The sequence below is a fragment of the Leptodactylus fuscus genome, chromosome 6 (genome assembly GCF_031893055.1).
Source record: "Leptodactylus fuscus isolate aLepFus1 chromosome 6, aLepFus1.hap2, whole genome shotgun sequence".
Classification (NCBI taxonomy): domain Eukaryota; kingdom Metazoa; phylum Chordata; class Amphibia; order Anura; family Leptodactylidae; genus Leptodactylus; species Leptodactylus fuscus.
Genome location: NC_134270.1, coordinates 25,527,360 through 25,815,717, shown reverse-complemented (window position 1 = coordinate 25,815,717; position 288,358 = coordinate 25,527,360). Strand labels below are relative to the sequence as shown.

At 43.5% G+C, this 288,358-nt stretch overlaps 4 protein-coding genes across 4 annotated transcripts; 1 reads left to right on the top strand and 3 right to left on the bottom strand.

Annotated features, from left to right (window-relative positions):
• Nucleotides 1-52,945: 52,945 nt before the first annotated feature.
• On the bottom strand, nucleotides 52,946-56,467 carry LOC142210476 (transmembrane protein 26-like). Its single transcript, XM_075279641.1, has 3 exons — nucleotides 56,274-56,467; nucleotides 54,628-54,757; nucleotides 52,946-53,557 (listed from the first exon to the last, which is right to left on the bottom strand). The coding sequence occupies exons 1-3, from the start codon at nucleotides 56,465-56,467 to the stop codon at nucleotides 52,970-52,972; spliced, it is 912 nt and encodes a 303-aa protein (XP_075135742.1). The 3' UTR covers nucleotides 52,946-52,969.
• A 10,861-nt stretch (nucleotides 56,468-67,328) lies between these two features.
• Nucleotides 67,329-74,995, bottom strand: LOC142210479 (transmembrane protein 26-like). The gene is made up of 3 exons (XM_075279648.1): nucleotides 74,772-74,995; nucleotides 69,549-69,678; nucleotides 67,329-67,913 (listed from the first exon to the last, which is right to left on the bottom strand). Exons 1-3 carry the CDS (start codon nucleotides 74,966-74,968, stop codon nucleotides 67,329-67,331), a joined length of 912 nt encoding a protein of 303 aa, XP_075135749.1. The 5' UTR covers nucleotides 74,969-74,995.
• Nucleotides 74,996-116,394: 41,399 nt separating this feature from the next.
• On the bottom strand, nucleotides 116,395-138,227 carry GABRD (gamma-aminobutyric acid type A receptor subunit delta). Its single transcript, XM_075278448.1, has 9 exons — nucleotides 138,120-138,227; nucleotides 134,149-134,261; nucleotides 133,791-133,858; nucleotides 133,232-133,452; nucleotides 127,917-127,999; nucleotides 125,214-125,351; nucleotides 119,340-119,492; nucleotides 117,658-117,866; nucleotides 116,395-116,727 (listed from the first exon to the last, which is right to left on the bottom strand). The coding sequence occupies exons 1-9, from the start codon at nucleotides 138,182-138,184 to the stop codon at nucleotides 116,434-116,436; spliced, it is 1,344 nt and encodes a 447-aa protein (XP_075134549.1). The 5' UTR covers nucleotides 138,185-138,227; the 3' UTR covers nucleotides 116,395-116,433.
• Nucleotides 138,228-151,810: 13,583 nt separating this feature from the next.
• Nucleotides 151,811-273,790, top strand: CFAP74 (cilia and flagella associated protein 74). The gene is made up of 38 exons (XM_075279619.1): nucleotides 151,811-151,934; nucleotides 152,771-152,864; nucleotides 157,923-158,066; nucleotides 160,689-160,787; nucleotides 165,092-165,196; nucleotides 167,087-167,260; nucleotides 169,189-169,299; nucleotides 172,774-172,876; nucleotides 175,709-175,866; nucleotides 179,017-179,218; nucleotides 184,509-184,679; nucleotides 188,067-188,240; nucleotides 189,371-189,489; nucleotides 191,428-191,494; nucleotides 194,453-194,542; nucleotides 195,908-196,081; nucleotides 197,721-197,898; nucleotides 198,577-198,647; nucleotides 200,719-200,841; nucleotides 204,512-204,633; nucleotides 208,727-208,855; nucleotides 218,058-218,145; nucleotides 223,623-223,796; nucleotides 225,771-225,904; nucleotides 226,575-226,851; nucleotides 228,057-228,200; nucleotides 231,587-231,732; nucleotides 234,010-234,144; nucleotides 248,784-248,893; nucleotides 250,520-250,575; nucleotides 251,755-251,874; nucleotides 252,826-252,981; nucleotides 253,980-254,109; nucleotides 260,833-260,987; nucleotides 264,155-264,275; nucleotides 265,069-265,196; nucleotides 268,754-268,888; nucleotides 273,631-273,790. The coding sequence occupies exons 1-38, from the start codon at nucleotides 151,811-151,813 to the stop codon at nucleotides 273,727-273,729; spliced, it is 5,040 nt and encodes a 1,679-aa protein (XP_075135720.1). The 3' UTR covers nucleotides 273,730-273,790.
• The last annotated feature ends 14,568 nt before the right edge of the window (nucleotides 273,791-288,358 follow it).

Genomic DNA, 288,358 nt, shown 5'->3' with positions numbered 1-288,358 from the left:
AAGCCAGAATCAGTATGAGAGGTCAGAGCCAAAATCAGTATGTTAGGTCTGAGCCAAAATCAGTATGAGAGGTCAGAGCCAGAATCAGTATGAGAGGTTAGAGCCAGAATCAGTATGAGAGGTCAGAGCCAAAATCAGTATTAGAGGTCAGAGCCAAAATCAGTATGAGAGGTCAGAGCCAAAATCAGTATGAGAGGTCAGAGCCAGAATCAGTATGAGAGGTCAGAGCCAAAATCAGTATGAGAGGTCAGAGCCAGAATCAGTATGAGAGGTCAGAGCCAAAATCAGTATTAGAGGTCAGAGCCAAAATCAGTATGAGAGGTCAGAGCAAAAATCAGTATGAGAGGTCAGAGCCAGAATCAGTATGAGACGTCAGAGCCAGAATCACTAAGAGAGGTCAGAGCCAAAATCGGTATGTTAGTTCAGAGCCAAAATCAGTATGAGAGGTCAGAGCCACAATCAATATGAGAGGTCAGAGCCAGAATCAGTATGAGAGGTCAGAGCCAGAATCAGTATGAGGGCAGAGCCAGAATCAGTATGAAAGGTCAGAGCCAAAATCAGAATGAGAGGTCAGATCCAGAATCAGTATGAGAGGTCAGAGCTAGAATTAGTATGAGACGTCCGAGCCAAAATCAGTATGAAAGGTCGGAGCCAAAATCAGAATGAGAGGTCAGAGCCAGAATCAGTATGAGAGGTCAGAGCCAGAATCAGTATTAGAGGTCAGAGCCAAATTCAGTATGTTAAGTCAGAGCCAAAATCAGTATGAGAGGTCAGAGCCGGAATCAATATGAGAGGTCAGAGCCAGAATCAGTATGAGAGGTCAGAGCCAGACTCAGTCTGAGAGGTCAGAGCAAGAATCAGTATGAAAGGTCAGAGCCAAAATCAGAATGAGAGGTCAGAGCCAGAATCAGTATGAGAGGTCAGAGCCAAAATCAGTATGAGAGGTCAGCCTCAGAATCAGTATGAGAGTTCAGAGCCAGAATCAGTAAGAAAGGTAAGAGCCAGAATTAGTATGAAAAGTCAGAGCCAAAATCAGTATGAGAAGTCCGAGCCAAAATCAGTATAAAAGGTCAGAGCCAAAATCAGAATGAGAGGTCAGAGCCAGAATCAGTATGAGAGGTCAGAGCCAAAATGAGTATGAGAAGTCCGAGCCAAAATCAATATGAAAGGTCAGAGCCAAAATCAGAATGAGAGGTCAGAGCCATAATCAGTATGAGAGGTCTGAGCCAGAATCAGTCAGAGAGGTCAGAGCCAGAATCAGTATGAGTGGTCAGAGCCAAAATCAGTATTAGAGGTCAGAGCCAAAATCAGTATGAGAGGTCAGAGCCAGAATCAGTATGAGAGGTCAGAGCCAGAATCAGTATGAGAGGTCAGAGCCAAAATCAGTATTAGAGGTCAGCGCCAAAATCAGTATGACAGGTCAGAGCCAGAATCAGTATGAGAGGTCAGAGCCAAAATCAGTATGAGAGGTCAGAGCCAGAATCAGTATGAGAGGTCAGAGCAAGAATCAGTATGTGAGGTCAGAGCCAGAATCATTATGAAAGGTCAGAGCCAAAATCAGAATGAGAGGTCAGAGCCAGATTCAGTATGAGAGGTCAGAGCCAGAATCAGTATGAGAAGTCAGAGCTAGAATTAGTATGAGAAGTCCGAGCCAAAATCAGTATGAAAGGTCGGAGCCAAAATCAGAATGAGAGGTCAGAGCCAGAATCAGTATGAGAGGTCAGAGCCAAAATTAGATTGAGAGGTCAGAGCCAAAATCAGTATGTTAGGTCAGAGCCAAAATCAGTATGAGAGGTCAGAGCCGGAATCAATATGAGAGGTCAGAGCCAGAATCAGTATGAGAGGTCAGAGCCAGAATCAGTCTGAGAGGTCAGAGCCAGAATCAGTATGAGAGGTCAGAGCCAAAATCAGAATGAGAGGTCAGAGCCAGAATCAGTATGAGAGGTTAGAGCCAAAATCAGTATGAGAGGTCAGAGCCAGAATCAATATGAGAGGTCAGAGCCAGAATCAGTATGAGAGGTCAGAGCCAGAATCAGTATGAGGGCAGAGCCAGAGTCAGTATGAAAGGTCAGAGCCAAAATCAGAATGAGAGGTCAGAGCCAGAATCAGTATGAGAGGTCAGAGCTAGAATTAGTATGAGATGTCCGAGCCAAAATCAGTATGAAAGGTCGGAGCCAAAATCAGAATGAGAGGTCAGAGCCAGAATCAGTATGAGAGGTCAGAGCCAGAATCAGTATGAGAGGTCAGAGCCAAAATCAGTATGAGAGGTCAGAGCCGGAATCAATATGAGAGGTCAGAGCCAGAATCAGTATGAGAGGTCAGAGCCAGACTCAGTCTGAGAGGTCAGAGCAAGAATCAGTATGAAAGGTCAGAGCCAAAATCAGAATGAGAGGTCAGAGCCAGAATCAGTATGAGAGGTCAGAGCCAAAATCAGTATGAGAGGTCAGCCTCAGAATCAGTATGAGAGTTCAGAGCCAGAATCAGTAAGAGAGGTAAGAGCCAGAATTAGTATGAGAAGTCAGAGCCAAAATCAGTATGAGAAGTCCGAGCCAAAATCAGTATGAAAGGTCAGAGCCAAAATCAGAATGAGAGGTCAGAGCCAGAATCAGTATGAGAGGTCAGAGCCAAAATGAGTATGAGAAGTCCGAGCCAAAATCAGTATGAAATTTCAGAGCCAAAATCAGAATGAGAGGTCAGAGCCATAATCAGTATGAGAGGTCTGAGCCAGAATCAGTCAGAGAGGTCAGAGCCGGAATCAATATGAGAGGTCAGAGCCAGAATCAGTATGAGAGGTCAGAGCCAGACTCAGTCTGAGAGGTCAGAGCAAGAATCAGTATGAAAGGTCAGAGCCAAAATCAGAATGAGAGGTCAGAGCCAGAATCAGTATGAGAGGTCAGAGCCAAAATCAGTATGAGAGGTCAGCCTCAGAATCAGTATGAGAGTTCAGAGCCAGAATCAGTAAGAGAGGTAAGAGCCAGAATTAGTATGAGAAGTCAGAGCCAAAATCAGTATGAGAAGTCCGAGCCAAAATCAGTATGAAAGGTCAGAGCCAAAATCAGAATGAGAGGTCAGAGCCAGAATCAGTATGAGAGGTCAGAGCCAAAATGAGTATGAGAAGTCCGAGCCAAAATCAGTATGAAAGGTCAGAGCCAAAATCAGAATGAGAGGTCAGAGCCATAATCAGTATGAGAGGTCTGAGCCAGAATCAGTCAGAGAGGTCAGAGCCAGAATCAGTATGAGAGGTCAGAGCCAAAATCAGTATTAGAGGTCAGAGCCAGAATCAGTATGACAGGTCAGAGCCAGAATCAGTATGAGAGGTCAGAGCCAAAATCAGTATTAGAGGTCAGAGCCAAAATCAGTATGAGAGGTCAGAGCCAAAATCAGTATGAGAGGTCAGAGCCAGAATCAGTATGAGAGGTCAGAGCTAGAATCAGTATGTGAGGTCAGAGCCAGAATCAGTATGAAAGGTCAGAGCCAAAATCAGAATGAAAGGTCAGAGCCAGAATCAGTATGAGAGGTCAGAGCCAGAATCAGTATGAGAAGTCAGAGCTAGAATTAGTATGAGAAATCCGAGCCAAAATCAGTATGAAAGGTCGGAACCAAAATCAGAATGAGAGGTCAGAGCCAGAATCAGTATGAGAGGTCAGAGCCAAAATTAGATTGAGAGGTCAGAGCCAAAATCAGTATGTTAGGTCAGAGCCAAAATCAGTATGAGAGGTCAGAGCCGGAATCAATATGAGAGGTCAGAGCCAGAATCAGTATGAGAGGTCAGAGCCAGAATCAGTCTGAGAGGTCAGAGCCAGAATCAGTATGAGAGGTCAGAGCCAAAATCAGAATGAGAGGTCAGAGCCAGAATCAGTATGAGAGGTTAGAGCCAAAATCAGTATGAGAGGTCAGCGTCAGAATCAGTATGAGAGTTCAGAGCCAGAATCAGTATGAGAGGTTAGAGCCAGAATTAGTATGAGAAGTTCGAGCCAAAATCAGTATGAAAGGTCAGAGCCAAAATCAGTATGAAAGGTCAGAGCCAGAATCAGTATGAGAGGTCAGAGCCAGAATCAGTATGAGAGGTCAGAGCTAAAATCAGTATTAGAGGTCAGAGCCAAAATCAGTATGAAAGTTCAGAGCCAGAATCAGTATGAGAGGTCAGAGCCAGAATCAGTATGAGGGGTCAGAGCCAGAATTAGTATGAAAAGTCAGAGCCAAAATCAGTATGAAAGGTCGGAGCCACAATCAGTATGTTAGGTCTGAGCCAAAATCAGTATGAGAGGTCAGAGCCAGAATCAGTATGAAACGTCAGAGCCAAAATCAGAATGAGAGGTAAGAGCCAGAATCAGTATGAGAGGTCAGAGTCAGAATCAGTATGAGAGTTCAGAGCCAGAATCAGTATGAGAGGTCAGAGTCAGAATCAGTATGAGAGTTCAGAGCCAGAATCAGTATGAGAGGTCAGAGTCAGAACCAAAATTAGTATGAGAAGTCCGAGACAAAATCAGTATGAAAGGTCAGAGCCAAAATCAGAATGAGAGGTCAGAGCCAGAATCAGTATGAGAGGTCAAAGCCAGAATCAGTATGAGAGGTCAGAGCCAAAATCAGTATGTTAGGTCTGAGCCAAAATCAGTATGAGAGGTCAGAGCCAGAATCAGTATGAAACGTCAGAGCCAAAATCAGAATGAGAGGTAAGAGCCAGAATCAGTATGAGAGGTCAGAGCCAAAATCAGTATGAAAGGTCAGATCCAAAATCAGAATGAGAGGTCAGAGCCAGAATCAGTATGAGAGGTCAGCGCCAAAATCAGTATGAGAGGTCAGAGCCAAAATCAGTATTAGAGGTCAGAGCCAAAATCAGTATGAGAGGTCAGAGCCAGAATCAGTATGAGAGGTCAGAGCCAAAATCAGTATTAGAGGTCAGAGCCAAAATCAGTATGAGAGGTCAGAGCCAAAATCAGTATGAGAGGTCAGAGCCAAAATCAGTATGAGAGGTCAGAGCCAAAATCATTATGAGAGGTCAGAGCCAGAATCAGTATGAGAGGTCAGAGCCAAAATCAGTAATAGAGGTCAGAGCCAAAATCAGTATGAGAGGTCAGAGCCAGAATCAGTATGAGAGGTCAGAGCCAAAATCAGTATTAGAGGTCAGAGCCAAAATCAGTATGAGAGTTTAGAGTCAGAATCAGTATGAGGGCAGAGCCAGAATCAGTATGAAAGGTCAGAGCCAAAATCAGAATGAGAGGTCAGAGCCAGAATCAGTATGAGAGGTCAGAGCCAGAATCAGTCTGAGAGGTCAGAGCAAGAATCAGTATGAAAGGTCAGAGCCAAAATCAGAATGAGAGGTCAGAGCCAGAATCAGTATGAGAGGTCAGAGCCAAAATCAGTATGAGAGGTCAGCCTCAGAATCAGTATGAGAGTTCAGAGCCAGAATCAGTAAGAGAGGTCAGAGCCAGAATTAGTATGAGAAGTCAGAGCCAAAATCAGTATGAGAAGTCCGAGCCAAAATCAATATGAAAGGTCAGAGCCAAAATCAGAATGAGAGGTCAGAGCCATAATCAGTATGAGAGGTCAGAGCCAGAATCATTTAGAGAGGTCAGAGCCAGAATCAGTATGAGAGGTCAGAGCCAAAATCAGTATTAGAGGTCAGAGCCAAAATCAGTATGAAAGGTCAGAGCCAGAATCAGTATGAGAGGTCAGAGCCAGAATCAGTATGAGAAGTCCGAGACAAAATCAGTATGAAAGGTCAGAGCCAAAATCAGAATGAGAGATCAGAGCTAGAATCAGTATGAGAGGTCAGAGCCAAAATCAGTATGAGAAGTCAGAGCCAAAATCAGTATGAAAGGTCAGAGCCAAAATCAGAATGAGAGGTCAGAGCCATAATCAGTATGAGAGGTCTGAGCCAGAATCAGTCAGAGAGGTCAGAGCCAGAATCAGTATGAGAGGTCAGAGCCAAAATCAGTATTAGAGGTCAGAGCCAAAATCAGTATGTGAGGTCAGAGCCAAAATCAGTATGAGAGGTCAGAGCCAGAATCAGTATGAGAGGTCAGATCCAAAATCAGTATTAGAGGTCAGAGCCAAAATCCGTATGAGAGGTCAGAGCAAAAATCAGTATGAGAGGTCAGAGCCAGAATCAGTATGAGAGGTCAGAGCCAGAATCAGTATGAGAGGTCAGAGCAAGAATCAGTATGTGAGGTCAGAGCCAGAATCAGTATGAAAGGTCAGAGCCAAAATCAGAATGACAGGTCAGAGCCAGAATCAGTATGAGAGGTCACAGCCAAAATCAGTATAAGAAGTCCGAGCCAAAATCAATATGAAAGGTCAGAGCCAAAATCAGAATGAGAGGTCAGAGCTATAATCAGTATGAGAGGTCAGAGCCAGAATCAGTATGAGAGGTCAGAGCCAGAATCAGTATGAGAGGTCAGAGCCAAAATCAGTATTAGAGGTCAGAGCCAAAATCAGTATGAAAGGTCAGAGCCAGAATCAGTATGAGAGGTCAGAGCTAGAATCAGTATGAGGGGTCAGAGCCAGAATTAGTATGAGAAGTCAGAGCCAAAATCAGTATGAAAGGTCGGAGCCAAAATCAGAAAGAGAGGTAAGAGCCAGAATCAGTATGAGAGGTCAGAGTCAGAATCAGTATAAGAGTTCAGAGCCAGAATCAGTATGAGAGGTCAGAGTCAGAATCAGTATGAGAGTTCAGAGCCAGAATCAGTATGAGAGGTCAGAGTCAGAACCAAAATTAGTATGAGAAGTCCGAGACAAAATCAGTATGAAAGGTCAGAGCCAAAATCAGAATGAGAGGTCAGAGCCAGAATCAGTATGAGAGGTCAGAGCCAGAATCAGTATGAGAGGTCAGAGCCAAAATCAGTATGTTAGGTCTGAGCCAAAATCAGTATGAGAGGTCAGAGCCAGAATCAGTATGAAACGTCAGAGCCAAAATCAGAATGAGAGGTAAGAGCCAGAATCAGTATGAGAGGTCAGAGCCAAAATCAGTATGAAAGGTCAGATCCAAAATCAGAATGAGAGGTCAGAGCCAGAATCAGTATGAGAGGTCAGAGCCAAAATCAGTATGAGAGGTCAGAGCCAAAATCAGTATTAGAGGTCAGAGCCAAAATCAGTATGAGAGGTCAGAGCCAAAATCAGTATGAGAGGTCAGAGCCAGAATCAGTATGAGAGGTCAGAGCCAGAATCAGTAAGAGAGGTCAGAGCCAAAATCAGTATGAGAGATCAGAGTCAGAATCAATATGAGGGCAGAGCCAGAATCAGTATGAAAGGTCAGAGCCAAAATCAGAATGAGAGGTCAGAGCCAGAATCAGTATGAGAGGTCAGTGCTAGAATTAGTATGAGACGTCCGAGCCAAAATCAGTATGAAAGGTCGGAGCCAAAATCAGAATGAGAGGTCAGAGCCAGAATCAGTATGAGAGGTCAGAGCCAGAATCAGTATGAGAGGTCAGAGCCAGAATCAGTCTGAGAGGTCAGAGCAAGAATCAGTATGAAAGGTCAGAGCCAAAATCAGAATAAGAGGTCAGAGCCAGAATCAGTATGAGAGGTCAGAGCCAAAATCAGTATGAGAGGTCAGCCTCAGAATCAGTATGAGAGTTCAGAGCCAGAATCAGTAAGAGAGGTCAGAGCCAGATTTAGTATGAGAAGTCAGAGCCAAAATCAGTACGAGAAGTCCGAGCCAAAATCAATATGAAAGGTCAGAGCCAAAATCAGAATGAGAGGTCAGAGCCATAATCAGTATGAGAGGTCAGGGCCAGAATCAGTCAGAGAGGTCAGAGCCAGAATTAGTATGAGAGGTCAGAGCCAAAATCAGTATTAGAGGTCAGCGCCAAAATCAGTATGAGAGGTCAGAGCCAGAATCAGTATGAGAGGTCAGAGCCAGAATTAGTATGAGAAGTCCGAGACAAAATCAGTATGAAAGGTCAGAGCCAAAATCAGAATGAGAGGTCAGAGCCAGAATCAGTATGAGAGGTCAGAGTCAGAATCAGTATGAGAGGTCAGAGCCAGAATTAGTATGAGAAATTCGAGCAAAAATCAGTATGAAAGGTCAGAGCCAAAATCAGAATGAGAGGTCAGAGCCAGAATCAGTATGAGAGGTCAGAGCTAAAATCAGTATGAGAAGTACGAGCCAAAATCAATATGAAAGGTCAGAGCCAAAATCAGAATGAGAGGTCAGAGCTATAATCAGTATGAGAGGTCAGAGCCAGAATCAGTATGAGAGGTCAGAGCCAGAATCAGTCTGAGAGGTCAGAGCTATAATCAGTATGAGAGGTCAGAGCCAGAATCAGTATGAGAGGTCAGAGCCAGAATCAGTCTGAGAGGTCAGAGCCAAAATCAGTATTAGAGGTCAGAGCCAAAATCAGTATGAAAGGTCAGAGCCAGAATCAGTATGAGAGGTCAGAGCCAGAATCAGTATGAGAGGTCAGAGCCAGAATTAGTATGAGAAGTCAGAGCCAAAATCAGTATGAAAGGTCGGAGCCAAAATCAGAATGAGAGGTAAGAGCCAGAATAAGTATGAGAGGTCAGAGCCAGAATCAGTATGAGAGTTTAGAGCCAAAATCAGTATGTTAGGTCTGAGCCAAAATCAGTATGAGAGGTCAGAGCCAGAATCAGTATGAAACGTCAGAGCCAAAATCAGAATGAGAGGTAAGAACCAGAATCAGTATGAGAGGTCAGAGTCAGAATAAGTATGAGAGTTCAGAGCCAGAATCAGTATGAGAGGTCAGAATCAGAATCAGTATGAGAGTTCAGAGCCAGAATCAGTATGAGAGGTCAGAGTAAGAACCAAAATTAGTATGAGAAGTCCGAGACAAAATCAGTATGAAAGGTCAGAGCCAAAATCAGAATGAGAGGTCAGAGCCAGAATCAGTATGAGAGGTCAGAGCCAAAATCAGTATGAAAGGTCAGATCCAAAATCAGAATGAGAGGTCAGAGCCAGAATCAGTATGAGAGGTCAGAGCCAAAATCAGTATGAGAGGTCAGAGCCAAAATCAGTATTAGAGGTCAGAGCCAAAATCAGTATGAGAGGTCAGAGCCAGAATCAGTATGAGAGGTCAGAGCCAAAATCAGTATTAGAGGTCAGAGCCAAAATCAGTATGAGAGGTCAGAGCCAAAATCAGTATGAGAGGTCAGAGCCAGAATCAGTATGAGAAGTCAGAGCCAGAATCAGTTAGAGAGGTCAGAGCCAAAATCAGTATGAGAGGTCAGAGTCAGAATCAGTATGAGGACAGATTCAGAATCAGTATGAAAGGTCAGAGCCAAAATCAGAATGAGAGGTCAGAGCCAGAATCAGTATGAGAGGTCAGAGCCAGAATCAGTATGAGAGGTCAGAGCCAGAATCAGTATGAGAGGTCAGAGCCAAAATCAGTATTAGAGGTCAGAGCCAAAATCAGTATGAAAGGTCAGAGCCAGAATCAGTATGAGAGGTCAGAGCTAGAATCAGTATGAGGGGTCAGAGCCAGAATTAGTATGAGAAGTCAGAGCCAAAATCAGTATGAAAGGTCGGAGCCAAAATCAGAAAGAGAGGTAAGAGCCAGAATCAGTATGAGAGGTCAGAGTCAGAATCAGTATAAGAGTTCAGAGCCAGAATCAGTATGAGAGGTCAGAGTCAGAATCAGTATGAGAGTTCAGAGCCAGAATCAGTATGAGAGGTCAGAGTCAGAACCAAAATTAGTATGAGAAGTCCGAGACAAAATCAGTATGAAAGGTCAGAGCCAAAATCAGAATGAGAGGTCAGAGCCAGAATCAGTATGAGAGGTCAGAGCCAGAATCAGTATGAGAGGTCAGAGCCAAAATCAGTATGTTAGGTCTGAGCCAAAATCAGTATGAGAGGTCAGAGCCAGAATCAGTATGAAACGTCAGAGCCAAAATCAGAATGAGAGGTAAGAGCCAGAATCAGTATGAGAGGTCAGAGCCAAAATCAGTATGAAAGGTCAGATCCAAAATCAGAATGAGAGGTCAGAGCCAGAATCAGTATGAGAGGTCAGAGCCAAAATCAGTATGAGAGGTCAGAGCCAAAATCAGTATTAGAGGTCAGAGCCAAAATCAGTATGAGAGGTCAGAGCCAAAATCAGTATGAGAGGTCAGAGCCAGAATCAGTATGAGAGGTCAGAGCCAGAATCAGTAAGAGAGGTCAGAGCCAAAATCAGTATGAGAGATCAGAGTCAGAATCAATATGAGGGCAGAGCCAGAATCAGTATGAAAGGTCAGAGCCAAAATCAGAATGAGAGGTCAGAGCCAGAATCAGTATGAGAGGTCAGTGCTAGAATTAGTATGAGACGTCCGAGCCAAAATCAGTATGAAAGGTCGGAGCCAAAATCAGAATGAGAGGTCAGAGCCAGAATCAGTATGAGAGGTCAGAGCCAGAATCAGTATGAGAGGTCAGAGCCAGAATCAGTCTGAGAGGTCAGAGCAAGAATCAGTATGAAAGGTCAGAGCCAAAATCAGAATAAGAGGTCAGAGCCAGAATCAGTATGAGAGGTCAGAGCCAAAATCAGTATGAGAGGTCAGCCTCAGAATCAGTATGAGAGTTCAGAGCCAGAATCAGTAAGAGAGGTCAGAGCCAGATTTAGTATGAGAAGTCAGAGCCAAAATCAGTACGAGAAGTCCGAGCCAAAATCAATATGAAAGGTCAGAGCCAAAATCAGAATGAGAGGTCAGAGCCATAATCAGTATGAGAGGTCAGGGCCAGAATTAGTATGAGAGGTCAGAGCCAAAATCAGTATTAGAGGTCAGCGCCAAAATCAGTATGAGAGGTCAGAGCCAGAATCAGTATGAGAGGTCAGAGCCAGAATTAGTATGAGAAGTCCGAGACAAAATCAGTATGAAAGGTCAGAGCCAAAATCAGAATGAGAGGTCAGAGCCAGAATCAGTATGAGAGGTCAGAGTCAGAATCAGTATGAGAGGTCAGAGCCAGAATTAGTATGAGAAATTCGAGCAAAAATCAGTATGAAAGGTCAGAGCCAAAATCAGAATGAGAGGTCAGAGCCAGAATCAGTATGAGAGGTCAGAGCTAAAATCAGTATGAGAAGTCCGAGCCAAAATCAATATGAAAGGTCAGAGCCAAAATCAGAATGAGAGGTCAGAGCTATAATCAGTATGAGAGGTCAGAGCCAGAATCAGTATGAGAGGTCAGAGCCAGAATCAGTCTGAGAGGTCAGAGCTATAATCAGTATGAGAGGTCAGAGCCAGAATCAGTATGAGAGGTCAGAGCCAGAATCAGTCTGAGAGGTCAGAGCCAAAATCATTATTAGAGGTCAGAGCCAAAATCAGTATGAAAGGTCAGAGCCAGAATCAGTATGAGAGGTCAGAGCCAGAATCAGTATGAGAGGTCAGAGCCAGAATTAGTATGAGAAGTCAGAGCCAAAATCAGTATGAAAGGTCGGAGCCAAAATCAGAATGAGAGGTAAGAGCCAGAATAAGTATGAGAGGTCAGAGCCAGAATCAGTATGAGAGTTTAGAGCCAAAATCAGTATGTTAGGTCTGAGCCAAAATCAGTATGAGAGGTCAGAGCCAGAATCAGTATGAAACGTCAGAGCCAAAATCAGAATGAGAGGTAAGAACCAGAATCAGTATGAGAGGTCAGAGTCAGAATAAGTATGAGAGTTCAGAGCCAGAATCAGTATGAGAGGTCAGAATCAGAATCAGTATGAGAGTTCAGAGCCAGAATCAGTATGAGAGGTCAGAGTAAGAACCAAAATTAGTATGAGAAGTCCGAGACAAAATCAGTATGAAAGGTCAGAGCCAAAATCAGAATGAGAGGTCAGAGCCAGAATCAGTATGAGAGGTCAGAGCCAAAATCAGTATGAAAGGTCAGATCCAAAATCAGAATGAGAGGTCAGAGCCAGAATCAGTATGAGAGGTCAGAGCCAAAATCAGTATGAGAGGTCAGAGCCAAAATCAGTATTAGAGGTCAGAGCCAAAATCAGTATGAGAGGTCAGAGCCAGAATCAGTATGAGAGGTCAGAGCCAAAATCAGTATTAGAGGTCAGAGCCAAAATCAGTATGAGAGGTCAGAGCCAAAATCAGTATGAGAGGTCAGAGCCAGAATCAGTATGAGAAGTCAGAGCCAGAATCAGTTAGAGAGGTCAGAGCCAAAATCAGTATGAGAGGTCAGAGTCAGAATCAGTATGAGGACAGATTCAGAATCAGTATGAAAGGTCAGAGCCAAAATCAGAATGAGAGGTCAGAGCCAGAATCAGTATGAGAGGTCAGTGCTAGAATTAGTATGAGACGTCCGAGCCAAAATCAGTATGAAACGTCGGAGCCAAAATCAGAATGAGAGGTCAGAGCCAGAATCAGTCTGAGAGGTCAGAGCAAGAATCAGTATGAAAGGTCAGAGCCAAAATCAGAATGAGAGGTCAGAGTCAGAATCAGTATGAGAGGTCAGAGCCAAAATCAGTATGAGTGGTCAGCCTCAGAATCAGTATGAGAGTTCAGAGCCAGAATCAGTAAGAGAGGTCAGAGCCAGAATTAGTATGAGAAGTCAGAGCCAAAATCAGTATGAGAAGTCCGAGCCAAAATCAATATGAAAGGTCAGAGCCAAAATCAGAATGAGAGGTCAGAGCCATAATCAGTATGAGAGGTCAGAGCCAGAATCAGTCAGAGAGGTCAGAGCCAGAATCAGTCTGTCACGGAGCAAAGGTATACGTCTTCCTCCGGATGGTCTTTTGAATCAACACGGACGCAAGAGGTCGGGAGACAACAGCAATTTATTGTAATCCACAAAGTTAGTAGCCGGTGGCGGTCACATCAACCGTAATAACAATAAGTCCACAGAAGTCACAATCCAATGATAACTTTGGTTCCTTGGTCCTGTAACTAAGTCCTGGCTCTCTGCAGAGCTGTGCACAGGCCGGCTAACACATACTAACTGCTAGCTACATCTATATACTAAACTGTTACACCTATACCTGGGGGTGGGAAGGGCTGAGTCACAGATCCTTCCCCCCTCACCTATACCAAGGAGAGCAGACTCCCTGTCTACTATGGACAATGCACCATCCAACATCTTCTTGGAGACACTGATCAGATTATCTCCACCCATTGTCCTCACTAGTTAGAGGGATTTGCATACAATGTGCTAACACACTAGACCCGAATCAGCCAACTACACACTGATGTTTACAACAGGTTAGAGAATACATTCCACATGAAATATATATTACACATTGCCTATAGTATAGACTCTAACCATCCCGTGACAATCCCTCCCCCTCTCAAAACATGTGCATGACACAATTGGCCTACACAGGTAAATTGGGGAATGCACATCAGTCTCTATAGCTCATATGTCCTCCTGCCGGGATAACCCATCCGCGTTCTGGTGTTGGTTCCCTCGGCGGTACTGAATGGTAAAGTTGTAGGGTTGAAGGGCTGGCATCTGTCAGAAAATCCGGTGGATCCATGTTGGCTTCTCCCTGAGCTTGGCTTCGGGTCACTGCTCCCACAAAGTGGCACTGTAGATTTCCAACATCGTTGCCTAACAGAACATCGGCCGGCAGCCCGCTCATCACACCAATTGTGCATCGTTTTGGTCCATAACCATAGTCGAGTTCCACGGTAGCTTTAGGAATACGTCTTTGAGTACCCCCTGCCAACTTGATAGAAATGCCAGGACCCTCCTCTAGGGCCTTGGGTCGCACAACTCGGGGGTCCGCTACCGTTAGGAAAGCTCCCGAGTCCCGGAATCCAACAACTGTTCGGCCATCCAGGAGGACCTCCTGCAAGTGCTTCCGCTGAAGGTTTGCGGGATGTGTGGCGGAAGGCTGAATCCCATAGACCCCTGGAGGTGGAACAGATGGGTCATTCATGGAGTCATCTGGACATGGGGCCAAACTTTCTGTCCTAGGGGTGGTTCCCAGGTAGTGAATAGGCCGAGATGCCACGGTGGCCCGTGCCCCCATGTTAACAGGGCAACTAGCTTGCAAATGTCCAGGCCGCCCGCAACCAAAACATCTGCGCTCTAGCATTCTTCCAGTAGGTCGTTGTCTAGGGACAGGGTTGTTCATAGCTGGAGGCCGATGGGCTGGGGCAAGGGTAGAGGGGAAATTGTAATCCTGAGGCCGGGCACAAAAGGTGGGTGGCTGGCTGAAGGGTGTCTGGCGGACTGTGGTAGTTTTCCGCTCCTCTGCAAACAACCTCTTCCACTGCGGCTTGATGGTCAGGCCCTCATCTGCAAGAGAAGCAGCTTGCTCAACTGTGGCTGGGTTCCGTTCCAGCACCCACTCACGGATCTCAGCGGGGCACTGGGAAAAGAACTGTTCCTTAAGTATGACTTGGAGGATCTTATCGACTGTGACAGCCTCCTCTCCTTCTAGCCAGCGCTTGCATGCTTGCTTCAACTTGTGGGCGAACATGTGGAAGGAGCTTCCCCCATTGTAAGACAAAGAGCGGAACTGAACTCGGTAGGACTCTGGAGTGACTGCATAATACTTCTGCACCGCTCTTTTAATGGCCTCATAGTCCCGCTGATCACTAGGGTCCATGGCTCTGAGAGCTTCCGCAGCCCCATCTCGTAGGTGCCCCACCAGATACCGGACCCAATCCTTCTCTGGGACTTCCATCAGGTGGCACTGGTGTTCGAAGTCCTGAAAATATCCATCAACATCCCCAGCCGCTTCATCAAAGGTCTTGAAGTGTTTATGGGAGACATATGGTGGTTCTCTCACTGTTGGGCTGGGGGTCGACGTTTGATTATAATTCCGCGCAGTTATCTCAGCCATTCGCATTTCATGCGCCATTCTTTCCTTTTCATGCGCCATTCTCTGTTCCTCCTTCTCCGTTTCCTGAGCCCTCTGTAACGCTCTACTCCTTTGCTCTGCAGTTGCTCCTAGCCCCAGCACTGCCAATTCCTCCTCATACAAAACAACCCATCTGCTCTTTTGGGTCTGTACCTGCCACTCCCGTATCTCTACTGTCTCCTGGGGGCAGCCCTCCTCATGGTCGCTTTGCAGGGTCATCTCCTCCAGTGCCTCGATCAGTTGCTCTTTCGTTCTTCCCTGGTAACTCAGGTTTAGTTCCCGGGCCCTTACTTGTAGACTTGCCATAGTCCAGTTCCTGTATTCTGAGGTTGTGGCTCCATTAATCGCTGAGCTGCTGTAGTCCATCTCGCTGTCCGCTGTTGATCCCACCGCTGCCAACCAGTTGTCACGGAGCAAAGGTATACGTCTTCCTCCGGATGGTCTTTTGAATCAACACGGACGCAAGAGGTCGGGAGACAACAGCAATTTATTGTAATCCACAAAGTTAGTAGCCGGTGGCGGTCACATCAACCGTAATAACAATAAGTCCACAGAAGTCACAATCCAATGATAACTTTGGTTCCTTGGTCCTGTAACTAAGTCCTGGCTCTCTGCAGAGCTGTGCACAGGCCGGCTAACACATACTAACTGCTAGCTACATCTATATACTAAACTGTTACACCTATACCTGGGGGTGGGAAGGGCTGAGTCACAGATCCTTCCCCCCTCACCTATACCAAGGAGAGCAGACTCCCTGTCTACTATGGACAATGCACCATCCAACATCTTCTTGGAGACACTGATCAGATTATCTCCACCCATTGTCCTCACTAGTTAGAGGGATTTGCATACAATGTGCTAACACACTAGACCCGAATCAGCCAACTACACACTGATGTTTACAACAGGTTAGAGAATACATTCCACATGAAATATATATTACACATTGCCTATAGTATAGACTCTAACCATCCCGTGACACAGTCAGAGAGGTCAGAGCCAAAATCAGTATTAGAGGTCAGAGCCAAAATCAGTATGAGAGGTCAGAGCCAGAATCAGTATGAGAGGTCAGAGCCAAAATCAGTATTAGAGGTCAGAGCCAAAATCTTTATTAGAGGTCGGAGCCAGAATCAGTATGAGAGGTCAGATCCAAAATCAGTATTAGAGGTCAGAGCCAAAATCAGTATGAGAGGTCAGAGCCAAAATCAGTATGAGAGGTCAGAGCCAGAATCAGTATGAGAGGACAGAGCCAGAATCAGTATGAGAGGTCAGAGCAAGAATCAGTATGTGAGGTCAGAGCCAGAATCAGTATGAAAGGTCAGAGCCAAAATCAGAATGAGAGGTCAGAGCCAGAATCAGTATGAGAGGTCAGAGCCAGAATCAGTATGAGAGGTCAGAGCTAGAATTAGTATGAGAAGACCGAGCCAAAATCAGAATGAAAGATCGGAGCCAAAATCAGAATGAGAGGTCAGAGCCAGAATCAGTATGAGAGGTCAGAGCCAAAATCAGTTTGATAGGTCAGAGCCAAAATCAGTATGTTAGGTCAGAGCCAAAATCAGTATGAGAGGTCAGAGCCGGAATCAATATGAGAGGTCAGAGCCAGAATCAGTATGAAAGGTCAGAGCTAAAATCAGAATGAGAGGTCAGAGCCAGAATCAGTATGAGAGGACAGAGCCAAAATCAGTATGAGAGGTCAGCGTCAGAATCAGTATGAGAGTTCAGAGCCAGAATCAGTATGAGAGGTCAGAGCCAGAATTAGTATGAGAAGTTCGAGCCAAAATCAGTATGAAAGGTCAGAGCCAAAATCAGAATGAGAGGTCAGAGCCAGAATCAGTATGAGAGGACAGAGCCAAAATCAGTATGAGAAGTCCGAGCCAAAATCAATATGAAAGGTCAGAGTCAAAATCATAATGAGAGGTCAGAGCTATAATCAGTATGAGAGGTCAGAGCCAGAATCAGTCAGAGAGGTCAGAGCCAGAATCAGTATGAGAGGTCAGAGCCAAAATCAGTATTAAAGGTCAGAGCCAAAATCAGTATGAGAGGTCAGAGCCAGAATCAGTATGAGAGGTCAGAGCCAGAATTAGTATGAGACGTCCGAGCCAAAATCAGTATGAAAGGTCGGAGCCAAAATCAGAATGAGAGGTCAGAGCCAGAATTAGTATGAGACGTCAGAGCCAGAATCAGTATGAGAGGTCAGAGCCAAAATCAGTATGTTTGGTCTGAGCCAAAATCAGTATGAGAGGTCAGAGCCAGAATCAGTATGAGAGGTCAGAGCCAGAATCAGTATGAGAGGTCAGAGCCAAAATCAGTATTAGAGGTCAGAGCCAGAATCAGTATGAGAGGTCAGAGCCAAAATCAGTATGAGAAGTCAGAGTCAAAATTTTTATGAGAGGTCAGAGCCAAAATCACTATGAGTGGTCAGAGCCAGAATCAGTCTAAGGCTGCATTCACACAGAGTAACGCTAGGCGTCATTTGTGTGTAATTTGTTTGTCTTTTACGGCCGTCATAAAACGTTTACATAGAGTTCTATAGGAAAAGACGGCCGTCATTTACGGCTGTCATTTACGGCCGTCATTGTAATGACGGCCGTAAATGACGGCAGTAAATTACGGACGTCTTTTCCTATAGAACTCTATGTAAACGTTTTATGACAGCCGTAAAAGACACACAAATTACACACAAATGACGCCTGGCGTTACTCTGTGTGAATGCAGCCTTAGAGGTCAGAGCCAAAATCAGTCTGAGAGGTCAGAGCTAAAATCAGTATATGAGGTCAGAGCCAGAAGCAGTATGAGAGGACAGAGCCAGAATCATTATGAGAGTTCAGAGCCAGAATCAGTTTAACAGGTCAGAGCCAGAAGCAGTATGAGAGGTCAGAGCCAGAAGTAGTATGAGAGTTCAGAGACAGAATCAGTCTGAGAGATGAAAGCCAGAATCAGTATGAGAGGTTAGAGCCAGAATCAGTCTGAGAGATGAAAGCCAGAATCAGTATGAGAGGTCAGAGCCAGAATAAGAATGAGAGGTCAGAGCCAGAATTACTATGAGAAGCCGAGTCAAAACCAGTATGAAAGGTCAGAGCCAAAAACAGAGTGAGAGGTCAGAGCCAGAATCAGTATGAGAGGTCAGAGCTAGAATCATTATGAGAGAACAGAGCCAGAATCAGTATGAGAGGTCAGAGCCAGAATCAGTATAAGGGAACAGAGCCAGAATCAGTATGAGAGGTCAGAGCCAAAATTAGTAGAAGAGGTCAGAGCCGAAATCATTATGAGAGGTCAGAGCCAGAATCAGTATGTGAGGTTAGAGCCAGAATCAGTATGAGAGGTCAGAGCCAGAAGCAGTCTGATAGGTCAGAGCCAGAATCAGTCTGAGACGTCAGAGCCAAAATCAGTATGAGAGGTCAGAGCCAGAATCAATCTGAGAGGTCAGAGTCAGAAGCAGTCTGAGAGATCAGAATCGGAATCAGTATGAGAGTTCAGAACCAGAATCAGTATGAGAGGTCAGAGCCAGAATCAGTCTGAGAGGTCAGAGCCAGAATCAGTCTGAGAGGTCAGAGCCAGAATCAGTATGAGAGGTTAGAGCCAGAATCAGTATGAGAGGACAGAGTCAAAATCAGTATTAGAGGTCAGAGCCAAAATCAGTATGAGAGGTCAGAGCCAAAATCAGTATGAGAGGTCAGAGCCAGAATCAGTATGAGAGGTCAGAGCCAAAATCAGTATGGGAGGTCAGAGCCAGAATCAGTATGAGAGGTCAGAGCCAAAATCAGTATTAGAGGTCAGAGCCAAAATCAGTATGAGAGGTCAGAGCAAAAATCAGTATGAGAGGTCAGAGCCAGAATCAGTATGAAACGTCAGAGCCAAAATCAGAATGAGAGGTAAGAGCCAGAATCAGTATGAGAGGTCAGAGTCAGAATCAGTATGAGAGTTCAGAGCCAGAATCAGTATGAGAGGTCAGAATCAGAATCAGTATGAGAGTTCAGAGCCAGAATCAGTATGAGAGGTCAGAGTAAGAACCAAAATTAGTATGAGAAGTCCGAGACAAAATCAGTATGAAAGGTCAGTGCCAAAATCAGAATGAGAGGTCAGAGCCAGAATCAGTATGAGAGGTCAGAGCCAAAATCAGTATGAAAGGTCAGATCCAAAATCAGAATGAGAGGTCAGAGCCAGAATCAGTATGAGAGGTCAGAGCCAAAATCAGTATGAGAGGTCAGAGCCAAAATCAGTATTAGAGGTCAGAGCCAAAATCAGTATGAGAGGTCAGAGCCAGAATCAGTATGAGAGGTCAGAGCCAAAATCAGTATTAGAGGTCAGAGCCAAAATCAGTATGAGAGGTCAGAGCCAAAATCAGTATGAGAGGTCAGAGCCAGAATCAGTAAGATAAGTCAGAGCCAGAATCAGAAAGAGGAGTCAGAGCCAAAATCAGTATGAGAGGTCAGAGTCAGAATCAGTATGAGGGCAGAGTCAGAATCAGTATGAAAGGTCAGAGCCAAAATCAGAATGAGAGGTCAGAGCCAGAATCAGTATGAGAGGTCAGTGCTAGAATTAGTATGAGACGTCCGAGCCAAAATCAGTATGAAACGTCGCAGCCAAAATCAGAATGAGAGGTCAGAGCCAGAATCAGTATGAGAGGTCAGAGCCAGAATCAGTATGAGAGATCAGAGCCAGAATCAGTCTGAGAGGTCAGAGCAAGAATCAGTATGAAAGGTCAGAGCCAAAATCAGAATGAGAGGTCAGAGCCAGAATCAGTATGAGAGGTCAGAGCCAAAATCAGTATGAGAGTTCAGCCTCAGAATCAGTATGAGAGTTCAGAGCCAGAATCAGTAAGAGAGGTCAGAGCCAGAATTAGTATGAGAAGTCAGAGCCAAAATCAGTATGAGAAGTCCGAGCCAAAATCAATATGAAAGGTCAGAGCCAAAATCAGAATGAGAGGTCAGAGCCATAATCAGTATGAGAGGTCAGAGCCAGAATCAGTCAGAGAGGTCAGAGCTAGAATCAGTATGAGAGGTCAGAGCCAAAATCAGTATTAGAGGTCAGAGCCAAAATCAGTATGAGAGGTCAGAGCCAGAATCAGTATGAGAGGTCAGAGCCAGAATTAGTATGAGAAGTCCGAGACAAAATCAGTATGAAAGGTCAGATCCAAAATCAGAATGAGAGGTCAGAGCCAGAATCAGTATGAGAGGTCAGAGCCAAAATCAGTATGAGAAGTCCGAGCCAAAATCAGTATGAAAGGTCAGAGCCAAATCAGAATGAGAGGTCAGAGCCATAATCAGTATGAGAGGTCTGAGCCAGAATCAGTCAGAGAGGTCAGAGCCAAAATCAGTATGAGAGGTCAGAGCCAAAATCAGTATGTTAGTTCAGAGCCAGAATCAGTATGAGAGGTCAGAGCCAGAATCAGTATGAGAGGTCAGGGCCAGAATTAGTATGAGAAGTCCGAGAAAAAAATTAGTATGAAAGGTCAGAGCCAAAATCAGAATGAGAGGTCAGAGCCAGAATCAGTATAAAAGGTCAGAGCCAAAATCACTATGAGAAGTCCGAGCCAAAATCAGTATGAAAGGTCAGAGCCAAAATCAGAATGAGAGGTCAGAGCCATAATCAGTATGAGAGGTCAGAGACAGAATCAGTCAGAGAGGTCAGAGCCAGAATCAGTATGAGAGGTCAGAGCCAAAATCAGTATTAGAGGTCAGAGCCAAAATCAGTATGAGAGGTCAGATCCAGAATCAGTATGAGAGGTCAGAGACAAAATCAGTATTAGAGGTCTGAGCCAAAATCAGTATGAGAGGTCAGAGCCAAAATCAGTATTAGAGGTCAGAGCCAAAATCAGTATGAGAGGTCAGAGCCAAAATCAGTATGAGAGGTCAGAGCCAGAATCAGTATGAGAGGTCAGAGCCAGAATCAGTATGAGAGGTCAAAGCAAGAATCAGTATGTGAGGTCAGAGCCAGAATCAGTATGAAAGGTCAGAGCCAAAATCAGAATGAGAGGTCAGAGCCAGAATCAGTATGAGAGGTCATAGCCAGAATCAGTATGAGAGATCCGAGCTAGAATAAGTATGAGAAGTCCAAGCCAAAATCAGTATGAAAGGTCGGAGCCAAAATCAGAATGAGAGGTCAGAGCCAGAATCAGTATGAGAGGTCAGAGCCAAAATTAGTTTGAGAGGTCAGAGCCAGAATCACTAAGAGAGGTCAGAGCCGGAATCAATATGAGAGGTCAGAGCCAGAATCAGTATGAGAGGTCAGAGCCAGAATCAGTCTGAGAGGTCAGAGCCAGAATCAGTATGAAAGGTCAGAGCCAAAATCAAAATGATAGGTCAGAGCCAGAATCAGTATGAGAGGTCAGAGCCAAAATCAGTATGAGAAGTCCGAGCCAAAATCAATATGAAAGGTCAGAGCCAAAATCAGAATGAGAGGTCAGAGCCATAATCAGTATGAGAGGTCAGAGCCAGAATCAGTCAGAGAGGTCAGAGCCAGAATCAGTATGAGAGGTCAGGGCCAGAATTAGTATGAGAAGTCCGAGAAAAAATCAGTATGAAAGGTCAGAGCCAAAATCAGAATAAGAGGTCAGAGCCAGAATCAGTATAAGAGGTCAGAGCCAAAATCAGTATGAGAAGTCCGAGCCAAAATCAGTATGAAAGGTCAGAGCCAAAATCAGAATGAGAGGTCAGAGCCATAATCAGTATGAGAGGTCAGAGACAGAATCAGTCAGAGAGGTCAGAGCCAGAATCAGTATGAGAGGTCAGAGCCAAAATCAGTATTAGAGGTCAGAGCCAAAATCAGTATGAGAGGTCAGAGCCAGAATCAGTATGAGAGGTCAGAGCCAGAATCAGTATGAGAGGTCAGAGACAAAATCAGTATTAGAGGTCAGAGCCAAAATCAGTATGAGAGGTCAGAGCCAAAATCAGTATGAGAAGTCCGAGCCAAAATCAGTATGAAAGGTCGGAGCCAAAATCAGAATGAGAGGTCAGAGCCAGAATCAGTATGAGAGGTCAGAGCCAAAATCAGTTTGAGAGGTCAGAGCCGGAATCAATATGAGAGGTCAGAGCCAGAATCAGTATGAGAGGTCAGAGCCAGAATCAGTCTGAGAGGTCAGAGCCAGAATCAGTATGAAAGGTCAGAGCCAAAATCAGAATGATAGGTCAGAGCCAGAATCAGTATGAGAGGTCAGAGCCAAAATCAGAATGAGAGGTCAGCGTCAGAATCAGTATGAGAGTTCAGAGCCAGAATCAGTATGAGAGGTCACAGCCAGAATTAGTATGAGAAGTCCGAGCCAAAATCAGTATGAAAGGTCGGAGCCGAAATCAGAATGAGAGGTCAGAGCCAAAATCAGTATGAGAGGTCAGCCTCAGAATCAGTATGAGAGTTCAGAGCCAGAATCAGTAAGAGAGGTCAGAGCCAGAATTAGTATGAGAAGTCAGAGCCAAAATCAGTATGAGAAGTCCGAGCCAAAATCAATATGAATGGTCAGAGCCAAAATCAGAATGAGAGGTCAGAGCCATAATCAGTATGAGAGGTCAGAGCCAGAATCAGTCAGAGAGGTCAGAGCCAGAATCAGTATGAGAGGTCAGAGCCAAAATCAGTATTAGAGGTCAGAGCCAAAATCAGTATGAGAGGTCAGAGCCAGAATCAGTATGAGAGGTCAGAGCCAAAATCAGTATTAGAGGTCAGAGCCAAAATCTTTATTAGAGGTCAGAGCCAGAATCAGTATGAGAGGTCAGATCCAAAATCAGTATTAGAGGTCAGAGCCAAAATCAGTATGAGAGGTCAGAGCCAAAATCAGTATGAGAGGTCAGAGCCAGAATCAGTATGAGAGGACAGAGCCAGAATCAGTATGAGAGGTCAGAGCAAGAATCAGTATGTGAGGTCAGAGCCAGAATCAGTATGAAAGGTCAGAGCCAAAATCAGAATGAGAGGTCAGAGCCAGAATCAGTATGAGAGGTCAGAGCCAGAATCAGTATGAGAGGTCAGAGCTAGAATTAGTATGTGAAGACCGAGCCAAAATCAGAATGAAAGATCGGAGCCAAAATCAGAATGAGAGGTCAGAGCCAGAATCAGTATGAGAGGTCAGAGCCAAAATCAGTTTGATAGGTCAGAGCCAAAATCAGTATGTTAGGTCAGAGCCAAAATCAGTATGAGAGGTCAGAGCCGGAATCAATATGAGAGGTCAGAGCCAGAATCAGTATGAAAGGTCAGAGCCAAAATCAGAATGAGAGGTCAGAGCCAGAATCAGTATGAGAGGTCAGATCCAAAATCAGTATTAGAGGTCAGAGCCAAAATCAGTATGAGAGGTCAGCGTCAGAATCAGTATGAGAGTTGAGAGCCAGAATCAGTATGAGAGGTCAGAGCCAGAATTAGTATGAGAAGTTCGAGCCAAAATCAGTATGAAAGGTCAGAGCCAAAATCAGAATGAGAGGTCAGAGCCAGAATCAGTATGAGAGGACAGAGCCAAAATCAGTATGAGAAGTCCGAGCCAAAATCAATATGAAAGGTCAGAGTCAAAATCATAATGAGAGGTCAGAGCTATAATCAGTATGAGAGGTCAGAGCCAGAATCAGTCAGAGAGGTCAGAGCCAGAATCAGTATGAGAGGTCAGAGCCAAAATCAGTATTAAAGGTCAGAGCCAAAATCAGTATGAGAGGTCAGAGCCAGAATCAGTATGAGAGGTCAGAGCCAGAATCAGTATGAGAGGTCAGAGCCAGAATTAGTATGAGACGTCCGAGCCAAAATCAGTATGAAAGGTCGGAGCCAAAATCAGAATGAGAGGTCAGAGCCAGAATTAGTATGAGACGTCAGAGCCAGAATCAGTATGAGAGGTCAGAGCCAAAATCAGTATGTTAGGTCTGAGCCAAAATCAGTATGAGAGGTCAGAGCCAGAATCAGTATGAGAGGTCAGAGCCAGAATCAGTATGAGAGGTCAGAGCCAAAATCAGTATTAGAGGTCAGAGCCAGAATCAGTATGAGAGGTCAGAGCCAAAATCAGTATGAGAGGTCAGAGTCAAAATTTTTATGAGAGGTCAGAGCCAAAATCACTATGAGTGGTCAGAGCCAGAATCAGTCTTAGAGGTCAGAGCCAAAATCAGTCTGAGAGGTCAGAGCCAAAATCAGTATATGAGGTCAGAGCCAGAAGCAGTATAAGAGGACAGAGCCAGAATCATTATGAGAGTTCAGAGCCAGAATCAGTTTAACAGGTCAGAGCCAGAAGTAGTATGAGAGTTCAGAGACAGAATCAGTCTGAGATGAAAGCCAGAATCAGTATGAGAGGTCAGAGCCAGAATCAGTCTGAGAGATGAAAGCCAGAATCAGTATGAGAGGTCAGAGCCAGAATAAGAATGAGAGGTCAAAGCCAGAATTACTATGAGAAGTCCGAGTCAAAACCAGTATGAAAGGTCAGAGCCAAAAACAGAGTGAGAGGTCAGAGCCAGAATCAGTATGAGAGGTCAGAGCTAGAATCATTATGAGAGAACAGAGCCAGAATCAGTATGAGAGGTCAGAGCCAAAATTAGTAGAAGAGGTCAGAGCCGAAATCATTATGAGAGGTCAGAGCCAGAATCAGTATGTGAGGTTAGAGCCAGAATCAGTATGAGAGGTCAGAGCCAGAAGCAGTCTGAGAGGTCAGAGCCAGAATCAGTCTGAGACGTCAGAGCCAAAATCAGTATGAGAGGTCAGAGCCAGAATCAATCTGAGAGGTCAGAGTCAGAAGCAGTCTGAGAGATCAGAATCGGAATCAGTATGAGAGTTCAGAACCAGAATCAGTATGAGAGGTCAGAGCCAGAATCAGTCTGAGAGGTCAGAGCCAGAATCAGTCTGAGAGGTCAGAGCCAGAATCAGTATAAGAGGTTAGAGCCAGAATCAGTATGAGAGGTCAGAGTCAAAATCAGTATTAGAGGTCAGAGCCAAAATCAGTATGAGAGGTCAGAGCCAAAATCAGTATGAGAGGTCAGAGCCAGAATCAGTATGAGAGGTCAGAGCCAAAATCAGTATGGGAGGTCAGAGCCAGAATCAGTATGAGAGGTCAGAGCCAAAATCAGTATTAGAGGTCAGAGCCAAAATCAGTATGAGAGGTCAGAGCAAAAATCAGTATGAGAGGTCAGAGCCAGTATCAGTATGAAACGTCAGAGCCAAAATCAGAATGAGAGGTAAGAGCCAGAATCAGTATGAGAGGTCAGAGTCAGAATCAGTATGAGAGTTCAGAGCCAGAATCAGTATGAGAGGTCAGAATCAGAATCAGTATGAGAGTTCAGAGCCAGAATCAGTATGAGAGGTCAGAGTAAGAACCAAAATTAGTATGAGAAGTCCGAGACAAAATCAGTATGAAAGGTCAGAGCCAAAATCAGAATGAGAGGTCAGAGCCAGATTCAGTATGAGAGGTCAGAGCCAAAATCAGTATGAAAGGTCAGATCCAAAATCAGAATGAGAGGTCAGAGCCAGAATCAGTATGAGAGGTCAGAGCCAAAATCAGTATGAGAGGTCAGAGCCAAAATCAGTATTAGAGGTCAGAGCCAAAATCAGTATGAGAGGTCTGAGCCAGAATCAGTATGAGAGGTCAGAGCCAAAATCAGTATGAGAGGTCAGAGCCAAAATCAGTATGAGAGGTCAGAGCCAAAATCAGTATGAGAGGTCAGAGCCAGAATCAGTATGAGAAGTCAGAGCCAGAATCAGTAAGAGAGGTCAGAGCCAAAATCAGTATGAGAGGTCAGAGTCAGAATCAGTATGAGGGCAGAGTCAGAATCAGTATGAAAGGTCAGAGCCAAAATCAGAATGAGAGGTCAGAGCCAGAATCAGTATGAGAGGTCAGTGCTAGAATTAGTATGAGACGTCCGAGCCAAAATCAGTATGAAACGTCGCAGCCAAAATCAGAATGAGAGGTCAGAGCCAGAATCAGTATGAGAGGTCAGAGCCAAAATCAGTATGAGAGGTCAGCCTCAGAATCAGTATGAGAGTTCAGAGCCAGAATCAGTAAGAGAGGTCAGAGCCAGAATTAGTATGAGAAGTCAGAGCCAAAATCAGTATGAGAAGTCCGAGCCAAAATCAATATGAAAGGTCAGAGCCAAAATCAGAATGAGAGGTCAGAGCCATAATCAGTATGAGAGGTCAGAGCCAGAATCAGTCAGAGAGGTCAGAGCCAGAATCAGTATGAGAGGTCAGAGCCAAAATCAGTATTAGAGGTCAGAGCCAAAATCAGTATGAGAGGTCAGAGCCAGAATCAGTATGAGAGGTCAGAGCCAGAAATAGTATGAGAAGTCCGAGACAAAATCAGTATGAAAGGTCAGATCCAAAATCAGAAAGAGAGGTCAGAGCCAGAATCAGTATGAGAGGTCAGAGCCAAAATCAGTATGAGAAGTCCGAGCCAAAATCAGTATGAAAGGTCAGAGCCAAATCAGAATGAGAGGTCAGAGCCATAATCAGTATGAGAGGTCTGAGCCAGAATCAGTCAGAGAGGTCAGAGCCAGAATCAGTATGAGAGGTCAGAGCCAAAATCAGTATGTTAGTTCAGAGCCAGAATCAGTATGAGAGGTCAGAGCCAGAATCAGTATGAGAGGTCAGGGCCAGAATTAGTATGAGAAGTCCGAGAAAAAATCAGTATGAAAGGTCAGAGCCAAAATCAGAATGAGAGGTCAGAGCCAGAATCAGTATAAGAGGTCAGAGCCAAAATCAGTATGAGAAGTCCGAGCCAAAATCAGTATGAAAGGTCAGAGCCAAAATCAGAATGAGAGGTCAGAGCCATAATCAGTATGAGAGGTCAGAGACAGAATCAGTCAGAGAGGTCAGAGCCAGAATCAGTATGAGAGGTCAGAGCCAAAATCAGTATTAGAGGTCAGAGCCAAAATCAGTATGAGAGGTCAGAGCCAGAATCAGTATGAGAGGTCAGATCCAGAATCAGTATGAGAGGTCAGAGACAAAATCAGTATTAGAGGTCAGAGCCAAAATCAGTATGAGAGGTCAGAGCCAAAATCAGTATTAGAGGTCAGAGCCAAAATCAGTATGAGAGGTCAGAGCCAAAATCAGTATGAGAGGTCAGAGCCAGAATCAGTATGAGAGGTTAGAGCCAGAATCAGTATGAGAGGTCAGAGCCAAAATCAGTATTAGAGGTCAGAGCCAAAATCAGTATGAGAGGTCAGAGCCAGAATCAGTATGAGAGGTCAGATCCAGAATCAGTATGAGAGGTCAGAGACAAAATCAGTATTAGAGGTCAGAGCCAAAATCAGTATGAGAGGTTAGAGCCAAAATCAGTATTAGAGGTCAGAGCCAAAATCAGTATGAGAGGTCAGAGCCAAAATCAGTATGAGAGGTCAGAGCCAGAATCAGTATGAGAGGTCAGAGCCAGAATCAGTATGAGAGGTCAGAGCAAGAATCAGTATGTGAGGTCAGAGCCAGAATCAGTATGAAAGGTCAGAGCCAAAATCAGAATGAGAGGTCAGAGCCAGAATCAGTATGAGAGGTCATAGCCAGAATCAGTATGAGAGATCCGAGCTAGAATTAGTATGAGAAGTCCGAGCCAAAATCAGTATGAAAGGTCGGAGCCAAAATCAGAATGAGAGGTCAGAGCCAGAATCAGTATGAGAGATCAGAGCCAAAATCAGTTTGAGAGGTCAAAGCCAGAATCACTAAGAGAGGTCAGAGCCGGAATCAATATGAGAGGTCAGAGCCAGAATCAGTATGAGAGGTCAGAGCCAGAATCAGACTGAGAGGTCAGAGCCAGAATCAGTATGAAAGGTCAGAGCCAAAATCAAAATGATAGGTCAGAGCCAGAATCAGTATGAGAGGTCAGAAACAAAATCAGTATGAGAAGTCCGAGCCAAAATCAATATGAAAGGTCAGAGCCAAAATCAGAATGAGAGGTCAGAGCCATAATCAGTATGAGAGGTCAGAGCCAGAATCAGTCAGAGAGGTCAGAGCCAGAATCAGTATGAGAGGTCAGGGCCAGAATTAGTATGAGAAGTCCGAGAAAAAATCAGTATGAAAGGTCAGAGCCAAAATCAGAATGAGAGGTCAGAGCCAGAATCAGTATAAGAGGTCAGAGCCAAAATCAGTATGAGAAGTCCGAGCCAAAATCAGTATGAAAGGTCAGAGCCAAAATCAGAATGAGAGGTCAGAGCCATAATCAGTATGAGAGGTCAGAGACAGAATCAGTCAGAGAGGTCAGAGCCAGAATCAGTATGAGAGGTCAGAGCCAAAATCAGTATTAGAGGTCAGAGCCAAAATCAGTATGAGAGGTCAGAGCCAGAATCAGTATGAGAGGTCAGAGCCAGAATCAGTATGAGAGGTCAGAGACAAAATCAGTATTAGAGGTCAGAGCCAAAATCAGTATGAGAGGTCAGAGCCAAAATCAGTATTAGAGGTCAGAGCCAAAAACAGAATGAGAGGTCAGAGCCAGAATCAGAATGAGAGGTCAGAGCTAGAATCAGTATGAGAGAACAGAGCCAGAATCAGTATGAGAGGTCAGAGCCAGAATCAGTATAAGGGAATAGAGCCAGAATCAGTATAAGGGAACAGAGCCAAAATCATTATGAGAGGTCAGAGCCAGAATCAGTATGTGAGGTTAGAGCCAGAATCAGTATGAGAGGTCAGAGCCAGAAGCAGTATGAGAGGTCACAGCCAAAATCAGTATAAGAGGTCAGAGCCAAAATCATTACGAGAGGTCAGAGCCAGAATCAGTATGTGAGGTTAGAGCCAGAATCAGTATGAGAGGTCAGAGCCAGAAGCAGTCTGAGAGGTCAGAGCCAGAATCAGTCTGACAGGTCAGAGCCAGAATCAATCTGAGAGGTCAGAGTCAGAAGCAGTCTGAGAGATCAGAACCGGAATCAGTATGAGAGTTCAGAGCCAGAATCAGTCTGAGAGGTCAGAGCCAGAAACAGTATGAGAGGTCAGAGCCAGAATCAGTATGAGAGGTTAGAGCCAAAATCAGTCTGAGAGGTCAGAGCCAGAAGCAGTCTGAGAGGGCAGAGCCAGAATCAGTCTGAGAGGTCAGAGCCAAAATCAGAATGAGAGGTCAGAGCCAAAATCAGAATGAGAGGTCAGATCCAAAATCAGAATGAGAGGTCAGAGCCAGAATCAGTATGAGAGGTCAGAGCCAGAATCAGTATGAGAGGTCAGAGCCAGAATCAGTATGAGGGCAGAGCCAGAATCAGTATGAAAGGTCAGAGCCAAAATCAGAATGAGAGGTCAGATCCAGAATCAGTATGAGAGGTCAGAGCTAGAATTAGTATGAGACGTCCGAGCCAAAATCAGTATGAAAGGTCGGAGCCAAAATCAGAATGAGAGGTCAGAGCCAGAATCAGTATGAGAGGTCAGAGCCAGAATCAGTATTAGAGGTCAGAGCCAAATTCAGTATGTTAAGTCAGAGCCAAAATCAGTATGAGAGGTCAGAGCCGGAATCAATATGAGAGGTCAGAGCCAGAATCAGTATGAGAGGTCAGAGCCAGACTCAGTCTGAGAGGTCAGAGCAAGAATCAGTATGAAAGGTCAGAGCCAAAATCAGAATGAGAGGTCAGAGCCAGAATCAGTATGAGAGGTCAGAGCCAAAATCAGTATGAGAGGTCAGCCTCAGAATCAGTATGAGAGTTCAGAGCCAGAATCAGTAAGAGAGGTAAGAGCCAGAATTAGTATGAAAAGTCAGAGCCAAAATCAGTATGAGAAGTCCGAGCCAAAATCAGTATAAAAGGTCAGAGCCAAAATCAGAATGAGAGGTCAGAGCCAGAATCAGTATGAGAGGTCAGAGCCAAAATGAGTATGAGAAGTCCGAGCCAAAATCAATATGAAAGGTCAGAGCCAAAATCAGAATGAGAGGTCAGAGCCATAATCAGTATGAGAGGTCTGAGCCAGAATCAGTCAGAGAGGTCAGAGCCAGAATCAGTATGAGTGGTCAGAGCCAAAATCAGTATTAGAGGTCAGAGCCAAAATCAGTATGAGAGGTCAGAGCCAGAATCAGTATGAGAGGTCAGAGCCAGAATCAGTATGAGAGGTCAGAGCCAAAATCAGTATTAGAGGTCAGCGCCAAAATCAGTATGACAGGTCAGAGCCAGAATCAGTATGAGAGGTCAGAGCCAAAATCAGTATTAGAGGTCAGAGCCAAAATCAGTATGAGAGGTCAGAGCCAAAATCAGTATGAGAGGTCAGAGCCAGAATCAGTATGAGAGGTCAGAGCAAGAATCAGTATGTGAGGTCAGAGCCAGAATCAGTATGAAAGGTCAGAGCCAAAATCAGAATGAGAGGTCAGAGCCAGATTCAGTATGAGAGGTCAGAGCCAGAATCAGTATGAGAAGTCAGAGCTAGAATTAGTATGAGAAGTCCGAGCCAAAATCAGTATGAAAGGTCGGAGCCAAAATCAGAATGAGAGGTCAGAGCCAGAATCAGTATGAGAGGTCAGAGCCAAAATTAGATTGAGAGGTCAGAGCCAAAATCAGTATGTTAGGTCAGAGCCAAAATCAGTATGAGAGGTCAGAGCCGGAATCAATATGAGAGGTCAGAGCCAGAATCAGTATGAGAGGTCAGAGCCAGAATCAGTCTGAGAGGTTAGAGCCAGAATCAGTATGAGAGGTCAGAGCCAAAATCAGAATGAGAGGTCAGAGCCAGAATCAGTATGAGAGGTTAGAGCCAAAATCAGTATGAGAGGTCAGAGCCAGAATCAATATGAGAGGTCAGAGCCAGAATCAGTATGAGAGGTCAGAGCCAGAATCAGTATGAGGGCACAGCCAGAGTCAGTATGAAAGGTCAGAGCCAAAATCAGAATGAGAGGTCAGAGCCAGAATCAGTATGAGAGGTCAGAGCTAGAATTAGTATGAGATGTCCGAGCCAAAATCAGTATGAAAGGTCGGAGCCAAAATCAGAATGAGAGGTCAGAGCCAGAATCAGTATGAGAGGTCAGAGCCAGAATCAGTATGAGAGGTCAGAGCCAAAATCAGTATGAGAGGTCAGAGCCGGAATCAATATGAGAGGTCAGAGCCAGAATCAGTATGAGAGGTCAGAGCCAGACTCAGTCTGAGAGGTCAGAGCAAGAATAAGTATGAAAGGTCAGAGCCAAAATCAGAATGAGAGGTCAGAGCCAGAATCAGTATGAGAGGTCAGAGCCAAAATCAGTATGAGAGGTCAGCCTCAGAATCAGTATGAGAGTTCAGAGCCAGAATCAGTAAGAGAGGTAAGAGCCAGAATTAGTATGAGAAGTCAGAGCCAAAATCAGTATGAGAAGTCCGAGCCAAAATCAGTATGAAAGGTCAGAGCCAAAATCAGAATGAGAGGTCAGAGCCAGAATCAGTATGAGAGGTCAGAGCCAAAATGAGTATGAGAAGTCCGAGCCAAAATCAGTATGAAATTTCAGAGCCAAAATCAGAATGAGAGGTCAGAGCCATAATCAGTATGAGAGGTCTGAGCCAGAATCAGTCAGAGAGGTCAGAGCCGGAATCAATATGAGAGGTCAGAGCCAGAATCAGTATGAGAGGTCAGAGCCAGACTCAGTCTGAGAGGTCAGAGCAAGAATCAGTATGAAAGGTCAGAGCCAAAATCAGAATGAGAGGTCAGAGCCAGAATCAGTATGAGAGGTCAGAGCCAAAATCAGTATGAGAGGTCAGCCTCAGAATCAGTATGAGAGTTCAGAGCCAGAATCAGTAAGAGAGGTAAGAGCCAGAATTAGTATGAGAAGTCAGAGCCAAAATCAGTATGAGAAGTCCGAGCCAAAATCAGTATGAAAGGTCAGAGCCAAAATCAGAATGAGAGGTCAGAGCCAGAATCAGTATGAGAGGTCAGAGCCAAAATGAGTATGAGAAGTCCGAGCCAAAATCAGTATGAAAGGTCAGAGCCAAAATCAGAATGAGAGGTCAGAGCCATAATCAGTATGAGAGGTCTGAGCCAGAATCAGTCAGAGAGGTCAGAGCCAGAATCAGTATGAGAGGTCAGAGCCAAAATCAGTATTAGAGGTCAGAGCCAGAATCAGTATGACAGGTCAGAGCCAGAATCAGTATGAGAGGTCAGAGCCAAAATCAGTATTAGAGGTCAGAGCCAAAATCAGTATGAGAGGTCAGAGCCAAAATCAGTATGAGAGGTCAGAGCCAGAATCAGTATGAGAGGTCAGAGCTAGAATCAGTATGTGAGGTCAGAGCCAGAATCAGTATGAAAGGTCAGAGCCAAAATCAGAATGAAAGGTCAGAGCCAGAATCAGTATGAGAGGTCAGAGCCAGAATCAGTATGAGAAGTCAGAGCTAGAATTAGTATGAGAAATCCGAGCCAAAATCAGTATGAAAGGTCGGAACCAAAATCAGAATGAGAGGTCAGAGCCAGAATCAGTATGAGAGGTCAGAGCCAAAATTAGATTGAGAGGTCAGAGCCAAAATCAGTATGTTAGGTCAGAGCCAAAATCAGTATGAGAGGTCAGAGCCGGAATCAATATGAGAGGTCAGAGCCAGAATCAGTATGAGAGGTCAGAGCCAGAATCAGTCTGAGAGGTCAGAGCCAGAATCAGTATGAGAGGTCAGAGCCAAAATCAGAATGAGAGGTCAGAGCCAGAATCAGTATGAGAGGTTAGAGCCAAAATCAGTATGAGAGGTCAGCGTCAGAATCAGTATGAGAGTTCAGAGCCAGAATCAGTATGAGAGGTTAGAGCCAGAATTAGTATGAGAAGTTCGAGCCAAAATCAGTATGAAAGGTCAGAGCCAAAATCAGTATGAAAGGTCAGAGCCAGAATCAGTATGAGAGGTCAGAGCCAGAATCAGTATGAGAGGTCAGAGCTAAAATCAGTATTAGAGGTCAGAGCCAAAATCAGTATGAAAGTTCAGAGCCAGAATCAGTATGAGAGGTCAGAGCCAGAATCAGTATGAGGGGTCAGAGCCAGAATTAGTATGAAAAGTCAGAGCCAAAATCAGTATGAAAGGTCGGAGCCACAATCAGTATGTTAGGTCTGAGCCAAAATCAGTATGAGAGGTCAGAGCCAGAATCAGTATGAAACGTCAGAGCCAAAATCAGAATGAGAGGTAAGAGCCAGAATCAGTATGAGAGGTCAGAGTCAGAATCAGTATGAGAGTTCAGAGCCAGAATCAGTATGAGAGGTCAGAGTCAGAATCAGTATGAGAGTTCAGAGCCAGAATCAGTATGAGAGGTCAGAGTCAGAACCAAAATTAGTATGAGAAGTCCGAGACAAAATCAGTATGAAAGGTCAGAGCCAAAATCAGAATGAGAGGTCAGAGCCAGAATCAGTATGAGAGGTCAAAGCCAGAATCAGTATGAGAGGTCAGAGCCAAAATCAGTATGTTAGGTCTGAGCCAAAATCAGTATGAGAGGTCAGAGCCAGAATCAGTATGAAACGTCAGAGCCAAAATCAGAATGAGAGGTAAGAGCCAGAATCAGTATGAGAGGTCAGAGCCAAAATCAGTATGAAAGGTCAGATCCAAAATCAGAATGAGAGGTCAGAGCCAGAATCAGTATGAGAGGTCAGCGCCAAAATCAGTATGAGAGGTCAGAGCCAAAATCAGTATTAGAGGTCAGAGCCAAAATCAGTATGAGAGGTCAGAGCCAGAATCAGTATGAGAGGTCAGAGCCAAAATCAGTATTAGAGGTCAGAGCCAAAATCAGTATGAGAGGTCAGAGCCAAAATCAGTATGAGAGGTCAGAGCCAAAATCAGTATGAGAGGTCAGAGCCAAAATCATTATGAGAGGTCAGAGCCAGAATCAGTATGAGAGGTCAGAGCCAAAATCAGTAATAGAGGTCAGAGCCAAAATCAGTATGAGAGGTCAGAGCCAGAATCAGTATGAGAGGTCAGAGCCAAAATCAGTATTAGAGGTCAGAGCCAAAATCAGTATGAGAGGTCAGAGCCAGAATCAGTATGAGAGGTCAGAGCCAAAATCAGTATTAGAGGTCAGAGCCAAAATCTTTATTAGAGGTCAGAGCCAGAATCAGTATGAGAGGTCAGATCCAAAATCAGTATTAGAGGTCAGAGCCAAAATCAGTATGAGAGGTCAGAGCCAAAATCAGTATGAGAGGTCAGAGCCAGAATCAGTATGAGAGGACAGAGCCAGAATCAGTATGAGAGGTCAGAGCAAGAATCAGTATGTGAGGTCAGAGCCAGAATCAGTATGAAAGGTCAGAGCCAGAATCAGTATGAGAGGTCAGAGCTAGAATTAGTATGAGAAGACCGAGCCAAAATCAGAATGAAAGATCGGAGACAAAATCAGAATGAGAGGTCAGAGCCAGAATCAGTATGAGAGGTCAGAGCCAAAATCAGTTTGATAGGTCAGAGCCAAAATCAGTATGTTAGGTCAGAGCCAAAATCAGTATGAGAGGTCAGAGCCGGAATCAATATGAGAGGTCAGAGCCAGAATCAGTATGAAAGGTCAGAGCCAAAATCAGAATGAGAGGTCAGAGCCAGAATCAGTATGAGAGGTCAGATCCAAAATCAGTATTAGAGGTCAGAGCCAAAATCAGTATGAGAGGTCAGCGTCAGAATCAGTATGAGAGTTGAGAGCCAGAATCAGTATGAGAGGTCAGAGCCAGAATTAGTATGAGAAGTTCGAGCCAAAATCAGTATGAAAGGTCAGAGCCAAAATCAGAATGAGAGGTCAGAGCCAGAATCAGTATGAGAGGACAGAGCCAAAATCAGTATGAGAAGTCCGAGCCAAAATCAATATGAAAGGTCAGAGTCAAAATCATAATGAGAGGTCAGAGCTATAATCAGTATGAGAGGTCAGAGCCAGAATCAGTCAGAGAGGTCAGAGCCAGAATCAGTATGAGAGGTCAGAGCCAAAATCAATATTAAAGGTCAGAGCCAAAATCAGTATGAGAGGTCAGAGCCAGAATCAGTATGAGAGGTCAGAGCCAGAATCAGTATGAGAGGTCAGAGCCAGAATTAGTATGAGACGTCCGAGCCAAAATCAGTATGAAAGGTCGGAGCCAAAATCAGAATGAGAGGTCAGAGCCAGAATTAGTATGAGACGTCAGAGCCAGAATCAGTATGAGAGGTCAGAGCCAAAATCAGTATGTTAGGTCTGAGCCAAAATCAGTATGAGAGGTCAGAGCCAGAATCAGTATGAGAGGTCAGAGCCAGAATCAGTATGAGAGGTCAGAGCCAAAATCAGTATTAGAGGTCAGAGCCAGAATCAGTATGAGAGGTCAGAGCCAAAATCAGTATGAGAGGTCAGAGTCAAAATTTTTATGAGAGGTCAGAGCCAAAATCACTATGAGTGGTCAGAGCCAGAATCAGTCTTAGAGGTCAGAGCCAAAATCAGTCTGAGAGGTCAGAGCCAAAATCAGTATATGAGGTCAGAGCCAGAAGCAGTATAAGAGGACAGAGCCAGAATCATTATGAGAGTTCAGAGCCAGAATCAGTTTAACAGGTCAGAGCCAGAAGTAGTATGAGAGTTCAGAGACAGAATCAGTCTGAGATGAAAGCCAGAATCAGTATGAGAGGTCAGAGCCAGAATCAGTCTGAGAGATGAAAGCCAGAATCAGTATGAGAGGTCAGAGCCAGAATAAGAATGAGAGGTCAAAGCCAGAATTACTATGAGAAGTCCGAGTCAAAACCAGTATGAAAGGTCAGAGCCAAAAACAGAGTGAGAGGTCAGAGCCAGAATCAGTATGAGAGGTCAGAGCTAGAATCATTATGAGAGAACAGAGCCAGAATCAGTATGAGAGGTCAGAGCCAAAATTAGTAGAAGAGGTCAGAGCCGAAATCATTATGAGAGGTCAGAGCCAGAATCAGTATGTGAGGTTAGAGCCAGAATCAGTATGAGAGGTCAGAGCCAGAAGCAGTCTGAGAGGTCAGAGCCAGAATCAGTCTGAGACGTCAGAGCCAAAATCAGTATGAGAGGTCAGAGCCAGAATCAATCTGAGAGGTCAGAGTCAGAAGCAGTCTGAGAGATCAGAATCGGAATCAGTATGAGAGTTCAGAACCAGAATCAGTATGAGAGGTCAGAGCCAGAATCAGTCTGAGAGGTCAGAGCCAGAATCAGTCTGAGAGGTCAGAGCCAGAATCAGTATAAGAGGTTAGAGCCAGAATCAGTATGAGAGGTCAGAGTCAAAATCAGTATTAGAGGTCAGAGCCAAAATCAGTATGAGAGGTCAGAGCCAAAATCAGTATGAGAGGTCAGAGCCAGAATCAGTATGAGAGGTCAGAGCCAAAATCAGTATGGGAGGTCAGAGCCAGAATCAGTATGAGAGGTCAGAGCCAAAATCAGTATTAGAGGTCAGAGCCAAAATCAGTATGAGAGGTCAGAGCAAAAATCAGTATGAGAGGTCAGAGCCAGTATCAGTATGAAACGTCAGAGCCAAAATCAGAATGAGAGGTAAGAGCCAGAATCAGTATGAGAGGTCAGAGTCAGAATCAGTATGAGAGTTCAGAGCCAGAATCAGTATGAGAGGTCAGAATCAGAATCAGTATGAGAGTTCAGAGCCAGAATCAGTATGAGAGGTCAGAGTAAGAACCAAAATTAGTATGAGAAGTCCGAGACAAAATCAGTATGAAAGGTCAGAGCCAAAATCAGAATGAGAGGTCAGAGCCAGATTCAGTATGAGAGGTCAGAGCCAAAATCAGTATGAAAGGTCAGATCCAAAATCAGAATGAGAGGTCAGAGCCAGAATCAGTATGAGAGGTCAGAGCCAAAATCAGTATGAGAGGTCAGAGCCAAAATCAGTATTAGAGGTCAGAGCCAAAATCAGTATGAGAGGTCTGAGCCAGAATCAGTATGAGAGGTCAGAGCCAAAATCAGTATGAGAGGTCAGAGCCAAAATCAGTATGAGAGGTCAGAGCCAAAATCAGTATGAGAGGTCAGAGCCAGAATCAGTATGAGAAGTCAGAGCCAGAATCAGTAAGAGAGGTCAGAGCCAAAATCAGTATGAGAGGTCAGAGTCAGAATCAGTATGAGGGCAGAGTCAGAATCAGTATGAAAGGTCAGAGCCAAAATCAGAATGAGAGGTCAGAGCCAGAATCAGTATGAGAGGTCAGTGCTAGAATTAGTATGAGACGTCCGAGCCAAAATCAGTATGAAACGTCGCAGCCAAAATCAGAATGAGAGGTCAGAGCCAGAATCAGTATGAGAGGTCAGAGCCAAAATCAGTATGAGAGGTCAGCCTCAGAATCAGTATGAGAGTTCAGAGCCAGAATCAGTAAGAGAGGTCAGAGCCAGAATTAGTATGAGAAGTCAGAGCCAAAATCAGTATGAGAAGTCCGAGCCAAAATCAATATGAAAGGTCAGAGCCAAAATCAGAATGAGAGGTCAGAGCCATAATCAGTATGAGAGGTCAGAGCCAGAATCAGTCAGAGAGGTCAGAGCCAGAATCAGTATGAGAGGTCAGAGCCAAAATCAGTATTAGAGGTCAGAGCCAAAATCAGTATGAGAGGTCAGAGCCAGAATCAGTATGAGAGGTCAGAGCCAGAAATAGTATGAGAAGTCCGAGACAAAATCAGTATGAAAGGTCAGATCCAAAATCAGAAAGAGAGGTCAGAGCCAGAATCAGTATGAGAGGTCAGAGCCAAAATCAGTATGAGAAGTCCGAGCCAAAATCAGTATGAAAGGTCAGAGCCAAATCAGAATGAGAGGTCAGAGCCATAATCAGTATGAGAGGTCTGAGCCAGAATCAGTCAGAGAGGTCAGAGCCAGAATCAGTATGAGAGGTCAGAGCCAAAATCAGTATGTTAGTTCAGAGCCAGAATCAGTATGAGAGGTCAGAGCCAGAATCAGTATGAGAGGTCAGGGCCAGAATTAGTATGAGAAGTCCGAGAAAAAATCAGTATGAAAGGTCAGAGCCAAAATCAGAATGAGAGGTCAGAGCCAGAATCAGTATAAGAGGTCAGAGCCAAAATCAGTATGAGAGGTCAGAGACAGAATCAGTCAGAGAGGTCAGAGCCAGAATCAGTATGAGAGGTCAGAGCCAAAATCAGTATTAGAGGTCAGAGCCAAAATCAGTATGAGAGGTCAGAGCCAGAATCAGTATGAGAGGTCAGATCCAGAATCAGTATGAGAGGTCAGAGACAAAATCAGTATTAGAGGTCAGAGCCAAAATCAGTATGAGAGGTCAGAGCCAAAATCAGTATTAGAGGTCAGAGCCAAAATCAGTATGAGAGGTCAGAGCCAAAATCAGTATGAGAGGTCAGAGCCAGAATCAGTATGAGAGGTCAGAGCCAGAATCAGTATGAGAGGTCAGAGCCAAAATCAGTATTAGAGGTCAGAGCCAAAATCAGTATGAGAGGTCAGAGCCAGAATCAGTATGAGAGGTCAGATCCAGAATCAGTATGAGAGGTCAGAGACAAAATCAGTATTAGAGGTCAGAGCCAAAATCAGTATGAGAGGTCAGAGCCAAAATCAGTATTAGAGGTCAGAGCCAAAATCAGTATGAGAGGTCAGAGCCAAAATCAGTATGAGAGGTCAGAGCCAGAATCAGTATGAGAGGTCAGAGCCAGAATCAGTATGAGAGGTCAGAGCAAGAATCAGTATGTGAGGTCAGAGCCAGAATCAGTATGAAAGGTCAGAGCCAAAATCAGAATGAGAGGTCAGAGCCAGAATCAGTATGAGAGGTCATAGCCAGAATCAGTATGAGAGATCCGAGCTAGAATTAGTATGAGAAGTCCGAGCCAAAATCAGTATGAAAGGTCGGAGCCAAAATCAGAATGAGAGGTCAGAGCCAGAATCAGTATGAGAGATCAGAGCCAAAATCAGTTTGAGAGGTCAGAGCCAGAATCACTAAGAGAGGTCAGAGCCGGAATCAATATGAGAGGTCAGAGCCAGAATCAGTATGAGAGGTCAGAGCCAGAATCAGACTGAGAGGTCAGAGCCAGAATCAGTATGAAAGGTCAGAGCCAAAATCAAAATGATAGGTCAGAGCCAGAATCAGTATGAGAGGTCAGAGCCAGAATCAGTATGAGAGGTCAGATCCAGAATCAGTATGAGAGGTCAGAGACAAAATCAGTATTAGAGGTCAGAGCCAAAATCAGTATGAGAGGTCAGAGCCAAAATCAGTATTAGAGGTCAGAGCCAAAATCAGTATGAGAGGTCAGAGCCAAAATCAGTATGAGAGGTCAGAGCCAGAATCAGTATGAGAGGTCAGAGCCAGAATCAGTATGAGAGGTCAGAGCAAGAATCAGTATGTGAGGTCAGAGCCAGAATCAGTATGAAAGGTCAGAGCCAAAATCAGAATGAGAGGTCAGAGCCAGAATCAGTATGAGAGGTCATAGCCAGAATCAGTATGAGAGATCCGAGCTAGAATTAGTATGAGAAGTCCGAGCCAAAATCAGTATGAAAGGTCGGAGCCAAAATCAGAATGAGAGGTCAGAGCCAGAATCAGTATGAGAGATCAGAGCCAAAATCAGTTTGAGAGGTCAGAGCCAGAATCACTAAGAGAGGTCAGAGCCGGAATCAATATGAGAGGTCAGAGCCAGAATCAGTATGAGAGGTCAGAGCCAGAATCAGACTGAGAGGTCAGAGCCAGAATCAGTATGAAAGGTCAGAGCCAAAATCAAAATGATAGGTCAGAGCCAGAATCAGTATGAGAGGTCAGAAACAAAATCAGTATGAGAAGTCCGAGCCAAAATCAATATGAAAGGTCAGAGCCAAAATCAGAATGAAAGGTCAGAGCCATAATCAGTATGAGAGGTCAGAGCCAGAATCAGTCAGAGAGGTCAGAGCCAGAATCAGTATGAGAGGTCAGGGCCAGAATTAGTATGAGAAGTCCGAGAAAAAATCAGTATGAAAGGTCAGAGCCAAAATCAGAATGAGAGGTCAGAGCCAGAATCAGTATAAGAGGTCAGAGCCAAAATCAGTATGAGAAGTCCGAGCCAAAATCAGTATGAAAGGTCAGAGCCAAAATCAGAATGAGAGGTCAGAGCCATAATCAGTATGAGAGGTCAGAGACAGAATCAGTCAGAGAGGTCAGAGCCAGAATCAGTATGAGAGGTCAGAGCCAAAATCAGTATTAGAGGTCAGAGCCAAAATCAGTATGAGAGGTCAGAGCCAGAATCAGTATGAGAGGTCAGAGCCAGAATCAGTATGAGAGGTCAGAGACAAAATCAGTATTAGAGGTCAGAGCCAAAATCAGTATGAGAGGTCAGAGCCAAAATCAGTATTAGAGGTCAGAGCCAAAAACAGAATGAGAGGTCAGAGCCAGAATCAGAATGAGAGGTCAGAGCTAGAATCAGTATGAGAGAACAGAGCCAGAATCAGTATGAGAGGTCAGAGCCAGAATCAGTATAAGGGAATAGAGCCAGAATCAGTATAAGGGAACAGAGCCAAAATCATTATGAGAGGTCAGAGCCAGAATCAGTATGTGAGGTTAGAGCCAGAATCAGTATAAGGGAACAGAGCCAAAATCATTATGAGAGGTCAGAGCCAGAATCAGTATGTGAGGTTAGAGCCAGAATCAGTATGAGAGGTCAGAGCCAGAAGCAGTATGAGAGGTCAGAGCCAAAATCAGTATAAGAGGTCAGAGCCAAAATCATTACGAGAGGTCAGAGCCAGAATCAGTATGTGAGGTTAGAGCCAGAATCAGTATGAGAGGTCAGAGCCAGAAGCAGTCTGAGAGGTCAGAGCCAGAATCAGTCTGACAGGTCAGAGCCAGAATCAATCTGAGAGGTCAGAGTCAGAAGCAGTCTGAGAGATCAGAACCGGAATCAGTATGAGAGTTCAGAGCCAGAATCAGTCTGAGAGGTCAGAGCCAGAAACAGTATGAGAGGTCAGAGCCAGAATCAGTATGAGAGGTTAGAGCCAAAATCAGTCTGAGAGGTCAGAGCCAGAAGCAGTCTGAGAGGGCAGAGCCAGAATCAGTCTGAGAGGTCAGAGCCAAAATCAGAATGAGAGGTCAGAGCCAAAATCAGAATGAGAGGTCAGATCCAAAATCAGAATGAGAGGTCAGAGCCAGAATCAGTATGAGAGGTCAGAGCCAGAATTTGTATGGGTGGTCAGTGCCAGAATCAATCTGAGAGGTCAGATCCAGAAGCAGTCTCAGAGGGCAGAACCAGAATCATTATGAGAGGACAGAGCCAGAATCAGTATGAGAGGTCAGAATCAGTATGAGAGGTCAGAGCCAAAATCGGTATGAGAGGTCAGAGCTAGAAGCAGTCTGAGAGATCAGAGCCAAAATCAGTATGAGAGGTCAGATCCAAAATCTTTATGAGAGGTTAGAGCCAAAATCAGAATGAGAGGTCAGAGCTAGAATCAGTCTGAGAGGTCAGAGCCAGAATCAATCTGAGAGGTCAGAGCTAGAAGCAGTCTCAGAGGGCAGAACCAGAATCATTATTAGAGGTCAGAGCCAGAATCAGTATGAGAGGTCAGAGCCAGAATCAGTATGAGAGGTTAGAGCCAGAATCAGTCTGAGAGGTCAGAGCCAGAAGCAGTCTGAGAGGGCAGAGCCAGAATCAGTATGAGAGGTCAGAATCAGTATGAGAGGTCAGAGCCAAAATCGGTATGAGAGGTCAGAGCCAGAAGCAGTCTGAGAGGTCAGAGCCAAAATCAGTATGAGAGGTCAGATCCAAAATCTTTATGAGAGGTTAGAGCCAAAATCACTATGAGAGGTCAGAGCCAGAATCAGTCTGAGAGGTCAGAGCCAAAATCAGTCCGAGAGGTCAGAGGCAGAAGCAGCCAGATAGGTCAGAGCCAGAATCAGTATGAGAGGTCGGAGCCAGAAGCAGTATGAGAGGTCAGAGCCAGAATCAGTATGAAAGGTCAGAGCCAAAATCAGTATGAGAGGTCAGAGCCAGAATGAGTATGAGTGGTAAGAGCCAGAATCAATCTGAAAGGTCAGAGCCAGTAGCAGTCTGAGAGGTCAGAGCCAGAATCAGTCTGAAAGATGAAAGCCAGAATCAGTATGAGAGGTCAGAGCCAGAATAAGTATGAGAGGTCAGAGCCAGAATTACTATGAGAAGTCCGAGTCAAAACCAGTATGAAAGGTCAGAGCCAAAAACAGAATGAGAGGTCAGAGCCAGAATCAGAATGAGAGGTCAGAGCTAGAATCAGTATGAGAGAACAGAGCCAGAATCAGTATGAGAGGTCAGAGCCAGAATCAGTATAAGGGAATAGAGCCAGAATCAGTATAAGGGAACAGAGCCAAAATCATTATGAGAGGTCAGAGCCAGAATCAGTATGTGAGGTTAGAGCCAGAATCAGTATGAGAGGTCAGAGCCAGAAGCAGTATGAGAGGTCAGAGCCAAAATCAGTATAAGAGGTCAGAGCCAAAATCATTACGAGAGGTCAGAGCCAGAATCAGTATGTGAGGTTAGAGCCAGAATCAGTATGAGAGGTCAGAGCCAGAAGCAGTCTGAGAGGTCAGAGCCAGAATCAGTCTGAGAGGTCAGAGCCAGAATCAATCTGAGAGGTCAGAGTCAGAAGCAGTCTGAGAGATCAGAACCGGAATCAGTATGAGAGTTCAGAGCCAGAATCAGTCTGAGAGGTCAGAGCCAGAAACAGTATGAGAGGTCAGAGCCAGAATCAGTATGAGAGGTTAGAGCCAAAATCAGTCTGAGAGGTCAGAGCCAGAAGCAGTCTGAGAGGGCAGAGCCAGAATCAGTCTGAGAGGTCAGAGCCAAAATCAGAATGAGAGGTCAGAGCCAAAATCAGAATGAGAGGTCAGAGCCAAAATCAGAATGAGAGGTCAGAGCCAGAATCAGTATGAGAGGTCAGAGCCAGAATTAGTATGAGAAGTCTGAGCCAAAATCAGTATGAAAGGTCAGAGCCAAAATCAGAATGAAAGGTCAGAGCCAGAATCAGTATGAGAGGTCAGAGCCAAAATCAGTATGAGAGGTCAGAGCCAAAATCAGTATGTTAGGTCAGAGCCAAAATCAGTATCAGAGGTCAGAGCCAGAATCAATATGAGAGTTCAGAGCCAGAATCAGTATGAGAGGTCAGAGCCAGAATCAGTTTAAGAGGTCAGAGCCAGAAGTAGTATGAGAGGTCAGAGCCAGAATCAGTCTGAGAGGTCAGAGCCAAAATCAGTATGAAAGGTTAGAGCAAAAATCAGAATGAGAGGTCAGAGCCAGAATCAATATGAGAAGTCGGAGCCAAAATCTTTATGAGAGGTCAGAGCCAGAATCAGTCTTAGAGGGCAGAGCCAAAATCAGTCTGAGAGGTCAGAGCCAGAAGCAGTCTGAGAGGTCAGAGCCAGAATCAGTATGAGAGGTCAGAGCCAAAATCAGTATGAGAGGTCAGAGCCAAAATCAGTATGAGAGGTTAGAGCCAGAAGCAGTATGAGAGGACAGAGTCAGAATCATTATGAGAGTTCAGAGCCAGAATCAGTTTAAGAGGTCAGAGCCAGAATCAGTATGAGAGGTCAGAGTCAGAAGTAGTATGAGAGGTCAGAGCCAGAATCAGTCTGAGAGATGAAAGCCAGAATCAGTATGAGAGGTCAGAGCCAGAATAAGTATGAGAGGTCAGAGCCAGAATCACTATGAGAAGTCCGAGTCAAAGCCAGTATGAAAGGTCAGAGCCAAAAACAGAATGAGAGGTCAGAGCCAGAATCAGTATGAGAGGTCAGAGCCAGAATCAGTATGAGAGAACAGAGCCAGAATCAGTATGAGAGGTCAGAGCCAGAATCAGTATGAGGGAACAGAGCCAGAAGCAGTCTGAGAGGTCAGAGTCAGAATCAGTCTGAGAGGTCAGAGCCAAAATCAGTATGAGAGGTCAGAGCCAGAATCAATCTGAGAGGTCAGAGCCAGAAGCAGTCTGAGAGATCATAACCGGAATCAGTATGAGAGTTCAGAACCAGAATCAGTATGAGAGGTCAGAGCCAGAATCAGTCTGAGAGGTCAGAGCCAGAAGTAGTCTGAGAGTTCAGAGCCAGAATCAGTCTGAGAGGTTAGAGCCAAAATCAGTATGAGAGGTAGGAGCCAGAATCAGTATGAGAGGTCAGAGCCAGAATCAATCTGAGAGGTCAGAGCCAGAAGCAGTCTGAGAGGGCAGAACCAGAATCATTATGAGAGGTCAGAGCCAGAATCAGTATGAGAGAACAGAGCCAGAATCAGTATGAGAGGTCAGAGCCAGAATCAGTATGAGGGAACAGAGCCAGAATCAGTATGAGAGGTCAGAGCCAAAATCAGTATGAGAGGTCAGAGCCAAAATCATTATGAGAGGTCAGAGCCAGAATCAGTATGAGAGGTTAGAGCCAGAATCAGTATGAGAGGTCAGAGCCAGAAACAGTAAGAGAGGTCAGAGCCAGAAGCAGTCTGAGAGGTCAGAGCCAGAATCAGTCTGAGAGGTCAGAGCCAAAATCAGCATGAGAGGTCAGACCCAGAATCAATCTGAGAGGTCAGAGCCAGAAGCAGTCTGAAAGATCAGAACCGGAATCAGTATGAGAGTTCAGAACCAGAATCAGTATGAGAGGTCAGAGCCAGAATCAGTCTGAGAGGTCAGAGCCAGAAGCAGTCTGAGAGTTCAGAGCCAGAATCAGTCTGAGAGGTCAGAGCCAAAATCAGTATGAGAGATCAGAGCCAGAATCAGTTTGAGAGGTCAGAGCCAGAATCAATCTGAGAGGTCAGAGCCAGAAGCAGTCTGAGAGGGCAGAACCAGAATCATTATGAGAGGTCAGAGCCAGAATCAGTATGAGAGGTCAGAGCCAGAATCAGTATGAAAGGTTAGAGCCAGAATCAGTCTGAGAGGTCAGAGCCAGAAGCAATCTGAGAGGGCAGAGCCAGAATCAGTATGAGAGGTCAGAGCCAAAATCAGTATGAGAGGTCAGAGCCAGAATCAGTATGAGAGGTCAGAGCCAGAATTAGTATGAAAGGTCAGAGCCAGAATTAGTATGGGTGGTCAGAGCCAGAATCAATCTGAGAGGTCAGAGCCAGAAGCAGTCTCAGAGGGCAGAACCAGAATCATTATGAGAGGATAGAGCCAGAATCAGTATGTGAGGTCAGAATCAGTATGAGAGGTCAGAGCCAGAATCAGTCTGAGAGGTCAGAGCCAGAAGCAGTCTGAGAGTTCAGAGCCAGAATCAGTCTGAGAGGTCAGAGCCAAAATCAGTATGAGAGGTCAGAGCCAGAATCAGTTTGAGAGGTCAGAGCCAGAATCAATCTGAGAGGTCAGAGCCAGAAGCAGTCTGAGAGGGCAGAACCAGAATCATTATGAGAGGTCAGAGCCAGAATCAGTATGAGAGGTCAGAGCCAGAATCAGTATGAAAGGTTAGAGCCAGAATCAGTCTGAGAGGTCAGAGCCAGAAGCAATCTGAGAGGGCAGAGCCAGAATCAGTATGAGAGGTCAGAGCCAAAATCAGTATGAGAGGTCAGAGCCAGAATCAGTATGAGAGGTCAGAGCCAGAATTAGTATGAAAGGTCAGAGCCAGAATTAGTATGGGTGGTCAGAGCCAGAATCAATCTGAGAGGTCAGAGCCAGAAGCAGTCTCAGAGGGCAGAACCAGAATCATTATGAGAGGATAGAGCCAGAATCAGTATGTGAGGTCAGAATCAGTATGAGAGGTCAGAGCCAGAATCAGTCTGAGAGGTCAGAGCCAGAAGCAGTCTGAGAGTTCAGAGCCAGAATCAGTCTGAGAGGTCAGAGCCAAAATCAGTATGAGAGGTCAGAGCCAGAATCAGTTTGAGAGGTCAGAGCCAGAATCAATCTGAGAGGTCAGAGCCAGAAGCAGTCTGAGAGGGCAGAACCAGAATCATTATGAGAGGTCAGAGCCAGAATCAGTATGAGAGGTCAGAGCCAGAATCAGTATGAGAGGTTAGAGCCAGAATCAGTCTGAGAGGTCAGAGCCAAAATCAGTATGAGAGGTCAGAGCCAGAATCAGTATGAGAGGTCAGAGCCAGAATTAGTATGGGTGGTCAGAGCCAGAATCAATCTGAGAGGTCAGAGCCAGAAGCAGTCTCAGAGGGCAGAACCAGAATCATTATGAGAGGATAGAGCCAGAATCAGTATGTGAGGTCAGAATCAGTATGAGAGGTCAGAGCCAAAATCGGTATGAGAGGTCAGAGCCAGAAGCAGTCTGAGAGGTCAGAGCCAAAATCAGTCTGAGAGGTCAGAGGCAGAAGCAGCCTGATAGGTCAGAGCCAGAATCAGTAGAGAGGTCAGAGCCAGAAGCAGTATGAGAGTTCAGAGCCAGAATCAGTCTGAGAGGTCAGAGCCAGAATCAGTCTGAGAGGTCAGAGCCAGAATCAGTATGAGAGATCAGAGCCAGAAGCAGTCTGAGAGGTCAGAGCCAAAATTAGTATGAGAGGTCAGAGCCAGAATCAGTCTGAGAGGTCAGAACCAGAATCAGTCTGAGAGGTCAGAGCCAGAATCAGTATGAGAGGTCAGAGCCGGAATCAGACTGAGAGGTCAGAGCCAGAATCAGTATGAGAGCCAGAATTAGTCCCTATTAACATGTGCAAAACATAATAAATATTGGGCTCTTCAGGACCTGAGATTACGCTGCACCTTTATCTCCTATTACCTATTATCTCCTGCCCAGGCTTGGTGTAGCTGCATGCCACGTACAACTACCCACCAGTCCACCACGCCACGGGCTACTAGACACATAAGAAACATGGGACACGGCATGTATATAACATACATTATATGGCACCAGTGGTATACTAACTATATACAGTTCTTACATTGGTATGTGCACAGTTTCTATGTAAGGGGGTATATTAGGTTTATAGTTTCTACAGGCTGTCAGATATACAATGATGCTGCTTTCCCCATCAGTTGCATTACAGGAAACGGATGAGTACGAAGATGTAGATCACATAACACTTGCACAGAAGACAATGTGTCTGAGTCATTAAGATATGTGTTATCTGCTTTATGTTTTAGCAATAGAGATCAAATGAATTAATATTATATTAGTATTATAAAAAGCAGATGACTAATGTGGAGCCTTACATTTGTATTACAGAAGTGATGGAGTTCTGAGCCGCTGATGTCTGCAGTTATAGGGAACATCATGCTATAACTCACTGACTGGGGGCAATGACAATACTCTACAATGTAGGTTCTGGGGGCGACAATGGCCAAAAGGAACGTGAAAATGGAGGAGAGCTCAGAGAACAGACTAACGCTAGGTTCACACTAGCGTTCGATCTCTGTTCTTAGCTTTCCATCTTCTGCATGCAGAAGACGGACAGCTGTCAGACCGGGTCCGGCCGTGAGCGGCATTGAGCGTTATATGCTCTCTGCCGCGAAACCGGTTTTCTAAAATCGGACACAGAGTACTGCATGTCCAACTCTGTGTCTGATTTTAAAAAAAACGGTTTCACGGCGGAGAGCATAAAATGCTCACCGCCGCTCACGGCCGGACATCTTTCAAACCCATTCAAATGAATGGGTATGAAAGTCCTGCAGGTTTCCGTTTCCTGCTCTGTTTTGTGCAGGAAACGGAAACCTGCAGAACGGAAACCCGGGCGCAGATACAGTCCTATGAAAAAGTTTGGGCACCCCTATTAATCTTAATCATTTTTAGTTCTAAATATTTTGGTGTTTGCAACAGCCATTTCAGTTTGATATATCTAATAACTGATGGACACAGTAATATTTCAGGATTGAAATGAGGTTTATTGTACTAACAGAAAATGTGCAATATGCATTAAACCGAAATTTGACTGGTGCAAAAGTATGGGCACCTCAACAGAAAAGTGACATTAATATTTAGTAGATCCTCCTTTTGCAAAGATAACAGCCTCTAGTCGCTTCCTGTAGCTTTTAATCAGTTCCTGGATCCTGGATGAAGGTATTTTGGACCATTCCTCTTTACAAAACAATTCAAGTTCAGTTAAGTTTGATGGTCGCCGAGCATGGACAGCCCGCTCTCAAATGATCTGAAAACAAAGATTGTTCAACATAGTTGTTCAGGGGAAGGATACAAAAAGTTGTCTCAGAGATTTAACCTGTCAGTTTCCACTGTGAGGAACATAGTAAGGAAATGGAAGACCACAGGGACAGTTCTTGTTAAGCCCAGAAGTGGCAGGCCAAGAAAAATATCAGAAAGGCAGAGAAGAAGAATGGTGAGAAGAGTCAAGGACAATCCACAGACCACCTCCAAAGAGCTGCAGCATCATCTTGCTGCAGATGGTGTCACTGTGCATCAGTCAACAATACAGTGCACTTTGCACAAGGAGAAGCTGTATGGGAGAGTGATGAGAAAGAAGCCGTTTCTGCAAGCACACCACAAACAGAGTCTCCTGAGGTATGCAAAAGCACATTTGGACAAGCCAGCTTCATTTTGGAAGAAGGTCCTGTGGACTGATGAAACAAAGATTGAGTTGTTTGGTCATACAAAAAGGCGTTATGCATGGCGTCCACAAAAACAGCATTCCAAGAAAAACACTTGCTACCCACTGTAAAATTTGGTGGAGGTTCCATCATGCTTTGGAGCTCTGTGTCCAATGCCGGCATCGGGAATCTTGTTAAAGTTGAGTGTCGCATGGATTCCACTCAGTATCAGCAGATTCTTGAGAATAATGTTCAAGAATCAGTGACAAAGTTGAAGTTACGCCAGGGATGGATATTTCAGCAAGACAATGATCCAAAACACCGCTCCAAATCGACTCAGGCATTCATGCAGAGGAACAATTACAATGTTCTGGAATGGTCATCCCAGTCCCCAGACCTGGATATCATTGAACATCTGTGGGATGATTTGAAGCGGGCTATCCATGCTCGGTGACCATCAAACTTAACGGAACTTGAATTGTTTTGTAAAGAGGAATGGTCCAAAATACTTTCATCCAGGATCCAGGAACTGATTAAAAGCTACAGGAAGCGACTAGAGGCTGTTATCTTTGCAAAAGGAGGATCTACTAAATATTAATGTCACTTTTCTGTTGAGGTGCCCATACTTTTGCACTGGTCAAATTTCGGTTTAATGCATATTGCACATTTTCTGTTAGTACAATAAACCTCATTTCAATCCTGAAATATTACTGTGTCCATCAGTTATTAGATATATCAAACTGAAATGGCTGCTGCAAACACCAAAATATTTAGAACTAAAAATGATAAAGATTAATAGGGGTGCCCAAACTTTTTCATAGGACTGTATGAATGAGCCATAAGGTGTAGACTGGTTTCTGCCAATTTTATACTGAAATCGGCAGAGAGAAAAGTCCTCTGTGCAGATTACTGACTACGGCCTTATTACTGACCGATGTAGAAGTTATGATGATGGGCAATTAATCTAATTAGTTTGATTACATTAATTTGTAACATCTAGTAACTCTTGCAGTAGTAGAGCAGAGACATTGTAGTCAGCCCATACATGGTTGGAACTTTGTGTTACACTAGTAGTGTTTCCAATTCCTCTCTGGGGGGTCGGATAGAGGAGACTTTGCCACTTGGCCATTACATTACTGGCCAGACTGATATTTTTACAGATTGGTGCCAGTTCTTTTTTCTAAGGTGTTAGTAAATTGCTAGGTGTTATGGTCAGCAGGATTTATTAAAAAAAAACTAAACAACTGAAAAACCTTGCGGAGCCCTCTGGGCTACTGACTGCTAAAAACCTGGTGTGAACAGTGTCTAACAGTTGATGTCACTGCCAGCTAAATTAAACAACCAGGTTTGCTCTGTTACCAATCACAGAGTCCTGTGCAGTCAGAGCAGCCGCACAAATAAACAAACTGGCTAGCCTGAACTACAGGACAAGCCAGAGACCAAGTAAACCCTGTGTGTAGTTGTTCCAGCCACCCTACCCCCAATGCAACTTACTGCCAAGCAAACTCCCAGTGTGAACACTGACTGAGGGGAGAAGCTAGCAAAGGCCAACTGAGATTCTACCACACACCATACAAGACAGCATGCTGCCCAACTACAAATGGCATTGCTGTCTCTGGGGATATTTTACTACCTAGGGCCAACTAATAATACTCTGGCTGGAACCCAAGCACACACCCACACGCACACACCCACACGCACACACCCACACGCCCACACGCACACACGCACACACGCACACACGCACACACGCACACACCCTTTCAGGTATCAGATTTGGATTTGATCTTAGAGCGCCGGGCGTCCAGACCAGCCCCCTTATATAGGCAAGGGGCGGTCACCAGCAAATAGCTCAGCTGCCCAGTCCGAGCGTCCATTGGTCGACACACATGTCAATCAACCAGTCGACCACGCCTGGCTGTTGCAAGGCAGATTAACCCTTGCAACCCTGGACTGTGCAGAGGAACAGACAGCGACGCCCAGATCATGGCCGCAGTTACTTCACAATCCTAACACTAGGACAGCAATTTCCCAGTAGCTGCTGGAAACCCTAGAGGAAGGGGCACAAGAGACAGTGAGCCCTCGTCTGAATCCCACCACACACACACACTGTCCCTTCCTGATTGCCGGTGCTATCCTAGGTAATAGGTGACAACTGGGCGACAAAACCCTACCTAAACATGTGACTAATGAAATGCAGACAAGACAAACAACAACAAGGGAGGTCAGCTAGCCAGGGGTCAGTAACATTCGAGCAATGCAGTGTCAAAATCGATATCCAAAAGAGTAGTCAATAGGGAAAGCCAGAGGTCAAGAATCAGAATACAAGAAACAGCAAGAGAAAAGCCAGGACACACAAGGCAATAGCAAGCACCAATGTGAATGAGAGCCAAGAATAAATGGGGAGGAAGATCCCGCCATAGAGTTGATAGGCGGATAGGCTGTAGGGCAAGGCATGAACAGAGGCAAACAAGGGCAGAAGATGGGTGTGGTGGAAATTCAATTACAGAACAAGAGCCGTGTTCACACAGTGCAACCAAAAACTCTAAGCAAGGAATTAAACTGCTCACGCCTCCTGCACCGTAGCATGCGAACAGAGGGTGATGCAATGACCCGAACAGGCAGAGACATTACATAAGGCCTTTGTCATTTGTGGTAGTTGGTTACATCACCACTGAAGACTCAGAGCCAGATACTGATGGAGAGGACCACAGTCCCACCACTGCAACAGCAGAGGAAAGAAGAAATAACAATACCATTTTACTTTACACAATTCCCTCTGGTCTTAAATTTTTTCCCCCAGGAAAAACTCTATGTTAAACTCTAGCCCAAACCGCTGTCCTTTTTTTTACCCTGGCCAGTATTTTTTTGGTGAAAAGGTGCAACCTTAGTTGAGATGGGGGGTTAGTTATTGGATAGTCAATGTTGTGTAATAAATCCTAAATGAGCATTGCTAAGGAAAGTCTGTATTCAGTATGTACAGTATAGTATGTATTATATATAGTTATATGCAGGGCTAGGCTCTTAGGCCTTCCTCTCATCTACCTCCCTGTGCACAACTTTGTCAAAAGATGTTTACATGTAATATACAGTGGCATAACTACCATAGAGGCAGCGGAGGCGGCTGCCACAGGGCCCGGGCCATTAGGGGGCCCGGTGACAGCCGCTACCGCTGCGTTTTTTTATTATTTTTTTTTCAATAGGCCGTTACGGGCCCTATTCACTTGCCGATCCTGGCTGGGCCGGGATCGGTAAGTGACACCGCGGGCCCCACAAATACTATCATTATACTCGGGGGTCTTTGCAGACCCCGAGTATAATGATCGGCGGACCGGGAGAGGTAAGGGAACATAACAAACAGTGTTACTTACCTCTCCACGATCCTGCCAGGCCTCCGTCATTCGTGTCTGACGCCACATGACCCAGGCCTGCTTCCCGGGTCATGTGACGTCCGACGTCATTAAAGCAGGACAATAGTGGCGGCCGACAGCCTAGGAGCCGGGGGACAGGTAAGCAACTGTTTCTGTTATTTTAATGTTTTTATTCCCCCGGATGTCCGATTATTATACTCTGGGGTCTGAAAAGACCTCAGAGTATAATAATTGTTTATGGGTGTCCACAGTGGGACATAATACTGTGTGCAGGGGCCACTATGGGGGATAATACTGTGTGCAGGGGCCACTATGGGACATAATACTGTGTGCAGGGGACACTATTGGGGTTAATACTGTGTGTGCAGGGGACACTATTGGGGATAATACTGTGTGTGCAGGGGACCCTATGGGGGATAATACTGTGTGCAGTGGCCGCTAAGGGACATAATACTGTGTGCAGGGGCCACTAATAGACATAATACTGTGTGCAGAGCTTACTAAGGGACATAATAGAGTGCGGAGGAGGGGGTCGGTTGAGGTCTTCGGCGTCAGTTTGGGGGGGGGCCCTATGTCAAAAGTTCGCCACGGGGCCCCACCATTCCTAGTTACACCACTGGTAATATAAGTACAGTCCTATGAAAAAGTTTGGGCACCCCTATTAATCTTAATCATTTTTAGTTCTAAATATTTTGGTGTTTGCAACAGCCATTTCAGTTTGATATATCTATTAACTGATGGACACAGTAATATTTCAGGATTGAAATGAGGTTTATTGTACTAACAGAAAATGCGCAATATGCATTAAACCAAAATTTGACCGGTGCAAAAGTATGGGCACCCTTATCATTTTATTGATTTGAATTCCCCTAACTACTTTTTACTGACTTACTGAAGCACAAAATTGGTTTGGTAACCTCAGTGAGCTTTGAACTTCATAGCCAGATGTATCCAATCATAAGAAAAGGTATTTAAGGTGGCCAATTGCAAGTTGATCTCCTATTTGAATCTCCTCTGAAGAGTGGCATCATGGGCTACTCAAAACAACTCTCAAATGATCTGAAAACAAAGATTGTTCAACATAGTTGTTCAGGGGAAGGATACAAAAAGTTGTCTCAGAGATTTAACCTGTCAGTTTCCACTGTGAGGAACATAGTAAGGAAATGGAAGAGCACAGGGACAGTTCTTGTTAAGCCCAGAAGTGGCAGGCCAAGAAAAATATCAGAAACAGCGGGCCAACAGCGGGCCCGATCAATTATATGGAGCTGCTACCAGAACCAATCCTATACATGGAGAATGCTCCAGCTCATCTCTCAGCCAAAAGCAGCTCCATACATGGGGCAACACGGTGGCTCAGTGGTTAGCCTTGCAGTTTTGGAGTCCTGGGTTCGAATCCCACCAGGAGCAATATCTACAAGGCGTTTGTATGTTCTCCCTGTGTTTGCGTGAATTTCCTCCCATTCTACAAAGACATGCTGATAGGAAAATAAATGTACATTGTGATCCCTATATGGCACTACAATCTACGTTAAAAAAAAAAAAAAAAAAAAAAAAAGCTCATTACAGCAGATTGGTTTGAGGGCTGGCTGTCGACCCCCTTGATCAGTTATATATGGGAGTCTGTCACCAGAACCCAGCCCCACAGATAGGTTCATTTTTATTTCTAATTGATAGACTATAACAGCATATTATTCCTATCACAAAGCATCGGACAGCTGACATATGGCTTACTATAACACTTTTACACTTTTCTCAGCCTTTGATATCATTTTAATGAATACATATTTAGCCTTGTTACACATTTTACAGATTTATATGCAATTGTTTAAATTTCTTTCTTTTGCGATTTTCATTGCACACGAACACAACCACCCTGTATAATTGTATGATAACAGACAGAATGTTTTTGCATATAAAAAAGACCATGGATTCATTGAACACTCCCTCTCTAGTTACCAAGTACAGGCGGTACACCAGAAAGGGCCCATCCTGCATCAACACTGTGATAAGCACACTCCAGACCTCACTGGTACAACATAAAGTCATGACGCAGTTCTTTACTCCAGAGGATGAATGACCCCGCTCACCGACCTCGGGATCTTCAGATGAGGACGACAAAGTTTGGGTGAGAATTAATGTAAATTGCATTATGGCCCAGCTGAATAGACACAGGCCCACCACAGTTATAGTCTGGTTGGTTTTGACTGAAGGCTCCTTCATCAGTTCTAAAATATCCAACATATCTGCACCTAAAGCAAGGTAGAGCAGAAGTAGCTGAGCGAGCTGGTCACGGCTCATTTTCCCTCTTGGCATCATCCAACGTCCTAAAATCAGGACCAGGACAGTTAACTCTTCTGCACTTTGCGCCTCAGATGAGAGTTCTTTGATGACCTGTGAAAGAATTATAACATGCATTACATTTAGGAAAACATAACACATATACTGTATAATACAAATTAATGTAATGGTCAACAATGTCATATTATGAAGCTCTCTTGACATACAGGGTGGCCATAATATAACCTCAGGTGTTTGCAGGCTGACCCAATGGACGGAATTGCCTGAAAATTTGTACGTGTGCTAATCAAGGCATGGGGAAACGGACGGCATGAAAAAAAACTCAAAACCTAAAAATCATCTCCAACTGCTTCCTCGTGACAATGACACCCGCATGACATTTGTATTAATGTTTCTGGCCAGAGTGGAAGTAGATACCAATTGACCATGGAATATCCTGTGGAGCGACGAAGCGCATTGTTACCTGAATGGAACGGTCAACACACAGAACTGTCGCATATGGGCCACCAAAAACCCGCGTGCGCTCGAGGGGGTTCCACTGCATTCACCCAAGGTGACCGTTTGGTGTGGGTTCACCTCATCGTTCATGATCGGACCGTTCTTTTACGAAGATTTGGGCCCAACTGGGGTTGCCACCTGTTCCGTCACAGCAGCGAGGTACCGGACAATGCTGGAAACAGTGGTCGTTCCCCAACTCCAACAGCGGCAGTGTCTGCAGACGATCACCTTCATGCAGGATGGAGCCCCTCCTCACATCGCAAATCCTGTGAAGAACGCTCTTCGTGCACATTTTCCCGACGACAGGATTTTGAGCCGCTCATTCCCTACAGCGTGGCCACCATGCTCTCCGGATCTCACTCCTTGTGATTTCTGGTTGTAGGGACACTTGAAGAAGCGTGTTTATTGGGGGAATGTCGAAACCCTGCCTGACCTCAAAGACCGCATCACGTTGGAAGTGTGCAGCATCTCACCAGAGATGTTACACGCAAGCGTCGAGCACGTTCTGCATAGGATGACCATGCTCACCATGCATGATGGCGGCCACATTGAACAGTCATGCTAGTCCGTAGTCCAAATGGGACATCCCCAACGACACATTATCCCCTGGTGGAGAGTTTTTATATTAAATTTGAAGAATGGCATGTAATAAATGAGATACCTACATCTTTGGTGCATTCAGAATCTGTCGAGTTTGTATCATTAATGATCATTCTAATTTCTAGATAATCAAATTCCACCACAAATATAGAGGGGATAACAGTACATAAATACAGGAACACCATCGGAGAGAACCTACAATAACACAAAGGAGAGTTTAGTACAGGAATAGAAATTCACCTTCAAAAACATCAGTGCTTTTTGAAATATACCAATTTACAGTCCAATATGTTGAATTAATAGTAATAATAAATTAAATTGTGAATACTAATAATACTATAAGTGTGTAACGTCTCTGCCTGTTCGAGTCACTGCGCCACCGTCTGCTCGCATGCTGCAGTGCAGGAGGTGTGTGCAGTTTCATTCCTTGCTTAGAGTTTTTAGTTGCACTGTGTGAACATGGCTATATTTCTGTAACTGATTTTCCACCACACCCATCTCCTTCACATTCATTTCCCTCTGTTCCGCTAATAGTTAAGTTTAGCCTTGCCCTGTGATTGACAGCCTTTCCGCCTATCAACTCCAGGGCGGGTTCTTCCTCTCTATTTATTCTTGGCTGTCATTCACATAGGTGTTTGCTATTGCCTTGTGCGTGCTGGCTTTTCTCTTGCTGTTTATTCTTGTATTCTGATTGTTGACCTCTGGCTTTCCCTATTGACTACTCTTTTGGATTTTGATTTTGTCTCCGTATTGCTAAACTGTTACTGGACCCTTGGCTTGCTGACCTCCCTTTGTTGTTGTTTGTCTTGTCTGCGTTTTGTGTTTCACGTATATAGAAAGGGCCCATCACCAAGTTGCTGCTTATTACATAGGATAGGACCAGGCAAGCAGTAAGGGACAGTGGGGGGTTTCAGACCAGGGCTCACTGTCTCTTGTGCTCCTTCCTCCAGGGTTCATCTACAGTCCTGGGGAACTGCTCCTATTGCAATTCCCTTACAAACTGACTATACAATATATTGACTGGCCGAATAGTTTTTCTTACAGGGTGTTGTAACCCATAGGAAATACAAGTAACAGCCGAGAAAGTAGAAAAACAGACAATGCGGAGCGCTAATAGTATTATACAGTAAGGCTAAGAATAAATATGACGGATATCTAGCAATTAGCTGCTCACCTTTTATGGTTCTGGCAAGTCCACAACCAGTCTTTAGACATGTAAGTTGGGATAGGTTTCCCAATGGACCTCTCAAAGTGGCTGGCGACCTCAGGAACGTAGTTCTAGGTAGACGTCAGGTTAATCAAAAAATGAAGCAATGGAGCGCTGTTCCAACTTGAATAAATCTTTATTCCAAATAGCAAATAGGTGTAACACGTAACGCGTTTCCAGTAAAACCCTTTCTCAAATGTGCATCTTGATGAAGACTAGAGAAAGGATTTTACGCGAAATACGTTCTTTGTTACACCTATTTGAAATAAAGATTTATTCAAGTTGGACCAGCGCTCCATCGCCTAATTTTTTTTTCAAACTTCTGGATACAAGAAACAGCGTCTGTGTGGCAGGTGTATTTCCTAGACTGACCTCACATTGTCTGCAATAGCCAGCTAAAGCCCATTCCTAATAACCAGCCACAGTCCCACCTTAGAAAACTCAGACACAGTCCCTTAGAATAGCGAATCACAGTCCCCTCCCCATATTAGTGATCCTTATTACCATTTCCATTCTCCATGTTTTGTCATCTTCAGTGTCACGATCATCTCGATAAATAAGAGAACAATTCCAGTGAGAAAGCTCCAGTAGAAATCATCTTTCTTGATATCTACCATAACATACACCATAAGTAAGCCATGAAGAGCAAATAATGTCCGGCTGCAGATGGCCGCCAGTATCTTCAGGCAGTTACACATTGTATCAGCTGTATCTGTGGAGAGACAGAAAGAAACCAGTAAATATACCGTATATCTATATTACTCTATATACAGTATATATATCTGCCTCCAATTTTTTTCATTTCTTGAGAAACAAGTAGAACTTTTTCACAAATTTGCCACAGGACACAATCTTTGACCTTTTTGTTGCCGTTCAGGACAAACGTTGTTGTAGACTGCTTAGAAAATGTGACTTAATGTGTATAGCTTTGGTACCATTAGAAACTATACCTCGCCATGCAAAAAAAGAGCCCTTACACATCTCTGTAGATGGAAAGTGTCTATATCGGCACAACCCATTTAAGACAAAGAATGTGCTAGGTCCATTAGTATATTGTTTGCCTTGGACCACTTCACTTTCTCGTTCCAGTTTATTAATGATGTTGTATCAATTACATACAAGGTGCGAGCGTGCAAAAAAAAAAAAAACAACATCAACACAACACTGTTACAAACACTCCCAATCCTGACCTGGGCACTCACTTTTATCCTGCAGAGTATAATCTGCGCCATGTTCTATACATACCACTAAATACTTGGCAAACCAGAGTGAACCCAAGCTCCTTTCCTTTGTAAGCCTGTGATCCTTGCTACAATCTTCTCTGAAATACTTAAATTGGGCCCAGGGGAACAGATTCGCTCTTCAGCCTCATTGCAGTCTGCCTCTTACTGTAGATGAACACCGGCTAAAACTAAGACAAAAGCCATTTGTAAAAGTTGCACCACATAAATATTAGCACCTTACACTGCACATATAAATGATACCATAACGTGCCCATGTAATGTGTACGCAGGGTGTTTAATATGTTATCTACCTCAGTATGTTCTGTCAAGCTTGTCTGTACAGTTTGAAACATGTCTACAGGAGTGCACTGCTAATGAGGCGAGGCAAGGCGAGGTGAGGCGGCTGCTTCAGGCGTCACCTTCGAGAGGTGGCAATTTTACCATTATTTTTTTCTAAACTAGCCCAAGACAGGCCACTCTGAAAACAAAACTGAGCGGACATGTCCTGGGCTGGCTTATACCTCTGCGTCTCAGCACAGACAGTGATGATAAAACATTATCATGCCTCCTGTGCTGATACAGTCATCTTATGCGCGGAAGAAGAGGAGGCGGTATTGACGACAGCTCCATCTCCATCTCAGGATTGTAGGTAGGTGAGAATAACATTTATTTATTTTTTAAATAGGTCACTACCTGCTTGAGTATCCCCAGCAGGTAACGGCCTATTTCCCTACCTCCCCGGTCCTGTTCATGGCTGCCCCCCACTTCCCCTTCTGCTATAGGATGCGGATGGGTCGTGAGCTGAAGAGGGATCGGTAAGTGTGACCAAGGGCCCCACAAACACTGCTATCATCATATTCAGACCCCCAAGTATAATTTCAAGCCCCCCCCCCCCCCCCCATATATCAGGGTCACCCTCCGATAGTGCAGTTTTTGCAGATGCATTTAAATAACCATTGGGTTTTTTTGGATTTTTTTCTTCATATTTTTTTTCTTCAATTATAAGCAACATCCATTTGTACTTCCTGGAAAGGCCAGAGAAAGTAAGTACACGGTAAACACATTACACACATTTTATACAGTAACAACAAGGGCTGTGGTTAGAGGTCCTCAAACAGTGTAGGAAAGGATTTCCACTAGTATCAGAATATATCTAAGCAAAAAAGCACTGATGAAAAATTCTAAAATTTAGCATTTAATATAATACCCCTAAAACACACAAAATGCAACACATAACATAGTGAAATACAAATATTGCCAGGAAAATGGAGGCAAGGGGTTAATCAGTAAAAATTCAGTTACCTCAATACAGCGCCGCACCTCTCATGAGGCGCTATGCCAGGGCCCGGGGGGGGGGCAGCATTTCTGCTGACCTAAGCCAGTCCAGGACAAGCTGTCCTGCACTGGCTTAGCGTCACCGTCTCGGCAGCCCAGCACGGGAAGCGAGCGGTGGATTGGGGAGGCCCTGTGGACGAAGCGCTGCTCCAGCAGCCTCCCCTTGCGCTTAGCAGAGAGCAGGTCCTCTCCCTGCCTGCTAACGCCGCCCCGTCCGCCCCGCCCCCTCCACTCCGCCCCGCCCCCTCCTCCGGGATGTCTGTTCTCCCCGTGTTTGCGTGTATTTCCTCCCATTCTATAAAAGACATACTGATAGGAAAATAAATATACATTGTGAGTCCTATATGGAGCTCACAATCTACGTTAAAAAAAAATAAAAAAAAATAAAATAAAAAAACACTCCCAGTGCAACCCAGACACAGGAGTACAGAGATCAAAGGGGATCCATCAAGGGATGAATAGATTCAAAAGATTTACAAAAAAAAAAAAAAAAACTTTGAAGAAAAAGCATCCTTTCAGCTAGGCTGACTACCGGTTAATGGCAATGGTATTTTATACAGCACCGAATATAATATCTGTGTAAGCGGCTAATATAATGTACGACTCTATATTCAGGAATTTTGTAAAAACATAATACTAACTCCGCAGTCATACAGAATAACAATTCCATTCTTCCAGCAAAAAATGATTGTTAAACTGCCCTGGGTTATTAAGGGTTAAGTAGAAGGGAATGTTTGTAGGACACGAATAGTAAAAAACAGAAGAAGATGACACATCACACTTACAACCCCAGCACTGACTGATACATTTTTATTAAACTTTTTTCTCTTATATATGTCTGTGTATTTTGGCTGCTAACACTAAGGCATATCTCATACAATCTGCAAAACCAGGATCTAAGGGGGAACCAGCAGCAGCACTTTACCTCGTCTAGACTTACACAACACACAGGGAGTGCTTTGCCCATAGATGCTGCCATAAATGTGATCTATGAATGGGAACACAAGTCATCTAAACATCAGCTATGGGGAAAATTGATGCATCCTATTGTAGATAGATATACAGCTTCAGGTACAGTTAACTACAAGTTCTCTTTGCAGAGTATATTATTCAAGTTGTGGGGACGCTATGGGAGTTATCTCTCTATACAACGAGTTGTATCAGGATAGAAAGGGTTACTACTCCCATTATACACTCTGCTTTATATACTAGAGACATGCACCTGTATACACTTGTATCACACAAAGGAAGTCATGTAAATCTTACCTTCTGCTGGTCTCCCTTAATCTCTTACCCAAGGAACCTGCAGGGTTTGATTCTAGGATCTGAGTTTTCCCCAGTGCTTTGCAATTGTTTACTTGCTCAGCCCACTGGGTCAATGGAGCCAACAAATAAAGAGACATCTCCATCAGGAAACACACCCTGCACTGTGATAATAAACCAAAGTGATCACATGTTGTGAAGCCACCGCGCGACCATTCAGTAAAAGGTTCTTGTATTATTTGTATCTCAAAGTGGACAAGATGTAAAGCTGATATTCAGAAGAGGCGAGTTGTTACATTGTATCCACAGGGCTTTCTAGCAACGTCTTCCCAATCAGACATTACTAAAGCCGGTGTTATATTATAAGATCCCAAAAGTAAGTTTCGAGTCTTCTATGTATAATCTTCTCCAGTTGTCCTCTCTTCTCTTTAGGTCTTCAGGCTTCTTAATATCATGTCTATGATGTATGCATACACAAAGGAGTCTTTCATCCGACACCATAAACTCTGAGATTGCGACTCACTTTCCAAATGATGGTAACCCTTTATATTCTTCCCAATAAGGTTTACCAAGCTAGCAGGGTTTAGGTGTCAGCTGTTCTAGTCTTTATTTCTTATGAAATATCTGTATAAAATATCACTTTGGTAACTTTCTCTCACTTTTCCACTCACCTTCACAGGTGTATGGAGATTTACAAAGCCGTTTTTGCTCCAATGAGGGATTATGGGAAAATATGATCACTCATTAAGGAGTGATAGTATCCCCAGATACTTGGTCTATAGTCTCTCACTCTGCCAAACCAGTATCCCTACGCTGTGCTGAAGAGATCCAACAGATCGAAACAGCGCTGTCCACAGCTGGGATTTGGTTCCTTTTCGAATAGATTTACTAGTTTGGCCAAACCTCACATCTTAGCATTAAGGCTTGTTGAAAAAGTCTTGCACAATGTTTAAGAGGGCTGCCCCTAGAGGGCAGAAAACAGAGGCACTGTTTTCCTATTTACATCTTGGGAAACAGATTTGTATATTTTTCCCATAATCCCTCAGTGGAGCGAAAACGGCTTTGTAAGTCTCCATACGACTGTAAAGGTGCTCACTCCTTAAGGAGTAATATTATCCCCAGATCCATAGTATTATGCCCATAGTGACCCCTGTGCGTAGTGTTATACCCATACTGGTCCCTGCACACACAGTATTATGCCCCATAAGTGGCCCCTGCTCACACAGTATTAGGCCCCATAGTGGCCCTTGCACACAGTATTATGCCCCATAGTGACCCCTGCACACAGTATTGTGGCCCTTGCACACAGTATTATACCCCATTGTGGACTACCCATGAACAATTAGTATAATGATCGGAGACTCAGAGGAAAATACAAACATAAAAAAACACTGTTACTTACCTCTCCCTGGCTCCGGCACACTCCCTGCAGATTTCTTCAACGTTGGAACAAATGTTACCTGTCCCAGGCCGGCGTCGCAAAACATTATTATTAAAATGCATGAGTAAATTATAAAAATTGAAAGTAATTAGCAAATAGAGATAAAACCAAATCAGCAAGGGATAGACCCGTGTACACGCTAGCATCAGAAGACTGACGTCTGAAAATTTTAAAAGTCATTTGAGCTATAGATGAAAAGCAAGAAAGATCCAAGAAGATTCTCTTTGGTGTTGTCTCCTTTACAGGTTGGGAACCAACTTTGGAATTTGTTCAATCGGTTAATGAGATTATTTGCATTAAGGAGGACCTTTCGCCACCTCCACCTCACATATATGCACCAATAGGGGCTGTTCTACTGATTCTGGCACAGTTGGAATTTATTCTCTAAATCCCACCATTCCTGAGCAATGCTTGTTGTTAGTTTCAGCACAATTATACTCTTTGCTGGCAGGTGGGTCTCAGGACCACCCACTTGACACTAGAGAGAATAATTGTAGTGAAAATAACATTAATGGTTTATTTGACATGGCATATTACAGTGCAGGGCATGTACCTAGCATACATTATATGGCACCAGTGGTATACTAACAATATACAGTTCTTAAAGTGGTATGCACGCAGTCTTTATGTAAGGGTTATATTAGGTTTATAGTCCCTACAGGCTGTCAGATATACAATGATGCTGCTTTCCCCATCAGTTGCATTACAGGAAACAGATGAGTACGAAGATGTAGATCAGATAACATTTGCACAGAAGACAATGTGTCTGAGTCATTAAGATATGTGTTATCTGCTTTATGTTTTAACAATAGAGATCAATTGAATTAATATTATATTAGTATTATAAAAAGCAGATGACTAATGTGGAGCCTTACATTTGTATTACGGAAGTGATGGAGTTCTGAGCCGCTGATGTCTGCAGTTATTGTTATAGGGAACATCAGACTATAACTCACTGACTGGGGGCAATGACAATACTCTACAGTGTAGGTTCTGGGGGTGACAATGGCCAAAAGGAACGAGAGCTCAGAAAACAGACTGGCAGAATCAAGAAGGCTTGTAATCTTGGTAAAGAGACCCAACAGCACTCATATTAAAGGGATCCTATCATTAAAACTCAATTTTTTCTGCCTACCATGTAGGAATAGCCTTAAGAAAGGCTATTTTTCTCCTACCTTTAAATGTCTTCTCCGCGTCACCGTTAGACATATAATCCAGTTTTCGTTGGTATGCAAATGAGTTTCTCTTCTCCACCGCCATCTTCTTTAGGAACGGGTCTTCTTCGCGTCTTCTTCCAGCGGTGGCTTCAAACTTCTAGGCCTCGGGCAGCCAACTGCGCATGCCTGCCGGCCACAAGAAAATGGCCGCTTACAATACTGTGTAAGCGGCCATTTTCTTGTGGCCAGGGGGCATGTGCAGTCGGCTTTGCCGTAGGCCCAAGTCCTAGAAGTTTGAAGCCACCACCAGCAGAAGATGCAAAGAAGACCCGTTCCTGAAGAAGATAGAGGCGGCACTGGAGAGTTCTCTCGCAGCATTGGGGTGCCCCCAGTGCTGTTTGCATACTGAAGAAAACCAGATTATATAACAAACGGCGGCGCGCAGAAGACATCTAAAGGTAGGAGAAGAATAGCCTTTCTTAACCACTTCCGGACCGCCCATAGACTATAAACGTCCGGGAAGTGGTTGCCTAGTTCTGACAGGACGTACCAGAACGTCCAATCAGAACACAGCAGCTGCACGGAGATCGTGCAGCTGCTGAAGCTGGGAGCCGGCTGTAACTTCAGCCGGAGCTCCCAGAGAGATGGCAGAGATGGTTTATTCCCTTCCCTGCCTTCTTGATCGCCGTGTATACAGCACTCAATGATAGCTGTACACACGGCTATGGGTGCCTCCATGATGCGGCCGCCCTCTGACCCAGTGGTCACGTGATCCGCCGGGCTCAGTGTCTTACATTAGCTGCTGGGTCCTACAAGACCCAGATCAGCTCTGTAAGTGTAAAAAACAGTGTGCAGGAGGCTGGATTCCTCCTGTAACTGAGGCTAAATGTACCAGCCTCAGTTATAGGGGAAATCAGCCTCCTTAACAAAAAAAAAAAGTGATCAGATGTCTCCAAAAGTCTCTTATGACCTTATGGGGACACCATCTGAGAAAAAAAAATAAAATATAATAAAAAAAGTTTAAAAAAATGAAAATAAAATAATTTAAAAAAATAAATAAAATAATACGCTAATAAAACGCCGTTATTAAAGGCATAGCCCCACCCCCGACAACACCATACAAAATAAAAATTACTGTAATGGAGAGGAAAAACTATTTTATAAAGTTTTTCAGTAGCACTTTGTGTTATTAAATAAAAAATAATAATAATAAAGTGAAAAACCAGACACAATTTCCCTCCTATTTGTTTATATTTTGCCGGATATAAAAAAAAATAAAACATATTTGAAAATAAAAACAGATAAAAAAAAAGCCCTATGTGTTTCCCTGAAAAAAGACGCAAAAATTAGTTGAACGAGAAAAACGTTACAGCCCTCTAAACCGCACATACAAAAATCCCCGAAAATGTGTCTGGTCCTGGACCACAAATTGGCCCGGTACTGAAGTGGTTAAGGCTATTCCTATGTGGTAGGTAGAAAAAATTGAGTTTTAATGATAGGATCCTTTAACGTGGAAATACACCCTGACATTACCTCAATGTAGTGTCCATAATGGAAATTAAACTGGGTGGAGGCCACTAAAAGGACATTATAGTGCATGGGAACCACTGTGGTGGGATTAAACTGTGTGTAATACACTAAGGGGGCAATATATTGTGTAGGGGCCACTAAAGGGCATTTTTTTCTGTTTATGGGCCACTAAGGGAGCATTATACTGTCTGGGGGACACGAAGGGAGCAAAATAGTGTGTGTTTATGATGCACTTAGGGGCATCATGAAACTTTTAAAAAGTTGGAACACTTTGTTAAATATAAATAAATAATGCAATGATTTGGATATTTAATATCACCATATTGTATTCACAATAGAACACAGAAGACATATCAGAAGCTGAAAGTTATACACTAGAACATAGGCAGAACAAATACAGAAGCTGAAAGACAGACATTTCTCCATGTCATTGCAAAAAAATTTCAACCCTTCAATGTATTTTACCAATGGTTTAAGTAAAATGATGGCTAGTAAAGGTTAGCGGGTGACCATGCCTAGTATTCCTGGTCAGAGAGAAGGCTTCCAATACGTTTTCATGTATTTGTTTCTGCAGTACAGGAGCTTTTTTTTTTTTCTTTTAACACTAAATCCATTTTAAATGTCTCTCTCTAAAACCAATTTCTCTTATCTCTGTCTATAGAAACTCAATTTATTTCTATTAACAGCTTTTATGGCACTTGAACCAAAGAAATATTCCTTTCCCAGTTGTGTTTCCCCTCCAAAAGTTTAACACCTTAAAGAGGACCTTTCACCACTTTTGGGCACAGGCAGTGTTATATACTGCTGGAAAGCTGACAGTGCGCTGAATTCAGCGCACTGTCGGCTTTCCCGATCCGTGCCCAGTGTAAAGAGCTTACGGTGCCGGTACCGTAGTGCTCTATGGTCAGAAGGGCGTTTCTGACCATTAGCCAGGAACGTCCTTCTGCCTCGCGGCGCTTATCGCGCTGTGCTGTGGAGCAGGGAGGAACGCCCCCTCCCTCTGCTCACACAGCTCGTCCATAGACGAGTATTATCAGGAGGGGAGGGGGCGTTCCTCCCTGCTCCACAGAACAGCGCGATAGGCACCGCAAGGCAGAAGGACGTTCCTGGCTAATGGTCAGAAACTCCCTTCTGACCATAGAGCACTACGGTACCGGCACCGTAAGCTCTTTACACCGGGCACGGATCGGGAAAGCCGACAGTGCGCTGAATTCAGCGCACTGTCAGCTTTCCAGCAGTGTATAACACTGCCTATGCCCAAAAGTGGTGAAAGGTCCTCTTTAAAGCTGAGGCTAAACATTGCGAGAACGCAGCTTTTTTTTTTTTGCAGATATTTTTGCGCTTTTTTGAGCCAAAGTCAGGAGTGGATTGAGCGGAAGGGAGAAGTATAAGAACTTCTTATATATTTCCCATTCCTTTTGTAACCATTTTTGGCTTTGGCTAAAAAAAAACGCAACAAAATCTGCAACAAAAAAAGCTGCGTTTTCGCAATGTTTCGCCTCAGCCTTAGGCTGAGGCCCCATGTTGTGGAAATGCACCTTATTTTGTTGCAGATTTTGCTGAAGTTTTTTGAGTCAAAGCCAGGAGTTTATTGAGTAGAAGGAAGAAGTGTAAGAACTTCTTATATATTTCACATTCCTCTTGTAGCCATTCTTGGCTTTGGCTCAAAAAAACGCAGCAAAATCTGCAACAAAAAAAAGCTGCATTTTGGCAACGTGGGGCCTCAGCTTAAAGACAAATTCCAAGTCATATTTTTTGGTAGTTTTTAAGCCAACTTTGGAGTTGATATTTATTAGTGTACAGCTTAGTTTATTCTTTCGGTTTTACATTGTTCCCCTTCTCCATGTTGCTGTTTATACTGAGCTGATGACGTTCCGTTAGTTGGGTCACTTGGAGAAGCCAATTGGGGCGTCATTGGTGCGGATTCATCAGGGCAGGGCTGTTTAATGCTTCAGTTGAGAGGTGTTGCTGCTGTGGAGTAGAGTTCATGGGGTAGGCCCCATTCGGCGTATCATCACTGGTGGGCAGGATCTATAGGTAGTATGAAGGAGTTAGGGTTGTGGTTTATCCTCAGCTGGACAGAACGCATACAAGCAGTGGCGTAACTAGGAATGGCGGGGCCCCTTGGCGAACCTTTGACATGGGGCTCCCCCCCTGACCAACACTGACGCCGAAGACCTCGACTGAACCCCTCCTACGCATTCCTGAGTGTTCCATTATCCCCCATGTTGGCCCCTTCACACAGTATTATCCCCCATAGTGGCCCCTGCAAACAGTATTATCCCCAATAGTGGCCCCTGCACACAGTATTATCCCCCATAGTGGCCCCTGCACACAGTATTATCCCCCAGAGTGGCCCCTGCACACAGTATTATCCCCAATAGTGGCCCCTGCACACAGTATTATCCCCCATAGTGGCCCCTGCACACAGTATTATCCCCCATAGTGGCCCCTGCACACAGTATTATCCCCCATAGTGGGCCCTGCACACAGTATTATCCCCCATAGTGGCACCTGCACACAGTATTATCCCCCATAGTGGCCCCTGTACACAGTATTATCCCCCATAGTGGCCCCTGCACACAGTATTATCCCCCATAGTGTCCCCTGCAAACAGTATTATCCCCAATAGTGGCCCCTGCAAACAGTATTATCCCCAATAGTGGCCCCTGCACACAGTATTATGTCCCATTGTGGACACCCATAAACAATCATTATACTCTGGGGTCTTTTCAGACCCCAGAGTATAATAGTTGGAGACCCAGGGGAATAAGAACATAAAAAACTACTGTTGCTTACCTGTCCCCCGGCTCCTACACTGTCGGCCTCCGCTGCCGTCCTTCTGCAATGACGTCGGACGTCACATGACCTGGGACATCAGACATCAGACAACAAGGAAGGAGGCCTGGCAGGATCGTGGAGAGGTAAGTAACAGTGTTTTTTAAGTTTCTTACCTCTCCCAGTCCGCCAATCATTATACTCAGGGGTCCGAAAAGACCCCCGAGTATAATAATAGCAGCGGTCGTGGCTCTCACCGGGCCCCTAATGTCCCAGGCCCTGTGGCAGCTGCCTCTGCTGCTATGCCGGTAGTTACGCCACTGCATACAAGGCACCTGCATAGGATGCTGTGTAAATGAGATGTCACAATATCCTACCAATGTACCTGTAATGCCAATAACATAGGCTGGTGTTGAGCAGAGCCCGCGCCACAGCACCAGTCAATGAACCCAACATGTGACCCTGAGTTAGATATTCATCAGATATCAGATCCTATGCAGATGTCTTTCATGTACCCTGTCAAACTGAAGATAGCCCACACCCTTCACACTTTTTTATATTTTGAGCATACTAGTCGCAGCATACTAGTCTGCCCAAAGATCATTGAAATGTTCCTGTATTATGCAATGGAAACCTGACACCTAAAGTAAGTGCGAACGGAGCCTTGAGAAACACTTCAAAAATAGAATACCTTCTCGGATAGATTATTACTGCCATTGTCACCAGGAACCTTTATTTTTTTCTGCTTTGTTGCAAGTAGACTTTTTTTTTTAACATTTTTAATCCAATATTAAATACATTTTTATTAGCATTCCACATTTTACAATATTTCTCATTCTAAATTGACATGCAGCTGGTTCACTTTCTTTCTTTTGCAACTTTCTTTGCACAGAAACACAACCAAACTGTATATTTGTATTGCAACGGACAGAATGTTTTTGGATATAAAAAAGGTCATGGACTCATTGAACACTCCCTCTCTGGTTACCAAGTAGAGACGGTAAACCAGAAAGGGTCCGTCCTGCATCCCCACTGCAATGATCACATTCCAGACCTCATCGGTGCAAAACAAAGACCGTCGGCACGACTGGACTTCAGATGACGACCGGTACTGCTCATCGAGCTCGGCTTTCATAGAAGACATAGTTTGGGTGAGCACTAATGTGAATTGCATCATGGCCCAGCTGAATAGACACAGGCCCACCACAGTTATAGACTTGTTGGTTTTTACTGAAGGCTCCTTTATCAGTTCTAAAATATCCATCATATCTGCACCCAAAGCGAGGTACATCAGAAGTAGCTGAGCGAGCTGCTCACGGGTCATTTTACCCCTTGGCATCATCCAACGTCCTAAAATCACAACCAAGACTATTAACTCTTCTAAACCTTGTATCTGCTTGGAGAACTTTTGGGAGACCTGTTAAGAGATCATAACATGAATTTTTTATTTAGAAAATATACTAATTTACTCATGCAAGAGCCGTCGATTTCATTCTCTGAAGTACTTAAAGGGGTTGTATTAACTATATAAATTCATCCCTATTTATACCGTAGTGGATAACTTCATGATCAGTGCCCCAGCCGATCATGGGAATGGAGGTCTGTAGGCTAACATGCTCCCTGCCTCTTCATTCATTCTCTATGAGAGTGCCCAATATACTTGGCCATCTCTGCTTACGCTGTTATAGAGAATGAATGGAGGGGCAGGCACCTGCTCATCCTACTGATCCATCAGGATGGGGGACCCAGACCCCTGTTCTTGATTAGATCCTTCCAATCATGAAGGTATCCTAACAATACCAATATCCCCTAACAATTGGGGATATCTTCTATAGTTGGTAGAACCCCATTATTCTTCCATTAGAAGACACCTGCTTGGAGTAGGGGGTGTGGAGGCTGTTTGTGGCTGCTGTCTGCTCTGGTTTATTGGTGAAGATCCCTTACAGTCCCTCAGAGAGGCTATCTGACAGCTCGTTCTCTAGCCCTTATCTCTGGTGATTAGTAAATGCCGGCCCCATTCAGATGTAACTGATTTTCAATCACAAGAAATACTGTAACAAAATCTGCCGTGTGCAGATAAGTGCTAGAGAACAAGCTGTCAGACAGCTTCTCTGACAGGTCCCACTGAGAAGGGGTAAGACTAGTGCACTTGGCATGAGAAAAAGTATTGCGGCAGGGGAAACATTTTTAAAAAGGACCTTTCACCATTTGGGGCACATGCGGTTTAATACACTGCTAGAAAGCTGACAGTGCACTGAATTCAGCGCACTATCGGCTTTCCCATTGTGTGCCCCCAGTGAAGAACTATCGGTGCGGGTACCATAGCTCTTCACCGTCAGAAGGGCATTTCTGACAGTCACATTACAGTCACCTTCTTCACATTAGTGTCTATAGAGCTGTACTGTGAGAGCGGTGAGGAACACCCCCTCCCCTCCTGATAGTACTGGTCCATAGATGAGTACTGGGGAGGGGGGTGCTCCCAGGGGTGAACCTGCCTTTTTTGCCGCCCGAGGCGGACGACAGAAAGCCGCCCCCTCCCGGGAGGAGGGGTGGAGTGAAGGGGGCGGGGTGGAGCGAAGGGGGCGTGGCGGAGCGGCGTTAGCAGGCAGAAAGCATGCACCGAGAGGACCTGCTCTCTGCCTGAGCGTGAGGGGAGGCCGCTGTTGCAGCGCTTCTCCAGCAGCCTCCCCAATCCATTGCTCGGTGACGCTAAGCCAGTCCAGGACAGCTTGTCCTGGACTGGCTTAGGTAAGCAAAAATGCCGCCCTCCCCGGGGCCCTGGCATAGCGCCGCCTGAAGCGGTCGCTTCAGGTCGCCTCATGGGAGGTGCGGCGCTGGGCATTCCTCACTGCTCAGTGTCATCGCTGGCCGGTAAGCAACGCCCCCTCTTACAGTACAGCGCTATAGGCGCTGCTGCGAAGACAGAATGTCAGAAACGCCCTTCTGACGGTGAAGAGCTACGGTAGCGGCACCGTTAGCTCTTCACCGGGGGCACAGAAAAGGAAAGGCGATAATATCATCTTTGCATGCATGTATTATATGAGGTACATACATCTTCGGTGCATTCAGCATTTGTCTGGTTGGTAATGGTAGCATTCCTTCTAATTTCTAGGTATGCAAGTTCCATCACAAATACAGAAGGAATGATAGTACATAAATACAGAAACACCATCGGAGAGAACCTACAATAACACAGAGAAGAGATTAGTTTAGGAATAGAACTTGTAATTACAAAATGCAATACTTCTGGGTAATAACACGGCTAGATATGGAGATATGAATCACTAGTAATGGCATATTGATCTGTGAACTGCAAATTGTAAAATCTGCAAATCAATGTACTCATTTCTAGTCTCCGTAAGGGAATAAGTGATTATATGGTTGACTGGTGGAATGTAGCTATAGACACCATCCCCAACTCAGGCTGTGCTTTCAATGTGAAAATCCCCAAAATGACACGTACCAAAGTACTTTGTATGCAGGCTTTCCACTCATTCACTGTAGGCCTCAAGAACACCAACTTAGAAGCTCCCCAGATTTTTTATTTTCCATTTATAACGCTACCTCACCAGCAATATTCTACTTGTGTAATTTATTTTGTTATACATTCTGAATTCTTTCATCATGGGCAAATGTGCAGCGCTGGAGTCCTGGGTTCAAATCCTGCCACGGACAACATCTGTAAGGAGTTTGTATGTTCTCCCCGTGTTTCTGCGGGCTCCTTCTGGGTACTCCAGTTTCCTCCCATATTCCAAAGACATACTGATTGATTGACAGATTGTGAGCCCTATATTGGACAGTGACTGACAATATATATAAAGGGTGGCAGAATATGATGGCGCTATATAAGTAAGCAAAATAATGAGATAAGGAAAATACATCAATAGACAAGTGGCCAATCTCTTCTGTTTGGCTAGCTACCTATGTCCTGGCCTATAAAGATATATACTACATCTCTAGACCAGACATTACCTCCCTGCTGGCCAGAATTCCAGATTGTTTAGCGGCCGTAGCCTCCTTCCTCTCCTCCTGCTTTCTCAAACTGAACATGGAGAAAACAGAGTTTATCATCTTCAGCCCATCCTGTATGACCCCTCCACCTGACCCATCTATCAAAGTTAATGGAACCACAATTACCCCTGTCCCACAGGCCCGATGCCTTGGGGTAACTCTGGACTCTGACATATCCTTCAAGCCACATATTCAAGCCCTCAACACCTCCTGTCGCCTCCAGCTCAAGAACATCGCCCCTTCCTCACTCAGGAAACTACCAAGATGCTCGTCCAGGCCCTGATAATCTCCCGCCTAGACTACTGCAACACCCATCTCCATGGACTCCCAGCTAACACCCTCGCCCCCCTCCAGTCTACCTTAAACTGCACTGCCCGCTTAATTCACCTCACCCCCCGATCTTCATCAGCTGCTCCCCTCTGCCAGTCCCTCCACTGGCTACCTATAGCCCAGCGAATTTAATTCAAGTTACTAACGCTAACATACAAAGCCATTCACAACCTGTCCCCTCCATATAGCTCCAAACTAATCCTCCTACTCCACTCTACTCTCATCCGCTCCTCACACAACCACCTCCAAGACTTCTCCTGTGCATCCCCCATACTCTGGAACTCCTTACCACGACACATAAGACTGACCCCCACAATCACAGGCTTCAAGAAGGCCCTGAAGACTCACCTATTCAGGAAGGCCTACAACCCCCAATAACACTATCACCTCACTGCCATCTGTACAGTCTCCCCCCTCTCCTTCTGTCTCTACCCCCTTCCCTCATAGATTGTAAGCCCTCGCAGGCAGGGCGCTCTATCCCACTGTGCCAGTCGGTCACTGTTAGTATTATATCTACCTGTATATTTTGTGCATTGTATGTAAACCCTCAAATGTAAAGCACCAAGGAATTAATGGTGCTATATAAATAAACAATAATAATAATATACTTTACACATATGTCTATATCTATACGTTATATTACATTACATGTATACACACGTGGACAAAATTGTCGATACCCCTCATTTAATGAAAGAAAAACCCACGATGGTCACAGAAATAACTTGAATCAGACAAAAGTAATAATAATCCAATTACATGTTGACAAGCCACAAAGTTTCTGGGAGAATGTCCTATGGACCGATGAATCAAAAATCAAACTTTTTGGCAAGGCACATCAGCTCTATGTTCACAGATGGAAAAATGAAGCATATCTGGGGCTGCTGTGCTGCATCTGGCACAGGGTGTCTTGAATCTGTGCAGGGTACAATGAAATCTCAAGACTATCAAGGGATTCTAGAGAAAAATGTACTGGCCAGTGTTAGAAAGCTTGGTCTCAGTCGCAGGTCAAGGAGATTGCAACAGGATAATGACCCAAAACACACAGCTAAAAACATCCAAGAATGGCTAAGAGGAAAACATTGGACTATTCTGAAGCGGCCTTATATGAGCCCTGGCCTAAATCCTATTGAGCATCTTTGGAAGGAGCTGAAACATGTCGTCTGGAAAAGGCAGCCTTCAAACCCGAGACAACTGGAGCAGTTTGCTCATGAGGAGGCCAAAATACCTGCTGATAGGTGCAGAAGGTTGTGCAACAAAATATTAAGTTATGGAAACTATAATTTCTGTCCAGGCCTGTTTCATGATTTTTTTATTTTTTTATTTTTTATTTTAAATTCTGTTGAAGTGAAAAGCAATGTCTGACTTTCATTTGTATAGAATTTTTATTTATTACTTTTGTCAAATTCAAGTTATTTCTGTGACCATTGTGGGTTTTTATTACATTAAACGAGGAGGACCAACAATTTTGTCCATGTGTGTATATTGTTAGTGCTATTGCCACTTTTTGTCTGGTTAGTGATACTATTTATATGTGGGAAAATTCATTACTGTTCATATTGAAGAGTCCTGTGTTGTTGGGAGAATAATGTAGATAAACTCCGACCATTTTAATTTTTGAAATTTTCCAGTAGCTGCTGCATTTCCCCCCTTGGCTTATACTCAACTCATAGTCAATAAGTTTTCCCAGTTTTTTGTGGTAAAATTAGGGGCCTCGGCTTATATTTGGGTCGGCTTATACTCGAGTATATACGGTACTTTTTTTTTTAAAGGAAGTTAGAAGTTAAGCAGGTCGGGGAGTGTTTAGTTTACTGTATAAAGATCATTTTATTCCAGACAACCCCTTTAAGGGCAAGCCATCAATTTTAAAAGATGGATAACCCCTTCAATATTATGGTTGATCAGATATATAAATGGAACAAGTCACCAATTTTCTAAATAAATATATTTCTAACGATGCTACTGACATGAAACTCTCACCAGATGTCGATAACAACCCATCCAATCCACACAAGCAAAGAAATCAAACCATGGATGTTCATAAATTATGTTGAGGGGATATCGTCACTCCATAAGGAGCGAACCACCATTTAGGTGTGTGGAGTCTTATTAAGCCATGAGTGCTCCACTGTGCAAAGGAACATGGGAAGAAAATGCAAATCTGACTTCCATGATGTAATTAGGAAGCCAGTGCCTCAAGTATGCACACCAATAGAGGGCGCTGACTGAGAATGTGCGAGTCTGTCTTCCATGATGTAATTAGGAAGACAGAGTATCAGTCAAACAACCCTATAGAGGGCGCTCCCTTTAACATCATGCCGACCTTCTCAGAGGCCTTTGTTTGCAATGATGTTGGGATTATACCAGATAATCATAAATTATGTGTAATAATGAGAAATGACACCGGCAAAAGTATTGAACTCCCTTATTGAAATTGATTTAATACTTTGTACAAAAGCCTTCATTGGTGATGAAGCTTTAAGACGCCTCCTGTATGGAGTAACTAGTGGCCGGCATTGCTCCGGTGTGATTTTGGCCCATTCTTCCACACATACACTCCTCACATCCTGAGGATGGGCTTCTTCTATGAACTCTGAGCTTTAATTCCTTCCATAGATTTTCGATTGGGTTCAGGTCAGGGGCTCGGCCATTTTACCAGCTTTATTTTCTTTCTCTGAAACCAGTTGAGAGTTTCCATGTGTTTGGGATCATTGTTTTGCTGGGATGTCCACCCTAGTATAATCTTCATCATTCTGGAAGTTGTCAAAAGATTTTTATCAAGATCACCTCGGTACATTTGTCCTTCCTGCATAGATATAAAGTTGGCCAGTGCCATATGCTGAAAAATAGCTCCACACCATGATGATCCCACCACCAAACTTCACTGTTAGTGGCGTGTTCTTGGGGTAATATACAGTGCCTTTTGACCTCCAAACATGATGTGTATTATGGCATCCAAAGAGTTCAATTTCTCATCTGACCAGACTATATTCTCCCAATATCTCACAGGTTTGTCTTTAAATGTGCTTAACTTGGACGCTTGGACATCTCTTCTGATAATTCTTTTCACTCCTTTGTTTGAAATCTTGCGAGGAGCATCTGGTCGTGGCCGGTTTATGGTGAAATGATGTTCTTTGCACTTCCAGATTATGGCACCAGCAGTGCTCACTGGAACCTTCGGTGGTTTAGAAATTCTTCTGTAACCTGTGCCATAATAATGCATTGCAACAATAAGATTGTGAAGGTCTTGAGACAGCTTACTGGTTTTATCCCATCATGCGATGTTTCTTGTGTTGGCCCCTTACGCTGGGTTCACACCAGCGTTTGGGTCTCCGTTATCAGGTTTCCGTCTTCTGCATGCAGAAGACGGAAACCTGTCATGTTGAGTCCGGCCGTGAGCGCTCACGGCCGGACACTTTTCAAACCCATTCAAATTAATGGGTTTGAAAGATGCCTGCAGGTTTCCGTCTACTGCCCTGTGCAGGATACGGAAACCTGCATAACGGAGTCCCGGGCGCAGATGTGAACGAGCCCTTAGTAATGAGACACCCTTTTGTAGGCCATCAGTAGAACTTACCGATATTATTTGTCACTAAGTGTCAGAATTTCTTTCCAATTCCTGATAGATTTCAGCTGGTGTCAGGACTTTCCATGGCTTTTTGCAACTCTCTTTCTTCATGTGCTTAATATTTTTTTCCCTGTGTCATTTCTCATTATTATACATAACTTACTTTATGGACATCTATGGTTTGATTCCTTTGCCTGCATAGTTTGGAATGGGTCGGGTGGTGAGAATTTCATGTTAATAGCACCTTTAGAAATACATTTACTTAGAAAATTGATGATGTGTTCAATACTTATTTCACCCACTGTATATACTGTTCATAAACCGGGTGCTCATATGTAAATCCAAGTCTCGTGCTTTTTATATTACCACTTCCATTCTCCATTTCTTGTCATCTTCAGTGTCACAATCATCTCAATGACCAAGAGAAGAACTCCAGTGAGAAGAATCGAGTAAAAATTGTCTCTCGTTTGTTCTACTATTAACCCCACCAAACCTGCTCCATGTAAAGCAAACAATAAGCGGCTGAAGATGGCTGCCAGTATCTTCGTACAGTTACACTTCATTCTGCCAGTTTTACTAGCAATCTGTGGAGAGACAGAAACAAAGTGGTAAATATACAATAGATAGATAGATAGATAGATAGATAGATAGATAGATAGATAGATAGATAGGAGATAGATAGATAGATAGATAGATAGATAGATAGATAGATAGATAGATAGATAGATAGATAGGAGATAGATAGAGTAGATAGATAGATAGATAGATAGATAGATAGATAGATAGATAGATAGATAGATAGATAGATAGATAGATAGATAGATAGATAGATAGATAGATAGGAGATAGATAGATAGAGTAGATAGATAGATAGATAGATAGATAGATAGATAGATAGATAGATACAGTAGATAGATAGATAGATAGATAGATAGATAGATAGATAGATAGATTCTATCTATCTATCTGTCCTATACACACAAAGACATGCAGAAAGAAGGGAATGTACACTATTAGGACCAGCAAGCTTCTTAATCTTAAATGTGCCAGAACTGATATGAAATCTGGCATAAATTATAACATATTTGTCAGGCTACCCCTTCTGTCCCTGCCTTGTCCACGCATAATAAAAAATGGTGTAATAGGGGAGGGGTGGATTAAAAAAATTTGTTGCCAACTGGCAAATATGCAACTTTTCTAACCACAGAGATTACAAAATCTTTAGTTTTACTCAAAATAGCTGATGCAAAAATGAATACACCCCACATCAAAACTACTACAGCTAGTATTTTGTATGACCTCCATGATTGATGACATCACTAAGCCTTCTAGGCATGGAATGAACATGATAGCGACATATTGCAACTTCTATCTTTTTCCATTCTTCCAGAACAACCTCATTTAGAGACTGGATGCTGGATTGAGAGTGATTCTCAAAAAGTCTCTTCAGAATTCCCCATAGGTGTCCGATTGGGTTCAACTCAGGAGACATACTTGACCATATTGGAAAAGTGCATGAAAATTCTTTTCTTTAAATATAGATGTTCGGATAGTGTCTCTGGAGCAAATATCAGAAACTGACTGACAACGCAGAGTAGGAAAACTTTCTGTATAAATTTCACACACAGAGATAGATCCCAAGCATCCAAACGTCTTCACCAGTATGAGCCACCAAGCCAAATGGACTTGGACTGAATGTTGGGACCCAAGTTACCACCACGGAAACTTTATAAGAAATAAACACTCCACAAACTGAAGTCAATCCACAGTCTATGATGAACTTGCAGAGAAGAACATCAAAATCAGGAGGAATGTCCAAACCAAAAGTCAGTCCGAGATGTAACAACAGAGCCAAATTCAGGAGACAAGCAGATTTCAGTAACTAGTCAAAAGCCAGTCCAAGAGTTAAAGTCAGAGTCAAATCAGAATACAAGCGGATTTCCAGTAACAAGCCAAAGGTCAACATAGAGCAGTCCAACATAAACGATCAGGAAAAGGAAGGTTCACAACATACAACCAAATAACAGGCACCTGGATCAGCAGGAATAGGGTTTCAATAGCCCTCCTCAGCTGCTAATTGGATTAGCACTGGAGAACTCCGAACACTGCAGAAGCTTTACAAGTCAGCACAGTAACCTTTAAGCCACAGAAGCTAAACTGAGATTCCTGACCACCATGTTTCAATGTAGGCACCATACATTTTTCTATCTACTCTTCACCTTTGCGACATGGCCATAGTCATGTGATGAGCACACAGGTGCAAGGCTCGTTACCAGGTAGATGTCTGATTACTGTGCTGTGACTATAATGAGCAGGGCACCTGTGTGTCCATCACATGACCATGGACTGTACATCACATGACCATGGACCATATATCCCATGACCATGGACTGTACATCAGATGACCATGGACCATAAATCACATGACCGTGGACTGATTTATCCACTGGGAGTAAGCAGAGTGAATGAAAGCAAACAGAGATCGAGAAAAATGTGAATAATTGACGCAGAAAGTATATTGGAAAATTGTAGAACTTTTTAGTATACAAACAATGAGATATTTCTCTCACTATTGATGTGGAAATGGACAACCCCTTTAAGTGGCAAGTCTACAAATAAATTCTAGCACTTTGCTCACAGATCGGAGCACTATAAGGTTCTGGGTCTGGTTTAATAATGTTTTTGGCACTGACAGACTCCCTTTAACCATTTACTTAAATGTATTCCAGCCACAGCCCTATCCCAGAAGTGACTCCAATAGCATTAGATGGAAGTGTACTCCAATATCACTGTCTGAGTGCTTTTAGGGAAATATATTGCAATATACAGCATTAAGTAAGGACCACGGCTGACCATTACATAATGCGCACTGATCCTGAGTTCACATCTGTTAGTTGGTTCTTTTTGTTCCTTATGTTATCCCTTCTAGATAATAATAATTTAAGTGAGAAAACAGTGTTCACACCTCTCACTTTCTACAACCAAAATTATCTGATTTAAAAATTCAGAATTGAAAAAAAAAGCATTTTCCTACAGGTTTTGTTTTTACGGCTTCCGCTATGTTAGCTTCATTCTCCAGGTCAGTACGATGACGGTGATACCAAATTTAGATTTTTTTTTCATGTTTTGATAACTTAACAAAAAATTTCTTTGAGTCACCTTTTTTTTTAGATTTCAGTGGACAGAGCCTTGTAAGGTGCCTTTTTTTGTGGGACAGTAAGTAGTTTTTATTGATACCATGTTGGGGATTGTAGGATGTTTTTATCACAATTTATTCCATTTTTTAGAAAGGCAAATCGTCAAAAAACGCCAATTCAGCAATTTTGATTTTTTTTTTTCCCTGTTACAGCGTTTACCGAATGGGACAAATGTTTTTATTTTTTAATAGTTTGGCCATTTCCAGACTTAGGCCTGGTTCACATCTGTGTAGACCCCATTATAGTCTATGGGGTCCACGAGTTTCTTTAGGTAACTGCTTTGTTATGTGTATAGGTTTCTGTTCGGGGGGGATGGGGGTCCCCAAACAGAATCCCAAATGCAGATGGATGTGAACTGGAGCTTCGAGATGCCTAATGTGTTTAGGTTTACCTTTATTTGTTTATTTTTATATATGATCTAGGGAAAGGGGGGAGATTTAGGCTAAGGCCCCATGGGTCGGAAACGCAGAACAGGAACGCATCGCGGTTCTTCCCGCAGCACTTTAAACAAAAATTTAATGGAGTTTAGCTCTGCGGATTTTCTGTTACCATTATGTCTACGGGAAAGCCGCCAGTGTTTCCGTAGAGATAATTTACATGCCACGATTTCCAAAACCACACCAGTTTTGGAAATTGCAGTAGTTCGCTCTGTGGATTTTAATGCAAAGTGGGCATGGGATTCGCATGAATCCCACCCACTTTTCTGTTACTGTATAACGGGCGAATTGCGGCATTTACGGCCCGTAGGGAGCTGGCTTCAAACTCTTAGGGGCTTGAACATGCAATTGCTTATGCAATAGACTGCCATACAGATTTCCTACGTAACTATTGAAGCCTGCTGCAGGCTTCATTAGGCTCCTGACTGCCATGGTAACTGGACGGCTCCAGTGAACCTGCCATGTGGTGGGGTGTAGTCGTACATGGACGACTGGGTGCAGGAAGGGGTTAATATAATTGTTATACAAGCTAGCACAGAGAATCAAGACACCTCACACAGCATCATGGTGTGTTAGGCTAAGGCTCCACGTTGCGAGTTGCAGCCAAAAAATGCGTTGGAAAAGACAGAAAAATCTGCTAGCAGAAAAAAAAAAAGCTAGCAGTCTACATAGACTAACATTGTATGGAGGAGGATTATGACGTGGATTTCGCTGTCATAATCCTCCTCCATGTCCCCATGTGAACTAGTCCTTAGGGCGCCTTCATACAATGTTACGCTGCGCTCATTCTGAACGTAAAATTCGTTCAGAAAGAGCACATAAAAAGCAGCTCCCATTGATTTTTATGGGTGCCGGCATACGTGCACTCCCCATTGAAATCAATGAGAGGCTTTTTGGTACTTTTCTGTTATCGGGCCAGCATTGCAGTTCAGCATCAGCATCGGGACATGCTGGCCCGATGCTGGCTGGCTGGCACTGGAGCTGTGTAAAGGAGCAGCGGATCACAGGACGCCAGAGAGGGGCGCCCAGACCCTGCCCTCACTCATGGTGCGGAGAGGATGGTGACGGGGTCGGTTGACTTGGGGATTGCTGTGATTGTCGGTGAGCACAAGCTTGTTAGCGGCCGGGCTGCACGTCCCAGTGCTGGGAGGACACGGTGAAGCCGGATGTCACTTCCTGATGCTGCGGCTGCAGTGACACGTACACAGCATCTGTCATGGTGGCACACCGCTCACACCAGGCCGGGCTCCACCATCCTCTCCGTACCACGAGTGAGGGCAGGGTCTGGGTGCCCCTTTCTGGTGTCCTGTGATCGGCTGCTCCTTTATACACAGCTCCAGTGCCAGCCAGCATCTGGCCAGTAGTCAGCAGTTCAGCATGTCCCGATGCTGATGCTGAACTGCGATGCTGGCCCATTCAAATGCCGGCACCCATTCAAATCAATGGGAGCTGCTTTTTATGTGCTCATTCTGAACGAATTTTACATTCAGAATGAGCGGAGTGTAACATCGTGTGAAGGCTCCCTTATAACAGAAAAACAAAATGAATCAGTACAAGAATAATAAGGCACAGAAGGGTTAAGCAATGTTATGCTAAACATATATGGTCAGGAGAGTCTTCCACAAGTGATGAGCACAGTCATTTAGTTCAGGGATGCAGTGAAGAGAAGAAAATAAAGGAAGACAAAAGAATGACAGTAAATAAAGTATAACAGTGTGAAATGATACCAAAGGTGAAGCGGCTACAGTTGTTTCGTGAGACGATGAAATATGATTATATGGCGGTACAGTCTGACATAGCAGGTAATGATCCAGAGAGTAAGCCAAGTGAATAACATTCAGATTATGAGGATGGTGTAAGGTTGCCCAGTGGGCAACAAGTGAAGTGGGTATCTCCAAATACATTGTGAGAGTCTGCTCATAGTGAAATGTATGGTCAACCATAAGGGACAAGTTTGGGATTGTTGACATGACTGAGGATTTCCATTGTAGAAGAAGAGCCAGGTAAGCCGAGAGCTGTAAATGGCCAATGATATTCCTGAGGGCCACTGGGTATGTATGAATATCCAAAAAGAGTAGAGATAGTGCTGGGGAGGGAGCAATAGCAGTGCAATATCATACCTGGCTACTGGTAAACTACGAAACCTCACCTATGTATGTGATAACATGCCCATAGGTTATGTGATAACAGGCCCTCCCCATAGGTTATGTGATAACAGGCCCTCCCCATAGGTTATGTGATAACAGGCCCTCCCCATAGGTTATGTGATAACAGGCCCTCCCCATAGGTTGTGTGATAACAGGCCCTCCCCATAGGTTGTGTGATAACAGGCCCTCCCCATAGGTTGTGTGATAACAGGCCCTCCCCATAGGTTGTGTGATAACAGGCCCTCCCCATAGGTTGTGTGATAACAGGCCCTCCCCATAAGTTATGTGATAACAGGCCCTCCCAATAGGTTATGTGATAACAGGCCCTCCCCATAGGTTGTGTGATAACATGCCCTCCCCATAAGTTATGTGATAACAGGCCCTCCCCATAGGATATGTGATAACAGGCCCTCCCCATAGGTTATGTGATAACAGGCCCTGCCCATAGGTTATGTGATAACAGGCCCTCCCCATAGGTTATGTGATAACATGCCCTCCCCATAGGTTGTGTGATAACAGGCCCTCCCCATAAGTTATGTGATAACAGGCCCTCCCCATAGGTTATGTGATAACAGGCCCTCCCCATAAGTTATGTTATAACAGGCCCTCCCCATAAGTTATGTGATAACAGGCCCTCCCCACAGGTTACCATCAGCAGTATTAATTTACTAGATACTGGAACACTGCAAGCAAAGGTTGGGTCAAAACAAGGTAGAGTAAATCTGCTATAGATTTAGTCATAGTTGCCAACAAGCTGGGGTGTGGCGGCTTTCTTTGGGCAGAGTTTCCAAGAATATTCCATTTTCAGGCAGCGGAAAACAACATTTTTGGAACATGCCCCTATACAAAGAGGTATAACTAGAAATGGTCGGGTCCTGATACAAAATTTGTAACAGGGTCTTTATGTATTATGTGTTATGTATAATTCTGATGTCTTAATATACTGTAATGAGGCGTCTGGCGCTCCTCCAGGGCCCAGTAGCTGCTGTTACCTTTGCACCTCCTATAGGTAAACCCCTGCCTATACTGCCCCATACTTATTTTACACAGGTATAATTACCCCACACAGTATAATGCCACCTTAGTGGCCCCACACAGTATAATGCTCCATAGTGTTACCTTCTTTACAAAGCATATGGCTCCCAATGATATTATACTTAACTCTTTACAAACCTCAATCCTCTTCAGTCCTGATTTTATAGGTTGGACTTGATGGACTGATGTCTTTATTCAACCTTATCTAGTATGTAACTATGTTGCTCTATTGTCCCACACTATACACAGTACAATACAGGACAGTAGAGTCGCAGAGAGGTAGGATCTCCTAGCATCATAGATGGAGGGAATCTTGGTCTCTGGGCAACGTTCAGTCTAGGAAATGGGGAAAATGATGTTCCAAATGTTCCAGATCATATTTGCCCATGTGCATGAGACTTTACTTTCACCCATCCTGTCTAGTCCCAACTACTATGCTAAGCTTTGCTGCTGTCATGACACCCAAGAGTAAAGAGGAGAAGGAAGGAAGGAAGGAAGGAAGGAGCTATTGAAGTTGTAGAGAGTCTTGGAAGGTCTGAAAAGAGGAGCTGCAGTAGCCCCCTCAGAGATGCTACAAGCTGTCCCCTAAGGTCCGAGGGTAAACTTGCCTCCTGGTAAATACAGCCCTGGTTTAGGGAGAAGTGTTGCACCTTTATAGATATAGAGATGACTCTGCATTGTACGTACAGTTAAAAACTAAACTACCTCATTGTATCCCATCCAAGTTATGGGAACACTGTAGGAGTCCCATGCTCTGTGCAGTGACCTATATCAGGATGGTTAGAGGGTAAATAATCCCATCCTTCTTTTTAATCCATTTATTAGAGATATGTAACAAAATGTCAAACTGCATACAAAGTCAATGGACATCTTACCTTCTGCTGGTCCCTCTCGATCTTTAACCTGTGGGATCTGCGGGTTCTTCTTCTAGGTTCTGAGTTCTGATCAGTAACTGTTCACATGGTCCAGCCCACTGGGTCAATGAAGCCAACAAATAAAGAGACATCTCCAGCACGAAACACACCCTGCAGCATAATAATAAGCCAAAGAGATCACATCATCAAGTCTCCGCACAGTCGTCTATTGCAGAAAAATGGTCATGTTTTGTATCTGTATTTCTTCTTTATATTCCAAAGTGCACAAGTTCTAAAACTAATTTCCCATTGAGGAGGATTGTTACATTGTATCCACCAGATTTTCTATTAGTTCCTATTGTAATAAAATGCGGTGTATCAGGCATTACTAAAGCTGATGTCACGGTATACCATTAAATTCCCACAAATACGTCTCAAGCCTTCTCCAGATGTTCTCTCTTCTCTAGGTTTTCAGGCTTCTTATTTCCATGTCTTTGATGTTTGTGCATAGACAAAGGAGTCTTTCATCCGGCTCCATAAACCATCCAATAACTGCACACTTCCCAAATGATTGTAATCCTCACTCTTAAAGTTTTCCAGGCAGATAGGGTTAATATCTCGGTTTTATCTCTGCCTGTGTTTCTTACTAAATGCTTGCGGTGTGGAAGAAAGCACTTGAGTAATCTGCTCTCTCTTTTCCTTTACATAGTTACATAGTAGATGAGGTTGGATGAAGACAACAGTCCGTCAAGTCCAACCTATAACCCTACAATCCCTACAGGGTTAATCCATTGGAAGGCAAAACACTCCATGAGGTTTATACCAATTGCCCCATTTCAGGGGAAAAAAATCCCGACTCCAATCTGGCAGTCAGTATCAACACCCTGGATCAACGTGTCCTTAAAATCTAGAATCCATAATCCGTAATATTGTTCTCTTCGAGAAAGGCATCCAGTTCTAAATTCTTGAGGTTAGTACATTGTTTCTTTTCTTTTGAGAAGTTCTACAATTCTTATTCATTGCTATCTATAAATATGATATTGTTCAGGTTTTTTGATCCAGTTTTGAAGTCAAAATCACTAGGATTGCATTAAAAATGAGATGTAGCACCCCTGGTTGTGGTTTAAGAGGGAGTTTATCACTGAAATCCACCCAGCATATCATCCCAGCCCTGCAGATAGATAGGTTAGGGTCACCTAAAAGAAATCCCCTTGTGAATCAGCATTTCTGTAGCCGGAATAGTGCTATATTTGGCAATTTGCAAATGAAGTCTATGGAGAAACAGAGGTGTTGTCATTGCTCCATAGAGGTAAGCCGCAACAGCTTCATTGCTCCAAAGAACTGATATTCATATTGACGAAACAGGCGATATATCTGTGCAAAGGAAACAACGATTCACAAGGGAAAACATTGGATTAATGTATTGAGTTCCGGTGATAGACTCCCTTTAAAAACTGCAACAGAAAACCTGACCAAACTTGATCAGTACATAAATGGGCACACATTGGGTGTATTCAGACTGTGGTTAAAACTGCATTAAAAAACTTCAATGGTTTTCAATGCGGTTTGTGGTTTCTACAGGTAAAATAAAATAAAAAGGTTAGATAAAAAAAAAAGCAAACATTAAAAAAAAAAAAAAAAAAAAAAAAGTTTTAACCACCTGGATATACCCTTAAAATTACCCAAAATATTAATAATGCAGTGTGTTTTTTTTTTAATATAACCATATAAAGCAATATCAAAGCAAAATGTACCAGCGTACTAGCATGTATATAAGGCTTAAAGGGATCCTATCATTAAAAGTCTTTTTTTTTTGTCCCTAACACATAGGAATAGCCTTAAGAAAGGCTATTCTTCTCCTACCTTTAGATGTCTTCTCCGGGCCGCTGTTCGGTATATAATCTGGTTTTCATTCGGTATGCAAATGAGTTCTCTTACAGCACTGGGGGTGGGCCCCAGTGCTCAAACAGCACTGGGGGCGTCCTCAATGCTGCCAGAGAACTATCCATCTTCTTCAGGAACGGCCTCTTCACGCGTCTTCTTCTGGGGGTGGCTTCAAACTTCTAGGCCTCGGGCAGCCAACTGTGCATGCCTGCCGGCCACAAGAAAAATGGCCGCTTACACAGTGATATCACAATACAGAGATGATACATAATGATATTCCCTCACATGGCAAAGTAGTTGTTGAACCCCAAGGCTCATATGTAACTGTAACCTGTTTCCATTTTTTTTTCTTGAAGTCTTATATATATCTCCATGTTTTTTTCTAGAATAAGAAGCTGATTCCTCCGATCACGTTATCTTATAGGTCTACACGTGAGTAAGGATTTCACCAAATATTGTATATTTTACAAGAACACAGTGGTAATAAATGACAAGCTGAATCTAGGATATGAAATAGACCCTTTAATCCTTTGCATGTACGGGGGTGGGGTGGAATAACTGTTAATTATGATTAATTACACTTCTGGTAAAAGTGTACGGAGGATGAAGAACAGAAGACTCCACTGCTGTCCTGAGATCAATTATGCTGAAAACATCATAACCACAGAGCTGTGCAAGCTCTCAAGAAATATCTCAAGGCATTGATGTTTATGAGAAAAAAAACCACCACAATATGCCGTCATCACCTTCACTGAGACTGTCATAAACTACAATGATATGAGCTAATGGGTCTGTGCGCTCCCCAGGTTCTTACACTGAGAAAAGTTATTTGGCAAGGGTTTAAACTTATTGAGTCTTCAATAGGTGCTTCACACCCAGGCTATTCTGTTCACTTGATCTCTCAGCCGGGGGACAGAGAGAAGCCAAATCTCTCTGAGAGGAGACTGATGTTACCTGTGCAAAGAACCTGTACACTCTTAGGCCCGGTTCACATCTGCATTTGGGCCATTCCGTGCAACTATCCGCATGAAATATGCAGAGAGAAAAATCGTGCAAGCAGCACTTTTCTCTCCAAATTTTTTGTGCAGAGACCGAGCGTACACCACACGGGCCACATTACAGTCTATGGGGTCCACGGGTTTCCTTAGGTGCCCACTTTTTTATGCAGGTGGACATTATTCTGCTGAAAAATACCACCTGGAAGCTCTGCCGTGTGAGGTAACAGATGTGGCTGCAGAATGTCCTGCATTACCATTAAAGTCTATGGGATAAACCATTAATACTAGAAACCAGATAACACCCTTAAAGGCTGGTAGCAGGAAATGAATACAGTGTTGTCCAAAAGTATTGGCACCCTTGCAATTCTGTCAGATAATACTCGTTTTCTTCCAGAAAATGATTGCAAGCACAAACTCTTTGGTATTAATATCTTCATTTAATTTGTCTTCAATGGAAAACCACAAAAAGCCAAATTGGATATAATTCCACACCAAACATATAAAAGGGGGTGGACAAAAGTATTGGCACTGTTTGAAAAATCATCTAATTTGTGTAATTAACAGCACCTGTTACTTACCTGAGGCACCTAACAGGTGGTGGCAATAACTAAATTCTGAGTATTATTTGACAGAATTGCAGGGGTGTCAATACTTTTGGCCAACACTGTAGCAGGTTGCTGGTAAGCAGATATGGTAATCTAGTTTATAACAACTGGATTTGACCTAAATTTCTCAAAAGTTTTGAAAGTTTGAAGACAAAACTTTTGCAATTTGTTTCAAAGGAACCAGCTCCACTTGGTGATGGAGCACCTTGAGGCCTCCTATGTCCCCCAACTCATGAACATTCCTGAGGATATCCAGCTATATATAGCCAGCCCATGAAATGTTAGATAGAGCTGTAATACAGATATACGGCAAAGTAGTCATAACAAATGTCAGGGCTGCTATAATGTGGCAAAAGTATAAAACACTAAGGGTATATTTGCATATTTGAGTTGCATCAGTATCATTTTGTTATCCCTAAAATCATTACAACTGATGCCATAACTGATGCAAAACTATATCGTTTGTAGAGATGGGTGAACCTCTCAAGATTCAGTTTGGTGGCTCAGGTCTCCGATTTGTTTGAGGACAAACAAGCTTGATTAAATGGACTTGAAACATAGTGTAGAATATGGTCAGGGGTTCTAGGAACCTATCTATAAAACATAGTGTATGACACTGTCAGGGCTCCTAGGAACCTATCTATAAAACATAGTGTAGAACACTGTCAGGGCTCTTAGGAACCTATCTATAAAACATAGTGTATGACACTGTCAGGGCTCCTAGGAACCTATCTATAAAACAAAGTGTATGACACTGTTAGGGCCCCCAGGAACCTATCTATAAAACAAAGTGTATGACACTGTCAGGGCTCCCAGGAACCTATCTATAATACATAGGGTAGAATACTGTCAGAGCTCCAAGGAACCTATCTATAAAACATAGTTTAGAACAATGTCAGGACTCCTAGGAACCTATCTATAAAACATAGTGTAGAATACTGTCAGGGCTCCTAGGAACCTATCTATAAAACATAGTGTATAACACTGTCAGGGCTTCTAGGAAACTATCTATAAAACATAGTGTAGAACACTGTCAGGGCTCCTAGGAACCTATCTATAAAACATGGTGTAGAATACTGTCAAGGCTCCTAGGAACCTATCTATAAAACATAGTGTAGAACACTGTCAGGGCTCCTAGGAACCTACCTATAAAACATAGTTTAGAACAATGTCAGGACTCCTAGGAACCTATCTATAAAACATAGTGTAGAATACTGTCAGGGCTCCTAGGAACCTATCTACAAAACATAGTGTAGAACACTGTCAGGGCTCCTAGGAACCTATCTATAAAACATGGTGTAGAATACTGTTAGGGCTCCTAGGAACCTATCTATAAAACATAGTGTAGAACACTGTCAGGGCTCCTAGGAACCTATCTATAAAACATAGTGTAGAACACTGTCAGGGCTCCTAGGAACCTATCTATAAAACATGGTGTAGAATACTGTCAGGGCTCCTAGGAACCTATCTATAAAACATGGTGTAGAATACTGTCAAGGCTCCTAGGAACCTATCTATAAAACATAGTGTAGAACACTGTCAGGGCTCCTAGGAACCTATCTATAAAACATGGTGTAGAATACTGTCAAGGCTCCTAGGAACCTATCTATAAAACATAGTGTAGAACACTGTCAGGGCTCCTAGGAACCTATCTATAAAACATAGTTTAGAACAATGTCAGGACTCCTAGGAACCTATCTATAAAACATAGTGTAGAATACTGTCAGGGCTCCTAGGAACCTATCTATAAAACATAGTGTAGAATACTGTCAGGGCTCCTAGGAACCTATCTATAAAACATAGTGTAGAATACTCTCAGGTCTCCTAGGAAACTATGTACAAAACATAGTGTATAACACTGCACAGGGCTCCTAGGAACCCATCTATAAAACATAGTCTAGAATACTCTTAGGGCTCCTAGGAACCTATCTATCCAATTTCTAGCTCTCTAAGTCAAACACAGCTGAATTTATGTCAGAGTGAAAAATGACATTATTATACTCTGGATTATGTATTATACATGTGACCCCAGATTATAATAGGTGGAGACCCAGGGGAAGTGTAAATAAAAAAAAATCATACTTACCTTTCTTTACCTTTCTTGGACGTCTGGCACTTTCCTTGTGACGTCCAGTGCTCTTCTGTAGAGATGAGCGAACAGTGTTCTATCGAACACATGTTCGATCGGATATCAGGGTGTTCGCCATGTTCGAATCGAATCGAACACCGCGTGGTAAAGTGCGCCAAAATTCGATTCCCCTCCCACCTTCCCTGGCGCCTTTTTTGCACCAATAACAGCGGTGGGACAGGAACTACGACACTGGGGGCATTGAAAAAAATTGGAAAAAGTCATTGGCTGCCGAAATCAGGTGACCTCCATTTTAGACGAATAGTGGATTTCAAATCCGGGTCATATGAGAATGTGAACTTTGTGACTATGAGACAGGGATAGCTGTACAGGCAGGGATAGCTAGGGATAACCTTTATTTAGGGGGGAATGTTATTAAAAATAACTTTTTGGGGCTCTATCGGGTGTGTAATTGTGATTTTTGTGAGATAAACTTTTTCCCATAGGGATGCATTGGCCAGCGCTGATTGGCCGAATTCCGTACTCTGGCCAATCAGTGCTGGCCAATGCATTCTATTAGCTTGATGAAGCAGAGTGTGCACAAGGGTTCAAGCGCACCCTCGGCTCTGATGTAGGAGAGCCGAGGGTGCACTTGAACCCTTGTGCACCCTCAGCTCTGCTACATCAGAGCCGAGGGTGCGCTTGAACCCTTGTGCACACTCTGCTTCATCAAGCTAATAGAATGCATTGGCCAGCGCTGATTGGCCAATGTATTCTATTAGCCCGATGAAGCAGTGCTGAATGTGTGTGCTTAGCACACACATTCAGCTCTACTTCATCGGGCTAATAGAATGCATTGGCCAGCGCTGATTGGCCGAATTCCGTACTCTGGCCAATCAGCACTGGCTAATGCATTGTATTGGCGTGATGAAGCAGTGCTGAATGAGTGTGCTTAGCACACACATTCAGCTCTACTTCATCGGGCTAATAGAATGCATTGGCCAATCAGCGCTGGCCAATGCATTCTATTAGCGTGAACTGAGTTTGCACAGGGGTTCTAGTGCACCCTCGGCTCTGCTACATCAGATTGCTACATCTGATGTAGCAGTGCCGAGTGTGCATCAGATGTGTAGTTGAGCAAAACTGACTCAGCACTGCTAAGTCTCTGCATTCGCATAGGAATGCATTGGCCAGCCTTCGGCCAATCAGCGCTGGCTCTGCCGGAGGAGGCGGAGTCTAAGGTCGGACCTGAATGGAGACTGGTGTGGAGCGATCTTAGACTCCGCCTCCTCCAGCAGAGCCAGCGCTGATTGGTCGAGTTCCGTACTCTGGCCAATCAGCACTGGCCAATGCATTTCTATGGGGAAAAGTTAGCTTGCGAAAATCGCAAACTGACAGGGATTTCCATGAAATAAAGTGACTTTTATGCCCCCAGACATGCTTCCCCTGCTGTCCCAGTGTCATTCCAGGGTGTTGGTATCATTTCCTGGGGTGTCATAGTGGACTTGGTGACCCTCCAGACACGAATTTGGGTTTCCCCCTTAACGAGTTTATGTTCCCCATAGACTATAATGGGGTTCGAAACCCATTCGAACACTCGAACAGTGAGCGGCTGTTCGAATCGAATTTCGAACCTCGAACATTTTAGTGTTCGCTCATCTCTACTCTTCTGTGACATAATTGACCCTGGAGTCATGACCTGTGACCACCAGCGAGTTGCTTATGAATGTTTCTTTATTTTTTCACCTCCTTTGGGCCTTCATCTATTATACTCTGGGGTCTCTGCCCCACCATTTTTCATAAACATCCAGATATGATAAAGCAACAACACATGTACAGGGGTTTCTTTACAGCCCAAACTCCCGCCCCCCCCTCCCCCCCCCCCACACACCTCCATTCTATATCCAGTCTACTGAATCTGCTCTGGGGTTACTTGCAGTGAATGACTGAGTTATTTGTGGTCATTCACTGCGAGTTACTCCAAAGTAGATCCTGTAGTGAAGCCGGCAATTACAGGGCTCTGAATATAAAGAATGAGGGGTGCTGCAGCCTCTAGCTTTAGGCAATACGTGCCTGCACTGTATATATTGTGGGGAATCGCTCAGGTAGATGCTTGTAGCAGTGCAGGAAACAGGGACACAGACACTGGATTGCACACGGAGTTCAGGCTTTATTCACATGTAACGCATACACTGCTTTTGCAAAGCCCCAGGATAAACAAAATAAAATCCTTCTCGGCTGAGAAAACTAAATTAAACGTAAGGAAACTTTTCCCTGACTATACAGGAGACTGACTACTAGTCTCCCACCTTGGCAATAACAACAGGAGGCACAGTACCTGGACTGCACAAAAGTAGGATCAATTAAGTTCTCTGGTCCTTGGTTTATGATAATATACACTTGCACAGCAGAACATGTATCTATAGATGAAGTTGTAGTTATGAAATGTAAGTGCATATTACACCTGAAAAAGAGAATATTGTAAAATTACAAATACAATTAAGATTTGCTGCTGAGCTTGGGCTCATTGTCCTGTTGCATGTCCCAGTTTCGAACACGCTTTAGCTGTTTTATAGATGGTCTTACATTTGACTCTAGAATACTTTGGTATACAGAAGAGTCCAAGGTCAACTCAGTGACTACAAGGTGCCCAGGTTCTCTGGCTGCAAAATAAGCGCAAGTCATCTCTTCCCCACCACTGTGCAGGACAGTTATTATGGGGTGTTTTTATTGATATGCTGTGCTTTTGTTAAAAAATGGTGCTGTGTATTATGGTCAAACATCTCCATTTTGGGCTTTTCTGTCCAAAAGACATTGCTCAGATATACTAAAAATTAGTGCAAATAAGTCAAACCCATTCATTCATTTTCTAATTGTCATGAACTTTCTTTTTTAAGCAGTTTCTCAGTGCATTGCACGGCCTGACCTTGGGTCAATTTGTTGGGTTGTTTTAGAAGATGGTCAAGTGTAATGAATGTTTTCCACCACCTCTCTTGGCCTTGTAACCCTCTCCATGTTTATGGACAGTAATAATTGCTTCTGTAAGATCATTGCTACATCCTTGTCTGAATGCTCCAGACCAGAAAACTGCCAAAGCTTCTACATTTATAGAGATGGTCATGATTTTTATGTTCAATTAATGAAGGGCATTTGATTATTCACCCCTACTTGCTACTTACTCTCTTAATTCCTATGGAAACAGAAAGAGTGTTTTTATATCATAGTCCCTCTATAGCACAGCCAGCTATGGTGGCCCATTTGCATTAAAATTCAAAGTAGGCAAACCTGTAATAATACTGTCCAAGATATCTTATTACAATGCCAGGAATATTGATACTAGGAGTCAGCCACAGTGGACACAAATTACAACCAACTAATATTTGTCTCTTGCTTGGGTGCATTTTGCTTAACTTTGGATGGCAGCTGAAGTTCCACAGGCCAACCCAATGATATTCAGTAACTTTACTGCTAATATTGTCTATTAGTATGGATATCAGTATTATATAACATTTTCATGTGGGTTCTAGTTCTGATCTGTACTGTATATTAAGGATACCCCAAAAATTCTAATAGTACATATGTACTGACCTGAAGAAGTAAATGTAAATCTTACCTTCCTCTGTTCCAGTTACTGTATATCTGTGAGAAATCAATGTGATCGCAGGGTCTCTCCCAAGTTTTGAGGATGTTTCGGAGCTCTTTAATTATTCATATACTCGAGTCCACTAGGTTAATGAAGCCATCAAAGACATCACATCTGCGGCACTAAACACACCCTGGGCTGGGATAATAACCCAAAGGGATCACGTCATTGTAAGTCATGCTTCTGCATGTTCATTGAGATCAGTAGCCTGGTTTTATTACTATTAACTATAATGGAAATATGTAAATGTGCAGCAGTCTATTCTACAGTCAATATGGAACCTCCCCCCTCCTCCCAAATGAAAATCCAAATGATGGTGCCAACCTGGCGTCAGTTAACAAAATGAAGTGAATTAACAAAAAAACAAAACCTCAAATCCTATCAATATTTGGTGTGACCTTTGCCTTTTGCCTTCTAACAGTTCTTCTCGGTAGTTGCAGACAGCTTTTGAAGGATCCCGGCAGGGAGGTTGTCCCCGCCATCTTGGAGAACTAATCACAAATCCTCTGAGGATATAGGCTTACTCCAATCCTTCTGTCTCTTCATGTCATCCCAGACAGACTGGATGATGTTGAGAAATACAAATGAAGGAGACACCGAGCGCCGATCTGGTGTAGTATTACAAACTTAAATTATGGAGTAAGATAAGTTGGTGAGTGGCCTCTTACCTCCTAGTGTTACAGGTCACAACACCAATTGAACATGTAGTGGATTTTACAATGGTGGCAGCAGCCTTTCCTCTTGCATTAGCCGAAGTTGCACAAACGTCAAATGTGAAGGAGTCCCTCAGGGTTCAAAACCAATCGGGTGGGGAGGAACAGGGTAGAGTGCGCACAAACCAAATGGTACTCAAAGAATCTTCAACGCCTTTATTAGGTACTGATGACAACTTGTTTCTTGTAGTTGTAATTGCCCGATTGGTCTTGAACCCTGAGGGACTCCTTCACATTTGGATGATGCTGAGATCAGGGCTATATCTCTGGGGGCCATATCACCACTTCCAGGACTCCTCCTCCAAAGGGCAAAGGTCACACCCAATATTGATGGGATTTACAGTTCGCTTTTCTTCGTTCACTTAATTTTTTTAATTAGAAAAATGAACCATTAACCCCTTTGTTTCTGATAGCATTCTTACTTTCCAGTATTTTTCACACCTGCCGAAAACTTTAGACGTAGGCCTGTATATCCAGAATGACTATCATATTGGGCAGTTGTTTTAAAGGGATTCTACACTTTTTTTTTTTTTGTAGTTCACATGTTGGAATAGCCTTAAGAAAGGCTATTCGTCTCCTACCTTTATAAGTCGTCTCCGGTGAAAAATCAGTTTTTTGTGGGTGTGCAAATTAGTTCTCTCGCAGCACTGGAGGCGGGCCTTAGCGCTCAAACAGCACTGGGGGCGTCCCCAATGCTGCGAGAGAACTCATTTGCATACCGATAAAAACCGGATTTTTCACTGAGATGACTTATAAAGGTAGGAGACGAATAGCCTTTCTTAAAGCTATTCCAACATGTGAACTACAAAAAAAAGTGTTTAAATGGTAGAATCCCTTTAAACTAAAATGTTATCATACTTTTTTAAAGTCTTTACTACATAGTAAGTGCTATGGGGGTGATGTCGAATCCTGGTAGCCGATATCCCGTTCTTTGTTTGGGTCCTTAGGTTACCCGATGAATGTTTGTTATTTTCCTGAACATACGCAAAGCAGCCCTACATACAATAACACAGACGTGGCCATTATCCAAATGTTTGAGGATCATTTGCCTAGCAGGCTTGGTTTAGGTCTTGTCTCAGATTTCACTGTGCTTTTATTTAGAAAGGTCTGCTATGTAAGTGACCCCACTTAAGCCAGTTGCGAAGACTTTTTCGCCCTCAGTCTCTTGTATGATATGATGTTTATATATATCCTCCATCAGTTTAACAGGTGTTTCTTGTGTTAAGATACTTGTACTAGAAGTGACTCTTCGTCCATTTAGGCTAAGGCGCCACGTATCGCCCCACAGCAGTGGCGCAGTCTAGACCTCATGCTCAGCACTTGTTGCACTAAGGGAAGGAGAACCATCTACACAGTAGACATGCTACAACTCTGGAGGAAAAAGCTGTCATCCCCATAGAGCAAAAGCCAGTGGAGAAGTTGTGGTTTGCAGAACCTTTCAGCCAGGACCCATCATTTCCAAGTATCTGGGATCCTGGGGCTTCATTTAATACAGTGCCCCATAGCCATAGTGGGAGAGGCAGAGACTATATAGTCATCGGAGTGGAGGAAAGGCGCCATATACCATCCTTAATTCAGGGCATTTTTCATTCCCATTTTGGCACCATCCACCATCTCTACTACTATTCCCATCAGGATGCTGCAGCTTCTTCAGTAAAGTGTATGGGAATAATATTTTTATAGGTTTCTAGACTGGGCTTTTACAGACACTCGGACAGCTAATGTGTTTGGGTTTCACTTTATTTTTTTTTTACTCTTATTTGTGTTGTAGGGGAAGTGGTGTAAACCCCGGGGAGTTTGATCGCTAATGCAATGCATTGCAAATTGACGGTACTTGTATTACAGGCTGCATTGAGTATAGAGGGGTTTTACAGTAATTAATGGCCTTACCTTAGGATAGGTAATCAATTAAAGATCAGCACCCAGGCCGATCACCCGCACACTGCAATGTACCATGTTTCTACAACTTCTGATCACACCAAAGACATAGCTTTTTCAATTTTTCTGCTTAGCAGTTTACCTTTATTTTTACCTCTAAACAAATAAAAAAATATTTCTAAAAATTGCGGAATTAGGAATTATCGCTATTTAGCCATAGCCTTAAAGAGAGTCTGTTACTAGAACCCAGCCATCAATAGGTTAGGGTTACCTACAACAAATAGTGTTTTCCCCCTCTCAATCACTCTGTTACCCTTGGTTCACATCTGCGTTCGGTAATCCATTCGAGAAGTACGCATGGGGACCCCCCCCGAACGGACTACCAAATGCATTGGCAAGCGGTGTTCAGTGAAAGCACACGGATCCCCATAGACTATAATGGGGACTGTGTACTTGCCGCGAGATCTCCGCACGAGTCATGTGGACAGGAAATTAGATTGTGAAGTACTTTCCTGTCCGCATGTTCCCTGCGGAGATCTCGCAGCAAGCATACAGACCCCATTACAGTCTATGGGGTCCGTGTGCTTTCACTGCACACCGCTTGCAAATGTGTTAGGTAGTCCGTTCGGGGGGTCCCCATACGGACTCCCCCGAATGGATTACCGATGCAGATGTGAACGAGGCCTTACTGAGATATTTCGTCAGTTTGCAAACAAGTTCTTTGGAGCCTCTTATCTCTTAGGAGTCACTTACCTCTTGGGTGCAATGACAACACCCTCATTGCTCCTAATAGCTTAATTGTGTAATGATGAAACCACCAATATCTCAGGAATGGAGGCAGCAATTTACAAGGGGGAAAACTCAGTATATAATCTGTCTGTGGGGTTGGGCTGATATGCTGGTTTCTGGTGACAGACTTCCTTTAAGGATCTAATAGCATCTTTACCATTTCTATTCTCCTTTTTCTGTCAGCTATATTGTCACAGTATCTACCAACAATTGCACAACATTCTGCTCGAATTTACTTGTAATCTGTGAAAAGACAAACAGAGTCTCCACACACATCATTCTGGTATGCGAAGTGGATTCAGAGTTTAAGGCTAAGGCCCCACGGGACGATAGGTAGCGCTAAAGTGCTACGGGAAAAACCGCGGCGGGAATGCATCACGGTTCTTCCCGCAGCGCTTTGAACAGAAAGTTCACAGAGTTTTCCTCCACAGACTTTCTGTTCCAATTATAGCTACGGGAAAGCCACTGGCGTTTCCATAGATATAATTGACATGCTGCGATTTCCAAAACTGCGCCGGTTTTGGAAATCGCAGCGTGTCCGCTCTGCTGTTTTAAATGTAAAGTGGGCAGGGGATTCGCATGAATCCCATTCACTTTGGAGATACTGTAAAACGCCCCAGTTTTTCCTAAGTCTTTTCCACCGTGGGCAAATCGCGGCGTTTCTGGCCCTTGGGGCCCCGGCGTAATGGAGGAAAGATGAGGTGTAAATACATTGTAGGTATGCTTATACACTGTATAGACAAATAGAAGGTACGATTAGTGTTATTACCATGGCATCACTGGGTATAAAGTTGTCACATACGTTTTGGCACATGGCTATTGGATAAGGCCCTGTAAAGCTGGAACAATCTTTTATGTGTAGAAATGAGTGAATCTCACAAGATTTGTTTTGTTTCGGGTTCGGGTCCCTGATTTGTTTCAAGTCAAACAAGTTCAGTACGAACTAGAAGTGAATTTATTATACTCTGGGGTCAGTTCAGATGGAGGCCCAGGGAGGTGAAAAAAAAAATTTATACTCACCTCCCCTCACCTCTTTCGGGTCCCTACCATTTAGCAGACCGGCCGATCCATACAAACTACAAAGAAGGTCGGATCGTGAAAGGTAGTAAATGTCGCAATGTTCCCAAACCAATGCTGTGGAGTGTTAAGGACATTGCTAGGAATGGATCCATTGTATCTCAGTTCCAGCTATCGTAAAAGAGACTGTTATTGTTATGCACTGTTCGGAGGGGTTCAGTACGGTTCTGCTGTTATCTGTTGTGAAATGCAACTGCTGAGAGCTATATCTTCTGTTGCCATTGTTAAAGGCATCTTTTCACCTTTTTAGTAGGAAAGAGTTAACTGCACCATGCGTTTAAGCCTAAAAATTGTACAAACAATGTCGGCCAATATCAAAATCAATGCACATTTAGCAGGCGACGGCGTAAAAGAGACAGGAGTCAACAATGTCCGTTCTAGAAAAATAATATAATAGACTTCCCCGCTCCACATAGGTAAGGTGGTTGTTTAGGCCTCTACATAATCAGTATGTAATGTATTATGTAAGTTCAGGTCCCCTAGTGGGACTAAGAAATTTTTTAAAAAATAAAGCTTTATTAAAAAAAAAAAAAAAAAAAAAAAAAGGTAAAGCATAACAAAACATTAATTCCCACATCCTAAAATGTCTTATAAATAAATAAATAAAATCTGAAAAGATAATAGACATTAAGTATTAAACTGTGTCCGTAATGACCCAAACAATACAAATGTAATCTTATTTTCACTGGTGTGAAAAAATAAATAAATACATTTAAAAAAAATGAAGAATTTCTATTTTTTTGTTACCCTCTGAAAAAATGTTCTAAAAAGTGTTATGTTCCCCAAAATGACATCAATAAAAACGTAATGTCTTCCTGCAAAAATAAAGTGATTTTAGGGAAATAGCAATGCAAAATTTTTTTTTTAGCAGAGAATTAAACAAGCCCTCATACTGTTACATTGATGGAATAATGAAAAAGTTATGTCTCCTGATATGTGACCACAGAACAATGGATATAACTAACGGGTTAAGCAGGTACATCGTTATACGATAGATTTGCTCGTCTTGGCAGAGTTAATGAGCGGTTTTAGTGGACACTATAAATGTACAATTGACCAATAATTCTTCCATATAAACCGGTCAATAGAATTGTCCTATAAATACAGACATTATTTTATATTGGCAATTGTTTGTAGCAGAAAGGTACATGTGTACTTGGCACCAAACTGTAGTGATTTTGGCACAATTGAATGTATCAGTTACACATAAATATATCACTTAGTTGATCCCTCATTTTTTCTATTGGTGCGATCAGTGGCGTAACTAGGAATGGCAGGGCCCTGTGGCGAACTTTGACATGGGGCCCCCCCGACCGACACCGAAGACCTCGACCGACCCCCTCCTACGCACTTCTGCGCGTTCTATTATGCCCCATAGTGGCCCCTTAACACAGTATTATCCCCCATTGTGGCCCCTGCACATAGTATTGTCCCCTGCACACAGTATTATGTCCCTTAGTGGCCCCCGCACACAGTATTATCCCCCATAGTGGCCCCTGCACACAGTATTATCCCCAATAGTGACCCCTGCACACAGTATTATGTCCCACTGTGGACACCCATAAACAATTATTATACTCTATATATCTTTTCAGACCCCAGAGTATAATAATCGGAGACCCGGGAGAATAAAAACATAAAAAACTACTGTTACTTACCTGTCCCCGGCTCCTACGCTGTCTTCTCCGCTGCCGTCCTTGTTCAACGACGTCGATTGTCACATGACCCGGGACGCAGGCCGGGTTCATGTGACGTCAGAGACGTCAGAAAGGACGTCAGGAAGGAGGCCTGGCAGGATCATGGAGAGGTAAGTAACATGTTTTTTTATGTTTCTTACCTCTCCCGGTCCACCGATCATTATACTTGGGGGTCCGAAAAGACCCTGAGTATAATGATAGCAGCAGTAGCGGCTGTCACCGGGCCCCTAATGTCCCGGGCCCTGTGGCAGCTGCCTCCGCTGCTATGGCGGTAGTTACGCCACTGGGTGTGATATATTTATATAGGGGACAGCTACACCCCAATATAAAGAGTCCATGCCAAATATCGTATAAACCAAATGTTATCGGCTCTTTTTCAGCTCATGTTTCTAATAACATTTCCATTTTAGATTATTCTAATTTCTCCTGTACTTACTTTCCCTCTTGTTCTTTCTTTCCTAGAGTCATCCATGTCTATAAGAGGTGGCGCACACCTAGGTACAATTTTAGGAGAATTACTGTACTATTTCTGTAGCTACATGTATGGCAGATTGAATTGGTCTGGCAGGGGCGGTAGACTCTCTTTAATATCTAATATACAATAGTTCTCCATTTTAGTTTCAGAGTCAAATTCTAGCTGTTAACTTTTAGGCCGGTGCCCTATACTGTACTGTAAAATCGCAGCATTTTACAGTACAGGCAAAGTGGATGGGATTCTAGCAAATCTCATGCCCACTTTGTGGTAAATACCGCCATGCAGACATGCTGTGATTTCCAAAACCAGTGCGGTTTTTGAAATCGCTGCATGTGAATTATACCTACGGAAATGTCGGCGGACTCCCCATAGGTATAATTGCAAAAGAAAGTCCACAGAGGAAAATTCAGCGAAATCCTGACCAAAAAACGGCTCCCGGTCAGTTCTCTTTTCCGGGAGCAGTTTGTTCTGGCTCCCAGAAAAAAAGAAGCGACATGCTCATTCTCATTCTTCAGGCGACTCCACCTGAATACACTCCTTCCTCCTGACTAGGCCCATTCATTTGGGGCTAATCCGGAGTAGAGTGCCGCGATTGCACTGCACTGGCATCCAGTCGGAGCTACTGGTTTTTTGGTCCGGAATCTGAGGCAGCCTCCGCCTTCTGGTCCAAGAATCTCCGTCTGAACTCAGCCTTAGGCTGAGAACCTTCATTGCAGAAAAACAGCTTTTTTTGCTGCAGATATTGCGGCATTTTTGTGAGCCAAAGCCAGGAGAGGATTGGGCAGAAAGTAGAAGTATAAGCGTTTGCTATTGTGAAGGGTTAAAATAAATATAGGAACTATGAGCTGTCCAAAGCTATGTACAGAGGTCACCAAGCTTTAAAGAGATACACCAGTGTTGGTTCAAGATGGTTCAAACTAGTTTAAACTGCAGAAAATATAGGTTAAGGATGACATGCTTAGCATGGCCAAATAAGGACAAAGGGCTTGGCAGTTTGCTTGAGAATATAAAAAGGCACTGTGTATTGCAAAATAAAGGAACACTTAAAACACTGACAGCTGTGTCTGTGTGGTGTTTCTCCGAGCTCGTGAGAACTTCCTCTTGATCTAATTAGGCCTACGACAACATAACCGAGGGGTCTTGAGCCCCTAACAGAAATTGGCCCTAACACTATATTTTTCCCATTCCTTTTGTGGTCATTCATGGCTTTGGCTAAAAAAAACTGCAGCAAAATCTTCAACAAAAACAAGGTGGGGCATCAGCCTTCACCGACCTCGTCTTCAATCCCTGAGCACAGCCACGTCATCAGTAAACACGCCCTTCCTGGCTTCTTGTTCGGCCACCCAGGCAGTGGATGATCAGCATCATACAGCCCATACAACATAATGCACATGTGTGGGATTTCGGTGCAACACTCGTCTATATTTGAAAGATAAGGAGGAGGTGGTAGTCTTTCTGTTAATAGCCTGGTAATGTATATATTTGGTTTTTTTAAAGGAATATAAATATGTATAATAAAAAAAAATAAGATGTAGGCCACATAGTGTTCTTTTTTTTCTATATTATCGGATTAAAACAATCAGATGAGTGCAGCGGCTGACAGAATACGATAATGTACAAGAGATGATACAGATCAGAGGAGTTTGGAGATTTCTTATCAGACTTTCGTCTTTGCAATGGTAAGGGGACTGAATTTGTTTTGCATTCTTAGAGTTATCATATATACTCGAGTATATACGGTATCTTTCTAGTCTTCAGGAAATGACAGTAATAAAGAGAATCAGTGACTTTGATGACTGGTAGAATCCTGTATATCCTATGGTATAGCAACACACTCTTCATCCGGGGCCTATATATTCAGCTTTCTGCCATAGCCTTGTATCTAAGCATCATAATGGAGGCAAAGTGAGTTGTTGGCTCTCTGCCCGCACGTATCCTGTTGGTCATATAGCACATTAAATCATTAGCTTTAGAGTTGGGTTTTCTGCAAATATTTTAGCAGAAATGATAATGGAATGATAGAAAATAAGAGACAAGGCTGTAAAGTACAAGTGAAGATTCAGAATTAAAGGTTTGGGAAAATGAAGATTTATGGTATTTTTTTTCTACGTTTACTATTTGCACAATAAACCAAAAGAATTTTATAAATTTGCAAAGAAACAGTTAAAGGAAAAAAGTATTTTTACATAGGAAGAGCATCATTTTGTTCAACACTATCTTGAATTGCCAGGTAGGGACAAAATATAAGAAAAGGTCTATCGTGCATCTCCATAGTGATTAAAGGGATATACCATGAAATATATTTATCATCTAGCCAATTGTTGGTGGGGGTCCGACTGCTGAGAGCTATCCTGAAAACTGAAACAAAAAGAGACACCGAGCGGCCCATAGTGTAATGCCATTGGTATGAATAAACAGGTAAGTGTATGTAGAGAGGTCCTCACCTGGTTGGGTTGTGAACAGATCACAACACCTTGTAGAGTGTTGGAACTGATTGTTCAGAGGGTCCCTCTCTGAGTGGACTGGAGCAGCAAGATTCCTGATACCCCTAGGGTGTAAATGAACAGAGAACCACGGCCGGACTTGACAAAAGTTCCAGATGATAGGAATTGCGCTTCCACGACAGGTTGATGAAAACTATGGCTTTATTAGGCAAACATACACAACGCGTTTCGGGCTTTTTAAAATAGTGTAAATAGCTGGTCCACCGAGCCAGATGGTGGTTCTCCATCCTGAGAACTGAGGATGTTTTACCCTCCTTGTGAATGTAGCCATTGTGTACAAAGGCACAGCCAGCTCCAATTCATTTCTATAGGAGCACTGAAGATATGGCTATCTCTGACACACCCTATTCAAGTGAATGGCAGCGGGAGTGTGCCGATGTCCATCAGGGGTGCCCTTGAGTTCACTCATTCATCAGCAAGTAAACTGACAATGGAAAGCCACATCTCTGTGGAAGACAATGGTCTTTGGATCTTTGGAGCAAATAGGAGAGGGGGGGAATTTGGGGAATAGCCCAGGGTCCATGAGATAGGGACACAAAATCTGGTGCAAACAGGTTTATTTAGAAAAACAGCAAAATAAATAATTCTTCATGTCAGGTACAAAAATGAGCAAAATAAAAAGGGCCACACGGTGGCTCAGTGGTTAGCACTGCATCCTTGCAGCGCTGGAGTCCTGGCGTTCAAATCCCGTCAAGGGCAAAAAAACATCTGCAAGCAGTTTGTATGTTCTCCCCGTGTTTGCATGGATTTCCATCCCATATTCCAAAAAAAGACATACTGATAGGGAAAAAATGTATATTGTGAGCTCTATGCAGGGCTCACAATCTACATTTACAAAAAAAAAAAAAAAATAGCAAAATAAAATACAGCCTTAACTTCAGGCAAAACAAAACTCCTGCTCATCCGAGCTCTAGCTAAACAGTACAAAGCTAACTATACATGTGATCTACTACCACTACACAAACAAGCAAAACAGCACAGTATGGTCTCACCAGACTCTTAGTATGTCAGGACAGACCCTGGCGCCAACCCTCAATCCCAGGAACTGCCCCGAACTGCAGACTCTGTAGCCTTTTATGGTCCAGTAACGAGCCCAGAACCCAAACCTGGGGCTGAGGCCTACAAAGACCCTCACTGGACCACACATATGTCTGAGACCTATCTCCAGGTCTCTGCCTGTAACATAATAGATTTTTAATAGATTATACATACTAAATATGACATTCCACAGACACCTGTGTTTAGTAAATAATTGCATCCTAATAAAAGATGATACAAAATTGTTATTTCATAGGGATTTAAAGAATTTACTACAGCAGAAGGGGTGACAAGGTTTTCCTAAATTTGTAAACATTTATTCACTTTTCTAAAACATAACATTACAGTTTACAGTTTTGTAGAAAATTTTGTACCGGTTTTACATTATTCACATTGTTTTCTCATGTATTTTACATTTGCTTATCTTCATGTCACCTAACCGAGCTTTGCGTTTCATCTCTGCTCCAACAATGCGTTGCTCTTTGGCAGGAACTGCCTGGGGATTTGCTTGCTGTGTGTTATTATTTCAGTGCTTGTTTTGGTGGTATTTACTTTGTGTGGCATCCTATGTTATGGCACTACCTGGGCATTATATTACTTGTGAAGTGTATAGTGGTGGTGTTTGCACTGTATAGTTAAATTGTATATCAGCGTTATGTCAGATTCACATAAGCGTCAGCTCTTGTCAGAAAGACAGGTGATGGAGGTTACACACAGAACCCAGCAGACCCTATTTACTATAATGGGGTCCAATGGGTGTCCATTGTTTTAAAATGGACAAGATTTTTATGTCCAACGATTTCACACGAACTTTGCAACAGAATCTCCAACAGGTACTCTGACACACATGTGAGCATAGCCTTCGGTATCTATTGGATGGCACTATACATATACGTAATAATGATTTAATATGGTAAATTGTATAATGTGACACCATAAGAAGGTGGAGCTGTAAAGGACATCATCCAACACAAGGCAGGTCGTGCTACTTACAGGTCAGAATTATACATGTAGTTCTAGATCAGGGGTCTCAAACTCAATTTACTCCGGGGGCCACTAGAGGTAGAGTCTGGGTTAGGCTGGGCATAAGGTTTTTCCCAATTTTTTTTTCTCTAAAAGTCATATTCTGACACCCGTAACTTTTTATACTTCCATGTACGGGGATGTATAGGGTGTCTTTTTTTGCGGGGCTGGGTGTACATTTTAATTCTACCATTTTGGGAAATTGCTTTTGCTTTGATTATTTTTTATTACAATTTTTATCAGACACAAAAGAGTGAAAAAATGGCGGTTTGGCTCTTTTGACTTTTTTCCCCCACTATGGCGTTTACCGTACAGGAAAAATATTTTTATAGATTTATAGCGCAGGCTTTTTCGGCTTTCTCGTATTTAACTACTTTTATATGTGTTCTAGGGAAAGGGGGGTGATTTGAATTTTTAATACTTTTTAAAAATTGTATTTTTTTTTTACTTTTTTTTTAAAAAAAATTTTTTGCATTTATTAGACCCCCTAGGGGTGCTGAACCCAAGGGGGTCTGATCACTAATGCAATGCATTATAATGCTAATGCATTACAATGCATTGCAAAAAATCATTATTTCTTTTGCAGGCTGCATAGAGCAGCCTGCAAAAGCAAATCACTGCAGACAAGTCGGGAGCCTTTAACAAGGCTCCCAGCTGTCATGGCAACGTGACCTCAGCCCTGGAGCTTGCTCCAGGCGCCGGCGATCACCAGCAAAATGGCGGCACCCATGCACTGCCGGGAAAATGGCGCTTCCGGCCTTTGCTTAAAGCAGTAGACACCCGGTGGCTATGGCGGCCGCCCGGGTCCCGGGCAGTTGCCATAGTTACACACCACCCGGCATGCGCCGTACTATTACAGCGGATGTCGGGAAGGGGTTACACACCCGGCGTCCGCCAGGGGCCGCAAACTATTGTCCCGAGGGCCGCAGATGGCCCGTGGGCCTCGAGTTTGAGACCCCTGTTCTAGATAGAAAAGTCACATCCTGTATATCAGTGTAATAAAATTATACTATTTACATGTATTAAATAACTTATTCCATTGACAAACTTGGTTTACATACTAGGTTTTTGTTGAGTTGACCATTCATATCCTGATTTTGAGAAACTTAAGTTCCAGCAAGAACACAGAGGGATGGCACAAGTAAAGTAGAGGAACATATTAGGGCTAAACCTAAAGTGATATTTCAATACTATAATGCGACCCACAAATCTCCCTCTGTAAAAACAGAAACAGGTTTCATTAAAGAAGAATTCCCATCATTGTCATTTTTGGTATATTCACAGAACGTCTATGTACACAGGCAGAATTTCTATTGCCCTCTTTATCCAAGACTATAGGAGTTATAAGAAAGCTGATCCCCAACATAGTGAATCAGCAAACGGGGTAGTGGGACCTTCATTTTCTCTCCCAAGGTGGGCGCTACATGTTTGATATAAATATATACTTTGGGAATACTTCTTTATACAATCCGAGAACAAAGTACTTTTGCCTAAAATGTACAATGCCACCCAAAAAATATTGCAGATCAGATGCTCGATCTATTGTGTCCAAACTAATGTTAGCTCCTATATACTGGAAATACCCTTAAAATAAAGACAGTCCAGATTTACTATCTGGGCTGCATCTAGAAAGAGGCCAAAAATACACCTTATCTGGGCATATTTTGAGTACAAGATGGCACATCTCAGCTCCTGTGCACTGGTTGCCAGTTTTTTATACAGTGGGTGAGACGCTGGGCAGGCCTGGGGAGGAAATGTCTCAGTCCATCAGCTTTACTACAGCTCACACCAGAACTGGCATTGCTTATATAAGATATCTACACCAGTTCTTCACTGGAATAGATTTTAGGAACATCTACATACCCAAAAATAATTAAGTTGCCTGGAGCCTCTTAGGGCACGTTCACATGGCGAAAAATGAAGAGGAATTCTTGGCTTCCCACACAATATATGATCCCAGTAAAATGGCGGTGACTGAGGTGCTAGGGGTTTTATTGCCCGCAATCGCTGTATAATACAGCAGAGATCCGATGGCTATGGTGGGCGCTCAATTCTTGGATGGCCGCCGTATTTAAATACCTGACATCCGACATATAATTACAACGGATGTCAGGAAAGGGTTGATCGTATTTTTATTGTACCTTATTCTTTGTATGGTCAAACATAAGCATGCTAATGCCATAGCTTGTGGATTGTTTCTTAAATGAACATAGCTGTAACTTAGCTAATATGACATCATCACATCATCACATCATTAGATCAGTGACATGCTACACATAGTGTAGGCACACACTCTCCCTAATGTGTACGATTATCCCCTGACCCTGGTCTATAGTCTCTCACGCTGCCAAATCAGTATCCCTGCACTATGCTGAGGAGGTCCAAAAGACCGAAACAGCGCTGTCCATAGCTTGGAATCTGTTCCTTTTGGAATAGAAATACTAAATTGGCAATTAAATCCACATCATGATAGTAGGCTTATTAACTGAGTCATGCATGATGTTAAGGAGGCTGCCCTCTAGAGGGCAGCATACAGAGTGCACTGTTCTCCTAATTACATCCTGGAGAATAGATTTGCATATTTTTTACCCATGCTACACATAAACGTTCCTCCATGACCTTTCTATACATGGACTCTATGCTACAGCAAAACTTGTACTTTACAACTTGAGTGTCACAACCCTGTGAAACAGCTTATTGGCGGGGATCCCGGGTGTTGGACCATCGCTGATCTCTTATTGATGATCTATCCTAAGGTTATCAATAAAAACTAGTTGGACCTCTTAAAACTACTGGCAGGTAAAGTGAATGAGATTGATCATCTTGTGACAATGGCTGCAGTCAAGGGGAAGGATATTCTAAGCAGCAAGAGAACAGTTTGTTTTTGAAGTCGATATGCTGAAGGCAAGAAAAATGGGAAAGAGTAGGAATATGACAAGGTCCAATAGCCAGAAGAGTCTTTGAGAACATCTCAAAATTAGTATGTCTTGTGGGGTGTTCTTGGTATGTACTAGTTAATATCTAATAGTAGAGGGTCATAGATACATCTGGGGAATCTTTGACAGGGTCATTGGTTCCCAAGGCTAATTGATGCATATTCCATCCATGGAAACCACACCTCACACCATATGGCCAAGGCCCCACGGGATGATCCGCAGTGCTGAAGCACTGTGGGAAAAACTGCAACGGGAACGCATCACGGTTCTTCCCGCAGCACTTTAAACAGAAAGTTCACTGAGTTTTCCTCCCCGGACTTTCTGTTACAGATATATCTACAGGAAAGCCGCCAACGTTTCCGTAGATATAACTGACATGCTGCGATTTCCAAATTTGGAAATCGCAGTGTGTTCGCATGAATCCCATCCACTTTGCAATTACTGTAAAACACTGCGATTTTTCCTGCGCCGTTTCTGCCGCATTTTTGATCTGTGGGCCCCGACCTATAGGTTGCTAACCTCCTGTTGCCAGCTTCAGAGGTCTTGACAAGTGAGTGCTGTTTTAGGCCGTGGTCTCACATGACGTAAATCATGGCATTTTACAGTCTAGTGAATCCCATCCGCCACTGTAGAAAAACGCGCGCAGTGGAAATGCTGTGATTTTCAAAACTCTTGCATTTTTGGAAATCGCAGCATGTCAATTATACCTACAGTAATGCTGGCGGTTCCTATATAGGTACAACTGAAGCAGTTTTCCTCTGAAGGCTTTCTGTGAAAAGTGCTGCATGAAAAACCGCAATGTATTTCTGACATGGTTTTTCCTGCAGAATTTTTTTTGGCCGTGGCCCGCTACATGGGTCCTTATCCAAGGAGGGATTTTGGTTTTGACAGGTTTTTTTGATGTCATGACTGATCATTTTATTCATATCCATTGTATAGAGTAGAGGGGTATACTGTGGGAGAACCGCTATTTTTCCCCAAGACCATTGCAGTATGCACAGGCGTTTAGCTTGTAGGTCTTGGACTGGAGTAAAGTTCGGGTCAGTCCTGCAGGGCCATCCACTCCAGGCTTGGGAGCCGACCAGCAGGGCTCTGTAAGTAGCACAGAAATCCAAAAGAGTACGTAGACATGGGTGGCACTACTCACACAGAGGTATACATCTGCACGGGAGACAAAAAAACGCTAAATGTGGTGGTGCTCTAAGTCCAGAACAGAGTAGCATATGAAAAAATAAATAGAAGAATTTTCTTGGCACTCACCAACAGTAGCGTAAAAAGTTGAAACTTTATTGAAGAATGTCCATACAAAGTTTAAAAGCGGGAGGAGGCACGCTCAGCAACCGGGCCCGGTTGCTGAGCGTGCCTCCTCCCGCTTTTAAACTTTGTATGGACATTCTTCAATAAAGTTTCAACTTTTTACGCTACTGTTGGTGAGTGCCAAGCAAATTCTTCTATTTATTTTTTCTCTGTAAGTAGCACAGGTGTGCTGGTTAGTGAGAGAGAGGAGAGAGACTGAAACACACACTCAACCAGTCTGGGAAAGCTGTGCCAAAAAGGACGCTGTTAAAGGGCCGGGTATGTGTACCCCTTGTTTACTTATGAACCTTGTTTGTTAGGAGGTCAGCAGTAGGCTGACGCCCTGGTTAGTGAGGGAATAACTCGTTTAGTAAGCTGCCGGAGAGGCGTGGGTCTTTATTTTGTACGAGCTTGAAAAAGTATATCTTGTATACGAAACATCTGTCGCCCGGTTGCTGAGCGTGCCTCCTCCCGCTTTTAAACTTTGTTTTTGACATTCTTCAATAAAGTTTCAACTTTTTACGCTACTGTTGGTGAGTGCCAAGCAAATTCTTCTATTTATTTTTTCATATGCTACTCTGTTCTGGACTCAGAGCACCACCACATTTAGCGTTTTTTTGTCTCCCGTGCAGATGTATACCTCTGTGTGAGTAGTGCCACCCATGTCTACGTACTCTTTTGGTCTTTATTTTCATTTGTTTGTTTTGACATGCTGAGCTGCTGAGCAGCACTACCTGTACCTGTAAGCTTGTCTGCTGCAATAAAGACTGCTTTTGGGAAAGAAACCAGAGCTTCTGAATCCCCCGTATATCACACCATGTATGAGTTGTGTCAGATTTTGTTTGATATAATGTGACAAACCGGATGGGAAACAGGCTACAAAAATCAGAAGAAAAGAAATCTAGAAGAAAAGAATTTACAATTCCACAATTTAGGAGTCTGATATGTCTCCAGTAGTAAATACTTTTTAATTCTATCATAATGATCACAATTTCAGAATTTTACCTCTATTGTTTAGGGATTCGTTTCTGATGTAAATCTTGGGATCAGTTTGGCACTTGATAGAAGAAATGGCGCCGTGAATGTAACGAGAGATTTCCTTTAATGAGCTCATTTATCTCCTTAGGTGAATGTTGTCTTCTTCTCCTGCTCCTGCAGTTATCCTTCATTATTCAGTCCATTCCAGGGCACAGACAGCTTGTCAGTAACATTAATTTCCATGTTTCCAGGGCTATAACCATCAATAGGTTCCTTTACTAAAGTCGATGAGACTGTGCTCGCATATCAAGATTGCATCATGTATCAAGGTTTTCACAACTTTCTCCCCTTTCCCTTCCCTTAGCTGAGCGTGCATGTGTGTGGTGGGGAAGGGGAGTATGGCAAAGATACTATATGTACACTGTGTGTATTATCCCTGTACTGTGACATCACTGTGTGTATTATCCCTGTACTGTGACATCACTGTGTGTATTATCCCTGTATTGTGACATCACTGTCTGTATTATCTCTGTACTGTGACATCACGGTGTGTATTATCTCTGTACTGTGACATCACTGTGTGTATTATCCCTGTACTGTGACATCACTGTGTGTATTATCCTGTACTGTGGTATCACTGTGTGTATTATCCCTGCACTGTGACATCACTGTGTGTATTATCCCTGTACTGTGACATCACTGTGTGTATTATCCTGTACTGTGGTATCACTGTGTGTATTATCCCTGTACTGTGACATCACTGTGTGTATTATCCCTGTACTGTGACATCACTGTGTGTATTATCCTGTACTGTGGTATCACTGTGTGTATTATCCCTGTACTGTGACATCACTGTGTGTATTATCCCTGTACTGTGACATCACTGTGTGTATTATTCCTGTACTGTGGCATCACTGTGTGTATTATCCCTGTACTGTGACATCACTGTGTGTATTATCCTGTACTGTGACATCACTGTGTGTATTATCTCTGTACTGTGACATCACTGTGTATATTATCCCTGTACTGTGGCATCACTGTGTGTATTATCCCTATACTGTGAAATCACTGTGTGTATTATCCCTGTACTGTGACATCACTGTGTGTATTATCCCTGTATTATGACATCACTGTGTGTATTATCCCTGTACTGTGACATCACTGTGTGTATTATCCCTGTACTGTGACATCACTGTGTGTATTATCTCTGTACTGTGACATCACTGTGTGTATTATCCTGTACTGTGACATCACTGTGTGTATTATCTCTGTACTGTGACATCACTGTGTGTATTATCCCTGTACTGTGACATCACTGTGTGTATTATCTCTGTACTGTGACATCACTGTGTGTATTATCCCTGTACTGTGACATCACTGTGTGTATTATCCTGTACTGTGACATCACTGTGTGTATTATCTCTGTACTGTGACATCACTGTGTGTATTATCCTGTACTGTGACATCACTGTGTGTATTATCCTGTACTGTGACATCACTGTGTGTATTATCTCTGTACTGTGACATCACTGTGTGTATTATCCTGTACTGTGACATCACTGTGTGTATTATCCTGTACTGTGACATCACTGTGTGTATTATCTCTGTACTGTGACATCACTGTGTGTATTATCCCTGTACTGTGACATCACCCTGTGCATTATTCCTGAATATTCCTGTACTATCATATCACTATGTGCTTTATTCCTGAACTGTGAGGTCACTGTATAACATCTCTGTATCTGTGTATATTATGTTGGTATCTCTGTATGTGTGTATATTATTTTGGTATTGTGACATCACTGTGTGCATTATATGTACTGTAAAATCTCTATGTGTGTTATCTTTGTGTGAGATCGAAAAAAAATCATACACCTTTCCCATTCTGAACTATCTGCATCTAGCTACAAAGCTCTACTACTATCTATGTGCTACTGCTATAAGATACAGACAGTCATGTAGATATATACAATGTTATCTACAGTACGTCTGAATAAAACTTTTTCGCTATAATCGTTTGTTATTCCAGCCGTATAAATTCGCTTAATATATCTGAAAAGGGGAAATGCTATCAAAATGTCAGCTGATAATTTAATATAAAAGTACACAAAGGAGCTGCTAATATTCGGAGTCAATTAAATAAGTCGTGAAAAGGCAGAAGGAGAAATCAATTCTTATTAAAATATAATTCTGTACCAAATTAAAATAGTTTTCAGGAAAAAAAAAAGAAGAGAAAAGTGTAATATAATGTGCCGCACTGTCACGCTGGCTGGGCTATGGCTGAGTTTACAAGCTTAGATTTTCTCCGCGGTCTAATGGCGATAAAGATTAATATTAACCCCTTCCCACCATAGGCATTGTTTGATTTTCATTTTTGGCTCCTCGTCTTCCTAAAGCCAAAACTTTTATATTTTTCCATTCACTGTGCCATATGAGGGCTTCATTTTTGCGGTACAAATTGTACTTTGGATTGGTACTACTTAATATTCCATAAGATGTACTGGGAAGCTGGAACTAAATATCAGGATCAGGGGAATATTATTATTATTATTATTATTATTATTATTTTATTAATACTTATCCACAGCACTAGCCATAAATATACGATTGGCAGAGGGCCGGGTATCAGCCCCTAGAGTGATCATCTATGTGGATTTGCTTCTGGCACCTGTTAGGGGCAATCAGCCCTGGATATGTTGCCGTAGTCCTAATTAATCAATATATGTTTATTGGTGACGTCACAGCAATTGCTCGGAGAACACACAGTCAGACACACAAGTATCATGATCAGGATGTTCCAAAGTTTATTACATATTACTTAGCTTTTATAGAGAAATAATGGCTGTATGCTAATTTAGGCATAACAAACTACATCATATAGAAATATGAATTATCATTGGTCAAAGTACAAACTTTGGGCGTTTACAAACTATGAATACGTGTATAAGCAATACATGAGTTAACACATGTTTGTCCGTGTCATCCATTTTAGTGTGTAATTATGTTAGCACAGTCTGATGAAATGGATGCTATGACCTTCCAGGTTTCATGCTAATGAATACCTCCCAACTTTTAAAGAACTGAAAGAGGGACAAAATGTGCGGTGCGCGTAGCGCGCTGCGTCAAATTTAGCCCCACCCACTTTTGTGTTGACTCCGCCCACTCGTTAATTTTTCATGTGCCCGCACACAGTATAATCCTCCTACAGTCACCCGTAAATTATATGTCCCCCCTCTATCTCTCCCCCAGTTTCATATACACCCTTCATCTGCCCCCAGTTTCATGTCCCCCTTCCATCTCTGCCCCCAGATTCATGTCTCCACATCTCTGCCCCCAGTTTCATGTCCCCTCCATCTCTGCCCCCAGTTTCATGTCCCCCCCATCTCTGCCCCCAGATTCATGTCCCTCCATCTCTGCCCCCAGATTCATGTCCCCCCTCCATCTCTGCCCCCAGATTCATGTCCCCATCTCTGCCCCCATATTCATGTGCCCCATATTCATGTCCTCTCCATCTCTGCCCCCAGATTCATGTCCCCACATCTCTGCCCCCAGTGTCATGCTGTCCTCTCCATCTCTGCCCCCAGATTCACGTTCCACCTCCACATTAAACTTACCTTCTCCTCCGCTCCCTCGCTGCTCTCTGCGCGCCTCTCTCGCTGACACATATGCGGCTGAAGGAAGGAGTTGACACTGCGCGTCTACAAGCCAGGAGCCGGCGGCAGCGGCGAAGCGAGGAGCTGACCTGTGTCAGCTCCTTCCTTCAGCCGCATGTGTCAGCGAGAGAGGCGCGCAGCGGCGAAGCGAGGAGCTGACACAGGTCAGCTCCTTCCTTCAGCCGCATATGTGTTCAACTCAGATCTGCGTCCTCTGGATGCAAATCTGAGTTGAAATCGGGACATAGCAGACGTGCTTGTATTTACAGGAACATGTAAAATATCATCTTAGTGGTCTACACTTGTTAAAGTTGGTGAGAGATTTGAGTGGCGCATGGGACCTCCAGAAGCTACTGCATGTAAGCAATGAAGGGATCCTTCAACCAGTGGATCTGCTACTTCTTTACAAAATCAGATCTGGGCTATAAACATTACATTATAGCCTTGGGACCTGGTACATGATGCAGGCCCAGGAAATCCATGATATATCTCTGCCCCAGAGAGGAGCAAATTGCTGCAAGATCATTGATAACTGTAGCTCCTACAGAACCGTGGCCCAGGGACAGAGGATGCTGGTTCAGCTTGTCTGTGTGCAGCACTGGAAGGCGGGCTCAAGCACTCAAACAGCAATGGGGGCGTCCCCAATGCTGCGAGAGAACTCTCCAGCGCTGCTTCCATCTTCTTCAGGAACGGTCTCTCCCTGTGTCTTCTTCCGGCAGTGGCTTCAAACTTGCTTCAAAATGGCCGCTTACACAGTATTGTAAGCGACCATTCACTTGTGGCCGGCAGGCATGCGCAGTCGGCTGCCCAAGGCCTAGAAGTTTGAAGCCACCGCCGGAAGAAGACGCAAAGAAAACCCGTTCCTGAAGAAGATGCCGTTCCTGAAGAAGATGGAGGTGACGCTGGAGAGTTCTCTCGCAGCATTGGGGACACCCCCGGTGCTGTTTGAGCGCTGAGGACCATCCCCAGTGCTGCGAGAGAACTCATTTGCATACCTACGAAAACCAGATTATATACCGAACGGCGGCGAGGAGAAAACATCTAAAGGTAAGAGACGAATAGCCTCTCTTAAGGCTATTCCTACGTGGTAGGCAGAAAGTGGTAGGCTTTTTTTTTCAGCGCTGAATCTGACGTGGATTCCACACCAAATTAAGCACCATTTTCCTCCATGTGAACTGACCCTCAGGGTATGTTCACCACTTCATTTTCCACCACCTTATTCAGTGGTGTGATTTCCACAATGTGTATTGGCGTAACGGCATTGCGGCTTTCCTCTGCTGATTAGGCCCAGATGTATGGGCCTAATTGGCAAGGAGCCTTGAGCTGTGGAATGTGCAGCAAGATTGAACAAGACGTTGATTTTTTGTCCGCGTCCTGCTGAGATCTCTGCCTCTCACTGAAAACAATAGGAAGCAGACTTGGGGCAGAATCTGCCACGGATTTGGTGATGGATACTGTTCCAAAATCCGTAACAAATTCCTACGTGTGACGATAGCTTAAGCGTGTATATGGGGTGCCTTTAGTCCATTGGAGGTCAAAAGAGCATCTTTTTGGACTCCTGGTCAATTTTCAGAATAATGAAAAGATAAATCTATGGCGTCATGTAGTCGACTTTGCTACTTAATACTATGTTATCAATGAATACCGAATACTTTGCAGAATTTATTTGCTAATATGGGAGTATATAGGTGACGCATGTCTCTGTTGAGTGTGTATCTTGGAAGCTTTTCCAGTTCTACAGTGTTGGCCAAAAGTATTGGCCCCCCTGCAATTCTCTCAGATAATACTCGTGTTCTTCCAGAATATGATTGCAAGCACAAACTCTTTGGTATTAATATCTTCATTTATTTTGCTTGCCATGAAAAAACACAAAAGAGAATGAAAAAAAAGTCAAATCATTGATCATTTTACACAAAACTCCAAAAATGGTCCGGACAGAAGTATTGCCCCCCTCAGCCTAATACTTGGTAGCACAACCTTTAGACCAAATAACTGCGCACAACCGCTTCCGGTAACCATCAATGAGTTTCTTACAAGGCTCTGCTGGAATTTTAGACCATTCTTCTTTGGCAAACTGCTCCAGGTCCCCCCTGAGATGTGAAGGGTGCCTTCTCCAAACTGCCATCAAGAGATCTCTCCTCCCCTACAGGTGTTCTATGGGATTCAGGGCTGGACTCATTGCTGCCACTTTAGAAGTCTCCAGCGCTTTCTCTCAAACCATTTTCTAGTGCTGACCTGAAGTGTGTTTTGGGTCATTGTCCTGCTGGAAGACCCATGACCTCTGAGGGAGACCCAACTTTCTCACACTGGGCTGTACATTATACTGCAAAATTTGTTGGTCATCTTCAGACTTCATAATGCCATGCACACGGTCAAGCAGTCCAGTGCCAGAGGCAGCAAAGCAACCCCAAAACATCAGGGACCTCCGCCATGTCTGACTGTAGGGACCGTGTTCTTTTCTTTGAAGGCCTCTTTCTTTCCCTGTAAACTCTATATTGATGCCTTTTCCTACTTTTGTCTCATCTGACCAGAGAACATTCTTCCAAAACGTTTTTGGCTTTCTCAGGTAAGTTTTGGCAAACTCCAGCCTGGCTTTTTTATGTCTCTGGGTAAGAAGTGGGGTCTTCCTGGGTCTCCTACCATACAGTCCCTTCTCATTCAGACACTGACGGATAGTACGGGGTGACACTGTTGTCCCCTCGGACTGCAGGGCAGCTTGAACTTGTTTGGATGTTAGTCGAGGTTCTTTATCCAGCATCCGCACAATCTTGCATTGAAATCTCTCATCAATTTTTCTTTTCCGTCCACATCTAGGGAGGTTAGCCACAGTGCCATGGGCTTTAAACTTCTTGATGACACTGCGCACGGTAGACACAGGAACATTCAGGTCTTTGGAGATGGACTTGTAGCCTTGAGATTGCTCATGCCTCCTCACAATTTTGCTTCTCAAGTCCTAAGACAGTTTCTCCATGCTCAATGTGGTACACACAAGGACACAGGACAGAGGTTGAGTCAACTTTAATCCATTACAACTGGCTACAAGTGTCATTTAGTTATTGCCACCACCTGTTAGGTGCCTCAGGTTGATCATCTGGGAAATAAAGTATAAAGAACAAGGGCTACTCCTCGTTTTACAGCCTACTCTTTGTTTAGACTTCAAAAACAGTACTCAAAAACCTGAACGTGTAAATGCATCCCAAAGGCTTTCCATGCTATTTAGAATTATAAGTGAATAACAACCTGCTCACAAATGTTTACACCGATGGAATGGCTCCTATATGGGCAGCCGGCCAGTATTAATAAGGCCCATGATGTGAAGTACACCCTGCATTTGCCAACAATAAAGAGCTCCATGAAAGATGCATGTGTGATAATCGGGAGTAAAGAGACAAGCCATTAAAAAGCAATAAGGTGGTTAGAAATGCATCATTTGTGGCAATAAGGTAATGCTAGGAAACAGTATTAACTGCTTCCGGACTTGCCGTTGACTTTATACATCTAGTTACTCTTAAAGGGAGTCTGTCAGAACAAAATTGAGATATAAAGTAATCCTAGTACCTTGTAGTGATATCTGCGCAGTTTACCATGATGTTTTTTATTATTCAGGACCACTGCTCCATTCCAGAACTTTTATTCCTATGCAAATGAGAAGAAAAGGGCTTTAGGGGCGTGGCTTTCCTGCAACGGGCTTCACTATCTGCTGCTGCTACCTGCTGCTCAGGTCTGCCCTCTTACATGTTGACTGATATCTCTCCCCTCTGCCGCTACCGCTGCGTTTTTGTTTGTTTTTTAAATAGGCCATTACCAGCTGGGGGGGAGGGTTCGGTTGGGTTTTTTAGAATCGTTCAGGAGGGGCCCCATGGTGAACTTTTGACATTCCTAGATACGCCACTGACAGCAGAAGATAGTGAAGCCCATTGATGGGAAGCAATGGTTGTCTTTGCTAATTTTTTTATGGCTTGTCCTTGGGATAGGCCATAAAGACTTGATCGATAAGGGGCTGATACCCGGCCCCCGAACCCATTATCTGTACAGAGCCACTTCCAGCACCCGTCCTGTAAATAATATAGGGCCACAAGCAAAAAGTTCCATCCGCTGTATAGCGTTTCTGAAGGCATAATTGACATGATGTTATGTACAAAAACGCAATGTTTTTTGATATTCAAGTCAGTTTCTGGTGACATCTGAAATAGCAAATCTAATCTCTTGTTATTTGTTGCAGACATTTCTGTGACTCTTCCTTTTCAGTGAATTGGGCTTACAAGTATCTAAGTGCATGCCATTAAGAAAAAAAAAAACACTTTTAGTTCAATAGAACTTTGTTGGAATTGTAGAAATATCTTCAACAAATCTGCAATTTGGGAATTGGGGAAAATACAGTAACTGTTAAGTGATCAGTCTCACAGGCAAGAGAGTATAAACTTCATATCTGAGATACACACAGCTAAAGATGATGAAGTTTGATGGTCTCCAAATGGATCCTAAAATTATTAATTGTTCTAGAGGTCAGCCTAAGGTCTCCCTGATCCCGGAAGTACCAGCTCCGGCACTAGAGCGAAACCGGGAACCTCCAAATACTCAAGCGGAGGCTTCCGGCCTACCCCACGCTGGAACCAGCGCCACCCCGATGCCGGACAGAGAGCGGTCCAGGCGCCTCCACGCAGCATAGCGGAGGCCCCGGCCCGTCCTAACGCTTATGTATCGAGGATGCATCACAGCAATGAAGATCTATGGGTCTGTGTCATCATTGACGTGAAAAATGGATCAACCACAAAGAGCACACCACCCGCAGATTAGCAGAGTGGGACGCTGTCCATGAACAGCACAGAGATCACAAATGTGAATAAGGCCCAAGAGTTAAAAGGAATATCGCATGGTTATTTATTAAAGTGAGAAAATTCAGTATAGAACAATTATATTTTGCATGCTACTTATAGTACACACATTGTATACCTGTACACCTTACAGAGAGGGAAGAAATGTAAAGCTGGATAGTAATACTATAATAACTGTTCTACATATGAGTGACTAGAATATACTGTATAAGAGACCAAGCTTTGTATTGTGGAATGAATTAGTATGTATATCTCTGATGCTTCCTCTTTAGTGTGTATAACCGGCCCAGTAAATAATATTAACAGCTGCAAAGGTTGCTGGGAAAAGTGCCCTAGAATACACATCAATTGTATCAGCATCTATGGGTTTCAGGGAGATCTTCAGCCTGCCTTTGTTTCTGGGTGTAAGTTCCCGTCGATGCTCCTCACGTCGTCTTCTGACTTCTGGGACATCGCTCATTGTGCTCGGACTTAGGGTCTCTTTATAGAGGTGCTCAGAATTTACTCCCAGTATTGAAAATGAGAATAAAACAATGGCGTCTTTACCATCCTGAAGAGTCACCTGGAACACAGGAGAGATAGATTACTACAGTTACCAATAATGAGAAAGACAAGACTGACAATAATGGCTATTACAAAGGACATCATGGTGTCTCAGTGGTTAGCCTTGCATCACTGGAGTCCTGGGTTCAAATCCTACCAAGGACAAAAATTTTGCAAGGAGTTTGTATGTTCTCCCCATGTTTGCATGGATTTCCTCCCATGCTACAAAGACATACTGATAGGGAAAATGGACATTGTGAGCCCTATATGAGGCTTACAATCTACATAAAGAAAAAAATTGCTATTGCTTGTTTGGTGTAATATAACACATTACCAGTAACACCGCCTGTATCATTTCACCAGCTAATCCCACTTATTACATGTAATATTCAGGCTTTAGGCAGATTAAGTGTACAATACTCCAGATCTCACACTAAATAACCTTAAAGTCTTCTTCTTTTAATAAAACAGCTCAATTATTACTAAAGTAATTGCAAAAAAAGATAATTTTGTTTTCATGATAGAATCGATGTTCATTAAAAAGAATGCATTGCCTTATTTCGTACTAGGTTTTTTAACCAGACACAAAGTCGGACATGTCCGGTTAAAAAAAACAATTTTGTGGCGGAGAGGCACAAGAAGCACATGGGCGGTCACTTTGCAAACCCATTTAAGTCAATGGGTTTGAAAACTGACTGCCGGGTTTCCGTCTCCTGTCCAGTTTTTGGACAGAAGACAGAAACCCGCAAAGCGGAGACTGGGCGCAGGTGTGAACCTGCCCTATTATAGTTGTCTTATTCTACAATGTTTATGGTAATATGATGGCAGCCATCTTGTGTCAGGGCTTTCACTTGGATCCTATTGGTGTCGGTGAAATCTGAACATTGTCTAACCAGGCATGATCCTACTTACCCATTGTTAGACCATAATTTATAATTTAATATCTGACCTTGCTTTTCTTCTTGTGCTCCACTGTTGTCTTCTGCTTCTTCAAGTAGTCAGCATTAAAATGGGCAAATGCATATTCTACCAGGGCTGCAAACACGAAGACATAGCATATCAAGAAGTAGACATCCAGAGCTTTGACAGCAGATGCTCTAGGCAATGAAGAACGTGCACTGTCCATTAGAGTTGTCATGGTAAGCACAGTGGTTATTCCTAGGAAGCAAAAGATCTAAATTACTTATTCTTTATATTGCTTTTATGTATATGTCTTGCCATTCACCCAATACAGTATTCCCACAGGAATAACTAAAGGCTCCTGGACCCTGGTGCAAATGCTCAGCTTAGACCTGTCTACATAAGTTCTCCATCAACCGCATCCTGTCCATATATTTTAGCAGTATTTACATTTCCCTTCATTATCATATGTGTGCGCCCAGACCGCCAAGAAGACATTCACAATATGCCTGTGCACACAAGCTTCCCATCCCATCAAAGTGCCTGCCCATTGTGAGGGGACAAATATCTGTGTAAAGAGAGAGACTAGCATTCCACCATCTTATCTGCGTATATTGCATATTGCTTTTACTAACGTCTTGTCTGCGTATATTCCATATTCCTCTCACGCAGCTACTATGAGAGACTTACAATTGTGCTTTCTTATCATATTTAGGAAAAAGGTTGGAATGTTTCTGAGTTTCTCATAATATCACTTAGTTTCTCTTGTCCCGTAACGAGACACAGAATGTCCATTAGATATGAGAATAGTCTAAGCTAGGATCAAGGACAGACTGTCCATCTTAGAGCACTGTGCTAGCATGATTAGAACTAAAATGGATGACACGGACAACCATGTGTTAACTCATGTATTGCTTATACACGTATTTATCATTTGTAAATGCCCATTTTGTACTCTGACCAATGATAATTCATATTTCTATGTGATGTAGTTTGTTATGCCTAAATTAGCATACAGCCATTATTCCTCTATAAGAGCTAAGTAAGATGTAATAAACTTTAGAGCACTTAGATATACATCTGGCTATGTGTCACTTTGTGTTCTTCCCATACGGGCAACCATTTGGTTTCTAATTTGGAACCGACAGGGGTGTTCCCCTAACACCACTTTTGTGCCACAGCCTCCCTCCATAGAGTCTCTCCTTACATTTTGGTATTAAAAGGTTAATTTTCTCCTTTCTGATAGTGGAAGGTTGTGTATCATAAACCCTCTTCCCCTCTCACTCCAGTGCACCAGAGAACAGGTGTAATACATTTATAATGCACAGACCTGCCAGCCATCAAAGGAAATCAGAATGGAGAACCAAGAAAATAATTCAACCTGAGGCTAAGAACCCATGTAGCATCCGGCAGTGAAAAAGCGCTGCAGGAAAAACCATGGAGAAATTGCATTGAGGTTTTTAATCTGTGAACTTTCTGCTTCAATTATACGAGTAGGGAAACCGCCGCCACTACCGTAGGTATAATTCACATGCTGCGATTTCCAAAAACGTGATGGTGCATTTCTACTGCATGCATTTTATTATTATTATTATTATTATTATTTATTTATATAGCACCATTAATTCCATGGTGCTTTACATTTACATTTTTCTGCAATGTGTCGATAGGACAAATAATTATTTGCTTGCACGCTAAAATTTCTAAACAACTGATATATAAGAATGTTACCCAGCGACACTCTGGCAGGAACGGCAGACTGACTGATCCAGAATGAAACCCATGACATGACCACAAGTAAGATGGACGGCACGTAGGACTGTATGATGTACATTCCTCGATTTCTTTTCAGCTGAAAATGAAGGGTCAGTCTGGGAAACTGACCTGCTGAAATATAAGAGAACTGTCAGAACTTTTATCTTGTTTTGGGATTTTCACACATAGCACTGATGAAGGGTAATAAGTCTGAAACAGAGTTAGCAAAATTGACGTTTGGTAGAATATGGTGGCTAGCCAGAGGAACATATAAGGCAAAAAAATTAATATTTTGCCTCACTGCAAATGATTTCCTTTGTGGTTGTTCTAACCTTCTCTCTAAAGAGTTTATATATAGATAAGAACAGGTGACCCTAAACTATGTATCTGCGGGGCTGGGTTGATATGCTGGGTTCTGCTGACAGGCTCCCTTTAAGTGTCTTTAAGTTGTCCATTTATGACAATCCCATTTTAATCAGAGGTCCTGCACTGAGATCTTCAGCGATCATCTGTGGTCTGATGGAAAGCTTTGCAACCAGTATTTACAAGGGATTTAAGGACCTTGGATAGGTCACATGTCCTGTCTGCAGTTTATTCCTAGTTAAGTGAATGGGTTTAAGCTATAATACCATATACAGTCACAGCGTATGGCGCTGTGCTTGGTAAGCAGTATACAGGCATCAGCCTTGTCCAAGTGCTGCAGTCTCTTTAAACGGTGGATTGGTGAGGGTACCTACTAAGCACAGATCCCAATATCTACTGCAATAGAAAAACTCTTTAATTCTCCGCAGTGCAACCACATGGGAAATGAAACATTACACGGTGGCTATCAATAGCCATGGCCTCTCTGTGTATCGCGGATCCTACTGTGAATTAGACTCTATGTATTTACTTTCCAATCTGGCAAATTGATGCATTTTTGCCAACCATCCCAACACTATTCCCAATAGCGTGCACACGTGGGCGGCCACTCACCTATTGCAGCCACCCCGCTCACCCAGAAATAATCAATACAGACGTGACTACAGCAAGGAGCAGTCACAGCTCAGCTCCTTGCTTTGCCGCTGCATTCCAGCTAGTCGCTGTGTAGACGCGATGTGATGACGTCACAACGCGCCTACAACTGTGTGCGAGAGAGAGAGGCGCGGAGAGAGAGGCGCGGAGAGAGCGGCGGGGGAGCAAGGAGAAGGTAAGTTTAATGTGTACACTGAGGTGGAACATGAAACTGGGGGCAGATGAAGGAGGGAACGGCATGACACTTGGGGCAGAGATGGAGGGACATGAATCTGGGGGCAGAGATGGAGAGAACATGAATCTGGGGGCAGAGATGGAGGGGGGACATGAATCTGGGGGCAGAGATGGAGGGGGGACATGAATCTGGGGGCAGAGATGGAGGGGTGACATGAATCTGGGGGCAGAGATGGAGGGGTGACATGAATCTGGGGGCAGAGATGGAGGGGTGACATGAATCTGGGGGCAGAGATGGAGGGGGGACATGAATCTGGGGGCAGAGATGGAGGGGGGACATGAATCTGGGGGCAGAGATGGAGGGGGGACATGAATCTGGGGGCAGAGATGGAGGGGGGACATGAATCTGGGGGCAGAGATGGAGGGGGGACATGAATCTGGGGGCAGAGATGGAGGGGGGACATGAATCTGGGGGCAGAGATGGAGGGGGACATGAATCTGGGGGCAGAGATGGAGGGGGGACATGAATCTGGGGGCAGAGATGGAGGGGACATGAATCTGGGGGCAGAGATGGAGGGGGGACATGAATCTGGTGGCAGAGATGGAGGGGGGACATGAATCTGGTGGCAGAGATGGAGGGGGGACATGAATCTGGGGGCAGAGATGGAGGGGGGACATGAATCTGGGGGCAGAGATGGAGGGGGACATGAATCTGGGGGCAGAGATGGAGGGGGACATGAATCTGGGGGCAGAGATGGAGGGGGGACATGAATCTGGGGGCAGAGATGGAGGGGGACATGAATCTGGGGGCAGAGATGGAGGGGGGACATGAATCTGGGGGCAGAGATGGAGGGGACATGAATCTGGGGGCAGATGATGGAGGACATGAATCTGGGGGAAGAGATGGGGGAAATGAATCTGGGGGCAGAGATGGAGAGGACATGAATCTGGGGGCAGAGATGGGGGGACATGAATCTGGGGGCAGAGATGGAGGGGGCATGAATCTGGGGGCAGAGATGGGGGACATGAATCTGGGGGCAGGGGGCCACACGGTGGCTCAGTGGTTAGCACTGCAGCCTTGCAGCGCTGGAGTCCTGGTGTTCAAATCCCGCCAAGGGCACAAAACCATCTGCAAGGAGTTTGTATGTTCTCCCCGTGTTTGCATGGATTTCCATCCCATATTCCAAAGACATACTGATAGGGAAAAATGTACATTGTGAGCTCTATGTGGGGCTCACAATCTACATTTAAAAAAAAAAAAAAATGAATCTGGGGGCAGAGATGGGGGACATGAATCTGGGGGCAGAGATGGGGGACATGCATCTGGGGGCAGAGATGGGGGGGGACATGAATCTGGGGGCAGAGATGGGGGGGACATGAACCTGGGGGCAGAGATGGAGGGGACATGCATCTGGGGGCAGAGATGGAGGGACATCAATCTGGGGGCAGAGATGGAGGGGACATGAATCTGGGGGCAGAGATGGGGGGACATGAATCTGGGGGCACATGCATCTGGGGGCAGAGATGGGGGACATGAATCTGGGGGTAGATGATGGAGGACATGAATCTGGGGGCAGAGATGGGGGGACATGAATCTGGGGGGCAGAGATGGGGGAATATGAAATTGGGGGCAGAGATGGAGGGGGGACATGAAACTGGGGGCAGATGAAGGGTGTATATGAAACTGGGGAAGAGATAGAGGGGGGACATATAATTTACGGGTGACTGTAGGAGGATTATACTGTGTGGGAGCACGTGAAAAATGAATGAGAATGGGCGGAGTCAACATAGAAGTAGACAGAGCTAAATTTGCTGCGTGCGCTGCACATTTTGTCCCTCTTTCGACTTTTCAAAAGTTGGGAGGTATGCACTGAGGAGGACAGGCAGCAACCAACGGTTGTTTAATATGGCACCCGCCATATTGCTGTCTGTCCTCCTGAGCCCTGAGTGCCGGGTCAGCCCGTCACTTTCCTCAGCACCAATCTGTGTGTGGGGGAGGGGGTGACTTAGGAAGGATCATTATACTATCTATACTCTAGATTAGCGTTTTCTTGTTTACTACTGGTGGTACTGTTTGGCCATCAGGTTGCCCATCATTGACGGAGCCTTGCCCAGCTCACTAGCTGTTCTGCTCAGCAGCTTCCAGGGCTTAGAGGGAACATTGCCTCCCAAATATCTCAGAGGATCCCAGAAGATTGGAGCCAACAGGCCATGTGCATGAGCCAGATCTGTGGTTGAACGGCACAGTCCGTGTAGCACCCAGGCCTCCAGAGACCCCATTAATTTACCTTATTGAGCCTAGGGATTTGCCCCGGACTCACTGCCCCATATACGGGCTAGTCATGAAAAACACACGGTCATGAGCATGAGCCCCAACTCCTTTGGATCTGGTGAACGTTAACTCTTTAAAGCTGAACATAAGAGTACATACATTACAGTAGCAATAGTCACTAATACTGGGTATAAGTGTCATGTATAGGAGGCCTAGCCCATATAAAAGGACACGTGATCATCACAAGACAATTTATAAATGTTGGAAAGTATGATTGTCCGAAAACAGAATGAATGTAAAGATATAAACTAAACTATCATTAATTTAGACGACTTCATGAACCAATAGTATTGTACATTAAGACCTATAATACTGTACAATACAATGTTACACCTATAGGCAGATTGATTAGTTTACAATTTCTCTTAGCCAGGCGCCCTCTACTGGACACCCAGCACAACTAATGTGTGAGATTCCTAAATCTAAAAAACATATGGCATAGAATATTTGGAAAAATTGCTATTTCCACAGCTCCAATTTTTTTTTCTCTCTTCTTGTGCAGGCAATTTTTTATTTAAATTTATCACTGAAAATCTTTGTTGATGTTATTTGTGTCCCTACAGGATACCCCGCTGATCTAATGAAGGATGCGGGAGGCTGATCTGCTGAATATTAAGAAGTCGGGATATTGATTGCAGAGAGTGATATCTACAATTACTGGAATAGGCTGACACCAGAAATCTGACATACATCTCGTCGACCGACAAAAGCCTCCCCCTGTGATGAAAAGCCGACGTGCTCGAATCCTTTCATTTATTTTCCTCTCTCAGAGGAGATGATATGCATTACAGAAATTTAGGATTGATAAAAAAAAAATAGAAATACGCTAGAAAATGCCATTACATTCTGATCAGTGGGGATCCAACCTCTGAGTCTCCTACTGATCCAGGAATATATATATCCCTCAGTAGGTATCCTGCACAGCAGCAATCCTGTCCACACGTAGTGCACTACAACATGGCTCCATTTACACAAATAGATATAATCAAAATATATTATAGTTCCCTGCACAGCCGGGGGTGTTGTGCAGATACTGTACATCAGTTGGAACGCAACCAAATGGAATGTAAAGGCAAATTCTATATATTTATAGCAGAAAACCTCTTTAGGCTGAGGCCCCATGTTGTTTAAAAGCTGCTTATTTTGTTGCAGATTTTGCTGCAGTTTTTTGAGCCAAAGCCAGATGAGTATTGAACGAAAGGGAGAAGTATCAGAGCTTCGTGAAACACAATCCATGTGTCGGACACATTTACTGGCTTGAACTTTGTTCTAGGAGCGGGACTCCTAGTAGTATAGTTATATATCATGTTAGGAGTCCTTGCCTCCCAGCGACATACATCCCTGTATCAATTACAGTACTGTACAGTATTTATTTATTATGCTTACTTATATAGCACCATCATATTCCGTAGCGCTTTACAGATATATTGTCAGTCACTGTCCCATATAGGGCTCACAATCTACATTTCCTATCAGAATGTCTTTTGGTGTGTGGGAGGAAACCGGAGTACCCGGAGGAAACCCACGCAAAAACGGGGAGAACATACAAACTCCTTGCAGATGTTGCCCTTGGCAAGATTTGAACCTAGGACTCCAGTGCTGCAAGGCTGCAGTGCTAACCACTGAGCCATCCAGTATGTCCCTGGGAGGCAGGGACTCCTAGTATCATAGATAACTATACTGCTAAGAATCTTGCTCCCAGCATGAAGTTCAAGCCGGTAAATTTGTTTGAAACACGGACCTTGTTTCATAGGTGAAACATGTGCAGCTATCCTTACTCTGTTGAGAAAAGACTAGTTTCCTATTGATCTCCAGGCTCTGACTGCTGGCTATTTCTCCTGGTTTACTCCCTTGACTTCTGATTTGGTATTGGCTTTGACTTCTTGGATTTGACCTTTTGGCTTGGACTTCAATTCTGCTTTGATACTCTTTTTTTTGTTACTATTTATTCTACTAGTATGGACTTGGCTAGTTTGTTTCTCCCTTTATGTCCCTACAGGTAACTGGATTTGTTCTCTAATTTGCTAGGGCACATGTTGTCTGACATTCCTTGGTTTCATGAGCTGGGTCCCAAGCGGCAAAGTCAATTCTGCCTTGCAGCGGACTCTGGTAAAAACATTGGGGGTGATTTAGAAATTTTATAAAAATATGACCTCATATGTACTCTGGGCATTTCACGGAATATCTCTAACTGGGCATTGCAAACGCCAACTTCTAACAGGAGCCTAACCCTCATGCGAACAGGGATGAAACTCAAAGATATTATGTGATAGTGAACAAAACTTGATCAGATTCTTGTCTTAAATACAATACACATTTTATCATAGTACCTGATTTGAAGTTCATCGCCTCTTTGGTAAATTTGTAGTCAGTGATGGTGAATTGCGCCAGCTGAAGTTTATCTAGTCCATGGATCTGGTCCTGGTTTTCTGACCAGTTGTAGACAATATCTTCAGCTGAATAGCCATCTGGATGATATTGTAAAATTACCGTAGTATAATCCACCATACACAGGACAAGACAAGGAATGTTAATGGAGTACGGCATGTACAAGGTTATATAACTTGGTCACTGAAGCACAATACCTAACAGTGACACTTCAACGCATTCTCCATTCTTAGCATTGCTCTGGGCAAACCATTGTCACTTCTGTTTTACACAGATGAAATGAATTTATTCATTTGTCAAAATGGCGATGTTGGCTGACAGAACGGTAACCTTTTACTGGGAACAAAATATATATTTGTCGGAATAACAAGAGAAGTAATAGTAAGCTAAGGAACTGCATAAGGATTGGAATTGGAATTGTTTTCAATAGCAACAAAGGGCAGCGTTACTGTAGACATTGGGAACTGAGGAAAGCGTCAACATTCTGGTGTAAATTGTGCCAAAAACTGACTAACATGTGTTGCGCCAAACTGATCAAGTGTCTTAGACACATTTCCGGCTTGTACGAAAAAGGGTTGTAACTTCCCTAGAAAGGTGCATTATTTATTGTAAAGAGCAGCACCATGCGCCAAATAATATGCCGACATTTTAGTGGATCTTTGTGGACAAATAATAAGGCGTAAAGCTAAACTTGACAGTTTCATATATTTGGCACATTTTATGACAGCCTAGTCTAAGTATGCACTGGCTAAAACTTAGGGCGGGTTCACACCTGCGCCCAGTGTCCGCTTTAGGCAATCCGGCGGGTTTCCGTCTTCTGCCCCATGAAATTGGACAGGGGACGGAAACCCAGCGGTCAGTTTTCAAACCCATTCACTTGAATGGGTTTGCAAAGTGAGCATCTGTGAGCGTTTTCTGCCTCTCCACGGCGAAACCGGTTTTTTTAACCGAACACAAAGTTGGACATGCAGGACGGAAACCCGTCCCCTGTTCTCGAGGCAGAAGATGGAAACCCGCCGGATTGCCTAACGCGGAGACCGGGTGCTGGTGTGAAGCCGACCTTAGACAGTATTAATAAATCAGTATTAGTAAATTTTCTGATAAAATCACATATAGTTTTGGATGTAGGGAATTACTATTCATATAATTCCATGTATTACTGAAATTACTCCACGGATGAGGCAATCCCTATGATCGCTTCCTGATCAGTAGCTAAAAGGGTTTTCAGATTAGTGGGGTTTTCTGATTATAGTAAGTTACTGCCTATACTGGACTGGGAACCCCACAAATCACAAGAACTGGGGTGTTCGATGGACAGCTCACGTGCTTCACCATTGGTTTTGATGAGGCCACCGGAGATAGCCAAAATACATCTCCAGTCACCCCATTGAAATGAATGGAGTGATGTGAGACGTTCAACTAGCCACTCCATTCAAATCTAGAGTACAAAGCCCCCCAAAATCTGTCAGAGGTTTTACCCCCACCAATCAGCAAGTTATTTCTTATTCTTTGGATAAGGAGTAACTTGCTGTTACTGGAATACCCTTTAAAGATAATGATAATCAATCCTTAGTATAGGTCATCAATATCAGACTAGGGATTCAATACTCAACACTCCTACAGATCAGCTGTCCACAGCAGCTCCTGACACCATAACTAACACAGCGAATGGAGTAGGGAGCACAGGTTTGTTCCATTTAGTGTACTGCAAGTCGGCCCCCAGTGACTCCCACCAATATCATATTCATGACCCATCCTACTAATAGGTCATCAACAACTCTAACCTTTTTTCAGGTTGCCCACTGGCCCCTTCAACTTCCCTATTTAAAGTCAACTATGGTCAAACTATGTATGTCTGATGGGCCCATATAGATGTTGTAATCTGTGAGTGAACCAGGGAAGATATGTTTTATTATCTTACAGCTCCCCCACAGGAGAAAAAAAAGTATTACACAAACCCCATTGGAATCAGTCCTCCGAACAAGAAATCGTCTCCAGTGCTACTTTCTGTTTTGGATCATAGATGAGGATCCTGTATGGGGCACATACTTCCTATACTGCTAACGCTGGGTTCACACCTGCGTTCATGTCTCCATACTATGGTTTCCGTCTTCTGCATGGCAGAAGACGGAAACCATAGACCGGGTCCGGCCGTGCGCGGCGGTGAGCGTTTTAGGCTCTCCGCCGCGAAACCGGATTTTTTTATCCGGACACAGAGTAGTGCATGTCCGACTCTGTGTCCGGATTATAAAACCCGGTTTCGCGGCGGAGAGCGCAAAATGCTCACTGCCGCGCACGGCCGGACAGCTTTCTCACCCATTCAAATGAATGGGTGAGAAAGTCTCCTGCAGGCTTCCGTCTCCTGCATCTGTTTTATGCAGGAAATGGAAACCTGCAATAAGGACCGATGAACGCAGATGTGAACGAGCCCTTACTCAGAAATCTCTGAAAGGGTATTACAAGGTTTTGAGAGGTATGACTGCTGTGTCACATAAATCAATAGAAAATATTTACAGAAAGGAAAAGATTTCCAAAGAATAAATGAAAATTGTATAGGTTATTTCTTCCTATTTTTTAAGAAAGTTGAAAATTCGGTATTTTTTCTATATTATTCTAAGCCAGTGTACAAGGCCTTAAAAACTTACAGCTTTCCAGGTCCAGTCTGCACTCCTGCTCATCTAGTGGGTATTTTGTCAAGTCCATGTCACAAGAGACAGTCGATGTGATCCTGAAATTGATATAGGTTCAGAAATGAAATGACTGTAAGGCTGAGGCCACGCATTATGGAAAAGCTTTTTTGATTTTGCATACGGTTTTTGAGCCAAAGTCAAAAGTGGCTTGGAAAAGAATGGAGAATGTAAAGAAAGCGCTAATACTTCTCCCTCTGATAGACCCACTCCTGGCCTTGGCTCAAAAAACTGCGGATAATCTGCAACAAGAATAAAAACAACAGTTTTTGGCTTCAACTGAAAGCTGGATTTAAACAATTTATTTTTGTCAATTTTGCAGTTTTTATTGAGTTTGTATTTTTTGTAATTTTTCCATGTAGCCTGAGGTTACTTTAAAGTCTATACTACCGTATATACTCGAGTATAAGCTGACCCGAATATAAGCCGACGCCCCTAATTTTACCACAAAAAACTGTGAAAACTTATTGACTCGAGTATAAGCCGAGGGGGGAAATGCAGCAGCTACTGGAAAATTCCAAAAATTAAAATGGCCGGAGTTTTTGGGTGCAGTAGGTGCTGGGGAAGGGGAGGGGGTGTTTTGGTTGTCTGTCTGCCCCTTCCCTGAGCTTGAGGACTGGCTTTTTATTCCCCCTACTTGGAATTCAGCCTGGCTGAATATAGGGGATCTGCAGTGCTCCTATTAACCCCTTCCTGACGGAACAGGAGCACTGCAGATCCCCTATATTCAGTAGACCGGGCACTGTCAGACACAGGGATACCTAATGTGTATGTGTTTCACAGTCATTTTCTACTTTTATATGTATTCTAGGGAAAGGAGGGATTTAGAACGTTTATTTACTTTATTTTTTTATTATATTTTTTTTAAAGCTTCTTTTTTTTCACTATTTTATGGGAGATTCTATACATTACTATAGCAGCTGGTCATAGACACCCCCTCCCAAAAAAAAAAAAAAAATTAATTTTTTTTTTGCTTGACTCGAGTATAAGTCGAGGGGGGCTTTTTCAGCACAAAAACTATGCTGAAAAATTCGGCTTATACTTAAGTATATACGGTACATTATAACAAGAGATGCAGATCGAAGTTTTGTTAGCCTACAGACCAATGTACCGGATTTTCCTGTGCGGACTTTCTGCCCTTATACCTATATGGAGAATAGCTATATGGAAATTTTTGAAAATGCAATTTGTCCGCTGCAGATTATTTTCTGCAATATGTGGATGGGATTAGCTATGTACTGTAAAACACAGCAGCCAAAATGCTGCATTTTGGCAACATGGGACTTTAGCCTTAGGCCGCAGCACCGCAGGCCGGAAAAATGATGGCATTATACAGTAACTGCAAAGCGGATGGGATTCATGCCAATCCCATGCCCAATTTGCTTTTAAAACCGCAGCGCAGACACGCTGCGATTTCCAAAATGCCGCGGTTTTAGAAATCACAGCATGTCAATTATATCTACGGAAACGCCGGCGGCTTTCCTGTAGATATAATTGTAACATAAAGTCCGCAGAGGAAAAGTCTGTGAACCTTCTGTTCAAAGGGCTGCGGGAAGAAATGAGATGCTTTCCCTCCATGGTTTTTCCCGCAGTGCTTTAGCGCTGTGTATCATTCCGTGGGGCCTTAGCCTTAATAGTTTTTGCTTCATGTTTACTAATTTTTTAAAGTTATTTTGCAAAACATAGCATATTTTTACCATTTTTCACTTTTTAAAATAGTAAAACAGGTTTTACCGCCAGCATTGTCCGTAGCTATTGTCTGTTACGAGATTTTAGCAACGGACTCTAACTGAACTGTCAAAAATCCATTAAAATTTCCATTCATTTCAATGGGATTTCATCTTGTGTCCGTTTACACCTAAGCCCGTTTTATCCAGTGGACAAAAAAAATCCTACATGCAGGACTTTTCTGTCCATTAGAAAAAAACGGATGGCAAGCGTCCATTATTTTTTTTTTAACATTGAAGTCTATGGTGAACGGACATATAACGGACAGTAACTGATAGCCATCAGTTATTGTCCGTTTGTGTCTGTTATGATAGGTGTCCATTTTTTGTTTCTTTTAAACAGACACCTATTAAATACATATTGAAATGCTCGCGATTCTGCAGCTAAAAATTACTGTGTTTTAGCAAGTGGGGCTTTAGTCTTAAGGAGTGCTCACATTTTGTGGGACCCTATCATACTGTACAGATAGATACATACTTGTACACTATATGGACAAAAGTATTGGGTCTGCACATTACACCTACAGCAGCGCTTATATAAATGGATGAACAGCTGTATACATCTGTCTGTATATATGTGTAGGGAGAGAAAGCTTAATATCTGCATTCAGCAAAAATCCATAAATTATGACCCATCCCCATAATATCCTAGGTGGCCCACAACACCTTGCACCAGCCCTGTATTAACCCTCCACCGTAGGTCTTTCTAGACATTGCTAGGTATGGGGGCATGTATACAGTGATACAACACATCTGAGTGATCAACTGGCCTCATTACCAGACAAGGACACGACAGACATGACATAGTGCCTGTACTGCTACAGTTCGGATTACAGTTATAATGGTGATAAGCCCATTTCTGATTTTGCTATGGGACCAAATAAATTCTGGTTACACCCCTAAAGATAACTTTACCGTTTAAGAGGAAATGTGATAAACTTGTATAAATATATAAATGGCCAATACAAGAAATATAGGGAAAATCTGTTCCATGTAAAATCTCCTCATCTGGAGAAAAAAAAAAGGTTTAACCTTAAGAGCCGACAAGGCTTTTTCACCATAAGGTCTGTAAATCTGTGGAATAGCCTACCCAGGAACTGATCACAGAAGAACAGTTGACAGCTACAAAAAAGGATTAGATGTCTGTAACATCTTTGCCTGTTTGGGTCTCTGCGCCACCCTCCGTTCGCACACTGCGGTGCAGGAGGCACGTTCAGTTATGATTCATTGCTTTGGGTTCTTTTTGCTCTGTCTGAACTATGCTGTATTCTCTCATCTCTGGAATTGATTTTTCCACCACACCCATCTCCTTCACCTTAGTTTCCCTCTGTTCCTCTAATAGTTAATCTTAGCCTTACTTGTGTGATTGACAGCCTATCTGCCTATCAAGTCTGGGGCGGGGTCTGAACTTCCCATAAACAGGTCAGCAGCCCATACATGTGGCTATTGTGACTCTGTCCTCACTAAGCGGTTCTCTTACTATTGTAGGTTATTACTGACTTTGGTCCTTTGGCTTTTCTTATGACTTCTCTTTTGAATTGCAATTTGGTACTTGTCTCTCTGGCTTTAACCTTTGGCTTGCTGACTCCTCTTCCATGTTGTTTGTCTTGTCTGCGTTTTATGCTGTCACTTATCTAAGAAGGGATCGTCACCCAGTGGTGCACTGTCACCTAGGGCAGTGAGGCAAGTAGGTAGGGACAGAGGGTGGGTTCAGCTTAGGACTCACTGTCTCTGTCATTCCCTTCCTCCCAGGTTTCAGCAGCGGCACTGGGGAATTGTTCAACTGGCAATTACCTAACAATGTCTTCTGAGATAAAAACAGCGTTGATGGTTATAGAAATATATAGGATGTCACAACCTCTCCCATCCCCTGGTTGAACTTAATGGACATATTTATTTTTTTCAAATGTAATAACTAGGTAAATATGCGAACAAAATATTTTTAGCAACTCTTCACAAAATTTCACAAAATTAAGCTAATTTAGTTCTTCATAAATTTACCTGTCAATTTGATAATTAACAGAGAAGGACAAGGTCTCTTGACATCCAAAGCAGAGGTTTAAAATCTTCAGTATTCTCAGGTCTTGTGTTCCCAATGCAAAATCCAGGTAAAAAAAACCATCCCTTTTTTATATTAGTGAGAGCCGCAGTGGTTGGATCCCAACTGATCTACAGCTTATCCCCTATCTGGTGGGGTGGGAAACCCCTTTAAGGCTAAGGCCCCAAGTTGGGCACTCATAGCAAAGTACAGTGGCAGTGTGTTACGGTTCTGTGTAAATATTTAAAAATAATATTTTTAAACGACAGACCCGCTAGTCTGCAAGGTACTACAGCGAGGTCCACAGGCCCAGAAGGACGGCTGTATGTCAGAACAGTACACTAACAGTTAAACTGCACTGGCAGTGATGTGGTGCAGTGCTTAATGTGAACAGGCTGTAATAAAACCCTGCCAGTAAACCTCACTGGTAAGGTGCACCTGTACAGTTGAATTAGCAAGGCTGCCTAGGGTTAATCGTCACCCCAGGTCAGCAACATAATATGCTCCTGCTACAGCTAGGAGAAACTAAGGAAGTCTTGACAGTTCAAGGGGCTACCTCAGGGACCACACCTGCTGACAGCACCTCAGAGTCCACTGCTCCTAGCCTTAGTGTAGGGCTGCCAGTTCAGGGTTTACAGGTTCTAAACTAAGTACAGACAGAGGCCTATTCTACACCCTGCCTCAATGCTGGAGCCTAGCCCTGACTACTGTCATTAGCGAACTTAGTCAAAGTGTGAGCCCCCCACGCGCGTCGGCTCACACTATATAAAGGGAAGTCCCCGCCCAGCAGGGGCGGCGGCCATGAAATCACCGATCATGCCCAGTATGGCCAAAATGGGACTTAGTCTGTGAGTGGTTCCAAAATGTCCGAGCATGCTCAGTAGGGGAGAAATGGCACTTAGTCTGTGAGCGGCTCCAAAATGTCTGAGCATGCTCAGAAGGGAAAAAACTGGACTTATACTCCAGTCGCCTCACTGCATGAGGCCAAGGGTCGGATTGACCCGCAGGTGGCACTGTGTGCCGTGATGGAAACCTGCGAGACCCGATCCTAAAACAGTGTAGTGGATAAAATGAGTTTGTATGTTCTCCCTGTGTTTACATGGGTTTCCTCCCACACTCCAAAGACATACTGATAGGGAATTTAGATTGTGAGCCCTATATGGGACAGGGACGATCAGAATATGTTGGTGCAAAATAATGGATGAGATCAAAGTAAATCTCATGCACACACTGCAGAAAAAAACAGCAGTGCAATGTGCCTTGTGCTGTGGGTTTCGAACACACAGAATGTCAATTATTGCTGGTGCTTGCCCATATTTTTCCGCCTTGAAGACAGGGGCAGCCACCCAGAAATCGCAGCTGAAGGATGCAGAAAAAAAACTGTTGTTTGCTGATGGATTTTGCCGTGTGCAAATGTACTGCAGAATATTTTATAATATCTATAAACAGTGCCATCCTAGACCTTCACCAACATCTCTACACATAGGTAACGTGCTACTATCTATTACCTGCTGCTGTACAAGATGACGCCATCCGGTTGTAGTCGGATTAGTTTGTTTTCTACTGTGACATCATGAAACCAGGCGGATTTGGCATTGACGATAAACGTATCCGGTATCCAAAGTTTCTCAACAAATCTGCTGTCGAAGCCAAGAGTTTTGTTGGTGTGATAGTAAGAAAGTCTTTCATCTCTCCAACTCTGACGTAGGTAAACCGTCATTGTGTATTCCTGAACAACAAGACAACTCAGGATCAGTTTCATCCTACAATTGGGGAATCAGCAACATAAAACTAATAAAAATTTAAAAAGTTACAAGCACATTTTGTTTTATTTCTGAGCCAAATCTAAGCTTTTCTACATCTGATCTCAGCCTTAGACTGAGGCCCCACGTTGTGCAAACGCAGCTTTTTCTGTTGCAGATTTTGCTGTGGTTTTTTTGAGCCAAAGCAAGAATGGAAATTGCATCATGTAAATTAAGATAGCGATTTCCCTATAGATATGATGGAAGCAGACAGTCCGCAGAGGAAACCTAGTGGCGACATCAAGTATCTGTGTTGCATTATTACCATATTTATTTCAGAGATGTGGTCAATGCTGGTCACTTCTATGTCTACAGCAACGATCACTGGAGGACCTATAAAAATTACAAATTATTTTTTAACAAATAAACCAAGATCTTTTTGCAGTCAATTCTAAGCAGTATGTCATCAATGTCTAATAATTCCAATTATTTCTCTAGAAAGAACAGAGCATGATCCCCGGACCCCCATTCTGCCACCCAATTCTGCTGGAACTCGCTGGCTACCAGAATAACTTTGTAGTAGTTTAGCGAACAGACAACCCTACTTTGTAGGTCACTGCTATAGCACTCGTTTAATCTATATACTAAATATTAGAAATTAAAATCCTAGTTACAATCCTTACCCCCAATGCCAGGTCTGAATTTCCTTGCATATCCCTTCATCAACCCTTCCAAACTTGACATCCAGGCTATATCAAGATTAGATCCAATGTAATCTCCAATGTCTTCTGCACCACTGTCAAAGTCAAAAAACACAATGTACAGTGTATATAGTTACAGAATAACAGTATAAAGCACATGAGCTGTTTCTATATGTTTATGCAGATGAAAATCAAATAATATCAATATCAACTGGGTCTTGCACACTCCAATACCAGGCAGACCCTGGTGTCAAGTGGCTCCAAATTCTAATCCAAATGGGGGTGCTGGTTAGATTTTTGGGGTGCATCAGGAGTCTGAGTACATGCCCAAATGTAACTGATGTGTTCATAGATGTGTATTAGGCAAACCAGATGATTTCAACAGGTTCGGCGTCATATATAGTGTATAAGGGGGCCTCCTGGCATCTACTGTCAGGGGAGATAAGGATTGGGCGGTTGGATTTTACCTGCCCAATCCATTTGTTTTTGGGCTGATAGGCTACTGCTAGGTACTGGCGTAACAAACAAATAATGGGGACCCAGTATATGATTAGTTTTGTCTCATTTAGACACACATAGTGATTTTACAGTACATATAATATGCACACAGTGATGTCACAATACTAAGATAATACACAATTATGTCACAGTACAGGGATAATGAACATAGTGATGTCATAGAACAAAAATAATATACACAGTCAAGTCAAAGTACGGGGTAATGCACAGTGATGTCACAATACAAAAATAATGTACACGGTCATATCACGGTACTGAGAATACACATGGTGATGTACAGTACAGGAATATTGAATACAGTGATGTCACAGTACAAGAATGTACACATTGATGTCACAGTACATAGAGAATGCACATAGTGAAGTCACAGTGTAGGGATATTACACAGTGATGTCACATTACAGGGATAAAGTCAGATATGACATCATAGCATAGGTGCAATGCACACAGAAAAAGATCACTTTTCACTATAACATCACAGTATATGAAGCAAGAAATTATAATGATGTCACCTGCACACACTGTGATGTTCTGTGAGGTTTATAATCATGTAATGTATGAAAAACATTGGTATCCTTAAAATGTTAATGCTAGATATAGTTGCTTATGCTTCAAACTGGTATAATGTTATATGATAAGATGACGCCTACATCCAGGAGGGGTGCAAGAAAAACAAATGCCTACCTTGCTGCTACAAGACAAATCCCCAAGGTTACCACGCAGTGTTAGGAGTATTTAGGTTCATTACTTTCTATTTTTCTTACCTGGGGAGTTTTTGGCTGCGCAGTGTCTGGGGTGGCATCCTGGCGCTGCGGGGTTGTCCTGTCGTGAGTATTGGTGCACACCTTCTGACTTGCACGTGCGCACTGATGGTAGGCAGCTTTATCTCCTGGTTGATTAGTCTGTCCTCTCATTTGCACCTGGGAGGAGTGGTCTCTACTCTGTATTTAAACCCATGCCTCCCATGGTTCTGTGCTGAGTGTCGCTTTTACAGAGCTAGGCCTTAGCAGGAGGAGTAGGTGGTGTTCTGGGATAGAGGAAGTTCCGTGGTTGGTTTTTGGGAGGTTTGGGTGAACGAGTTGGTTTGTCTGTTTTCCCTTCTGTGTTCACCAATCCTCCCTCTGTTTATAATTGACTGTGTGAGTGAATTGCCTTATCCTTTGATTTCTACTCAGTTTCCCTGTGTTTGTTTCCTAGTGTAAGGTTCCTTCCCATATTGGTTTGGGGGAATCCTTTCCCACATTTTTCCTGTGTGCTGCTTGTGTTGTTAGTCAGCGCACACCCTTGTCAGTCCCTGTCAGTAGCAGCTTCACTTGTTCGTTAGGGGTGACCCCCTTTAGTCTCCAGTCCCTAGAGATCTTATAGGGCATTCCTTCTCCCACTTCCCTCTAGGCCTACGGTATCAGTGAGAGAGGAGCTGTCGGGGTCAGGCGTAGCCTGAGAACAGCCGACCCACACCCGTGAGGCAGGGACCGGGATAGCTAGTGGGAGTAGTGCAGGGCGAGATTCCCTACTGCTATTCCTTAGCCCCGTTGTAGCTACCTGGACTGACATAACACGCAGGACCGGGAGTAGCTGGCTATATATGGAACTGCTTCAACTTTTTCTGTTTCTGTACCATACCAATCAGGAATGAATATGAAAACTTACATTGTTGTTATCTCTCTTACTTTCTCTGTTACTATTTAACCCCTGTGGTCTTAAATAAAAGTGCGTCAGCACACATTCCTTAGCTGAGAGAGGAACGAATGCCAATATATAGAGTGGTGTGACTTCTTCACCGCCTGGCACTCAGCCTAATTAATTAGGACGACGACAGTTACCCTAGGTCAATTAGTCATAAACACAGCTTTGACCTTATCAGTTCCAGTAAAGTAATGGAGGTGCATACAGTTTTCCTTCCATCAGCCATAGTTATCACAAGTTGCACCTTAGTTTTCAATGGACATGGGCCTCTCTAATTGTTGGGCCCCATAGCAGTTGCTATGTCTGTTACCCTTGTAGTTACACCCACGCTGCCAAAGGTCACCTCTCACCAGCCCGTTATACATGCCAAATAAAAAAAAATATCAAATTGAGCCTGAGTGTAGTTTAATATTTTTGGATAACTTACCAACAACTTTATTGCAAAAGTATGTGCTCCCTTCTGGAGCGCTGACCTCTTCCCTGCATCTCTGATACACACAGTAGTGGGAATTTATCAACTTTGTTGTTTCTTATTAGGAACTGATCAAAATTTTTGGTATAACTTGTGCCAGTTATATTAGATCTGTCAAGTTAAGGCGTCCCCGCCCCAGTCCACCTTGATCCGCACCCACAATGAAATTCTAGTGCAGCCTCAATCTGATTCCCATAGACTTGACTTGTGAGTTTGACAAAATACATTTTTACTGGAGTAGTTCTTAGATGGACAAGATTTTGTGTTCACGTGAGCATCCATATCCAGTAAAGGGAGGAAATGTTAAAAGACATGACTAAGGATGAGTTCACACAATTCGTGCCAAATCACCTTGAGGGAAAAAAATGCTAAGTGAGAATTAACCCGAATAGGTTTTGCTAATGAATTAATGGATCTAAATTTGATGACTTTATAGAATTCATTAAATGTCCTTCCAGTCATTATGGAAACTACTTACATCTCTCCTTATCTCTGAAAGGTGGTCAGGGCAACATAACCCCCAAAAACTATTAGGGAGCCTTCACACGGAGTAAACGTGCGTGTATTTTTGCAAAATACATGTGTAAAAATACATGTGTAAAAATAAGATTCCCATTGACTTCAATGATATTTTTTACAAGTGTAAAAATACTCCTGTAAAAATACGCCTGTAAAATGTCATTGAAGTCAATGGGAGTCTTATTTTTACACGTGTATTTTTACACGTGTATTTTGCAAAAATACACGCGCTTTTACTCCGTGTGAAGGCTCCCTATAATGTACGGGTGTTGACATTGCTGGTAACACATAATGTGATTTCTTTTTGAGTTGTATATGCAGAATTGTTGCAATGCTCCATCTCCGTGGACAAAAATGAATTTCCCTGTCCCAGCCTGTCCCTATATACCATGGCCAAGGCAGAATGACTTATCTACACCTTCCCTGGCACTCAGTACATGCCCTGCCTGATCCTCTATGCTTGAACCCCTATATACAACACTAGACCTAAACCTATAGAATTATCTAAAATGGTAAAAAGTTATTGATATGCAATAACAATGCAGTCCAAAAACAGGTGAAATGAGCAATTTAGCTCTGCTACAATCAGTACCACGTAGTATAGTCAGCAACACCGTCTTACTACCCTAGTAGTACAAAAAGATTATTCCTGAGCATTCTGTATTTTTTTAATCAAAAAACACTATTGCAAAAAATGATGAGGTGTAACACTGAAAGGGTGAACATTTTAGAAAGAGAATAATAATTTGCACATTACCTTTGGCTCATGACACGTGCGGTATAGGCTACAGAGAATACCAGGGTCCAGAAGATATATCCCATGTCTATAAAGCTTAGTAAATGCTCACAGACTAGTACTGTATTCCATCACAATAATATAATCCTGCCATGCTGTTACAAGAGGTTAGTGCTATGCTGGATGCCAATGCAGATCACTGGATGCCAATGAGCGGTGTCCAAAAACTCATAGTTCAAGGCACATCGAGCAGATTGCAGAACTGTCAGGTCCTCGCTGCCTTTGTGATGTGTTCTCTATAGTGGTTGTGTTTATGTAGCACTCAATGAGATATCATGGTCATTAGTGTGACGTGAGGAGCACATGAAAAGAGTATAAAAGGCCAAAAATCTGACACCGAAGCTGTAACATAAGTGCAATTTTACAATTAAAACGGAAACCAGACCAATATAAAAGTATGTAAAATATACAAAATGTAAAATACATAACATTTAAAAAATATTGTAAATACATATAGACAGGGAGATATACTCTGTATATGCATCAAGTTGCCAAATTTTAAGAAATGTGTTCAGGGAGACTGCAAGTGTAGCATGTACCCTGCGGAGTGCCATTTTTTGATACAGAAGTTGTGTCTGCACATGCTGACCATGCACATACAAAATAGTACCATAGTAGTTCCAGAGTTTACTTACCGTAGTCAGAATATTTTCTAACAGTAGCTCTAATTTTAGGCCATAATCTAATATTAAATGTAATAATTTAATATTTTTATACTTAATAATAGATAGAAATAATAATAGACCGCCAGACATCAGACGCCGGTAATCTGTAAGAAACCCTGGTAGTGAGTGTTATATATGGCTGCAGTACCCATTTATACCAATGGGGTGTGTATGTAATGACTTGGGAAGTTTCTCTATACTAGACAAAACCTTTAAAGAGGACCTTTCACCACTTTCACCAACTCCATCTCTTTGCGTCCTTCAATAGGTGCCGCTCTACTGATTCAGAAGCAATTGGAATTCATTCTCTAGCTCCCACCGTTCCAGAGCAATCATTTCTGTTTGTTTCAGGACCTAATATGCAAACTAGGCTTCCTACTGTCAAGTAGGAGGTCTCAGACTATGCGCTCCAGCCAAGGACCATCTACTATTAGCATATAGGGTGCTAGAGAAAGAATTCCAACAGTGCCAGTAGAGCAGATCCTATTGAAGGATGAAAGGAGTTGGTGTTGGTGGATGTTTTAATCTGTAGTTAAGTAACTCTCTGATGGAAACAACTACAGCCCTATCAGTAAGGGGGCATTCACACTACCATATATACTATTTGAGTAAATGGGAGCGGGTCTGCAGTCTCTAATGAAATATAGTAATGTAGTGTATTTCCCCCATTACTGGCCCTTACACAGTATATTACCCTCTTAAAGGGATTCTACCATTAAAACCCTTTTTTTTGTAGATAAGACGTCGGAATAGCCTTTAGAAAGGCTATTCGTCTCTTACCTTTAGATGTGATCTCCGCCGCACCATTCCTTAGAAATACCGGTTGTTACCGGTATGCAAATTAGTTCTCTTGCAGTGATGGGGGCGGGCCCCAGCGCTGGAAATGCGATGGGGGGCGTCCCTACTGCTGCTCGAGAACAGGCTCCAGCGACGCCTATATCTTCGGCTGGATCCTCCCCTTCTTTTGTCGTCTTTCTTCGGCGTCACCTCCGACGCCTGCGCAGTTGGCTCTGCCAGTGAGACACTAGTAGAGCCGACTGCTCATGCCGGCCGGCGGCCATAGTTCCAAAGCTGCAATTGCGCGCATGCACAGTTTTGCACCAAAAATAGTGCTTTGGTGCTAAATCATAAATCTGCCCCACTGTGTATATATGTCTGTAAGAAGTAACTCAGATTAATAAGCATCTGCATATAAAGTACGTGTGAGGCGTGTGAACTGTAGCTATCTAACTCTATAATATATATTATGTATAATAAGTATAATAAACAGATAGGCCAAGTAATGAAAAATAATATTACTGTGGGTTTATTCCAATTGCAACGTTTCAGACCAACAAACACAAGACCTTTCTCAAGCTTGTAAATCTATGGATGTGAATATATAAATATTTAATAAGTAATACCACCTAGGTAATACATATCTATATCTATATCTATCTATATATATATATATATATATATATATATACAGTACATACATGGGGCAGATATATTATGCCTTGTATTGACATTGACATATATGAGGTGCACCCTGCATTACATCTGGGGCTGTGTGCGCCATTAAAGGGATCTTATCTCTCAAACCCTTTTTTTTTTCTAACACGTCGGAATAGCCTTAAGAAAGGCTATTCTTCTCCTACTTGAAAGATAGGATTCCTTTAAGCAGCGGAGAAAAAAGTAATCCGTGCGGGACTTTTCTCTTAGCCAATTTTCGGCGTTTTCTACGACAGTCTTTATCGGATATCATGGAGCAGATGTGAACTTAGCCTCAGGTGTGTAAATGAGTAAATAAATATATATATACAGGTATAATATATATATATATATATATAATAGACAAGTGTGTGTGAAGTTTTTCTATGCCATTTTAATTAAATCCCCGCTGGTGCAAGACGTGGCTGAATTATTAAGAGGCTTAATAATTCAGGCGCACCACGAGCGGTCCTGTGCATCAGAAATTAAATCTACACCATTCAGGAACAGGCATGGACTTCAGATATATCTCATACCAGTTTACTGACATAATATACAGTAAAAATTATCGGGTTGAGGCATCCTCTTGCTCTACTCTACTCCATATCTGCACCAAAAAAAACAGCATAGAGGGATTAGTAAATTTCCCCAATATGTATAAGGTTTATGTACTATATGTAATCATACCTCCCAACTTTTGAAGAGTAGAAAGATGGACAAAATGTTGCGCGCCACGGCAAATTTAGCTCTGCCCACTTTTATGTTGACTCCGCCCATTCTCATTCATTTTCCATGTGCCTCCACACAGTATAATCCTCCTACAGTCACCCACACATTATATGCCCCCCCTCCTTCTCTCCCCCAGTTTTATATACCCCCTTCATCTGCCCCCAGCTTCTTGTCCCCCCCTCCACCTCTGTATCCATTTTCATGTCACCCTTCCATCTGCCCACAGTTTCATGTCCCCCCCATCTCTGCCCCCAGTGTCATGCCGTCCCCCCTCCCCCATATTTAACACAAAATCCACTTATACTCACCTTCAAACGCTCCCCCCGCCATTCTCTCCGCAGTCTCACTCACAGAGTTGTAGGCGTGATGTGACATCATCACATCGAGTCTACATATTCAGGAGCCGGAGTGCAGCGGTAAAGCAGGAGCTGAGCCTATGTATTCAGATGCCGATGAATTGAAATCGGGACACACCTCCCGTCGACTGGAACCGAGGGACAGGACACCGAATCCGTGAATGTCCCACGGAATCTGGGATGGTTGGGAGGTATGCATTCAATGAAGTGACGGGCCTCATCAACCAGCTGGTCTGCGTGAGTCCTGAGTGTCAATCAATTTTGGAGTGCTGCCTCTTTTTTACTTTGCTACAATGATCATTTTGCCACTGACTGAAGATTTGCACCCTTTGTGTGTATTTACATAGTGCTGCTCTCTTTTTGTACTAGATAGACAGACAGATAGATAAACGCAACATTCCCACAGTGTTTTTTAGCTGTATCGTGCAATGTGAGGCCTTAGCCTAAATGGGTTTTCCCATCATAGCAAGTTATAAGTTGCAGATCAGAGGGGATCGGTCAGGAGAGCAGAAAAAAAAATAGCCAAAGTACAGCACTCAGCTATCCACGTTACTTCCATTGAAATTAATGGAGCGGTCCGTGCTGCCCGGGCCACAACGCCATTCACAACACGGGACAAAAATTCCCATACTCCTGATAAGTGGGGGCCCCACAATGATCTACAAGTTACCCCCCGGTCCACAGGATAGAGAATATCCTTCCAAAATGGGGAAACTCCTTTAAGTGATTTGCACCTTTATCATCGTGGCAATCACCGTACCCCTTTACAGTACAGCGGCAATGGTGGCGCACACACAGGGAAAGTGGCAAACAGATTTGTGCAATATTGTGCAACTTTTTTTATGCCTTGTGAGCTTGATTACTGATGTACAGGACAAGATAAATTTCCATATGCATGTTTTTTTCTGATACAAAGCTCCAAACCCACTGCATAATCCTAAAACATTGCAGGAAAAAAAAAAAAATAGGAAACTCTTAGACATTTCTGTCAAATCCACTTCTGGTTGTGGCTCAAGAGAAAAGCAGCCATCTTATTACTCCCACAGTTGGCCAAAGCACTAGAATATTTTCCCAATTTCACAGTAGCAAAAATCATACCAAATGGTGCGGTGTTTATGGCGGTATACATAACAAATGGCGGTGCGTGCGGCGCAGATTTCACCCTATGTAAAAGGTGAAATCCGTGGTGACACCTGCAACATAAACTGACATGGGGCAGAATGAAAAGCATCGGTCAGGATACACTGCAGATATAGGAGAGCATTATACCTATAGGGGGAGGAACCCTATACATATATATATATAATATAGCATCAATGGTCTGTATACAATGCATAGAACCCAGGTCTATAGGTCCAACCACCAGGGGCGCTATTACAATGAAATGGTTAACCCTTCTCTATCCTGGATACACTAAATATAGAGTAAAGCTCATTGTAAGAGGAGGCAGAATTTTCACATGATCATTTTCTGTACCCTTAGTGCCAGAGTGCCCCCTAAAGAATAGAGTACCCCTAAAGATTACAGTGCCCCTAAAAAACACTAGAGTGCCCCAATAACCATTGTCAGAGCCCTTTCAAATGATTATGTTTTTTATAGACCCCCAGGAACATGTATTACACATATATTCTTTCCATACACATTAGTAGTAACACTATATAATAATGGACTATGGGCACGGCCGGCCCTCATATAGCGGTCACTTCTTCCCCATCTACTAATAATACAGCACTAGAAGTCGCCATAAAGGTCTCTCCTAATCCTCAGGACACTGGACTGTCCCTCATGATGCCAACCCCACAGTGTATGTGGCAGTGCAGGGCAATGGAGCACTGCCAGGCACAGCTACCTGAGGGTCTCACGGCCATGACATCATGTCACCTGCACACAGCCAACTGACATTCAGTTCTTAACTGTCGACAGCAGAGAGAAGAAGCGATTCTACAGATTTCTAAGGATTTCTACAGATTTTTTTTTGCATTTTGGAAATTATTGGATTGAGTGAGACGACCAGAATGGCGTCCACTGGAAGAGGAGATGACGGAGAGGAGAAGAAGAGAAAAGAGAAGAGGAAGAGAGAAGAGGAGAGCGACAATGGATTAAAGGAGAAGACCAAGAAGAGAAGATCCCAGGATAAAGGATTGAAGGACCAAGAGCAGACCCCTGGCAGGAGCCAAGATGCTACAACATCAGGCCCCTACCCCGGCCTTACCATCAGCTGCTTCATCCTCCACAAGATCTTGGGTAGGGGCAGCTTTGGCAAAGTAAGTTTTATAACTTCTTATTATTTTGACCCCCATTTTTTTTCCTGTTGTCAACATTGCAGACTGGATAGATATTAATTATAGTCTAGGTCTATGGGGCGACTGTTAGGACACCCAGAGACTTTCCTGCCTCCATGACCACTGTTGTAGGCTCCATATCTTATCTGTTCTGTGTATCACCATAGTTAGGTTTAGTGTTAATATAATGGGGTACTCTGACTCATGGAGGATCTCAGGATCAGAGCTGTGGGGGGCAGACTGTTTATTTCCATGTCCTGGTCTATGCTATACAATACATACATTGATCCAATGTGAATAAGGCTCTATTCTGATTATGTAAGCCATATCTTGCAGATTTTTATCTGGAGAGAGACATAAGTATGGTAGAATACGCTTCTGTGTAGAAAATGGATCCGTTGTTTTTTTTTAACATTGATCTCCATGTAACAGACGACCATCTGTTGGCATCCATTAAACGGATCAGAAAAACAGAAGTAAAAAAAAGTGATCTAAATGGAGGCAAATGCTGATCCCAAACCAATCCACCCAAAAAGCCATCTTGTGCCTATTCTGTCCATTCCCACACGGTAATAGTAGAGTCCCCCTTTATGGCCTTTCCATACACAATCCCAGAGCTGACACTACATGATGCCTATAGCTCAGCTCGGCCGGATGGTCCTGGGCGCTCGCAGTCTGACCAGTCCCTCCGTCCTTCCCTGTTCCTTAGGCCACAGGACATTCAGAGCCTCTTTTCTTTTTAGACGTTATAACCATTTTCTATTTGGCTCCTTCAGGTTTTCCTGGCATCAGTCCCTGGCCGACAAACCTTCATGGCCATAAAGACCATCAACAAAGGAAGGGACAATATGGAGACCGTCCTGAGAGAGCAGCAGATACTTGCCGCAGCCAGAGAATGCCCCTTCATTTGCCACCTGTATGCCGCACACCATTCTGAGCAGCGGGCATATTTCATCACCGAGTATCTGTCTGGCGGCAGCCTGGCAACTTTGATCAAGATGTGCGGCTGCCTGAACATCGGCAATGTAAGGTAAGAACATGGGGTAAATACCAGATAAATTACAAGGGGGGTGGGGCTGGCTGGGAGATAAAAGCCGAGGCCGGGGTTGTAGTCAGGGATTTGCTATGACTGAGCTTTCTCTTTGTTCTTCCCACGAGATTCTACACGGCAGAGATTGTTTGCGGTCTACAGTTCCTCCATGGACACGGCATCGTCCACCGGTAAGAACTTTCTTCCTTCTATGTCTCTCCTTTACATTCTGACCCGGCTTTCCTAGGGTCCTCCTGGTCTTGTAGTCACCCATCCCCTGTCTCCAATGTCACTGGGCAGATCGTCATTTTCTTCTCTTATTTCATTACAGTGATATCAAGCCGGAGAACATCATGTTGGCCACACCACAGAAGGCCACACCCGTATTATCGACCTGGGGCTGGCCCAAGACGGAGTCACCACCTCCACCAAAATCTGTGGCATGACGGACACCTTCCACTATATGGCCCCAGAGGTGCATTTCAAGAAAGGATATGGCGTAGCAGTGGACTGGTGGAGCTTGGGAATCGTGGTGTCCAAGATGGCAACAGGATCCCGTTTTACGAGGGTCCCATTATGAAGAAAGCATTTAAAGCCAAGCTCACCAAAAAGCCCAAATTTCAAGCTGAGGTTGATGCTGACATGAAACATCTTGTCAAGAATCTACTACGCAAGGATCCTGAGAAGCGCCTGGGTGTGTGCGGGAACATCCGAGATCATCCATTCTTTTTCACCATCGGCTGGGAGGAACTGGAGCAGAGGAGAGCGCGGCCCCCATTTATACCATTTCAGCCAGTTCTGGAGAAGAAACATCTGCAGTGGCCGGAGGATAGGAGCGCCCTTCATCCCACGCACCAACATAATTATACGTCACCAAGCTGGGATGCCTTGCAAGATGTACCGGCGCCCACAGACCAGAACTTCACGACTCCTCCATGTCTCTGCTGCTGTGTACGACCTCGGCTGCCTTGAGACACCAACTCTCTCCATCGTCATGCCACACTTGCCAAACCAGCGTGAAGATTTTCTGCGTCCCCAGGAGCGGCCTGTGCTCGGGGATTAAGCGGCCGCCGGCAAAGTCTGTGTGCCGCCGCTTTCAATCACATATAAGGCGCACCGGACAGCGCTGCGCCTTATAGTCCGGTGCGCCTTATATATGAACCTAGACAGGACTATAAGGCGCTCATGGGTAATGCGCCTTATAGTCCGCAAAATACGGTAAGTAAGTAGTAGTAATAGTAAGCTAAAAATAGGAATTAATAAAAAAAAAATGTAGTTAAAAAAATATAAAAATTAGATAAAGATATAACAATCTGGAAACATAAATAGTGGAATAGAAATCTAGGAAAAGAAAAAGATAAGATATAGGTTATAGCTCACACATAAACACACTAGCTTAGTAGAGAAAAAATAGGATAATATGTAGTTTTAATATTATAGTACAAAAGAAAAAAAAAAGAAAAAAAAAAGTAATACGGTAGGTTATAGCTCACACATACACACACATATAGAATATATATATATATATATATATATATACACATGTATACGCTAGCTTAGTATAGAAAAATAGGATAATATATAGTTTTAATATAGTACAAAAGTAAAAAAAGAAAAATAAGATATAGGTTATAGTTCACACATAGGAAAAAATTGTATAGTATATCTATTTACACTTACAGGTATACAGTAGTGACATATAACATTCATATAGTAATAAAATGTAACCCTGCCCCATCTATAAATAAAACTAGTATTATACACATACATATAGATGTAATATAATAGGAATATATAGTAATATAATATGACCCCACCCCATCTATAAATAAAAATTTCCCCTTTACCTCTTACATCTTTGTCCTTGTCTTTATTCTCATTGAATGTCCTTGTAGTAAATGTTGTTCAGGCCTCGATGTCCTTTCCCCAGCACTCGGGATCTTTAGGTGTTTCCAATCTCACTTGTCATTTTACCTATAGATGTCTATAGGTGGTGTGAACAGAGCCCTAAAGGGGTTGTCAGTAGAGTTGAGCGAGTACTGTTCGGATCAGCCGATCCGAACAGCACGCATGCATTGAAATGAATGGAAGCACCTGGTGCTTCCGGTTTGACTGCAGCCGGACGCTTAACCCGCCGCGTGCCGGCTGCGTGCATTGATTTCAATGCATGCGTGCTGTTCGGATCGGCTGATCCGAACAGTACTCGCTCAACTCTAGTTGTCAGCTCTTTACCATCCCTTCCTGTAACCTGTGGTCGGACCTGACTGCAGCCATTCACTCTCCCTATAGCGCCTCTAGAGGTAATGAAGTATAACACACTTCTCACTAACATCACTGGGTTGTTCATGGACGTGTTAGGTCTTCTGTTAATTCCATTCCGGCTAATAGTTACTGACTGACGGACCCCCCCAGCGCCGCACCTCCCATGAGGCGACCTGAAGCAACTTCTTCAGGCGGCGCTATGCCAGGGCCCCAGGGAGGGCGGCATTTTTGCTTACCTAAGCCAGTCCAGGACAAGCAATACCCTTTACATTCAACTGTGAGCCAGAAATTGCGCAAACATTTTGGATGTTGCATCAAAATTTCCGACATTGTGTCACCAAAGTGTGGTCAGAAAATAAGCCAACTAATAAGTGGTGTAAAATTAGACGAGACTTCCTAAAAGTAGGACAGATCAACAAACAGCATCAGACAATTTAGAAAAGTGGCTTAGAGCGGGTTCACACCTGTGCCTGGTCTCCGTTTTGTGGGTTTCCGTCTTCTGCCCGAGAAACTGGACAGGAGACGGAAAGCCGGCGTTCAGTTTTCAAACCCATTCACTTGAATGGGTTTGCAAAGTGTCCACCCGTGAGCATCTTCTGCCTCTCCGTGGCAAACAAGGTTTTTTTTAACCAGACACAAAGTCAGACATGCAGGACTATGGGTCTTGTTAAAAAAAAAAACAGTTTCGCCGCGGAGACCAGAAGACACTCACAGGCGGACACTTTGCAAACCCATTCAAGTGAATGGGTTTAAAAACTGAACGCCGGGTTTCCGTCTCCTGTCCAGTTTCTCGGGCAGAAGATGGAAACCCACGAAGCGGAGACTGAGCACTGGTGTGAAACCCGCCCTTAGGCTAAGCCCCACGTAGCGAGCTGCTTTTTCTTCCGCTGCGTTTTTCACAGAAGTCTGCAGCGTTTTCCTCTGCGGATTTTCTGTCTCTATTATACCTATACGAAAAACGCCAGCGCTTCCAGAGATATAATTGGCACGCTGTGATTTACAGACACGTGACAGGTTTTCAGATCGCAGCATTTCTGCTGAGGATTTTTTTCTGCAACATGTGGATGGGATTAGCCTGAATCCAGGTACTGTCCACTGCTATGGTTTTTGCAACATGGCGCCCTAGTCTTAAAGGGGCTCTATCAGCAAAATCATGCTGATAGAGCCCCACATATGCGTGAATAGCCTTTATAAAGGCTATTCAGGCACCGTAAATGTTATATTAAACTACCCCCCCCCCACCCCAGTTTTAAAATAAAACCCTAAAAAAGAATGTTATCTACTTACGCATCGGGCATTCAGGGTGCGCCATCTTCTTCATACACGCCTCTTCTTCCTCCGATGTCCTCCGGTCCCGTCTTCCTCCGCGCTCGCGAGCGGACACTGATATAAAAAAAATGGCCTGGGCGCATGCGCAGTAGCATGCTGCTGCTACTACGGCTACAGCGCAGGCGCCCAGGCCATTTTTTTTTTATTAGTGTCAATTCGCGAGCGCCGGAGGAGGACGGGACCGAAGGACATCGCAGGAAGAAGAGATGTGTATGAAGAAGATGGCGCACCCTGAATGCCTGATGCGTAAGTAGATAACATTCTTTTTTAGGGTTTTATTTTAAAACGAGGGGGGGGGGGGGTAGTTTAATATAACATTTACGGTGCTTGAATAGCCTTTCTGAAGGCTATTCACGCATATGTGGGGCTCTATCAGCATGATTTTCCTGATAGAGCCCCTTTAAGATTGTCTAGTCTAACTTTGCAATGTCTGGGCTACGTTAGAGACTCAGGGCTAAACTTTATTATTGCTTTTGTAATAGAATCCAGGCTTTGGATAGTGACTACACCATTACTCCATATTACTTGTATTGTACATGTATCCCACACTACATCCTCCTCCCTCCCCTCACATTAGACTCTGTGAGGTGAATGAGTCTCCATAGCCTCACATTGGACTGTACCACTGCAGTAAACGGTGCTGTTATTAACTAAATTCGTGTTTTATTTCCTTTTAATTGACTGTGAGAAGACTATAACAAGAGTAAAGTATAATGAAACCTAACACTGCGCACACACCGTCCTATTCATGCTGCCTGTTAGTATTATTCACCCCCTGTACGGAATGGTTGGCTCCGTCGTCATGGTGACGCGTTGTGTGTTCTTCTCTCCCGGGATTGTCTGGAGGCCGCGAAGGAACAAACTTTATAAGACGCGAGTTGTAAGAAGTTCATCTCTGAGGTAACTTCACTGGAGGAGGTGCTGGGGCCCCTGGTGATCGCTGTGGCCCCTGCATTGTTATTACACTGTGTGCTGTATACACCTATTATTGTGATACTTATATACTGTGTCATTGTAGACTTGGGTATCAATGGAAATCCTTTATATTGGGATTTATACTACAGATTCATATTCATAGCGACTAGGGTGACGGCGACTTTGGGCGCAACTCTCGTGGCAGGAATAACGACGATTGACTTACAGTCTTATGTAAGTGAACGGCATCACATTGTGACCTTGGCGGTGCAACGGTTGCGACAAAAAATTTAAACAACGCTCAATCTTTTTGCAACTAAAAGTCGCAGCAGCATTGGGGGTCGCAAGGCGATTGTATTCGCCTTCTTTACTGAAGGAGTCCCACAGTGCGACACAGTGATCTTGGGTCACGTGACTAGCGTCACCTAGCTTTAATCCGGCATCTTATTGGGCTACACAGAGACGTCTGCAGCAATAAATAACCGCAACGTCATGGTGTCGTCCTCACAAGTAATGAAACTGAATATTGCAAGTTGCTGCAACCGTGACAGTCACAAGAAATCCGGACTTGATGGACTGTTGTGAGGCAGTCCCGCAGGTCACAATATTCCTATGGAAGTCAGCACGGTACTGGGATCTATGGCTGATGATTGTTGCTGACAAAAGATGGACTGACGCTAGGTTCACACTAGCGCCCGGAGTCCGTTCTGAGTTGTCAGACCGGGTCCGGCCGTGAGCGCCGGTGAGCGTTTTATGCTCTCCGCCGCAAAACCGTTTTCTTAAAACCAGACACAGAGTACTGCATGTCCGACTCGGTGTCCGATTTAAAAAAAAACGGGTTCGTGGCGGAGAGCATAAAACGCTCACCGGCACTTACGGCCGGACACCTTTCAAACCCATTCAAATAAATAGGTTTGAAAGAGTCCTGCAGGTTTCCGTCTCCTGCTCAGTTTTGTGAAGGAAACGGAAACCTTCATGAACAGAGACATTATATGGGACACATAAGGCCTTGTTCACATCTGCGTCGGTAATCTGTTTAGGGGAGTCCGCATGGGGAACGGAATTCCGAACGCATTTGCAAGTGGTGTGTAGTGAAAGCACACGGATCCCCATAGACTATAATGAGGTCCGTGTGCTTGCCGTGAGATCTCCACAGGTAACATGCGGACAGGAATCTACTTTCCCCACGCGTACTTCCCGGACAGAATACCAATGCAGAGGTGAACGAGGGGTAAGGCTGCCTTCACACGGAGTAACGCCGGGCTTGTAAAAATCCTCATTCACAGCCGTACACGCGAGCGCTGCGGAAGGCTCCCGAACACTTCCCATTCACTTCAATGGGAGCGCTCATAAAGCTGGCGTTATGAGCGCTCCCATTGAAGTGAATGGGAAGTGTTTGGGAGCCTTCCGCAGCTCTCGCGTGTATGGCTATGAATGAAGCCCGGCGTTACTCCATGTGAAGGCAGCCTAAGGCTGCCTTCACACAATGCAATTGGGTGTAGTCAAAACTGGTTTTAAATAAACTGGCATACAGGGTTAAAAGCTGCCGCAAAACTTTACATAGTTTTTTCCAGAGAAGTTTTGATGTGCATGTTATTGTATCCTAATAGCTAACACTACTATATGGGAAAGGACACATACTCAGGTTTTCAGTAGCAGTTTTTGAAGGTAAAACCAAGTGTGGATAATACACGATGAGAACCTATAAAGAACGGAAGATAAGTCTCTTTTGATTGGTTCTGTCTGTTTGGGGTTTTTTTTACGATGGAAAAATTGATCCATTGAGATTGATCCACTACACAGAGTAATGATGATCCCCATCAGTTATTAGGCTAGATTCACACCTGTGTCGGAGACTCCGTAGGAGAAAATCGGCAGAGAGAAAAGCCCTGCAAGGAGATACCCAGCAGACCCCATTACAGTCTGTAGGGTCAAAGGGTAAGCGCTGTTTTAGCGGATGGGCTCTCTGTTGTTCAGGTCCCCTGCCAGACACACACATGTAAACCTAACCTTACCCCTCGTTTACATCTGCATGTTCTGGGGTCCATGTGCTTGCTGCGTGCTGCCCGCACTGATCATGCGGACAGGAAAGTAGATTGTGACCTACTTTCCTGTCCGCAAGTTCTGTACGGAGATCTGGCGGCAAGCACACAGACCCCATTATAGTCTATGGGGTCCGTGGACTTTCACTGCACACCAAAGGCAATTGCCTTTGGTATTCCATTCCCCATGCGGACTCCCCCGAATGGAATACCGACACAGATGTGAACCAACCCTTACTCAGTTTACCTAAAATGGTGCCTTCGGGATGCAGTATGTTCACTGAATGCCTCTGTAATATGGCACATTCTGTAACATTCTGTCGCAAACCTCAATACGCCTTTGGTATGAGCCTGAATGCACACAGAGCCACTGTATGGGTCAATAGACTAATGTGTGACTCGTATCATGGATCAGGTATTACTATGCCGTAGTAGATATTTCTACCCTAGTTGGTAAGATGTTAGTATTTGCACCTCTCTATCTCCTTACTATATAAACAGGTTGTGCAATGAATATTATAATTTGCTTGTTTAATAAATATTTCTGTTACAGGTGAAAATTAAGGAAAATGTCTGTAGATATGGACGAGTCAATTATTTCTGAAAGTCTACAAGATGAAGCAGAGATGGTGTCATGTTTAGAAGAAGAAATCCTACCAGACTACCTGTGGACTCAGGAGGAGCATAATATAGGTGGGCAGATGTCAGGTATTATGATCTGTCTTGTACATAGGATTTTATATTTTTGAAGATTTCTAGATACCTCTGAGAGATATCACTGTATAGCCATATATTAGTATCCAGCACCCATTGGCTGGCTACCTTTATATGTTAAATAAAGGATATCTTGTGCAGACCCCAGAGTATAATAATCAGAGACCCATGGGGGGGATAAAAATTAAAAAAAACATTGTTACTCACCTATCTCCCGGCTCCGCTGCAGTCCATCTTCTATGACGTCGGACGTCACATGACCCGTGACGCAGGCCGGGGTCATGTGACGTCAGAGACGTCAGAAGGAAGGGCCTGAAGCCTGTCCGGATTGTGGAGAGGTAAGTAACAGTGTTTTTTATGTTTCTTACCTCTCCCGGGCTGCCGATCATTATACTCGGGGGTCTTTTCAGACCCCCGAGTATAATGATAGTGCTCGTGGGGCCCGTGGCGTCACTTACCAATCCCGGCCCCTGCCAGGATCGGTGAGTAAATAAGGCCCGTTACCGGCTGTAGTAACTCCAACTGGTAACGGCCTATTAAAAAAACCGCAGCAGTAGTGGTTGTCGCCGGGACCCTAATGTCCCGGGCCCTGTGGCAGCTGCTACGGCGGTAGTTACGCCACTGGTTATAAGACATGTACAGTAACATCTAGGAATGCCGAACAGTCAAGTCTCTATAGCCATTGGGTTTACACGAGGGCTTTCACCTGTGTTTTATTGTATCAGATATTTACTTTCCATTTTCCTCAGCCGTACCTCTGCAGCATATCATTACTTGTTTATTCATGCAGTCTATTGCTTCTTTTTTCCTTCAAGATGATGAATATACTTTCAGAGACAAAACAGAAAAAAATCCGCTGGAAGATGCCAACGATGAAATAAGTGACAGCTCCGATTGGGAATATAATTGGTACGCAGCTCCTTGCCCGGCCCATGTCTTTCCTTGTCATTTATCTGGGGAACGCATTATGATTGCTGTGATTTTACCTTCGCTTTTTATGATGCACACAGGGAAATAGATAGCAAACAATAACCATTCCATGCTTGTTTTATGCTATTTTTATGCAGTCGTCAGAGCATTAAGCTCTGGCGAAATAGGTTGAATCTTCTCGGAGACTTGTTCTGAGCTCAGGTATGTATGTTTATGTGAAGAGTAACTACTAAATGAGCGGTTTTTGCGGAACCATTATGACGGTGACAGGTAATACTGGAGAAGATTTAGAGCCGGCAGAGCCATAGAATAGCTCAATAAATGACGTGTATGGAAGAAAAACATGCAAAATGGAAATAATGAGTCCATTTTTTAAGTCATAAAGTGATCTATCAGAGAAACCTGCACATAACTATGCTATTGTATACACTTAAATGGGTCCTTCGAGAAAAAATGTTATGTAAACTATGGAAACCCATCAGAATTCCAGTCTTTTATAACTTTGTATTGCGGCTATTATACATATACCTAAGAATATTTACTTTGCTTCAGTAAGAGTACATTGTGCTCCGGCTTACAAGGTACAAGTATTATTCACTTTTTCATGTTTGATGCTTCTTTTGAAGGAGCCCTAAACACTGAAAATGCAAAAAACAATAATATTAATAAAAATTAGCACTTTTTCCTGTACTTCTCATAAGTCCAAACATGTAAAGTCCAAAAAGCTCAGCCCTTAGTCTCTCCTCTTCTATGTGCCTGACTGTAAGACAACTGGCTGGAGCGGGCACCTCCCTGCTGTGTCCTGTCTGCTCCATGATAAAAAGGTTGTTAAAGGGGCTCTATCATTGGAAAAACTCATTTTTAACTAAGCCTATCAAAAGAAATAAACACCCAACAATGTAGGATAAAACTACAAATTTTATTAATATCATTAAAATGATAATAGCACTAATAATTATAATAATGACAATTCTCACAATATATAGGAGGGAACCCTATGTTACCCACACCAGGTAGTTACAGAGGTACATGAATGACTGGCTATAGAGTGGTTAGCCAAATAGTAATCATAGAAGGTCCATAAACAGAAACAGAGAATAGACACAAACCATGTGCCTATATGCCTATATATGTTATATGTCTATAACGCTTATAGACATATACTATGTACACTGGTATACTATGACACCTAAATAGATAAAGCATAATCCCATGAAGAAGCCAAAAAATGTGCTTAAAAAAGGACCCCTATAGGCATACAGTACCTATACCACCGGAACCACCAGGTATAGCATCCACCCCGACGCGCGTTTCGCCTGAGCTTTGTCAAGGAACCATTGATCATTTTTAACTCAGCCTATACTTGCATAACTTATAGTAAGGCTATTCCTCGCATACCTTTTGTATGTTAATCCCCTCAGACGTTTTTTTGAATGAGCCCACTTTTATTCACATGCTAATTAGCCAGCAACGAGCATCGGAAGTCTCAGTGATCACTGTCTGCTATTCCGGTGCTTGTTGCTGACTAATTAGCATGTGAATAAAAGTGGGTTCCTTCAAAAACGGCTGAGGGGATTAACGTACAAAAGGTATGTATGGAATAACCTTTCTAAAGGCTATGAAAATATGTGCTTAGTTAAAAGGCTAATGCCCGTGATCTGCTCCGCTGTGCGCTTTGTAAGTGAGTGCATTGTTCATTGTTGCCCAGAGGATGGGCATTGAGATAGTCAACACCTATGGGAGCTTTCACACGGAGTTTACGTTCGCTCATTCTGAACGTAAAAATCGTCAGAGTGACTGGCGTAAAAAACAGATCCCATTGACTTGAATGGGTGCCGGCATACGCGCGCTCCGCATTGAAATCAATGGGAGGCTTTTTTACCTATTGCTTTCAATGTGTAGCGCGCATAAAACCGGCACACATTGAAGTCTATGGGATTGTGTTTTACAGCGATCACTTTGACACTTGTTTATGTGTCTGAAAGAGCGGAGCGTAAACTCCGTGTGAAGGCTCCCTTAAAGTATCCTGCTCTTTCTCGGCATGGATTTTGCAGCTTAAAACTTCCCGCTGATTAGTCCCATTCATCTAGGCTTAATCGTGGCTTATTCAGCTCTGCTTTGGAATTTTGCCACCAGGGCCGGGGGACGACAATGAAGAGGAATCTGAGGCGTATGTTCACCTCAAATTGTTCTTCATTTTCCGCCACCTAAAGGATGCCTTAGGGGATTAGCTGCTTTTTCAATTTTTCTTGGCCAGTTAGTAGTGCAGGGAATTCTCCTGTTGTTACAGATTGGCTGACAACAGCGAGATAGGAAAAGAATCCGTCATACTGCACCACCTTGACAAATTCAGGGATGGAAATAGCAGCCTTCAGCCACTTGAACTGTGAATGGAGGGGGTTGTATAGCGGGCACGCTTTTGTTAAAGCTCTGTGGACATCTTTCAGCAGTCCATAAAAAAGTGCATCTGTTTCATAGCAGATGCCCTTTCAAGAGGGCCGGCCTGTTCGCTTACAGATGGAGAAGCTGTGAAATAAATGATTGTTGCTTCATTTTTGTTCTATGGTGCATTATCAAGGAGCCGCTGTCATATAAAGTCAAAGAGCAATCATCTGTTTGATATGATATGAGGGTTCATTTAATGACTGCCACATCTGTACGTGTTTTTGCAAATACTTGATTTTCCCATGAAATAACAATTTCAGGACACTATTTCCTTAGAACTTTGCATTGTGTTGTTCTTCTGCTATTCCTCTGGGAAATGTAGGAATGAATTGACAACTGTGTATCGCCCAGCTAATTTCATAAGGATGTAGTTTGACTGCAGTAATAGGACAGTGTGAGTGGGAGCAACCTAAGGCCTCGTTCACTTGGGGGAACGGGACCGAGTATTTTGGTCCTGATGTCAGAATAGGAATAAAATGTGCCTGCCGCAACCGTTGTGGCTTCCCGCTCTGGAGTAGGCCCAAATGAATGGGCCTAGTCCGGTGGGTGCTGTCGCGAGGCGGACGCTGGGGCTGACTCAGCCGCAGAATCCGCCTGAAGAAAGGACAGATCGCTTCTTTTTTCTGTGAATCGGAACATACCGCTCATGGTAAAAAGGAAGCTAGCGGTCTACATAGACCTCTGTTGTGAGGGGGCGGATTCTGAGGTGGATTCGGCGTCAGAATCCGCCCCCTCTTGCCCCTTGTGAACGAGCCCTAATCCCATTGAAAACCCTTTAACTTACATTATATACACATTCAGTAAAGGAACTTTTTTTTAAATTCTATTTTAATTGTAGTTTTCTTAAACTCAATATAGTGTACATGGGCAGCTGCCGTCCACCCTCTCCATAAAGTGAACCTCCAGTTATGAACGACCTTTCATAAATGAATAGTGCAGGTTTAAATAGGATACGTTGTAATATATCTTATTAAAGTAATTTGTTTTCTTATTCACTTTTCAGGCAGTGACTTTCTCCGTGTTAGTCAATGAATAGGGAAACGGGGTTAGAAAAGACACTCAAATAAGTTATGCTAAGTTGTAAATAAGAAGCAGATAATACACAGAATTTGCAATAGGACAAAAGAACATTAAGGCCGGGTGCACACAACCGCGTTCTTTGGCCATAAATTAAAGGCATTGGGGACGCGAATGTCACCCGTGTGCCGCCCGTACGCTGGCCATGTTTTTTTAAATGAATAGGAGCCACGAAAGCTAGGGCTCGGATTGTCAGCCAGCACCCGTGACCGTATAATTCACAGTCATGTGCATGGGCTCATAGAATTGAATGGGTCAGTGTGCTATCCAGGCAAAACATAGAAAGCACACTGACCTCGACCACCGTCGTCTGCAATGAGGCCTAAGGCTAATGCCCCATTCAGCAAGGCGTAGTCAAAAAGCGTGTAGGGGAAAAAACCACAGTAGAAATGTCTCACGCATCATTACTTTGCAAAGAAAGTCTGCAGAGTTTTCCTACACAGACTTTTATACCTATACAGAAAATGCCAGTGTTTCCATAGGTATAATTGACATGCTGCGATTTCCAAAACCACAAAATTGAGGCATTTATGCTACTTGGTGCCCAGGCCTAAAGGGGTTTTCCAGGCTTTCTAAGTGGATGATTGGTCTTTAGAACAACACCAGACCCCTACGGATCAGTTATTTTAGGCAGCAGTTCCTTTTTTGCAGGCCCTATAATGCTGTGATCATCAATCACATGGCTTAGTCACAGCCCAGTCCAATTCAAGGGAACGGGCTGAGCTGCGATACAAAGCACAGCCACTGTGCTTGCTTATTAGTCACGTCTCACAGCACTCATCTCATTGCTAAAGTCTCTTCAAACAGCTGATCAGCAGGGTCCTGGGTGTTGGACCTATCTTCAATTGATGACCTTTCCTAAGGATAGGTTTTCAATTATTTTTTGTAATTCAATGACCTATTATTAGTTATATCCATAGGGGTCAGACATAAGGTACCCCTATGGATTAGCTGGTTGAAGAGACGGTGATGTCACGCTTATCCATCATATGGCCTGATCGCAGCTCAGTCCCATTCAAGAAAATTGGCTAAGCTGTGATACCAAGTGCAGCCACGACACTCATATGAACTCTGCAGACTCTTCAAACAGCTGATCAGCCAGGGTACCAGGTGTCGTAACCTTGTCTAAGGGTAGGTCATCAATTATAAAGCCTGAAAAATGCCTTTAATAAGCAATTAGTAACCCCTTTAACCCATGCTTCTGTTCTAGGCACCATCTCTCTAGTCAGACAACGATGGAGCAGATTGACAGGAGATTAATCCTTGTTTTCTCTGCAGAATTTTTTCTCATGGTTTGTTTCAGTAAATAGCAGAAGATAATGCAAACTGACTAACCGCTGGGCAACTCGGATTTTTGCTTATTTTTATCATTGATTTTTCGGCTTAGTTTTCCTTCAAAAACACATCAAATTTAAGACCTTTGCAAGTAATCTGTTAAGATAGAAAATGTAAGGGGACAGGTTCTCTGCAAGGTAATATAAAATATTTCTGCGTCTGTGTTTTTCTCACGTCTAGGTCTTCTGAACAGTATACTAATCAGGACGAGATGATGAAAGATACAAGACATGTCGATAAGGTTCGGGTCTTCAGACTGCGGAGAAAACTAAACCAGCTGGACGGTTTTCAACTAGAGAAAGACTTAATGATTCAGAAAGTCAGGTCTGTTTTCTGGCACAATTCACAACAGCCAGGATTTTGCTCTGGAAGCCGTAACTATATTCTATGCGCTTTTAGAATGCAACTGCATGTAATAATATTTTGTTAAAATTTTCTTGGGAATCCCTACAGCTATCTCCGCCGAACTTCAGGCCTCATTATAAAGATTGACAGCTGCGCTTACACAACTTATTTCACATTGAAAGCGCAAGACTTTGTAACAAAGTAAAACAGATGGGCCCGGGAAAGATAATTATAAGCACTAATAAGCAATAGTCTGTGGCCCAGAGCATTGGTGGGGCCGTCCCAAACCATCCAATCCCAGTGCTACCATTACCACCTTTTATACTGAAGATAAATAGGACACAAACATAGCAAATTTCTACATGTTCTAACCACAGTCTTTTTATTGCATTGACGTGTGATATATATATATATATATATATATATATATATATACACACACACTATACTTGGAGTCCATATAGTATTTCATTTCTTATATACATATATATATATATATATATATATATATATATATACACACACCACACTTGGAGTCCATATAGTATTTCATTTCTCAGTTCTGAAATTTGCTTTCATTATGCATTCGGCGGGATGATTTATCTCTAATGTTCGTTGCCCGTCTTCTGTTGGTGCCAGGAAAATATTGTTTGATATCACAACTGTGTGGGAAGTTCATCTATCATATTTTATGCTCGGAGCTGTTGTTGCCCATTTTATTAGAAAACGCTGTTCACATTGTGCAATAGAAGAGAGAAAAATGTGTTGCAAATCACAGATCGTAACACAATATACACATTTATAATGTGCCTTACATATAAATTCCAAGGCCTTTAGGTTTTTGCCTCCTTCATTTTGGACTCAGAAGTTCTGTAGGGTTGTGGGATGGAGACATTAGGTGAGGAGAGAGGCTGTTCAGATGGTGGAGTAGTGGCAGTGGTGTTCTTGGAGGTTGTAGGCCTTCTTGAAGAGTCTTCAAGATCTTTGACATTTATGATTGTGGAGGACAGTTACGTGTCATGGTTGTGAGTTCCAGAGTATGGGGGATGCACAGGAGGTGATTCAGGAGGGCTAGTTCACACGGGGCTCAGCATGAACACATTCCGTCATGGCTTGAATGAATGGGCCCAGTCTAGAGGTTGCTGCCGTGAGACGGATGCAGTGGCTGAATCAGCAGCGGAATCCGCCTGAAGAAAGGGCAGCTCGGTTCTTTTTTCTGTGATTGGGAACAAATCGGTCACGGAAAAAAGAACGCTAGTGGTCTACATAGACCTCTATTGTGAGGGGGAGGATTTTGAGGTGGATTTGGCGTCAAAATCCCTCTTGCCCCGTGTGAACTAGCCCTAAGGGTAAATTCACACGGAGGCCGCCTCAGGTTCCAATCCAAAAATTGGGTCGCCGTGACTGAAAGCCGGTGCATCGGCATCCAGCCGCACACTCCGTTTCGGAATAGGCCCAATGAATGGGACTAGTCCGGAGAGTGGAGTCTCTTCAGGCTGAATCGTGAGGCGACTCGGCCTGAAGAATGAGCATGTTGCTCCTGAGCGGCTTACATTGATTTCAATGGGAGCCGTCTTTTTGGTCAGGGTTTTGAGGTGATTACGGCCTCAAGACCCTGACCAAAAAACTCTGTGTGAACTTACCCTCAGTCTCCTAGTCTTAGCACAGGGAAACTAATCCCCTCCCTTTTGTATTAAGATGACAGCACACGATCTGATCAAAGTGGCTTGACTCTCTTCTATCCTGGATTCTAAGCTAGACCCCTGAGTAGGATTATTCCACCCACCCTCCTATAACTGTCCCAGGTTAGTAGGGTGATTGATCCTAATAAGCATCTAGGACAGAAGGGGTGCCGCTTGGTAATCTGGATAAAATATAGCCATACCCATGTGGTCACACGGTGTGCTGATATCCTGACACAGAAGGGAAGGAGAGCTGTTTCCTCTTTGTCAAAATGAGAAGACCTACAGAACCTCTTGTTCAACATGAAGGGCAAAGAACTGAACTTTTTAGGCACTTTACAAACATATAATTTGCAATGTAAAATATTCTGGTAGAATTTTACTGGATTGATTGATATTGAAATCTACAACCTAATTTCTCCAAATTTAAAGAGGACCTTTGAGCTCCTCCAAATTTTGCTTCTACTGATTCTGGCACAGTTAGAATTCTTCCTGTAGCCCCCGCCATTCCTGAGCAATCTTGACTCTTAGGCTCCGTTCCCACGGAGTAACGCGCTGCGCATTCAGACACGTATACACGTGTCAGAGTGTGAGCACTCAAAACAGATCCCATTCACTTCAATGTGTGCCGGCTCCCGCGCGCTACACCTTGAAATCAATGGGAGGCTTTTTAACCCATTGATTTCAATGTGTAGCACACACGAGCTGGCACACTTTGAAGTGAATGGGATTTGTTTTGAGCGCTCACACTCTGACACATGTATATGTGTCTGAATTCGCGGCGCGTTACTCCGTGGAAACGGATCCTTAGTTTCAGCACAGTGATGGTCTCTGCTGTCAGGTGGGCATTCTGTGCCGTTCTGCTTAGGACCACCCATCTGACAGTAGAGAGTTATATATTTTAATCTTTTTCCAATAGGGAAGAACTGAAGGCATGTCAAGAGAGAATTGTGTCACTGGAGCAGCAAAAGTCAAGTGTGGAAACAGATATTCAGAATGAACAGAAGAATCAGAACATGTAAGCAAGTGACTTCATATCCTAAACTACAGAGACCTGTGTGGGATTAGGTTACTCACGTCACATCTTCTTTTTTTTTTTCCCTCTGTAGATCCCATATAGGGATCACAATATACATTTTTTTTCCCTATCAGTATGTCTTTGCAGAATGGGAGGAAATCCACAAAAACATGGGGAGAACATACAAACTCCTTGCAAATGGTGCTCCTGGCGGGATTCAAACCCAGGTCTTCAATACTGCAAGGCTGCAGTGCTAACCACTGAGCCACCGTGTTGCCTCACTCATGTCACATCTGTGTCTGAAACCAATAAGTTTCCTTAGCATAAAGAAATATTCCTTCCCAAACCTCAATATGGCAGTGAAAATACAAGCGAAAGCTCCTACAGTCCATTTTAGGAACTGTACTATATATAGTGTATAGGTGTATAGTGTATATAAGTATAGGTGCTCTCATGTCAGCATTTCAGTTCCTAATACTTTGTTATGCTGGCTATGCTTTGTAGCCATGGTGCCCTAGTGATAAGCAGATGGTACAGGTGATGTGCATGTCTCTGGGGTCCTTGGTTGTAACACAATTTTAGCCTGACATTTCCACCATTAAGAATCATTTGCTGTCTGAGAAAATACAACAACGTGGAGGTAAGACTTAGCAAAATGTAAGATTTCTAAGACATAAGATATTCATATGTCATAACAACACAAGTTATTACCAGATGCATGGTACATTGGACATTTCCTGTATTAGTTATAATGTGACTATTCACATATCCTATCCTATTAATATTATAAATGTGAAAGTTTGTGAGTTTGGATGTTTGTGGGTTTGTGTGTTCGGATGTTTGTTAGTCAATCACGCAAAACCCGCTTGACCGATTTGGCTGAAATTTTCCACAAACATAGTTAATACACCCCATTGCGCAATAGGCTACTTTTCATCACAATAGCGCACATACATTTTTCCCAGGACCCCCACAAACCCCAAACTCACATCCCTATCTCTGCAATCTCACACACTTTGGACCCCGATTTGGCTGAAATTTTCCACAAACATAGTCCCTACACTCGATTGCGCAATAGGCTACTTTTCGTCACAATAGCGCACATACGTTTTTCCCAGGACCCTTTGGATGTTCGGATCTTTGGCGGTCAATCACGCAAAAACCGCTCCACCGATTTGGCTGAAATTTTCCACAAACATAGTCCCTACACTCGATTGCGCAATAGGCTACTTTTCGTCACAATAGCGCACATACGTTTTTCCCAGGACCCCCACAAAACCCAAACTCACATCACTATCTCTGCAATCTCACACACTTTGGACCATAGCAAGCCACAAAATTCATATTACCCCCTACAGCAGAGGTCAGCAACCCCTGGCACACATGCCAAGAGTGGCACTCCTGCCATATTTCACTGGCATGCCAGCAGCACAGGACCTGCAAGAGTTAAATAAAGTCTCTGCTAGAGCTGAGGCATAAGGACACTCCCCTTTGCGAGATGTGCAGGAAACCCAGGGGGTGGAGCTTAATCGCTCAAGTCTCTGCCTGCTATAGTGATAGCTCCTGCCGAAGCTGCTAGCAAACTGAAAGTAAAAAGCACACAGCTCCCTTCCTTTACTTCCTATTCTCATTAATGTCAGGCATGGGGTTATTAGTTTAGTGTTAGTAACTCCATGTGCCTCACATTAATAGGAATAAACCCCATCATGCCCCTCATATTAACCCCTGTGTGCCCCATATAAAGGTTACTAATATGTGAGACATATGGAGGGACTAATAAAAGACCTCAGTAATGAAGATACTTAATTATTACCTCCAAGTCTCTCACATATCAGTAACTAGAGATGAGCGAGTACTGTTGGGATCAGCCGATCCGAACAGCACGCTCCATAGAAATGAATGGATGCACCTGGCACTTCCGCTTGGACATAGCCAGCGCGCTTAACCCCCCGCGTGCCGGCTACGTCCATTCATTTCTATGCGAGCGTGCTGTTCAGATCGGCTGATCCCAACAGTACTCGCTCATCTCTATCAGTAACTCTTACACTGGGGTTAATGTGAGGGACATGATGGGGTTAATTGCTATTAATAAGAGGCGCATGGAGTTACTAAACTGTCATGCACAGGGCCAGACTTTATGTTGCTTGCTCAAGAGTATCCTGTGCCCAAAACTTACATGTACTGGCGGAAAATAACAAATCATACAATGTCGTATATCGAAGTATATTAACCTGAAATACCTCTGTCCCAAAGTCACTATGTACAGTTTATACCAACACCATATAGCGGCTGAAATACAAATTACATTCAACACAAAAGTCTCATGTGCTCTCAGAATTACAGCAACAACAAGATACACAGTTACATTTTATATCCCATACCTTATACACAGTACGAAAACCTTACCCGCGCCTGTATATACACACTTCTACAATCACCGCAGACGAAGTCGCGGGTACCAGCTAGTCTTTATAATAAATTGTATGTTCCCCTTATAAAATGCTCAAGAAATCTTAGGACATACAGTTAGGCTAAATTACCATTGTCATTGTTCTGTCCATTGTTCTAATCTGTCATAGGAACATCCTTGCAGAGTTAGCAGTTGCACGCGATCATGGGGAACAGGAGTGGGGAACTGTCAGTGACAGCTGGACTCCCCGGAAACAAGGCAGAGCAGGTTAATTACTGCCCATATTGGGGCAACACGGTGGCTCAGTGGTTGCAGTGAATAAATGCACGGCCGCAAACTAGCGCGGCGCATACGATCCCCGCTCCCATTGAACTCAATGGGAGCGTGTACGGCACGCAAAGGGTCACGCGGCGTACACGTGCCAAATCTCGTGGGACGTTACACCGTGTGAACGAGCCCTAACGCGCCGCGCATTCAGACACGTATACACGTGAAAGAGTGTGAGCGCTCAAAACAGATCCCATTCACTTCAATGGGTGCTGGCTTACGGGCGCTACACATTGAAATCAATGGGAGGCTTTGTAACCCATTGATTTCAATGTGTAGCGTGTGCAAGCCGGCACCCATTGAAGTGAATGGGATCTGTTTTGAGCGCTCGCACTCTGACGACACGTGTATACGTGTCTGAATGCGTGGCGCGTTACTCCGTGGGAACAGAGCTTTACATTAGGGGTTTGTAAGAAAGTTTGTATCTTGTTTCTTTAACGTTAGAGTGAATGATGAAGGATGTAAATGGACGGCGCTCCACCTGCATTCTTCATTCTGTCTACTTGTCAGTCTGTTGCTCTGATACTGTGATGGATCACAAGGGACAGAACAACGGCAGTGTGAACATAGCCTAAACCCTTATACGACTGGCCTCCTATGATGTTGTATGGACTGTTGCTTGAAGACTTGTAAATCGGCTGTATCTACGAGGCACGCTGTATGTAATGGACTGACTTCTTCACAGTGCACAGAGCTCGTCTCATTGCTCCTGTGTTCAGCACAGAAAGTCTTGCTATATTGAATTCAGTAGACAGAATGTTCTGTTTTTAAAGAGACGACATCACGTATAGGCCTTCCTATATGTGGGCAGCATGCTATAGGGCAGGAGGAGCTAAGCAGATTGATAAATGACTTTGAGTACAGTGAGCAGTTCTAGTTAGGCCCCATTCACATGACCAAGTGTGCTATCAATGTTAGACAGAGTTTGCAGCAGAATGCACTCGGATCACACTTGGCGTGACATCTGAGTTTCATCCTAGTGCATTTTATGATGTACCTACCCCTAGGGGACCTTCCTATACATCTGTTCCCATGATATGGATGATTATAGAGCAGGTCGTATCCTTCTCCGTCTCTTCAGAACAGAATGAATCGGAAGCCCCCTTTAGAGGTGAATGCATCATGGAATGTACTTGGATGACACTTGGATGTCAGTCCAGGTATCTTCTGAATGTATTCCGCTACAAACTCGTCCTCTCATCGGAAGCAAACTCTGTGTGCAGTGGGCCTTAGTAACTGCCAGCTATCTCTGCAAGCAAGGCAGTCAAACCTGCAATGAGTAATATGGATGTCACTACCTCTCTCCCACACTCCACATAAATGTAGATTTGTTACTATAATTTATGCATACTATACATACATGGGTCTATACCTATTTATATATACACGGTTATTGATTGTATCTATACATAACTATTACTTGGATAGGAGTCCCTTGTTATGCACATCTTTAGCTATTGTATGAGCTATGAGGAATAACGTCTTTATACGTATAAAGGATTATATTATATTTTGGATGGTTACAATGTTTTTTCCTGAAGTCAATGTCCTTTGTCTGCGCCGACAGGGCCGCCGTCTTCCGTCTGAGAGCGCTGCATAAACGTCTGGGCATTGAACTGCTCAACGAGGAAGATGTGGAAGCAAAGATTACCAACATACTGAGAGACATTGAGTGAGTGGGGGTCACCTGGTCACTGCCAAGCTCAGTGGGGGGGGGGGGGGGGGGCGGTGTTTAATATATTACAGTTCTGCTGAAAGAAATGACATTCTGATTTTCTGAAATAAAAAAAAATTCTGCAAATTAGTATTTTTCCGGTTCTGCATGGCGGATCTAATGTGGATATACCTTTATCACATTGGTATGAATTTACTAATATTGCCACACCAGTTTTCTAGGGGCGTGTTTTTGGTGCGCAGCTTTTTGTACCGAACATGCACCAGTTTGTCACTTTCCTACCTGCTTTCTAGTTATGAGATAGAAGGACAGAGCAGGGTAGGTTCAAGGCAAACCAGGGCGGGATGTCTCAGCTAGGCACATTTACTATTAGGGTGCATTCACACAGAGGAAAATGGTGCTGAATTTGGTGTGGAATCTGCGTCAGATTCAGCGCTGACTCCAATGGGATCCTTTTTCTGCTAGCAGAGAAAAGAACCCATTGAAGCCAATGGGAGACTTTTTTTTCAGCGATGAATCTGACGCAGATTCCACACCAAATTCAGCACCATTTTCCTCTGTGTGAGTGCACCCTTAGGCTCCATTCCCACGGAGTAACGTGCCGCGCATTCAGACACATATACACGTGGCAGAGTGTGAGTGCTCAAAACACATCCTCACTTCAATGGGTGCTGGCTTACGGGTTCTACACATTTAAATCAATGGGAGGCTTTTTAACCCATTGATTTCAATGTGTAGCGCGCGTGATCCGGCACCCATTGAAGTGAATGGGATCTGTTTTAAGCACTCACACTCTGACACGTGTATATGTGTCTGAATGCGCGGCGCGTTACTCCGTGGGAACGGAGCCTTACTCAGGCCAGAAAACAGACATGAATTATACCTGAAATCCACATCAGTCCTAGGTTGATTTAGAATTAAGTGGCTGAAACCTTTTAATAATTTTGGTGCATTTGACACCAGCGCACACAATACACATGGTGTATGTACATGATTAGTTATGGTAATATCTGCACTAGGGTACTGTATATAATAAGTTGCGCTCCACCGGGCTGCGGTAACATGCAGACTGTTATCACGCAACTTCATTATAGTTAATGTTGCAAAAACTTGTTACTGTGAAACAAATGAGGAGCAACTCACAGTGCACTAAAGGGTTGTCCACCACTAAATGATGCCCTGCCTACGTATCCATAGGATAGATATCACATCAGTATGTGATCTGTGGGGGTTTCACACCCCAACCCCAACATATCAGCTGTAGCAGAGTGCAGGGAGCACATGCAGGCGCTTCTATTCAAGTAATAAGAGTGGTGCAGCAACCCCCATCCACTGCATAGCAATGTTTCCAGAGATGTACAGTGCCACTTCTATTAGTTGAAGAGCGGGGCCCCTGCATGTGATCCCTGTCCACTGATATAGCTTTCAGCGCCCAGTCAGTGCCAGAACAGTTGATCTGTGCTAGATCCAGGTCTTGGACCCCCTACTGATCACATGCTGATGACATAGACTGTGAATAGGTCATTAGTATGAAAAATTAATTTGGGTCTGGATAACCCCTTTAAGAGATATCTGTTAAAATACAGCAAGCCTATGCCTTCTATAAAGGTCACTTTTTCAAGAATAAGCTGAGGAGCAACTGCAGGTTTTCAGGCAAATGATACTGACGACCTGTCCTTACATTGGTGAGCATCTGGACATTTACTGATTTGTTATTTTCACTAGAAATATTCTTTGGAATTAAATTATTTTGTTTGTCGTGAATCCTACTCTGCGAAGTTCAGTAGTTGTCTGCAGCTTATGTTTGGTTTAGCTTCACACATCTACCATGTTGATATTTAGCAAAGAAATCCTCTCTCTTCCTGAACAAGTGTTCTCCTTGGATAGGTGCGACCTCTGGCACATTGAAGTAGAACAAGGAAAATTTACCAGTCTTCGTGAAAGGCTTCAACAAGATGAAGAAGAGTTGGACAGACAGCACAAAGACTTGGCAGAGAAGCGAGCGCTGAGGGAGAAAATGTCACTTACTCTGGCAGAGCGGAAAAAACAGAGAGAAAAAGAGTAAGGAAAATTATGTTATAAAAGTGTAACAACCTGTACTGAAGCAAGCGGACATGTATTGCTGATGTGGGTTAATACTAGTGCTACGCTTAGCAGGTAGTCACTTTAGTTGTGACACTTTTAAAGAGGACCTTTCATGGTTTGGGGCACAGGCAGTTCTATATACTGCTGGAAAGCCAACAGTGTGCTGAATTCAGCGCACTGTCGGCTTTCCCATTCTGTGCCCCAGGTGAAGAGCTATTGGTCCCGGTACTGTAGCTCTTTACAGTCAGAAGGGTGTTCCTGACAGTCTGTATGGAACGTCCTTCTCCACAGCAGCGCCTATCGCGTTGTACAGTGTGAGCGGGGAGGAACGCCCTCTCCCTCTGCTCACAGTGCTCGTCCATAGATGAGTATTATCAGGAGGGGAGGGGGCGTTCCTCCCCGCTCACACTGTACAGTGCGATAGGCGCTGCTGTGGAGAAGGATGTAACTGATTGACTGTCAGGAACGCCCTTCTGACTGTGAAAAGCTACGATACTGGGACCGATAGCTCTTTACCTGGGGCACAAATCAGGAAAGCTGACAGTGCGCTGAATTCAGCGCACTGTCGGCTTTCCAGCAGTATATAGAACTGCCTGTGCCCCGGACCATGAAAGGTCCTCTTTAAAGGACCACCATTTTTTTTTGTCACACTCATATTGTCTGAAAGCCTATTCTCTCTTAATAGTAGTAGTTGTCATTCTTATCCTGCTTTCACTTTCTTCGATAAGTTCCTTGATCACCATGTGACCTCTTTTTTCTAGCATGGATTGTTGTGCAAAAAGGAGGACATTATGTGACCTCAGATTAATTAAAGTCTTGCCCCCTGTACTTCTGCCCTGGATCTCTCTGCTCTTCCTCTGCCTCTTACCTATACTAATTATAGTTCCCCCTCTCTCACAGTCACGTCTCCATTCCTCCATTACCTTTTCCAATGTTATCAACAGCACTTGATGCAGCTTGCTGGAACTGTGTGGGCATTATCCTCACAGTCTAAGGTAAGTTCACACTGGGTTTTTTTGGACTGGAACCTGAGGCAGAGGACGCCTCAGGTTCCAGTCCAAAATACGGGTAGCTGCGACTGGATGCCGGTGCACAGGCATCCAGTCGCACACTCCGCTCCAGATTAGGCCCAAATGAATGGGCCTAGTTGGGATGGAGTGTCTTCAGGCGGATGTCGTGAGTTGAATCCACCTGAAGAATGAGCATGTCGCTTCTTTTTCCGGGAACTGGAGCAAATGGCTCCTGGAAAAAAGAACTGACCGGCTCCCATTGATTTCAATGGGAGACGCCTTTTTGGTCAGGATTTTGAGGCGAATACAGCCTCAAAATCCTGACCAAAAATCTGTGTGTGAACTTACCCTCCGGTCCTGGAAGGTCCATTTTAATTTTAGCTCTGCAGTGTTGCTTTAGGGTATGTTTACACAGAGGTTTTTGCGGACTGAAAAAATCTGCTTCAGAAATTAAATGTTTTTTATGCTGCGTTTTTTATATGGTGCAGTGTTAGGCACGTTTTTGTCGTGTTTTTCATTGCGGTTTTTATGGCAATTTGTCGGGAATTTTTTGTGCTCTAGCAAACTTTATGGACCTGGAAACTCCCCTTCAAAAAATCGCAGTTCTTTCCGCAGCATTTTAGAGGTTTCCTGTGCTGAATTTCCGGTTTAATTATACCTATGGAGGAACTGCTGGCGTTTCTGTACCGTGCCGGTTTTGGAAATCGCTGTGTGTCTGCAACACGGTTTTTGCCGGAAAGTAGGCATGGGCTTCTTTAGAATCCCATCCACTTTGCTCTGACTGTAAAACACGGCAATTCTGGTAAATTGTGTTGTTTACGCCACATGGGGCTCCGGCCTTAAGCAGATCTTTTAGTAGATTCTTCACACCTAAGTTCATGTTTCTTATTTCAGACAAGAGGTTAAGCAGTTAAAGGAACGAGAACAACATTATCGTAAAGCTGTGGAGGAGGCACAGAAGAATCATGAAAAAGCTGTTCAGTTTCTGAAGGAAACAATGGCAAGGTGGGGTTGTCTGCGACTTCATGTAATATAGTGATAGATTACTCTCTCTTCAGGGCAGCAAAAAATTTTGTCTTTTATGCCAAAAGCAAGTTGGACACATGCCCCATTGGTCAGAACATTTATCAAAGCAGTAAGGCTTTATTCACACATCACTGATTTTCGTCCATGTGCTGTCAGCGTTTTTCATGGACACTAGACAGATTTATAAGTTTCTCTCTATCCACAGAGACTTCTGTGTTTTTCATTGATTGTGGTTCTATTTTTGACTGTTTTTCAGAACAAACATTCCCATATAAGTGAATGGGTCTGGGAAAAACGTTGCCTACACGTTAATACCATCAATTTTCCAGACCATTGTTAATTTTTACAGACTGTTTTCTCTAAAAGTACATCTGTGCAGTCATGTGCCCTTCTTGAGTAATGCTTGGTTTACATCTGCATTTGGTAATCCATTCGGGGAGTCCGCATGGGGACCCCCAAATGGAATACCGAACGCATTGGCAAGCGGAGAGCTTATTAGAGCACATGGACCCCATAGACTATAATGGGGTCCGTGTGCATTATGCGCGGTGTCCGCACGGAACATGCGAACAGAAAAGTACTTTGTGATTTAATTTCCTGTCTGCATGACATGGACCCCATTATAGTCTATAGCAGGGGTAGGGAACGTACGGCTCTTCAGCTGTTGCAAAACTACAACTCCCAGCATGCATACTGGCTCTGCTGTTCTTGGAACTCCCATGAAAGTGAATGGAGCATGATGGGAGTTGTAGTTTCACAGCAGCTGGAGAGCCGAAGGTTCCCTATCCCTGGTCTATAGGGTCCGTGTACTTTCACTGCACACCGTTTACCAATGCGTTCGGGGGCTCCCCATGCGGACTCCCCGAACTGATTACCAAAGGCATATGTGAACCAAGCGTAAATTTGACCTCCATCCATTTCATTAAATGGACATAAAAAGCGGACATTAAATAACGGACATAAAACAGATGAAAAATGAATGAAATATGGACCGTATTTCTACAGATGGACATGGGCATGTGAATTAGACTTTAAGAGATTGTCCGGGCAAAAAATGTATTTTTTAAATAGGCCGGGGGTGGTAAAAAATTAAATGAATCATGCTCACCTATCCTGGTGCTCTGGTGTCCGCCCAGCACAGTCTACTCCTGCCTCTCTTGTCTCTCGAAGTGAAATTTCTCGCTGCTGAGACGTCTCGGACCACTTCCACTGAAGCTGCTGATTGGCCTCAGCGGCTCCAGGAAGGGACCCGGGACGTCACAGATAGGGATATCGTGTACTTTGGTGAAGTTGCTGATTAGGTCAATCATATTGGCAGTCATGTCTGTCGCGGATTTCTGTCAGAAGACAACAAGGGACCAGCAGGATTGGACTGTGCTGGGAGGCAATGGAGCTTGTTTCACTGGGGGAAACAGCACCATGAGTATAGACCCCGCCACTAAGGCCAGGTTCACACAGGGTTTTTTGGTCCGGAATCTGAGGCGGAGGCCACCTCAGGTTCCAGTCCAAAATACGGATAACTGTGACTGGATGCCGGTGCAGTGCACTCCGCTCCGGATTAGGCCCAAATGAATGGGCCTAGTCAGGAGAAGGGAGTATCTTCAGGTGGATGTTGTAAGGCCACTCCATCTGAAAGAATGAGCATGTTGCTTTTTTTTTCTGGGAGCCTGAACAAACGGCCCCTGGAAGAGAAGAACTGACCGGCTCCCATTGATTTCAATGTAAGCCATCTTTTTGGTCAGGATTTTGAGGCAAATACGGCCTCAAAATCCTGACCAAAATACACTGTGTGAACTCAGCCTAAGAGGCTGACACTAGGAGAATGAAAAGCTGTCAGATCTGCCTTTGAGGATGAGCGTTCTCTTCACTGTCCAGGGGATTTGTTCGGGCACCTTGTTTGTCCAACCTGAGGGGCTGCGATCAATAAGGCCTGTTGGCTTAAGGGTAAGAAGGGGTCGTAAGGTTCTGCAAGTGGCTGTGCACTAGGTTGTTCACAAGGCCGAGTTATTCCCATCCTCCGTGACTGCTTTAGGACATCCCATGGTGCTGTGTCCCCCAGAAAAATAAGCTAGAAAACATCCTGGGCCTATCCCCATGGTGCTGTGTCCCTCGGTGAATACAACCATAAATGAATTCATTTTACCTTTGCCGGCCTATTTTAAAAAAAAAATACAATTTTTGCCTGACAATTCCTTTAGCTTTAGATAATACTATGGATAAGCATCCCATAGCTTTATATAACATCTTGTGGGAGCTTTCAGGATAAGCATCCCTATATGGTATCCTTAGGGAACGTGCACAAAATCAGAATTGCATTGAGATTTCCAGCTCATATATAAAAGTAGAAAATCTGCAGTGTAATCCATTAGCATTAGAGTCAATGAGAAATTCTATTTCTCATACACATGATGTGGATTTTTTCCAACATGGAAATATTCATATGATGTGAATTTTCAAATCCTCATCAGGTTGTGGGTTTTTTTTTCCAGTAGGTATTTCAGATATTTAAAGGGAACCTGTTACCATGAACATGCTGTCTAATCTGCAGGCGGTATGTTATAGACAGGAGGGGCCGAGCACACTGATATGTAGGTTTGTGGGACAATATTCAGTAGAACCCGTCACTTATCCCGTGAATTCTCTGCTTTTTCTATGTTGAAATGTAAAGTAGGCGGAGCTATTAGTGATTGACAGCTATCTCGGTATACACCTTCATAGAGGAGAGGTGGTCAATTGCTGATAACTCCACCCCCTTGACTCCTCAACATGGAGGCCGGGGCCCCACGGACTGGAAATGTCACAATTTGCCTGCGGCGCAAACGGCGCTGGAAAAATTGCAGCGTTTTACAGTACTTGCAAAGTGGATGGGATTCATGCAAATCCCATACCCACGTTACGAAAAAAAATCGCAGTGTGGACACGTTGCTATTTCCAAAACCGTTGCAGTTTTCAAAATTGCAGCATGTCAATTATATCAACGGAAACGCCGGCGGCTTTTCCATAGATATAATTGTAACATAAAGTCCGGGAAGGAAAACTGTGAACTTTCTGTTCAAAACGCTGCGGGAGGAACCGCGATGCGTTGATGCCACGGTTGTTCCTGCAGCGCTTTAGCGCAGTGTTTTCGGCCCGTGGGGCTGTAGCCTAAAAGATCAGGGATTTCAATGGATAAATGACAGATTATAGAGAATTTGTTCCCCTAAATCTATATATGTGTCTGCTCAGCTCCTCTTGCTGTATAGCACGCTGCCTGTAGATTAGATTTCATAGTGACAGGTCCCCTTTAAATATTGTGACGTGTTTGCGTCAAGAGCGCTCACCAGCCAGATATGGATTTTTATATAAATATTCGACTGTTTTGTAGGAACCATTCGCTATATAGAGGGGTTGTGTGTACTGTGGATGTGTCCATAAGATTCTCTTTCATGTATTTCATGCTTTTGGGAACACCAGGGTTCGTGATGTTGAAGCAGAAAAAGAGCGGAAAAGCCGGGAAGACATGGAGAAGAGGATGCAAGCTGTGTTATCTCTTAGAAACAGTATCTCTACAAACCGGGTATGAGAAAAAAATCTTTTTATTTTACCGTACTTACATCTTCAGGTCCAGCAGCTTATGGCATTTTACAAAGGCTCTGCAGAGTTTCGCAACCAATCATTTCAAAGCACCCCAAATAAATTTGATTAAGGCCGAGTCCCCAGGTAGTGACAACGCCACAATATGCCTGTGGCAGAAAACGCTGTGTTGTACAGTATCTGCAAATTATTTGGGATTTTGGCTAATCCTATCCTCACATTGCAGAAAAATATCCGCAGCAGAAATGCTTCTATTTCAAAAACAGTTGTGTTTTTGCAAATTGCAGCATGTAAATTATACCAACTATATCTACTTTCCTGTCCGCATGATTTGTGCGGGCAGCTCGCGGAAAGCACACAGACCCTATTGTAGTCTATGGGGTTTGTGTGCTTTCACTGCACACCGCTTGCAAATGCGTTTGATAGTCCATTTGGGGGGATCCCCATGCGGACTCCCCAAATGGATTACCAAAAGCAGATGTGTACCAAGCGTAAGATATAAGAAGGTATGAGAAGCATTTATTACATGGAATATATGAGCAGTTGTTTATTGGTAGATGATTTAGAAAGGAAGTGCAAAGAGCGTGGCTCAAATTTTAAAAAACTGAACCTAAATATTAGAAGTAACTACAGGAAAGTAGATAAAGTAAGAAAAATATACTGCAAAATAAAAAAAACTATAGATGGAAGAGAAAGTAGTCAATGAACTCTGTAAACTCTATGAAATACGCCAAGCGATTGCAAGATTCTACATAAAATGGTTTCTCTAAAGGGATTCTATCATTAAAAATCAAAATTTTTTGTCGATCACACGTAGGAATAGCCTTAAGAAAGAACTCTCAAGCGCCGCCTCCATCTTCTTCAGGAACGGCCTCTCTGTGCATCTTCTTCCGGAGCTGCGTTCAAACTTCTGGGCCTCGAGCAAAGCCGACTGCGCATGCCCACAGGCCACAAGAAAATGGCCACTTAACTAGCTTACTGTGTAAGCGACCATTTTTCTTGTGGCCCGGGCTTGCACAGTCAGCTCTGCCTGAGGCCTAGAAGCTTGAACCCAGCTCCGGAAGAAGACGCGCAGAGAGGCTGTTCCTGAAGAAGATGGAGGCGGCGCTGGAGAGTTCTCTGGCAGCATTGGGGACGCCCTCAGAGCTGCGAGAGAACTCATTTGCATACTGAAGAAAACCGGGGTTTCTACCAAATGGCGGCACGGAGAAAACATCTAACGGTAGGAGAAGAATAGCCTTTCTTAAGGCTATTCCTACGTGTTAGGGAGAAAAAAAATGTGATTTTAATGATAGAATGCCTCTAAGTTCTCATCTCCAAGACTTCTTCATATATTATGACCTTGAATAAATGGATAAGAGTAAACAGGTCTTACTAGGACTTTACAGTTGATAGCGTATCCTTAGGACAGACTGTCCATGTCAGATTGGTAAGGGCCTGACTTCCAGCATCAGCTCTGTGTATTGTAAGACGGCTGCGCCTGGTATTATACATCACTCCATCCCTTTTACTAGAATGCTGCAGTATGATTTACAGCCAATACTAATTGCATGGTACTTAGTAAATGTTTATGTAAATGTGTAAACTGTGACCCCCTTCAGTCATCTATTTAGTGGGGGTTGGACCTTCACCAATCTGTTATTAATGACTTATCTTACAGTCCCAGAAAACCCTTTAAGACTAAGACTCCACGCAACGAAATGCAGCAAAAAAACGCTGCAGAAAAAAACTATGGCGGTTTTTCCCTGCATACTTTCTGCCCTTATTTTACCTATATGGAAAACACTGGCATTTCTGCAGGTATAAATGACATTCTGAAAATTTCTAAATCACAAGCGTTTTTGAAGTCACAGCTTTTCTGCTGCAGATGTTTATCTGCAATGTGTGGATGGAATTATCCAGAATCCCATTCACTTCGCAGGTAATGTAAAATGCAGCATTTTTGCAACATAGCCTTACGTTGCATATTTACAGCGGGATGTCCATAGCAGACAACCTGCAACGTTCTCACTAGAGATGAGCGAGTAGTATTCAATCAAGTAGGTATTCAAAATACTCGTACTCGGTCGAATACCACGCGGTAAACGCAGTAAAAATTCGATTCCCCTCCCACCTTCCCTGGCGCTTTTTTTACACCAATAACTGTGCAAGGGAGGTGGGACAGGAAGTAGGACAATGTAGGCATTGGAAAAAACGTATACAGTCATTGGCTGGCTAAATCAGTAGCAGCAGCAGCAATAATAATAATATTGGGACTTGGGCATGTTAGATGCCCCCAGACATGCTTCCCCTGCTGTCCCAGTTGCATTCCAGAGGTGTTGGCATCATTTCCTGGGGTGTCATTGTGGACTTGGTGACTACAATTCGTCGAATTTTGGTTTCCCTGAAACGTGCATGTTTTTCCCATAGATTATAATGGGATTTGATATTCGAACGAATAGTTGAATATTGAGGTCTACTCGAATCGAATTTCGAATATTTCACTACCCGCTCATCTCTAGTCCCCACCCATGAAGAAAACCAGCTGACATTGGCTGGGTGCTGGGTTGTGTTATGGGTTTCATGGGTAGATTCTCTTGATATCCGCTCCCAAACATGCAGCAGTTATTTACATCATGCGTGTTCGGAGCAGGGATTATCAAGACTGGCATGCAAATTTTTGATAATTCCCCCCATTGTGTGTCTTTAGCCTCAGCGATGATTTTTAATGGATCCTGTAGATTTACTCTATTAATGAATAATATGACAAAGAATAGTAAAGTTGTTTTTGGCTGTGCTTTATCCTTTCCATAATGGTGTATTCCACATTTTACAGGAAAACCTGCGTGTCATCGACTCTAGGAACAAAGCACAAGCTGCACTGACTAAAAGACAAGAAACGCTGGAGAAACAAGCTGTGCTTGCCAAGGGTGGAGACGTTACAAAGTATATTGTACATAAGAAGAGGCTTGAAGAGTATGAAAGGAGGAAAAAGTAAGGGATCAGCCATGAGTAAGATTCACTTATGTGAATGGGGTCATTGGAAACAGTCTCATTAAAGTCTATGGAGAAGAACAGGTAACGCTCACCTTGCTTTCCAGCTGAAAATAAAAACTGTGGGACCCTTGTTCTCGGCAATATTGGGCTTCCCAGAGATAGGACCCCCACCATCTTACTTTAGAGTTTAAGAACAAACTGCACATAGAAAAGTGCAAAAAAATCTCCATCTCCAAGCAGGAGGCGCACAATGAGCTACAGAAGTGTAATAGTACAGCTTACACAATACAATCAGAAAAGGAAAAAGAAACAAGAAGTGGGGGTTGTATCGGCAGAAGACATACAATTTCATTCCGTAAGGCACAAAAATACAGTTCTGCATGTACAAGTCGTCTTCTCCGCACCGCTGTTCGCCTACAATCTCGGTTCTTGTTGGTATGCTAATGAGCTCTCTCGCAGCACTGGGGGCGGGCCCCAGCGCTCAGACAGCACTGGGGGTGGCCCCAATGCTGCGAAAGGACTCTCTCCAGCGCCGTCTCCTCTTCTTCAGCAGCGTCATCTTCAGCCTTTTCTTCCGGCGGTGTCTTCTTACTTCTAGACCTCGGGTCTTGGGCAGAGCACACTGCGCATGCCCAAAGGCTAGGAGAAAATGGCTGCTTCCAATACTGTGCAAGCGACCATTTTTTCGTGGCCTGTGGGCATGCGCAGTCTGCTCTGCCCAAGTCTGAGGTCTAGAAGTAAGAAGACGCCGCCGGAAAAAGAGGCTGAAGATGACGCTGCTGAAGAAGAGGAGATGGTGCTGCGAGAGAGCTCATTAGCATACCGACAAGAACCGGGATTGTAGGCAAACGGTGGCGCAGAGAAGGCGACGAAAGGTAGGAGACGAATAGCCTTTCTTAAGGCTATTCTGAAGTGGTACTTAGAAAAAAATCATGTCTGAGTGATAGGATCCCTTTAAGGGCCTCAATGCAACAAATCTGCCCTCTCCCCTATTCAACTAGTTTCATTTGGTTACATGTAATTCTGCCAGGAGTAACTGTACAACAGCAAACAAAAAGACAGAGTGACCATCATATAAGGGATCCAGGAACACTGTAATGCAGATATATGCAAACATGCACTCCATTCTAGCATATACTGTTCAGGCATGACACAGGAAAAGAGTAATCTATAAGCACAGTCAGGAAATCTGCTTGCTGTCTGTGAATTATATCCAATCTCTAACGACACAAGAAGAGATTGTACATAATAGTACATAATAGTACATAGAATAGTACATAGAAGACTTATTTCTTGGATTGTAAGCTGTGAGTTTTGCAGAATGTTGAGTCCTTGCAGTTTGCAGACCTGTGTAAGGCTGTGAGGAGAATCAACCCCTCCCATATTCATTCACTTTGTGAAGAGAGAGCAAGATCCCCCTCAACTCATTGTCTTCCCATCTTACTTTATCTATACAAACTTCCCTAGTAACAAAAAAGTCAACTGGGAGATACCTAGTGGCTGGAAATTTGGAGGCAAAAAGTAGCTACATTTCAGAATCCAGAATCACCTAAGCTATGAAATTAGACTAAATTGTCTGATAAGTTAGTGACCATTTAAGTATTTGAGATTGTGACATTGCAGATTCGGTTCTTGTGCCCAGGAGGATTATACAGAATTGTTTTGTACATTGAATTTATAACCTCAGTTTTCTACTCGCTGATTCCTTACCATATGCGATAGGACAAATACAAATGATCCAGCGGGGAAAACAATACCTGAAGCTGCAGGCAAACCAAATACTTTTTACTGCTTTGACAGCTTTTTATGTTAACGTGTCTAAAATTGGCAAGGAGTCTCCTAGTAAATGAGGTGACAGCGTCCTTGCCCGGGGCCAGTGACCGTTCTCAGTTTTTCTGTTTAGAGTCGTTTCTGGTATTGAGGTATAGATATGTGGCTTTGTCTAGTACTACAGCTCAGATTAACTGGGTCAATCTGTAGTAACATGGACTGGTGTGCTGCTTTGTTGGTACTATTACGGAGAGACTGCAGCCCCCTTCCCCCCCCCCCCCGCACTTTCATTTTGTTGAACGATGGAGATCTTGGACCACTGATCAACCATTGATGGTTCATAAAATAGGTCAATAGTGTTAAATGCGTTGTCTAGGAATAGAGAAACATGCCTGCTTTCTTCTAGAAACAGCACCACACCAGTCTACAGGTTGTGTGTAGTATTGCAAGTGAGCTTCATTGAGGTAAATGGGACTAAACTGCAATATTACACACAACCTGTAGGTGTGGTACTGTTTTAGGAAGAAATTAACCAAACAACCCCTTTAAATGTCTGATAATATTCTGTTTCAACCTTTGGTCATTAAACAATTGACAAAACCAGTTAGGAAAATTTTGTAGGCTACAATAGTTAGAAACCTTAAGGGTAAGTTCACACGGGGTTTTTTGGACCGGAACCTAAGGCGGAGGCCGACTCAAGTTCCGGTCCAAAATACGGGTAGCTGCGACTGGATGCCGGTGCAATGCACACACATATCTGCAATGCTGCGGCATCCGGTCGCACACTCCACTCCGGATTAGACCCAAATGAATGGGCCTAGTCAGGAGGAGGGAGTGTCTTCAGGTGGTTTCACGAGGCGACTCTGCCTGAAGAATGAGCATGTCCGTTTTTTTTTTCCGGAAGCCGGAACAAATGGCTTCTGGAAAAAATAACTGACTGGGTTCCATTGATTTCAATGGGAGCCGTCTTTTTGGTCAGGATTTTAAGGCGGATACGGCCTCAAAATCCTGACCAAATTACCCCGTGTGAACTCAGCCTCAGCGTTTACAACATGGAGAATGGGTACAAAGCATCATGGGTAATGTAGTTTGCAGATCACTGATGGAGAGCCACCATGCTCACAAACTGGAAGTCCAAGAAGAATTGAAATGTCTTACAGCAGGTAGATGGAAAACCCTCAGAGTTTGTGAGTTACCCCTCTTTATTACACGGGTACATTGCTCTACCATGCTTGGCTTACATATTCAGCTTCTGAAAAATCTCTTTAAAACTAAAATAATGAAGAAATACTTGCTGAATCTAAATGACTGGAAATAACTTTTTGTTGTATTAGATAGAAGGATTGTAATGTGAATGTTACTTGTGCTTTCATTTAGAGAGTTTGAAGAGTCACAGAAAATAAGGAAGCAAGAAATTGTTAGTCGGCTCTTACAAGAAGAATCCAACCAAGTAAAACAAAAAAGACAAGCCTCTTTAGAAATGAGCAAGATCCGAGACCATGGCAGACTGCGAGCCAAAGCATTGCAGTATATTCAGTCAACCATAGTGACGGAGCCAGAGGAAGACCAGGAGCTGACGGTAGGAAGGGTTTGCAGAGAACCAAATACTGTCGCTACGAAAGACTTCAGTACATATCAATACATGTGAATATACCCTATCCTGTCCTATCCTAAACATGGGTCACTAATCTCAAATTGGTGGGTGTCTGACACCCTGCAGTCCCATCAATTAGCTGTTCCCAGAGAAGGAGGCAGACAGCTCGGTTCTTTATGTAGTGTCATTGCAGCTTTGCTCCCACTTGGATGAATAGGAATCTGCAATACCTGGTCTGGCCACGACACAGAGCTGCGCTGTCTTCTTTCTGCTTCACTGTGTGTATCAAGTGCAGAGAACAGGTGATCAATGGAAGTCTCAGACCCAAACCAATGTGTTATTTTTTTTTTTTACTCTGGAAAGCCCCTTTAAGTGAAATCTAGATAACCACTTTGGGTTGTCTGCTTGAGGAGACCCCCATAATTTGAAAATAGACTTATGGCCCCATTATCCTAGAGAGCTGACTGTAGATAGTGGATCTGTCCTCATTAAAATGTGTTAAAGTTACCAATATCTTTTTGTGCCAAGCCCACCGGCATAGAAAGTAGGAATCTGAAGCAGCCTGTTTTATACGAGTGTATTCGGTTTGTGAAATACAGACCACACATTGGGCTCATTTCACAAATCTAATCATGAGCAGGGACCTGGACTCCAAATATCAAAGTCATCTATGATGCTAGGATTCCCCACATCCCTGTAAGACTGATCTTCCATACTGAAAACATGAGTGCATTATGGGACAGTTTCCTTCAAGGAGGCAGAAACTCATACAGTAGCATTGCAGATGACAATGATGCTTGGAGTCGGGTCCCTGCTCTGTTTTCGCTCAAAAAAATACAGCTGACATATGATACATATGATGTAGACCTTAGGCTAGATACTCAACAGGCTTGCTAACTTCAGACTCCGCTCGTCTTTCTGTGCTGGACTTGGCATAGCCATGTATGACGTTGGTCACCTATGCAGAATGTTGTTTTCTATTTGATTATAACTCCCCATTATCTTAATTCCACTTAGTTCACTGTTTCCCAGTCTGTGGGTTACGACTCACCGGGGTGTCATGAGCCAAGTTGAAAAGTTTCTTCCAATGTCGGCACTAGTAATTGCTAGTACTTTGCAGTCCTTTAAAAGGCCCTTGATGATGTCCATTCACATGCAGGGGTGGAGCTTGTACAATATCCGTGTATGAAAGAGGAGGTATCAGTGCTGAATGTTCGGAGGAACAAAGATGGATGTAGCAGTACCATGTTTGTCCAAAGGGAAACATGGATGTAGCAGAATAGAGTTAGTGGGGAGGAAAAAATGTGGATGTAGTAAAGCTGAGTTTGTGGGGGAGAAATGTGGAGTAGTAGAGCTGAGTTTGTGGAGTAAGAAAGTGGATGAGTTCATGTGAGAAAAAATGTGAATGTAGCAGTGTTGTGCTTGAGGGAAAACAGAGGTAGCAGAGCTTTGTGTGTAGAAGACATGCAAGAAAGAAGAATAAGCAGAACAGAGGGACTATGCAGTGTATAATAGATGGGACTAAGTATGGTAGTGGGGAGTCCTGAGTGAAAGTCTTGCCTGAAAGGAGTTCTGCTTTCAGGATGTTTGGGAACCAATATCCTAGTGTATTTCCATGCACCATTTATGTCCATTTATGTATCCTACTGTGAAAGTTTGGATGTTTGTGTGTTTGGATGTTTGTTCCTCAATCACGCAAAAACAGCTGAATGGAATTAAATGAAATTTGGCACATAGATAGTTTGTAACCTCGCTTAACAAATAGACTACTTTTTATCCCGGTAAATGACATGGCTTCACGAGTGTTATGAATTTATGTTCACATACTATATTACACTGCTCTTGCAGCAGCTTATCTCAGGTCCCAGGTCTGTTATCTCTATGTGTAAACACACGCTAACCCTCAGTCCATTCTGTACATGCATTTGCATATTATCTGATCTGCTCCAGGCAACATGCTGACACACTGACATGGGAAAACACCTTTAATCCAAATTGACAGTTTGCTACCTTAAAACAAAGAAAATCTAATTTGTCGCAAAATTCTAAAACAACGACAGCTATGAAGGTAGCCAGAAGTCACAGAGTTCTCCTCAAGCAGAGCTGAGGGGGATCATTGGCGCCCACAACACGCTCATTATATGGCGTCCCAGCGAGCTGCTGAGATGCCGGAACAATCACAGGCACAGCGCGAGGAAGGAGTTCAGTGGCAGGCCAGCTTAACAGCTGCTGAAACGCTGGAGCAGGCGGATCATCAACACCGACAACACGCTCATCATATGGCATCCCAGCGAGCTCCTGAGATGCCGGAACAATCACAGGCACGGTGTGAGGAACAAGTTCAGCAGCAGAACAGCTTAAGACCTGCCGAAACGCCGAAGCAGGCAAATCATCGACGGCAGCAATTTGCTGAATATAGGCGGATCATCGACGCCAACAACCCGCAGACAAAGTCGTGGGCAGAGACACACACATAAACAACATATAAAATACACGAGTGCAAAACTGGGCAATTCTTATAGGGCCACTACACAAACAAAAAATGAAATCTACCCGTGCGAAGCCGGGTCCTCCTGCTAGTATATACTGTATATATCTGTATTTTTTGCATCTTTATTTTACAGCATCACCTAGCAAATAAAAACAGACTGCATTCAGACAGCATATGGATGATATCTGTGCAGTCTTTTCTTTTCACAGGCCCATGGCCACTGTGAGTAGAGAAAAGACGGACATATGAACGGCTCCTTTCTCTATAATGAGTCCGTATATTGTCCGTATTTTCACAACATGTAGAAAAGTCATTACTGTGAGAATGCCCTAAACCAGACTTGTATTTCCAGCTTCTCCAGCCTTAGTGAGACATTTACCTCACAGTTCTGTACAGTGACTTTATTGACGCCACCGGCTAAACATTATACAAGTCATATCCACACGTCCTACAAAATAGATTCACAAAGTAACATAAGTGGACAGATCTTTTCATATAGAAAATCCATTCTGCTTCATTACAGTTAGTTTTTGTGGCGCGGACGTTCCCAGACGCCAATATCGTTGTTGATACGAGGGAAGAGATGTAATGAAGCTTTATAATCTATTCACTACCTGCGGTTTAATTGTATCCGCGCAGCGTGTTATAAAGATACTAATTATGATACCGAAGAAGAATCACAGCAAACGTATTCTATCCGAGAAATGATTTCTTGTTTCAAGTTCAAGTGCCTTTGTGGATAACTTCATCATTTCACACTTGTCAATGAGGACCAAACCGAAAGAAATCACATTTACTTACAAATATTCTATTATTGAGGGTACAATATTTATGATACTTTAACAGTTGTGATACAACTTTCCAAGCATCCTGAATGGCGAACCTGTTTACTTATAACGTACTGGCGATAAAGTGCTGAGTAAGCAGATTGGCTGTTTTGTGATAAAATCTGAGAGTGCTGCCATGGCGGCCCTAGTGGTTGTGACACAGTTATTCCCATAGTCCTGTATATATATATATATATATATATATATATATATATATATATATATATGTGTGTGTGTGTGTGTGTTTATTGTCTGCCGCTTTCAGTTTAAGAACAACAGATACCCGACAGACCCCAATATAGTCTGTCAGGCTCTGTATGGGACCGTTGTTTTAGCGGTCCACCTGTCCATTGTTCTGGTCCTTTCACAGGCCAGCCAAGGTAATGTGAACCTGGTGTCATACATATGAACTATAAAAAGTGGTTTAAAAACATGGAGGGTAAAGTGACCCACAGCATGTCAATTTTTGCTGCAGATTTTCCCAGCAATGTCCTACCTCTGCAGATTGAGTTCGACTACGATTCCAGCAGGCTTTTAGAAAAATCTCATATTGAATTTTCCTGCTGGAAATTCAGCAATTTATTATACCCCCCTTAAGACCCTAATCTTAGTCCGAGGCCAGAAATTGCAGAAATGCTGCGGTTTTTTTTGCAGGTGTGGCCTTGAAAGGAATGGGAAATATAAAGGAAGATCTTATACCTCTCTCTTCTCCTACGTCTGCTCCCGGCTTTGACTCAAACAACCTTTCCGCAACGCGTGACCTCAGCCTTAGGTTGTGCTATGTTATCTGTTTCTGTTTATGCTGAAAATCGCAATGAAAATTGACCTGCTGCACATCAATTTATGGGGCAGAGTTTCATTGTGAGTTTCATCCACATGAAATCATTTTATTTATTTTTTTTGCTGTGGATGTCCATCAAAGATATAGCATATTTTAGTTCCATTGAAACATACACAAAGGCTAGGGCCACAGGGTTTAGACACACTGCATGCTGGGAAGAGCTGCAGAATTAAAGGGAGTCTGTCAGCAGGAAAATCGGTATTAGGCTTAAGCCCCACATTGTGGAAACGCAGCATTGTGAACTAATTTCCTGTCCACATGTTCCCTGCGGAGATCTTGCGGCAAGCACACAGACCCCATTATAGTCTATGGGGGTCCGCGTGCTTTCACTGCAAACCGCTTACCAATGCATTTGGCAGTCCTTTCGGGGGTCCCCATGCGTACTCCCCCGAACGGATTACCAACGCAGATGTGAATGAGGCCTAATTCTTGCAAATTTCTTGCAGAACAAGTAAGCATCATTCTTGATCTTTAGGTGATTCCACCTGAGAACTTCCTTTGAAGTAGTGGGAAGGCAAGAAAATTGTGTTTCTACATTCCTAGTGGCATTCCCTCTCCCCTCATTTTAGGCACATTTTTTGGCTTTTAGGCAGCATTCACACTGAGCAACACTGGCGTTTTTTGTGCTTATTTGGGCACGTAGCGCCGCGTTTGTACCGCGCTATTTTGCGGTAGTGTTGTACGGCGCAAACGCGACGGTTACGTGGCGCTACGTGCCCAAATAAGCACAAAAAACGCCAGCGTTACTCAGTGTGAATGCTGCCTTATGTTATATGTGTTACATTTTTTCATAGGCTATATGTCTATACAAAAAAACACCACCCAAAAACCATTAAAAAATGGAAGATTTTTACAATCCACATAATAGGCTCAGGTTCCAAAAATCAAATCTCCACTAATTAGATAATGTTGATCTATCCTGTGCGTAGGTCATTGGTATTCAATGCACATAAGGTTTGGGACAACCCCTGTAAGGGTTGTTTTACATGAGAATTAGCAACCCATGCAGAGGTGGACGTAACCTGTGCTAGCCATAGTTTATGAGGCACACAGGGTACAGAGATCTCTGAAAGACTCATTTATCATTTTCCTTACAGTTTTATTTTTTGTCTACAGAATAAGTGGCGATCTCCCTCCCCTCCATCATCCGATGAAGATGACACCTCTATACCTGAGCGCTCCCCTGATATGTCGCCAGGACTTACATATGAATTTGATGAAGACAGTGAAAACTTGGCTCAGCCAGAGTTCAGAGGATTATGGAATGAAGACCTCAAACCCTACAAGGTACAGGAGAACTAGAGACATGAACTGTCCTGTACTGGACACCCCTCTTACTACCGTGCTTTACCATAGTAATGTGGGTTTCCACATTGACATAACATTTTAGGTCAGGAGTATAGGCAAGAGGACGGTTTCATGGCTAAATCCCCCCATGCTGAGCCTGGCCGGCCACTGCTGTAATGGATGATAATGATCATTATTAGGAGAGTGTTGGTTAATGGATTACCAGGTATCGCCGATAACCTCTGACCTATTCCATCATTGCTGGTGGAAGTCTCATTGGTTACTGGCAGTGCTAGGGAAGTGGAGCGAGTGTGAGTACGCTCTGACGTAATGTAGATTTTTCATGAATTAGAGGATCTGTACTGCTTCTGACTGATCATGACTGTCAGGCTGAGTTCACACTGAGTTTTTTAGTCAGGAATCTGCCTTAGGGTAAGTTCACATGGTGTACGGCCTCAAAATCCTGACCAAAAAGACAGCTCCCATTGAAATCAATGGAAGCTGCTCAGGAGCTTTTTCCGGGAGCCGTTTCTTCCAGCTCCTGGAATAAGAAGCCACATGTTCATTCTTCAGGCCAATAGCATGCACAGCAAATGGAGATAATATAAATCTAGGATTGTGTCCCTTCAACCTTCCTGCTTGTCATATTTAGATGTGACAGCTTCCTATCAATTGTGTTTCAGCACAGTCACACAAAGGCTTACTACTTCTGTTTAATGCTGAGCCCTGCTCCGAAGTGACGGCCATGGAAGAGCGCCCTGGATTTGTGCCTACACGTTGATCTCTCAATGATTTGTCTCCTCTCTGTTTTCCGTGCACGGACTGCAAAGCCACAGATCATATTGTGTTGCTTGGCTTGTGCACTATACATAACCGAACATGACAGGAGTGCTGTGAATTCACAACCATTTCTTGTGGCGATTTGCAATTCCAGGAGTCTCTTTTAATTGATTATTTTTTCAGACCTATTTATCAGCCCCTATTGAATGAGCGGAGCAATACTCTGTGCAATTACATTTCTAATTCTGACCATTTTTGCAAGTCACTATATCAGTACTGGATTTTATGGGCTATTACTATTATATTGAGTGGACCTGAAGTCTGCAGACGGGATTTAATTTTAGGACATAAAGATCTTCATAACATTAAAGATCTGCACGTTGGCCGATGTATATTATTTTGTACAGACAGTATTATAAAATATTATACATATTAACGTGGTTGTGCAAGAGTTGATATTAATAGCTTATTCCTAGGATGTCAATGCTATCAGATTAGTGGGGGTCCAACATCTGGAACCCTCACCGATCAACTGATGTTTGCACAGCGTACAGGGTAAGTAGCAGACTGATCACAAGCTAGGGCACATATGCTAATACTAAGTTTTAGACAGTCTTAAACTGCTCCAGATTTATCAAAGTGTCTGATACTGTTTGAAAATTTGGTGCACTTTTAGGCTGAGGCCCAACTTTGCGGAAATGCAGCTTTTTTGTTGCAGATTTTTTGAGTCTTAGGGTTGGTTCGCACTTGTATTCCGTCCGCAAGGAGTCCGCATGGAGACCCCCCAGACGGAATACCAACGCTAATGCAAGCGCTGTGCAGTTAAGCACACAGAGCCCATAGACTATAATGGGCTCCGTGTGCTTGCCGCGCACTGCCCGCACAATTCATTCATGCGGGCAGTGCGCAGCAAGCACATGGACACCCATTATAGTCTATGGGTTCCATGTGCTTTGCAAGCACATCGCTTGCAATTGTGATTGCATTCCGTCTCCTTGCGGACGGAATACAAGCGCTAGTGTGAACCAACCCTTAGACTGTCTAGTCTAATGTTACACCACTTATTAGTCAGCTTAGTTTCAGACAAAAATGTGTCAAAATGTGTGTGGATTTTTGAGTTTACAGTGTTGCGTAATAAGCCCCACTTAGAATACACTTAGAAAATGAAGTATAAAGCATATACATCAGTTTTGCGGCACAGATAATGCCACAATGCTGTATAGTGGCCATGCTGGGGTTCTGCATCTCAGCTCCCATTGAGATGAATGGGAGCTGGGCAACTACTGTATAGCGTAGTATGGCCTCTACACAGTGTAGGGAGTCTTCTAATTTTGGTTCTATACAGTATGCATGTATCAGGTAATCTAATAGTGACAACCTGTCCTGAGAATAGGCCGCCTGTGTCTACTTTTGGAAGCCCCTTTAGGAATTACAGAAGAAAGCCTTATTAAACGGGTGTTGCAATGTTTGCATACAAAAGCAACTCCTGATTTGTGACCTCTTGTTATCTGAAGAGCCTCTCTAAGGCTGGATTCTCACCTGTGCTGGGTTTCCATTCAGGGATTTCATCCCCTATTCCACTTGAAAAGGCAGACTTTTAGGCTGAGTGCACAAAGGGTTTTTTGGTCTGGAAACTGAGGCGGAGGCTGCCTCAGTTTCCAGACCAAAAAACAGGTAGCCGCGACTGGATGCTTGCACTCTTCTCCGGATTAGACCCAATGAACGGGCCTAGTTGGGAGGAAGGAGTGAGGGAATGAGCATGTCCGTTCTTTTTTCCAGGAGTTGGAACAAACCGCTCCTGGAAAAAAGAACTGACCAAGTGATTTCAATGGGAGCCGTCTTTTTCGTCAAGATTTTGAGGTGGATATGACCTCAAAATCCTGATCAAAATACCCTGTGTGAACTTACCCTAAGGGTAAGTTCACACAGGGTTTTTTTGAACGGAACTGGGTAGCCGTGATTGAAAGCCGGTGCACTGCACTGGCATCCAGCCGTGTACTGCACTCCAGATTAGACCCAATAAATGGGCCTAGTCGGGAGGAGGGAGTTTCTTCAGGCCGAATTGTGAGGCGACTCGGCCTGAAGAATGAGCATCTCCCTTCTTTTTTCTGGGAGCCGGAAGCAAAGGCTCCTGGAAAAAAGACCTGAGCGGCTCCCATTGATTTCAATGGGAGCCGTCTTTTTGGTCAGGGTTTTGAGGCAGATACAGCCTCAAAACCCTGACCAAAAAAACTCAGTGTGAACTCAGCCTAAAAGGACTTTTTACTCCTCATTTTACGGGTGGAAACCCAGTGGACCACATTATAGTCTATGGTTTCTTGGGTGTCCATAGGTAACCGCTTTTTAAGCAGATTGGGTCTCCCTTTTATCGGGTCCCCAAGCGAACCTAAAAGAACAGAAAGTCAAGTGCAGGTGTGAACCTAGCATAAACTATATTTGCCCTAAAATGACTTCTGTTTCTAGTTCTGCATCTTACTCCATTGACTTCAGTAGTACAAACTGTCCTCTTAAGTTGTTCATCCATTGCACATTATACTCACAGCATGGTCTTATGTGCCTGAGGAATAGTTATTTCTGCACTAACCAATAATCTTCATATGTATTTAGGTACCAAAAGATGACATAGACACTAAGCCTCTAGGGGGCAGTAAAATGGAAAAAGAAATTCTGACTCAAACGCTAAGGAGACTCCGTAACGGCATCGTCGAAAAGCAAGTGGTCTCGGGACATGAGTTTAAAGGCTGTCCATTCTACAGCAAACCAAAGATCATTCACTTCAAGGTTGGTTTCACATTAATGACAGAAATTCATCTAATAATTTGGATTTTTACTAACAATAGTTGAGTCCATGACGTTGATTCACATTGGAAGTCAGTGTATTTCAGTCCCTTATAATAAAAGAACATAGATGTCATAATAGTTTTTTTTTACTTTGTGCATTCTCAATTCTTTATAGTTTTCTAGTTACCTTTCTGCAGAATTGGACATAAATTGAGTCCATCTGAAAACAATGCAAAATGGAGCTGCAATGCGGTGGTGTGAATGAGTCCTTATAACCACAAAGGCCACTATTTGTCATTATCCGGAAAAAATGGGTGTTTGTTTTTTTTCTTTTTTTTATAAGACCGTCCGCTTATTATACTGCCCTATGTAAGGTTACCATATTACAGCTCTAGGTTGTACCTCTAGTAGCCATCTGGCTAATAGGATTGCTGAAACAATAAGTCTAGTGTAGTTATGAGCAGAGTGCTCCCACCCCCTCTGCGCAGTAACTAATATATTGCTATGTATGCACATGTACATAGCAGCTTGTCATTTACCAGCCTGAAGAACAGGATTAGGTGGGGGGAGGCAGGGGACATCCTCCTCACATATACACCATACTCATAAGTGTGACTTGCTTTAAAGTAAACCTTTCATCACTAGGCTCTTCTCCTCTGATTCCAGCACATTTGGACTTTTCTCTCTAGCCCCCACCATTCCTGAGTAACAAGCTCAGTTAGTTTTGGTCCCTGATGTGCTATTTCAGTTCTGTTAATGTCAGAAGGGCGGAGTAAGGCAGGGGGTGTGACACCAGAGCTCCAATCAGAAGCAGCCAGAGTCAGACCTCAAAATCACACCCCCATGTCTGTTCTGTTTGAGTGCCCACCTGACAGAGCCTAAACAGCATATCAGGCACCAAAACTAACAGCATTGACTGCTCAGGAATGGTGGGGGCTAGAGAGAAAATTCCAATTGACATAAAGAGCTGGACTTGTTGGAGGTGGTAAAAGGTATTCTATAAATAATAATAATATCTTGTCTTGCCCAGTACCATACATATACCTTTATGTGCTGGTGCTAAGAACAACTCTCCACTGCTTTATTTCCTTTATTTTCACCCAGCTTTTATAATTTGTTTTACTTTTTAGGACCTTGATGTGGGTAAGACATATAAGAAAAAAGTCACTTTGACAAATGCGTCGTATACTATTAATTTCTGCAAGCTGGTGGGAGTAAGTGATCATCTGAAGGATTTCATCAGCATACAGTAAGTCATTCATCATAGACATGAGCTAAAATCTCTTCTGTATTTGAAGTAGATCCAAAAAGAGAGTTTGCAGCGCCGGGATTATTGTATCACTGTTTAGTCTAAATCCAATTACTACGTGGAGTCCTGTACAAAGAGTTAGGGAGTGTTCACTTGGAGGGATTTGAAGTTGATTTGGGGACAAATTCTGCCCACGTTCTGCCTCCCATTGTTTTCATTGCATATTTTTTCATTGTCTTGCTGGATCCTGCTGCTGCTCCATTTTCCGCCTTGTGAATGGCCCCTAATATGGTGTAGATAAGTAGCAGGTAACAGAGAAGTTAGATTGCAAAACATTTCTGAGCCCAAATTCAATAAAAAAAATGAAGGGTGCTACTATAGTGTGTAATCTACTGTAGCTCCATAGTCTACAGTCAGTGATGCACAATGATCCACCAGGGGGCAGATTACCAACTACTGGGTCCACTCCAGGGCCTTGGAGTAAAGGCGCTGTGGTCCATGAGAGTGTGAGCTCTGAGAACAACCCCTTCTCAAGATGGGAGGTATAGTATGGAGTATGGATGTATACAGTCCTGTAAGTAACATATATAGTATGGAGGTATACAGTCCTGTAAGTAACATATATAGTATGGAGGTATACAGTCCTGTAAGTAACATATATAGTATGGAGGTATACAGTCCTGTAAGTAACATATATAGTATGGAGGTATGCAGTCCTGTAAGTAACATATATAGTATGGAGGTATACAGTCCTGTAAGTAACATATATAGTATGGAGGTATACAGTCCTGTAAGTAACATATATAGTATGGAGGTATACAGTCCTGTAAGTAACATATATAGTATGGAGGTATACAGTCCTGTAAGTAACATATATAGTATGGAGGTATGCAGTCCTGTAAGTAACATATATAGTATGGAGGTATACAGTCCTGTAAGTAACATATATAGTATGGAGGTATACAGTCCTGTAAGTAACATATATAGTATGGAGGTATACAGTCCTGTAAGTAACATATATAGTATGGAGGTATACAGTCCTGTAAGTAACATATATAGTATGGAGGTATACAGTCCTGTAACTAACGTATATAGTATGGAGGTATACAGTCCTGTAAGTAATATATACAGTATGGGATATACAGTCCAGTCCAGCAATATTGTGCTATTTTCTGTTACATCTAGTCTTGATGGTAATATGACATTGAGGTGTGAGTGATGGATATTATGTGACACGGTTTATGGGCTGGTGGAAACAACATGCCGCATTACAGAATTAGATTAGTATAGAAACTTCACATTGCGGCTCCCTGGTGTCAGGGTTACATTGTGAAGTTGTGACCAGATAAACAATGAAGATTGTGTCCTTCATTTTATTGGTATATATTCAGTGCTAGTTATGAAGACACATTTATAGGCCATTTTCTTTTTAGATCTTTACTGTATTAGTTCATTGGCTCAGATTTACAATGCCTTGTATGATAGTTTTTTGGTATACAAGGCATAAAAGGTCGCAAATTTAAAAAAATAAAATAAAAAATTATATATATATATATATATATATATATATATATATATATATATGCTGTGATATCCCTCCTACTATCTGCTTGACCTTTTCTCTGTACCTACTGTCACTGTCATGCCTCTACCATGGAGCTTTTGTATTTGTATTTTGTATTGTTACTGTATTATCCATGCCGCTGTAACACACTGGATTTCCCCATGGTGGGACTATTTACAGGATTATCATATATATCTGTATATATAATATTTGCTCAGAATCTTCTGCTCTAAAACATTGTGCCTGCAGATAGGAAGCATGGCAATGTCACAGGTTTTTCTTAAGGGGACTGGGCGCTGAGAAGTTTAGGGTAGTTATTGTTCAGTTTCAGGAGAGGGATAGTTCACAGATTCCTTACTTTTGTTGTTTTATAGATTTGACCCACCTGGACAAATGTCAGCGGGAATGTCGTGTGAAATGATTGTGATATTTAGACCAATGGTAAGTATATACTATGTCTTTTAAGTAAGGACATTTTTTCTGAATTTAAAGGGGCTCTGTCAGCAAAATTATCCTGTATGAGCCCCACATATGTGTGAATAGGCTTTAAAAAGGCTATTCAGGTACCGCTAAAGCTATATTAAATCCCCCCCCCCCCCGTTTTGAAATAAAACCCTAAAAAAGAGTATGTTAATCTTATATATTGAGCAAGGTGGGCGGAAATTCAGGGTCCGACGTCATCTTCAGCCACGCCTCCTCGTCCAGCAATGTCCTCGGGTCCCGTCTTCCTCCGGCGCTCGTGAACTGCCATTGATAAAAAATGGCGCGGATGCATGCACAGTAGTATGCTGCTACTACTACTACTACTGCTGCTACTACACATGCACCTGCGCCATTTTTTATCAATTGCAGTTCACAAGCACCGGAGGAAGACGGGACCCGAGGATATCACTGGAAGAGGAGGCGTCGCTGAAGATGACGTCGCACCCTGAATGCCCGCCCACCGTGCACGATAGATAAGATTAACATATTCTTCTAGGGTTTTATTTTAAAACGGGGGGTGGTGGGGTAGTTTAATATAACTTTAGTGGTGCCTGAATAGTCTTTTTAAAGCCTATTCATGTCTATGTGGGGCTCATACAGGATAATTTTGCTGATAGAGCCCCTTTAAAGCAATCACATACGCTAAGTTATTGAAGAGAACCTATTCCACTAAGGCTGCATTCACACGGAGTAACGCCAGGCGTCATTTGTGTGTAATTTGTGTGTCTTTTACGGCCGTCATAAAACGTTTACATAGAGTTCTATAGGAAAAGACGGCCGTCATTTACAGCCGTCATTTACGGCCGTCATTGTAATGACGTAAATGACGGCCGTAAATTTACGGACGTCTTTTCCTATAGAACTCTATGTAAACGTTTTATGACGGCCGTAAAAGACACACAAATTACACACAAATGACGCCTGGCGTTACTCTGTGTGAATGCAGCCTTATACTATCTTTGGACATGTCATTGTAGTCACAGATGAAGGGTACTCCAAAGGCAAAATCTGGCACTGATTTTAAAGTGAATTCCGACCCAAAATTTGTGGCAGATTCCACCCTGATTCTGTCTCCCGTTGTTGTCAAGTCTCAGCAAATAAATATTTTTTGTTCATATAATAAAAAGTTGTACAATTTTGTAATATACTTTCTGTATCAATTCCTCAGTTTCCAGATCTCTGCTTTCTGTCATTCTTTGTTTACCCCAGTGGATAAAAATCACTCCATGGTCATGTGATATACAGTCTATGGTCATGTGCAGCGGCGGAACTAGGAGCGGCGGGGCTCCATGGCGAACTTTTGACATGGGGCCCCCCCGACGGACACCCACTGAAGACCCCAACCCCCCCCCCCCCTGCATTCCTGCGCTCTCTATTATTCTTTTCAGACCCCAGAGTATAATAATCGGAGACCAAGGGGGAATACAAACATAAAAAAACAAAGTTACTTACCTATCCCCGGCTCCGCTGCAGTCCTCAGTGGTGTTGGCCATCTTTAATGACGTCCGGGACGTCACATGACCCAGGACGCATCACCAGCGTTTGGTGATGTCCATGGGTTCCAGACTTAAGGCAGTGATTGCCTCCAAAGGATTCACAAAAAAATATTTATTTTGTTTGGGTTATGTTTATTTGTCCAATTACTTTTGAGCTCCTAAAATGTGGAGTGTTTGTAAAGAAATGTGTACAATTCCTACATTTTCTATCAGATATTTTTGTTCAACCCTTCAAATTAAACGTTACAATCTGCACTTGAATTCTGTTGTAGAGGTTTCATTTCAAAACCAATGTGGTGGCATGCAGAGCCCAACTCGCGAAAATTGTGTCACTGTCCAAATATTTCTGGCCCTAACTGTAGTCCATGGTCATGTGATGCAGAGTCTATGGACATGACTATGGACTGATTTTTATCCACCACAAGTAAACCTTGAATGACAGCAAGCAGAGATCTAGAAGAATGTGATACACTGATACAGAAAGTATATTGGAATATTGCACAACTTTTCATTGTACAAATAATAGCATTTATGTGCTGAAACTGGATGATCTATCTATCATTAAAATCCTTTTCTGACTAAGACCTTAAGAAAGTCTATTCTTCTCCTACCTCTGTTATTCTGCTCTGCACCACGGTACCAGTGTTTTTTCGCCGTATGCAATTGAGTCTTCAGAAAGCACGGGGCGCCCCCTTTGCTGTCCATAGACTCTCCAGCGACACCATTGTCTTCTTCTCCCGACCACCTCTTTGCCATGTCATCAGCCGCGTCTTTAGCTAGCATAGCCAACTGCGCATGTCAGTTCGGCCATTTTCCTGTGGCCAACTGGACACTCATGTAAGAGGCCTCAGCAAAATGGCCGAATGGACATGTGCAGTCACCTCTTTCGGCTAATGCAGCCTAAGACCGGAGAAGAAGACAGAGGCGTTGCTCGAAAGTCTTCGGACATCACAGGAGATGCTCCCTATGCTTTTTGAGCAAAGGGTAATGCCCCGTGTGCTTTCTGAAGACTCATTTGCATACAGCAAAAAAACGAAATAACACCAGGACGGTGGCGCGGATCAGAATGATAACGGTAGGAGAAGAATAGCCTCTCTTCCTCTCTATTCCGTCGTAGTCTTCAAAAAAGGATTCTAATGATAGAATCCCTGTATAACCCCCTGCTGTAATGTAATGTCTTCTCCTACCATACCAATGAGGGGCACAGAAGTAGACTCAGCGTGGCCACGATAGTCCCGGCAATCCAGGACTCTCCAGCAAAATGTGGGCTGCTTTGGAGGAAGTTCATCCTCTGCCTTTGTAATTGCTCTTTACCGGAATCGATTTCAGAAACACAGTTTGATAGACACTTGAAGCTGAGGAAGTGTAAACTGAAAAGCTTGTGTTTGTGAACTGCGTCTAACCACTATTCATTATCTAGATTAATGAGGATCTTGAAGGGGAAGTGATGATGTTGGCTCAGACCGGTCCCTTCTCTGTTCCTGTCAGATGCACAACTAAGAAGTGCGAGGTAATGTGAATATTCAGCAATATAAAACACTTAACTATTGGAGTTCCATCGCAGAATACTGACATACAGACGTAAAAGGGTTTTCCAGACTCTTAGGGCTCATTCACATGACAGGAGGCAATCTCTGTGTGCTAGCCATTGCAAGGCCAGCACACGGCCCCATAGACTTTAACACCACTGTTGGAACGGCTCTGTCGGACCACCACACATAAAACCTATTCTGTGGAAACATGCATTAATGGCTAGCATATCTTTTTAAAGGCTATTTAGTCCTGGCATATCACTATTCTGTGTGATAACTATCTGAGCAACTTTCTGGCTAGGCCCCATGACACCTTCTTAGGCCGGGTTCACACGGGGTTTTTGGTGCGGAACCTGAGGCGGAACCTGAGGCGGAGTCCACCTCAGGTTCCAGACCAAAATACTGGTAGCTGAGACTGGATGCGGCTGTATTGTGCAACTTATGGCAAAACGTACTGCTGTAGGGGTACAATAATTTACCATTGACAGAAAATTTTAACATTTTTGCAGATGTAAATAATTAAAAATTTTGCAGAGTTTGTAAGATTTTCTCTTAGTGGTGACAATCTTTTCTCTTGACCTGTGCATGTAGCATCCCTGCCTGATAACCTGTCCACAATAAGCACATCATGGCTGAGTTTCTGACAAGTTCCAGACCATAGTAAGTTCCTGCATTTCTGGTTGTATCATTTGACAACCAATTGACCATCACCACTAAGATGGTTAGAGAAAATCTTTAAAGCGCTGCAAAATTTAAAATTGTTGGAATTTGCAAAAATATTAAATTTTTAATTATCTACAAATATCAATGTGGATATATTTATTGGGTCATCCATTTAACTGTCCAGTCCTTGTTTCTAGAATAAAATATCCTGTCTGTATTTCCTACCGAAAATGATGCCGGGTTCAGAGCCAGGACCCCAGCAGTGCAAGGAAACTGTGCTGATCAAACCCTGAACGTATTTGGGCTGTACTTAGCAACAGTGTAGATACACAAATAGATTGATGTGGTATACATTCAATATAATTCACTTGTTATATTCGCAGTCGGAATTTTAAAGGGATGGGCATAGTGGCCATAAAAGGTCCCTGACTAGGACATAACTGGACAGTTCAAAAAATCCACGCCAATATTGAGAGAAGTTCATGGTAGGGTGAAAATAACAAATAACAGTATTTGATTTTCTTTGGGTTTGGTAGATTATTGAAATTTTAGGAGAGCCTCAGAAATTCATAATGGACTACATAGTATCTCATGCAGTTCTGTAAGCCATGTCAGCTGATAATCTTTAGTTATTATGTAGTAAATATTAATGATTATCTGACCATAGAGTGTTTTTACAGCTGGCCATAGATAAGAAATGTGTTGAATTTGGCACGCACGTCATCGGAGAGACAATGACCCGGTACATCACCCTGACAAATACAGGAGCTCTGGGGACAAGGTTTTCAGTAAAGCAAGTAAAACCAGCTAGTGATGCTGAGAAGACACCGCCAGATGTTTCCTCTCCAGATATGGTAAGTAGGAAGTGAAGTTTGTGATGAAATACTGGTGTGGAAAGGCTTGATCTGACCACAGGGGAGGTGGTGAATCACCTGGTGGGCCCCTAGACCCCTATCCCATGCATGAGCAGTGCATGGCACAGTACAACCACTGCACTACGACTACGTACAGATAAGCGGCATACAACATCTCTTCTAGTCTAGGCTCCCATAGCATAAACTAAGTAGAATAAACTACCCCAATTATTATATATTCATGCATTGGGTGGCTTAAGATGACCACTAGACACAGAGGCACATCAACCACCATTCTCCTTCCTGGATCCCATCTCCTTATTGTCACTGTGGGGCCCCCATCCCCAATCATCTTGGTAACAGAGTTAGGGTATGTTCACCCTACTGTTTTTACAGTCTGTTGTTGTCATCTATTACAGGATGACAGCAACAGACATTAAACGTAGCAGGGTAACATAAAAAAGAGCCCCCTCCTTCTACATTCTTTCCCCTTGACTCTAATGTAAACCGCATGACTATCTTCCATCATGTTTGGTTCAGTATTGTGTCTATCAGAAAAGTAAAAAATATGATGGAGGAAAGCTCCCCTCTTATTTTTATATGGGGTTAATGCAAATGGACAGCAGACAGAGGTAGCGGATGAGACTGTTGGGCATTAAATAAATGCAAATGGTAGGCAGGTAATATTTGCATTTAACTGTATAGTGCGCCTCAAGAATGAATTCTACTGGTGGGCCTTAAAGGGAATCTGTCAGAGCAATATGGGACACTAAACCACCCACGGGTCCTTATGGACCTAGGGTTTAGTGTCCCAAATCGCCCAGTTATAATGCAGTCCATGGTCGCATTAAAAAAAAAAGTTTTATACCGTTCCTGCTGCTGTACTCCTTGTGCCAGCGCAGTTCTTCAATGGAGCTAGAGAAGCCAACCTCGGCTTCAGTGCACTTGCCCTATACCTCCAGCACTTGCGCAGTGAAACTTGGATGTACATCTCTGGCTTCACTGAAGAACAACGCAAGCGCCGGTAGCACCACAGATAAGTCCCTTGAGTTTGTCTCTTCCTGAGTTCTCCTGAAGCCACTGATTGACCTCAGGGGTCATGTGCGGCTGGGACTTCCACCACATGTCAGCATGGGACCGAGAGAGACCGAACCTCGCAGGGAGGCACTGGAGCACCTTGGAAAGGTGAGTGTTTTTTTTTTGTTTTTTTTTTCACTGCACCTGTTTGTTTTAAAACTTGAACAGGTTGTCTATTTTTTCCTTCACAACCCCTTTAAGCATGTTCCAGTGTATATCTTTGTCTTTTGTACCAATGGTAGCCTTTGTCAAGTTGAAAAAAAAAAAATGTGTTCATCCAGTTTAGGTGCAAATCCCATTAGGTCAAAGCCAGCCTTCCTTATCTTAGGAAAAAATTATTCTTGACAACAATTCTAGCAGTCGGAATAGATCCTTGGATCAACGCCCCATCTCCAGAGTCCCAATATATACCCTCCCAAAAGATATCCAGACTGTGCTTCGCCAGCCTTCAGTATATGGCCAGTTAGTACCACAGGTAGTGGATAAGTGTTCGATACATTCAGTGTCTGAGTTTATTTTTCTTTCTTATAGTTCTTAGTAATAAAATATTCTATATTTTCAGATTCCTTCAGCTTCAGATCAAGACATCTCCCTGGATGCAGATGTTCAATTCTCTCCAGAATCCTCTGACCAGAGCCCAGAGATCCCAAAGTCGGCCCAGTCAGATATAGACAGTGAAAGAACCAGTCCCCCGAGAGGGGATGCCTGGAGCCCAAGGGTTTATCCACATGTGACACCAGGTACTAATACATTTCTTGTGCAATGGAAGCCTGAAGAAAATTGGGAACATTGTCAGTGTTTTTCACATTATATTGTAATGGCCCCATATACACACATATGTATTAGCACAGGCCCATGTATGGCAATGTGAGCCTGGGCTAAAACGTAGGACAGGTCCTATAGCTGTCCATTATCCAGCCCAAGCTTATTGAAGAAAGTGAATGGGTCCGTAGAGACATCGGCAGCACACAGGTATCATTAGTATTCCTTCCTGAGCAGTCAATGCTGTTAATTTTGGTGCCTGATATGTTATTTAGACTCTGTACTGTCAGGTGGGTGGTGTCAGGCAGGAGTAGACAAGGGGGTGTGATGCTGAGCTCTGACACTGGCGGCCTCTGATTGGTGCTCTGAATCACACCCCCTTCCTGACACCGCCCTTCTGCAGTGTCAGGCACCAAAACTAACTGCACCTATTACTCCAGAATGGAGGAAGGTAGAGAGGAAATTCCAGCTGTCCTGGAATCAGCGGAGCAGACTTGGTGGAGGAGGTGAAAGGTTCTCTTTAACTAAATTGGAAATCAGTTGTGAGTGGACATATCTGTATATCTGGAGGTATATGGTATATTGATCGGAGGATGGACGTACATCTTGTTTTGTTTTGTTTTTTTATACTTATTTAGTAGGAAATGCTAATGAAGAATCTCATGCGGTTGAGAAAGATTTACAGGGAGATTCTCAAGAGGAAAATGCTGATATTAAGCTGGGTGAGGTAAGAGGGGAATTAGTTTTGTTTTCCTTCTTTACTCATTGTGTTAATGATAGTATTCCTCTGTAATATGTAACTGATAGTCACTGTGTATAGGAATCTACCACCTCCCCTAAGCATGTCACCACCATGTCACAGAATACATTACAGTGATAACCATCATTCCTTTCTTATCTATATCACTTTTCTAGAATTGAAGAAAAACAACTTTGAAGTCTTATGCAAATTAGGCAACTGGTGCACTGGGGGTGGGCCTTCACTGACTTTGCTCCTTTGATAGGATGGGTATTGTTGTTATAGCCATGTGAGGATCAACTCTCACTGCAAGAGATGGCATAGGCAGGAGATGGTAGGGGTCTGCGTGGCAAGAGCAGTGCAGGCCCGCCCCCAGTGCACCAACTGCTTCATTTGCATAAGACTTCAAACTTGTTTTTCTACAAAAGTGACATAACAAATATGTTGTTATCACTGCAATATGCTCTGTAACAGAGCGAAATATTCTTAGGGGTGCTGGTAGACTACCTTTAATTCTGCTTAGCTGTTTTTGGAAAGCATAGACATGTAGTTATCAATATACTGTCTGAAATTTTATTGTTAGAAAATATTCTTGGCCTTAACAATTCAGTATAAATGATATTATCTGTTACCTTTATATTTCTACTTTGCGCCGCCATTCCATTGATGTACCATTTTTTCCCAATATGCAAATGAGTCTCCAGACAGCACAGGGGGCGTTCCCCTGTGCTCAAGCTGCCTGAAGACTCTCCAGCAACGCCTCCATCTTCTACAGCCACGCCGCGTCCTTCGTGTAGTCTTTTTCCGGGAAACTTGCGTTTGGAATCTAAATTCTGCACATGCGCAGTCGGCTCTGGCTTCGGGCAGAGCTGACTGTGCATGTCTGTCCGGCCATTTTACTGTGGCCGCTTTCACGAGTGTACGGTGACTGTAAGCGGCCACAGTAAAATGACTGAACAGACATGTGCAGTGGCTCTGCCCGAAGCCCGATGGCAGAATGCAGGCTCACCGGAAGAATACCACACGAAGGATGCGGCGGACAGAAGCGGCTGTAGAAGATGGAGGCGTCGCTGAAGAGTCTTCAAACACCACAAGGGGGAACTCCCAGGAATAAAATGAATAAAATGATTAATTATTTTAATTATATGATACAATTATTAATATTATATAATTAATTAGATACATAGTTTTGTTACATATTTACTCTCCTAGAAATTTTGTTTCTACTTCGAGAATCTTTATTGCTTCTGTCTGACCACGGCTTTCAGACATTGCTGAAAAAGTCAGAGCAGGAGTCAGTCGGGCTGTAGAAAAATAAAGGAGTCAGAGTTGGTTGTTTGGCCTACATACTCCACAGCCCTGGTTGGGGTACAAATAAACAAGGCATCCCAGACATGGCGAATATAGCTGACGCCACAAACCATCTACTCACACACTACCTGCTAATGCTTTACATTTTACAGGCATGGAAAATCATGTCTTTCTGTCCATAGTATTCTAACTCCTCCACATTCCCTTCCCTGCAGATGTGCTGCAATACCAGACATAACCCATGAACCAGTGGGACACTGTTGCTGAAAGAAAGAAATGATATTTTTCTAATAATGGACAACCCCTTTAAGAGCTCATACAGAAGCTCTTGTGTAATCCAGGCCAATTAGGTTTATTTCCCCGTATCAGTAAATCCACATTACATTTCCAATACTATGCCTATTGATATTAAAGTTAGAAAGATAGAGCTGACTGAAAAAAAATAGCCTGATATTTTTCTAAAGCAAATCCCGAGCATAGAGCGATATTGGGAGACAGGATTACCAGGTAAGATTTTCTATAAACAGAGAGCTGCTCAAGAGCTCAGGTCCTGACTTTTTGGCATTCAGTTCTTGGGGATTCCTTCACAGTCAATAAGTTTTGGCTTATGTATTATACAAGACTGTAGTAGAGATGCTTTTATATCGCTGGCTTCAGTGCCAGTATATTTTCTTATCCTTGCTTCTCTGTAGCTCAGACTTTATGTCCCATGCTGTTTTTGTTTGGTCTGATGTAATCTGTATTTCAGGAGACAGATGGAGAGATTGGACCATTTTCCTCTATTAAAATACCGGTTGTATTTACTCCGACCTTTCCTGGAAACTCAAGCTCATTGTTTGAGATTACCTTTGAAAACCAAAGCTGCAAAGCTGTAAGTACTATTTTTCGGTTGTGGTCGTGACTGAAGTGAAGGTGTTTTGTCTGCATGGTGCAGGTGAATGTGTCATTTTTTATTAATATGGATTGGTGATCCTCAGAAATGTCATTTACTCTATAGCCGTGTGAGCATATAGATATATACCATATATAATAACTGATACACACAATAGCCTCCCCATAGAGTTCTATGAGCCCATTCACACGGGCACAGAGGGGGCAGATTATGTCGCATAATCCACGTCATAATCCACCCCCTCACAATGGTGGTCTATAGAGACTGCTAGCATTCTTTTTTCCGCTAGCAGCATGTTGCCGCTAGTGGAAAAAAGAAGCGAGCTGCCTCTTCTTCAGGCGGATTCCGCGGCGTGTTGATCCGCGGTGTCCGCCTGGCGGCAGCAACCTCTGGAGTCGACCCATTCATTTGAGCCAACTCTGGAGGTGGAAGTCGCGACCGCGACAGTCGTGGCAGGCGGGTTTTGACCCGAGAGTGACCCACGTCACTCTCGGTGCCAAAATCCACCCCACCGCCCCCCGTGTGAACTAGCCCTATGGGTTCTGCTAGCTTTTTTTTTCCCGCTATCAGATTTTTTTCTGCTAACAGAAAAAAAAAGCTTCCTTCAAGCGGATTCTGCCTGCAAAAACCAACGTAGTCAATGGGAGGCGGTGAACCCACATGGAATTGGCAAATTTCCTAATTCCTGAAGAAGATTTTTTTCTTCGACAAAAAAGTCCATGTGGATGGACCCTTAGGGCTAGTTCACACAGGGCTTTCACATGTGCATATTCCATTGCGGCTGCCACGACGGGATGCAGGTGCAGTGCACGGCATCCCATCATGGCTTTCCGCTCCGGATTAGGCCCAAATGAATGGGCCTAGTCCGGGGGGTGCTGTCGGGAGGCGGGCGCCGCGGCTAAATCAGCATGTTGGGTCTAGCAGTCCGCTTGAAAAGTCGGACATCTTTGGGAATGGACAGTTAAGGACAGGCACGGACTGTAAAGAAGGCACTCGATCTCCATTTATAGCAATGCAAAATGTCACGGACACAGCTAGTGTCCGATGCTAATGTCCGCGCAAGATTTTGCACGGACATTAGCAGCGGACACTAGTTGTCAGACACCGACGGCAGTGTGAACGCTCCCTAAGGGTGCATTCACACTGAGTAAACGCTAGCTTATTTTGTAGAGTAAAATTACACTTGTAAATTTTGCTATCCCATTGACTTCAATGATATTTTTTTACAACTGTAAAAATACGCCTGTAAAAAATACGCCTGTAAAAAATACGCCTGTAAAAATACGCCTGTAAAATGTCATTGAAGTCAATGGAATAGCAAAATTTACAAGTGTAATTTTACTCTACAAAATAAGCTAGCGTTTACTCAGTGTGAATGCACCCTAAGGCTGCATTCACACAGAGTAACGCCAGGCGTCATTTGTGTGTAATTTGTGTGTCTTTTACGGCCGTCATAAAACGTTTACATAGAGTTCTATAGGAAAAGACGGCCGTCATTTACGGCCGTCATTTACAGCCGTCATTGTAATGACGGCTGTAAATGACGGCAGTAAATGACAGACGTCTTTTCCTATAGAACTCTATGTAAATGTTTTATGACGGCCGTAAAAGACACACAAATTACACACAAATGACGCCTGGCGTTACTCTGTGTGAATGCAGCCTAAGACGTACACAAATGCTTCAAAACAAGATTTTTTCAGCTCCCTTCTTCTTTGCGCCATGCTTTTCAGCTAGTTGAGAAGTGTGATCAGGGAATTTTCACAAACTAAAGCTGAATCATAAGATCATTACTTGTTTGATCTATTCTTCCCAGCGGCGCTATCAGACTTTCCTTCAGTTTCTAAACTAATAAGCGTTTGCCTAAAACTTTTCAGAGGCTTCGAGTTATTTCGCTTTCCTCCCAGTATAGATCTCAGCCTGTGCATCTTTTATGGCCATATGTGCAGGTTGTGTTCTCTTCTGATTGTGTGTTGTCTTACAATGTGTCACAGCACAAATGAAGTAACTTCTGACTTTATTGTCAGCCAGGGCTGGTTACATGTCACTTTCACCCCCACCCGAATATCATACAGGGAAATTCACCTGAATATTCTGTAATAACTCTCACAAGGACAAACCAATGTTACTGAAACAATGTGTAATGTGTTCCTCCGTATACGGACAGCAGTGACCCCGTACACAGGCAATTTTGCACTTTGTGCAGATTTTTGACATGTTCAGTAAGATCCTCCAGTCTCTTATGATAGGTGTCTCAGAGGTTTCATGGTGACTGCTCCAAATTATTTTGCACATTATCGATTGCAACCTGCAACATTTTCAGACAGGATCCGCTATGAGACACAATTACTGACCCCGTCATTTGCAGCTTCCATGACTTCTCAATAACTCTCTTAAGGGTTTTTCTGACATCGCTGAAACAAATATGTGATCCAATAGGTTTGCACTACGAAGCTGCTCAATTCTATACCCTACTTTACTGGTTAGAAGTCGTATGACTGAGTGAAGGGGTACAGGGGTATTCACCTGGAAGTCGCAAACAGAGGTTAAATGTTGCAATGGACCTTTCAGTATTGTGCTGTGTAATGACAGTAATGCTGTGTAATCCAGCCAAGGGGACAAATGTTAAAGAGATCTCTATGTATTGGATCCTTAAGGCCGGGGCCCCACGGAACGGAAACGCTGCGATTTGCCCACAGCGGAGAAAAATTGCAGTCTTGTACAGTGCAGGCAAAGTGGATGGGATTCATGGGAATCCCATCCCCACTTTGCGGAAAAGATCGCAGCATGTCAATTATATCTACGGAAACGCCGGCGGCTTTCCCGTAGATATAATGTTAAGAGAAAGTCCGCAGAGGAAAACTCTCTGAATTTTCTCTTAAAAGCTGCAGATTGAACCGCAATGCTTTCACTAAGTGGTTCTTCCTGCAGCGCTTTAGTGCTCTGGATACGGCCCGTAGGGCCTTAGCCTAAAACAGAAAAAACACCTAAGCGTGCATGCACAAGGAGGAAAATGGTGAGGAATTTGGTGTGGAATTTCAGTGCTGAAAAAAAAAAGCCTCCCATTGACTTCAATGAGTTCCTTTTTCCCCATTGACTTCAGAAAACGATTGCGAGCAGAAAAAGGAACCCATTGAAGTCAATGGGAGGCTTTTTTTCAGCGTTGAAATTCCACACCAAATTCCTCCCCGTTTTCCTCCATGTGAATGCACCTTAGGCTAAGTTTACACTTCCATCGGTCTTTGAGTCCATTCACACGGAGTAAACACGCACTCACTTTGGCAAAATACGCGTGTAAAGAATACGTGTGTAAAAAATGTCATCAAAGTCACTTCTCATCAGCTCATTCACAGGGGTCCCGGGTGTCAGACCTCTGCACATGTTCTATTGATGACCCATTCTAAGGATAGATCATTAATAAGGTCCCAAAAAAACCTTTTTTTTACACAGTAGAACAAAAATCATTAAATGGTTACACAAAACACAAAATGCCCTGTGATCTCTCCACACAATTGCATCGGTTGCTTTATGGCCAAATCTAACTGTACCGGCTTCTGCATCACCTCTACCAGGACAGTCATTGTAACATGTATTACCAGAATAAAAAAATGGAACAGTCCTTGTGAAAACCTACTGTATTTATTTTCAGATTCCTGTGACAGCGATTGGGTCTGCTATTGACGTTCCCGTGTACGTTCCAAATTCTAACATTGACCTGAAGATTTGTATGTATGATCGCCTCTACCAAGACAGCATTATCATTAAAAACAGGTATGAAAGAGAAAAAGATGGACAAACTATATATAAACATAAGCAGAAATTTTGAACATTGAGTCACCTATTGTGCTGATAGAGCTTGTTTGCCAGTTGAAGAAAAATTCTTGTTTTTGATTCTAGAAATAGTGCCACTCTTGTGTATGGGTTGTATCTGGTATTACAGCTTTGTTCCATTCTTGGACATCCATCAAAAACAGACGTCTGTCGATATTCACTTGTATATTATGGGTGTATTCACATGTATAGTTTTTATATCCATCAAAACTGACAAAGAGAGAACATGCCTGTTTTTTTGATGGCCGTGTAAATCAGTCTGTCAAAAAAATGGCCATGTGAATTGACCTATTCGCTTCCATTGTTTTTAAAATGTCCATGTAATGTCTGTTTTTCTCTCATATGCCTGTTTACACTGAGCCATGCTACAATGTCAAACTGGCATCAGGTTCCATTCACACAGAGTTTTTTGGTGCTGATTTTGATGCTGAATCTGCGTCAGAATCCACGTGGAAAAAAAGCCTCCAGGGGGGCCACACGGTGGCTCGGTGGTTAGCACTGCAGCCTTGCAGCGCTGGAGTCCTGGTGTTCAAATCCCGCCAAGGGCAAAAAAACATCTGCAAGGAGTTTGTATGTTCTCCCCGTGTTTGCGTGGATTTCCATCCCATATTCCAAAGACATACTGATAGAGAAAAAATGTACATTGTGAGCTCTATGTGGGGCTCACAATCTACATTTAAAAAAAAAAATTAGAAAAAAAGCCTCCAGTTCAATGGGAGGCTTTTTTTTCCACACTGATTCTGACACGGATTCCACGCCAGAATCAGCGCCAAAATACTCCGTGTGAATGGACCCTTAGGCTGAGTTCAGATGAGGTTTTTTGGTCCGGAATTTGACGCGGAGGCCGCCTCAGATTCCGGACCAAAAAACCGCTAGCCGCGACTGGATGCCAGTGTAGTGCATCGGCATCCAGTCATGGCACTCCGCAAATGAATGGGCCTAGTCGGGAGGGAGTGTCTTCAGGCGGATGTCCGCAGCTGAACTGGCCGTGGAATCCGCCTGAAGAAGGGGCATGTCGCTTCTTTTTTCTGTGAGGGGGAGCAAACTGCTCGCAGAAAAAAGAAATGACTTGCACCCATTTATTTCAATGTGAGATGTTTATTTGGTCAGGATTTTGATGCGGATTCCGCTTCAAAATCCTGACCAAAAAACTCCATCCGAACTCAGCCCTAGGGTCAGTGCACACCGAGTTTTTTGGCACTGATTTTGACGTTGAATCCACCTCAAAATCAGCTTCCAAAAAAAACCTCCCCATAGAACTGCATTGGGAGGCTTTTTTTGGAGGCTAATTTTGAGGCAGATTCAACGTCAAAATCAGTGCCAAAAAACTCGGTGTGCACTGACCCTTAAAGGGATTTTCTATCGATAATACAATGCATACTATGCACAGTTTATCAGGAAGGGTCACTACATGCATGAGAAGATAACCTCATTACAGTAGGGAAATCATGGCAGGTTTCTTACAAATCCCAGACCTTAGAAGTTTCCATATTCATGATCGTATCAATTGGCAACTGATCAAGACAACAGATGTCACCGATGTTTAGATGTCTAACAATACATTAATAAATGTGGTGCAAAACATCTATGCAGTTGACCACAAATGGCACTAGAATTAGGGCAACATGGTGGCTCAGTGGTTAGCACTGCAGCCTTGCAGCTCTGGAGTCCTGACTTTGAATCCCAGCAGGAACAACATCAGTAAGGAGTTTGTATGTTCTACCCGTGTTTGCAAATGAATGGAAGCGGCTGGCTTCGTCCATTAATTTCTATGGGAGCGTGCTATTCGAAACGGCTGTTGCGAATATTGTTCGCTCATCTCTAATTGTGATCTCTATATGGGACTCACAATCTTCATTAAAAAAAAAAAAAATGGCACCAGAATTCTGGACATTTTCGCTAGTAAAGCCCCCTGTATTTCTAAAAAACGTAGCGTCTTAAAGTACAGGGCATATAAAATATAAATGTTCTTTAACCACTATGGCTGGCGTGCACAAAATATAAAACAGCGCAGCAATTTCAGCGATTTCAGTAAGGATTTGGATGATTCAGTCTTGAGGCAGTATGCAAGAAGTCATCCATATATGTATTATGCATGAAACTTGTTAATCTTCTTTTACTTTGATGTTTGACAAGCAGAGGTTAATACCACCCGAACCCTTCCAACATAATTGGTTAAAAGAGAAAAGTAAACTTTCCAATTACAGGGACAAAATGTTATAGGGAAGAGTAACCTTACTTTACATTATAATATTTCCATTTCATATATTGCGACGGCGGCGGCACAAGAATAAAATTCTTCCTGATATTGTCCAAAAACCTTTGAAGAAAAGACTACTCTGTATGTAGATAGCGAGGACAGTACAAAGGAAAGTGATAATAATTCTCCAATCATTTCTGGAAGCCACATCAAATAAAGTGTTCAAATTTAGGGTACATTACTGCAACACTATTTCCCAATATAAAGAAACCACAGTTGTTATATAAGCTTATATAAAAACCGATATTATTGACATGGCCACTGTCAATTTTAACAAATGTTTCCAAAATCAGTAGTACAGCCGAATATAAGAACCCTGTAATGCATCTTATCTGAGAAAAATGCTTCTTTCCCCTCAGTCTGTTTTCTTCCTCCCCTCTTCCCTGCTAAACCGACTTCCATTCTGAAATCTCAGATCCATTTCGAGATGGACGACAGGTCACGTATCAGATAACCCATATCTATAGAAGTCTATGGAGAGGGAAGGGGGAGGAAGGAGAGCTAAATTAAAGGGATTCTATCATTAAAATGAAAAAAAAATTTCTCGATCACACGTAGGAATAGCCTTAAGAAATGCTATTCTTCTCCTACATTTAGATGTCTTCTTCGCACCACCGTTCGGTAGAAATCCCGGTTTTCGGCAGTATGAAAATGAGTTCTCTCGCAGCACTGGGGGCGGTCCAGCGCCGCCTCCATCTTCTTCAGGAACGGCCTCTCTGCGCATCTTCCTCTGGCGCTGGGTTCAAACTTCTAGGCCTCGGGCAGAGGAGACTGCGCATGCCTGCGGCCACAAGAAGAATGGCCACTTACACAGTCCACAGGCCATTTTCTTGTGGCCTGTGGACTTGCGCTGTCTGCTCTGCCCGAGGCCTAGAAATTTTAACCCACCGCCGGAAGAAAACGAGCAGAGAGGCCAAAGCATTGGGGACGCCCCCAGTGCTGTTTGTGCCCTGGTTACTGCCTCCAGTGCTGTGAGAGAACTCATTTGCATACATACGAAAACTGGGATTTCTACCGAACAGCGGCCCGGAGAAGTCATCTAAAGGTAGGAGAAGAATAGCTTTCTTTCTTAAGGCTATTCTTATGTGTGATTGAGAAAAAATGTGATTTTAATGATAGAATCCCTTTAATGCTGCAGCTAAAAAAAAATAATTTTCTATCACTCTATCAAGAGTTAGTTCTAGAGGCCAAGTTTGAATTTCCTGGGCCCCAATGCAAAATCTGTAATAGGGATCCTAATTACCTTGCGACATTCAGAATAGTAATATATTTTATGTGTTATGTGGCCCCCTCAGGGTTTAGGGCCCAGTAGTGTTATGTGCCCCCCTCAGGGTCTGGGGCCCAGTAGCGACTGCTGCCACTGCATCCTTTAAAGATGCGCCAGTGCTTAAAGGGATTGTCCAGGAAAAAAATGGACAAATCTTTTAACTTTTAAATAAGCTGAAGGCAGTGAAGAGAATAAAAAAACGTATACTCACCTGTCCCCATTGCTCTGGTGTCCACCCGCACCTCCCGATTCATCTACTCTGGCGGGTCTCTTCAGTAGTTGTGCTGGAGCCGCTGGTTGGCCTATGAGGTCACATGACCGCTGAGACCAACCAATGAAGGGCCTGAATTTCACAACCTATGACATCACGGGTCCTCTTTCTGAGGCCATTGATTGGCCTAGAAGATAATTTTATAGACTGCAGTGGTATTTAGTTTGTAAACGTAAAAAAATATAGAATTGGCTTACCTCATCCATTTATGGTTTATGTTTATTGTCTTTTGCAGAGCAACAACCGCCCTTCGCTTAAAGTTTGAGGTCTGCAAAGAACTGAGGAACCACATGGAGCTGCTGCCAAAGACTGGATTCATCCAAGCTCAGTCTTCCTTCAGTGTTCAGCTCAAGTTTTTACCAAGGTTAGTGTTTAGGTATAACAATAGGTTACGGTTTGCAAATTTGTAAGCCGTCTCCTTTCTATGTCCTTTAGATGGAGGAAAAGTAGGACATGTCCAGTTTCGGGGTTTTTGTTCGTCCTCTTTTATCTTACATATCATACTTCTCCGATCCCCCGCAGCTCCTGTTCTGACACTTCTCTTTTCCAACTTACTGCTCTCTCATCACAAAGAAAGTGACCGCTAAGTGGTCAACTGGCCTTTTCCGGTGTGTCAAGAGGGAACAGAAAATACAAAGAGTTAAAGAGGATCTTTTATACCTTCTAAGATTGGAAATCCTATCCTACTAATAGTATAAATGTGAAAGTTTGTGTGTTTGGATGTTTGTTCCTCAATCACGCAAAAACAGCTGAACAGATTTGAAATTTGTCACATAGATAGATTGTAACGTCGACACATAGGCTACTTTTATCCCGTTGAATGACATGACTTCACAACTGTTATGAATTTATGTTCACATACTATATTACTCTGCTCTTGCAGCAGCTTATCTCAGGTTCTGATAAAGCCAGGTCTGTTATCTCTCTGTGTAAACATTCAGCTCGCCTTCAGTCCATTGTGTACATGCATTTGCATATTATCTGATCTGCTCCAGGAAGTGCTGACACAATGGATGGGAAAACACCTTTAATCCAAATTGGCAGTTTGCTACTTTTAAACATGCTGGGAAAAAGAAAATCTAATCTGAGAGCTATGAAGGTAGGCAGAAGTCACAGAGGGGGATCATCGGCGCCAACAACATGCTCACTATATGGCGTCCACGAGCTGCTGAGATGTCGGAACAATCACGGGCAGAGTGTGAGGAATGAGTTTAGCGGCAGGCTAGCTTAACAGCTGACGAAACGCCAGAGCAGGCGGATCATCATCAACACCAACAACACACTCATTGTATGGCATCCCAGCAAGAGAACAATCATAGGCACGGCGTGAGGAACAAGTTCAGCAGCAGGACAGCTGAAGAGCTGCTGTAACGCCGGAGCAAGCAAACCATCGATGGCAGCAATTTGCTGAATGTAGACGGCTCATCGATGCCAACAACACGCAGACGAAGTGGCGGTCAGAGGCTAGTGGTATATATTGTTTCGAAGTTCATTGCACTTTCAGTTCTGCATTCTACCCCAGTTCCCCGTTAGTTTCAGCTACAAATATCACAGCACTCTCAGTCTGTCTGGGATTATATGAAGAGACAGAAGGATTGGAGCAAGTCTACATCCACAGAAGATCTGGGCTTAGTTCTCCAAGATGGCGGGAACAACGTCCTTGCCGAGTTCCTTCCAAAACTGCCTAAAGTCAAGTGTACCTAGAAGAATTGATGGAAGGCAAAGGGCAAAGGTCACACCAAATATTGATGGGATTTAGATTTCACTAATTGATCAAAACATTAACCCTTCTATTTCTGAAGACATTCTTTCACACCTTCCTAAACCTTTTGCACAGTCCTGTACATGAGTAACCGTGGTAGAGATTCCCGTTTACTTCGCTCAGGTACGGCAGATTAGGTGTAACAGCCACTTTGCATCCACATCCCATTTCACATCAAGCCAAATATGTTTAGTACAGATGAGATGAGGATAAATAATCTGCCTGGATGTTGGATGTTTCAGTCGCAGCAATTTTCTGTAATAAAGGCCACTCGCATTTCATCTCTTAAATCATTGCACTCACTTAACGGCTTTCACAATGTTAACATTAACTGGAGAGTTTAGCCGTATTTTTGCCGCTAAAAGAGGCTTTTATAGCCTTTAAACATTACACCAAATGGCTTACTGCTGTTATTAAGCTGCAAAGACAAATGCCAGGGCAATAACAGGAGGTTATAATCGCTCATTCTGCATATTTTATACAAATCAGGTAAGTAAATCAATTTTCATTTCATTAAATTTTATTTTATAGACTGAAGTGATTCTTTTTATTTACATGCTTTGTGTTATGTGATAATGGATTGAATGTCTGCGTGTTAGAAAAAACATTAAAATTCCAGCGGTGATAAATCTTCAGCCATATGTCCCCTTCTGGCGCTCCATTCACAAGGAAGCTTATGGGGACTTTCATTCCACCTTCCTCCTGATCACTGGGGGACCTGACAATCAGTGATTGGACACAACTCCTTTAAGCAACGGCCTAAACACCACTTATACTAGGCTCAAACAAGCATTGGGATGTTTGTCGGAGGATAAGAAGAAAGGACAATCAGACCACTAAAATAGGCACCAACGGAGCCCGATTGACCTTATTGACTATAATAGGGTCTATCAAGTGTTCTTTTTTTTTTTTTTTTTTTAACTAAAAGCATTGGAAGAAAAATTGGTGTTTGCAGGACTTTTTTGACTGGAGTTGTGAACCCCGTCTTAGTCCGGGGCCCCACGGGACGTAAACACCGCGATTTGCCCGCAGTGGAAACGCTGTGGGAAAAATTGCTGCATTTTGCAGTGCAAGCAAATTGGATTCAAATGAATCCCATGCCCACTTTGCGGAAAAAAACACCAGAAGAAGACGCGTGAAGAGACCATTCTAGAAGAAGATGGAGACGGTGCTGGAGAGTTCTCTCGCAGCATTGGGGACGCCCCCAGTGCTGCGAGAGAACTCATTTGCATACTGACAAAAACCAGGATTTCTACCGAACAGTGGTGCGGAGAAGACATCTAAAGGTAGGAGAAGAATAGCCTTTATTAAGGTTATTCCTACGTGTTAGTCACAAAAAATTGCGTTTTAATGATAGGATCCCTTTAATGACACAAAAGCTGCCAAAAATCAGAAGTTGTTGGAAAGTTTAGTTCTGCTGTAACTTTTCAAAGTTTAAAAAGTGAAATCCCATTTTACGTCTATATATTTCTATCATCTATATTTCTGTGGTTTTCTTACGGTGCAGTTCCTAATGCCAATTTGGAAAGAAAACTCATTCGTAGATGAGCACACCAGGGACCGCTGTTCATTTTGCCAATCTTGACGCGTCGGTGAAATACAGACTCGATAGATTACTTTGTTTCCTTGGCCGCGCAGATCTCGCCTCTCCGGGTCTATGCCCAACTCTTTATTTAAAGACTCATTGAGCAGCCTCACATGTAGGGATTATTTATTGCAGTCCTGAGTGTTGTAGAGCAGTGACTCCAGTGATTAATACAGGACACATTGTGACAGATCTGCAGCTTTTTGTGAGTTGTTTTTTTTTGCTAGTTGCTTTCCTAAAAATGCTGGATACTCAGAAAATAGAAAGTTTATAGCTTAGTGCAAGAAATAGAGCTGGCAACATAAGTGCTTGGTTCCCTTCCCATTGAATTAGCAGGCGAGATTTACGCTGGTTCACACTAATTTATACAACAAGCTGTCTTTTTCAGCGTATTCCCACTGACAAGCTTGTCTAGATAGATCTGCAACGACTGTTCTTTGCTAAGAAAAAAAATTAAATAAAAATTTTTTCAAGAGATCTTTCACCACTCCGACTCTTTTCGTCCTTCAGTAGGTGCTGCCTCTCTGATTCGGCAGCAGTTGGAACTTTTTCTCTAGTTCCCACTGTTCCCAATAAATCAGTGCTGTTGTTTTTAGCACCCGGTATGTTAATTAGGCTCTATACTGTCAGGTGGGCGGTCCTTGGCTGGATCAGACAGTCTATGTCACTGCACGTAAGGTCTTGTTCACATCTGTGTTGGTATTCCGTCCACATGAGGACACCCCTCCCCCCCCCCCCCGAATGGAATACTGAACGCAACTACAAGCGGTGTGCTAGTGAAAGCACACGGACCCCATAGACTATAATGGGGTCCGTGTGCTTGCCACCAGATCTCCGCACAGAACATGCGGACAGGAAAGTAGTTCACAATCTACTTTCCTGTCCGCATGATTCGTACGAGCAGCACAAGCACACGGACCCCATTATAATCTATGGGGTCCATGTGCTTTTACTGTACACCGCTTGCAGTTGCGTTCGGTATTCCGTTCGGGGGGTCCCCATGCAGACTCCCCAAACGGAATACCGAATGCAGATGTGAACAAAGGGTAAGGGGTTTAGAAGTAAATTTTGTGGTGTTGGACTCCTTTTAAGACCGGGAGCGCCACATGGCATAAACCACTACTGAGAAAACTGCAGCGATTTATAATCACAGTATAGTGGATCCATACACTGTGGTAAAATATGCACAGCGGACACACTGCGATTTCCAAAACCGTTGCGGTTTTGGAAATCATAGCATGTCAATTAAACCATTGGAAATGCTGACAGTTTCCCTTTACATATAAGGAAACCTCTCAGAAACCATCCCAGAACAGTGGTATCGCAACAGCCGGCTTTTCTGTGCACATGGAACACAGCGCACAGCATTCAGCCGGCTGCAATACCCACAAAGTGAGGCTCTCCAGTAACTGCCGGCAGCCGCGCTAAGCCACACCCACCACTTCCGCCACCGCGATCAACAGCAGCACCAGCGCTGCTATGAAGATGGGGAAGGTAAGTAGCATACCTCCCCCCCTCCCCTAACCTCCAGCATTTCTTATGGGGCGGGTTGTCCCCCGCTCCATAAGACATCCCCCCGAAAATAAGACATATCCTATATTTAGAACAAGAATTTAATATAAGACACCGTCCTATTTTCAGGGAAACACGGTAGTAGGTACAATAGTGAGTGTTATATGGCATTATCTATAGCAATATTATCTTTTATTGTAATCCTGTCTTTCTTGTCTATGATATAAATGCACCTTTCTGCTGCAAAGAAAAGCACTTCCGGATTGGCAATTGTCCGTCTATTATTATGCTTAGTGGTCATAGTGAAAATTGCAGGATATAGTACTTTTTAAAAATATAGATAACAGCTTGGAAAATTTTATAAAAACTCAAAAAATGTTTTAAAAAAACAGGTAATTTTATACTGAAACTTTCTTTTTAACATATTATATATCCGTATATACTTGTAATGCGCTTTTCTCAAAAGTGACTCAAATCTCTCATCTTAGACTGTTATTAAGGGTTGAATAAAAGATATGGGATAAATATGCATCCTGGCTAATGCTCGATACAGTGGAATAAAGGGAACATAATAATATATAGTGAGTTGAATGTCTGGAATGACTTCAGGGTAGACTCTGTTATTGCCCCTGAGTCTTGGCGAGGTCCTATTATTAGAGAGGCTCGGGGTCATAATTACTGAATGTCAATGTCAAGGTGACATATGGACGGAGAGATAACTGTACAGCCCCCACGAAGGAGAACAGCTTGTGGATGTTCTTCTGGCGTATGCGAGTTTAATTATCTTTAGATGCAGGTCGGTTGTGTACATCAGTACAAGCAGGTGTCACAATAATACCAGCCAAAAACATTATTCTTTAGAAATCATTGATGCGGGTTAAATGTTCTACACAACTAAATCTGTACGGGTTTTAACCAGAAAAATCTGAGTAATTTATGACTTGCACTTGGTATGAGGACGATCCGCAATGCAGTAGAGGGTAAGCCAAGATCACGCACAGAAAACAAATTACCGTCACTTGATAACACAACAATAACAAAGCCAGTGACCTTCTGCTAGAAGAGAGACGAGAGAAACACATGAGAAGGGTCGCAGAATCGAAAGGAGTTTCCCAAATCAGGGTGTTATGGTAAGTGGAAAGGACATGGCAGAAAATAGTAACGAGCGGAGGTCCAGCTCAGAGAACCCCCTGCCAGAGGTCACATGGTTTAGGTTTCGGCTGTCCATGTAAAGGAGTCAAGTGACTATTTAAATAAATAGGAAAATACCATAACTGAACTCTCTTAGGCCCTGTTCACATCTGCGTTCAGGGAGTCTGCTTGGGGACCCCCGAATGGAAACCTATACGCCTTAAAAATCAATTACCTAAGGAAACCACATGGACCCCATAGACTATAATGGGGTCCGTGTGATTTCTTCTCCGTTTCCGCACAAATCATGCAGAAAGAAAAGTGCATGTTTCGTGCGGAAATCATATGGACCTACAGTCATTGGGGTCCACACGTTTTCCCAGGTAACTGCTTTTCTATATGTATAGGTTTCCGTTCGGGGACTCCCCAAACGCACTCCCTGAATAGAAACCTGAATGCAGATGTGAACGGGCCTTAGAATCATTGATATTGATGAAACATATTATTCAAAAAGTAAGATTTTTATATCTTTGGACACAGAAGGGAATTTATCAACTCAACTATGTCACTAGATGGATGATACTGTGGTGTATCTCTGGCACAAGACCCTTTCACCACATTCGTCGTTCTGCACCTCGCTTGCCACTTTCATGTGGGCAGGGCAGAACTCTCTACATTTTTCTGGTGAGAGTTATACATGAAATCTACATCCGTTTCTGCCCCGGCCCACCTAGATTCCCACGCTGTACCACCAACATTTTTGAAAAGTGAAAGTCTGAATTTTTGACTTTGACTACAGCTCATTTTATGGATAGTAACCTATTTATCAGGTTCCTGGAGCCCGCAGTAATGGTTTCTGCTTGAGTTCCCTCTTATTTGATAAAATTTCTATAGTTTGCCTCAGGCAGCAGTGAGGCTAGTTTCACCCCCGGGGGTAATATCCAGCAAGAGCCTGGAGCCTAGTGGAAGAGTCCCTGACCAGGAACAGGGATGGATATGTGAATATTGTCCCTTATCTGCTGGACAGGATGGAGGCAGTATATTGTGTGGGGTCAGTAAAGGGGGCACTTACTGTATGGGGGCCAGTAAGGCCCTGTTCACACGGAGCAAGAGGGTGCGAATTTTGGTGCAGAATCCACGTCATAATCCACCCCTTCACAATGGTGGTCTATGTAGACCGCTAGCGTTCTTTTTTCCGCTAGCGGCATGCTGCCGCTAGCAGAAAAAAGAAACAAGCTGTCCTCTCTTCAGGAGGATTCAGCGACTGATTCATCCCTGGCGTCCGCCTCGCAACAGCATGCTCCGAACTAGGCACATTCATTTGGGCCTAATATGGAGCGGAAAGCCGCAACGGAATATGGACACACGTAATCACATGTGAACTAGCCCTAAAGGAGCAGTATACTGTGTGGGAAGCCAGTAAGAGGCATTTACTGTGTGGGGGTCAGAAAATGGAGAAGTACTGTATACTGTATGGGGCCCAATAAAGGAGACACTATATTTAATGGGGCTAATAAAGGGTAATATACTATATTGTGTGTTATTGAATAAAAGGGGCAATATATTTTGTAGGGATTCAGGAAAGGAGGTGTTAAATCTTGTAGGGGTTCAGGAAAGGGGGTGTTATATTATGTGGGGGCCAATTAAGGTGATGTTATACCGTGTGGGGCCCAGTCAAAAGTTAACTATGGGCCGGGTGTTTCTTAGTTGCACGCCTGACCAAAGACATGATCAATTGATCCCATAAAGCCCCTTCAACTCTCTACCGTGGACCCATTAAAAGTCCCTGTTCGTTTTGAATCCATTTCTGTCTTCGGCTCCGAAAAATGCAGCAGAAGCCGCCACAAACCGACTGAGCAAAACACATTATGTAGCACAATATTCAGATTTTAGTCACGTGCATCTGACTCCAGGGGGTCACAATCTTGTGTTCTCTTTAACAAGTTAACATTTATAAGTTCCCTGGTTTTCCCTCTTTCTACAATAGTCGTAATGGAATAAATGTCAGATAGTGATGGCAGAATTTCTGTCCGTCTTGTCTGATTGATATTTTTGTGTATAAGAGTCATGTTATTCAGTATGGAAATGGCAGATGATGTAAATTAATGTCCGTATTGACAGGTGAAGATTGTAATGTCAAGTGTGTACTAAGAAGCCACAGATAAATGAAAGGGGTTGTCCAGCCCCAAATTGATTTTTCATACTGGCCACCTATCAGGTCATCAATATAAAAAATCAATTTGGAGCCGAGAAGCTCCTTAAAGGGGGTCAATTTTCAAAAACTCAATGCTATGGTTTGTAAAATGAAGTTCTACAATTATTCAATATCATTTCTGTATCAATTCCTCATAGCTTACTAGATCTCTGCTTGTTGTTATTCATTGTTTACTTCCAGTGGATAAAATTCAGTCCATGGTCATGTGATACAGAGTCCATGGTCAGGTGATATACAGTCTATGGTCATGTGATATACAATTTATGGTCATGTGATATACAGTTTATGGTCATGTGATATACAATTTATGGTCATGTGATATACAGTCTATGGTCATGTGATGGACACAGGTGCACAGCTCATTACCAGGCAGATGTCTGATTACTGAGCTGTGACCTTAACAAGCTGTGCACCTGTGTGTCTATCACATGACCATAGACTGTATATCACATGACCATAGACTGTATATCACATGAGCATGGACTGTATATCACATGGGCATTGACTGTATATCACATGAGCATGGACTGTATATCACATGAGCATGGACTGTATATCACATGATCATGGACTGTATATCACATGAGCATGGACTGTACATCACATGACCATAGACTGTATATCACATGACCATAGACTGTATATCACATGACCATAGACTGTATATCACATGACCATGGACTGTATATCGCATGAGCATGGACTGTATATCACATGATCATGGACTGTATATCACATGAGCATGGACTGTATATCACATGACCATGGACTGTACATCACATGACCATGGACTGTATATCACATGATCATGGACTGTATATCACATGACCATGGTCTGAATTTTATCCACTATAAGTGGAATGAATGACAGCAAGCCAACATGTAGAAATCTGCAAGGAATTGATACAGAAAGTGTATTGGAAAATTGTAGAACTTTTCATTACACAATCATTAACATTTATTTGTTGAAACTAGACAGTCCCTTTAAGGCTTCCTGCACAGAACTGTCCGCATTGTCAGTGAGCTAACCATGTTTTTCATAGCTAGCACCTGAGCCTATCTGTTCCTATGCCTCCATAGACATGCATGTGTATTATTACGGGCCTGTGTATGTGGCCCAACCCCGGGGCAAAACTTAGGATAGGTCCTATCCTGTTTTGATGCTCAGGCTCACTCATTAGAATGAAAAGAGCCATGGAGACACGGGCGACACATGGATATCACCCATGTGCCTTCTATGTAGTTATTCAACAAACCTGGTACATTAAAACATGTATGTATAGTAGACGTTATGCGATCCATTCTTATGGCCATACTGTTTAATGCAAATGTTTGTAATACAGTGACTTTTTTCTTTTTAGGCACTTACTTTCACAAGATGCCAGTGCATATTTTGATAAGGAGACTGGAGTATTGGAGGCTCCGTTGACAATATCAGTAGTTGATCAGGTCAGTGTTACTGTTGCACTTTGACTTACAATGGGGCAGATTTACTAATGCTGTATAATAGTGAGACAGTGTAAACTTAGGCCAGTCTTAAAATTTGCCAGATCTGAAATATGCTAGATTTATTTAGTGCTGGATGATAAATGAAAATCGAACGCTGGCAGTTCACATAGGGCTCCATTGTATGGAGGCAGATTTTGAGGCGAAATCCACTGTCAAAATCTGCTCCATTGGCCCCGTGTGAACTAGCCCTTAGTAAATGTGGTGTATAGCGTGTCTGCCAGTTTTTTTGGTACAGAATTAAGTTCTGGCTTATTTTCATCAATGAATCAGCCCATTGTGTTTTTACCCATTGTAAAATTTATACGTCTATATTAACATATGAGTTTGGCCCCAAACACCCACAAATGCCCACTTTGGACAAACAATAGTTTGGGGGCTCCATGATGCGTAAATGCCATGATTTGGTCATGTTGGAAATGCCACAGAAAAAAATGCAGCGTTTTACAGTCCCTGCAAAGTGAATGGCATTCTGGCTAATCCCGGCCACACATTGCAGAAAATAATCTGCAGCAGAAATGCTGCAGTCTGAAAAACGCTTACGTTTTTGCAAATTGCAGCATGTCAGTTTTACCTACAGGATTGCTGGCGGCTTCCCTATAGGTATAATGGAAACCGAAAGTACATAGAGGAAAACTCGGCGGACCTTTTGTGCAAAGTGCTGCAGGAATAACCGCATGTGTCTCTGCCGCGTTTTTTCACACAGCACCTTTTGGCTGCAGCCATACACACCAATAATTTTCACCTATATAAAAATTACTGTAAAAGAGATTAAATTTTTGTTTTAGTATTACTTTTTGCTGCTATAAAAATGTAATTTCCCTGATACTAAAATTAAAAGGATTCTATCTTTGAAATGCTATTTTTTTTCTTACTAACACGTAGGAATAGCCTTAAGAAAGGCTACTCTTCTCCTACCTTTAGATGTCTTCTCCACGCCGCTGTTCGGTCGAAATCTCGATTTTCTTCGGTATGCAAATGAGTTCTCTCGCAGCACTGGGGGCGGTCCTCAACACTCAAACAGCACTGGGGGCGTCCCCAATGCTGTGAGAGAAATCTCAAGCGCCGCCTCCATCTTCGTCTGGAACAGCCTCTCTCCGCATCTTCTTCCAGCGCTGTGTTCAAACTTCTACACATGCGCAGTCAGCTCTGCAATCGGGACTCGGGCAGAGCCGACTACACATGCCCGCGGCCATTTTTTTTGTGGCCGCTTACGTGAGAGTACTGCGCATGCGCAGTACACTCCTGTAGTTCAAAAAAATGGCCACGGGTATATGAAAATAGCTGCATTGATTCCGCCTCACATTTTGTGTCAAAGCCTTAAAATGGGGTATCTATACCTGAAAACCAGTCCACCCATAGCTTTTAGCCATCTGCATTGTTGTCCTTCTCAGAACACATTCTGTATTTCTTCTTTGACTTTGACTATAACTCATTTTATTGGTTGTAACTAGAGATGAGCGAGTAGTATTTGATCGAGTAGGTATTCGAATGAATACTACGATATTCGAAATACTCGCAGTAAAGATTCGATTCAGAACCAGCGATGATTTGCTGAATGCTATAACCTGTGTAGCATTCGGCAAATCAACGCTGGTTCTGCAGCAGGCTCGTCCTTGCTAGTCAGGAGAGCTGGCAGCTTGCTGTTACGAGGGAGCTGACTTTTTCTCATAGGAATGCATTGACCAGTGTTGATTGGCCAATCAACGAAGTCTTTCTTTCTGACAGTGAGGGTAGTGAGAGAGTGGAATAGGCTGCCACGGGAGGTGGTGGGCGCTCCATCAATGGAAATCTTCAAGCGGAATCTGGATAAACATATAGCTGGGATGATTTAGGAAAACCTGCACTCGCAGGGGGTTGGATCCGATGGCCCTTGAGGTCCCTTCCAACTCTACCATAAGAAAAAAAAAAAAAAAATCGGACCACAGCAGTCTCCATTGTGGTCCAATCTTAGACTCCGCCTCCTCACAGATGAGCCTCCGGCAGAACCAGTGTTGATTGGCCGAATGCTGTACACTGTATAGCATTCGGCCAATCAACGCTGGTCAATGCATTCCTATGAGAAAAAGTCAGCTCCCGCGTAACCGCAAACTGCCAGCTCTCCCGACTAGCAAGGAGTAGCCTGCTGCAGAACCAGCGTTGATTTGCCGAATGCTATAGCATTTGGCCAATCAATGCTGGTTCTGCAGGACGAGTAAGGGCCGGTTCACATTAGCGCTTGCCTCCCGTCCAGAAGGAGTCCGCAGGAGGACCCCCCGAATGGAATATCAGCTCAACTGCAAGCGCTATGCAGCTAAAGCGCACGACCCCATAGACTATAATGGGGTCCGTGCGCTTTAACTGCACTTCGCTCCTCCTCAACACTCTCCTCCTGCTATTCGTGGACTTGGTGACTCTCCTTTAGTCAAATAGTGGTTTCCCCTGAAAGGAGCATTTTTTCCCATAGACTATAATGGTATTTGATATTCGATCGAGTAGTTGAATATTGAGGCTCTACTCGAAACGTATATCGAATCTCAAATATTTCACTACTCGCTCATCTCTAGTAGTAACCTATTTTTCACGTTTCTGAAAGTTGGAGCGCTGCATTGATGGTTTCTGCTTGAGCTCCCGCTGAGTTGATGAAATTGTGATTATCATCCGGACAGCCCTTTATAATCACTTATAAAACTCATTATCTTACCAAGTACATGAAAGATGGCCCAAAATAGTTTGCTGGTTTATAACATTGCGTCTGTCATATTAAAATGCAGCACTTTATGCATTGGATGTTTAGTAAGGGAGAATAAGAAGCTTCTTCAGTAATGTCATACAGACCACACTGTGAGCCAAGGACTCTTGGAAGAAGTTCATATCAGAATAATTAAGATTTAACTTGGTTTATCACAAGAAATAACATTTATTTATCTTCTTATTGTTAGACAAAACCTCTTGTTTCTTGTAGAAGGGAACCGCAGGGAGGCGAAATGTTCATTAACATAAAAGGTTATGGAGTAATTGTCTGCCGAGTAATGGCTGCAGGCCAATCTTTGTGTGTTTTCCAAGAAGCGCGCCTATCACACTGATCATTTATCTTTATGATAGCTTTTTCTACCAAGTCTGTACAGATTAGATTTTCCGCATGAAGCCATATTACTGATCTTTATAAGGCTGAGGTCTCACGTTGCGGAAACGCAGCAGTTTTTGAGCCAAAGTCAGGAGTGGATTGAGCGGAAGGGAGAAATATAAGAACTTCTTATATATTTCCCATTCCTTCTGTAGCTACTCTTTGGCTTAAAAAAACGCTGAAAAATCTGCAACAAAAAAAGCTGCATTCCGCAATGTGGGGCCTCAGCGTAAGGCTGGGACCCCACGGGCCGGAAATACCACGATTTGCCCGCGGCAGAAACGCCACAGGAAAAAATCGTGGCGTTTTACAGTACTTGCAAAGTGGATGGGATTCATGTGAATCCCATACCCACTTTGCGGAAAAAATTGCAGCGCAGAAACGCTGCAAATACCAAAACCGTCACGGTTTTGAAAATCACAGCATGTCAATTATATCTATGGAAACACCGGCGGCTTCTACGTAGATATAATTGTAACAGAAAGTCAGTGAACTTTCTGTTCAAAGTGCTGCGTTCATGGCCGTTTACTTACACAGTAAGTAAGCGGCCATTTTCTTGTGGCCTGTGGGCGTGTGCAGTCAGCACTGCCCGAGACCTACAAGTTTCACTGCCTCCGCCAGAAGAAGACACAGGAAGACAACGTTCCTGAAGAAGATGGAGAGTTCTCTCGCAGTATTGGGGATGCCCCCAGTGCTGTTTGAGCGCTGGGGCCCGCCCCCAGTGCTGCCAGAGAACTCATTTGCATACCGGCAAAAATCGGTATTTCTACCGAACGGCGGCGCGGAGAAGACAACGAAAGGTAGGAGACGAATAGCCTTTCTTAAGGCTATTCCGACGTGTTTGGCACAAAAAATGCCATCTAAATGATAGGATCCCTTTAAGTTTTCTGCTGTCAGCTGACTGGTCCTGGGCTAGTGCAGAAAACTCAGGACCACTAAAAAGCTTAACTGTCCTGAAACTAAGAGAAATGATTGGGAGTGGTGGGGGCTAAAGAAAAAATTCCAACTGTGCCAGAATCAGTGGAGCAACACCAATAGAAGGATTCAAAGAGTTGGAGTTGGTGGAGCTGGTGAAAAGTTCTCTTTAAGTAGATGGTACTAAGTAGTTGAGACTCCTTCCTACACCAGTACTGTAGTTCCGTCTGTCCTTCCTGCACAGTCCTGCTGTGAGGAGCCCCCTATATGACGGCCATATACCCTAATATTACATTTGGACAGTGGTAGTCTTCTTAAGCCAACATCCATAAGGAGCTATCTAAAATGTAAAAATAAATACCCTAATAGGTCTGATAACATGTGGTCTACACACTGGGCCATGTGAAAAGTCTGCTTATTAAAAATTATGACTAGCAACATCTTGATCTGCACCATAACCTTAGTCAGATGTAAATGTGAATGATGTGATGACATCTTACTAGGATATGTTGTCACTTTATAATCAGTGGATTCCAACCTCCGCAATCCCAAGAAAGAAGCAGACGTGACCCTGGTGTAGCGCTGTGACTCAATCTGTTCAGGGAACTACATCTGGTTCCATTCACTTAAGGGGGAGCTTTCACCACCTCCAACAAGTCCTTTGCATCATTCAATAGCTTCTGCTTCACTGATTCTGGCACAGTTGGAATTTTCTGTCTAGCCCCCACCATGCAAAGCAATCAGTGCTGTTAGTTTTGGTGCCTGATATGTTATTTAGACTCTGTACTGTCAGGTGGGCGGGGTCAGGCAGGAGCAGACAAGGGGGTGGGATTCTGAGCTCTGTCACTGGCTGCTATGCTTGGAGCTCTGAATCACGCCCCCTGTCTGACACCTCTCACATAATAGTATAGCGACTACATGGCTTATTTGTGTGACCATAAACCAATTAATCACCTTTTATGGATATGCAAATCAGCCTGTAAGTGCATTAAGGGTGGCACCAATTTGATAGATTTGTATACAGTTATATGTGATGTAGGAAGAGGCTAAAATGTCAGGGATGACATTAGGAGCAATATTAGAGGACATTCAGAGCACTTGTGGCTATCAGTAGGCAAATCTGGTAAGTCAGGCCCCGCCCTCAGTGCACTTGAGGCTGATTTGCATGTCCATAAAAAGATGATAATATCTGCATCGGTCAGCTTCCCTGCAAAGCACTATTATTGGTTTGGGAGGCATTTTAGACCTGACAGGGATGTACATGAAATTCCTTGTGGTTTCCGTCTGCTTATCCAGAACGTATGACAATTTGGCATCAGATTGTGCGGACATGGGATGACAGCTAAGGCAAACAGTCTTCAGTTTCCACATCACTGCTCACACTATTCTTTCTTTGCAGACCCGACCTGTTTCCTTCACTGTTCATGCCGTGGTGACCACATCAGATTTAGAAATCAATCCAAAAGCTGTGGATTTTGGCCACTGCACAATCTATGAAGCTGTTCAGGCTTCCATTCAGCTATCCAACAAGTCAATTCTGCCCCAAGAATTTGGTTTCATGGGAATACCGGAGGTATGTATATACAACTTGTTATTGTTAGCTATCTTACATATAGACTTGAATATAGTATAAGCACATGTCCCATCTTATGTAGCATCTGACCAACGATTCTTTGTACGTTCTTCTCATTCTCAGTAGTTCTTAGCTTAGGTGTTTCATTTGTTGATCTATATACAGTTATAGCAGAGTTATCCCAAACCTCTGCAATTGGTTAAACTGCTGCAGCGTCATCTTATCACAGAAAACAACAAAAGCAATGAAAATTCAATGAAACATGTTTTCCTCTGACTTTTCATTGGTCTTTGTCTACTGCTATAGCTGTTTAACCAATTGTAAAAGTTCAGGTTAAGGCCGATTGCAGGCAACTGCGCGATTTTCCGCGGCCGTGAATTAAAGGCACGGATGGCACATGGGGGACACGTGGATGTCACTCGTGTACCACCCGTGCACTGGCCGTGCTTCCAAGGCCCCTATCATTAAAGAGAACCTTTCAGCACTTGGGGCACAGGCAGGTTTATATACCACTTGAAAGCCGACATCAGCTTTCACGATCTGTGCCCCAGTGAAGAGCTATCGGTGCCGGTACTGTAGCTCTTCACTGTCACAAGGGCGTTTCTGACAGTCAATTAGGAACGCCCTTCCTCACAGTAGCGCCTATATCACTGTACTGTGAGAGCGGGGAGGAACGCCCCCCAGTACTTGTCTATGGACTCGTCTATTCTTCTTTAAATGAATAGGAGTCACAGAAGTAAGGGCCGCAGGATAGGATAGTAATAGGCCCTGTTCAAATCAAATCAAACAGGCTTTATTGGCACGTCCGAATAGATATTTGGCATTGCCAAAGCTAGTAAAGTGTGAGGGAGAGTTGGAGTCGGGTGGGGGGGAGTGGTGGGTATGGGGGGGGTTGATTTGGGGTATAACAGTCCGTGGAGTCTCATCTTCCTCTTAGTTGGTGGCTGCTATATGGGGAGGTGGGGCGGGTAGTTTGGGGTATAACAGTCCGTGGAGTCTCATCTTCCTCTTATTTGGTGACAGCTGGACACGTATTGGGCAGCGATCTCCACAGTGGCCTCTTCTACTCCCAGTAGGATGTAGAGTTCTTTATTTTGCAGCCTATCGGCCCGCACACGTGACTGTGTAATTGACGGTCAAGTGTACGGGCCCATAGAAATGAATGGGTCAGTCTGCTATCCGTGAAATACATGGATAGCACACTGACCCACATCATGGTTGTCTGCAAGAGGCCTAACTCTGCTCCATCTGTATATATCCTTCTGGTCACCCTACTTCACCATGGTGCCTGACTTAAAGGGTTTCCAGCAACAATTGCTGCACAACAAATAAAATACATTAAGGCTGTGGCTCCACATTACGGGAAAAGTGGCTTTATGTGTTGCAAATTTTGCTGCATTTTTTTTTAGGCAAACCCAGGAGTATCTACAAAAAGAATGAGAAATATATAGGAATTACTTATACTTCTACCTTCTATCCACTACTGGCTTTGGCTCAAAAAAAGGCGCATTTTTGCAGCGTGGGGCCTTAGCCTAAAAAAGTATACACAATATGATGACCTTTGAGGTCAGTGGGGGTATGACTCTTCACATCAACGCCTATCCACTGTTTTCAAGGGTCTCTTTATTGTATACAACAGTAGGACAAAGATGAATGTCTTGCAGAGGTCAATACATGTAAAGTGTGTGGGGCTAAGGACCAGCGTAAACCATGAAGACACTGTGTGTCCTTCAGAAAGTTGAAGCCAGATTTCCACCAAACTGATATCGGACAGATCATCTGTAATGTGATGTTGGAGATCCCTGTTAATAAAGAGGAAGCTCTTACATTGACGTGCAATACATTTGACTTAAATCAGCATTTTTATAAATCTCACATTATCATATACATGTGAATAAATGACAAGTAGGTGTATTTGGCCGGCAGATAAAACAGATTGCACTTGTCAGGTTGATCTTTCCTTCTGATTTATAGTATGTAGATATTCAGCCAAATGACGGCTTTGGAACTATTCTCCCCTTGGAAACCATTACGCTGGATGTAATATTCAAGGCACCAAAAGCTGGAGAATATCGTTTCGACCTCACTTGCAAATCGGCTATTAATAGGTAAGTGGAAATAGTTTTGTTTGGATGTTGTTGTAAAAGAAAATTGCAGACATTACCGTTAATTGGAAATTCATTCCGGAAATGCTATTACCATCATTTACAAGACGTTATTCATACGTGTTTTGTGACCTTGTCATATGGCCTGCAGTATTCAGCACATTCACATCCTCTTATTTATTAAATCGCTCTTACGTTCTTTCCTATCCTTATTTGATATAACACAGTATGACCCGGCCAAGGTTATTAGAAGGTTTTGTTTGTAACAATAGTGTAGGGATTCTGCTAATTCAACATTCTTGTACAGGATGATATGGACGTTCTCAAGATCATAGCAAGAGTCTTGCCTCATTAAAGATGGCCATAGACTTGTCAGCTGATAAATATCCCATACATGAGGAGATTGCGGTCGTCCATACACTATAGAGCTCAATGATGGGATGACTTTGGGTGGGATTGTTCAGTCATACAAACAATCCCACCATGAACATTAACAGCTAAGATACGCCATCATGGGGCAGTTGGCTGACAATTGGCCAAATGCGGCTGATCATTCCAAAAAATGAAAGATCCTCTTTAAATCCTAACAATATACACCTATAGATCCTTTTGCATGTTTAACCCTTTGCATTAAAAAAAAATGTCCTCCTTAATTTCCTTTTTATGTTTTCAGACAGTTTAGGATCAGTTGTAAAGCCATCGGGGTCCATCCACCTCTGGAGCTTTCTCATTCCTTGGTTCAGTTTCCAGCAACAGCTTTAAGTGACACCTCCACCGCAACCCTGTATGTTGTCAATTCACATACAAGTTGTAATGAGTTCACTCATCCTGTACCAAGGATTGGGAAGGGCGAGATCGCACCAGTTGGCCCTACGTCATTTCAGTTCCAGTTGCCTGAGGACTCTCCCATCACCGTATCCCCATCGGTTGGTACTGTATTGCCCGGAAAGGTAAGTAAGAATGGGGTGTTTTTATTTTTTACAGGATGATATAATAGTGATTGTACAAAGGCTGGTTATTGCATGATAGCAGCAATACAGTCAGCAAAGCACTAACATGGAAAATGGATACTACACCAGGGCAGAGTACAAAGTCACAGTCAAGTCTGCGGCAGCGGTGGTCGTCCTCGGCAAAGTTGGCTCTTACAGGGAGTCTGTCATATGAACTCAACATAACAACCCAACCCTGTAGATAGATTGGATACCTGAATCATACAGTGTTTCCCCTTGTAAATTGCTGCCTCCATTTCCAAGGGGGAAACTGTATGAATCAGGGGACCATAGCCTCTCCAGCTGCAGGGCTGCGTTGAGATGGTGGGGGTCAGGTGATAGACCCCCTTTAAGTGACCACCTTGGATTTAATGATGGGTAATATTTATGTAAATGTTAGAACATACTGTAGGTCTTAAAGAGAAATTGTTTCAGTTTCTTCTTTGTCCCTGTAAGCGAGCACTTATATTCTCAAAGGTACATTTTGTTTTGTCTTTTTTTATAATGTGGATTGTGAGCCCCATATAGGGATCACAATGTACATTTTTTTCTCCTGTATGTCTTTGTAGAATGGGAGGAATATCCACGCAAACACGGGGAGAACATACAAACTCCTTGCAGATGTTGTTCCTGGCGGGATTGGAACCCAGGACTCCAGCGTTGCAAGGCTGCAGTGCTAACCACTGAGCCACCATGTTGCCCCAAAGGGGCATTTTTTTCTCATAACTGTTCCTCCTAAAAATGAAGGAATAAATTGACAATTTGCATTACTGTTCCCCAAGACTGACTGGACAATGTCAGTGTTCATGGTCATACCCCTAACTGGCAACACCCACCCGAGGAATAGCAAAGGAACAGCACAACATAGACTTCTGTGAATGCAATAATATATATACATATCAGGATTGATGACAGATCCTCCGTGAATGCAGCCTTTATTATGGTCCATTAAACATGTGCAGAATGTTGCAAATATGCAACATTTTGGCCGTGAAGGAAATTCCACGGCTGAAAATACGGCATATTATATTGCCTGCAAAGTGGAAAGCATTCTGGCTAATCCCATCCACACATTGCAGAAAAAATTGCTGTGGCTTGCTAGGTGGGGCCTCATTGTGATGTTCCAAAAAAGATTAGTCTTAATCATTTCTCTTTGTCTCTTCCAGAGGTGTATGGTCCAGGTGTCCTTTAAACCAAGGCTTATGGATCAGGAAATTAGGGAGGAAGTTGTCCGGATGCTTCGTCGAGCAATGGAAACAAAAGCCCTGCTAGACAAACGGGCAGAACCAGTGGTGGAAAGTGAAAACTTGGTTTGTATACCCTAACCTATGTTCTATGACTTCACCACCATGATGGGACTGTGTGCAGATCCACAGCTGAAACCCAAGGCTGCAAAATGCTGAAGCTCAGTCTTGTGTATCTGCATCAGTTTCCGTAGATATTTTATGATGAGAATTTTGCCTTTCTGATAATACCCTTAAGCTAGATTCACACAATAGAGATGCAAAACCAACATGAAAAACGTTTACTTTTCACTGCTGTCCTGCACCCAAGGGGCACCCCTTTTCCATTATGTATGGAAGGATCCTTGAAAATGGGCAAAAATAGAACATGACCTATATTTTAACAGTCTGTGATAAATAAAGGTCATGTGAATAGCCTCCATTTACTGACATTGAAATTAATGCTGCCATCTGATGTCCGGTACGAAAATGAATGTGAACGAAGCCTAAGGCTAACGATCCACGGGCCGGAACTACTGCGCTAAAGCGCTGCAGGAACAACCGCAGCATGAACACATTGCGGTTCTTCCCACAGCTCTTTGAACAGAAAGTTCACGGAGTTTTCCTCTGCGGACTTTGTTACAATTATATCTATGGGAAAGCGGCCGGCGTTTCCGTAGATATAATTGACATGCTGCCATTTTCAAAACCGCAACGGTTTTGGAAATCGCAGCGTGTCCGTGCTGCAATTTTTTTCCGCAAAGTGGGCATGGGATTCGCATGAATCCCATCCACATTACAAGTACTGTAAAACACCGCATTTTTTCCCTTGGGGTTTCTACCATGGCCAAATCTCGGTGTTTACAGCCCGTGGGGGCCCGGCCTAAGGCTGGGTTCACACAGGGTTTTTTGGACTGGATTTTGACACGGAATCCGCCTCAGAATCCGGTCTAAAAAAACGACTCCCATTGACTTCAATTGGAGCCGTTTACTTCTTTTTTCCGCAAATGGTTTCTTACCAACGTGCCCTTTCTTGCCGCGGATTCCAGAATACCAAACGCAATTGCAAGCGCTGTGCAGTGAAAGCACATGGATCCCCATAGACTGCAATGGGGTCTGTGTGCTTGCTGCGCACAACCCACACGAATAATGCGGACAGGAAAGTAGATTGTGAACTGCGGCAAGCACATGGACCTCATTATAGTCTATGGGGATCCGTGCTTTCACTGCACAGCGCTTGCAATTGCATTCAGTATCCCCATGTGGACTCCCCAGAACAGAATACCAACACAGATGTGAACCAACCCTTATTCACTTTGGAGGTAATGTGAAATGCTGTGGTTTCTGCAATGTGGTTCTTTATTTACATTGCTTTATTTGTTTTTTTGGGGGGGTTTATATTCATTTATTAATTTATTTTTTTTAAACTATTATATTTATTTTTTTTATACTATTTGTTATTTTGTTATACTATTATTTGTTTTTGTTTTTTCTATACTATTATAAAAGGTCTTCAGAGTCATCACTGACATTATCACTAGTTACAGTTCTTCAGATACCACAAATACTGGGTATTATCTTGTGTATGATACAAAACATTGTCATACCTACCCAGAATTAACAAGATAAATTGGTGGCAGCATCCAAAGCGGCGATGTCAGCAGTTCATTATTCTCAGGGCAGGAAATAACATGGGATTAATTAACATCACCCAGTAAGGAGAAGGAATTATCATGACTTGTGCCAAATATCTCGAAATTGTCACAACAGTCTCTGCTTTGGATCCTAATAATTACTTTGATCTTAATCCTTGCCGCAGTTCAGTAAGTATAAGGCATTACCAGAATCTCAGCGTCAGACCTCCTCACATCTGTGCAGAATTTAGACTGAAACCGAGTCTCTTAAAGCGTACCTCCAGCTATAAAATAACATTTCATCAATAAGGAAATAGTACAGGTGAATATAAGTAACTTTGTCACCTCAGGTTCCGGACCAAAAAACGGGTAGCCGCCACTGAACGCTCGTGCATTGCATTCGAATCCAGTCGTGCACTCTGCTCTGGATTAGGTCCAATGAATAGGCCTAGTCGGGAGGAGGGAGTGTCTTCAGGCCAAATCTCGAGGCGAATCGGCCTTATGAATGAGTATCTCGCTTCTTTTTTCCAGGAGCCGGAAGAAATAGCTCCCAGACAAAAGACCTGAGCGGCTCCCATTGATTTCAATGGGAGCCGTCTTTTTGGTCAGGATTTTGAGGCGAATACAGCCTCAAAATCCTGACCAAAAAACCCCGTGTTTACTCAGGCTGAGGCTCCACAATGCGGAAACGCAGCTTTTTTTGTTGCAGATTTTGTTGCGTTTTTTTGAGCCAAAGACAGGAGTGGATTGAGCAGAAGGGAGAAGTGTAAGAACTTCCCTTCTATTTCCCATTCCCTCTGTAGCCATTCTTGGCTTTGGCTCAACAAAAATGCAGCAAAATCTACAACAAAAAAAACTGCATTTCCACAAAGTGGGGACCTCAAATCACAGTTTAGCAGCTGCAGGTATTTCTGTGTTTTTTGAAGCAGCCACCTCCTCCCCCCTCCACTCTCCATAGATCCTCCTCTGTTCCTCTGGTTTTATATGGTAAAAGTGTTATGCTGGACCAGAGCTATGGGTAAAGGGGAGTAGGTGATCGCCTAGGGACCTAGGGTGCCATCCTGAAAAAGGCAATAGGGGGCACTTACATATCAGGAAAAAATAATGTCTTGTGGTTACAGTTATGGAGGGCTCTCTCCTACACCACTCATATAATTACAGAGATCCCCTTTCCCCACTACCGAGGGCCTCCTTCCACCGCGGCACCCCCATCCCCACCACTCATACAGTTACCCACTACCCATGCATTTACAAAGGGGCCCCCACACCCATTACTTATGTATTTGTAGAGCAGGTAGTTCCAGGCTATGTAGTGACACACGCCTTCCACTAGGGGACTGGTAACATTCATTTGGTAATATCCAGGGCAAATAACAGAGTAATGCCACAACATAGAATTATCAGGAAAGATGTCCCAGGACTAGTATTTCCCTAAAGCAGACATGTCAGGAGACAAGACAGGACCCCTCTAAGGCTGCGTCACGCACAGTCACCTTATTTTAGTATTCATGTCTGTAGCTGTTTTTGTAACTTGAATTACATAATATCTATTTAAATGGATTATATTTATATTTTTAAGCATGTTGGTGTTTGAAAAAGTTTCCTTTAAATATCGTGGCTTTCTCATTATACATCAGTGGTGTTTGTGACTTGACTTCTTAGCTATATTAAGGCAGCGATCTTAAGACAGGATCTCTTTGTACATTTGTAACCCATAAAAAATATAAAAAAGACTGCCTAAAAAATCCAGATTTAATGTGAACATGATAAACATGTTTTCAAGAAAGCTGGATGATGAGATGAAATATTCAGATGTGAATCCTCATTATTCTGTTTCAGAACAAGAAAGATAGGAGAGAAGTTTCCTCAAAGAAGGATAAGAGAAAACAAGTTGCCTCTCCTAAGCAGGTTCAAAAGGAGAAGCCGCTGAAGTTGGGAGAGCAGGCCCTGACGGAGCTACCCAAGATGGAAGATATCAAAGTGGAGTAAGAACGCCGTGTATAATGCAAACCGCAGCATAGAAATAGAGGCAAGGTCTACACTACACTCGACACTTGTGTAGCCTAACACAATATTCATAAATCACAGATGTCAAGAACATACATAATATTACATAGTATACAAAATATTATATTAATATTACATCATTTTAAATGAATTTCTACTTTATATAGTCCCTTTATCATAGCAGGGTTCCTTGGGAATAAACTGATCCAAGAACGGCTTGCCGCTGTTAGGATGTTCAATAATCAGCTGTAATCTGTGGCAGAATCTTGCAACAAGTGTTAATTTATTACTGCAGCGCCCCCGCAGGGAAAATAAAGCATTACATTGTTAGCATTAAAGAAGCAATCCAGCAGAATTTCTCTGACCTGTTAGAAAGAAAAATTACACCGATGAGCAAAAGGGTAACAATGTTTCACGCTCCATATCTCACCATCCACTACAGCTTCGAACATGAGACTCCCTTCATTTTATAGACAATCATCTTGGCTATCTCATACTAAACAAATCTCATCCCAAGTCTCTTCTACACTAGAATTTGCCAGCGACTTCGTCCGTGAGTAGTGTGCCCGCCACTCGGCTGTGGTACACTTCTGTGTAGGCACACGTACCCACCGCCAGGTCGAGACCTCCCCCCCAAAAATAATTCCTGTGCCGTGTCCCCCCATTTCCCGGTCGCCCCCAATCCCAAACTCCTCTCCTGCACCCACCCCTCCTGCGCCCCCATGCGGCCCCCCTCAAACTCCTCTCCCGCGGCCCCTCCTCCCTCACGGTGTCGAGGGCACCCACAGCCCTCCCCCCCAAACGCCTGTCCCGCGCCCACCTCCGCCCGCGTGCCCCTTCTGAATTCCTCTCCTGCGGCCCAACAGTTCCCGCATGGTACTAACCGAGCTGGCACACCTGATAGACGTGGTGTGGGCTGTACAGCGAGAATGCACGTCTGCATCTCGGCGGTGCTGCAAGTAGCCGCCATGTTCTTCGACTCGCACACTGTGTCTTGGGCCGCCCACACAGTGCCGCGAACCTATCAGCTGCTGGCTGAAGGACCTTAGATAACGTCATCTTGGGTCCTCAAGCGTAGCCGACGCATACATTCGGCGGCTGCAGTCGGGAATTCCGTGAATTTAGCGTCATCACAAGTAGCCTATGTTTCCTTTGAAGTGACAATCTAGGTAAGTATGCAATTTCAGGCACACAAACATACAAACTTTCACATTTATAATATTAGTATGATCAGTAGGATAGGATACCCTGTAATACAACACCCTCGCCCGACATACTTTTCGCCTGTAGGCTCCTTATGGGGTCCCCGGAAGAAGATGTATTGTTATTTGTTACTGGGGACTGTGGGGGCCAATCCAGCACCTCTACTTCTTTGTCATTCAACCATGTCTTCACTAATCTTGATGTATACTTCGGATCGTTGTCCTGCTGGAACACTATATCGTCCTTTTCTTACCGCTAGTACTCGAGTGTACAAAGTAACTCGTCTTGTAGGATACTCACATATAACTCAGGATTAAGACCACCATCAAACCAAGTATCCAGCGCCTTTAACTGGATCCCACCCCTGGTCTGACATCCTTCACCTCTATCAATCAGCTGACTGAAGAAGCAGGGGTGAGCGCTATATCCCCTTCGTTGTATACCAGGCGCAGCACCGTACATTGCATAGCAGTTGTGTCTCAGCTCAGTCCCACCCTCCCAATTGAGAATGAGCTGCAGAAGGACTACATAACTGGTGGACACAATATCAGCAGTAACAGGGGTTCTTTCACCTTTCCATAAGCTGATTGGCGGGGGTGCAAGAAGTTGGACGCCAACCAATAAGATATTAATGGCTTATCCTAATAATAGGGTCTCGGAAACCCCTTTAAAATCAGTAGACGGTACATGTGATGTGGAACCATCTTTGGTCCAGCAGAGCCAGAGATGTTGTTTGCAGCCTGTCTCCAGGGGTTTCCTGAACCCCAATGATCAAAAATTAATTTTCTATACCAGACATGGCTACCCTTACAGGGGGCATTTAGATGGCCGATGCATAATATAGCTACTAATCTTACCAGTGATGTCCTGCCAGACTATTGTTCCCGATACCAGAACTGTAGTCACAAAGCAGTGGTCCTTGGTGAACTGCTATAAGCTTATATATCAACGCTGGACAGTAAGATGAGGATACATTTGATATTTTTAAGAGAATTATGGGTTCAGTAAGGTCGACTTGTGATTTCTGAGGTCTTCTTTCTTATTTATTTCAGCTCTGATGAGTACGCCGCTGCCAGAGTCTCCATCTACCGAAGGTTTATGGGGAAGTTTGAGAAATATATAATCCCATGCTTCATTGCCAGCTGTGATGTCAGCAAAAGGAAAGCGGAAGAAAGTCTGAACTTCAGGTACAAACTTGAACAGAAATATAGCCGCAGATTGGTTCCCATCACAAGGCCATACGTAAAGTATAGTTTTATTCCCTGGTTTCATTCTTTGCTTTCTGTTGCGATGTTACTGCGGGTTACCGCCAATTATCAGGCTGCCCCTGGATTTTCCATTGTTTCCAGCATTAGTAGCGCGCTATTTGCCGTAAACTGTGGGCTGTACCAGCACCACTGCCTGTAAACTCGGAATAGCATCTTAATAGGGAAATCTCGTCATAGTGTACTGAAATAGCACTGAAATAATCTAAAGGATATAAATATCAGTAAATAATTTTTCATGTGGACACCAGCTGTTAGCAGAAACCACTCATTGGAGAAATTTAGCTCAGGCCTGGTTCACATCTGCGTCGGTAATCCGTTCGGGGGAAGTCCGCATGGCTACTGAACGCATTGGCAAGCGGTGTGCAGTGAAAGCACACAGACCCCATAGACTATAATGGGGTCTGTGTGCTTTTCACTCGGTCTCCACTTGAGTCATGCGGACAGGAAAGTAGATCGTGAACTACTTGCCTGTCCACATGTTCCGTGTGGAGACCATGCGAGAAGCACATGGACCCCATTATAGTCTACGGGGTCCGTGTACTTTCACTGCACACCGCTTGCCAATGCATTCAGTAGTCTGTTCAGGGGGGTCCCCATGCGGACTCCCCCAAATGGATTACCAACACAGATGTGAACGAGGCCTCAGACTCCTTAAGGCTGTCTTTTGCTATGTATACTGTAACACAACATGCATGCTCTACTAGATATTCTGGGAAAGGAATATTATTTAGGCTAGACCCCACGTAGCGAACCACAGCTAAAAAGCCAATCAGAATCACATCACTTTTCTGCAACGTCTTTCATTGTTTTCATTATACATTTTTCTCTGTGTTTTTTCTTTCCTTGTTAAATCTATAAGGAAAACAGAAGGGTTTCCGCAGGTAAAACACTGCACTTTTACAACATAGGACCTTAGCCTTAAGTGAGTTTCCCTTTGTGGAAAAAGGAAAATATACTCTAGCACCACCTTTTGGAAGGTTCATTATAAATCAATTCCTGATTTTCTATGAAACCTTGGACATTATCTGGGATTAAAGCCAAACCCAAATATCTTTTTCCAAAAGGAAGAGAAAGATTTAGCAAATGTGTCTGGTTTACATGCTGTTCGTGCTTTGGATACTTTTGTGCTTTGTTTGACAAAGGAATGGGAAAACAGCGTGATTTAGTGGGGTAGGGGCTTAACAAGAGCCAATGTACACAAAATATGCACTAAAATTAGTGCAAAGTATGGATTATTACCGTATATACTCGAATATAAGGCGACCCAAATATAAGCTGAGGCCCCTAATTTTACCACAAAAAACTGGGAAAACTTATTGACTCGAGTATAAGCCGAGGGGGGAAATGCAGCAGATACTGGAAAATTTCAAAAATTAAAATGGTCGGAGTTTTTGGGTGCAGTAGGTGCTGGGGAAGGGGAGGGGGTGTTTTGGTTGTCTGTCTGCCCCTTCCCTGAGCCTGAGGACTGGGTTTATTTCCCCCCACTTGTAATTCAGCCTGGCTGTATATAGGATATCTGCAGTGCTCCTATTAACCCCTTCCCGATGGAACAGGAGCACTGCAGATCCCCTATATTCAGTAGACCGGGCACTTTCAGACACAGGGAGACCTAATGTGTATGTGTTTCACAGTCATTTTCTACTTTTGTATGTATCCTAGGGAAAGGAGGGATTTACAACTTTTATTTTTTTTAAGCTTCTTTTTTTTCCCACTATTTTATGGGAGATTCTATACATTGATATTGCGGCTGGTCATAGACCCCTCCCCTCCTAAAAAAATAAATAAATAATTTTTTTAAAAATTTTTTTTTTTTTTGCTGACTCGAGTATAAGCCGAGGGAGGCTTTTTCAGCACAAAATCTGTGCTGAAAAATTTGGCTTATACTCGAGTATATATGGTAAATGGTAACCTGGCAAGGTACAGTCCTGCAAAACATAAGCCCCATGTGGCTGTGAATGGAAGAATAAAAATTATAGCTTTTGGAATGTGAGGAGTAGAAAACAACATTTTTTAAAAAAAATTTGCTATGACAGGTAGGGGTTCCAGCTGTAGGATGTAAGATAATCATAGACATAGCTGAAATGCTGATATTGACTTGAGATCTGATATCACAGTGTAGAGCAGGATATTCTGTAATACATTTCCGAAAGCAGGTAGAAATATTCATGAAGTTCTTTCCTTGTAATCCTGTGCAGGCAAATTGATACGTTCCATGTGCACAACCGTTCCGATGCCTGTAGAGAACACATTATATATGGAGCTTCCTCATTTTACTTTCCAGGACCGGGTACACAATATGAAAATGAAAGCCTTTAACATGTAAAAAAATATCTACCTAATGGCCCCTCACTTATAGCTGCCCAGGAGGACTTTGTGCAGTACCATAAAGTTAGTATGAAAAAAATTAGGCGCAATCGAAATAAAGTACTTTGTGCACGTACATGTCACGGAGGAGAGGTCTGTGATTTTTGTTTTTTGTAGTTTATTTGCACAAAAAATTTTGACTTTTTTTCAATCCACTTTGGAAATGGTGGGAAAGAGCGCGGTTAGCCTGTCAAGCTGTGTGCACTCCAAATGTATCAAGTGCAACCTTGTTCACCATTATTAAAAAAAAAAAAAAAAAAAAACACCGGAGAGGTTGAGATGAGTGTAACACTCAGCATCAAACACAGTACAAAAAGGTTTTTATTTATTGAGCTGTTCAAAATATTAAGATTGTATCAAATGTACAAGGACATACACAAAAAACGTACAGGGTACAATACCAGATGCGGCAAAATGCACACAAAATGCTTTTAGTATCATCAAAGCCTCTATATGATATAATAATCAGTGTTAGTAACAAATAACGTAATGTATAAAGGTAAACCATAAAGGGACCTTAAACAAGCTAAGGTATGACTGAGAGAGTAATGCAAGATCACACATGGGAGCTGAGGTATAGTTCAAGAAAGTGACACAACACCGTATATACTCAAGTATAAGCCGAATTTTTCAGCAGAGTTTTTGTGCTGAAAAAGCCCCCCTCGGCTTATACTCGAGTCAAGAAAAAAAATGTAATGGTAATGTATAGAATGTCCCATAAAATAGTGAGAAAAAAAAAAGCTTTAAAAAAATATAATAAAAAGATAAAGTAAATAAAAGTTGTAAATCCCTCCTTTCCCTAGAATACATATAAAAGTAGAAAATGACTGTGAAACACAAACACATTAGGTATCCCTGTGTCTGACAGTGCCCGGTCTACTGAATATAGGGGATCTGCAGTGCTCCTGTTCCATCGGGACGGGGTTAATAGGAGCACTGCAGATACCCTATATTCAGCCAGACTGAATTACAAGTGGGGGGAAAAAAAACAGTCCTCAAGCTCAGGGAAGGGGCAGACAGACAACCAAAACACCCCCTCCCCTTCCCCAGCATCTACTGCACCCAAAAACTCCGACCATTTTAATTTTTGAAATTTTCCAGTAGCTGCTGCATTTCCCCCCCTCGGCTTATACACGAGTCAATAAGTTTTCCCAGTTTTTTGTGGTAAAATTAGGGGCCTCGGCTTATATCCGGGTCGGCTTATACTCGAGTATATACGGTACATACGGTGTAAAAAATGCAAGTTTGTAATGCAAAGTCCTGAGATCAACTCAGTGAAATAACAATATATGACTTGATTACTCTAATGGAATTAACCATAAAGTATAACAATATATGCCATGATTACTATAATAAAGTTAGCCATGAGTGTCAGTATATAGCACAGCTCTCCTAAATAGGCGGACCAAATAATGATGTGTAGCACTTGACGGTGAAAGGTGTGCAAATACTAAAAACACTTAGCCATATTGGATGTCACAACTAAGAGGCCAAGAGGTGTCGGTTAGAGATGAGCGAACACTAAAATGTTCGAGGTTCGAAATTCGATTCGAACAGCCGCTCAATGTTCGTGTGTTCGAATGGGTTTCGAACCCCATTATAGTCTATGGGGAACAGATACTCGTTAAGGGGGAAACCCAAATCCGTGTCTGGAGGGTCACCAAGTCCACTATGACACCCCAGGAAATGATGCCAACACCTCTGGAATGACACTGGGACAGCAGGGGAAGCATGTCTGGGGGCATCTAACACACCAAAGACCCTCTATTACCCCAACATCACAGCCTAACAACTACACACTTTACACACTCAATACCACCTCTCTGACAGTAGGAAAACACCTTGAAACATGTGTATTTGGCACTTGCAGTGAGGAGAGCTTGTCACCAGCAGTGAATTTGGCCCTTGTAGTAAGTTGAGGTTGGCACCAACATTTGTTTTGAAAATCAGGGTGGATTGAGCCTCTAACCAGCAGAGTTTGGGCAAATTCATGGTGGAGGGAGCCTCTAAACACCCCAGTTTGGGCAAATTCATGGTGGAGGGAGCCTCTAAAAACCCCAGTTTGGACCAATTCATGGTGGAGGGAGCCTCTAAACACCCCAGTTTGGGCAAATTCATGGTGGAGGGAGCCTCTAAAAACCCCAGTTTGGACCAATTCATGGTGGAGGGAGCCTCTAACCAGCCCAGTGTGGGCAAATTCATGGTGGAGGGAGCCTCTAAAAAACCCAGTTTGGACCAATTCATGGTGGAGGGAGCCTCTAACCAGCCCAGTTTGGGCAAATTCATGGTGGAGGGAGCCTCTAACCAGCCCAGTTTGGGCAAATTCATGGTGGAGGGAGCCTCTAAAAAACCCAGTTTGGACCAATTCATGGTGGAGGGAGCCTCTAACCAGCCCAGTTTGGGCAAATTCATGGTGGAGGGAGCCTTTAACCAGCCCAGTTTGGACCAATTAATGGTGGAGGGAGCCTCTAACCAGCCCAGTTTGGACCAATTAATGGTGGAGGGAGCCTCTAACCAGCCCAGTTTGGACCAATTAATGGTGGAGGGAGCCTCTAACCAGCCCAGTTTGGACCAATTAATGGTGGAGGGAGCCTCTAACCAGCCCAGTTTGGACCAATTAATGGTGGAGGGAGCCTCTAACCACCCCAGTTTGGACCAATTCATGGTGGAGGGAGCCTCTAAACAGCCAAGTTTGGACCAATTCATGGTGGAGGGAGCCTCTAAAAACCCCAGTTTGGACCAATTCATGGTGGAGGGAGCCTCTAACCAGCCCAGTTTGGGCAAATTCATGGTGGAGGGAGCCTCTAAACAGCCCAGTTTGGGCAAATTCATGGTGGAGGGAGCCTCTAAACAGCCCAGTTTGGACCAATTCATGGTGGAGGGAGCCTCTAAAAAACCCAGTTTGGACCAATTCATGGTGGAGGGAGCCTCTAAACAGCCCAGTTTGGGCAAATTCATGGTGGAGGGAGCCTCTAACCAGCCCAGTTTGGACCAATTAATGGTGGAGGGAGCCTCTAAACAGCCAAGTTTTGGGAAATTCATGGTGGAGGGAGCCTCTAACCAGCCCAGTTTGGACCAATTCATGGTGGAGGGAGCCTCTAAACAGCCCAGTTTGGGCAAATTCATGGTGGAGGGAGCCTCTAAAAAACCCAGTTTGGACCAATTCATGGTGGAGGGAGCCTCTAACCAGCCTAGTTTGGACCAATTAATGGTGGAGGGAGCCTCTAAACAGCCAAGTTTGGACCAATTCATGGTGGAGGGAGCCTCTAAAAACCCCAGTTTGGACCAATTCATGGTGGAGGGAGCCTCTAACCAGCCCAGTTTGGGCAAATTCATGGTGGAGGGAGCCTCTAAACAGCCCAGTTTGGGCAAATTCATGGTGGAGGGAGCCTCTAACCAGCCCAGTTTGGACCAATTAATGGTGGAGGGAGCCGCTAAACAGCCCAGTTTGGACCAATTCATGGTGGAGGGAGCCTCTAAAAACCCCAGTTTGGACCAATTCATGGTGGAGGGAGCCTCTAAAAAACCCAGTTTGGACCAATTCATGGTGGAGGGAGCCTCTAACCAGCCCAGTTTGGACCAATTAATGGTGGAGGGAGCCTCTAAACAGCCAAGTTTGGACCAATTCATGGTGGAGGGAGCCTCTAAAAACCCCAGTTTGGACCAATTCATGGTGGAGAGAGCCTCTAACCAGCCCAGTTTGGACCAATTAATGGTGGAGGGAGCCTCTAACCAGCCCAGTTTGGACCAATTAATGGTGGAGGGAGCATCTAACCAGCCCAGTTTGGACCAATTAATGGTGGAGGGAGCCTCTAAAAACCCCAGTTTGGACCAATTCATGGTGGAGGGAGCCTCTAACCAGCCCAGTTTGGGCAAATTCATGGTGGAGGGAGCCTCTAAACAGCCCAGTTTGGGCAAATTCATGGTGGAGGGAGCCTCTAACCAGCCCAGTTTGGACCAATTAATGGTGGAGGGAGCCGCTAAACAGCCCAGTTTGGGCAAATTCATGGTGGAGGGAGCCTCTAAACAGCCCAGTTTGGACCAATTAATGGTGGAGGGAGCCGCTAAACAGCCCAGTTTGGACCAATTCATGGTGGAGGGAGCCTCTAAACAGCCCAGTTTGGGCAAATTCATGGTGGAGGGAGCCTCTAACCAGCCCAGTTTGGACCAATTAATGGTGGAGGGAGCCTCTAACCAGCCCAGTTTGGACCAATTAATGGTGGAGGGAGCCTCTAACCAGCCCAGTTTGGACCAATTAATGGTGGAGGGAGCCTCTAACCACCCCAGTTTGGACCAATTCATGGTGGAGGGAGCCTCTAAACAGCCCAGTTTGGGCAAATTCATGGTGGAGGGAGCCTCTAAACAGCCCAGTTTGGACCAATTCATGGTGGAGGGAGCCTCTAAACAGCCCAGTTTGGGCAAATTCATGGTGGAGGGAGCCTCTAAAAAACCCAGTTTGGACCAATTCATGGTGGAGGGAGCCTCTAACCAGCCCAGTTTGGACCAATTAATGGTGGAGGGAGCCTCTAAACAGCCAAGTTTGGACCAATTCATGGTGGAGGGAGCCTCTAAAAACCCCAGTTTGGACCAATTCATGGTGGAGGGAGCCTCTAAACAGCCCAGTTTGGACCAATTCATGGTGGAGGGAGCCTCTAAAAAACCCAGTTTGGACCAATTCATGGTGGAGGGAGCCTCTAAACAGCCCAGTTTGGGCAAATTAATGGTGGAGGGAGCCTCTAACCAGCCCAGTTTGGACCAATTAATGGTGGAGGGAGCGTCTAACCAGCCCAGTTTGGACCAATTAATGGTGGAGGGAGCCTCTAACCAGCCCAGTTTGGACCAATTAATGGTGGAGGGAGCCTCTAAACAGCCCAGTTTGGACCAATTCATGGTGGAGGGAGCCTCTAAACAGCCCAGTTTGGACCAATTCATGGTGGAGGGAGCCTCTAAACAGCCCAGTTTGGGCAAATTCATGGTGGAGGGAGCCTCTAAAAAACCCAGTTTGGACCAATTCATGGTGGAGGGAGCCTCTAACCAGCCCAGTTTGGACCAATTAATGGTGGAGGGAGCCTCTAAACAGCCAAGTTTGGACCAATTCATGGTGGAGGGAGCCTCTAAAAACCCCAGTTTGGACCAATTCATGGTGGAGGGAGCCTCTAACCAGCCCAGTTTGGGCAAATTCATGGTGGAGGGAGCCTCTAAAAAACCCAGTTTGGACCAATTCATGGTGGAGAGAGCCTCTAACCAGCCCAGTTTGGACCAATTAATGGTGGAGGGAGCCTCTAAACAGCCAAGTTTGGACCAATTCATGGTGGAGGGAGCCTCTAAAAAACCCAGTTTGGACCAATTCATGGTGGAGGGAGCCTCTAACCAGCCCAGTTTGGACCAATTCATGGTGGAGGGAGCCTCTAAACAGCCCAGTTTGGGCAAATTCATGGTGGAGGGAGCCTCTAAAAACCCCCAGTTTGGACCAATTCATGGTGGAGGGAGCCTCTAAAAACCCCAGTTTGGACCAATTCATGGTGGAGGGAGCCTCTAAAAACCCCAGTTTGGACCAATTCATGGTGGAGGGAGCCGCTTAACAGCCCAGTTTGGACCAATTCATGGTGGAGGGAGCCTCTAACCAGCAGAGTTGGTGGAAATCAGGGTGGAGGGAGCCTCTAACCAGCAGAGTTGGGGGAAATCAGGGTGGAGGGAGCCTAGTATTAGCAGAATTGTGCAACGCTTATGGTGGATGAGTATGAGGATGCGGAGGAATTGGAGAGGTTGAGTACAGACATGGAGTTTCATGTTGGGGTGCTTTACACAGGTGGGCACAAAAATGACGGCTCTACCCAGTGGTGGTTCATTTTTATCAAAGTGAGCCGGTCGGCACTCTCAGCTGACAGACGGGTGCGCTTGTCAGTGATGATGCCACCGGCTGCACTGAACACCCTCTCAGATAGGACGCTGGCGGCAGGACAGGACAGCACCTCCAAGGCATATAGGGCAAGTTCAAGCCACAGGTCCAACTTCGACACCCAATACGTGTAGGGCGCAGAGGGGTCGGAGAGGACAGGGCTGTGGTCGGAAAGGTATTCCCGCAACATGCGCCTATACTTCTCACGCCTGGTGACACTAGGACCCTCCGTGGCGGCACTTTGGCGAGGGGGTGCCATCAAGGTGTCCCAGACCTTAGACAGTGTGCCCCTCGTTTGTGTGGACCGGTGAGAACTTGGTTGCCTACTGGAGGAACTGCCCTCCCTGCCGCCAACGTCACATGCTGGAAACATCTCCATCATATTCTGCACCAATTGCCTGTGGCAAGCATTGATGCGATTGGCCCTCCCCTCTACCGGAATAAAAGACGAGATGTTGTTTTTATACCGGGGGTCAAGGATAGCAAAGATCCAGTACTGGTTGTCCTCCATGATTTTGACAATACGCTTGTCGGTTGTAAAGCACCCCAACAAGTCTGCCACAGTGTTAGTTGGCATGACTCCTCTGGCCCCACCGGAAAGTTCAATCTCCATTTCCTCCTCATCCTCCATGTCTACCCATCCGCGCTGCAACAATGGGACGATTCGAAGTTGCCCGGAAGCCTCCTGTATCACCATCACATCATCGGACAACTCTTCTTCCTCCTCCTCCTCCTCCTCCTCCTCCATTAAACGCAGTGAAGCGGACAGATGTGTGGACCTACTCTCCAGCTGTGACGGATCGGATGCTATCCCTAACTCCTCTGTGTGATCTGAGTTATCCCTGATGTCAATCAGGGATTCTCTCAGAACACACAAGAGCGGGATTGTAAGGCTCACCATCGCATCCTCAGAGCTCACCCTCCTTGTGGACTCCTCAAAGACCCGTAGGATGTCACAAAGGTCTCTCATCCATGGCCACTCATGGATGTGAAACTGAGGCAGCTGACTTTGTGGCACCCTAGGGTTTTGTAGCTGGTATTCCATCAAAGGTCTCTGCTGCTCAACCACTCTATTCAACATCTGAAACGTTGAGTTCCAGCGTGTGGGGACGTCGCACAAAAGCCGGTGTTGTGGCACATGCAGGCGTTGCTGGAGAGATTTTAAGCTAGCAGCGGCTACTGTCGACTTGCGAAAGTGGGCGCACATGCGCCGCACTTTCACCAGTAGCTCTGGAACATTGGGGTAGCTCTTTAGGAAACGTTGCACCACTAGGTTGAAGACGTGGGCCAGGCATGGAACATGTTGGAGTCCGGCAAGCTCCAGAGCTGCTACCAGGTTCCGGCCGTTATCACAAACGACCATGCCTGGGCCCAGGTGCAGCGGCTCAAACCATATTGCCGTCTCATCGAGGAGGGCATCCCTCACCTCGGAGGCAGTGTGCTGTCTGTCCCCCAAGCTGATCAGCTTCAGCACAGCCTGCTGACGTCTACCAACGCCAGTGCTGCAACGTTTCCAACTCGTAGCTGGGGTCAATCTAACAGCGGAGGAGGAGGCGGTGGCGGAGGAGGAGGCGGTGGCGGAGGAGGAGGCGGTAGAGGAGGAGGAGGAGGGGGGTGTTCTTCTCGTGTCCCTGCCAGGAATGTTAGGCGGGGAGACGAGGTACACCGGGCCAGTTTGGGAAGCAGTCCCAGCCTCAACTACATTCACCCAGTGTGCCGTCAGAGAAATGTAGCGTCCCTGTCTGCATGCACTTGTCCACGCGTCGGTGGTCAAGTGGACCTTTGTGCAAAGCGCGGAACTAAGGGCCCGCCTGATGTTGTGTGACACGTGCTGGTGCAAGGCGGGGACGGCACACCGGGAGAAGTAGTGACGGCTAGGGACGGCATAGCGAGGTGCCGCAGTTGCCATCAGGTCCAGGAAGGCGGGAGTTTCAACAAGCCGGAACGCCAACATCTCCTGGGCCAGCAGTTTAGCGATGTTGGCGTTCAAGGCTTGCGCGTGTGGGTGGTTAGCAGTGTATTTCTGCCGCCGCTCCAATGTCTGAGAGATGGTGGGTTGTTGTAAAGAAACGCCTGATGGTGCCTTTGATGGTGCAGGAGAAGGAGATAAGACAGGACCAGGGGAGGATGAGGTAGAAGTCAACAAAGTGGCGGAGGCAGATGAAGTGGTGTCCTGGCTCGTCCTCTGGAGTGCATCGCCAGCACAGTCAGCAGTGGCAGTGGCAGAGGCAGAGGCAGTGGCAGAGGCAGTGGCAGTGGCGTGAACGGCAGGCGGCCTTTGTCCTGCCGTTGCTGCCTGCCACTGATTCCAGTGCTTGGATTCCAAATGACGGCGCATTGAAGTGGTGGACAGGTTGCTCTTCTCAGAGCCCCTAATCAATTTCGAGAGGCAAATTGTGCAGACAACACTATATCTGTCCTCGGCGCATTCCTTGAAAAAACTCCACACCTTCGAGAAACGTGCCCTCGAGGTGGGAGTTTTTCGGGGCTGGGTACGAACTGGAACATCTTGGGAGATTCCGGGTGTGGCCTGGCTTCGCCTAAGCTGCTGACCTCTGCCTCTGCCTCTAGCTACCCTTTTTGGTGCTGCACCTGCCTCAACATCCACACTACTTTCCCCGCTTGACATCCCCCCTGTCCAGGTCAGGTCAGTGTCCTCATCATCCACCACTTCCTCTTCCAACTCCTGTCTCATCTCCTCCTCCCGCACAATGCGCCGGTCAACTGGATGCCCTGACGGCAACTGCGTCACATCATCGTCGATGAGGGTGGGTTGCTGGTCATCCACCACCAAATCGAACGGAGATGGAGGAGACTCTAGTGTTTGAGCATCTGGACACAGATGCTCCTCTGTTAGGTTCGTGGAATCGTGACGTGGAGAGGCAGGTTGAGGGACAATGAAAGGAGCGGAGAACAGCTCTGGGGAGCAGGGACAGTTTGGGTTATTGTTCTGTAAAGCTTCGGAATTTTGGGAGGAAGGAAGACAAGACTGTTGGGTAATAGGAGGAGAGGAGGCAGAGTCTGACTGGCTGCTGGACAATGTGCTGTAAGCGTTCTCTGACAGCCATTGCAAGACCTGTTCCTGGTTCTCGGGCCTACTAAGGTTTGTACCCTGCAGTTTAGTTAATGTGGCAAGCAACCCTGGCACTGTGGAGTGGCGCAATGCTTGCTGCCCCACAGGAGTAGGCACGGGACGCCCTGTGGCTTCACTGCTACCTTGCTCCCCAGAACCATTCCCCCGACCTCGCCCACGGCCTCGTCCACGTCCCTTTCCGGGAGCCTTGCGCATTTTGAATTCCTAGTTAGAAATTGGCACTGTATACCAGTAGTAAAAATTGTGGGTGCACGTAACCCCAATATATTCTTTGAATTACCAGTCAGAAACTGGCACTATATGGCAGTAGCAAGAAATGAGGGTATTTGTATTCCCAATATATTCTTTGAATTCCCAGTCAGACACTGGCACTATATGGCAGTAGCAAGAAATGAGGGTATTTGTATTCCCAATATATTCTTTGAATTCCCAGTCAGACAATGGCACTGTATACCAGTAGTAAAAATTGTGGGTGCACGTAACCACAATATATTCTTTGAATTACCAGTCAGAAACTGGCACTATATGGCAGTAGCAAGAAATGAGGGTATTTGTATTCCCAATATATTCTTTGAATTCCCAGTCAGACAATGGCACTGTATACCAGTAGTAAAAATTGTGGGTGCACGTAGCCCCAATATATTCTTTGAATTCCCAGTCAGACACTGGCACTATATGGCAGTAGCAAGAAATGAGGGTATTTGTATTCCCAATATATTCTTTGAATTCCCAGTCAGACAATGGCACTGTATACCAGTAGTAAAAATTGTGGGTGCACGTAACCACAATATATTCTTTGAATTACCAGTCAGAAACTGGCACTATATGGCAGTAGCAAGAAATGAGGGTATTTGTATTCCCAATATATTCTTTGAATTCCCAGTCAGACAATGGCACTGTATACCAGTAGTAAAAATTGTGGGTGCACGTAACCCCAATATATTCTTTGAATTACCAGTCAGAAACTGGCACTATATGGCAGTAGCAAGAAATGAGGGTATTTATAACCCCAATATATTCTTTGAATTCCCAGTCAGACAATGGCACTGTATACCAGTAGTAAAAATTGTGGGTGCACGTAACCCCAATATATTCTTTGAATTCCCAGTCAGACACTGGCACTATATGGCAGTAGCAAGAAATGAGGGTATTTGTATTCCCAATATACTCTTTGAATTCCCAGTCAGACAATGGCACTGTATACCAGTAGTAAAAATTGTGGGTGCACGTAACCCCAATATATTCTTTGAATTACCAGTCAGAAACTGGCACTATATGGCAGTAGCAAGAAATGAGGGTATTTATAACCCCAATATATTCTTTGAATTCCCAGTCAGACACTGGCACTATATGGCAGTAGCAAGAAATGAGGGTATTTGTATTCCCAATATATTCTTTGAATTCCCAGTCAGACAATGGCACTGTATACCAGTAGTAAAAATTGTGGGTGCACGTAACCCCAATATATTCTTTGAATTCCCAGTCAGACACTGGCACTATATGGCAGTAGCAAGAAATGAGGGTATTTGTATTCCCAATATATTCTTTGAATTCCCAGTCAGACAATGGCACTGTATACCAGTAGTAAAAATTGTGGGTGCACGTAACCCCAATATATTCTTTGAATTCCCAGTCAGACACTGGCACTATATGGCAGTAGCAAGAAATGAGGGTATTTGTATTCCCAATATATTCTTTGAATTCCCAGTCAGACAATGGCACTGTATACCAGTAGTAAAAATTGTGGGTGCACGTAACCCCAATATATTCTTTGAATTCCCAGTCAGACACTGGCACTATATGGCAGTAGCAAGAAATGAGGGTATTTGTATTCCCAATATATTCTTTGAATTCCCAGTCAGACAATGGCACTGTATACCAGTAGTAAAAATTGTGGGTGTATATAGCCCCAATTCTATTGCTAGGGGACTTGCAGGGTATTTCTGGGGTGAAGGTGGGGGGGCACACCGTTGGAACGGGTATCGGGGTATATATCGGGTATACGGGAATACACTGACAGTGTATTCCATTCAGGATCCTGGGAAAGCTGGGTTGCGGCGATTGAGCCCGTCAGTGGCACGTTACACTGACAAGCTTCTCCCTGGAATTTAGCTCTTACAAGAGCTGTTGGTTGTCTTCTCCTTCCTATCCTAGCCTGTCCCTGCCTACCCAGAATCTAAGCCCTAGCTAGCTGGACGGAAACCTCCGTCCTCGGTGAATTGCAAGCTCAGAATGACGCGAACCTGGGCGGCGCTGTTCTTTTAAATTAGAGGTCACATGTTTTCGGCAGCCAATGGGTTTTGCCTACTTTTCTCAACGTCACCGGTGTCGTAGTTCCTGTCCCACCTACCCTGCGCTGTTATTGGAGCAAAAAAGGCGCCAGGGAAGGTGGGAGGGGAATCGAGTAATGGCGCACTTTACCACGCGGTGTTCGATTCGATTCGAACATGCCGAACAGCCTAATATCCGATCGAACATGAGTTCGATAGAACACTGTTCGCTCATCTCTAGTGTCGGTGCACAGCGCCGCACGTTTCGGTGGAGTCACCCTGACCCTAAACAGATTTTTCTGTATGTGATCTGTATGTATCTAATCTGTGGGAATACACGGACCCTGAACAGATCCGCCATTTCTTCAAATTCTAGATGGCAGAAGCTTCCAGTGGACGAGGAGGATGTTCAGGCTCCTCCTATTGAAGTAACAGCATGGTGGCTCACTGGTGAGAACTACAGTCCTGAGTTCGAATCCTGATAAGGACAACATCTACAAGGACTTTGTATGTTCTCCCCATGGTTTCCTCCCATACTGATAGGGAATGTAGATTGTGAGTTCTATATGGGACAGTGTTGAGAATATTTGAAGAGTGCTGTGGGATATGTTGGTGCTATAAATATATAATAGGAGCAGTTGTGCAGTTCTCAGGGACCACCGCTATACAGTGTATAGGCCTGCTGCCTCCATCCTTTTGCTTGAATAGGAGCAGTGCTGTACGTTATTCCTGTCCATTAGCAACTCCCAGCAACCAGAGGCCACTGCAACAGCTGATCTGTACAGGGTCTGGGTGTCAGACAGCCACACAATTCATACAGAAAAATCAATTTGGCTCCAGAATACCCCTTTAATTTATTAAAAGTCATGTTAAACTTGGCTACATCTTTACTTCTTGATCCTCATTTAACTATTGCACTCCTGATTTACAGCCCACACAACACCCTGTATCTCGAGCTTCACTGTCCTGCAATAGCACCGCCATTAATCGTCACCTCTGAAAATGGCCGCCATGTCATCAGCTTCGGAGAGATCGCTATAGGTACTTCATCAGGGGAATGAGACAGACACCAGTTAATGGTTGTGCGTTTCCATAGACTTCATTTTAAAATGACCAAAGTAGCTTCACTTCACATTACTACAAGATGTTATTGATAGCTGATAGTAGACTCCTAAGCAGCCAGACATTTTCGATATGTATAAATGGCGCTGTGCTGGCACGTCTCTCGCTTTTTTTTTTTTATCGTGGGTGAGGGAGGGGGTGATGTATTTATCTGAAGCGCCGCTCTTCTACCATAGATTACCAAGTTTAATGGATTTCCAAATTAAAAGCAACAAGCATAACTCTGAACGGCTCAATTACATTTTATGTTAGCGTGTCACCGCTTTATTCATCGCCATTTCTGCTGCGTTAACAAGGTTGTAATGATTTTCTTCATATTACATTCGCCACTACGCAATTCATTAGCAGAACGAGATACCAATATTAGTAATTATCAATAATTATTAACAATTAGCAGCCAATATTAAAGACTATATAAAAAGTAAGTCCTCATGCACTTGGCATACAGGCTGTTGGCTGGCACACCGAGTCCCATTTGGATTTTAACTGTAGAGGTATATGGGAATCTGTGTGTTGATATACAGCGCTACTCTGCTGGTCTATGCCTGTAGGACTTGTAGGAGAAGTGAGCTCTGTACACACAGCGGGGTTGTGGTGTGTCTGTGGGCGGGGCTGTGCATGTGGGCGTGGTTGGGCGGATCGTGAGAGCAGGAGACAGCGGCATTCTGTGGCCACGCAGGTATCCCCGCTGTCTGCTTCTTCACAGCGCAGGCTGAGAGTTATCTCTGGACACTGTCAGGCTGGGGCTGCGGGAGCCCCGCCTGCCAGTGTCCGTAGATGACTCTCAGCCTGCTCTGTGAACAAGCAGCACCCTGGCTCCCTCCATCCCTAAGAGCAGCCTGCAAGTGTCCGGAGTGCTTGTTCACAGCGCAGGCTGAGAGTCCACTCTCAGCCTGCACTGTGAACAAGCAGACACCGGGGATCCCTGGCTGTAACCCGCGATCGACCCATACGTCCATTGCGATCGACCGGTAGATTGTGATCGACGTATTGGGCAACCCTGCAATAGAGAATGTAGGCAGTACAAGTGTGGAGGAGGTGGTCTGTTGGAGTGCAAGCAACGGAGGGGCGTTACAGAAGTATGACGTGGGGGGGGGGTGCTGGCTCTGGGGATCGCCTAGAGAGCTCAGTGAGCCTCATTGGCATTATCATTTTTACAGATTTTTACTAAAAACTGGGGGTCTTTGGAAGAATCCGAGGCAGCACATATGCTTAGCTCAAAATCCGTTTTGTAATGATAGAGCCCCTTTAAGGCCCCACTCCAAGTTTTAGTTCCAAGCCAAGTCCATTACAACACAGTGGGTTCACAACTGCCGTACCCCAAAACGTGCCACAGTTGCCACAATGGAATCCATGTTGTCACCTGTATATGCTTCACTATACACTCTAAACTGCGATGGATGCTATGATGGCTGAATACAACCTTTTTTAGAATATTAATATATCCAAGAGAGGCTCTACTTCTTGCATGCATCTGAAAAAATAGTTCAGTGTTTGATATTTGTATACTCAGATTAAATATTCTTTAATATGTTTTTCTTGCAGGTCAGCGAGTTGTAAAGAAAGTAACTTTACAAAACATTTCCTCTGAGCCTGTGGAAGTATCCTTGAAGTCGCTAACCATTAGAGCTTATGTTAGGATTAATCCTTCATGATATTTTTTTTGTTCTTATCATTGTTTACGAGAAATCGCAGCTGTTCCTATTTATACCTTATATGTTCATCATTACATGTATAGTTTCACATAGTAAGAACTTATTATATACAGCTGGAAAAAAAACATACGTTTTTACCATCTCAAAGATTTCATATAAGGAAAAATATATCTGTTCCGTATTAAACAGTGGATATGAAATATAAAGACTGAGTCTTCGGTAGGTGATACCTTTTTAATGATGACAGATTGCAAGCTTTCGAGACTACTAGGTCTCTTTATCAGGCATGGTATGACACAATTTTATGCTTTTGTACAGTATACATAAAAAGAGGCACAGGAATCAAGTGCTTTCCATCACCTGTCGCACCGAACACTTGATTCCTGTGCCTCTTTTTGTGTAGAAATATGCATGCCTTCAGAAATTGTCATACCATGCCTGATGAAGAGACCTAGTCGTCTGGAAAGCTTGCAATCTGGCATCATTCTTATTAGCCATTAAAAAGGTATCAACTACTGAAGATTCTCAATCTTTATATTTCAAAAATATCATAATTATTCAATACGTTTCCACTTTTTCATTGCATACTTGTAGCCCAGGGACTTACACAGATATGGGCCCCATACCAAAACGTAGTAAGGCCCCACCCCCACCATAATGTTTTTATAAAGTTGAGCAATTTTTTTTTAATAAAAAAAATTCCCACTCACCCATGTGGTTTTTTAATATGATTCTCTATCTGCTTTATTAAGACTGGCGTATAGTAAGCCAGTCTTAATAAAAACACAGTTTGCTCATGTTGCCTGTTACTTTTATTCCTATTACAAGTCCAGTTAAAGGGTCAGACATTGACTTATAGGGTACTTATACCAAGAGATGAGGACATAAAGGTCCTGCTATATGGAGGAGAGCTCAGTCCCTGGTCAGCGTATCTAGGACTGATGAAGATGGCTGAGCGTTGTACAATTACTTTGAGAGCTTTTCAGATTCACCACTGCAAAGGGTTAACTGCAGCCGCTCAGGTTTGTAAGCGCTCGAAGCTCTTCACAGATAAGTGCATTGCCTGTAAAAGTAGAAAACTTGTTGTTGACTCCTATTGTGTTCCTTGACCCTTCATTCTCCAAGCCTCGCTTCTCTATTTTTAATTCCTGTGGTCCTTTTGTCTTGCTCAATCCTGTCGGTATTGTGGAGCCAGGAGCGAAATGTCTTCTTCTCCTCGCCTTTTCACCCGAGGAAGACAAAACTGTAAGTCTTCTGACACCAATTCTTAAGACCGAGGTAACAGCAGGTAACAGTGTTGCGCTTATAATGGATGTTTATCCTTGAATACCTTTTTTAGGTAAAACATTCGGCGCTGATTGATTTTTCCCTATAACTTTATAGGGGTCGTAACTCCAATTTTCTGAAATAGAGCTTGCATACATTTAAAGGATGCCTGCTACATGACCCCCCCCCCCCCAGGATATCTAGTCACCACCGTGATACAGAGAACATTACAGTGATAAACAGCATAATACAATAGGGATAGTCCCGGTGACAGACTTTCTTAAAATTTTACTCCTGGTTTTCACCAACTACAACCCTTGTTTCTCCGCAGAGACTTTATGTTCTATGGGTTGTATGTTGGGTATAGAAGTATCATATGGTTTGCATTTCTGTACTGCAGTCTATGATGTCTACAATCCTGTACATAAGACATTATGATTTATGCACACGGCTGTATGGACTACTGTAATAAGAGTCCCATAGGGGATAATAGGATACCTTACAGATGTAGCATAGCTCGGCCCACATATAGATAATGGGTTAATAATACTGACTAGTTAGGACTTTGTGCGTCACCGTATAGGGTTTCTGGACACAGTTTTGCCTTGTGATTATAAGCAGAGGACGGAAAAAGGATTTAACATAGTCACTAGAGATGAGTGAATAGTATTCGAAACTAGAGTTTCGAATACCTCGCTCCCATAGGAATGCATGGGAGCTGCCGTACAACAAGGGGTTAAGCGGCCGGCGCTTAACCCCTTGCTGTACGACCGCTCCCATGCATTCCTATGGGAGCGTGATATTCAAAACTCTAGTTTCGAATACTATTTGTTCATCTCTAATAGTTACCAGTTATCTTGTATTTTAAATCTGAAATTTGGTGGGACTATTAAAGGATTATCTTATTTTATCTTATTTTGGTCATTTTAGTTCTTTGAAAATCTGGAGGTGCGCACCCGACAAGCGACTTTAACACTGGGAATTAAGGGACGTGGTTTAGCTCCCTCCCTGTCCTGTTCACTGGAAGAGGGAACACTAAACATGGGATATGTTTTAGCTAAGGAGAGCGCTACATCAACATTTAAGGTAAAGTACACGTCTATATAATGCGATGTTCGGAGTATACAGCTGGGGGTATTGTCTATAAACACCTGCGTCTTTTCACTATACAGTGTGGAAATGCCTATTGTGGAATGACAATGAAGTGAAGATATTCTGTATATATTTAAAGAGATAACGTACATTTGCCTTTCATTCAAAACAGAACACTAGAGATAGAATATAGCAATCTTGCAAATAACAAGGATTCAATGGGGGAAATTTATGAAGGCTGCCAATGCCAGTCTTCTTATCCCCTCTTCATAAATCAGGCTCCCCCTTTATTGGGCCATGCAAATGCACTGAAATCTATACCAGCTTGTAGCAGGGACAGAAACAAGTCACAAATTATTTTTAGGCCTTGTATACCAGAAAACTGGTGGACAAAGCATAATGCACGAGAGTGAATGGACATAGAGGGAACTCCGTCTTCATAAGTCATTCCAGCTCTGCTAAAGTCCATTGCTCTCATCCTATGATGGATCAGTGCAACGAACTTTATAATCAGGCCTTAGTTGATAACACATACTGTTTTGTGTACACAGCTCCTACGTAAAGTGTAAAGCCATGTGTCTCCGTGGTTAGGGATTACATACAAACCTGTGTAGTCTGCCCCTGCAGTTATGTGCTACCTCCTTCCATCTCACCTATCAGGGCTCCAATGTATTTCTTTCAGGCCACAAATTTCACCAGCATAAAGATTCCTCTGTTTCTCTTAGGTCGGGGGACAATCGTACACATCAGGGAGAGTGTTTGCCTACATAGGCAGTACGGAGACTTACAAGTCATTCCTGCTCCGCTAGGGATTCTGGGTAAAAAATATGCAAATCTATTCTCCAGGATGGAATTAGGAGAACAGAGTGCACTCTGTACACCACCCTATAGAGGGCAGCATCCTTAACATCATGAACGACTCAGTTTCTCTTATTCTATGATAGCATTTAGGATTGGTTAAGTGAGTTAACACACACGTATGTTTGTTACAGTTGCAAAACACATCCCCGGTGCCTGTGAATTATTCCATCAAACTAAGGAGTCTGTCTGTGACTCAATATGAAGAAATGCAAAGACTTCCAGCTTCTATTACTTCACAGAAACCATCAGCCAGTTGTGTCGGTAAGTAGCATTTCGTCGTAGCAGGCCACAGCACAAAAGCGATAGGGGAAAAACTGCGGTGGAAACACGTCATGGTTTTTCCTGCAGCGCTTTTCACAGTGCTTCTATTACACCTATAGGGTAACCTCTGGCATTTTCATAGGTATTATCAACATGTTTTGCGGTTTTGGAAATCGCAGCATGTCCGCCATGCATATTTTTATGCAATGTGTGTATATGATTCACTAGAATGCCATCCACTATGCAGGGACTGTAAAACACCGCGGGACACGTGGGGTTCCAGCAAAGGAGTTGTGTGGGTAATATTATTTTCAGGCAATGTACTCACTGCATCATAGTATACATTCTGGTCACCCATCGAGCCACAACTTACGTTCTCACAGCCGGAAGTCTTGTCTCTCTGTCACTCCAGACCTGGATCACATGACTGACCGCGCGTTACTCCTACACTTAATAGAGAGGGGCCTGTTATGTGACCGAGCATGGGATCGTCAACAAATGATGTAGAGACTTCCAACCTTTTGCAGCACTGTGCAGATGTAAGCCTTGGCGTGACAGGGGGCCAGGGTGTATATTACACACTTTCCTGATATGGTGTACTGCCAATAATATTATTCCCAACCTAACCCCTTTAAAGAGATCCTATCTTTCAAGCCTTTTTTTTCTAACTAACACGTTGGATTAGCCTTAGGAAAGTCTATTCTACTTCTACCTTTAGATGTCTTCTCCACGCTGCCGTTCCGTAGGAATCCTGGTTCTTGTCGGTATGTAAATGAGTTCTCTCACAGCACTGGGGGTGGGTCTCAGCCCTCAAACAGCACTGGGTGTAGCCCCAATGCCCGAAGAGAACTCTCTAGCGCCACCTCCATCTTCTTCTGGAACAAGGTCTTCACCGCATCTTCTTTTGGCGGTGTCTTCTAACTTCTAGGCCTCGAGCCTAGGGCAAGCCGACTGCGCATGCCCATAGGCTGCGAGAAAATGGCCACTTCCAATACTGTGTAAGCAACCATTTTTCTTTTGGCCGCGAGCTTGCGCAGTCGGCTTGCCCTAGGCCCGAGGTCTAGAAGTTAGAAGACACCGCCGGAAGAAGAAGCGGTGAAGACCTTGTTCCAGAAGAAGATGGAGGCGGCGCTGGAGATTTCTCTGGCAGCATTGGGGCCGCCCCAGTGCTGTTTGAGTGCTGGGTACCGCCCCCAGTGCTGCGAGAGATCTCATTTACATACCGACAAAAACCAGAATTTCAAGCGAACGGCGGCGCGGAGAAGACAACGAAAGGTAGGAGAAGAATAGCCTTTTTTAAGGCTATTCCGACGTGTTAGTTAGAAAAAAAAAGGGTTTGAAAGATAGGATTCCTTTAAGGAGATGTAAAAGAGATTGGCTGGACTATGATATTGGTGACCTGTCCTAGGCATGCATCTCGTCATAAATGAGGTGCACCTTCTAGCAGCATTAATAACACCATTCTTCATAAGTTTACCCCAGTGTTTATTGACACACCTATAGTCAATAATTAAAAGGGATATCCATTAGTTCAGGCATATGGACATCATAGGGTAGGCAGTGGCGTAACTACCGGAGTAACAGGGGTAACAATGTTTATGTTACCTTACCTCTTCCGGGCCTCCGATCATTATACCCGCAGGGGTAGCGGCTGTTGCCGGGCCTCCTAATGTCCCGGGCCCTGTGGCTACCCCTGCGGGTTTTGTTTTTTTTTTAATAGGCCGTTACCGGCTGGAGTTACGCCACATGGTAACGGGCCCTATTTACTTACTGGTCCTGGCAGGGGCCGGGATCAGTAAGTGACGCCACGGGCCCCACAAGCACTATCACTATACTTGGGGGTCTGAATATAATGATCGGAGGCCCGGGAGAGGTAAGGGAACATAACAAACACTGTTATAGTACATAGCTCTCCGCGCTCCGTACAGGCATCGGGCCTAGTTGTCTGACGTCCCTGACGTCATCATAGATTGCCGACACCACCGAGGTCTGCAGGGGACCCGGAGATAGGTAAGTAACAGTGTTTTTTTATATTTGTAGCCCCCGCTGGGTCTCCGATTATTATACTCTGGGGTCTGAAAAGACCCCAGAGTATAATAATTGTTCATGTGTGTCCACAGTGGGGCATAATAGTGTATACAGAAGTCACTATGGGGCATAATACTGTGTGCAGGGGCCACTATGGGGCATAATAGAGCGCACAGGAATGGGGGGGGGGGTTAGTTGGTCAAGGTCGTCGGTCAGAAGGGGCGGGGGCATGTCAAAAGTTCGCCACGGGGCCCCATCATTCCTAGTTATGCCACTGAGGGTAGGAGTGCTCACTCTGAAACTACCTCTATGAGCCTGAGTGCAGAGCTGCTAACAAGATGCCACTCTTGTTTTGGCAATCTCAATCTGTTCCTAGTATAGGATCAGCCATTCATCTGCAGGGAAACGTCTGGCCGCTGAAGGGCAAACGTCTGGCCGGCTGCTGCTTCACCCTTGCAACATGAACTAAGTGGCAGGAGCATGTTACTGCAGCAGGTGCTTTGTATTACATCCTGTTTAATCGTAGGAATGCCCAAAAGCAATCATTTGGATTTGGCAAAGAAGCTGCATGTAAGATTTCACCAATGTGCTCTGAGTTTAGCTACATTAATGATGTATGCCATTTGGCTATATGTCTGCCATTGACAACTACTAAATTTATTTTTTGTTTTGCTGATTTTTCAATACATATTGGGCTATGGAAACGCAATGCACACCAGCAAAATGTGTGCAAAAAATCTTATTATTTGGTGTAAATTCATTCTTTTGGGTGCATTCAGATGATGCAATTGAGTATGAAGCCACTTCTGTGCCCGTGCTATACACAGCAAGGGCCGGGATTGGTTGGCTTCATGCCCTGTATAGTCGCCAGGTGTCAGTACTACAACTTAGCTCTAGTATTCGTCGAATACCTCGCTTCCATAGGAATGCGTGTTAGCGGCCGGTAAAGATTCACTACGCTTAACCCCTTGGTGTTCGGCCGCTTACACGCTGTGGGGAGTCACTCAGATAGATGCTTGTAGCAGTGCAGGAAACAGGGACACAGACACTGGATTGCACACAAGTTCAGGCTTTATTCACATGTAACACATACCCTGCTTTTGCAAAGCCATAGGATAAACAAAACAAAATCCTTCTCGGCTGAGAAAACTAACTTAAACGTAAGGAAACTTTTCCCTGACTAAACAGGAGCCTGGCTACCAGTCTCCAACCTTGGCAATAACAACAGGTGGCACAGTACCTGCTTTGGAGGTCCGGTCTGGACAGTTCAGCTCTGTCAGTGTGGCGCCACCCTGCTAGTCTTCACACACAGACTGTTATTAGGGCCTGATTAGTCAGCTGACCTCCCTGGTGTGAGTCTTTACCAAACACCCTTTAGCTGCCTGGCTGGAATATACTTGTCTTCCCAGACTACACCCTTCACTCTCTCACAACACATTCCTATGGGAGCGAGGTATTTGACGAATAGTTTTGAATACTATTCACTCAACACTACTCAGTTCCTAATGGCATCAATCGTAGCTGAGCCGGAGTGACAGCAGCCAGATGCTATACAGGGATTGGAGCTTTCTGCTTGCAGACCTGTGTTCTGTATAGTACAGGCGATGGAAAATGAACGATAGGAAATGAATGATAGGCCTTAAAATCTGATATCCTGGACAATCGCTTTCAAATCCATATAAAAAATAAAGTTTTTTTTCAGGTGAAACTTTTATTGAATTTTTTAAGCCAAAGTCAGGAGTGGCATGAAATGGAATGAAAAATATAAATGTAAACTTTTAGACGTTAAATTCACTTCTGACTTTGGTTCAGAAAACATTATCGGATCTGCCTGTTTGTTCTCTGCAGACAGGACCCCAGGAGAACGACAAACAAAATAGCAAAAATATCCCTAAATAGCACCAAGAAGGAGTTATTGTAATTGAGCAACAAAATCTTCAACAAAAACTGTTGCATTTCCACAACATGGGGCCTTAGTCTTAGGGTGCATTCAGACTACGTAACGCCGGGCGTGTATGAGAGCCGTACACGCCGGCATTACGGCAGACTGCCGAACACTTCCCATTCACTTCAATGGGAGCGCTCGTAAACGCCGCTGTTACGAGCGCTCCCATTGAAGTGAATGGGAAGTGTTCGGCAGTCTGCCGTAATGCCGGCGTGTACGGCTCTCATACACGCCCGGCGTTACGTAGTCTGAATGCACCCTTAGGCTGGCTTTGCACTTTTTTAATAAAATTTGTAAGAGTTTTAGGATTGCAGTAATACTGAACACAGTTTACTATGTAGATTTCTGTTGTAAGGTAATGACCATTGCATCAAAACCTCTGGTTTACTGGCTTAATAAAACTGTACTACCTAGTTGAAACGCATAGTAAATTGTGCTGCTTACTACTGCAAATAAAAAAGCATGCAGGTCTTCATTTAAAAAAAGCACAGTGTAAACACAGGCTTAGGACATGGTCAGACATTGGGACGACCCCGTGCATCCAAAGCTCCACCCTCCCTGGCGCATGACTTTAACCACATTTACCCTTAGGCTATCTATATTCACAATATTGTACCAATTCTTGGTCATGTAGTATCAACTTTTCTTATGGACCCATTGACTTCAGAAGGTGAGTTAGGTTCATAAACACAGACCCATATACGCAATCTGTGAAAACAGAGAACATGTCCTATATTTAGTAAATAATCCCTTAGTCTTGATTGACTTGATATTTTGTAGGAGAATGGGGGAGGAAAACTCTTTGTTATAAATCATATCATGGAAAAAGAGGCCACATTTATCTGATATCAGGTGAAGCAATGGTTCACAGCAGGATGCAGACAGGCCCAAATGGTGAGGACGAGAGTTCCAGGGTTTTTTGAATCGGAACCTGAGGCGGAGGCCACCTCAGGTTCTGGTCCAAGATACAGGTAGCTGCGACTGGATGCGCACTCCGCTCCGGATTAGGCCCAAAGGAATGGGCCTAGTCGGGAGTGTCTGCAGGCGGATGTCGCGAGGTGAATCTGCCTGAGGAATGAGTATGTCGCTTCTTTTTCTGGGGGCCGGAACAAACGGCTCCCAGACAAAAAAGAACTGACCGGCTCCCATCGATTTCAATGGGAGCCATCTTTTTGGTCAGGATTTTGAGGCGGATATGTGCAAACCCCAGTATTACAGCACCTCATTTTCTCTCAACCAATATTTCAGGGCCTGCAGAGAATAAGTTAGTAGCTATGAGGTATTAGTAGCTATTTTTGCCAAAATATGGAGGCTTTCAACGTGCGTCAGTGGTCCTCATGTTTTTTTAGTCCCTATGCTAAAATAAAAATAATACACTGAAAGAGACATCATTATAAAACATGCCAGTGAGAGAGCAACCATATTTACCTGATGGCAGGTGGAGCAATGGTTCACAGCAGGATGCAGACAGGCCGACAAAGCACAGTGTAACTGCAGGCGTAAGGCATAACCAGGCAGTACAGTGACCACATGCATCCAAAACCCTGAAATCCTTGGTGTAAGACTTTGACCACAGTCTCTGGCTGTATTCATACAACTCTGCTGATTCTTGCTTGTTTAGTATCCATAGTTCATGGACCTTTGACTTAAGTAGATGAGTCTGGTCCATGAACACAGACCCATGTCCAACCCATGAAAGAATAGAGCATGTCCTACATTTATATATGGACACATTACATTTGAGAAACACTTGATTCTGTGAATAATCTCTTAGCCCTGCGTGGTTGGATCTTTTATACGATATTGGCATAGCACTTACATCTGGTTGGACCTGCCATAGGGATCTAGAGGGTAGAGAAAACTTTGACAACCTAGTCTTGGTCTGATCTGTTGTACATTATAGATATAATATTTTATTTTCTATATTTGTGTGACATTTCTTATTAGGTGAGCATGCTCCTTCCTAGATATAGAGCTTGTACAAAAGTATTGCATATCTCTGCTGTTTTTCCATTTTAGATTAATAAATAGATAGTAGATCAATAGTTAAGTGGATAGATAGATAGATAGATAGATAGATAGATAGATAGATAGATAGATAGATACTAGATAGAAAGATGGATAGATAGATAGATAGATAGATAGATAGATAGGAGATAGATAGATAGGAGATAGATAGATAGATAGATAGGAGATAGATAGATAGATAGATAGATAGATAGATAGATAGATAGATAGATAGATAGATAGACAGGAGATAGATAGATAGATAGATAGATAGGAGATAGATAGATACTAGATAGATAGATAGATAGATAGATAGATAGATAGATAGATAGATAGATAATAGATACTAGATAGATAGATAGATAGATAGATAGATAGATAGATAGATAATAGATACTAGATAGAAAGATAGATCGATAGATAGATAGATAGATAGATAGATAGATGGATGGATGGATAGATAGATAGATAGATAGATAGATAGATAGATAGATAGATAGATAGATAATAGATACTAGATAGATCGATAGATAGATACTAGATAGAAAGATGGATGGATGGATAGATAATAAATAGATAGATAGGAGATAGATAGATAGATAGATAGATAGATAGATAGATAGATAGGAGATAGATAGATAGGAGATAGATAGATAGATAGATAGATAGATAGATAGATAGATAGATAGATAAATAGATAGTAAATATTAATCCAGATTGTGTCTCATATTCTGCTATTGCAGGCCCACAGAATTACAATGGACGTAGCGTTTTCAGCATGACTCCTGTAGAGGGCGTCATCCAACCTGAAAAATCACAAGACTTCACAGTGTCGTTCACACCAGACCACGAGAGCCTGTTATACTCCGATATCCTCACGGTGGAGCTCTTCGGTAAGGTAAGAGAACTAAGCCATAAACATATCTGGGTCATTTTCATTTTTATTAGACAGATGTACATATATACTGAAACTACGTAGACAATACGCATACATCTATTATAGCCACATACACTTCATCAAGGGTGTCCCAGTTTTCATCTTTAGCCCTATATTATGTGAGACTGTTATTGTACCAACATGAAATTACCCATAAATACATAATGTCCCTGACACTGACCCAATTGCTGTTTAAGCAAACCTTGGACTTATTGTGCCGTCCTAATGAGTTTCAGGCCAGGATCTAGTCATTATCGGATCTGCCTGTTTGTTCTCTGCAGACAGGACCCCAGGAGAAAGACAAACAAAATATCAAAAATATCACTAAATAGCACCAAGAAGGAGTTATTGTAATGGAGTGAAACTTTCACAGTGTGAATGATGATATATGTAAGGGTGTGTTCACATGCGCATGGCGTCACGATCAGTTTCTCTCCTGTGCATCAGATGGATGGAAATCACTACCTGCAGTGTTTTTCCAAGTGGATCCTTTAAAATTCCTTTGCACCGAGTACTGCCTGAAGATGGATTCGGAAACACCCTGTGTTTTGTGGAGCAGCCCCCCCACAGTATAATGTTTCTTAATGCCCCCACTCACAGTATAATTAATGCTATCTCGTGCCCCCACCGCATTATGCCACATTACTGCCTCCTGGACACACTATAATGCCAAGTTAGTGGGCAAGTATTAACCTGCAGAAAAATGCCAGATGGAAGCCGTGCCATGAAAGGCAACATGTGTGACTTCAGGATGTCCTGCACATATCGCAGAGCTGTTAGGGTAAGTTCACATGGGTATTTTGATCAGGATTTTGAGGCCATATCCTCGTCAAAATCCTGACCAAAAAGACGGCTCCCATTGAAATCAATGGGAGCCGGTTAGTTCTTTCTTCCGGGAGCCATTTGTTCCTGCTCCCAGAAAAAGAAGTGACATGCTCATTCATTCAGGTGGAGTCGCCTCGCAATTCGGCCTGAAGACACTCTCTCCTCCCGACTAGGCCCATTCATTTGGGCCTAATCCAAGGCAGAGTGTGCGACTGGATGCCGGTGCAGTGCATCGGCATCCAGTCGCAGCTACCCGTATTTTGGACTGGAATCTGAGGCGGCCTCCACCTCAGGTTCCAGTCAAAAAAAACCATGTGAGCTTACCCTTAGTGTCCCTTGTGTCACTACTAGTGGTGACTGACTGTCATATGTGATGGCTCCTTAGGTCATCACACCAGCTGTTGGGCTTATGTAGCTCCACAGCAAATGCAGTATTGAAGCGCTCACCACAAGGCCTCTGTACTCAAATCTGACCATTGTTGAATCCCAAACAGTAATTGGATTTATCACTAAGGACAATATGGTTCCAGTCTAAAGCAGTTCAGGCTTCATGTTTCCAATACCACTACAAACTAAGGCAACAGTGGCTGGCTGTCAATGGCAGGACACATAATGGGCGCTGTGACACCAATTTTCCTTCTACCAATCTCCTGGATTGGTCTGGGCAGAGCCAGGGGTGTGTAATACAAGCACCTCCTGTGTCTGGATGGTGGACAAGGAAACTGTGGGAGCTGCATGTTGGCGGATCAAGTGATCCTGTGTAATGGTGGCCTCTCTGAGCCTGTTCAGCGTAAGCATACCCTAATTCAACCACTGCTCCCAACACCAGGTCAAAATGACTTAGATGTTGAGCATTGTTGAAGTGACCATCCTGCTTCTCTCAGTCCTAAGATTCACCACCTTTCAAAATGTTTTCAAGTGCATCCTAGAGTCATGTCTAGTAGTCAATGATCTCTCACCAAGAGATACCCTACCCAAAAGTAGCCTCTCAGATCCTTCTTAGGCTGGGTCTCTCACCAAGAGATACCCTACCCAAAAGTAGCCTCTCAGATCCTTCTTAGGCTGGGTCTCTCACCAAGAGATACCCTACCCAAAAGTAGCCTCTGAGATCCTTCTTAGGCTGAGTCCCCACGTTGTATAAACACAGCTTTTTATGTTATCCATGTGAAGTGCATTTGTGCCTTTTTTCTCCTTTTTAAAAAAGGCACAAGTCATAAATACAGCGTGAGAAGGATGTCCACATAGGCCAGGCCTCCTTTCTTCAACAAAAAGCCAAAGTAGCGATTTCCAAACCTCCTCTTCCATTAATATCAGCACAGAAACTTTATAGCATAGGATGGGGCCACACAGTGGCTCAGTGGTTAGCACTGCAGCCTTGCAGCGCTGGGTCCTGGTGTTCAAATCCCACCAAGGGCAAAAAACCATCTGCAAGGAGTTTGTATGTTCTCCCCGTGTTTGCATGGATTTCCATCCCATATTCCAAAAAAGACATACTGATAGGGAAAAATGTACATTGTGAGCTCTGTGTGGGGCTCGCAATCTACATAAAAAAGAAAAAAAAAAGAAACTTTATAGTATAGGTTTCCATGACCGAGGAGCTACATACAGGACTTAAAGAGGTCCTATCATTAGATACACTTTTTCTTCCTCAGTAACACGTAGGAATAGCCTTAAGAAAAGGCTATTCTTCTCCTACCTTTAGATGTCTTCTCCGTTCGGTAGAAATCCTTGTTTTCTTCGGTATGCAAATGAGTTCTTTCGCAGCACTGGGGGTGTCCCCAATGCTGCGAGAGAACTCTCCAGCGCCACATCCATCTTCATCTTCATCTCCCTGTATCTTCTTCCGCATACCCGACCCACAAGAAAATGGCCACTTACACCAGCTCACAGTGTAAACGGCCATTCTCTTGTGGCCCAAGCATGCGTAAGAAGACACGGAGAGGCCATTCCAGACGAAGATGGAGGCGGCACTGGAGAGTTCTCTCACAGCATTGGGGACGCCCCCTGTGCTGTTTGAGCGCTGGGACCGCCCCCAGTGCTGCAGAGAACTCATTTGCATACCGACGAAAACTGGGATTTCTACTGAACGGCGGCCCGGAGAAGACATCTAAAGGTAGGAGAAGAATAGCCTTTTTTAAGGCTATTCCTACATGTTATTGAGAAAAAAAGGGGTATCTAATGATAGGATCCCTTTAAATAGGTATAAAGCATAATGCCGCCACTAATCTCTGGGGTAATGGAAAGGAGGCTCAGTGGTACAGGGATGTTAGCAGTGTGTTTCATCCTGTTGTTTGTCTCCACAGCATATCGCTCACACCATCCATTTAAAGGGAGCATCAAGGAATCACATCATGTTTATTGAGGGAGGCGATGCTATGGATGTTCCCACTGAATCTCTCAGCATAGTCCCAGTAAATGAAGACGGTATGTTTCATTCTCCCTGTAAAGATACTTCTTATAAAAACCAATATACAATCATTGGAAAAGAACAAAATCCTAACTAATATTTAAACTTAGACCAGGACACTTTACACTTTACTTTGTGCCAAAATTGTGCCTTACTTGGCTTATGTTACAAGGTTATTCCCATTTTACACATTTCTGGCATATCAACAGGACTTACCTTCTAGCATAGACATGAATGAAGGAACCCGTGGCCATGAGACAGGGTCAGGGTACCCCAGTTCTCAAGATAGATGTGCCCTTAAGAAAGGCCATCAATAGAAAAAAATAAATAACCCCTTTAAGGATTTAGCAATCTGGAAATTTTTTAAGAACGTATTCATAAAATCATCCGTTCATGTTATTTTAATAACGGGAACAGTTTTGGCCACTTCCTTTTATCACATTGTACGAAACTCTGTGCCAGTCCCTGCATAATTCAGGCCTTTTATATGTTCTGCTCTATATATTTTAATTTCCCAGCTGTCTTGAGACTGGTGGCATAAGTCTAATATCCCCATTGACGTCAATAGCAATCTCTGCCAGACATCATCTCTGAAGTGACTGTGCGTGGGGCATATAGAAAACTCTGCTTTCTAACGTCATCTTTGTTTTCTTTGCAAACACACAGTGCTGGGAATATGTTATACTAACACGTAGTATATAGATTGTAGACCGAGCTGTAATGCACTGCTGCATACGTATAACATCATCGCTGTACAATTCACTAGTCCTAGCGTAACAATGACTTATTTAGCCATGTTTCTGTCTTAAGAATCGGATGAACCTGTGCGGACACTTCTTCTGACCCTTCAGTGTACCCAGACAGAGGATGAAATGAGGCCAGCTGTCAGAGCACTGTACATTGGAGCCATACGTACATTATTATCTGCTGCCAAAAAGGTAAACAAGTACATTGTTTGGGGAGCAAAGGAGTCAAGGAACATGTATCCAGTGTAACCAAGCAGCACACGGCCCTCGCATGAGACTCCTGTGATTTATTAATCCAGCGTACACCGTCACATATACCAGTTCCTATGATGCATAAGGCTTTGTTATTGACCGTTTACCGCCAAGGCCCAAATCTAATGTTGGAGTTTTGCATTTATTATTATTGCTACCATGACTATAATCAGACTTAATCATAGTAATTGGAAATCAATTGAGTTCCATATTTGCTCATACTGATGGTTGGTGAGACATTAGATCATCCATGTCCAGCTTCACTGGAATTATGTAGGAAAGGTCAGGATCATAAAACCCTTTCCTTCATTGTACGCAGGTTTTATAAGGCTACACTCACATGAGAGTGAATGTGATGCTTTTTTTTTTTTTTTTAATGGATATCACACGGAAGCATTAACTTCACTTAGTGAATGGGGTCTATTTACATAACCATTATTTTAACAGTCCATCAAAATATAGATCATGCCTTATTTTTCACGGATTCCACCATACACACTGAAATGTATGGGGAATCCGTGAAAATGAGTGCCCCTCGAGTGCAAGATGACCATGAAAAATGGATTGCACTTTCACCACTGCCACCTAGGTTACAAAGCCTCCCATTGATCTCACTGTGTTACGCGTGTAAGCCGACACCCATTGAAATCAATGGGATCTGTTTTGAAGCTCCGTGCTCTGACACGTGTATACGTGTCTAAATGAGCGGCGCGTTACTCCGTGAGAACAGAGCCTTTTAAGGCTCAGGCCCCATGTTGCGAGCTGCAACCAAAAAGTGATAGGAAACCCAAGGCGGAAACAAATCATGTTTTTTTTCCAGCTGTAGGGTCAGTAGGAAGCCGCATCATGGTGACTTCCATAGCTGTATACACAGTTCTCATTGTGCTGTGTATACAGTGATCAGGAAGGCAGGAACAGTAATAAACAGTCCCTGCCTTGTTTTTGGTTAGATCTGCTGTCACTGACAGCCAGCTACCTGCCCCTGCAACTACTAACACTGCAAAAACGTACAGGTAAGTCAGTGAGGAAGGAGGGGCAGCAAACATGCATGACCACCACTCCATGTAATCAGGGCTGACGGATCCCGTTCTTTTATGATTGGTGGAAGTTCTCATGATCACACGTATTACCTATCCTGTGTATAGAGGAGTTTAAGTCTTGGGCAGTCTATGTAGGTTAGTGTTTAGGATACTGTGCAAGGATATTGTGTTATCCAATTTAGTTTACTTTATTTTTAAAATATGCAAAATGGCTCCTCAGTAGACTGAATTTTTTAGCTTTCGTACTTAAAGGGGTTGTCCCATCTCAAGGATCCTATCTATACTGGTAGCTTATGTAAATTGAAGCATTTTTCTAAATATATTGCTCTAGAAAATCTTGCTCTGTTTGCCTGCTATGTGACCTTGTTCCTCCCATTGTGTACCTGGGAGATAGGACAGGTGATGTCACTTACTCAGCCGGCAGGGCAATCCATTCAGATAATTGCACTTTTCTGATAAAGTGCGGTCTGTTACAGTCCTATGAAAAAGTTTGGGCACCCCTATTAATCTTAATCATTTTTAGTTCTAAATATTTTGGTGTTTGCAACAGCCATTTCAGTTTGATATATCTAATAACTGATGGACACAGTAATATTTCAGGATTGAAATGAGGTTTATTGTACTAACAGAAAATGCGCAATATGCATTAAACCAAAATTTGACCGGTGCAAAAGTATGGGCACCCTTATCATTTTATTGATTTGAATACTCCTAACTACTTTTTACTGACTTACTGAAGCACAAAATTGGTTTTGTAACCTCAGTGAGCTTTGAACTTCATAGCCAGATGTATCCAATCATGAGAAAAGGTATTTAAGGTGGCCAATTGCAAGTTGTTCTACTATTTGAATCTCCTCTGAAGAGTGGCATCATGGGCTACTCAAAACAACTCTCAAATGATCTGAAAACAAAGATTGTTAAACATAGTTGTTCAGCGGAAGGATACAAAAAGCTGTCTCAGAGATTTAACCTGTCAGTTTCCACTGTGAGGAACATAGTAAGGAAATGGAAGACCACAGGGACAGTTCTTGTTAAGCCCAGAAGTGGCAGGCCAAGAAAAATATCAGAAAGGCAGAGAAGAAGAATGGTGAGAACAGTCAAGGACAATCCACAGACCACCTCCAAAGAGCTGCAGCATCATCTTGCTGCAGATGGTGTCACTGTGCATCGGTCAACTATACAGCGCACTTTGCACAAATAGAAGCTGTATGGGAGAGTGATGAGAAAGAAGCCGTTTCTGCACGTACGCCACAAATAGAGTTGCCTGAGGTATGAAAAAGCACATTTGGACAAGGCAGCTTCGTTTTGGAAACAAAAATTGAGTTGTTTGGTTATAAAAAAAAGGCGTTATGCATGGCGTCCAAAAAGAAACAGCATTCCAAGAAAAACACATGCTACCCACTGTAAAATTTGGTGGAGGTTCCATCATGCTTTGGGGCTGTGTGGCCAATGCCGGCATCGGGAATCTTGTTAAAGTTGAGGGTCGCATGGATTCCACTCAGTATCAGCAGATTCTTGAGAATAATGTTCAAGAATCAGTGACGAAGTTGAAGTTACGCCGGGGATGGATATTTCAGCAAGACAATGATCCAAAACACCGCTCCAAATCAACTCAGGCATTCATGCAGAGGAACAATTACAATGTTCTGGAATGGCCATCCCAGTCCCCAGACCTGAATATCATTGAACATCTGTGGGATGATTTGAAGCGGGCTGTCCATGCTCGGCGACCATCTAACTTAACTGAACTTGAATTGTTTGTCCAAAATACCTTTATCCAGGATCCAGGAACTGATTAAAAGCTACAGGAAGCGACTAGAGGCTGTTATCTTTGCAAAAGGAGGATGTACTAAATATTAATGTCACTTTTCTGTTGAGGTGCCCATACTTTTGCACCGGTCAAATTTTGGTTTAATGCATATTGCGCATTTTCTGTTAGTACAATAAACCTCATTTCAATCCTGAAATATTACTGTGTCCATCAGTTATTAGATATATCAAACTGAAATGGCTGTTGCAAATACCAAAATATTTAGAACTAAAAATGATTAAGATTAATAGGGGTGCCCAAACTTTTTCATAGGACTGTATCTCTCTAAGTAAACACACAGCTAACACTGAGTCCATTCTGTACAAGAATCTGCAGATTATCTGACCTGCAGAAGTGTTCTGTATCCCTTTCAGCAGGAGGGAGGGGGAGGGAGAGAAATAGAGGAAGTGATAAGCAGACACTGCACGCAGCCTGGCTGAAAGCTGACATGGGAGAACCCCTTTAAAATATTTTTTCACGGACATGAAGAAAGAGTAGCATATTTTTTCTTCAATGTGAATTCTTGCACATACATTATAAACACGGCTCAGCTCTATAAAGTCTGCCTGTATGATAAGGATGACGCCTTAATGCACAGTACTATATACCTGCAGTTACCTTTTAATACCATATTTTTCTGTTTTCAGAACGTAGAGTTTGTCTGGGACAACACACAGCTCTTACAACAGAAAGGATTCACCATAGAACCAGTGAAGGCTGTGGTTGATGCCGGACAGCGGAAAACCGTATCTATTACTTGGATACCCCCGGCTGGATATGATGTATGTAAAGTCTGAAAGGAAGTTAGGTCATACCCAGAAAATAAGATATGTCAGTTGTGTACAGTGGCCATAAGTTACCTCGAGGTCCTCTGCACATGGCATTCCCATAAAGGACCATGTGTGTTTTACAGAGTTAGGAATTTCCATTTACACAGTTGCATACAAGCTTTCTCTCTGGTGCTTTTGGGGCAATTTTCTTCATTCCCCTCCTACCTTCCCTTTCATGATCAAAGGTATTTCAGCCTTAGGGTCAGTTCACACAGAGTTTTTTAGCAGCAGATTTTGACGTGGAATCCGCCTCAAAATCCGCTGCCAAAACCGGCTCCCATTGACTTCAGTGGGAGCTGCTCACTTCGGGTAAGTTCACACGGGGATTTTTGGTCAGGATTTTGAGGCCGTATCTGCCTCAAAATCCTGACCAAAAAGACATCTCCCATTGAAATCAATGGGAGCCGCTCAGGTGTTTTTTCTGGGAAAAAGAAGCGAGATGCTCCTTTTTCAGGCTGTTTCGCCTAGAGATTCAGCCTGAAGACACTCCCGACTAGGCCCATTCATTGGACCTAATCCGGAGTGGAGCGCGCGACTGGATGACTGGAGGTTGCCTCAGGTTCTGGTCCAAAAAACCCCATGTGAACTTACCCTTCTTTTTTCCGCTAGCTAGTAGATGGGGTCACACTCCTCTCAGTACGCTCCTGTGGTTCCTGTAGTTCTACGGAGAACTACAGGAGCGTACTGCGCATGTGCGCAAGAGCGGAGTGTGACCCCAGCCGGAAGAAAATGCGGTTGCTGTTGAAGATGGAGGCGTCGATGGAGAGAGGTCTCTGGCAGCAGTAGGGATGCCCCCATCGCCGTTTGAGCGCTGGGGCCCGCCCCCATTGCTGCGAAAGAACTCATTTGCATACTGGTTAAAACCGGTATTTCTAATGAACGGCGCCGCGGAGACCACATCTAAAGGTAAGAGACGAATAGTCTTTCTATATTTTTTCTCAGACCCATAGACTTGTATTGATGTGATGCATCTGCATTAGTGAAAAAAATACGTGGTCTGTGGAAAAAATGGATACACACGCTCTACCTGCAACTTGGATCTCCCACTGATCATGAATTAATCCCTTGGGGATCTGTTTTGAGCGCTCACACTCTGACACGTGTCTACGTGTCTGAATGCGCGGTGCGTTACTCGGAGCCTTACGGAGCCTTATCCTATCAATAAGGGATAACTCCAAAAGTTGGCAAACCCCTTTAGGCTAAGGCACCACGGGCTGGAAACGCAGCGCTAAAGTGCTGCAGGAACAACCGCAATGTGAACGCATAGCAGTTCTTCCCCCAAACACTTTTGAACAGAAAGTTCACAGAGTTTTCCTCCGTGGACTTTCTGTTACAATTATATCTACGGGAAGATAGATATACGGGATAGATATAATTGACATGCTGCAATTTTCAAAACCGCAACGTGTCCGCACTGCAATTTGTTCCCGCAAAGTGGAGATGGGATTCGCATGAATCCCATCCACTTTGTAAGTACTGTAAAACGTAAATCACGGCTAAGGCCCCACATTTCGGGACGCAACGCTGCAGGAATAACTGTGGTGGAAACGCGTTGCGGTTTTTCCTGCAGCGGACTTTCTGCCTCTATTATACCTATAGGGAAACCACCAGCATTTCCGTAGATATAATTGACATGCTGCAATCTCCAAAAACGCTGCGGTTTTGGAAATCGCAGCATTCCTGCTTTGCAGATTTTTCTGCAATGTGTGGATGGGATTCACTAATATGTATCCTATTATAGCTTATGAAATTGGGCAGAAAAAAAAAAAGAGAAGCCCTTGCGCCATCAATATTCCAGATATCAAAGCTTTGGTCCATTGTTACGCTTTTGGCAACACAGCGTACCCCTAATCTGTAACACAATGCACTGCAAGATCCCTTCAGCCCCCGGGCAGTATTCTAGATGAAAGGCAACTGTTTAACATTTGGAATTATTCATTGAAACGGATGCATTATATATCACACACCTTCTTAGTGAATAACAATCTGATCATTTATCAGTAGAAGGCCATACTTTTAGGCGCATATTCAGACTCCTTGCTTGTAGTCATCTAAGTATTGATTTTATATCACTCCTATTAAAATGCCTGGTATAAAGTGATATAACAAATCACCATAGGATCAATAGAGCTCCATTAAACAGCTTGTGGCATCAAATCTCACTACAGAAGACGTGTTGTGCTGTTTCTATAATGCCCAGCAGGGGGTGTGTTATTTATTATAGGACTAGGAAATGAATATTAGTTTGTAAATGCTTTTAATACACATTGATACAGTATAAATGACCAAGAACCAGCTCTGGATGTTTATAGGGTATATTCACACTTGGCAGATTTTTTTGCAGACGTTTCTGCTATTGTCCTTCTCACCTGAATGGAGCTTGTAGAAGTCCATGCATTTTGGAGACACGAACCAATTTTGAGATACGGAATTAATTTTCAGGCATACAAATTTCTGCAGCAATGCTGCCATGTGTGAATATAACCTTAGGTTAGGTTTCCTATGGATGGTATTCATTATAGAAATCTGTTGCTGTTTCTAATGGCACTGGCATGTTATCTCCCTTCCAGATTTCATCCTTGAAAATGTTACTAAAATTAAAAGGATCCTATCATTAAAATTCATTTTTTTTCTGCCTAACACGTAGGAATAGCCTTAAGAAAGGCAATTCTTCTCCTGCCTTTAGATGTCTTCTCCGCTCCGATGTTCAGTAGAAATCCTGGTTTTCTTCAGTATGGAAATCAGTTCTCTCGCAGCACTAGGGGTGGGCCCCAGCACTCAAACAGCACTGAGGGCGTCCCCAATGCTACAAGAGAACTCTACAGCGCTGCCTCCATCTTCTTCAGGAACAGCCTCTCCCCACGTCTTCTTCCGGTGGGGAGGTTTGGGGGGTCAACCTTCTACGCATGCACAGTCAGCTCTGCCATCGGGCCTTGGGCAGAGCCGAATGCACATGCGCGCGGCCATATTTTTGTGGCCGCTTACGCGAGCATGCAGGCCCGATTGCAGAGCCGACTGCACATGCGTAGAAGTTTGACCCCACCCAGCGTCAGAAGAAGATGCGTGAAGAGGCCGTTCCAGAAGAAGATGGAGGCGGTACTGGAGAGTTTTCTCGCAGCATTGGGGACGCCCTCAGTGCTGCGAGAGAACTCATTTGCATACTGAAGAAAACCAGGATTTCTACCAAACAGCAGCCCGGAGAAGACATCTAAAGGTAGGAGAAGAATAGCCTTTCTTAAGGCTATTCCTACGTGTTAGTCAGAAAAAAAAAAAAACATTTTAATGATAGGATCCCTTTAAATGATAAGGGTATGTCTGTCTGTCTTAAAATGTCTGTCCAGACTATAAGTTTGTATGCCAGGTGAAGTCCTCCTTGATGGAAAAAGTAAAACTTGCTCCAGCACCATCTTTCGGAAGGTTGCTTGCTTTTTCCAGGAACCCAGCCCAGCCAGAATAACTCCTCCAAAAGGAAGAGACACCTGCCGACAGCTGTTTTGGGGCTATTGCCTTTCATCAGCGAGAAATAGGGTACTGGCTGCCTTGGTGAGAGATCACAAGAGTGGGTTTGAAGGGACATTAAATCTCTTTAAGAGCAAGCTTCAGCTAAAAAATACTGCAGTAAAGACCGCGGTGGAAATGCGTTGTGTTTGTTAGAAAGTCTGCAGAGGTCTTCCCTGGGCTAAAGGGTTATCTGTGCACTTTAGATTAATTTACCTGCTTTGGGGGGGAGGGGGCTCTTGATGATGGATCCAGTGGATCCAGGATGGTTCCTACCCCCAGGTCACCTGATTGGAAACTGCATTCTGACCCCCAGCTTGCTCCGCCCCTTTCCTCCTCCCCTGATCTCACAGATAATTTACCTGTGCTATGGGGACTGGCTGACCTGTGAGATCAGGGAAGGAAAGAGGGAGGATCGCCGATACCAATCACGTGACCTGGGTGTCAGAGACCTCCAGATCTATCATCAAAAGTCCACCAGATCAGGAAAGTTAATGTATAGTCCCCGGACATCCCCTCTAAAGAGATTGCTATGATATGAAAGCTCATTCATATTATTGGAACTGCTGCAGAAATTTCTTCAATAAAATCTCCAGCGTGTGAAAGCGCTCAAAGGCTACGGCCAAATGTTGCAGAAACTTGTTTTACAGTACCAGCAAAGTGAATGAGATTGTGTTTAATCTCATCCAAACATTGCAAAAAAAAACTTAAAACAAGGGGTGGCGAAAGCAACAATGAAAAACAGCAAAAAAAAACCATTAGTGTTTTTGCTGTGTTTTCTTCCCACTGTGTTTCCGCGGTGTTTTTTAGCTGTGTTTTGCTAGGTGTGACCTGATCCTAAGGCAGCAGTGTCCCCGTGGCTTTATACTATGGAGCCATTGGCATGCAGCTTACAATGCTCCATACGGTGCTATATTTTGGGGTCTGTCTACCCTAAATGCAATACAGAATACTTCTATACATAGGCCACAATTACTTTATGCAGGATTTATAAATAAATCTGTTTGAAAAATCCTCCAAATATCATTAAATTATGATAAATCAGACCCAAAAAGAGAGACCCGCGGGTCCCATAGAGGTCTGTGGGTGCCATATTACTGCTTGTACAGAGCTGTGGCCATGTGTATGAGCTCATACTGTAATACTGCACTGCCTGCCATAATAACCTTTTTCCTGCATTTTGTATCGTTTTACAGCCCAGTCACCCCGCCACGACAACAGCAAAACTGACATTGAAAGGCGATATCACGGAAACGTACCAGGTTATCTTCACAACACAAGTCGTGTCATTATGAGACCAGGAAACCCTAGCGCCAAGACATGCTGATCTGTGGTACTCGAACTGCTGTTTATTAATACATGGAAAACTCCTGTGTAACACAACGCCTGGAAAAATAAAGCAGCGTTTGTTTTAGCAATAGGATTACACTCGTTCCTGCTCCACCCAGCCCCTCTTCTAAAATAGTAGTGACAGCCAATGAGCAGGGCCTGCCTGAATGGAGACCTGTATACGCCTCCTATAGTCTGTAGAGTAGACTTCTAAGATCCTCATATTTCATGTATACAATGTACATGTGGATGGTTTTCGTGTTTTTATACAACACTCCACATGTTTTGTGACTCTTGACATTCTGTATATCTGTATTTTTGGCAACTATATGCTAGGAATTACCATAATAGGACATTATTATAAAAGGTGCAAAGCGGTTCCTTTTATCCCTGGACCACCATCACAATCTTTGGACCACCTATCAGTGGAAAATGCTGTGTCTATTTACATAGACCTCTATGTACATGGAATGGATGGATACACGTGTTCCTCCATGTATTAAAGTAAACTAGGATATACCATGAAGGTGGAGGCCAGACGTTGCAGAAAAGCTGAAGGTTTTATTTTCATTTATGTAATAGAAACCAACCATGGGGAAATACAGCACCCCAATAAAAGCAAAATCAAAACAATACTATTACAGGAATAAAAAAAGTGGGGGACAAACAGGCGTCAGAGGGGGAAAAGGGGAGGGACAAGGTAAGGACGGAAAATCAGGATAATGCACCCAAGTATGAACTGGAGAATAAGATGCACCTATGTCTGCTGAGTAGCCAACGGGCATGGGCTACAACAAAAACATAACATAACATAACATGGGACCCAAAACATAACATATCTGTGGGATCTCCTCTTGACAGGCTAAGGATAGCGCTGCACACATCATCAGAGTACTGAAGCTGTCCAGGGGCCCCAGGTGGGGGTAAAACGCTCTCAAAATTCTGCAATAAAGTCCTCCATCCTATAGAGATAGGCAACCGCTCTTCCATATTCGGAATGGACTGGCTTTTTCAGTGCCTGGGGCTTTGGCTCAAAAAAAATACAGCAAAATCTGCAACAAAAAAATGCAGTTTACCTTCAGCATATGGCCTTAGCCTGCAAGGATTTTCTTGTGGAGAGAATTTTATATAAACAATTCAGAATGGGTTAAAATACATAAAAGAAGGAAAACTTGCTTATCTTATCTCCCACCACTAGCTTTCCAATGATAACCAGGTTGCCTGCTGGTTCAGGCCTCATTCACATCTGCGTTGGTATTCTGTCCAGGGGAGGCTGCATGAGGACCCCCCGAACGGAATACCGAACGCAACTCCAAGTGGTGTGCCAGTGAAAGCACATGGACCCCATAAATTATAATGGGGTCCGTGTGCTTGCCGCCAGATCTCCACAGGGATCATGCAGACAGGAAAGTACTTTACAATCTACTTTGTTGTCCGCATGATTTATGTGGATAGCGCGCTGCAAGCACACAGACCCCATTATAGTCTATGGGGTCCGTGTGCTTTTACTGCACAGCGCTTGCAATTGCGGTTAGTATTCCGTTCGGGGGGTCTCCATGCAGACTCCCCCAGACGAAATACCAACGCAGATATGAATGATGGGTAACGCTTCATGATCTATCCCAACACACATGATGAGTAGCCCTGTGATTGGCTGAGCAAAGGATATGTCATTAGTATCTGATCTGTAAGGGTCCAACACTAGGAACATGCGCAGATCGACTGCTCTGACAGCCTCCGGGCGCCAGAAGCTACTATAGTGGATGAGGAGCATGAGCAGGCTGCCTTACTCAAGTAATAGAAGCGGAGCTATGGTTCCCTGGTGCCATCGCTATGGAACAGACTGCGTCCTACCTCCCATCCACTGATATAGTGTCCGTCGGCTGCTGGAATAGCTGGTCTGTGTAGTGTCCAGATCCCCAGTCATCACTATGAAAAATTATTTTGAGGACAGAAAATGCCTTTAACCCATTCTGAGCCGTATATGAAAAAAATACCAGTTTAAAAACCCCTTTAATTCATTTTTTCCAGTTAAGTGATGGAGTCCGCTATAAACTGTAAGATGAAATTTTGACAATTTATGGCCAGTGGGGCAGGTTTATAAAACTGCCTTAGCTGGACATGAGAACCAATCACAAGGCAGCTTTGATTTTTCAGCTTTGATTTTTCTGACCCTGTAAGTCCTGGATGGCAAAGAAGGGAATCTGAAACTGTACAACGGAGTGCTGAGGATGGGGGGAGTATGGATTTGATTTTGGTCACCCTGTGATTCCTGGACAACCCCCTTAACATACATCCACGCCGTGTAGCTGCATCTATAATATGTAAATCCTTCATTCTGCTCATTATAAGTATTTAGAATTAAGATGGCAGCAGTGAGAAATCTTTGCATCTCTTCTGTCTTGGGTATAAATAATTCAGGAGACTCGGAAGTCATTCATGCATTTTGTATACATCTCATCCTCTAACAAGACGGCTGCAGTGACTTTCAGCATAAGTACAACATTTTTATGACTTATCTTACAAACCGTATAATTGTAAAATATATCACAAGTGACTTTCAGACTCTCCTACGAAACTTCACTTCTCTTACTTTATGTGCAGTAAATTTTTGATGTTGATCTTTTCCTCACCAGTATTCACTGTACTTTGGAATTGTTCTTGCTGCACTGACTTCCTACTGTTTCAGCCATGAAACTCAGTCCATGTGTTGGCCAGATTTACCAGCTTGTACCTTATGCCGGGAGAGGAACTCCTAACAGATTACAATATGTCACTGGGAGGCAAGGACTAGCCTCCTAGCAGCAAAAATATCTATACTAATAGGATTCCCTCTCCCAGGAAATCCAGCCAACACACGGGCTAAGTTTCATGGCTAAGGCCTCGACCACATCTGCGTTGGTAATTCGTTTAGTCCGCATGGAGACCCCCCCGAATGAACTACCAAACACATTGGAAAGCGGTGTGCAATGAAAGCACAAGGCCCCCATAGATTAAAATGGGGTCTGTGTGCTTTCTGTAAGTGTCCACACGAGTCATGCAAACTACTTTTCTGTCTGCATGTTCCGTGTGGAGACCATGTGGAAAGCATATGGACCCCATTATAGTCTATGGGGATCCATGTGCTTTCAGTGCACACCGCTTGCCAATGCGCTCAGTAGTCCATTCGGGTAGGGGGGGGGTCTCCATTCGGACTTCCCCTAACAGATTATCAACGCAGATGTGATCGAGGCCTTATTTATGTATGTGTCTGGCTAAGCAACATGTCTGTGTGTTGTTCAGTTCCTTGTTCTGTTGCATGTATGCGTTTTAGCCTGTTTGTTCTGTTCTGTCTGTTTTGTTCTTAGTCTGTGTTCACATTATGCATTTTTTTTAAACCGTTTCGGCACCACAGTTCTGCCTGGTCAGCTCCTGCAGAACTGGTACCACCTTAGGAGGTAGTGGCCTGGCTCACTCACCACAGCAAAGTCCAGATCCCCATATGGGGGTTAACTAGCAATGGAAAAAACAAGCCACACGCCCTATTTGCCGCAGATTCCATGGCTGAGTCGGCCGCGGTGTCTGTGGCTCAAGACACCCTCCTGTTTTGGCCCATTCATTCAGGCCTAATCAGGAGCAGGATGCCGAAATGAAAATCACTGCATCGGCATCTCGTCACGGCTCCAAAGAATCCACACGGTGAAAACTGTGAACTAGCCCTGAGAGGGAGTTAGTGCAGCAGCTATACAGGAAGCTGCAAAGAGCATGTAAACAAACAGAGGATGCAGCAGCAGCAACCAGAGACACCCAGAGGTCACTCCAATAACTGCTAAAGGTATATAGGGGATTTATTAACCCATCACTAGCACTAACACACCTTTACAAAAAAAAAAAAAATTTCTGCCTGGAAAACCCCTTTAACCTTTCAGATGCCTCAGTTAAATGTGATTTTTTTTTACTTAATGTAAACGTATTAAAACATAACAAAATCTACTGTATATAAATGTGGTATCGCCATGATCATGTCAACCCCCAGACTATAGGTCATCTGTCATCACAATGAATGCCGGAAAAACAAAACCAATAAGAAATTGGGCATGTAAGCTAAACGCGGAAACGCAGCTTTTTTTTGTTGCAGATTTTGCTGCATTTTTTTTCAGCCAAAGCCAAGAATGGCTACAAAAGGAATGGAAATTATATATTAAGTTCTTATATTTCTCCCTTTTGCTCAATCCATTCCTGGCTTTGGCTCAAAAAAACGCAGCAAAATCTGCAACCAAAGCAGCCGCGTTAGCCGTAAAGTGTTTTTTTCTAATTCCATCCCATACTGAATTTTTTTTACATCTTCCCAGTACATCTTATGGAACATTACAAAGTGACATTATAAAGTACAATTTGCCTCATTCAAGTCTGTGAATGGGAGAAAACAAAAACATTATGGCTTTTGCAAGTGAAAAATAAAATCCCAAAAAACAAAAAATGGTGGTGATAGGAAGGAGTAAAATTGAGCTGTCTAATGACTACACATCCCGATGGATTCTATGGGGAATTTTGCTTTTTTCCATTACTTTTGCAGACAAAAAAGTTTTTGATTTTAGAAGGAATGGATTCTGACCCAGATGGGAATGTATCCTAAGCAGGGCTGAACTAGAGGCAAGACACATGAAGACTCCCGATGGCTCTGTGGCTGACGTGTAGTCTCAACACTTCTCTAATGGATTTGAGCTACAATGTAGCCAAGCAGAAAGCCTGGAGGAAAATAAACAGTCGCAAAGTATCAGAAAGAGAACAAATCTGTGCAGCTTACCTCCGGGGTGCCCGACCTCCTCCTGAGTCCAATTCTCCACTCCAACAGAATAGTGTGAAAGTCCAAGGAAAGAAATGATACGTTCCCAAAGAGTAACAGCATGAGCGTAATGAGTAGAAAAAACTTCTTACATGTTTCACTCATTGCAGGTTAGTTCTAGGAGGTAAGTATCGCCTATAGACACCGGCCTACACATCCTTTTTGGATCTCGCTCATGGAAAGTTGCTTTAATTAGTAATTAAATTTTATAGTCAGATTTCTTCCTGGAAAGTTTCCCACAAAGTCTGGTAGCATTATTCTTCCAATGCAGGTCACACGTGCCACTGGCTCCTAAGAGAAATAACATGATTGTACTTTTGGTTGGTTGTTTTTTTTAGTTTGTTTATAGGTTTGACTTTGGAACTGGTTTAGGAAAATAGGCCTTTTGCAATGCAAGCTGCTTGCCAAGGTACCAATGAAGGATGGCTTTGTAAATCCTTGACTGTTCATCTGTTATACATGTACTGTAGAAGCTTCTGTCTGCCGTGTATTAGTCATTGCTTCTGGCGCCAAATGAATATTTTGTACTGATGACCTATCCACAGGATCTGATCTGTGAGGGTCTGATGCTCGAACCCTGCACAGATCTGCTGCAGTGGAGGGGGAGTGGAAGCAGTCTACTCTTATTCATGTACTAGGAGCAGAGCTGCAGCCGTGTCTATTGTATAGTAGTGGTGCAGGGGGACTGCAGCTCTGCTCCTATAAACTGAATAGAAGTAGGGCGGCTTCCGCTCCCTGTCCACTGCAGAAGCTTCCAGGAACCCTGAGCAGCAGATCTGTGCAGGGTCCAGGTGTTGGAACCCCTCAGATCAGATACTGATGACTTCTTCTGGGAATAGGTCATCAGTATCAAAAATGCAATAGGGGTTGGAAAACCCTTAAGTAAAGTGACTGTCTGTGTTAAAGGAAATCTATTGGGTCCAAAATCCCACTAAAACTAATAAAAGTGCAGTATAGGGGCCTTTACAAGGATTGTCTGGGACTATGACATTGAGCTTCACTTCCTTTTCTCAAGCAGTCACATCATGTCCATTGGTCACATAGCCATACTGCAGCTCAGTCTCATTCAATGGAGTGGAGCTGAGCTGCAATATGAAACACAGCCACTATTCTGTGTATAGCGCTGTGCTTTGTGAATAGTGATGAGGCCACAGCAATCATAGTCACAGACCACCTTTTTAAAGGAGTTCTTCAGCCCCCCCTTCAATAGTTACTTACGTCAAGGTTTTTAGGCAGTGAAATGGGAGTTCCAGGCTGGTTTGCAACCCTGGAAACCGGCACCGAGTCCCTGGTTCACTCCATCTCTGTGCTATTGGGGTTGGCAGAATATGGTAAAGCCAACCACCTTAGTATAGTCATCTCATCGTGAAAACGGGAGAGAAGGGAAGAGATGTAGTGACCCAGGGCCTCAGTGATGGTTCTATAATATGACCTGAAGTCAGAACCAGCCCAGCACCTCTAGATTTGCTGCCTAAGGCTGAGGCCCCACATTAAGGAAATGCAGCTTTTTTTGTTGTGTTTTTTTGAGCCAAAGCCAGGAGTGGATTGAGCAGATGGTAGAAGTATAAGAACTTATTAGATATTTCCCATTCCTTTTGTAGCCAATCTTGGCTTTGGCTCAAAAAAACAAAAAAAAGCTGTGTTTCCGCAATGTGAGGCCTCAGACTAAGGGTCCATTCACACGGAGGAAAATGATGAGGAATTTGGTGTGGAATTTCAGCGCTGAAAAAAAAAAGCTTCCCATTGACTTCAATGGCTTCCTTTTTCTGCTAAACCTATTGAAGTCAATGGGAGGCTTTTTTTTCAGCGCTGAAATTCCACACCAAATTCCTCATCATTTTCCTCTGTATGAATGGACCCTAAAAGCACTGGAGCAGGTCGCTATTCAAAGACTCCCTGGAGAACCCCTTTGATCTGGCCATAAATATACCTTTGGGCTACAATGAAAGCAGTGCAGAAATAATCATTATTTGTATGGATATCAGCGTGCGGGGGCGGAGCCTGGTTTGCCAGATTTACCTACAGACAGCCATGATATAGGCTGAGAAGGAAATTATTCGCAGGCAATATGGTTGGCAATAGACGGCAATTTCAGAGGAGAGACGGATAAGATGTGGTTGTCTATAGGCAAACATGGCAAATGAGGTCTTCCCCTGATACACGTGAAGGCTGGTTTGCATATCCATAAATATATGATTTCCTCTGCATCACTCCATCAGTTTTTAGCCCCAAAGGTAGGGTCCTGCTCCTATTAAAGCTCCCTACACGGCACTATTATTGGCTTTTGGGACGTGATAGACTCCCTTGTATAAACTGTCTTAGATCACTCAATGCTGCCTGGCACTGGCTGAAGTAAGAACATTGTGTAATATGCTGTAAAGGTCAGCCATCAAACAAACCTAGAAGTATTTCTGTACCACTGATAAAGACCAGTGTACAACTTATCAGATCCCACATATTGTACCATACAGTACACAGAGAGAAACTTAGAAGGTACACATATGTTTGTCTTGGCCGCCACTCCAAAAATAAACCAGAAAAGATAATATCATGGCGTGCTGTAGATCCAGTTCTGTTCTCTCAAGACTAGTTGGATCCCTTTTATTAGAAAACAGGAACACAGATCTTACAAATGACTGATAAAAGGAGGCCGGCAATGTTTGTACCTAGTTTGACTTTTAGCATTTTTCTTGATGCAAGCCATCTTGTAGAAATCCTGCGGAGAACAAAGGGCTTAGGGCAGTTGCATACAACTGTGTCATCCATGCACCTACTATGTTTCCACGGCCCCATTCATTCAGTGAATAGGAGCCACAGAAGTACAAGCACAAAACCATACAGGAATAGGACCTGTCCTGTGGCCCAGACAGTCAGCCCACACACTGAGTCATGTCCGTGGGCCGACAGAAATGAATGGGTCAGTATGCTATCTGGATAGTACACTGAACTCAACCACGGTTGCATGCAAAGGGCCTATAACTGATGAGTGGCTCTATCTTCACCTCCAAACAGAATAAGTGGGTGGAGCTTAGCCAGGGGGTGTTTCAGCATCCAACAGCAATGATATACAAAATCATAAAAAATAGCTTTTAATGATGCATAATTTTTTAAAAAAGTAACAAAAAGTAACACGAGATATCCAAGATCAATATACCCGACGCGTTTCAGGGAGTACTGCCCCTTACTCACAACTCAAATGAGAACCGGAAACAATATGAATTTCAATCACAAAGGATCATGGGTCTTCACCTCTAAAGAAATTTAACCCAAGATTATATGAAGAATAGAAACAAACAAAATCACTATAGAAAATAAAAAAAAGAATGCAATAAAAATACAAAGGAAAAAATTACTTAGCAAAAACATATACCAAGAACCACATATAATCATTACAAAAACAAATACGAGTAAGCAAAAAAACGCAATGAAATATGCTGCGGAAAAAAACCTGATGTATTTTTTAACTGCATTCTGCAATGTGGGGCCTTAGCCTTAGATTAGATGAATATGAGCGGAGCTCTCCAATGTCAGCGGGTCCAAACGACCATGGTGGTGCCCCAACTCTCCACTGATGGCAGATGATAAGGGAAAGCATGGTCAGGCATACTAAAATCTTAACCCACTATCAGCGGGGTTTGGCAGCATCTTATTCCCTTCTGCCTATTTACAACTCATCCATGCCATCAGATCCAGCGGGACTAGGGACAAAAGGAACAGCCGTACTTCACAATCTACTTTACTGTCCACATGGCTTGTGCGGGGACTGTGCGGAAAGCACATGGACCCCATTATAGCCTATGGGGTCCGTTTGCTTTCACTTTACATCGCTTGCCAATGCGTTCAGTAGTCCGTTCCCCCGAATGGGTTACTGACACAGATGTGAACCAGGCCTAAAGTAAGCATGGTGCCTGTGGCCATATGTGAGCGCCCATCCCTGGACCTGCAGGCAGTGCAGCATGTGATATAGACATGTTACAGGTGAGGGCACTGTGGCCGCCACTACATAAATGTTATAGGATATTTATATGGGATCGCTGCTTTGGGTACCTATTGGGACTTTTTCACTAGGGGGTACTTCGCATGAAGAGACTGAGAAACACAGCCCTAGGTCATGACAGATGAAGCAGTAGTAAATGGATAAACTGTGCCACTGTATTGACAAGTGAGAGCAAGATAGGTTTTCTCCATAGATCTCCAATATTTGTTCTAGCCGTGCCTGTTCTCTGTCTTGACACAAGGATTAGGGATATCGCTTTTTAAGCTCATTACATAAGTTAGGAATAATAGTCTCAGCCTTGTAAAGTATCAGTAAAATCCAACCCCATGCACTTACTAAACCTGAATGATGTATACAGTCCTATGAAAAAGTTTGGGCACCCCTATTAATCTTAATCATTTTTAGTTCTAAATATTTTGGTGTTTGCAGCAGCCATTTCAGTTTGATATATCTAATAACTGATGGACACAGTAATATTTCAGGATTGAAATGAGGTTTATTGTACTAACAGAAAATGTGCAATATGCATTAAACCAAAATTTGACCGGTGCAAAAGTATGGGCACCTCAACAGAAAAGTGACATTAATATTTAGTAGATCCTCCTTTTGCAAAGATAAACAGCCTCTAGTCGCTTCCTGTAGCTTTTAATCAGTTCCTGGATCCTGGATAAAGGTATTTTGGACAAACAATTCAAGTTCAGTTAAGTTAGATGGTCGCCGAGCATGGACAGCCCGCTTCAAATCATCCCACAGATGTTCAATGATATTCAGGTCTGGGGACTGGGATGGCCATTCCAGAACATTGTAATTGTTCCTCTGCATGAATGCCTGAGTTGATTTGGAGCAGTGTTTTGGATCATTGTCTTGCTGAAATATCCATCCCCGGCGTAACTTCAACTTCGTCACTGATTCTTGAACATTATTCTCAAGAATCTGCTGATACTGAGTGGAATCCATGCGACCCTCAACTTTAACAAGATTCCCGGTGCCGGCATTGGCCACACAGCCCCAAAGCATGATGGAACCTCCATCAAATTTTACAGTGGGTAGCAAGTGTTTTTCTTGGAATGCTGTTTCTTTTTGGACGCCATGCATAACGCCTTTTTTTTATAACCAAACAACTCAATCTTTGTTTCCAAAATGAAGTTGGCTTCTCCAAATGTGCTTTTTCATACCTCAGGAGACTCTGTTTGTGGCGTACGTGCAGAAACGGCTTCTTTCTCATCACTCTCCCATACAGCTTCTATTTGTGCAAAGTGCGCTGTATTGTTGACCGATGCACAGTGACACCATCTGCAGCAAGATGATGCTGCAGCTCTTTGGAGGTGGTCTGTGGATTGTCCTTGACTGTTCTCACCATTCTTCTTCTCTGCCTTTCTGATATTTTTCTTGGCCTGCCACTTCTGGGCTTAACAAGAACTGTCCCTGTGGTCTTCCATTTCCTTACTATGTTCCTCACAGTGGAAACTGACAGGTTAAATCTCTGAGACAACGTTTTGTATCCTTCCCCTGAACAACTATGTTGAACAATCTTTGTTTTCAGATCATTTGAGAGCGGGCTGTCCATGTTCGGCGACCATCTAACTTAACTGAACTTGAATTGTTTTGTAGAAAGAAATGGTCCAAAATACCTTCATCCAGGATCCAGGAACTGATTAAAAGCTACAGGAAGCGACTAGAGGCTGTTATCTTTGCAAAAGGAGGATCTACTAAATATTAATGTCACTTTTCTGTTGAGGTGCCCATATTTATGCACCGGTGAAATTTTGGTTTAATGCATATTGCGCATTTTCTGTTAGTACAATAAACCTCATTTCAATCCTGAAATATTACTGTGTCCATCAGTTATTAGATATATCAAACTGACATGGCTGCTGCAAACACCAAAATATTTAGAACTAAAAATGATTAAGATTAATAGGGGTGCCCAAACTTTTTCATAGGACTGTAAGTAGGGTTCGGAAAAGATCGGATTCCGATCAGCGATTGAGCAAATTTCATGATCGGGATCGGCTGGAAAATGATCGAAAATCAGATTTTAAAATCGATACTGAAATCTCAAGATCGGCTCAACCCTATGTATAAGCCAAGTCTGTTCACTGGCAAGTAATATAAAGTTATTTTTATTATCTATCCTCAGGATAAGTCCTCAATAAATGATCAGTAGTGATCAGTAGAGATCCGACACCCAGAACCTGAATCTTAGTGATCAAGTTATATTATGTCATTAGTAGCTGCATAACAATTCCAACTTGTTATTACCAGAAAAAGAAACAAAAATTCTAAATGATAAAAGTATGGTGATGTTTGGACCTCCGCTGATCAGCTGTTCCATGGACTGCGGCACTCATACAAGTGTGTGGCGCCTTTACGTCGCAGACCATTTCACATATTACACTCTTATACCTGAGGATCTCCTCTGATGTGTTGACCCCGCTGTGACATCACATTTGCTTGCTTCTATTATACCAATGACCTGTAGAGTTTAGTTCTAGGACTGCTTGTTACATATTAGTGACATGTCTATTTTTTAATCCACTTACTATGTAACTAAGTTCATCAAGTTGAACCGTTTTATACTTAGAGAGTTGATCTCAGAAGATGGCAAAGACCACCCAATATGCCATGAAATGGAAACAATCTCTACTGACAGTCGGAAAAATCTCTGGATCATCATTATACATGAAAAGGGTTTTCTGGGACTTTTTCAATGATGATCTATCATTAGAATAGGTCATCAACTGAAGATCCATGGGGGTCTGAGCACGGCTTTTGCTCCACAGGCCGTGTGATTTCACATTTTTCAGTCCCATGGCTTGATCGCAGCTCAGTCCCATTCAAGTGAGGTGCAATACCAAGCACAGCCAAACTGGTTTTGTTTAAAAATTTTCCAAATATTTCAGGTTTGGTCACCTATGGTCACTTTTGAATAGAGTATAACATTTGGAGACCCAAAGAAGGTGCAGAAAAATAATAAACCGCTGTATTTGCCTTCCCTCACTTTCTTGGGGTTCCTTGTGGCATCTGAGATTCTTTCCTAGGCCTCCTGGATAAGATCAGCAGCCCTGGGTCACCGCTGAGGCCTGTGATTGATCCTCAGGAGTCACATGATCTGCATCTACAAAATGCAAAGGTTCCTGTATCGCAACCCTCTCCCAATTTTGTCCGGTCACCTCTAGTTACTGGCGGCTGTACACGGGGAGCTATCACAGTGAAAGGCTCTAATCTTTCTTCCTGATGTTGCTTGCTGCTTCCCCCCTCCTACTCCTTGTCCTATCAGTGATTGACAGCTATCTCTGAATGTACTGTCATAGAGGGGAGGTTGTCAGTCACTTATAGGACCGCCCCCTTGACTCTTCAGCTTAGAGTATATATTTCAATGGATTTTTGACAAATTATATTCATTTTTTTTTCCACACAGATCTATATGTTACTCTGCTTAGCTCCTCCTGCTCTATAACCATCAGAATATACTGCATTTTCTATGTGACAGATTCCCCTTATGTATTGCATAAGTCTTTGAGGAGTAGAAGAATACTTAGATACTATATTATTGGCCTCTGGGGTATCCTTCTTAGTCATCGCAATGCTTAACTAGCTGAGATTGGAGCAATACAAGCAAATGGGGAACCGACAGCAAATCCGTAATTGGCCTGTAGCACCACCACAGGAAAAAAGAAGCATTACACTGTTCGTATTAAAATCAAAGCTGTCAATGTGCAATGCAGAAATGTGTTGGGTCTCCCAGGGAGGGAGACATAGTGTTTGTAGCCCCTCCACCCTGACTAATAAATAAGGGTCTAAACAATGAACTGCTTCTATGGAACTTCTGATGCCCGAGATGCCAACGAGAAATGGCAGAATTCCTAAAAATCCAGCTCAGTACAGAGCATTTACCAAAATGCTCAGCAGACGAAAGTTGTCTGCTGAGAACAAACATTCCTGGAGATTTCTCATCTCACCTACCTGAGTAGTCTAGGAGAGATGTACACCCCCTCCATTACCTGACCAGTCATCGGCTTACAGTATATACGCGTAAACAGTTCCCAGGTTCTTATCTTTGATTTCCTTTGATTTCTGTAGAATGACATGAACCCATGAGAAAGATTCATTCCATTCTTCAGAGTGTTAAATAGGGTCATGCACTTGTACTCATAAATCCGTCTTTGTTTCCTTGATTTAAAATTCCCTCTTAAAATCAAAGTTTTCATGTCATTGGTGATATTATGATCTTCATTGCAGAAATGTTTTGACACAGGAAAGTCCAGTCTTTATTCTCTAATCGTATGGCGATGTGTGTTCATTCTCAATCTGAGCTTCTGTCCGGTCTCTCCAACATACAGATTTTCAGTGGAATATTCGGTGCATATTATTTTTAGAAACCCTGGCAAAGGAATGTGAAATGTATAGTAAACCTGGCAGTGTCATTTTAATGACTATGTACACATGAAACAAGGCCTTGCGCCCTGAATATATTATGATTATAGTATTTATATTTACTAGATACAGAATGACCCTTCCTTAGGTTTTGCTCTGCCAAGAAGGTCTTTTATGATGACGCATATCCCGTGAATAGGTCATCAGTATGAAAGAAGCTGGGGCCTACTGGGGAAAGGAGCATAGGAGTAGTAAAGAAACTTACATGACGTAATTGTGGCCTAAATAGGTGTCTCTGTTAGAGATTGGTGAATCGATTCATACCTGATTATTACAATTTTTTTCTTTTTTTTATTTACAAAACTAAACAAATGGAGATTTGTTTTGAGTGAACTAAAATGGCCGCCGCATTATACTCTGGGGTCTCTTCAGACCCCAGAGTATAATAGCTGAAGGCCCAGGGGAGATGAAAAAAAAAAAAAAAAAAAAACATTCCTACTCCCCTTCCGTTACCTTTGGCCTGCTCGTGGTGTTCGGTACTCTCTTGGTGACGTACTTTGGCCCGGGCTTTAGTGCTGAGGCCTGTGATTTGGACTCACCCGTGGCCTAGGACTTAGTGGTGACCCCCAGGCACAGAAGGGTGCTGGACACCTTCGAGGAGGATCAAAAAAGGTAGAAGTTGAATAGGAATGGGGTTTTTATTTGTAAAAAATATAAAAATCAAAAATTATAATCACACCCCATTTCCCTAGACTTGAAATAAAAATAAAGATGAACGTAAATTCCGAAAATGCCCAAAATGCAAACAAAAAATTATTTTTCACATATGATGAACGCAATAGTGAGAAAAAAAATCAAAAGAGCCAAACCGGTGTTTCGTTTGCCATTTAGCTTCCCATAAAAATTTGAATTGCAAGCAAAACATTAGCCATTCCCAAGGAAATCGTTGTTTTTAATGCGATTCACCGCAAATTAATTCAGAGCGAGCCGAATGTTTTTGGAAAATTCAGCAATATGGCAGAATCAAATTTTTTTAAAAAATTTGCTTATCTCTAGTGGTAATCTTTTAACCCCTTCCTGACATGCGGCGTCATTTTAAATAAATTTTGAATAAAATTTTGAATAAAATTTTGAATAAAAAGTGATCAAAGCAATAGCATCTCCCGAAAATGGTAGAACTAAAAAGTACACCCGGCCCCGCAAAAAAAAAACGCCCTATGCATCCCCGTACACTGACGTATAAAAAAGTTACGGCTGTCGGAATATGGCGACTTTTAGAAAAAAAAATTTTAACACAGTTTTGGATTTTTTTTTAAGGGGTCAAAATGTAAATAAAACCATATAAATTTGGTATCCCTGGAACCGTACCAAACACAGAATACAGGGGACATGTCAT

What these genes read in the sequence shown, in the direction of transcription:
- LOC142210476 (XM_075279641.1), bottom strand. Translation starts at nt 56,467, where the DNA reads ATGTGTAACTGCCTGAAGATACTGGCGGCCATCTGCAGCCGGACATTA. An exon ending in AAACATGGAGAATGGAAATG is followed by an intron (nt 54,758 to 56,273) that starts GTAATAAGGATC and finishes GTGTTATTGTAG; the next exon opens with GTTCTCTCCGATGGTGTTCC. An exon ending in ATTCTGAATGCACCAAAGAT is followed by an intron (nt 53,558 to 54,627) that starts GTAGGTATCTCA and finishes ATTCTTTCACAG; the next exon opens with GTCATCAAAGAACTCTCATC.
- LOC142210479 (XM_075279648.1), bottom strand. Translation starts at nt 74,968, where the DNA reads ATGAAGTGTAACTGTACGAAGATACTGGCAGCCATCTTCAGCCGCTTA. An exon ending in AGAAATGGAGAATGGAAGTG is followed by an intron (nt 69,679 to 74,771) that starts GTAATATAAAAA and finishes GTGTTATTGTAG; the next exon opens with GTTCTCTCCGATGGTGTTTC. An exon ending in ATGCTGAATGCACCGAAGAT is followed by an intron (nt 67,914 to 69,548) that starts GTATGTACCTCA and finishes ATCTCTTAACAG; the next exon opens with GTCTCCCAAAAGTTCTCCAA.
- GABRD (XM_075278448.1), bottom strand. Translation starts at nt 138,184, where the DNA reads ATGGGATATATCTTCTGGACCCTGGTATTCTCTGTAGCCTATACCGCA. An exon ending in ACATCTCTGAAATAAATATG is followed by an intron (nt 133,453 to 133,790) that starts GTAATAATGCAA and finishes CTTGTTGTTCAG; the next exon opens with GAATACACAATGACGGTTTA. An exon ending in CAGACTGGACCTGGAAAGCT is followed by an intron (nt 125,352 to 127,916) that starts GTAAGTTTTTAA and finishes AATATCATCCAG; the next exon opens with ATGGCTATTCAGCTGAAGAT.
- CFAP74 (XM_075279619.1), top strand. Translation starts at nt 151,811, where the DNA reads ATGTCTGTAGATATGGACGAGTCAATTATTTCTGAAAGTCTACAAGAT. An exon ending in GCGCTACATCAACATTTAAG is followed by an intron (nt 252,982 to 253,979) that starts GTAAAGTACACG and finishes TGTTTGTTACAG; the next exon opens with TTGCAAAACACATCCCCGGT. An exon ending in ACCATCAGCCAGTTGTGTCG is followed by an intron (nt 254,110 to 260,832) that starts GTAAGTAGCATT and finishes CTGCTATTGCAG; the next exon opens with GCCCACAGAATTACAATGGA.